Raw genomic sequence first — 288,358 nt, 5'->3', positions numbered from 1 at the left:
AAGTATTTGGGGCCAGATGTATGAAAATATTTTGCACTCGCAAACTGTGAAATCGGCCGTTTGCGAGTGCAAAATAGTGGTCTGGAATGCATGAAAGGCATTCGCAGACCACAAAGAAGAAATCGCAAAAATTGCGATTTTTTTGCGCTGCGACCTGGATTTTGCGAATCGCAATTTGCGATTCGCAAACTACAGGTCGCAAGGCAATGCTGCAAAAAATCGCAAATTGCGATTTTTCGCAGAATGGTATTTTGCACATGCAAAATACCATGATCTGCAACCAGGTGGTAACCTGGTGAAAAATTAAAAAATGCAGTAAAACTTCATTTTTAAATTTAACATGTAAAGCACACATGCCCTTTTGGCATGTGTGTACCTTACATGTTAAAAAAAAAAAATTGGGGTGCAGGAGAGGGGGCCTTAGGCCCCCAGCACCCTGGCCTTTTGCATTTCCAAAATTGCGGTTTCTGGTTCAGAAATCTCAATTTTGGAAATGCAAAAAATTTGCAGCTGTGGGCCAACAGGCCCATAGCTGCGAATGGGGCTAGTATCGCAATTTGCGATTCGGTAAAAGCATTTGCGATTTTTAAGAAATTGTTATTATCGATTCGCAAATGTGATACATGGCCCTTTGCGAGTCGGTAATAGCGATTTCTTAAAAATCGCTATTACCGAATCGCAATGGGCTGTGATCATACATCTGGCCCTTGGTGCATTACCTCCTCAACCCTTCCTCTCCTCACTCCTTGCTAACTTAGGCCCAAATTAATGGGATTTTGGTGCAGGACAGCGCAGCAAGTCACCTTGCTGTGCTGCACATCGTCAAAGTGTAAGGGCAGAAATGCGCTGTATCTATAGCATACAGCACTCCTGTTCTTTTCCCTGTGCTGGTGCACAATGGGCTGCCTAGTGCCAATGCAGGCACCCTTGCATGGTGCAAGGGTGATTGGACTGCCAAGGGTGCCTGCGTTGCATGCAGGGTTGTTTTTGTGCAGGGACACCTTACTGCACAAAAACAATCCAGAGAGGCTTTTTGTTCTCTATGTGTGCTGCAGAATGCAGCACACATGGAAAGAGGAAAGAACGAGGAGAAATAAAGATATTTCTCCTTGTTGCATCTCACCCGGGGAGATGTAAGATTTTGGCACATCCCCAGGTTTTGAAGTTCTTGTAAATCGGGCGATGCACCAAAATCCATGGGTGTTGCATAGGAACACCCACCGCAATGCCCATGGAACCCCCCCTTTGATGCAGAGTAAGGCATTGTTTCTGACTTGCGCTGCCTTACCTTACTCCATATCTATGAGGCCATTCAAAGCCACGTAAGGTGGCAATGCGTGGCCTCATTGATACAATGTAGTGGTTTGTGCCGCAGTGGCATCACAAAAAGTGGCGCAACGGCAGCGCAAAGGGCGCGTAAATATGCCTCCTCTGCAATATCAGAGAAATATGGCGGATGATCCAAAACCCAACAAACCACAAAAATACCAGGAAACAAGGCAAGAGACTTCCAGAAGAAGCAGCAAAGCATCACAGGAGGCAATGGGGCCGGGAGAAGAGCTACAAGCCCTGTGGTGAAAAAACAATAAGGAAGTACCCGAGCCAGACAGGACTGAGGGCGCCAGCTATGGGATGCAGACAAGTAGGGCATGAGGCTCTTCTCTTTTTTTAGGCCCTGGTGAAAGGGCTACATTTGTGGGCTAGGACAGGAATACAGTAGACATGCCTTTCTTTTGCTTTAGCTAAGTCACATTGAGCACTCGGGTGAAGACAGACAGCCCTCAGTAAGGACTGGCATGAGGAAGAGTTGTGGACATAACTGAGTCCAGGGAAGCCTTGAGTAGTGAAAGATGGAGCTCACCATTATTTTAATGTATTCTTCGCTTGGGTTATTTGTGAAGCACACACCTAGCTTTCAGAAATAACAAAGGGATATATAGAAAGCTCCCCTGAATGTTATTTTATGATCCTTTGTATAGTCCACGAACTGCGACTGGCACAGTGTCAGAGTGCATAAAGAATTCCGGAAGTGAGTTTCTAAATGGCTCTGAGGCTTCCATCACAAACAGTGTCTTCTGCTTGTGAAGATGTGCTATCAGTAGTGTGGATTGCTGTCTTCCTATGTTTAGTGCATGTGTCAACTTCAGTAAGTTGTGCCTGGATGTTCTGGGAGTTTGATGGGTGAGACTGGAATGCAGTACTGCCTACACATCTTCTTGGATGGTATGCAAGCTCATTCCATGGTCGACATATATGTGTATGTGTAGCGTAAGGAGGTTGCAAGGCTGAAGGTGCTATATTGGTCCGTGTTGGAAGTATGTTAAGAGTTCTGTGTCAATGTATTGTATTGAATGGCTGTAAACTTAATTGCACAAAAAAGTCACTCATAGATTAATAACTAAAGAAAGTCAAGGTCAGTCTGGCCGGACCAGCATCAAACATTTCCTGCGAGGGTTAAAGGGTGGGGGCGCTGTTCTGTAGCAGTGCAACAGTTTTAAAAGCACTGTAGTGTTCCTTGTATATCCAAGAGTTTTCAGGGAACAATAGAAGTGGCAAGATAAATCTAGTGATTAATGTACCTGCTGGAGAGAGATCAGAGTTTTGTCTGGTGGCACTTTTGACTCATCTAAGGTAGCACAGAGGGTTAATATGGCTGCTGCAAAGAACGTGTACTATACAGGTTACAGAACGGTATTTTATGTGCAATGCTCAGTGGAATACTGCCACAGATCCTTTTGTTACTGTGGTGTTCAGAAGTTACAATCATATTCCACCACAGTGAGCTACGAGCTGCCATCAAAAAGCTGCATTCAAACTGCAGGGCACAGGTTAGCAAGGTATGTATTATTTAGTCTTTGATTAATCTAAGTTTGCTAACAAGGGTTTGTTTGGGTAGAAATAAATATTTATTAGTAACGCCAACCCTAACCACTGTGTTACATTCTGAATCCTGAGTTTATGCATCCCTAGACCAAGCACTCTTAAAACCTGCCTACCAGTATGGGTGACGTGAGTCCTACACCATGTTGTCGCCATTGTCTTAAATAACATTTTCTATACAATGACTTACACATATATGATTCATTGTCTCTGTATGTGTGTGTGATGTGAAGTGCTCCCACACCCTACGCTTGTAAGCGAGGTGCTTTAAAACAAATGAAATATATGTGAGAGAGGGGCTCTGGAGAGATGAGAGGCACTGTTAGAGAGTGATGGTGAGGGAATAACTGAAGAGCCCCAATAAAGATTTCTGTATCTAAAACAAGTGTTTTAGCCTGTGCTCTGTGCTGTCTACATGAGCATTTCCTGTCCTGAGTGAGCTACCCTCTAAGTTCAGCCTCTTCAATGAGGTAGCCAGCATTTTCACAAACCCGCCTAACTTTTCCTTTCCTGTACCACCGCGCCACTGCCTGTAACAGTATGCTTCCTCCAAGAAGTTAGCTAGTGTAATTTTAGACTTTTTTTTGCAGTTTGTTTAACTTTCTGTATCGTGCCATTTCTGAAGCTGGCTTGCTGTGCTGCAGCTCCTTCCTGCCCATTCATCGCTCCCGCCATGTAGCACTCCACCCTCACCCCTTCCGAGGACATCTTTACTGGAGGCCACAGTGCGGCCGTGCGCAACAGCTGTGAACAGCGGATACACAATCAGCATGCCAAAGGTGCACTAAAGGTAAACCCGTCTGCACCCGTCTATCCCTGGATCACGCACAGCACCAGGAACCCTGGTACTCCTGTCACTCATACTCCATGGACGAGCTCCGAGTCCTCAACCCCGGATGCAGTAACAACAACTGCTGCCTCGCATCTCCACAATCAATGGTAGGACCTTCCAGCTGCCGCTATTGTCTCCTCACCTGCAACTCACCACAGGCAGCCTCCATGGAGGCCCTCACTAAACACTGCTCCACCTGTGATAGAACCACTCACCTGCCTCCTGTTCAACTCCAGATCCCTCTGCAAACACGCCACTGAAATCTGGGACACTGTCACCATCCTCACCCCTGACATTGTCTTCATCACAGGGACCTGGCTATACCCAGCTGCTGCCCCTGACATCACCACCACAACACACAGTGGATACAAGATGGGACTGCACAAACGAACATGCCATCATCCACAGAGAAGCCATCCGGTGCACTACCACCAATGATGACACCACACCAGTCATGGATACTTCAACTTCCAACTCCAAATTAACAGCAAAATAACCATCAGAGACACTCTCGCATAGACACTCAACTCCCCGCCCCAGTTTCTGAAAAGCCATCCCAGATTTCATTGCCCCTCTCGCCATCGACTTCAAACACTACATCTTCCTCGGCGACCTCAACTTCCATATTGATGACCTCGAAGACACCAACGCCACCAACCTCCTGGGTAGCCTGAGTAACATCAGCCTCAACCAACTCGTCACCAACCCCACACAAAGAGCAGGACACATGCTAGACAATCTCCACAGCCAGCGACAGAGTCAAATACAACCATGCCACCGAACTCACCTGGACTGACCATGCCATCATTCACTTTTCCATCCCAGGAGCACAGCACTCCACCACCAAGATGCCAAGCTCCTCCCAACCACCACAGCTAGAACAAAGTGACAGAGACCCAGTGGACAGATGCCCTCAATACCACCCGGCCTGACCCTACATTCTTCATCAAGCAGTCAATCAAGGACTTCTCTGCATGATCACCAATTGTGCCACCAGGGTCCCCTCCATCCAACCGTCCAAGACCACTGGAGCCACCGAACAAGCCAACTGTACGTGCAAGAGCGCAGGAACATGAAACAAAACTGCAAACATCTGGAGAGAAGGTGGCGCACCAGCAAAGACCCCACTGACTGAGGCACCTTCAAATCATACCTCAACAACTACCATCAACACGTGAAACACATGAAAAAGCACCCCCTGGCAGATCGCATCACAGCCTTCTTCAGCTACAGCAAGGAACTCTTGAACATCATCAGAGGGTTCTCCTGTCTGTCAGCCACTGAGAACACAATCTCCCCCATCCCAGGAACTCTGCAACACCCTGGCAGACTACTTCCATAACACGATATCCACCACCCACAGTAACTTCGAACTCCAACCCACTGACCTCCTCAGCCTCCTCACACCAACCGACTCCACACACAATCACCGCTTACCGTTTGAGACCACACAGACCAACACCGCCATCATGAACTCATCCCCTATAAAACCCACAAACCACTGCCCCCAACACTTCTTCAACCTCAGAAGCAAGAAAATCATCAGCAGACTCACCTCCATCATCAACACCCATCACGACCGCCACGTTCCCCCAACAATGGACACATGCAGAGGTCAGACTCCTTCTCAAGAAACCCTCTGCTGACCCCAGTCAACTGAAAAGCTACAGCCCCATCTCTCCACTCCCTTTTCCTACCAAAGTCCCCATAAAGCCATCAACTGACAGCTCACCGAACACTTGGAGAGCCATAACATGCTGGATATCTCCAAGCTGCGCTACATCCCCTTCCTATGGTGTAACGCAGCGGTCAGAGCAACCATCCCAGGAGCTGGAGGTCCGGGTTCAAGCCCTGGCATCGGCACAATGTCCTGTAATTCTGGGCAAATCACATGGGCCCTCATTCTGACCTTGGCGGTCGGCGGAGAGGCGGCGGTCGGACGGCGAAAAGACCGGCGGTCAAAAAAATGGCATTCTGACCGCGGCGGTCACCGCCGCGATCGACCGCCACTTCCCCACTCCGACAGCCACGGCGGTCATGACCGACGGGCTGGAGTCTGCGCACTCCGGTCCGGCGGTCGACCCAAGACCGCCAACGGTATCATGACCCTGCTTACCGCCGCGGTTTCTGGCGGTCGGGAACTGCCATGCGAACCATGGCGGTAGGCACTATCGGGGCCAGGGAATTCCTTCCCTGGCACTGATAGGGGTCTCCCCCACCCCCCACTGCCCCCACGAGTCCTCCCCCCACACCCTCCACCCCCCTGCCACCCCCCAGAGGTGGTACGAACCCCCTCCCCACCCCCACCCCGACATGCACATACACGCACCCCGACATGCACACACCCCCAACATGCACATATACACACCCCCTACACACACACATACACAACGGGGACACATACCCGCACACATACATGCCGACATGCGCACCTGCCGAACTACACACATTGCCCATAGGCACAGCAGCACTCCCCGCCCGCATGCACGCACTCACACACCCCCTCTACACACTCACACGCACACCCCCATGCACGCACACATCACACAACACCCCCCCACCCCCTCCCCTCACGGACGATCAACTTACCTTGTGCGTTGGTCCTCCGGGAGGCGACAGGAGCCATGGGGAGGTGACCGCCAACAGAAGACCGCCAACAGAAGACCGCCACACAGAAATGTGGGTCGTAATTCTGTGGGCGGTGTTCTGCTGGCGTGGCGGTGGAGGTTGACCAGTCTCCACTTTCCCGCCGACTGCCAGTGTGGCTGCTGGCGGTTTTCCGGCGGAACGCTCCCAGCGGTCGGAATGCACACAGCGGCATACCGCCGTGGTCGGCGGTCTTCACCGCGGCGGTAACTCGGCGGTCTTGCGAAAAGACCGCCAAGGTCAGAATGACCCCCATAATCTCCTCGTGCCCATGGATGGTTCCTTGAGACCATCACGGGTGATAAGCTGCGCTAAATAAATCTACATTTAATTTCAGACTGGCTTCTGCACAAACCACAGCACCGAGACCACCTGGAATCGATGCCTCCAATGACATCAGTACCCTCCTTGGCTAAGGAGGGACATCGGCCCTCATCCTCCGAAGTGTCTCAGCAGCATTAAACACTGTAACCCACCACATCCCCATCAAGAGACTCCACCACATCCAGATCGAGGGAGACGCCCTCAATTGACTTAACTGGATCACCTTCATTCTGACACAGGAACTTAGAGAATCTGCCTACCCCCTTCACGTCTAAATTCAGAAGCATCATCTGCAGCTTCCAGCAAGAGTCATTCTCAGCCCCACCCTGTTCAACATCTATATGATGCCCCTGGCCGAGATCGTCTGAACCCACGGCTTCATCAACATCACTCAACATCACTTCCTGTGCGGATGACACCTAGCTCTCTGGATGAAGACCAACTGCCTGAAGCTCAAAACAGACAAGACAGAGACACTGATCTTTGGAAACATCTCTCCGTGGAGCAACACCTGGTGGCAAGCCAAACTTGGACTCACAATAGACCACACTCACAACCTTGGCATCATTCTGGCCAGCAAACCCACCAAACAGCACCAGGTCAATGCAGTCTCCTCCGCCTGCTTCCACACCCTGCACGTGCTCCAAAATATCTTCAGACAGATTCCCGTCTACACCAGGAAAACTGTCACCCAAGCCCTAGTCACCAACCGGCTCCAAATCGGCAACGCACTATACGCAGGAATCACCACCAGCTTCTAAAAGGATGATACAGAACTCAGCCGCCAGACTCAACCTCAACCTCCCCAAACAGACCCGCATCACTACCTACCTCTGGAACCTCCACTGGCTCCGTGTCAAGAAGAGATGCCAATTCAAGATGCTAACACATAGCTACAAAGCCCTCCATGAACAAGTTCCACTACACATCAACCACCGCCTGAACTACCATCAACCCTCTAGCTACCTATGGTCTGCGTCCCTCAGCCTTGCTCAAACCCCCGCATCCATTGAAGATACAGCAGAGGACTCTCACTGCCAGGTCCTGGAACAGCCTGCCCCTCCACCTCCGAACACCATCTTCCCTCACAGAATTAAGAAAGGGACTCAGACCTGGCTTCTGGACTTATTGCAGCAGAATCATTGCACAGGGATACCCTCACATGTGATTAGCCACGTCTACAAATCCTGATTGATTGAGTGATCGAATGATTGACTGTCTAGTCTGGCAAAATTTGCAAGGGCTGCTGTGGGTTCCCAGCCCGCCCTGAGAATAATTTAGGAAGAAAATTAGGGTCTATTTACAGGATTATGGTAGCATCATTTAAGATTTGGTGGAACTGAAGCCTCAGCTTAAATCTGGCAAACCTTCTGTTCACTGCTTAGTTTAGAGGTGGAGACCGTCCATGTTTCCAATGACAGAGCCTACACTGAGCTGTCGTTGGAAACCGTTGTTACACATGGAGAGAGGAGGAGGGAGAAGGAGGGACAAATGTGGAGGAACACACCGTACTTAGCTCCCTATAACTCAAAATACACAAGAAAGTACGGGGTTCTCTTAACGAGGGCGTAGCGGATATCAGCGTAGCCCTGGGTTGTATGTGTTCCTATTTGGAAGGGTAATGTCAGTGACATGTCAGTAGGTAACTGCAGAGTGCATGCGTGGGGAGAAACAGCGGGGGGAGAAAATTCCTTTTACGGACTAGGTGGTCTCACACACTATATAGTGTCATGCTTCATCATTTGACCACCTAGACCCACCCAGGTAGGACAGTGGCACCTGGGCGGACTCAACCTCACTGTTAAAGGAACAGGAGGGAGTGCGTAAATAAACTTGTTTCTGGAAAGATCGGGATCCAGCTAATCTACTGAAAACATTAAAAACACCTAAGCAGACACCTGTGAGGAGTAACAAATTTAATAGTGGTGTCTGACTGGTGTAGTTAAAACGGGGGTTGGGACACCTCTGTGAGGACAAGGACTCACAGGGTCACCTAACTAATAGCCAACATGTTTCTGCCCTCAGAAGTGAGCCAATGAAGGTCTCGGGGCATTCGTCAGGGCCTAGGATCCCTACGTCTCACGTTGGAGGTATCCAGGAGGGGGAGTGTCGCAAGCGGTCCAAGGAGAGGACGATATAGGCGCACGGCGAGCGCCCCCTTTGATGTATGTTTGACTATAAGGGGACACTCCCCCTCCTGGATACCAGAGGCTAGCAGCCTCTATGAAAGGGCCGCCTCAAGGTATTTCCTTGGGTAAGGTAGACCTTTTATTTCACACTCTTTGACTTTCACATAGAGTAATTTCCTCCAACGCTGCGCCGCCATGGGGGATTCCTCAGGGCACCGCCGGTTTTCCGTTTCTGACCGCGGCCATACCGCCGCGGTCAGAATGCCCTTAGGAGCACCGCCAGCCTGTTGGCGGTGCTCCCGCCGACCCCGAATCACCCCCTATATCAGAATGCATTAACGTTCAACAAATCAGCTACCTCTCCTGTCACTCATTGACTTTATGCATGTCATTGACCATATGCTGCACTCCATTGCCTTTAGGCGAGGTTCGCACTACAGAAATACCACATACATACATTCACAGAAACACGTCTCCAGATTGGGTGGGCATATCTTTGCTAGTTAACAGAGAAGGGTTGTTTGCTGACCTGATGGACCTGGTGGGTGTAGGGGGGCACCTGCCAGTCCCTCTATCAGCCCCTTAGAGCTGGTGTCATAGTACAAGGTACAAAGCGAGCAGCACATCCTTCTGGGAGGTGGTCACATCAGCTTTGGTCCTTGTTGTGCAGAATTCAGTACTCCATATTGAGTTGGTTCCCTCATCAGGCATTATATTGATATTGATAATTTTATAGATCCATTGAATGCCTGAAGGCATCTTGGTGCTAAGAACTAGCACTGACCCATAATTCCAGTGGATACAACCTGATTGGCCAACCATGAAATTAAATCTCGCTAGCTAGAATGGGAGAATAGCCAAGTTTTAAGCAGCTTTCTGAAGCCCAGAAAATGAGATTGATTATATAGCGTGTCTTTGGAACATTCATCACAAACAAGATCTAACCAAACACTTCACCCTGTCACTATAAGCCTATTTCAGAACTGAACATGATGTATAATGCATCTAAGGGTTTGTGAAGTTGTGAAGCCCACCTACTGAACTATAACTTCACAAAATATTTTCTAAAACGTCACAGAGTGCAAGGCTCACTACTTCTTTTTTTTGTAAAGTGGGGGCAGTTACAGCAGACCTTCTAGCTGCTATAAAAGACAGAACATGCAGCGAATGGAATGCTGCGTCTATGGGTTTAGCCCACATGGCACTCACCCTTCCCTACAGTCAAGTTCCAATTCACCACAGAACCTCACCCTCACCTTGGACCATGCATGCTGCATTTTGCAGCACACATAGGAATAGAAAAATTCTCCATGAATTGTTTTTGTGCAAGAAGGTGACTCTTCCTGCACAGAAACAATCCTGTCTGTGATGCAGGCATCCTTGCACCATGGTGCATGGGTGCCTGCATCAGTGCTAGGTGGCCCACTGTGCGCCAGCACAGGGGGAGAGGACAGGAATGCAGCGTATCTTGTATATTCAATGCATTTTTGCCCTTTCTCTGTGGCACAGAGCAGCACAGCAAGGTCACGTGCTGCGCTGCCCTGAGCCACAGGGCTTGTAAATAAGCCCCAGAGTCTGCAGAAGACAGTCCAAACCAGGAACCAGTAGGCTTGGAAGAAGCATGAACTGCAAATAAGTTCTAGAGTAAAACTTACATAAGATTTATGTGATCAAAAAACAATGAAAGACAAATGTAGAGGGAAAACAATCTCCTGTAATGCAAAAGTATAACTCAAAACAAACCCACAAAATACTGGCACACAATTCTCTACAAGGACGGCCCAAAAGTAATGGAACATATGTACAGGAAAATGCCCCTGAAGAGAATCATGAAGTTGTAAAGACACATGTTGTACAGCATTCAGTTAATCTATCAAATCAATCCTTTGGCCATTGCATTCTTTCGGTTCTTTTCCTACACAGAGAGACCTTCTTGGAAATTGCCTCCTGCACATTGGCAATGCTTCATTCTTAACAGTTCTTGGCCAAAGAAGGCCCAAGAACAATCTTTAAATGGGAAGTTATGCATACAGCTGGTGCAAAGACCTAAACCTGAAGTATACTTGGAAGCAACAAATAATCCAGAGCCCTCCTCGTTAGAGTCACGCTGGTCAGCTCAGTCCACCTGCCACTCGTACAAACAAGTCTTAAAGACCTCCTGTCTACAGACACAGGAACCAAGGAATTAATCTCAAAAGCTGAAAAGATAATACATTTCCTGAAGGAGAGCATAGGTAGCACTCCCTCATCACAAAGAGGGACTACATCAACCTTCCACCACTTAATACTTTCAGGAAAATATTCCATGACATAATCATTGCAAGCAGGTCATCAGGCAGGATCACCTTCAAACCCAGCACCTTCGAAAAGCTTTAAATATATTTGTTGCACAACTTGTGCAGGTGAGGTAGCTAAGACCTTAGTTAACAAGTCCCCGGAGCAAGAGAAACCACCTTAACGTATCCAACCCAGGAAACTACACACCAATATCTTTTTTTAACTTTATTTTAATTGATTTTTTGAAAAGAACATACAGCAAATAGTCATTGGTAGACACAAGTCCCATTTCCGCTGTTTACAAAATTCCCAGAGCCACTATGTCACATCATCACATTGGGAAAATAAAAGGCAAGGATGAACAGTATACAAGCATGTCCACGGATGGAATAAATATGTAATCAACAATATAGAAGATTATGTAGGGGGGAGTACGGGACTCACTCTATTCTGAAGGGACCTGATCATGAATAGTAAGATAATCCCGAAAGAGTTGCCATATATCAATGGGTCGGGAAGTGGAGAGCTGCCGGAGGGCATAGTCTTCACTGCCTTTATCACAGTACGTCATGCTTTTAAGCCAGTCAGCAGGTGTAGGTGCTCTGCAACCCCACCAATGAAGCACAACTTCCCTCTTAGCCAGCAGGAAGGCCATAGATGCTAGTTGGTGCGCCGGCCGAGGGAGGTCCTCGGTGTACCCCAAAATGCCCTGGACGGGACTAGGCTGCAGAGTGATAGGTAATATAGCAGACGTGTGTGCATAAACGGCCTTCCAATAGTTGGATAGAACCAGGCATGTCCAAGAAGAGTGTGAAAAGTCAGCACCAGGTAGATTGCATTTAGGACAATGATCCGTTTTGTCGGAGTTAAACCTCACAATAGCCACAGGGGATAGATGTCAATGATGGAGAAATGTAAAATGCAGCAATTTATGTTGGTGGTTGGTTGATTTGCCACATAACTACACACCAATATCTAATGGATCGTTTGTAGGCAAAAGACATGAAGGAGCAGTTTGGACACAATGTTCCAAAAATACTGGGAAATGTAACTTGATATCAGATCAACAACCTGAATCTAGACCAGGTAAAGGCACAGAGTCAACCTCTGTATCCAGATGGGCGACCTAAAATTTACAGTGGACAAGAATTAAGTGCCCCCTTATTGGTTCTGGGGTGTGTGATAAAAATGTTGCAAAAAAATATCATGGTTGACAAATATCGTGACTAGAATATTGTATAGCAAGAACACCATAGGGCTTAAAATTGAATGTAAGAGTATTGTTTTTTCAAGTATTTAACATAATTTTTAAATACGTTGTATGAAATATAGGCCCTCATTATAAGATTGGCAGCAAATGCCGCCGGCCACCAATATACCATCGCCGTGGCTCCCGACCGTCCATGGAATTATGACCGTAGCTAGAATTCCGCCAGAAGGCTGGAGGAATTCCATCTATGGTCATGGCGGCGGAGGGCGATAAAGTGGCGCTGCTGCCAGCAGAAGTGCACACAAGCAAAACCCCGCCTACCGTATCGTATTCCATGATACAGCCTGGTGGTGTTTTGCTGGCGGACGCTGCTGCTGGCAGCAGCGCCGCGTCCCATCTCCTGACAGATTACCCCCTGCAAGCAGGTAAGTCGGGTTCTCTGACAGGAGAGGGAGTGAGGGGTGTTGTGTGTGTGTGTGGGGGTGTGTGTGACTGTGTTTGAATGCGTGCATGCGTGAGTAATGTGTGTGTGCATGAGTAGGTGTGAGTGTACGTGCGTGTTGTGTTGTGTGATTGCGTGTGTGCCTGGATGTATGTTCGTGAGTGTTGCTGTGAGTGTGTTTGAATGTATGCATGCATGGCTGAATCTGTGTATGCGTATGTTTATGGGTGAGTATGTATGTGCGTATATGTGTGTATATGTGGGGGTGGGGTGGGGGAGGGGAAAGGTGGGAGAGGACTGTGGGGAGGGGGTGGGGGAGACCCCTATCAGTGCGAGGGAGGGAATTCCCTGGCACTGATAGTGCCTACTGCCATGGTTTCCGTGGTGGTACAGAAACCACGGACACCATGGCAGTGGGCGGGGTCAAAATGCCATGGGTGGCCTAGTGACATCCGCCAGGCTGGAGACTGTAGTCTCCAGCCCGCCGGTTGTTACCGCCGTGGCGGTCGGTGTGTTAACTTGGCAGTTTGGCTTTGGCCAAACTACCAACGTCACAATAGTGGAGGTATGTACCGCCAGCCTGTTGGCGGTAATACCTCCACTATTACACCAACCGCCGGGGTCATAATGATCCCCATAGTCTTTGAAAATACAATTATACATGATATTGTTTTTAATTAGTTTGATGAATTGTAGTTGTTTTAATATTATGTTAGTAGTATTAAACATTATTTGTGTTTAATTTGTTTTGTACATTTTATTATTTTATGAAATGTAATTTTTAAAATGTAATTAGAATGGTTACTTTAGCTTTAGGTTGTTGGGGCTGCAGCAGATTAGAGTGGTAAGTCTTTTATTAACTAAGTTAGTATTTTTCATTTATAATTGCTTTTTAAATTAAATGTATTTATTTGATAGTTGATAATGTAAATTGACCAGTTTACTAATTATTATTTAATAATTTGTTGATTTCTTATTTTTGTTATTGGGTTGGTCGATTTTCCTATTTTTCTATTGGAATGGCAGTTGTACATCGGGCCACACCAAAATCCAGCACTTTCTCTACTTTTGCCTACATTGAGAGGGAATACAAAATTTGGCCTCAAGAAAGTCTGTCATTTTCCCTACTTTTTCTTATGTATGAATTGAAATAGTAAAGTGCAACACTTTCCTCCTCATTGGTTAGTCAGGAACAGTAAAATGTATATATTTTTTTAATTGATAAAAGGAAATAGTTTGTGATTGTTTTTTAACATTTGATTTATTCTTTTTTATTTTTTCCATTTTATATACTTCATTAATGGTTTCCTTATTAACAAGTTTATTTGTTTCTCAATTGTTAACGTTATTATTAATTGCAATGTAATGCATTTTTATTGATTGGCTAAATAATGTTTTAAAATATTATATATGCTTTTCATTGTGTTTTTATTTTAAACTTGTAGCTCTACAATAAATAAAAAATAACGCTAAACATAGTAAAATCAATATACTTAGGTGTTTTTTGGGTACATTCTGGTCCATGATATTTTCTCAACTTTCTTACAAAGTATGTAAACATAATATTTTAGTTCCCGATTTATTGTCTGTGAAATTTTGTTCTTGATATTGTGTCATACAACCATTAATTTATCTATCTGCACCATTTGACACTGTCGACCACCACACACTACTCCAAAGACTCCATCATTTTGGAACATGTGAAAATGCCCTGAAATGCCTTGCCTTGTATCTCAAAGACAGACAAAGCTTGGTAACTATACCACCGTTCACATCAGCTTTTCAAGCCCAGCACTGTGGTGCCTATCATTTCTCTTCACTTATTCAGCATCTGCATAACCCCCTGACCAGACCTCATTAGATCATTCAACCTCACCTTTTACAACTATGCTAATTATATTCAAATCATCCTAAAAATGGATGTTTTAGAGGAACTCTGCAAATGCCATAAACGCATGGATGATAATTAACCAACAACATTTCAACACCGCAAAGACAGATTATGTCATGTGACCAATGGCATAAATACAAGCCTCCTTACATATATTCTTAGGAAATCAATGCCCCTCCAGCCACATCAAGAGAGGTAAGAAACCTAGGGGTAATCATGGATTCAAACTTATTCTTGATACTGCTGTCAAGTAGGTCACAAAAACATCTTCTACACAATCAAAGGCCTACAAAACACCTTCCAAAATCTCATATACCAACACTCATATTTTCCACACACAACTATGCCAAAAGCCTATACCTCAGCATCCACTATTTCATCATATTCAAAACACAACTAATCCAAAATACTGACGCAAGACTCATTTTCTACCTCCACCCCTGAAAATGTATGACAGCAATCCTACAAGCACTCAAGTGGGTGCCTGCAGCTAGACAAGCAGTGTTGAAGGCCCTGTGCATTGTCCACAGAGCTTCTCAAGGAAGATGATCACTATGCTTACAAATTAAATTCAAGCATAAATTGAATGCAAACAAAATAGGGCACTGTACTTAAGGCTTACACCTTCCTGAGTACAGGCACCACAACCCTGGAACTCACTACCAGCCAAGAATGGAAGCATTGAGAAGAATTTACTGTTCAGATAGTAAAGAGAATCTGGAACCATAATTGCTCCTTCAAGTACAGTATAATGTCCCCAGATCTGCAACACTCCAACCAATCAGCAAGAAGCATGGAATAAGTGAGATTGGGTTGAAGGGAGGTGGTGAGAATTGAGCTTGGCATGTTCTACTAGGGACTCCACTAAATTGTGGTCCCTTGTAAAGTGGGGTGGCAAGGGCTGTTTAAATATTCCCTCAAATCATATAGCTTGATCTGTCTGGGTTGAACATTTTTAGCCACCTTATTACCTCAGTCAAAGATGTAGGGGAAATTCCCTGTACTGATAACCCTCTTCCCACTCTTGAGTCCTCCCTTCACTCTCTAGATGATAATACTTCAATCACACCACAGCTTTTGTTTGCTCTTTCAGATGTCATGCTTGCCATGGACGATATAACCAGAGGTAGGCCCCAAGTACCCGATGGCATCCCAGCCCATGTGTTTCTGTATGCACGGGCAATTGGTCCAGGTATATTCTCCTTCTGGCAAATGCAATCACCAGAGGAGCTCCAATTCCAGATTCTTGGAAGGGAGCCAAAGTTGTTCCAATATATAAGAAAGGTGACAAATCACTGCCAGGTAATTACAGACCAATGAGCTTAATAGATTGTGTTCAGAAACTTTTGCCTGCCTCCTTCTTGGTCGGATCCATCATTGGGTTGATGATAATGATGTTTTGTCCCCCTACCAAGCCGGGCTCCACAACAAAACTAGTATTACAGACCAGGTTTTTTTGTTATTTGTTAATATATTGGAGGATATGGGAGATTGGCTGAGACAGTTTGAATGTTGTCTTTGTTGATCTCAAATCAACCTTTGAGCTGGTTCCCTGGAAGGAACTGTGACAAGTTTTGGGTGCTATGGGTATATCTCTGAATTTGCTGAGAGTGATAATTCTATTTGCGCAGGGTAATTACGCCCAGATCTGATGGGGTAATCAGGGAGAAATGACTGAACCCTTCTCTATTCTCAAGGGGGAAAGCCAAGGCTGTGTTTTCGCTCCAACTCTATTTTCTCTTAATCATGTTGTTTCCTTTTTGTCAAGTCTTCCCACTGACGCTCCCACCTTGGCCAGTGTTAAAACACCCATCTTGTTGTTAGTGGATGACACCTTATTGATCTCTAAGACACCTAGTGGGATTCAGCGAGCTCTTATTCACTTCAAAGAATTTTGCAAAGCCTGCAGACTAGAGAACAAATTTGCAAAGACCAAGTTTATGGTTTTTAAGAGGCATAAGTCGACCAAGTGTAGATTAGAGTTGGGGGTACATCATTAGAAAGGGTAGATGCTTTCGCTGATGTGGGTGTCACCTTATCCTCAATCCTCGCATTGAAACCGCAGGTCAATCTAATGACCACAAAACATAGGCAGATCTTGGGTGCCATAGTTAAATAACACTGCTCTTCATTCTAAAAACCCATTGCCCCCTCTATACAAATTTATGAGGCTAAGGTAGTAAACTCTGTGCTGTACGGCTTTGAATTGTGGGGTTTTGCAAATGTATCTTCTCTCACTTAATCTGAAAATACATTTTTAAGAAGTTTAGCTCACCTTCCTAGCAGCAAATTGCTAGTGCCACTTCTGAATGACCTAGGCATGAATTCACTAGCAGATAAAACCAGACTTCACCCTTTGCTTTTTTAGAGAAGTTGTGGTGCCAACCTGAACTGAGACAGTATGGACTGGTGCTTAAAGATGTGATGGAGGCCGATACATCTAATCAAATTATTTGGCTTTGTCAAATTATAAAGTATTTAACATATATCGGCCTGCGATCACTTTGGGAAGATCCATCATTGGTAGCAAGCCTGACAGCACAGATTCTAAGATAGCATTACTAGACCTGAGTTAGGCACTTGGAATCACAACAGGCTGTCACTTCATCCCTAGCTGTGAAGTTTTTGAACTTTAGGTGCAATAGTATTTTGGAGTCTTATTGGGACGCCATTGCAGTCCCTCTGGATCACAAACTATACTTTCATTTCAGAGCTGCTGCTCATCGCTTGAAATCATTTACTACTAAATGGGTCACAAATAATGATCCCTTGTGCGTAGTTTGTAAAGCTCATATAGAGTCGATTTGTCATATCTTTTTTGTATGTTCAGGTCATGTTGCTGCTCATAAGAGACGTATTAAACCCATATGTAGGTTGATAGACTCACAGCAGCCGTTTTGTGCTCAGAATTCTTCATACAGATCCCAAGCTTACTTATGTGAGTAATGTTGCCAAGTTCTTGGGATGGGTCTGGATTAGTAGAGGGAAAGGAGTAAACTTATTGGGAAATACATTGTGAAATAATGCTGCTATTTCTCCAGTGGTGCAATTGTTTTATGTTTTTAGTTAGTGATGAAAGTTACTTCTCTCGTCCATATGCCGCGTTGTTGCTATGTTTGTATGTTTATATGTATTTATCAAGTAGACTATTGTCCTTTTTTCTATGCACTTTCTTGATGTACTGAGGCTCCTGTATGCTGCGATGCTTTGGCTCTCATACTGGTATGCTTGTGTTTTACAGTGTTTTATAGCTGTACATGTTCTGTTTTGATGTGCTTTTATGACTTAATTGTCGAATAAAGCTTATCTATGATGATGATGATGGAATAGCTAAATAGATCTTCTACATACTGATTGCAACCAAGGACTATAATTTAGTCCACCACTGCTGTCCTAACTACATAATATGACCACTTCTCAACCTCTCACAATGTCAATCATAAAAGAGATGTATGTAACAAAGTCCGCCCCAGCAGATCGCCTAACCATCTTTCCCTCCAAACAATGCCTGCTCAGGCCCATAAACACAGCAACCCTGTTTACCTCTCATCTTCATCCATCATACTGCTAAGTGCTGCATCCAATAACATGATAACCACATTTCAGAGGTCATCATGCATGGCTCAGAAACACTTCCACATAGGAAAAAATAACAAAAAGACTGCTCCATCCACATGCCCTAAATGGTGCACCCATCTAGCCAAGTACTTCAGGATCCCACATAGGTTGTTGGGAATATACAAATGTTACAGCTTGCATTATGACCACCCTCTGAACCTCAGCACCTAATGCCCACTAGAAAACTGCCAGTCTCACAAAGGAAACTGAAAGAGGTTGAAGTGTTGCCCCGGGCCTTGTGCGGCATCCAACTACTCTGCCTGCTGGTGAGCCTGAAAAGCGGTGATAAAAACAGCAGTGTACTGCAGCAGAAAATATATTTGCTTCTTGTCAAACCCTTACCATGAATACCAGTAAAATAGCACTTTCTACCACAGAATGTGCAATTTCCTGAATTCCTAAACAGAAGATAATATTTATCGCCCTACTCATTAGTAATAATAAATGTGAGATATTGGGCTGTTGGTTGAATGGGGTGTTAACCCTATTCAAGCAACAGCCACAATCCTTGTCAGGGTGAACCACAAAAGTCACTAAATTAACCTGTACTTAACTCTCTGGAAGCCTGGCACAAAAGCAGTTTGGTTTAACTTAGAGGCAATGTATGATGTTATGCAGCACATAAACAGTAATAAAGTGAAAACACAACATAAGAAAAATCCAACACTAATTTAGAAAAATAGAGTAAATTACAATAAATTATTTGGCAACAAAGCAACAAAAATCCAATCTTTATCAAAGGAGTTATGAATTTTTAAAGTTTAATGTAAAACCCAGTACCCAAAAGAGGAAAGCGCCAACTGTAGACATCTAGTGACCGCAAGATCGGGTCAAACGCGAAAAATATTACTTTAATATTTGATATAATAAGTGGATTGGGCCCAGTTGGCTCTTACCTTCAGACATAGAACAATTTGAAGTACAATTTTCTGAGAAGGTAAATTTCAGCTGGGCAAGGCTGCACGCGGTGTCCGAGGAGGGAGCATTGATGTCGGGAAGCCACAGGACAAAGTTGCGGTGAAGATTTCTTCGTTCAAACTAAGCCTCTTTTTTGGAAGTTGGAAATCTCCAGTGGGACAAGGCTGGAAGCTGCAGCTGACGAGAGTTCTAAGAGGCCGGATACCTCTTTGGACATGGACCGCTGGACAGGATTTGTTGCAGTGGAGAAGAATTTAGTGGGAACTGCTGTGAAATCAGGCTGATTGGCGATGCACCTTGGGAGGACAGACAAGCAGGTTGGTCCTGGTTTTCCTTCAGTTCTCAGAGCAGTTTTAGCCAAAAATCTCCTGACCCCCAACTTTTTGATTTTTTTCTATCTGGGCATGTTTTACACCTCTACCAAGTGCTTCAGCAGTTAGGACTGAGGCTGGGTCCAGATTCGGGTTCAAAATGGTTGGGGCCTTTTTTTACGTACCTGAGTTTCTGATCAGGAGGCCAGCCAACTGGCCCTTGAAGTCACTCTGGTTGTCCTGGGGTCAAGCAATGGAAAAGGGCTCAAGTAGCAGAAGTGAGGTTTCAATGAAGGCAGCATTCAGGCATTCCTAATCCTTCTATTGTGTAGCTGTCTGGAATTAATAAACAAATTCCATCTGCCAACGGCACCCAGTCATGTGACCGAGGGTCAGGCTAAAGGCACTAAGTAGATAGGGCAGAAACATTCAAAATTTCTAAAAGTGGATTTTTTAAATTTGTAACTTAAAATCCAACTTTACCATTAGAGACGATTTTTGCAATTTCTCAGATACTAAACAATAAGGGCCTCATTACGAGTCTGGCGGTCCTGGAACTGCCAGACTGGCAATGCCGGTAGGACCGCAGCAAATGCAGCGGTCCGGCCTCCATATTATGACCGTGGTGGGGCCGCCACGGTCCGACTGCCAGCATCGTCAGTTTGCTGCCAGTCGACAGCCTGGCGGTCTCGGCAGTTGTAATCTGCCAGGGCAGTGCTGCAAGCAGTGCTGTCCTTCAGATTACAAGTCCCCTTTCCGCCAGCCTTTGTATGGCGGTCGGACCGCCATGCAAAGGCTGGTGGAAAGGGGGCATCGTGGGTCCCCTGGGGGCTGCTGTACTGCCCATGCATTTGGCATGGGCAGTGCAATGGCCCCCATGGGCAGCTCCGTAGCGCTTTTCACTGCACAAATTACAGGCAGTGAAAGCGCGACGGGTGCTGTCACACCCGCCGCACTGCAACATTGCCACTGGCTTGATTACCAGCCGGCGTCAATGTTGTGACCTGGTTCCCACTGGGCCAGCGGGAAACTCGTAATAGGGCCAGCAGGTGGAAAACCGTAGTGGCGGTTTTCCATCCAAAAGAGTTTGGCAGGCAGCTTCCAACGCCTGCCAAACTCAAAATGAGATCCTAAATGTTTTCTTGTTCTCAATCAAATGTTAGTACATATTAAATGTAATAAGGCAACCGATTGTTATCCTATGAAAGAAGTAGGTACTACAGTAGTGAAAAACGAATGTAGGAGTTTTTCACTTAATCAATCATCGGATTTGTAAAGCACAGCACTGTTACTCCCAAGGGTATTTGGGCGCTGAGGGAGCTGATCGTCCATCGAAAAGCCGTGTTTTGAGTCTCCTTCTGAAGTCCACCAGGGATAGAGCTGTTCAGAGGTGGAGGGGCAGGTTGCTCCAGGACTTGGCTGCTATGTAGAAGGAGAGGCCTCCGCTGCAGCTACGATAGATGCAGGGGATGCATGCGAGTTTGAGCGAGGTGGAGCATAGTTGTCTAGTGGGGACATAGAAGTTCAGACGATGGTTGATATAGGATGGGCCTTGGTTGAGTAGAGTTTTGTATGTGAGTGTGGGGTTCTTAAATTGGCATCTCTTCTGGATGGAGAGACAGTGGAGGTTTTGTGGTGTGGTGTGATGCTTGCACGCTTGGGAATGTTCGGGATGAGTCTGGCTGAGGTACTCTGTAGAGTTTGGAGTCTTTTGAGTAGCTGGAAGGATATTCCGGGGTGGAGAGTGTTGCCACAGTCTAGATAGCTGTTGACCAGGGCATGCGTGATGGTTTTTCTCTGGTGTTAATTGGGATCCATCTGAAAATGCGGCGAACTTTGCGGAGGATGTAGCAGGAGGGGGCAACTGAGTTTACTTGTAAATTCATGGACAGTTGGCAGTCGAGGATGATGCTGAGGTTCCATGCATGGTTTGATGGAGAGGGTGTAGGTCTGAGTACTGTTGGCCGCCAGCTGTGGTCTCATATGGAGGTGGTATTCCTGAAGATCAGGACTTCCGTTTTGTCTGTATTTAGTTTGAGGCAGCTGTCTCTCATCCATGATGCTACATTGGTCATGACGTTGCAGAAGTTGGCTTTGGTGTTGAAGGGGCGCTCGGTGAATGTGAGGATGAGTTGAGTGTTGTCAGCGTATGAGACTATGTTGACTATGATGTGTGGGAGGGGGCTCACGTAGATGTTGAATAGGGTGGGGCTGAGGGAAGATCCTTGGGGCGTGCCGCAGGTGATGTTCTTGGGTGCAGAGGTGAAGGGGGGAAGTTGAATGGTCTGGGTGAGTTCTAAGAGAAACCAGGTGATCTACTTGAAGGCTTTTAGCTGGATGCCTATGTTGTGAAGTCTGTTAAGGAGAGCGTGGTGGGAGACTGTGTCGAATGCTGTGGAGCGGTCCAGGAGGATCAGGACTGCAGGTTTCAGACGGTCAAAGAGTGTCCTGATGCCATCCGTAGCTGCAATCAGTGTGGTTTCCTTGCTTTGGTTGGTCCGGAACCCTGATAGGGAGGAGTCAAGAAAGTGCTTTCGTTCAAGATGGCCGGTGAGCTGTTGGTTCATGGTTCTCACCACCAAGAGATGTAAAACCTAAAAGTACACGTCCAACCTTTTAATTACAATGCACCCTGCCGTATGGGCTGCCTTTGTCCTACCTTAGGGTGACTTGTATGCAATAAGAGGGGAGTTTAAGTCTTGACAAAGAGGTCATATTGCCAAGTCAAACTGGCAGTTTAAAACTGGATTCAGGCTGCAATGGCAGACCTGGACATGTTTTGAGGGGCTTTTAAACTGGGTGGCACAATAAGTGCTGGAGGCCCACTGCTAGCATTTAATTTACAGGCCCTGTGTATATAATATACCTCTCTACAAGGTAGTTTTAAGTAAATTAAATACATCAATCGGGTGTAAGCCAAATTAACTATATTTGAAGGAGAGAGTATAAGCACTTTACCACTGTTTAACAGTGGTAAAGTGCACAGAGGCTTAGAGCCAACAAAAACGAATTTCATCAAAACGTGGAGAGTAAAGCCAAATAAATTGGGGGAGACCCTCAGTCTGACAGGTCTAACAGGACCTTTGGCAGAAAAAAACTCTACTGCCCTCTCTTTGGCTATTTGCCTCTTAACTCTAATAGTGTGCTAAGGGATAAAATTATATCACTCATCATTGAAGCCCTAACAACAAACTCCGCACCAGTGAGCAACAGTAGCACATTTAGCCCTTGCTGCTGGACCCATTAATTATTTCTGAGAATAAGACATTTAACATGGAGGGCAATCAGTGGGTTATTCACATCTGGTTAGAGTTTATCCTCTTTGTTCCACATATTATTTGCCTCACATCCAAGAAACATCAATGTGAGGATTTGCACATCATCCCATTGGAGCCATGCAGGCAGAGCGGCACAGGCTAGGTTCCAGACCCATGCCTTCACACCAAGTCAGGCCTAGCGGCTCCGTTAATCTCTTGTTGAAAATTCAACTGGAGGGCGCCAGGAGACAAGTCTCCTTGCCTGCACTAATCAGAACTGCTTTCGTTTCAAAGCACGCACAAGGGCTTAGGCCTTCTGCACGAAGCCGGCCCGCTGCGTGCTGAAATTGAGAATTCAGAGAGACTCACCATGCTCTGACTCACCCCAGAGATGAATCAGACCGCTGTAAAACAAATAATTTACATTTAAATAACTCATCTTCTCTACAATCCTTGCTCACTGACTTAATCTTGACTCCCACCCTCCACTAATCCCCACCAGCACCTCCCAAAGTTAAACATGGTTGGGTACGCAAATTCTTCTCTTTGTTTTCCAATTATTGAGCGATCATATTGCTGCAACGAAAAATTTAAATTTCCAGATACGGTGCTGGAAATCGATTCCGGCTCATCCCCCTTAGATCCCACCAACACCCTCAGCTCTGCGTTGATGTTTCCAATCTCATTACAGGTTGCAATTTTGCACGCGCTCTACACGATGACCCATCAGCGCCTCGTATGTTTCCGCGTTACCCATTCCGCACTGGCTGCCAGATAAGAACAAGGCCCATGAATCAGGATGACAGCTTGCAAACAGAAAATGGGCTGGCAGGATTGGATTCAAATCCCAGGTGTAAAGGGATAATTACCACATCACTCATGCAGTAACTGGAGAAAAAAAGACCTGCATTTCAACAAGAAGAATTATGTTTCTTTGATAGCAGAAGGAGAAATCATTATTGGGGGCTTCACGCTGATGCTGTGTATAATTTGCTCATTAAACGTGGCGTCGGGTGCGGGCGTCAAAAGTTATTGTTTTGGCGCGCGGGGCAGGTGGGATGGCGCGGGTGACGTGGCACGCCGGTGCGTCAGACTGCGCGCGTGAAGCCCCTGCCCTGGATTCTCACGGTCGTGCCTTTCCAGGCGGTGGCACGTGGGAGGAGGCGGCCGCGAGCTGTTTAAAGGTCCTCAGATCATGCTGGCAGCAAAGAAAGACGGTAAATGAAACGAACAGCAAGAGCAGCGAGGGCAACAGGAGTGCTGAAAAGGGCCTGCAGATGCAGCGAAGTATGGGTGGTGCATAGGGTGACCAGAATTTCAAAGCCAAAAACCGGGACATTTGACAAAAATAGAAGAAGGACAACGCTTCAACCTAGCGCACAGGATGACAGCTTTCATCAGCATAGAATTAAAGAAGAGCCCACTAAGAAAACAAATCAAATGCAATTTTTAAAGGCAGGGTAATGCATGTTAATTAAATTGCTTTCTAATAGTACCTTCTTAGAAACTCTGATTTGGGAAGCAAAAAAAAAAATCACTTCTTACCGTTTTCAGGGGACTGTCTTTAAAAACTGGGACATGAGCCAAATTTTCTGAAATCTGTCGGGACAGCTGGTGAAAACCCGGGACTTTCCTGGCCAATCCGGGACTCGTGGTCCCCCTAGTGATGTAAGGAAATAAAGATCTAGTAATCGGGAGGGGAGCAAAGTGTTAGAAGTGCCCATATATTGATAAGAAGGAAATTTGGGGGGGCTTTGGCTGTAATTTGGCAGCAGTATTAATTGGTGCACTAATGCTCCTGCCATAGCTCACGTTAGGAAAGCACCGATCCTTCATGGAGCTGTATTAATGTGCTCTGCAGATAGCATAAACTGGGTTTAGCTTCAGTCAAATTTTCTTTGTAAGCAGACAATAGACATGCTGCAGTTACTTTACAGTCTGGACATAAAGTCTAATAAAAAAACTTGAAACATGCAGCACGATATATAAAGGAACTTAACCACTGTATGTCACCTTCACTGGAAACTAGCTCCACTGAATTATACCTTTCTCATGCAGGCTGTGGCCTAGCAGTACTGTATATAACCTGTTACTGGAAGCCAATTGAATGGCACTCAATTCTTCAGCATCAGGAGGACGAAAGAAGTGAATGTGTCATATTTTGACCCTGCAGCTTCCAGGATACACATAGAGTTTGCAGAGATTGCTTTATTTATTTCTCCATTAATACTACTGGTGTACCACTGACCTAGGCACATGGCCAGTCGAATGATTCACATATATTGGATATGCAATAAAGAGTATGTCTAAGTTTTTGCTAAGGTCACAGAACTTCAGCATGATTTGAAATATCCTTTTAAACTTCAGTGGGGGTATTGTATCCCTTTTAATACATTGTCAAACAACCCATCCCCTTCCTGCTATCATGAAACGTGGCCTGTCTGCAGGTAAAGTACAGTGGAATGCACGGAGGATCAGTGTTGTGAAAATAAATATGCCACTGTATAGTTTGTATTCTGCCACAAACACATACATTAAGCAGTTTCATGTAAGTCACTTTCAGGTTTGGCTGTGGGTTCCAATGCATGGTAACTTGCAGATGGATTACTGGTCTCTTTTAATGAACTCCAGCAGTGCCGCGCTAAAACACACTACCATACATAACTCATTATCAGCATATGGCAGTGAAATTCCCGGTGATGAACATTAACAAGAAAGGACTTAAAACTAATCCTGACTTTTGCTTTCCTAGGCAGTGTGAGAAATTGGTTTATTAGTTGGGGTGGATATTGGTCCACCACAGGTAACTAGTTAGTATCTTCTTAAGTCCAGTTAAACGTTTCAGTAATTTAATTCTGAGCTCAACCTGTCCTCAACTCCTGGAACAGAAGAGACTAGCTAAACCTGAAAATATTGGGGCATATTTATAGTCCCCTAGCGTCACCTTGCACCACATTAACGTCATTTATTTTGATGTTAATGTGGCCCAACGAGGCCAAAATCCCAGTGCTGTATTTAAAGGGAGGCGCAATGCATGCATTGCGCCACCCTGTAACCCTTTGCGCTACCTTATGCCTGCGCCAGGCATAATGTATGCAAAGGGGGTGTTCCTCCATTAAGGGAGCTGGTAAAATGGTGCAAGGAAATCTATGGGATTTCCTTGCGCCATTTATAATGGCGCTTTTAACGCCTGCTCGAGAGCAGGTGTTAAAAGGGGGCTTCCATTCTTTAGAATGGGGCCCTATGTACTCTGCAGGAGTAGCACCAATATTTTGGCACTACTCCTGCAGAGTACATCAATAGCGTCATTAAAAATGACACTATTGCCCCCTACCCTGCACCATGGTGCGCTGAATTTTAAATACGGCGCACACATGGAGGTAGGGGGGTGCTAAAGGGCGCAGGGAAAGTGGCGCTGCACTCGGTGTGGCGCCACTTTCCATAAATCTGCCCCATTGTGTAAATCATTTAGAAATACCAAACAGTTAAAAAGTCAAAAATAAAACACAATAAAAATCCCACAACACATTTAGAAAAATAGAGTATCATTTAATAAACACATTTCACCAAACAGTCCAACAAAAATCCAATAAGAGCAACCAGAGATATGAATTTTAAAGATGAAGTAAAAATAGCACCAAAAAGTGCCATGCAGCAATAATAATCTATGGTCGCAGTAGACTGGGACCTATGCACAGTTTTCAGAGAGACAACACTGGAGCGTGATTCAGATACACCAACCAGGTTCCACCTAGTCAGAGGCTTTACCTTGGAGCTTAGACTTTTTTCTTACTTCTGCGGTGTGGTGTTCACATCCAAGTCTGTCTCTTCTTCTTGGATATCTTTTTCACCTGTTGGTACTTGTCTGTTCAAGATTTCTTTGAGTTCCTCACCCTTCCTCCTCTTTCTCTGTTGTGAGTAGTAAGAAGGAAGATATCATCCCTGCCATCCTACTTCTCAAGAACAGGAAAGCTCCTGGTCAAGAGATCTTAATGCAGAAATGTTCAAGAGGCAGACCAGGAAACATCAGGCAAGATCCTCCAACCACTGTTTACGTTAATTTGGGAGGGAAAGAAGGTATGACTGGAATTAAAGCACCATTGCCTAGTTTCCTCAACCTTCTGTTAGTCCCGAGTATAATCCTGGCAAAAAGATTACGCAGTGCATTTCTGATGCCATGGACAAGTTGGGTTAAAAAAAGGACAGGCTGGGTTTCTCAATGGCAGAGGGTGAGTTGATCAGATCCTTGCTCAACATCATAGAGCAGGGCGTAGAGTGGTAAAGACAACTATACTTCAGCGTCACTGATTTTGAGAAAGCCTTTGACAGTTTTCACTGTGACAACCTCTGGTGTATACTGAGAGCCAATAGCATACCACAGCTGATAGTTCCCCTCATCCGCACTTTCTATGATGGATACTTTTCCCTGCAAGTAGGGAGATTGTGAGTATAATTTTGAAGTTGACAAGCCTGATGTCAGAGTTGCTCTTCAACCTAGTGAAGAACCAGAACCTTATGGGCCTGGCGGCGCAGGGTACGCCTGAAATCTCCTTGGATTCACCTGCCTCAACTAGCAGAGACACAGGACACTCTGTCAGGCGTAAAAGATCAGATTTTATTAGCTGCAGCTAGTACAGTTGTCAAAGAAGTACACAAGGTATGTTCTCAGGAGACTGCCACTTTACTTTGTGGCGCACAATCTTATATACCGTATAAAAACCATTTATTAACTACATACACTCCCAGAACACATAGAAAGGAGCCAGTAAGAATAATGTAAAGATAGAACAGAGCCAATAGAAATGTCGGAAAACAAGACAGCACCAATAGAAGGAATTGGAAAACAAAGTATCAAGTGACTTAAGGTTGCCTCCCCTCCAGCTGTGTTTGTCACCCCTCCCTTGAACTAATTCATTAACCGATCCACAACGAAGTTGCATGTGGTGCGATAAGTTTGTGTGCGTTTGGAGGACAGTTGTGAAATGAGAGAATACTAGCAAAGGACAGCGAAGGCCAGACGATAAGATAAGATCGGCGGAGAATAGTGTGAGCCTACAGATAGTTGAAACAAGGATTAGAAAACCAGACAGGGATTAGTGTACTCGGTCAGACCTTAATACCAGCCTTGTAAAGATAGAGGCAGAAGGCTGTTTTGAACACCATGTTGCAGAATAAGCAGAAAAGGCAGAATGGACTTCGTTCGCTGTGCTGCCTGAGTGAAGGCAACATAAAATGGCGGCGGGCCACAAAATGGCGGGTCGATACGATCGTATTAAAAATCGAATTTCCTCAGACCCTCCTTTTGCCAGAACTCAGGCAAGATACACAAACTCATGTTAATCTGAGTCGATGTCTATGGCCATGAGGTCATCAAGCTGTTGCTGTACCATCATTTTGATATTCTCTGCTCTTTGTGACTTGGGTTTGGGAATACATGCAGTAGCACATAGGTTGCAGATGGCAGGACCGCAGTGCATACAAAGACAACAAGAGAATATAAAAGCTAAAATTACTCCAAAGAATGTCAATACCTTCCAACCCCATTTGGACAGTAATCCCCAAAACCACTCTGAAAAGGACCAATCTCCTTCGTCCTGATGAATCGACTCGGAGATTATGTGTAACTTAGAGATAGCTTGGTATACTGTCGGAGCGTCATTAGATATGAAAATACAGCAACTTGATCTGATCAATTTGCATACTCCACCACGGTCCGCAAGAACAAAGTCTAAGGCAACACGGTTCTGCAAGGTCATAAGACGATCAGCCTGTAGTTCAGCTGTAATGTTACTTAAAGCTCCTACAGTGATGTCTATGGTGGTTTCTACGACACGAACCAATTGCCTTATATTTCTGCTGTTGGCCATTGGACCCCAGAAGGGAAGAAATCCTTTGAGGAAATCTCCTCCCTCTTGTCCTGCTGTGTCTTTCGAATCCACAATCCCTCTGCCATATCTATTTTTATGATGGTTCGCAGGAGCGGTGTATGTAGGGGGAAGAAGAAAGGCTATATAACAAGTACCAGAGAAATCAGCTGGCAACCATGTATAAGCCCTATCGTGGCAAACAAAGTATGTACCTTGAGATGGTACTAACGGCAGTGAATTCAGGGCTGAATAAACATATGTATGGGAACATAAACTTTCTCTTTGTCCGGTGTTTGGAGTTCTACCATTTATTTGCAGACAGAAATTTCCTTGTTGGGGTATGACCCGTATCGGAGGAGATTTTCCTTGCTTAACCTTATCATTGAGGCTGGAAATGTAATTAGTTATGTTCCAATTGGTATATGCTTTTCTTTCATCTATGGAAGCTTCACTTTTTTCCATGATTTTAGCCATAGCTACCATTCCCTTTATCAATAAACTATGACTGAAATCTGAACCAACACTATGTGAACTGACAGGTTGTTTAATTTTACTTTGATATGCATTATTGAAAATGACAAAATAAGCCCAAGCGGAACCTTCATAGGAGAATGGAAGAACTAAATATGGCATTCCTTTTTCTACCGTATGTGGTATGAGTCCACACACCCAACAGTCAGTTGTATTGATCACTAACTGATGTTGATGTAACAACTGGACGAAGGAATTGTTAAAGTATTCAGTTCTTCTGATGAGTTCATGCTGGGGAAGAGTGTGAAATAGGTGCGGAGAGATAGTAGAAGAAGATGTAGAGGTAGGAGAAGAGACAACTTTTTGCTGCAGAGTAATAATGATCCAGTTTACAGATGCCAAAAGAATACACGACAATATAATGACGCATAGAGCAATACTACAACGACTATATATTTCTTTACAATTATTCTTTACATTTTTACTTTCTCTTTTATCTAATGTAGCCTCCATCTTTCTAAGTGGATGCTCACGGCAATCTTCCTCAATCACTGTAGTCACGATTATCTACCGTCCTATGACACTGTGAGGTCCTGCAGGCCTATTGCCACTTACTCAGGTCGTAACTAAGACTCCTACCGTGACCCTGCAACCGGGATAGAGTACTACATAGGAGAGAAATTTACATGTTCTTTGGTCTTGGTCTCAAATTATAGCGTTCCTGTCCAGAGGCAGTCTGGTTTTGAAACAATGTTCCTGGATTTGTCGTGTTCAAGCGACGATGCGATGGTATTGCTTCTTGAAGGATGTCGTCGTCCTCTTTCTCAGAAAGTGTTCCAATTAGACGCGCATCACTGAATGGTACAAATTGCGGAACTTTCTCACTTTCAGAGTCACTGATGCCTCTACGGACCCACTGATCGAAAGGCAAGGGCAAAGGCACTTTCTTGCAGTGCACGGCATGCACCCAGTTTTTCTTTCCTTCGACTTTAACTGCTGTTCTTGTGGTCAAAAGAACCAGGCGTGGCTCTCTCCATCTGGGCTCCAAATTTCTCTGTCGTTGGAAATTTTTCGTGCAGACCCAGTCACCTGGTCGGATGGAATGACCTGGGTCTGTGGAAGCCTCTGGTAGAGCACTCTGAACCTGTTGATGAAGAACACGCAATTTAGTTGTAAGGTCATGCAAGTAGTCAATCAACATCGGGTATGGCAAGTCTGAGTATTTCTTAGGGCGAGGAACTCCCCATACATTAGCTGGGCGACCAAATATCACTTCGTAAGGGCTAAGCCCCAAACGAGAGTGTACTGCTGTTCTGGTGGACAGAAGAGCCAATGGTAAAGCATCAGGCCAATTAAGTCCTGTGCTAGCTTGCACCTTAGCAATTTTAAGCTTCAAGGTTCCATTGTAGCATTCTACTAAACCAGCCGACTGTGGGTGATTCGCCGCGTGGAACTTCTGTTTTATGCCAAGACCTGCACAAACTTTTTGCATGACTTGACCCACAAATTCGCTCCCATTGTCACTCCAGACAATGCGCGGCAAACCAAACCTAGGGAAGAATTCTTTCAAAAGTATTTTGGCAGTTGATAAAGCAGTATTGTCCTTCAGAGGGTAGGCTTCTACCCATCTAGAAAAAGCACATACTACCACCAGAACATATTTGAGGTTGTTGCATCGTTCCATGTGAATATAATCGATCTGCAACACCTCAAATGGATATGTTGGAGGAGCAAAATGACCTGCTGGAGTTGGGGTTCCCTTTCCCGGATTGTACATCAAGCAAACAATACAATGTTTTACTACATTATTTGCACACTTTGGGATCCCCTCATTTTGCCACACTGGAGCCAGAAGTTTACATATTCCTTTTGCACTTAGGTGAGCTGGACCATGTGCCATAGTAACTACAGGTAGTACATAAGCATCTGGTAACAGCCAACGTTGATGTTCTGATAATTCAACCCAACATCCCATCTCATCTAACATTCCTGTACTTTCCTTCCACTTTCTCAACTCATTCTCCGTAGCCTCTCCTTGAATTGATTTCACACTCTCTACTGTATCTTCACACATTCCCTTTTCTCTTACGCAGTTTGCGGGACCTGCAACATACATTCGACTTGTGTTGTCTCTGGCTGTCTTTTTCGCTACCTCATCTGCAAATGCATTTCCTCGACCAACATCGTCCACAATCTTTTTGTGTGCACTACACTTCACGATCGCTATCTGAGTAGGCATTGTAAGTGACTCAAGAAGTTCAGTCACTAATTGACCATGTTGTATCTTAGTACCATGGGAAGTAAAGAATCCTCTTTCCTTCCATAAGCGCCCAAAGTTAAACGCTACACCAAAAGCGTATTGGCTATCAGTGTACACGTTTACTCTTTTTCCTTTGGATAACACACACGCTCTAGTTAAGGCTATCAATTCAGCTGCCTGAGCTGAATTATGTCTAATGCGTGCTGTCTCCACAATCGTATGCAAAGTAGTAATAGCGTAGGCTGAAACTGTATCTCCATTCGGGAGCTTGAAACAAGAACCATCTACCCATAGTGTTCCATCTGGATTCACTAATGGCGTGTCTTTTAGGTCAATTCTACCCTTAGTCTCTTCTTCAGTACGGAGAAAACAATCATGCTGTTCAGAGACATCTCTCTCTTCTGGAAGAGGCAACAAAGTAGCTGGATTCAGGGTATTACATCGTTTGATGTGTATGTGACTAGCCAAAAGCGTCAGCTCATATCCGGACAACCGAGCACTCGTAAGATGCTGCGTTTTTGTCCTATTTAGTAAAGTATCCACTGCATGTGGCACCATAACAATGAGAGTATTATCTAGCACTACTCCAGCAGACTGTCGAATAGAAATTGCTGCTGCCGCTGTCGCCTTAAGACAACTAGGCAATGCTTTAGCTACTGGATCTAACGTAGCTGAGAAATATGCGCATGGTCGCTGTTGATCTCCAAAACGCTGCGTTAAGACTGACAATGCACAACCCTCTCTTTCGTGGACATAGAGCGTAAAGGGCTTACTGTAATCAGGAGTACCCAATACAGGAGCAGAACACAAAGCAATACGCAAATCAGTAAAACTCTTCTGACATTCGTCAGTCCACGGAAGAGGCTGAGGCGTATCTTTTAAAGTTAGCGCCAACAGCGGTTTAGCCAATAAAGAGAAACTCGGAATCCACTGTCTACAATAAGAAGTAATGCCCAAAAAGGCACGTACCTCTCTTTGTGTGGATGGCACTGACATTTGTGCAATTGCCTGAATTCGTTCGGGGGTCAATCGTCGTCCCTCCTTTGACAAGAGATGACCCAAATAAGTCACCTCGCGACAGACATATTGTAATTTAGAAGGAGAAACCTTGTGATTCAGATCAAACAAATGACGCAACAGTGCAACGGTCACGTTTTTGCAAATCTCCTCTGAATCAGCGGCAACTAATAAGTCATCCATGTACTGAATGAGAGCGGCACCGGACGGTAAGGAAAAGGCATCAAGATGACATTTTAGAGCTTGACTGTAAATAGAGGGACTTTCACAATAACCTTGAGGTGCGCGTTTAAACCGGAAGCTTCGGCCTCCGAGGGAAAAACCAAAAATATCTCTACTCTCTTCGGCGATGGGAATACTAAAGAAAGCATTCTTTAGATCAATAACTGAAAACCAAGTCGCTGTAGAAGGTATCATCGTCAACAGAGCAGTGATATCTGGGACTACAGGAAACTGCGGTACGACAATCTTGTTTACCTCCCGAAGATCAATTACAAAACGATAAACAGGAGGCTGAGAAGGATCAGTGCGTTTAAGAACCGGAAGAACAGGACTGTTACATGTATTTCCTCTCGTTTCCTCAACCACACCCTTCTGAATCAAATCATGGACAATTTCCAGAAGTGCTTTCTCACCTTCAGTAGAGATTCTGTATTGCGGAATACGTGGCATTTCAGCATTGGGCTTAAGAGTAACAACATAAGGTGGGATCTCAAGACAACCAACGTCATTCGGACCCGTAGCCCAAAGCGTTTCGGGAAGAGAAAGCAATTCAGGTGGGAATTGATCTTTTGATAAGTACATTGGACTAGTCATTTTCTGTCCTAGAGTGAGGTATACACCAGAAGGTGAACAATATATCGTAGCATGCATTCTTTTTAATAGATCTAAACCCAACAGATTTTCACCACAACCATTCGTCAGAAGAAGCGGAGCTTCTAAATCATAAGGGCCTATTGAAACAGGCAAAGGGCAAGAAACTGGATTGCGAACAGGGGCGCCAGAAAATCCTACAGATACATTTGTTAAGCCAGACAAAGGTGCGCCAGGGAGTTTAGAATGAATGATAGAGCTTCTCATGGCACCAGTATCTAAAAGAAATGGCTCTGAAACACCCATTGTAGTGACATTAACATAAGGTCCATTCTGATCCACTGGAATTGACGTAACCCCCTTACTTTGTCCATGGCTGTCCTATTCAAAATGAAGACTTTCATTCCCTCCTTCAATATACTGATCCTCACTGTAATACTGTGTAGACCTAACATTTTGCTGGTCAAAGTAATTTCCGGAATTTGGAGGAACAAAAGAACGCTGCTCTTGGGTTAACACACCTCGACCTCTACCTCTATTTGCTGACTGAGGACCACCACGACCTCGTGAAGCAGATGTTGCTCCATTACGCTGCAACAATGCCGGACAACTGTTCTTAAAATGACCTTCCTCCCTACAATAAGCACATTGATTGGGACCTAGCAAAGGTCTTGGAATGAATGGTTCAGGCTTTTGATACAACCTCTGAAACTGCGGAGGCTGTTGAAACTGAGGCTGAACATAACGAGGAGGATAAGCCTGTTGCAAGAGAACTTTAGTTTTTAATTCTTTCGTCTTTTTCTCTTGTTTTTCCCTTTCTTCTTTGTCTCTATTTTCATAATATTGTGCAGTAGCCAATATCTGGGCGGAAGAAGAAACTGCCCATGAACTCTCTGAGTCTTTTAGCTTGTGTGATAGTTCAGGAAGCAAGTTATATACGAACTTATCCACAAATAATCGCTGTCCCCCTTCTGTAGCCATATCTTGACCACTGTGATCAATGAATGTCTCCTCGAATCGGGTAAAGAAATCGGAAACACTTTCATCTTTCTTTTGTTTACATGCTGCTAGCTTATCCCAATTAACTCTCAAAGCAGGCATCATTGTTTTCATTAATGTAATAATCCTACCAGGGAGTTCTGAGATCAAAGCGTCGGGCTTTGCACCACCTACTTGACCTCTATCTGCGGCAATAATAGCGTTCCAATCGCCGCCTAATTCTTGAGCGTGATCCTCTCTACGAATTTTAGCCCATATTGTCTGTGGAACTACATTTCCCATCAACATGTCAATATCTGCTAGATTCATAGTACATGCATCAACTGTTTGCGACAACTCTTTATAGTAACCAGCAGGATTTTTGCGTGGATCTGGTAGTGACTGTTTAAGTGCTAAAACTTCAGACCTTTTCCAGGGGACATGTACCCATATGCGCTGAAAATGCGCAGGAATAGCTGGATTAGCACCTGCTGCTGCAACTTCTTCCTTCCATATTGGAGAAACCTCTCTCATGGGATAGTTTTTCAGTGCTGTCCTAACTGAAGGATCAGAATCAGGAAAAGTCTGTGAGAACAATAGGGATCTGAAAGAAATAAGTGTTCTGACAGCGTTTTCAACCTTAGGACCCACAATAAGTCCTTTGTCAAAGTCAGCCTGAACATCTAACAGATCCTGTGGGACCGAACCCAAATTCATATCCTCCCATTCTTTAGCGAGAGTATCACACATAACTTTAAAAACATATCTCTGCGTAGGTGCATTCCATTGCAGAAAGGTGGACATAATATCAGACGTACTATATTGGGGACCCTTCTTGATCCATCTACAAGCAAGTGAGTCCAATTTTTCTCGCTCTTCGGAGTCTGGGAATTGACTACGAGACTGTCTTCGAGAAAAAGCTGGAGACACATTTAAAGCTTCAAAGAAAGGTGATAAGAGACCAGAGACAGTATCTGCAAATCGCTTACGCATAGATGGAGAATTTGACATAAGGATAGGGGACAAGGTATTAGGTGAATTAACTAAAGGAGCATTAGGAATTGCCAAAGGAGCAGAAGGCAAAGGAGTTAAAGGCAAAGCTGGCATAGGCAATACTTGAGGAGGCAAATGTGGAAAAGCTGGAGCAGGCGGAAGCACAACTGGCGGCTGAACAGGCTGTAACATCGGGGGTGCATTAGCACCTTGTACATAGGGCGGAGGCAATTTCAATAAGTGGGACATTAAGGGATCTTCCTCAAAATCTTTTCTCTTATCAAGGGAAGAGATAGGCAACGTCGGATAGCATTTATCTATTGCCATTCGATGCTGTCTGTCTGAAATTTCCATTGCATTATCTATTTCATCATCTTTGAATTGCTGAGCAGCCTGTATAATCGTCATTCCCTGTGTTTTCCTATCTCGTTTCGCTTGTTTAATTTCTCTCTGTTTGGCTTCCTTACGCCAAAGGCGAAAAGAGTCAAACATTGCCGGCCGGGCTTTTCTTTTAAATAACGTTGCTTCTAAATTATCTAGCACATCAGTTTCGAAACTACCATTTTCTGGCCATTTTAAAACACCATCTTTCTTTGTATATCGGGTCCATGTCTTATTAAAGGCAATAGGACCAACACCATGTTTAGAATAGAGCTCATACGTGGGAGTTCCAACCGAAGGAATCGGACAGGAGTCCTCAAGCTGGGAGTCCCTATTACAACCAAAGCAACAAAGTTTTCCAAACTTAGTCAGACCAGACATCTCACGATTTTTACTGGCTGTTCACAAACATCAAGGGGGTAAAACTTTCAGTTTACACAGCACAAATGCACTTACCCCTCGGCTTTGGCCACTGCAATGGCCAAATCTAAGGACCTAAGGACAAAACAAAGACCAAAATTTGTGGGCGCGACCTACCAAATACTTAACTAAGGATGTCTTCTTACACCAACAGAGGCCCGTCTATCGTCTCGCTTTACCATACATCATCAAAGAAAGGGCCAAGGCAGGGCGGCAGTCAGGGCAGCAGTCGTCAGTAGCCGTCAGGAAGGAGTAACCGCGCTGAAAAAGACCTTCGGACCACTTCGACATACAGGGGTCGCTTGACGTGGCTCGCGATTCCTCCAGAATTTTCTTGCGGGGTTCCTCACGACCTTCAGGCAGAACCGGTACCGCTGAAGCCGCCCCACGTTGGGCGCCAGTTGAAGAACCAGAACCTTATGGGCCTGGCGGCGCAGGGTACGCCTGAAATCTCCTTGGATTCACCTGCCTCAACTAGCAGAGACACGGGGCACTCTGTCAGGCGTAAAAGATCAGATTTTATTAGCTGCAGCTAGTACAGTTGTCCAAGAAGTACACAAGGTATGTTCTCAGGAGACTGCCACTTTACTTTGTGGCGCACAATCTTATATACCGTATAAAAACCATTTATTAACTACATACACTCCCAGAACACATAGAAAGGAGCCAGTAAGAATAATGTAAAGATAGAACAGAGCCAATAGAAATGTCGGAAAACAAGACAGCACCAATAGAAGGAATTGGAAAACAAAGTATCAAGTGACTTAAGGTTGCCTCCCCTCCAGCTGTGTTTGTCACCCCTCCCTTGAACTAATTCATTAACCGATCCACAACGAAGTTGCATGTGGTGCGATAAGTTTGTGTGCGTTTGGAGGACAGTTGTGAAATGAGAGAATACTAGCAAAGGACAGCGAAGGCCAGACGATAAGATAAGATCGGCGGAGAATAGTGTGAGCCTACAGATAGTTGAAACAAGGATTAGAAAACCAGACAGGGATTAGTGTACTCGGTCAGACCTTAATACCAGCCTTGTAAAGATAGAGGCAGAAGGCTGTTTTGAACACCATGTTGCAGAATAAGCAGAAAAGGCAGAATGGACTTCGTTCGCTGTGCTGCCTGAGTGAAGGCAACATAAAATGGCGGCGGGCCACAAAATGGCGGGTCGATACGATCGTATTAAAAATCGAATTTCCTCACTAGTCATTGACAAGCATGATGTCAGAGTTGCTCTTCAACCTAGTCATTGACTGGGTGATATAAGGCATAACGCAAGACCAAGCCAGAGGCATCATGAGGACCTTATTCTCTACATTGGAAGACCCTGACGATGTGTATGAGCTAAGCTTCCAATCTCACACACCAGCATATGCAGGAAAAGACATCTCGCCTCAACATCTAAGCACAGCAAGTTGGCCTGTACAAAGAAATCAGAAGTCATGCCACTCAACATCCCAAATCCCTTGCCAATCAAGGTGGATGTAGAGGACCTAGCTGTGACTGAAGAGGTCACCTACTGAGGCAGTACTCTTATGGGCAGATTTATGAAAAGTGGTCCTGTACTTAGTGCAGCACCACTTTTCTTGCACCCCTTAGTGCCCCCCTAATGCCACCATGTGTGCACTGTATTTAAAATATGGTGCACCATGGCAGTAGTCAGGGGAACTAGCGTCATAATTTTTAATGCTAATCCGTTGCTTTGCAGCATTAGCGTAAAAAATTATGACGCTAATCCTGCAAAGCACCCAGAGGCCCATTGAACACAATGGGATCCTCTTTTTAAAGCCTGCTCTTAACAGGCATCAAAAAATTCCAATAAAAATGACAAAAAAGAATCTGTTGGATTTCTTTGATTCATTTTTTCGCCCCCCTCCCTAGCGCCGGAACTCTCCCCTTGCATACATTATGCCTGTGACAGGCATAATGTGTCGCAAAGGGTTACAAAGTGGAGCAATGCAAGCAGTGCACCACTTTGTTAATATTGTGCAGCGTTTTTGCCTTTCCAACGCCACATTAGCGTAAAAAAAAAATGACGCTAATGTGGCACTGGAATGGCTCTAGGCCCACATAATTCAGGGCCTCAGACTTGATGAAGGGGCAGGCAGTGACATCAAGAACATGCTGAACCAGGCTAGGAATACCTTCTGGATGTTGAACAATGTGTGAAGGTCATCTCAGTACAGCAACAACACCAAGCTGAGGTTTTATCAGAGCTGTGTTCTGTCCAAAACTCTTGTATGGATCAGAATGCTGGCAGGTAATGAAAAGCAACATAACCCAGCTGTGTTCCTTTCACATCAGTAACCTGAAAATAATTGTGTGCATTTTCTAGCTGTGAAGCATCTCTAACCAGGAACTGCTCTCCAGATGCAAGCAAGAGGGCATGAACAACATCATTATGAGAAAAGAATGGAGATGGATAGGACACACCATCAGAAGAGGACAAGACTCCATCACAAGAATAGCCCTCCACTGGACCCCAGGAGGCCAACAGAAGAGATACAGTCCAAACAACAGCTGTAGGCAAACAGTGGAGGCAGAAATGAAGACCCTGAACCACAGCTGGGGCACCGTACAGAAACTTGCTGAAGACAGACAGAAGTGGAGTTCCTTTGTCGCTGCCCTACATGCCAGTCGGCATAACATCACTAAGTAAATTATTGTTTGTTCTGGATGTCAACATCCTTCATTAGGGTAAGGCAGCAGACTGCATCTGAGGAAGTACTTGTGAAATCGGATAAGCAATGCACAAGGTCAAGCTGAAGCTGTTGTTTTTGGCAGGAAAAGCTCAGAGTGGGAAAAATTCAGGTTTTGCGCCAGGCAAGTCCTCTCGCCTGCCGGATACTTTTGGCACCTCGACCGGTCAAGATTTGTCCCTTCATACTTACATAGTCACTTTTTTTAAGCTTGGACTCCTTCACTATGTCAAAGCTGTGACTGTATCCAATGGTGAGTTCCATGAAGCCAATTACTTTCTTGCAGAGAGTCAGCTGAATAAGATTTGATGCTGCAGAAAAGCTCAGAGCAGGAGAAACCTGCTTCCTTAGACCAGCAAGGTCAAGCCTTGGTCAGATAGTTTGGGGTGGTTTGTGCCAGTCATATGGAGGTCTGGAAGGCTTGGAAGGCCAAACATTTGGCCAAACATTTTCTAATTCTTAGCTTTTCAGGGGTGGTATGGGAAATACAGTTCGACACATCCAACGGTTCCAGGGCCTTAGGAACAGCACTTGGGGGTTAATACTCACTCCAGAAGATGCCACCAGCAGGGTCCAGGTAAGGTTCAGTTGGTACTGGCAATCTGAGCACTTCAGGGAAAAGGCCTCTTCCAGCTTGTTAGGGCCCTGTATCTAAACACTGACACATTGGAAGCCACTCCTTTGTCCTGCATACAGGAGGGAGCAGGTCCTGACCTCTTCCCTCTTTCAGCCGGTCCAGAAAGTGTTCTGAAGAGGGTTCCTTGAGATACCACCTTTATGCCTCACACTAGCTAGTGGGTGGGATGACTCATGCCTCCTCTATAACCAAACAGCTAGTTTTGCAACAGTTCCTGCTGTTTCTGTATTGGCTACCAGCCTTGTGTCAAGTGTGTTCCCAATAATAACACATAGCGTTGGTGGGGTTCATTTCAGGCTTTATTCCAGTACACGACCTGGCGTTGATCCACACCAGGGAGTCAGCAGCAACTCACCTCCCTTGAATTTCACTCTGCCTTCATTCTAAATAGAATCCTCTTGTGCCAAGCTTACATAAAAGCTTATTCTCCAAGCTTAAATCATAACACCTTGCTCTGATGAAAATAGCTTTTGGGTGCTAGTTACTGTAGCATGTCAACATTACATTTCTAGTTGTCCTACTTTTACGTACCTTGCACCTCTGCTTGTGGGTTGCACCACCCATGTAGAGGTGGCTTAGTCATATTTATAAGACTATTTCCTGTCAAAAAGGGTTATTTTGACATGTCGGGCTGCATATTTAAAAGTACCGCAGCCAGGCTACAATGGTAGTCCTGGAGTCATGTTTGCCTCGTCATGCTAGCATATAGTACATTAGTACTGGATTACATCGGTGACATTTAACTTTCCCTGCCATAGGTGTATTTTAGGCAACATAATCCATGGCTTTATGGGAAAGTTAAATATGCCAATTACATGTGACTCAATTTTGACATGTTTTAAAGGTGAGAGCATATGCACTTGTGCCTGGTTAGTAGGGGTTGAGTGCATAGAGTCAGGCAACCAGCAGGATCATTACACATAGATGGGGGTGACCACACAAATGAAGCACTTTTGGGCATGACTCATCCAGATGGATGGTGAGGAGCAACTCAGCCATTCCGTAGGCAGTTCTCATCATCTAAGCAGAACATGGATAGACCATCTGTATTTGTGTGGCCAGTTCCAAATCTGTGCTCCACTGGAAAGTCCATGCCCTGTAAGGAAATGGACCACCTCAACAGTTTTAGGTCCTCCCCTGTCATCTTTATGAGCCCCCTGAGAGGTATACGATTGGTGTAAACTCAGGAGTGAGTCTTAAACATGTAGTATTTCAGCATCTTTAGGGACCAAACCACAGCAGAGGCCTCCCTCTATATGGCATTTAAACCCTGCTCTCTAGGGAGTAGTCACGTACTGAGAAAGGCTATGGTCGTGTTCTCAGCTGGGCCCTAATTATTCAGCTGTAACAATACTGCCCCATTGCTTTGCTCTGAAGGAGCTGTTTGCACAATAACCAAACTGCTGAAATCAGGCACTTTGAGGATGGGTGTAGTGCACAGTGGCTGCTTCAGGTTCTCATATGTCTTCTGGCTTTTCTTGGTCCATATGACCTTTGGCTGGTTCTTAGAAGTTAGCTCTTTTATGGGGCACAAAGATACCAAACCTCTTCACAAACCTGTAAAATACTGTCAGACCCAGAAAAGCTTTGATTTGAGTCTGAGATTTGTGAGGCTCCCAAGCCATGATACCCTGTATTTTGGGCTAGAGAGGCTGCACTTGTCCCCCCGCCAACTAGGTGGTCCAGGTACACTTAAGATCCCTCCACCATCTGGTACAAGCTGGTCTTAGTAGTTAGTTCAACCAGATGCAGGGCCTGAAGCACTTTCCTGAGATGGGCGAGATTCCTGCCAGGTGGAACTAAAGACAGCGATGTCATCCAGATAATAGGTACTAAAGGTCTTCATCCCAGACGGTATCCTAATGGGCAATCTCTAAAAAGGTGTCAGGGGCCTGCTTAAATCTGAAGGTGAAGGGGTGGCTTTGAATTTGAAATGTTCCATAGGAATTGAGAATGGTGATCTTTCCTTGGCTTCCTCAGGGCAAGCTGCCAGTACCCAAAGGTTAAGTCGAAGGTGCTGAGACGTTTAGCAGCCCCTAACTAATCAATGAGCTCATCAGCTCTGTGGCTGGGGTGTGTATCACTCTTGGCGATGACACTGAGTCCTCTGTAGCCCAAAGAACCGGTGTTCTGGGAGAACCTACTTGGGTGTTGGTCTTGTGCACAAGCATAACTGGGTTGGACCAGGAACTACTGGAGGGCTGAATCACCCCTAGGAACTACATTTTGGCCCCGTCTGCCTAGATGCTGGCCCTTACCTTCTCTGACACCCTGTACATGTTATTTTTGACAAGCAAGACATCACCAGTGTTACTGTCATCAGGCCTTGAAAATCATAAAAATTATACCAGACCTACAGGTATCATTTTGAACTAATTGTAATGCACTTGCTGCATACATTTTTCTCAAATTATGTGAACCTAGCCAAATATTTTATTTCACCAAGCCACCCGTTTCTTCATTATCACATAGAAAACACCTTCAAATATGAGTTCAACCCATCTGCTGTACAAACAAAATATTTTGTTTGATTTAATAGGCTAAACCTGTGCTCCATGTATAGTAATAATCTATCCCTATTATATAGGGTGAAAATGACATCTAACTTGCCTCCTACTTCACTAATAGCATTGTCATCAGGGTGTGGTGGGGATGTTCCTCAGTTTATGTTTAAAAACTCTCACTTTTAATAAATGTACCCAGCATACAGGCCCAACAATTGATATCAATCTGTCTGCTGCTCTTCTGTATGTGTAGGAGAGAGTACTACTAAATCCACATTCTTAGTATTGTGGCTCTGGAGATCTGGGTTAGGTTCACTGTCCTCCCCCTTTCCTCCATCAGTGACTATCAACAAAGTCATGTTCCTACTGTCAGTGTGTGATTTCAGGTGGTTCAAATGGGTCACCCTCTGAGGGTGTCTGGGGGTACCAATGTCCATCAAGTAGGTGACCACACGCATCTTTTTCAGCACCGTATAGAGCCCAGTCCACAACTCCGGTTGTGGTTTCTTGATAGGTGTCTCCCACCATTCTTGGACTTGATTTAAGGGACCTCTGACAGGGGGCCCATAAAAAAGTTTAATGGGGATAAAGCCCACACCCTTTTGTGGTACAGCCCTGTAGGCACATAAAAGCCATGGTAGCAAGACATACCACTTCTGTCTGAGTTTTTCAGATATCCTCAGAACCACGTCACAGAGGTATGACCGCAGGGAACTTACTGGCGTGGTCTGTAACCACCAAGATGAACCTGTTCCATGAGCTATGCTAGAGCCTAGGGACCTGACACTATAGATCGCTACCCTTCAAAAGGCATCCCCTTGACTGGAAATTGGATGAGGAGAGCCTTGGATTGCCCTCTTGTCTAACTACTGGCTGGAGGGATAAAGCAGGAATGACAGAACTCCTCCACATTTTTAAACATTCATGGCCAGTAAAAATGGGCGAGCTATCTTACCTTGATTTTGATCTGCCTGAAATGCCCAGCCAAGGTGATATCATGGGTTACATTTCAGAGATATGTCCTGTAACATCTGGGCACTACCAGTTTTCTGGTTGCGCAGGTTTGTAGCCTTGTTGTATAGTACACCCTCTTCCCAGTAGATTCTGTGAGTTCCACTGGTATCCCCCTCTTAATGGACCTCAGCCTGGCACCAAAGGCCTTCAAGAGCTGGGAACTGATTCTGCACTTGTCAGAGTTCGTCCCTGGAGGGCCTTCTGTCCCATTTAACTCAGAGAGTTGTGGCAGATCTTTCAGGACAGAATTCTCTTCCCAGATCTGCAATTTGGGAGTCAGACTCCTGCTGGGTCGTGGGAAGTTTAGAGATTCTCAGAACTTATACTTTGGTCCTGTTGATGGGACATTGCCTGCACTTCACCATGATGTGAGGCAAGGAGGCCATGGTCTCAACATCCACCCTACCCATAGAGACCAAAGTGGCTTCAGTCCAACACTTTGTTTCCCCTGGGCCAACCTCTACCCCAATATCTATCCTCTAAATCATTTGGGACTGCCTACCAGTTAGGGGTTTCTTGGAAGAGACAGAGTCTTCCTTCTTATGCCGGGGCTAGTGGTAGTCGGGGCAAGCCGTAGAGGTGTCAAATTGTCTCTTTCCCTTTTACACTCCTTTAAATTTAGGTTTAAGAAAGGTACAGGACAACCCCTCTTGGTTAGACTTTTAGAACCCTTGTGAGAACTTTCTCTATTTATACTTGTTTCTCTCCTCCATTTAGTGACGGGGCTAGAAATGCTTGTCAGATTATCCAATGATGTCATGGAATGTCAGATTTATGAGGGTGCTCTGCAGAGTGGGTGTCATGGTTATCAGGTTTATGAGGGTGCCCTGGAGAGTGGGTGTCATGGTTGTCAGGTTTTTGAGGGTGCCCTGTAGGGTGGTTGAGGCAGAAGGACTAGGGCTGAAAATGTAACTACACATGCTCCTGTGGGAATCATTTATGTGTCCACTTAGCTTACAATAAACAATCTCCTAATCTACTGGCAATGACTATATTTCTACAGGTCAACCTGCAACACGACAATCGTGACAAAATTACTGAACTCACAAGTATAGAAGCTCTAGTGAAATATGAGGAAATTATAATGCTGCCAAGAAGAAAGCACACGAGGGACTTCAGATTTTAAAAAGGGCTGCTATGATGAGGCTGATGCACCAAGAAGAGGTGCTAAAAAAGTGCTGAAGAGATATTTGCCCCAGATAGAACATAAGAAGCAAGGAGCTGGGAGAAGAGAAATTCAGCAGATTTCAAATGTGCCCAAGATCACATATGTGGTTCTTGATGTTTGCTGGTTTGGAGCTGCTCACATGTTTGCAGGGCGCAGGGAAGACGTGTAAGCAATAACAAGGTTTCTTCAGGGAACATCTTTTAGTTTGACTTTCTCTCATACTGGTATTAGGGAACAAAGAGCAACTGATGCTGTAGATGTTGATGATGCTCGGGCCGATATTTCTGCTCCTCTTAGTCTCAAACCGTTTTAGGAGTCCCAAGGGGCAAAGGGGAGTTAAAATCAACACTTTAACTCAATTAACAATGAAGCCTATTTGGTCACACATTAAATCCCGGGGACAGAAAATAAAGTTCAAAGATTTTATTACAAATTAAGGGTCAGATTTATGCAAATGAATCTCAAAAACATGCTATATAATTACGGAATCACCAAAGGTGAAGTAAAACTTAGGTTAAAGCACATAAGCATAAGTCATACAATTTCAGTTGTAGCCATGCAAAATATAAGAAACAAGATCTGATGATCAGTGTATAAATTGCGGTCCTCTTGGCTAATTACTGGGGGACATAGATTAATCTAACTACTCAAATTAAGCTAAAAGAAATATTAATTATCTCTCAGAAAATACGGGAAAGTGCAGCATAGCAGAAACCTCAGTGGAAGTTCTGCTGTAAAGAGGTGTCATGTAGCATAAACCCACACAAAGGGATACAGAGTAGGGAAGCCAATACCCCTCCAAGTCTCAAGAGGTATCTGCTATCCTTAGGGGCTAAAAATAATCTGCCCTCGTCTAACTAATTGAATACCAATTAAACCTACAGAACATTTGAGAAGGCTGCATCATCAACACCAGCACATTTCCATCTTCCTTGCACAGCTGAAGTTGGCAACTCCCATCAAGTTCTCATCCCATGAATCGAACATCAGGACGACCTTGAGCGTCTCTCAGTGTCTGGTACACTTTGCTTCTCAGTTCATTAGTGCTCCTTTGTCCTTGCCAAAATATCCTCCGGTATCTCACTATCTCAAATACAAAAAATACGTATCATTAACGTATACACTCATACGGATGCACCTGCAAATAAAGAATTTTACAACAAGAGCAAAACTCCATGTTGAATATTAGATACATGAAATCAACATTTTAGGCCTTTAGTTAAGCTAACTCAATATGGTATTTCAATGCACATTCGAAATACATGATTATAAGTGGATCTTACAATTATGAATGAAAACCAGAATTATATATGAAATATGAGTAGATGCAACATAATATCATAATTAGAATGGACAACTATAACTGTGCATATGTGTTACAATTCAGCATGTTAAATTCAAACATCAGAACACACATGTACTACTTTTCCACTATGAACGCACCTGCAGTAGTACAATTTAGATGCTCCACTTTACATTAGTAATGTTAAGGCACACAATATAGGTATTGTCGATCACATGGTGATGTCATTCCCTTGACACATGATGGTGCAACCAAAATGATGCGATCCCAATGTGCTATAGTGAGAAGTCAGTAATGTGGGAGTGCACATTGTGATGGAAGATACCAAATCCTCTTGCTGACAGTTTGGTGTAAATAATCAGTTGGTACTTCTCAACTAGTTGGTGACAATCTGTGTGCCTGTTTGGATTTGTCTTCATCCTGAAAGTGTGTGCATTGCCATAGAACTTCAAAAGATGTGTGTGCCATTCAATTTTGAATGTGTGCTCGGTTTTAATTAACTGTTGCAGTGCGAGCAAACTAGCTTGCTACTTTTGTGTGTTTATGCCTCCATTTTCCTAAGGAACCGCCCATGTTCCTGCAATTGCAAAGGTGAGGCAGTGAACCACCCAGAAACTGCGTTTGTCTGCACCATGAAGTAATAATTTCTCAGAAGTGTACTAATGCATTCTACCCAAAACGTGAGCAGCCTGTTGATGGAAGATTCATTACATGTCATGATAGGTGTAATGTGGCTGAACCACTCGCACAGCAACTAGCAATCACAAAAGCATATATGCATGGACAGTGCAGTGAATTGCTTATCTGCCATGCCCACCAACCCCACAGCCTATTTATTAACCCTTTCACACAGGGCCAGACTAGGAACCCAAAGCAGCCCTGGCAACTTTGTCTGACCAGCCCCCGGGTGGGGGGAGGGGTGCAAGGGCAAAGCACTGCTGCTTTTGTTACTGGGGGCTGATATTGCCGCACTGCTGCAAAACTGACCCAGAATAATAAAACCACCCCTGTTAAAAACAGCCCCCACCCTTCCAGCCTTCTGATGCCCGCTATGGCCAGTCTGGCCCTGCTTTCATGTCACTTCCCACATAATCCGCTGATACAGCAATTAAGAGTTTGTGTGCACAAGGGTATGTCAAACTATCCTCCCTCTCCCAGTGGCATACTCCCTTCACTCTGGGAGACTACCATGACAAGACATTACATTCATTCCCAAGCATATAAACATCAAACAGCCAAATAAAAAGGGAAAGACTCCTGTTCACTCATTTGGCATCATGGCACTTACACCATAATACCACATAATCTTGACCATGTCGATTGATGAGGATTCTGTCGAAGTTGGTAATTGGATTGGGTACACTGGAGAACAATCTGAGGTGACTCAGTCGGTACAGTCAGTTTAATTGCCTGGGATGAAACAACTGAATTATCCCTCAAGCTACTGGGTGCGCTACTCAAGTCTGGAAAAATTACTCTGGAGGCTCACCCAAACAACCATGCAACCACCCCCTTTGCATCATCATCACAGACATCTCCACCTTTGATGATTCGCCTCTCCTCAGCAAGGGCGGCACCATAGTTCTTCTTGTAAAACATTGTAATCTACACTACTGGATCTCAGAATGCGCCAACAGTGTAGTTCCCCTCTGGAAACCCGCATGACACCAATTAAGCAAGACACCTAGATCGTTCACATCAGACCTACAAGACTCCAAATGCTCCTGAAGACGACTGGAATGAAAATGGAGGAGCAGCAAATCAACCAAAGACCGCAAAGCCTACAAAAATGGAATCACTGTGCACCACCAGAACATCAGATCCGCTAAGAAAGCCGCCATTCAAGAATGCCTCAGCACCAGAGCTCACAACAGCAAGGAGCTCTTAAGCATCGTCAAAGAGTTCACGAAACACGGGACAGATACCTCAGTCTTCCTCCCTCTCAGGACCTCTGCGACGACCTCGCCACCTTCTTCCACTGGAAAATCCAGGACATTTACGAAGGCTTCAAGAACCAAAATGTGCCCACTCTGCCCACTAACACCACCACGGACCCAGCGCTGCACCAGATCTTGAACTCTTGGTCCCCCATCACCACAGAGGAAACCTGGAAACTCATGAACACCATCCACTCAGGAGCACCCTCAGGTCCGTGCCCACATCACATTTTCATCCTGGTCAGCGCCACCATAGCACCAGAGCTCTGCCAGACTATCAACAGATCCTTTGAGACTGCCACCTTCCCATCCAGCTGGAAGCACACTGAGATCAACCCACTACTCAAGAAACCTACCACCGACCCAAGGGAGCTGAAGAACTACGGACCCATCTCTCTGCTCCCTTTCCCAGCCAAAGTAATGGAAAAGGCTGTCAACTAGCAACTCACCGAACTCCTCGAGACACACCAGATCCTAGACCCATCCCAATCTGGATTCAGGAGCAACCACAGTACCGAAACAGCACTCCTAGCAGCCATGGATAACATACGCACCATACTGGACAACGGAGACACAGCCGCACTCATCCTCCTCGACCTCTCTGCCGCATTTGACACCGTCTTCCACTCCATCCTCTGCGCTAGACTCCATGATGCTGGCATCCACGATGAAGCACTGAAATGGATCAGATCCTTCCTCACCGGAACAATATAGAGTGTCAGACTACCACCGTTCACATGGAGAACAAGGAAACGTGCTCAGGAGTACCCCAAAGATACTCACTCAGCCCAACATTATGGCCCCACTCACCAAAATAATCAGACAACACGCCCTAAACATTGTTTCCTATGCCGATGATACCCAACAGATCCTCTCCCTGACCGACGACCCAGCAAAGGCCAAGAGAAATTTCCACAATGGAATGAGAGCAGTCGCCACCTGGATTGAAGCCAGCTGCCTCAAACTTAACTCGGACATGACAGAGATCCTCGTAATCGGCTCCTCCCCCTCCACCTGGAATGACTCCTGGTGGCCTACCTCCCTAGGAAACGCCCCCGCTCCCACTGACCACGCACCCAATCTGGGCATCATCCTAAACTCCTCTCTGTCCATGACCCACTAAGTCAATGCCATCTCATCGTCATGTTCCACACCCTTCACCTTCTTCGAAAGATGTTCAAGTGGATCCTGACCAAGATGAGGAGGACAGTCACCCACACACCCATCAGTAGCAAACTGGACTACGGCAACACACTCTATGCTGGCATCACAAAGAAACTGAAATCAAGACTACAAAGAATCAAACTGGGACAAGTTTCTGGCCTTTTCGCTAACAGAAGGTGAACAAATTTTACCGACACGCTGTGAGATTCCCTTGACCACAGACAGGATTATATATATGAGAATATATATCACAAGGAGCCCAGAAGCTTTCATTGAAGAAAACCTCGGTCCACAGGTAGATCGTCTTCGGGACGATGTATCACACTGGCAGAAAATTCCGATATCTCTAATGGGTTGCGCTGCCCTATTTAGAGTGATGACCCTCCGTCGACTATTGTATGTCCCCCAAAATACTCCATATCAAGTGCCCATAGATTTATTTAACAAAATCAACAGTGAACTGAGTATCATCCTATGGGGTGAGGGTAGCTCATGCATAGCCCTTAACAAGCTTCAGAGAGGAGTCTTCGAAGGGGGATTGGCAATACCAGATATCCGGGCATACTATTGGGCATCCCAGTTGGCCCCGTGGCCGAATGGGTGTTTGCTGACAGTGAAGAACCAGCGTACAGAATAGATAGAACCAAAATAGGAGAATGTGGATATCCTGCAATCCTATATACTAGGAAAAGAGCGGCTGGTCTTCCCCCCCATACATTAGCCACGGTCTGAGCATGGAGAGAGGCAACCAAATGATTAGGATGGAAGGACACACTGACAAAGGCAACCCCACTCCGGACTAGCGACCAACTGAACGAGTCAAGTAAACTAGTAGGTTTTGATAGATGGGGACTCATTGGTTTTGAGCGGCTGGGAGATGTATGGAGGAACGTGAGGTTTATGAAGAGCTGTATACTGAGTTCTTCATGGCAGACTCGGAGAGATATAGATATATACAGTTAAGACATACACGCAGATGACACATAAAGGAGGGGAAATCACTCCCAGATGCGTCCCTTTAGAAGACAAATTGCTGTTTCGAGCCACTCCCAGGCAAGGCAAAGTGAGTGATCTATAAAAAGATATTGAATAATACCCCAGATCCCTGGCACACACTTCAGGAGGCCTGGGAAAAAGACATAGGCCCTATAAAAGATGATGACTGGCAGGAAGCCCTGCAGAGCCCTCAGGAGGTGGCAATCCGAGCCCGGTTCCACCTTATACAACTTAGACTTTTGCATAGCTCATACTATTCCAGATCCCTCTTACACCGCATGGGCTGTAGTGACTCTAATTTGTGCAGCAGGGGCTGTGGCTTAGTGGGGCACTTTCTTTCACACTTTGTGGAGTTGCTCAATCATTCAATGTTTCTGGCCCCAAGTAGTAATGGTGATGACCCGAGTAATGGGCCTAGCGGTGCCGCTAGAAGCCAGTTGGCTTATCCTAAATATCACAGGAGAGGAAAATTGGCCCAGACACCAATAGATAAGGTTGAGATTGCCGGCGGGGGTGGCCAAAAGAGATGTAGCCAAAGTATGGTTTGCTCCAGCTGAAGTTCACTCTCATGCTGCAGCTTGAGCCTCTATATTTCCATTTGATGCCTTTGGGTATCCCGCCTGCCCTCTGGGGTCAGACCTCTAAAGGAAATAATACTACATGCCCTGGACTGCGCCTTCCTAGTAGCTGATCCTGGTTATCCACCAGCTCATCCTGCAGGTTGTCCTCCTCTCCCTCCACAACAACATGCTCTCCCTCTGCTGGCCCACCAGCCTCCTTTACTGCCAACCAGGCCCCCAGCACCTTTTGCATCTCCTCCTTTATGCTGAGACCTTTAATAGGACACTTGAGTTCATTACAGAACTTTTTGAACTGAGGCACCAAATAGGTTTCCAACCTCTCCTGCTCAAATACCACATTTGCAGCAATTGCTGATGGCCCCACAGATTAAGGCATGCTTGTAGAAATGGCTCAAAAGTTGTAAAGTTCAAGCCGGCAAGAGAAATCCAAAAAGGAAAAAAAAACAGTATGTGGTTGCGTAATGGTCTGCAATAAGACAACAGTGTACACCAATTACTGTATGTCAAGTTCAAATACGAAGTCCTATCCTTCTCGCTAATCACCAGCGCTAGAAATGGGGACTCCAGTTGGCAGTTAGTTTACACCCTGTCCAAGTAGGGACCCTCACTCGAGTTAGGGTAAGGGAGCCACAAATCTAAGATAACCCCTGCTCACCCCTTTGGTAGCTTGGCACGAGCAGTCAGGCTTATCTCAGAGGCAATGTGTAAAGTATTTTTATACACACACAATAACACTGTGAAAACACTACAAAAATACTCCACACCAGTTTAGAAAAATAGGCAATATTTATCCAAATAAAATAAGACCAATATGACACAAAATCCAACATACACAATCAAATATATCACTTTTTGAAGGTTTAAATGAGTGGTAATCCTTGGGAATCAATGGTGATATCCTTTTAACACACAGTACCTGAGATGCATCAAAAACAAAGACAATGCAGGCCGCAAGAAAGGTGATGTGTTGGAAAGGCAGAGTGATACATCCGTTCCTTACTGTGCAGGGAAGGTGATGTGTCAGTTCCTTACTGGCAGGGGTGGTGATGTGCGAATTCTCTCCTCGCTGGAGAGACGAAGCGTCAGTTATGTACTGGCAGGGGAGGCAATACATCCGTTCCGTACTGGCAGGGGAGGTGATGCATCAGTTCTCTCCCCACAGGTGAGATGATGCGTTGGTTTCCAGTCACCCAGCATTGGTTCCCCACTGCGGTGCGGGGTCTATGCGAAATCACTCCCAGGGATGATGTGTAAAAAATCCAGATGCACGGTGATGATAGAGCTGTGGTGAAACAGGTGCTGTGTCGATCCTACAAGCGCTGCATTAATTCTTCCACCGCAAGGCAGACGCTGCATCCATTCTTTAGCCACTAGGCAGGCTCTAATTCGATTCTTCTGCCGAAAGCCAGGCGATGCATCAATTTTCAGCTGCAGTGTTACAATGCGTCAATTATCTTCCTCAGGATACAATTTTCCACTTCGAAGGGCCCACGGACTGTATTTGGCACCACTTGGCAAGTCAGGACTCTCAGCAGAAGAGTCCAGGCACTGTCAGATGAAGTATTTGATGTCCCTGAGACTTCTTAACAGGAGGCAAGCTCAGTTCAAGCCCTTGAAAAATCTTGGAAAGCAGGATGTAGAAAGCAAAGACCAGTCCTTTCACTCCCAGAACAAAAGCAGCAGGCCAGCACAACACAGCAACAGGCAGAGTGGCAGTTACTCCTACAACATCCAGCTCTTCTTCCTGACAGGATGTCCTCAGACTAGAAGTGTTCTAAAGTTGTGGTCTCAGAGGCCCAACACAATCATTTCTGCCTTTGAAGTAGGCAAACTTCAATGGCAAGTCTTTGTAGGGTACAAGACCCTGCCTTTCCTGCCTTTCCTGCCCTGGCCCGACGCATTCCAGGGGGATGGTGACTGCTTTGTGTAAGAACAGGCACAGCCCTATTCAGGTGCAAGTGTCACCTCCTCCCACCACTCTAGCACAGAAAGGCTGATCAGGATATGCAGAACACACCTCAGTTCCCTTTGTTTAACTGTCTAGCGTAAATTCACAAACAGCACAATTGTCATCTTGACTCTGACGTGTATTCCACAGACAGGCAGAGGCACAGACTTGTTAAGCAAGAAAATGGTCACTTTCTAAAAGTGGCATTTTCAAACTTACAATTTAAAAACCAACTTCACCAAAAGATGTATTTTAAATTGTGCGTTCAGAGACCATAAACTCCTTATCTTTATCTGCTTCCAATGGGAAATTACACTTAAAAGATATGTCATGGCAATCCCTATATTAATCTGTGTCATCCATTAGCAAAAACCAAATTTAGCAGTAGTTCACTATCAGGACAAATAAAACACACCAGTACATGTCCTACTGTTTAAATACTCTGCACCCTGCCCATGGGGCTGCCTTGGGCCTACCTTAGGATTGACTTGCATGTATTAAAAAGGAAGGTGTGTGGCTGAGGTGCTTGGCTGGGTTCTTCCTACCCTGGCCATATGTGCAGGACGGGGGCATAGGGAAGAGGTCAATGGTGGATAGGAACAGTTTTTTAGGGACATTGGGGTGGGAAGAGGGAGAAGGAATGGGAGTGGAGAATGAGGGAGTGGTTGTTGGAGGTGTCTGTCTGCTGCTTTTAGGTGCAGGTGCATGGGCTGTATGCTGTTGTGAGGTGGATGGCTGTTGGGTGTCTGAGTGCTTGCGTTTGTGTATTCTAGGAGGGGGGCAGACACAGTGGTAGAAGACACAGGGGACATGTGCATGGCTGTTGTGGAGGTGTATGCCAGTGAGGTGTGTGTCCTGCTTGGTGTGGTGATGCTGGTAGTGGATGATGATGAGGTGCATGCAGGTGTGAATGTGGACGTAACTGGGTGGGAGGTGGAGGAGGAGGAGGAGGGGGAGACAGTGGAAATAGTGGATGTTGGTGTGTTTGTGTGAGTGCCTGTGGGATGAAGTGTGGTGCTTGTGTTTGCCTGTGACACTCTTGGGTGTTGTCTTGTGTGCATGCGTGTCTGTATGTGTGCTTGGGAGAGGTTGGGGTTGAGGGGAATTGGACTGGGCAGTGGATTTTGGAGGGGGGACGGTAGGAACAGGGACAATGGCTGCCATCAGAGAGGAGGCCAGAGCCTGAATCGATCTCTGTTGGGCCACCAATCTATTGTGAATGCCCTACAGGAATGCATTAGATTGTAGCATCTAGGCTGCCAGCCCCTGGATGGCATTCACAATGGTTGACTGCCCTACAGAGATGGATCTCAGGAATTCAATAGCCTCCTCACTCAGGCAGTAGGGCTGACTGGGGCAGGGCATGAGCTGCCTGGGGCGAAAGAGATGCCCACCCTCTTGGGTGAGCGAGAACAGGCAATTCGCTGAGGGGCCGCTGGGAGGGCGGTGCTGGTACAGGGGGTGGCGGCTGTACCTGTAGCTGGGGTGGTCACAGAAGTGTCCACCACCATGAGGGAGCTTCCATCGGAGGAGGTATCTGTGTCAGAACTGTCCCCTCCAGTCTCTGTCGTGGTGCTCCCCTCACCCTCCATCCCACTGGTGCCCTCACCCTCGGTGGACGCTGCCTCCTGGGTCCTGTGGGATGCAGCTTCCTCCATTGCTGGTGCCTCTACTTCTCCGCCAGATGATGCTTGTGCACATAAGGACAAGATGACAAAACAAAAAAGGGGAGAAAGAGACAATGGATATACTTGGTCAATGGCTGCACCAACACCTCCGTTGGCGTACACAGTACCCTCACACACAGGGAACAGCCCTACGTAATATGCATTGCACTACCAGAGAAATAGTTAGTGGCCAAGGCATGGGGAGAGGTACACACCGTCAAATGCAGCACACCTGGGACACAATCACAGAGCTGTGAGCCCAATTTGAGCCTGACCTGATATCTGCAATCCGTCACCCCACTGGGATCCCCCCTCTTGTGCAAGTACTATCTGCACTCCATTTCCTGGCAACTGGCTCTTTCCAAGTGACAGTGGGCTTGACAGTAGGAATTTCACAGCCAATGTTCTCAATAGTGCAGACAAGAGTATTGTCTGCCCTGATAAAACACATGGGCAGCTACATTGTTTTCCCCCAGGTTGAAGATTTGGCCACAGTGAATGCCGAGTTCTATACAATGGGACATATCCCCAACATAATTGGGGCGAATGATGAAACACATATTGCATTTGCCCCTCCCCCCACCAGAATAAACAGGTGTTCAGGAATCGGAAGAGTTTCCACTCTATGAATGTACAGATGGTGTGACGTGCAGACCAGTACGTCTCCCACGTGAATGCTAAGTATCCTGGGTCAGTGCATGATGCCTTTGTTCTGAGGAATAGCAGCATCCCAAATGTGATGGGACAACTACAGAGGCACAGGGTGTGGCTAATAGGTGAGCCCTGGTTCCCACCCAGTATATGTTGGTGTATGGGTATGGTGTGGGCCATATGGGATAGTGTGTGGCTGAATGTTGTCCCTCAAAATTTGCAGGTGACTCTGGTTACCCCAACCTATCATGGCCGCTGACCCCTGTGAGGAATGCCAGGAGAAGGGCGGAAGAACATTATAATGAGGCACATGGGCGAACCAGAAGGGTAATTGAAAGGACCTTTGGCCTCCTGAAGGCCAGGTTCTGGTGCCTCCATCTAACAGGTGGATCACTGCCCTACTCACCAAAGAAGGTCTGCCAGATAGTGGTGGCATGCTGCATGTTGCATAACCTGGCCCTCCGACGCCATGTCCCATTCCTGCAAGAGGAGGAGGCTGGAGATGCCCATGTGCCAGAGGATGAATAGGTGGCCTCCTGGCAGCAGAAGTGGAAGGCTGTGGACAGTGAGGATGAGGAGGAAGAGGATGAGGATGAGGACAACAGAACATCTGTGATCTGACAATACTTCCAATGACACACAGGTAGGACAGTGTTACTTCACATTTCAATGATTTTTTTTTTAATTTGAGTGGCAATAGCATGCTGATTTTTCCATTTCTATGCCCACTTACTGTTCCCTCTGGCAATTCATTTTGCAGATGTTGGTGACCTCACCTATACTCCTGGTGTGATCACTGCAGCCAGCTACAGGTCATTAATCTATGCTCATTTTCTGTACAGTTGATTTGCAATGTTTGTACCTGTTTCAATTAATATATATTTGATATACATGACATACTCCAAACTTGTTTTTTTTCCAAGGGTGTTTATTGAAGCACTAAAATATGGAGGGGCAAGTGCAATGGGATGAGGTGATGAGGAAGAAAGTCCAAGATATTGTTCTAGCCTGTTTGTAGCACAGGTGCATTGTCCAAGGGTACATAGGAAGGTGAGCAATGGCAGTTCAAGGTGGACAGGGTGACTGGGTGGGAAACAAGGGTGACAATCAGGAGAGTCTAATTTCCTGGTGGGGGTCATGGCAAGTGTCTCTGGCTTCTGTCTGGATCGCAGGGAACGTTTGTGGGGTGGTTCACCTTCTGCAGGTGGAGGGGTGCTGGTGGCCTGTGAGTCCTGTGGCAGGGCCTCCTGGCCACTAGCTGCAGCAGAAGTGGAAGGCTGTTTAGATGCCTGGCTAGTGGCAGGGGCCCGCTTGTGTGAGATTGCCTCCCTCATAATATTGGCCATGTCTGCCACCACCCATGCTATGGAGATTTGGGTCTTGTTGATGGCCTGCAAGTCCTCCCTGATCCCCTGGTACTGTCCCTCCTGCAGCCACCTGTTCTCCTGCACGTTGTCCAAGATATGGCCCAGCATGTCCTGGGAATGTTGGTAGGCTCCCAGGATCTCTGCAAATGCGTCCTGTAGAGTCAGTTCCCTGGGCCTGTCCTCCCCCGGGAACAGCACACCTCCTGGTTTCCCTGTTGGCCTGTGCCTCTGTCCCCTGAACCATGTGCGCACTGCCACTGACCCAGGTCCCTGATTGTCTTGGGTATGAGGTGTGGCCTGGGGTCCCTGTAGAGGTGGACCCACTGCTGATTGACGTGTCCTGGGGACAGAGGTGTGGGTACGCTGAGTGGGTGCTGTGGTGGTGTTTACTGATGCGGGAGGCTCTGTGGTGGTGTGTGATTGGGCCTGGGTAACCGGCTGTCCAGTGGCCCCTGATGGGCCAGGTAGGTCATCTAGATCCTGAAGACCAGAGTTGCTGTCATCACTGTGGGCCTCTTCAATTGGGGGACTGGATATTGCTGGCACCTCCTCTCCGGTGACATTCGCTCGGGTACCTGTGGGGATGTAAATAATGTATTATGCTTTCTGTGTCTGACATATTGTGGCTTGCCCTCTTTGGTTGGATTTGCCCTGGCAACTTTCACTGGTGTACATTGGTGTATGGTGGGATAGTTAATTCCCTATAGTGTGCATGCTTTAGTGATGAGTGTTCATGCAGGGCTGTGAGTGGTGTCCATGCATTGGTAGAGCATGCAGGGCTTGGCATTGGGATGAGTGAGATGTGATGGTGGGGTGTGTGGGAGGTGGTGAGTGAGGGTGAGGGTGGGGGTGTGTGATGGCATGCAGGTAGAGAGGTAGTAGTAGTAGAGAGTTGACTTACCCGAGTCCAGTCCTCCTCCGACTCCGGCCAGGCCCTAGGGATGCAGTATTGCAAGACTTGCTCCTCCCATGCTGTAAATTGTGAGGGAGGAGGTGGGGGTCCACCGCCAGTCCTCTAGATAGCGAGCTGGTGTCTTTCTGCAATGGAATGTACCTTCCCCCGTAGGTCGTTCCACCTCTTCCTGATGTCATCCCTAGTTCTTGGGTGCTGTCCCACGGCGTTGACCCTGTCCACGATTCTCTGCCGTAGCTCCATCTTCCTAGCTATCGATATCTGCTGCATCTGTGCTCCAAATAACTGTGGCTCTACCCTGATAATTTCCTCCACAATGACCCTTAGCTCCTCCTCTGTGAAAACGGGGGTGTCTTTGTAGTGCCATGGGTGTTGTGCAAGGTGTGTTGGTGGGGGTGTGTTGGGTAATGTGTTAGGGTGTGTGATGTGGGGTGCATGAGTGGTGTATAGGTGTGTGGCTCTAGTTGTGTCAGTGATCTTGATGTCTCTCTGCTGTCAATGGTTTGAAATGGTAGAGGGTTGTGGGTAATGTGGGTATGTGTTTTATAGTGGTGTGGGTGTGGTATGTGTATTGGTATCAGGTGTGTGTTGTTTGAATTGTCCAATGTGGTGTTCTTTTGTTTGTGTGTGCCGATTTTGAGCGCGATGGTATGTACTGCCAATGGTTCAGTGCCGTTGAATGTCCGCTGTGGTGATTCGTGGGTCATAATGTGATGGGCATTGTTCTGCTGGCATAATGGTGTGGGTTTTGATACCGCCAGTTTATCACTGACCTTTGGTCTGGCGGATTTGTGTATGTGGCTGAATACTGATGGAGTGGTGTATGTGTGTTAATATGGTGAACGGATATCCGTGGCGGCGGCGGTAAGTTGGTGGCAGTCAGCGTGGTGGTAAGTGGGATTTACCGCCAATGTCATAATGAAAGCCTAGATGCCTTGATATGGGATGAGTGTGTGGTTTGAAATATATCTGTTGCGAATGAACATTGAGTGAATATTGAAAAATACCTGTCCCTATGTTTTAGTCCATTCCTTGGTTGTGTGAGTGGTTGTGCCAGTACTTGTTGGTGTGTTGTGTTATTTTCCCAGTAGGTAGTAATATTTAAACCTAGATTCCATAGGAAAAATGATTTTTGTTTTTCCAATAACTTTGGCGCCATTTGACAAATCTTCACAAATTTTTTTAAATGAGTACAGCACTCATGGGGGCGGACCTAGCCATCGAAGATGGTGACAGCGTGACTGCAGAGCTCCAAATTGGACCCCCAGAGATCCTGAAGCAACTACTACACAGGCCGGCTCTGTGACCTGAGTATAGGTGCCTGAAGACCGACGGGGCACAGCACAACATTTGGGGCTGCCGGTGGTCTCCTCCAGGTGAGGAAAGCAAAGGAGACGGCTGAGGAGGGATCGCAGTCAGAGCAGCCAACATGGCAGCCCAGCTATGAAGCTCCGGTGCCCCGGTGGAGTCGCAGTGACAGACAGCACAGTGCCTGTGACCAGGCCTGCTCACCAGGAGGTCCGCGAGCAGGGAGGGAGTGGATGCAAGAACCCTGCCGGGCCACCCTCGGAACAGCTGCAGGTGAGGAGGGGCCACATGGCATGGAGGGCCCGAACAGACATAGGGGCTGAGGGATTGTCCTCACAATAAGATTTAGGGGATCAAATGAGTAGGACTCCCACCCCAAAGGATATGGCTGCTGGGCCTAGGGGAGGGGCCCCATGAAGGAGCTGTTGCGGCGCTGCCCACCTTTCCCTGGCCTGGAACTGGCCAGATGTAAAATTTGCGGTGCACTGCTGCGCTCCGTTGGTGGGTGAGGAGGGAACAGAGCATCCGCATGGTGCTAGGATCTGCAGTGCAGTGCCTTGGTACCTAAACACGGGGACAACTGAGCAAATCCCACCCCCCATGAATGAGTTAACACTGGCAGGTGGCCAACGTGCCGGGGTGACCCGTGAACAATGAGGCCTGCTAACTGTGTGAGAGCAGTACAACACAAAAGGCACACAGGAACCCGGTACTCAGATGTGCTTATCTTGGGCAGACCATTGCTGTGCTGCCTGGGGGAGTGCCCCCTGACACGGACCTCTTCCTTCTCCCAACTTGTGTGGCCAGTGGCCACATCATTCTGGCTACTCGTAACAGCTAGCAACATACGAGGACTGGGGCACTTGGGTGCCCCTGAGCCCTTGGGCTGCATCTTACCAGGCTGCCACGCCAGACACCATGAATCCCAGTCACCCACGTGGCAGAGGGTAACCAACTTTGGTATTTGGTGAAATAAAGCCCTTGGTTAGAGGGCCTACGTGGGGGCCCGCGCTCACAGCGAGGATGAGTGTGCGATTTTGGAGCGGCAGGGGGGCAAGGATCACAGCCTGGTAAGGAGGGGAAGGGATACAAGTGACTTGTTTCCCAAGCAAGGGGGTGAGCAGCATGTTTTGGACAGTCAGACAGGTGGTGCAGGAGGGGACATTAGGGGGGATGATGCGGCAAAGGACCCTTTGGTGCCCATTTCCAAGAAGTGGCCCACCATGTTAGAGTGGAGTGCTAGCGACAGTGAGGGTGAGAGTGAGGTGGACAGGTGGAGGGTCCGGGAGGGCATTGACTCCTCCCCTCCCCCCAAATGTAAGTTCCCTGTGCACGTTTACGGTGAGCCGGCGGTGGGGAGGGAAGGCAAGGGACTCAGGGGTTTTTTGGGAAGCCAAGTATGTCGTGGGTATCCTCAGGGTTGGGGAGGATTTCAGGCCGTCTGGCGGGCGTTTTGCAAGGGGCGGTGCTCAACCCGGCACATCAGACCTTTGTTGGCAGGAAGAGGGGGATATTGGACGTGGTGAGCCAGACGAGCAGTGTGTGGCTCTGACACCCTGGCGGGAAGAGAAGGCGGAGCCCAGGGCGGCTGGCTGGAGATCATCATTGGAATCACCAGCAAGGAGGAAATGGGCTGCGGATGCTCCCAAGGGGCGGTGTGGAGGTATGGGTTTTGCGCCCGCCGGTGTCGCTGTCCCTAGGGAGCAGCGTCCAGGCCCGTCAGGTATACGGAGGGGTCTATGTGCGCAGTATTCGGAAGCTGCCTTGAGTGGTGAGTGGCAGCAGCTCAGGAGCTCTGCAGCGGGGTTGCAGGGGCCAGTCACATTTGGTGACGAGGAGTGAGAGTTGGATTTTGAGGAGCGCATTATAGAGGAGGGGGAGCTGTTAGAGGAAGGGGAGGAAGAGGAGTGGTGGGCGGACAGCAAGGGTGGGGGGTGACTGCTAATTTTGTTGCCAAGTCGTTACAAGGGGCACTGCAGGTGCAGCCATGGCGTTTGAAGGAGCCCAGCTGGGGAGGCAGAAGGCACAGGTAAGGAATCAGGTCAGCATGGACATAGGGTGTCAGTAGCCGTGGAGGCAAAAGAGGAAGTGGGGATGGGGGAAGCGTGATTGGTGAAAGGTGTTTATGTGTTGGATGCGGGGTGGCGACAGACAGCGGGGTGACATCTATTGAATCCGTAAAAGGGGACAAAGGGGCTCAGGTGACGGTAGTGGGGGTAGGGTCAGGTGACAGCGGTTCACAGACAGACGGTGACACTAAACAAGGGGATAAGTTGGAGCAGCCATCTTAAAAACAGGCGAGGTTTCCGTACATGGGCACTGCTAAGCCTTTGGGTGCGCATCTGATGCAGTCAACTAAAGAGAAAATTTGGAAAGGGGAATATGTGGAGGTTTTGAAACTGCTGCACAAGGAGGTGCGGGTGAAAGAGGGCTCCAAGGAAGAGGAGTTTGAGCTCGCTAAGCGGCCAAAAGTGCCCATTAATATTGAAAATTGGACAATGGCATTTTTGATCTTCGAAAGCATCTATTCCAAGCGTTTTCTCGTGTGGTCCGTAGCACTTTTTAAGTATATGGATATAATTCAGAAGGCACAAATCAACTACGGTGGTATGTGTGGCAGCAGTACGAAGAGGAGCTTAGGGCGAGAATGACAGCAGATCCAGAGGTTAAGTGGGGGGAAATAGATGTGGATCTGTGGCAACACATCATGGGCCCGGCAAAATTTGGTAAGACAATATTTACGGCCAGTGGGCTGCCCATTACTTACCGGCCCTTTTGGGAGCGCCCCACCCAAGGGGTGGGGGTCGGGAGAGCTAGTCAGTCAAGTTCAGGCACAGCAGGGAACGGGCGATCGGGAGCATGTTGGGACTACAACAAAAGGATCTGCACTTGGGAATATTGTAAGTTTCGGCATGAGTGCTCGAAGTGTTCGGGCGGCACCCTCTTATACACTGTTCCGGGCAACAAGACCCCACAGGAGCAGGGGCAGGGGCAAGGATCTTGGGCTGGGCAGCAATCAGAAACGAGTGGTCGAGACGGACAGAGGTTTAGACAGGGCCCTTTTGGAAAGGGCGCATGCTTCGGTTAAGGTGGACAGATTGGCTTTTTGGTTGCAGGCTTATCACAGACCTTCGGACACGGGCTTGCTGATATGGGGATTTTCGCAGGGGTTCCGGCTGGGCTACACGGGTCCCCGGGTGTGGCAGTGGGCTGAGAATCTTCGTTCGGTGAGGGGAAAAGAGATGCTAGTGAGCAACAAATTGGAGAAGGAAGTGTTGGAAGGTCGCATGGCTGGCCCTTTCTTACATTGGCCGGTGCAGAACCTTATCTTGTCCCCTATTGGTGTGGTTCCCAAGCGGAAAAAAGGGCAATATAGTTTGATTCACCATTTGTCATGGCCAGAGGGCGCCTCTGTTAACAATTTTATCCCGGAGGAGAACACAAGGGTGTCCTATGCGTCGGTTGCCGTGGCCATTGACATGGTGGAAGCTTTGGGGCCCGGAGCGCTGATGGCAAAGACAGACATCAAGTCGGCCTTTCGTTTGCTCCCTGTGCACCCAGGTGATTTGGAGTTGCTGGGAATTCAATTTTGTGGGTGCTGGTATGTGGACAAGGCGCTTCCCATGGGTTGCTCTAGTTCTTGTGCCCTGTTCGAATGTTTCAGTACGTGCCTGCAATGGATTTTCACAGCAGCGTCTGGCCATGTCCACGTAACGCATTATCTTGATGACTTCTTTTTTGCAGCGCCAGCGGATTCTCCACGGTGTGCGGAAGTGTTACAGAAACTTCAAGAAGTCATGGGGGACCTTGGTGTGCCCTTGGCCCCCAAAAAGACAGTTGGGCCCTGTAGGGCACTGTCATTTCTGGGAATTGAGTTGGACACGGTGACAGCGACGGCGCGACTGCTGGATGATAAGAGGGTGGACATGATCCAGAAGATTCTTCAGATGTTGAGCAAAAGTAAAGTAACAGTGAGGGAGGTGCAGGTATTGCTGGGTCACCTGAACTTTGCATGCCGAGTGGTGTGGGCAGGGAGGTTGTTTTGTCGACGGCTGGCTTTGGCTTTAGCAGGGAAGTCCTTGCCCCATCATCATGTATGCCTCAAGGCTGGGGTACGGGAGGACCTTCATATGTGGAACACGTTCCTGGAGTCTTTTAATGGAATTCCGCTGAAGGCCTGGCAGGGAGGTGAATGGGATGTTCAGATATTTTCTGACGCGGGTGGGTTGACTTGCTTTGGCATCTATTGGCAGGGCAGGTGGTGTGCGGAGGAGTGGCCATTTAAGTGGAAGAATGGAGGGCCTAGCATAGCCTTTTTGGAGCTTTTCCCCTTGGTAGTAGCGGTGTGCCTGTGGGGGAGCACATTGCGACACAAGAAGGTATTGTTTAGAGTGGACAATATGGCAGTGGTCCACTTGGTAAACAGGCAGTCAGCAAGGGAGGACCAGGTTCTTCAGTGGCTTTGGGCTTTTGTGCTGCAGTATTTGAAAAATTATATTTTGTTTTGGGTACGTCATGTGCCAGGAGTGAACAATGAAATTGCGGATGCTTTGTCTCCTTCACAGTGGGACAGATTCCATGGGTTAGTCAGGGGCACAGAGTTGTGCAGGACGGCGATGCCAGAAGCTCTATGGAATATAGGCACTCGAGGATGCTTCGATTGGTAATGAATTCGCTGGCGCCAGCTACGCAACGGGCATATGCGAAGGCGTGGGAGGAGTTTAGACAATCTGGAGCACGTAAGAGAGTAAGACCCAACGATACAGTAGAGGATGTGGTGCAGTTTATTATAGCATTGATAGACAAAGGGCAGTCCAGGGTCACTGTATCAGGTAAGCTAGCGGTGTTGGGTTTCATGGGCAAGCTCTTCTGGGGATACCAGCCATTGGTGTGTGAACTAGGGCAGCGGATTTTGGAAGGTTGGTGAGGGAAGGGGGCAGTAAGGGTCGTCTTCAGTGCCTGGTGTCGTTGCGCTGTTGAAGGGCTTGTCCGGTAGCATGAAAGATGTTTTCTTTAATGAGGGAGAGGCTCGCCTTTTTCAGACCCTCATGTCCTGGTTGTTTGACAGCGCTTTTAGGGTGTCTGAATTGCTGGGTTTGGTGCAGAAGCCAGGTATTTGTTGGAAGGAAATACAGTGGGGAGGTCGGGGTAGCCTTGCGAGTCAACAGCTCAAAAATAGATCAGAGGGGTTCAGGGACGGTTGTATTTCTCAGGCGGTATCCAGTTGCTTCGATCTGCCCTTTAAATTTGGGGCTTAAGTGGATGAAACTAACTAGTGATCTGTCGGGTGCGGTATTTCTGCATAGTGAATGGAGCAGGGCCACCTCAGCCCAGTTATTGGCAGTGATGCGTAAGAAGCTGGCGGCGTTCGGGCATCACCCGCGTCAATTTGGAACCCACTCCTTTAGGATTGGGGTGGCTATAAAAGCAGGCAGAAGGGTTGGAGCAGGGAGGAGCTCATGTCCCTGGGGAGGTGGAAGTCGGATTGTTTCAGGAGATATGTGTTGTGGCAGGTCCAGAGGCGGCTTACATTGGGATCTGGGTCCTCCGCCATTCATTCTAAAATGGGCTCAGCGCCAAGCACGACGGACGGCCATAGGGGAAAACTTAGGGTTGGATATAGAGCAGTATCATGTGCAGTGGATTAGCAAGGGCGGTATGAGGTGGGAGGAGCTCTTGCCATGTTTGCAGGGATCTCGTAGCGGGGGTTACTGTCCTGATGTTGTGTGTTTGCATTTGGGAGAGCACAATTTGGTGGTCAAAACTGGATTGGATCTTATGAAGGTTATGAAGAGGGATTTGTAGGTCATTTTGTCGCAGTGGAGCAGTTGCCATGTTCTTTTTACAGGGTTTGTCTCGCGGCAGGTGTGGAGAGGGGCGAAGAAACTGGGGGCCATTGAGAGGGCCAGGCGTAAGCTTAATAAAGAAATTAAAAGTTTCTGTTTAGATAAGGGCATGACATATATGGAACATAAAGATTTGCGATTTGAGGATGTCGAATTTTTTTTGAGATGATGGGCTCCATTTATCCTTTATGGGTATGGAACTTTACCTTTTGCAGTTGAAGGACACATTGAGGATGATGTTACGGGAGACCTAGATGGGGGGGGAGGGGGCAGAAAAAGGCCAGGGTTGGCTTTTTCTGGTGGCGGAGGCGAGGAGAGTTTGCAGGTACCGAAATACGTGCGGATGTTGAAGATGGCAGGACAATTTTAGGTAGTGGGGGGGAAACAGCAGCAGGTCGTGACGGGCAGGAAGGAAGCTTGACAATAGCATTCAGGAGGAGAACAAGCGGGGCTAATAAGGAAATAGGTAAAACAGGGTTGTAGAGAGGGAAGGCAGGATAAGCAACGGTGTCGTAGTGTTGTTCCCCTCCTCCCCAATGGAGTCCCGGGGGGGATTCGTCGAAGAATGAAGTTTTCCCCCCCGGGGTCTTTGGGGAGGGTGGTATGGCCCACAACGGGCGTTGGGCTATTTTGGGCTGTTTTTTGGGCGGTGGGTGGGTGGTATATATGGGGCCATGTTGTGTGGACGGCCACCATTTTGTCAACTGATGACACGGTGGCCAGTCCGTTTTTTGGGTGATGTTTTATCTCCCTCCCACCCTCCCTATGGGCTAGCCAGGATTTCCCCCATTTTTATGTTTGGATTTATGAACGGGGCGCTCGAGTCGGAACAGGTGACACAAAAAGGTTTGTGTATATAGTTGGTGTCACTTGGAACAAGTGCTGGCGGAGGCGAGGAGAGTTTGCAGGTACCAAAACATGTAAGGATGTTGAAGATGGCAGGACAATATTAGGTAGTGGGGGGGAAACAGCAGCAGGTCGTGATGGGCAGGAAGGAAGCTTGACATTAGCGTTCAGGAGGAGAACAAGCGGGCTAATAGGGAAATAGGTAAAACAGGAGTGGAGAGACGGAAGGCTGGATAAGGCTACAGGGAGGGGAGAGGACGGGGTAGGAGAGGGGGGAGGATAATTTGGTTAGGTGTTTTCGATGTCTAGTGAGGTTTTAGTTTTGTAAGGCAAAGGCCAAAGAATTATGTTTGTAGGTGCACCTGTTCCAATAAAGTAGTCTTTTCCACACAGCAAGGGTGTCGTGGTGTCATTCCCTCCTCCCCAATATCCAGGAATATTATTTACCTGTAGCTGAAAATCATGTTTGTACCTTATGACAATTGTGCAGGTAATTTAAGCCTTACTGATTCATTGCACTTTGGTATCCTCATGGTTCCTTCAGTTGTCAGTGGCACAGCGGTCAGTAGCTCAGCAGGTGCAGTGGCATCTTGGTCCAGGGGTCCCCTGAACCCTTATTATGGCAGTATTTTCCTACCAAACTGTGGCAGTTGGTGGTCCTTGTCCCTTTCTTGCATGAGGACCCATGACATCCTTGCTGCATCACTGCTTGTACTTCCCCCCCTTGTGTCTGACTGTAGTCAAGAGCCCTGAACTGCTTGCTCAATACATATTCAGTCCAGGAGTCTGCGTCAGTAGTTGGGCGTTCTCCGACTATCACTCTTTCATATGAGGTGTATAAACACACAATGGTCCCTGAAGGAATTATTCTACAAAAAAAAATCTGATTATTTGCAATCAGTGGCATTGTCAGGATCCAACCACTTAAATGTATGTAGTTATTTGCAAAGATATTTAGGGCCTCATTACAAGTCTGGCGGTCCTAAGACTGCCAGACTCACGGTGGCAGTCCGACAGCCACATTATGACTGCGGCAAAAAGCTCCAGGGTCCGACTGCCGGCACCGCCACTTTTTTGCTAGTTGATGGCCTGGCGTGGCCGGTGGTCTTAATCCGCAAGGGCAGTGCTGCAAGCAGCGCTGCCCTGGGGATTATGACTCCGAAGTCCGCCAGCTTTTGTATGGCGGTTCCACCACCATGCAAAAGCTGGCTGAAACAGGGCGGGGGCTCCATGGGAATTACAGGCAGTGAAACGCTCAACGGGTGCTTTCACACCCGATGCACCGCAACATTGCCGCCGCCTCGATTATGAGCCAGCGTCAATGTTGTGGGTAGTTTTGCGCTGGGCCAGTGGGCGGAAACTCTGTTTCTGACCTCTGGCCCAGTGGGAAACTCATAATAGGGCCGGCAGGCATAAGACCGAACGGGCGGACTTCAGACCTAACAAGTGTATTAGTTATTTATACTTTATCAATCATCTGAACTGCACAATGAGTTGTATTCAAAGCATAAACAAATAATATTTAGCTCTTCATGGCATTTTTTCTGACAAAACAGTTTTTGTACAGCAGACAATGTACCATGGGTAACCTAGAGGACACAACACAACTGACCCAGTAAACACCAAAGTCACTAAACAACGTAGTGGTGACAGTGGTCAGCATTAGAAATTCACTCAACCAGTCCAGGAAAAAGTCCTTTGTAATTAATACTCAATAGACTCCTAGTTAGTTTCCATTTAGTCGATTTACGTCAACGTTTCGGTCTCTGCCACAGCCTTTAGTACATGAGACCATCTTCAGGGCAAAGGTCCACATGTATGGGCTTTCATCGCAGAGCAGTGCAGCACGCCACCTCGCTATGCTGCCCTACGTCAAAGGGCAGGAATGCGTCATATCTATGCAACACGGCGCGTCCCTGCCCTTTCCCACTGCGCCGGCGCCGTTTTGGCAGCATAACACCAATGCAGGCACCCGTGCACCACAAAAGCGACCCAACGGCGGCGCAAGGGGCTCATAAATATGTCTGAAAGTGTTCATAAACCGGAATTCAAAGATCCAATAATACAGGACACGTTTAGCGGTGCCAGTCTGTTTCTAATTGTAGCTAATACAACTCGTAGTTGCAGCCAAACGTAAGTATACTCAATCGAGGCAGCAGCGAATACTTGAACCCTCAGCTTAGGCATGAACCATCACGGCTGAGACTACCCCCTCCCACCCCCAGGGTTGGGCACTCCAGGCGTTTCTTCAGAAGGCCGCTGTCTTCCGGTTCAGCCACGTGTGCGCCCTTGTGCATTCTCTACGTGGTGATTATACCTGTATAATTATGCGGCAGCGGGGCGCACCGCAGTCTATTGCAAGACATGCAGTAAGATGCATAAACATACGCAGCCGCCGCCGATTGGCATCAAATGATGCCTAATAGCGCCAAGACTCGGACAGCCTTCTGTCCTGAAATACCTTATATAGCACAGCTGCCGTAAATATGATGAAGCCTGATTTGTTGGGCAGCGTGATGGGAATATTACTTTGGACAGAAAGTAATTGTGCAGCCCTGGCCACCGGCGGAGCTTCGATCAATAGGCTATTTTTCGAACACGTCTTCCCGCCCCGCATTCGGTCACCCCCGCCGGCACCTCAGCATCATCCGGCCACCGGAACCAGACCGCACCTGAACTTTGTCCTCGGAGAAAATTGGTTTTTCCTTTTCAATTTCTGGAGCTTTTTTCAGGGGATCTGACAAGTGCGCCCGTGAAGAAACTTTAACAGCACAATATCCTTTGTGCGCGCTTTCCCCAGCCAGCTTTCCCATTATGGCGGGGGGCGCGAACAAAGTTGGGGTCGCCCTTTGCGCCCAGAGCCTCCTCCGCTGAATGAGCACGGGCTGAGCGCTGCGAAATTGAGGGCAGAAGCGCTTGGCGAATGCGAACAATGCAGTCTCTGAACAAATATAATTTCTCCACAATGCGCCGAGGACAGGGACCCATTCGTGCCGCCGCCGCGTTCTGCCTGGTTCCATTTAGAGAGGAACTGCGCCGGGAAAATTAATTTTTCTAGCAGCCGCAAGGCACTCGGGGACAGCTGCTGAGGGGGCCTCTTTGGGAGAGGTGGGTGGGGGGATTAAAAACTCGCGCAGAAGGAAACTTCAAGTAAAGTGTCTCTTTTTTTGTCTCCATGGAAGTGCTCCTGTCTGAAAACTGCCACTTTCCAAACAGGTTCCACAAAGTTACTCATTGGGGAACCTTTGTGTCACATCCGGTCCTTCTTGGAATGATATGGCCGGTGCTGTAAATGGGCGGGTGCTGTCCGGTACTGAGTTCCCGCTCTTCTTTAATTTGAAAGGAGAGTTCCCGCACTTCTCACCATGGCTGCAATACTTTTAATGGGAGAGCACCAGTACTTCTCAGAAGCAAATAGGTGCTCTATCTAAATAGTGAATACCTTCACTTCTTTATTTCCAGTTAAAGCACTACACAATCGTACACATCGGGGGACCTTCGCATCACATCCTTTCAAAGGTAGGGCTCTTGAAGCGCAAAGAAGCGGGTGCTAAAAAGCGCTGCTTCTGGATTTGCCCTTTGTAGCCGTGCAGGATGCTCGCGCACAGCTAAGCAACGCAGTGCTCAGGTGGTGATGGAGTTGTAGTGGAAGGGTTCTCAGTCACGTCAATACAAGCGCTATGAACTATTGAAAAGGGCGCCTGATGAGTTCATTAAACTTAGGAGACATCTGCCCCCCTGCGTTGATCTTACCTTCTTCCAACTGTGCCTGTAACTTCTGACAGGCGCGTCCATCCATGATGCTTGACAGAATCTGGCGTTGCACCTGGAGTGCCGCATGGATGCTGGTACCCATCACGCTGGGCTGAATCCATGAAGCCTGCATAACTCCAGATATCTGTAGAAAGGCAAGAGCTGTTGGGGTGAACATTGTCTCTAGGAATCCGACGAGGCTGTCGGAATCCATGATCCTTGCCAGAAACTAACATAGCGGCAAGAATCCGAAGCTGCTGTGAAGCACACTACAGCAGTACTTTGGCCCAGGCAGTACTTCGGGAAGATTTAAGAGCCCCTAGCGCCTCCTTGCGCCACATTAGCGTATTTTTTTTTACTCTAATGTGGCCCAACGAGGCCAAAATCACTGCGCCAAATTTACAAAGTGGCGCAATGCACGCTTTGCACCACTTTGTAACCCTTTGGCCTACATTATGCCTGCGCAAAGGGGACGTTCCTCCGTTAGGGGGAGCCCAAAAAATGGCACAAAGAAATCTAAGAGATTTCTTCGCGTCATTTTTCTGGCACTAGAGCAGGCGTTAAAAGGAGGCACACCATTGTTTACAATGGGCCCCAATGGGCTTTGCTGGATTAGCGTCAACATTTTTTTACGCAAATCCTACAAAGCTCGCAACTAGCGGTGAAAATTGTGACGCTAGTTCTATTACTACTGCCACGGTGCGCCGTATCTTTGATACGGCGCACACACAACGGTGTTAGAGGGGTGCTAAGGAGCACAATGAAAGTGGCGCTGCACCCAGTGCACCACTGCTTTCCTTAAATCAGGCCCTAAGTTCCTAAAATAATTAGTGCCAGGGTCCTTGTCAGGCCACTGCAGCTTGCACCATTCATTGCCCCTGCCAGCGCCATCAGTGCCAGTCTCAACACAACCACTAACCATCAGACTCCTACTAGTGTGGCAATTCAGAATGTTGCAGGCCCCCAAAGCTTTAAGAATGGCTTGGGTGGCAGGCATTAGCCACTTTTAATGCCCATTGAATTAATAAGTAACTGTTGCTGTGCTCATATCTAAACCAGACAAAGAGAGCATCATAATCACGTGAAATGGAAATCTGTCATTTAGCATTACATTTTAGTCCTAAACAACAGATTTCAATTTCACATAATTATGCTTAATTGTTTTAAAAAATGCATAATTATGCAAAAGCAAATTCTGCAAGATCCTCAAACACCTAAAAATAATCATATATGTTTTTCGACATATGCTTAGTTTGTCGTTACCTAACATGCATAGGTATGTATAGAGTCTCCACTTGTACGTGTGCACAACAGTTGTTACCAAATATTGCTTTCAACACCAGAAGTCTCTTTAAAAAAATGTAAATACGCAGCTGCAAGTTTACTACTCAGCACTGATGCAGATTTTTGACTGGACTGCATAACAGTTTTCAGGGTCATGTCTAGAAACCTGTGCTAATTTAGCTTTCCGGGTGCACTCCTGGAAAGGTTTTGTGAATTCCATTGTTGCATGAGAAATTATGTATATTTTGGCTTACAAATAAAAAACTGTATAGATGCAAATGCACTTTCCAGTTTTTTTTAGCGCCATAAGAAAAATTATTTTTCCCATGCAAAGACAACACCTTTTAGGCCTTCTCTCCTTTGGGTGTACTCTTTCCGTTGACAGGAGTAAATCTCTGGCAAGTTCCTTAGTGCGCATGTCTTCGGAAATGGTTGGTGAGTATCCAGGGCTGGCTTTACCACTAGTGGTGCCTGCTGCAACAATAATTTTTGGTGCCACCTCTATCCCCCCATGGCCTCCTCCATGGATTCCCTCACTATTACCTGGGAAAGGTGCCCCTCAGTTCTCCAAAGCCCCTCTCTCACATACATTCCATCTGTTTTAGAGTGCCTGTAAAGAATGGCTTTACTAATCCACTCAGCTCTCTCTATAAAATACAGATCTGTTCTTTGCAACAGGCATATTAACCCTTTGTGCTACTTTATGGCGAGTCAAAACTGCCACTAGACAAACTAGCAGGAAAATTAATCACAAGAGTTATCTTGACATTTTTACTGCTGCTTGAAAGCAGGACACACAAGGAACTCCGCAACAGGTGCTTTTAAATCATAAGTTATTGCTAAACACACCGCCCCCTTTGAGGTCAGCACCCCTCCTCCAGGTCACACTGCCCTAATGCCGGCCCTGTGAGTACCAACAATTGTTGAAGTTTTTGCATGGAGGAAAACATCCAGGACATGTTCATTCTCCACCTACTGGAGTAGATGTACTCACGCAACATTCAAATGTACAAAGAGTAGACCAAGTGGCTGCCCTGCAATTTCACCATTGAAACACTGTAGATCACACCCAAAGATGTAGACATCCCCCTTGTGGATCTGCCATGAACCTCAAAGGGCGCCTAATAACCCATTGCTCTCTAAGCCAAAGGTGCTAGTAATCCATCTAAGTGAGGCTACTGATGGTTTTTCATCCCTCATAGCTTGTCCAAAGTCAACAAATAATGAGTCAGTTCCTCTAATGTAGGACACTCTCTCAAGAACTATGACAAAATCCCTTCTCACATCCAACTTGTGAAGCACGATCTCGTCCTCTAATCAGTATGGGGAAAGAACCACAGCAAAATCACTTCTTGAACTTTATGAAAAGGGGAGTTCACTTTTGGCACACAAAGTGGATCTTGGTGAAGAACAATTCTATCCTCAAAAACTTTACAGAAAGGATGTTTACATGATAGCAAGCCCAGCTCCCCAAACCTTCTTGCTGAGGTGGTTGCCAGAAAGAAACAAGCGTTTGCAATGCAATGGGTCTCGTGTTTGCTCGTTTTAGAGCTATTAGCATTGTACATTCCTAACTGGACTTTTCTTGTTACATAAATTGAAAATGAAAAGTGAAACAGTTGACATAAGCGAGCCGATTCAAAGTGCCACGGCCGGCATGAGCCTGGAGGAGAGACACAAAAGGAAAAAGAAGTTTGCTCAGTCAAACATATCGGCAAACGTGCAATTATCCATGTAAAAGGGTCGTTGGCTAAGGCGGTAACAAACCACCCCAAGGAGGGACAAATGTAAAGCATTCACCAATGATAAAGGATTTTTGAAAGGCAAGCTCATGAACGAGAGATAGTGATGGATGTGCAGTAGTTTAAAAGCCGCAGATAGATTACAACACATCAGAGCGCTTGCGTGCTCGACCTGAAAAGGAGATTTTAAATGTCAATGTCAAGGTCTTGATATCGACTGACTTTAGAGGTGAGTCTTTCAAGGATTCTAAAACCAAAGACAAATCCCTAAACAGATGTTGAACTTAGCCCTCTCTGTCTGAGATGTTTCCCCAACTTCCCTTAGAAGCTCCAATGGCTGCCCAATGAATTTCTAGAGAGGAAACCTTCAGACCCATGTGGAAACCATCCTGGAAAAAGGAAAGGATGTGTGACAAGTCCTCAGTCTGGGGTTCTACTTACTTGGATATGTAGAATCTACTGAGCAGTCCCTGATGTTTTGAGTTGGACCTTGAAGTAGGTGGTCTCCTGGACCCTCAATGCTTCTGTCCACAACATCTGAAAAACCTCTTTTCTCTTAAACCTATCCTTTCAAACTTCAGGCTGCTATCTTGAACCTGGCAGTGTTTGCTGATGCAATATTGGAAATACTAGGGGAGATGAACGGATGGGAAGTCGAAGCTCCCAGCCCTTCCTCATGTCTATGACTAGGAAGAGGAAACCAGCCAGAGCGAGCCACATCGAAGCAATCAAGATCACTTTTGCCCTCTCTCCTCACACAAATTAAGAATGAGAGAAGTAGCAGGATTAGAAGTAACGTATAAAGCAGAACTCACAGTCAGTGGCAAGAGAGGGCATCTACTCCCCAGGCTCCCAGTTCCATGCCTCTTAAGTAAAACATCTCTAGTTGAGCATTGAGAGGAGACACACAGGGATATAATACTGGTCTCCCCTAGTGTTTGCCTATCAGAGCAGATGTTTCAGGATACAAATGGATGATCTGAGATGTTGGAATGGGCCTGCTCAAATTGTCTGAAAATGAGGTGTAAATGTCCTGGATATAAACTACTGAGATTCAAACTACATCCCACTCTGTTCATGCAAATGTTTTGCCTGGTCCCTTGGAAAGGGATGGTGCACTTTCCACCCTCCCCCAACCACCAGTTTTTTATGTAAAACCTTGCTATCATGTTCTTCATCCTGATCAGAACTAACACCCCTCAGAAACATGGAGAAAGCCAAGAGGGCTAGGCAAATAGCCTCTCTCGGCCCTCCGTTTGAAGACCCGAGGCTCTGAAACAGAGACCGAAGTCCCTTTGTCCGGTGAGAATCCATCCAAGTGCCACAGTCCCACAGACTGGCATCTGTTGTAATTACTACAGGGTCTGGAGGAGGAAGGCGGATCCTTCCCAGCAGATTCTGATTGGCCAGCCACATTTGTAGTTCCTTCCGTACCCGCTCCTTCAGAGGATAATGACTGGCTAGGTTCTGCAATGCTAGATTCCAGTAACACAGAATGTGCACCATTACTATGTAAAGATGAAATCTGGCCAAGGAATCACGAAAATTGTTGTAGTGAGATTCCCCCTGAACCTGCGAACATGATGCCACTGTTTGAAGATGAGTGAGAGAGGAGACCCAAAATATGAGATTGTAGCTTTATCGGTCTCTCGTCTGGCAGCATCACCAAACCCTTGTCTGTGCAGAATCTTGCCCCAATGAAACAGCTGCCCTGTGCAGGGACTAGCTTTGATTTCCCTAGGCTTATCAGGAATACTGACAGAACACTCTGTGATTTTGCAATTGTACCCAAGCTGAAGAATACACCAGCCAGTCGCCTGAATATGGGGGCAAAAATATTCCCTTCTTGTGAAGAAGAGCTACTAATGGGGCCAACATTTTGGTGAAGAGCTGAAGATTCATGGCATCCCCTGAGCCCTTAAGGTAGAACCCCGAACTGAAAGTGAATGTGACCTATTGCAATCTGCAAAAATATGCAATGCTTTGCATCAGAGAGAACATAGATAAGCACCTTGAAGGTCTAAGGTATTCATGAAATCCTGGCTGCAGACCAATTGGATAATGCTTTGCAATGTCATCATTTTGAGATGAATACTCTCTACCCAAACTCTCGGTTTCTTCACTTCTATGACTGTCCAGTAAGACCCGAAAGATTTAAGGACCAAGAGCAGGATGAAATACACTCCTTTTTCAATCATCTTTTGAAGAACGGAAATGATTGCTCTTCTACTTATTAAAGCACATACCCCGTCCATAGAGTTTTGCATTTCGTAGTGTCTTTGGGAACAGAAATAAGGATGGGCCCTGAGTCTGCAAAAGGTCTGAGAAACCTATTCAATAGCCTCTCCTGATGATTTTCAAAACCCAGAGTACTATGGCACTCATTCCAGCACTGGAGGTAAAAAACCGCCTACCGCTGCGGCGACGGCCGCCAAAAGACCATTGCCGCGGCTACCAGCCGTCTGCCATATTATGACCACAGCCGGATTTCCGCCAGAAGGATGGCAGAAATCCGTCTGTGGCCATGCAGCGCCACGCCAGTAGACCACCACCAGCCGTATAATGACCAATAATACAGCCTGGCGGTGTTCTGCTGGCGGACATTGTTGGTGGCAGTAGCGACCTGTCCCATCTCCTGCCAGAGGACCCCCTGAACACAGGTAAGTGGGTGCTCCGACAGTGGGGTGGGGGGTGTTGTGTGTGTGAATGTTTGAGCGTGCGTGTATGCGGTTGTGTGTTTCGTTTTGAATGTATGCGCATGTATGGAGGCATGAGTGCGTGTATATTGTGTTGTGTGAATGCGTGTCTGCGTCTATGTATGTAAGTGTGTGCGGATGTGTATGTGAATGGATGTATGTATGTGTGGATGCATGTGTTTATGGGTGTGTGTAGGCGTGTATGTATGGGTGAGGGGGGGCGTGAATGTGGGGGGGTTGAGAGGAAGGGGGGTTGGAAGTGACTCTGGAGAGGGGGGGAGACCCCTATCAGTGACATGGAAGGAATTCCCTGTCACTGATAGTGCCTACCACCATGTTTTTTGTGGCGGTAAGGAAGCCACGAAAACCATGGCGGTAGGCGGGGTCATAATCCCGCGGGCGGAACAGTGACGGCCGCCGGGCTGGAGATAGATATCTCCAGCCCGGCGGCTGTCACCACCATGGGGGTCGGAGTGGTACATTGGCGGGTTGGCTTCAGCCAACCCGCCAATGTCATAATATGGCGGTAGGTATCACCAGCCTGTATGGCGGTTATGACCCCGCCATTATGGCCGGCGGGGTCATAATGACTGCCAAAGTGTTTTCATTGTAGAGTAGAGCGTGCTTTGTGTCTTTAAATACTTTGGTGATCATGGCATCTAGTTGATCACTAAACCATTTTTTTTCCATCAAACAGGACCTTCAGAAGGGAAGATTTTTGCTGTAGCATCTGCCTTCCACTCATGCAGTCACAGGTTTCTTCTGGTTAGAACTGTGGTGGCTGTAGTTATGGAAGCTGATATTGGGAATCTGAAGTGATGCCAGCTATAAATATAGCTGCCTGCTCCATCTGAACCATCAAGCCTGAGGAGTCTGTGCATTCATGAATTGCAACTGATTAAAGCTTAACATGTATAGGCTAAATAAGTATCAGCTTTCAGGCTTAGGTTCTCGGTTGCGGGGGAACTTTTTACAGGTTCATCAACTTTCTTATTAACTGCATCAGTACTACAACAGGCATCTCGATTTATTGCTCTCCGTTCAACCAATGTTGCCAGAATAGAGTCCACGTTTATATTATGAGGAAGCAATTTCTCCGACTCCTCCCGTTGATCAACGTTCAGCAGAAACCTAGTCATGTTTGTTCTTTTCAACCCCCTTGCATTCTCCAAAAATTAAATCCTTCATCTTTGATGCAGAGGCACAGCCAATGAAGAAGGTATCCCATACTGATGGAACAATCCCTTCTCATTCTAAGTGGAAGCAAATGGAGGGGAGCTTAAACTGTCACCCATATCTTTCAAGTAGTACCAGCTTCTCTTGATACTTCCCTGACACTGAAGAACTAGGAGTTTCAGACTTGGAAAGGAAAGAATCATCCTGGGAATTAGACCACTGGAGATCCCATCCGTAAAATATAAATTCCATAGGCTATAATGTAATTTATATTTTGGCGGACGGGAAATCTGTCACCGTTGTGATGGAGTAACTCATCAGCCGAGATCTAAATCAAGTCCTTAGTGTCCTTTTTCTTAGCACCACCCTTCTTTCTATTCTACAGAGCTTTTGGCCAAAGCTGCTTCTATCATGTTCTGCACAAACAGCACTGCAGGCACATATGGGGAGGCATAGCAACACAACAAGATAATGAACGGAGTGCTGAAACCTCTCACTCACCCCTGTCACAGATCTAGGTTAAATCCATTGCTCTTTTGCTCAACCTGCCACCCCAGTTTGGACCCAGCCATATGCAAATCAGTCTTGACCCTGCTCCCCATGGGGACAGTCTAGCATGAACAGCCAGGCCAGGTCCTCCCTGGACCGGGAACAAACATCCAGGGACCGTTCCTGGGTTTTCACCCTTCATCAGCCAGGCTAGATTGAATCCAGAGCACAGCGAGCAAGGGGCCCACGTCTCGGCATACCCTGGCCACTTAGAGCAACCATAGCAACACAACAAGAAGATGGACAGAGTGCTGAAACTTTTCAAGCACCCACCCCAGTCACAGATATCCTTGTGTATTGCAACATTACGGGGAGACTCTGGAGATCACTTAGTCCTTTTTTTCTTTGCTGGAATGAGCTCCTCTTTGCAAGATGCAAAATGCCTTCTATTGTCACTGTTCCTCTACCTTCTATCCCTTCAGAGATACTAGATAGAGGGGGGAAACACCCTAAAATAAGACATTTACAGCTGGGTATATGCAGCACTACGTCAGTGCACCCATTAACTATCTCCAACATAGCAACCAATAACCGTAACGTGTTGCCAGCTACAAAATTCAAATAAATAATGCCCCTTACTTGTCTCCTTGTTGGCTGGAAATCCAGTGGGAGAACCCCACTACTGCCTCTGTGGAAGTGGCATCACCCCGAAATGCCGCTCTTCCTTTCCTGACTCAGAAGGCCAAACCACAACACCTTGGGGCCGGCCACACGCCGTCCTTGCCCACCTCAGTGTGCGTTGTGTGGCTTACCACTACTGTGGCAAAAGCCTCACTCCACTGTGCCTCAGTGGGGGAGCTGCTTACCCTAAAGTGCTTCACCTTCCGTAGCTCAACGTCCTTCTTTCTATCGTCAAAGAGGCGGCAGCCGCTGCCCCGCGCCTCCCATGGTGGGTCTCATGGATTTGTTTGTGAATTGGTTTTTATTGGCATTTCAAACAACATAAAGATGCAATAGTGACAAATCAAATTGACAGTAATCATGGTATTGTGGAGCATAACCTGCGTCTCATGGATGTACAAACTCAAAACAGAGTGCGGTAGGGGGAGGGGCTTTTTATTGTGCAAGCTAAGTGTGGGCGGATGCAATGGGCTACAGTGCAGTACACTACAAACCATCTATACTACGGAGCAAGCCGACCTCATTGTGTAATGGAGGGAAGTGAGGAGGGATGAGTGGTCATGTAAGCTTCCTTTACATCCACAACCAGGTCCAACACAGGCAGCAGTGCTGTGAGCTCCCATCACAGACGGGGCAGAGCAAGCTTCTTCCAGATACAGAAAACAGATCCTGTATAGATGACAGTCCTTTAGTATACGTTTTGTTCACAACCAATTTCATGACAGCACGGGCAGTAGAAGTGCAAGCAGAAGTGCAAGCTGTCATTGCATGCAAGAGTTCAGCGGAGGAAGCAGCAGAACAAGCTTCTCTTGGATACAGAGACAGGTAACAGTCTTCATTGTAATCTTACTTCACATCCACAACCAGGTACAACACAGGTGACAGATGTGCAGGCTTCCATCGCACACAGAACAGTGCAGTGGAGAAGCAGAAGTGCAAGCTTCTCTCAGATACAGAGAACAGGTTCTGTAAAGCTGACAGTCATTTACTGTAGCCTTATTTCACATCTACAACCTGGTACAACCGAGGTGGGCGAAGTGTAATTTCCCACCACACACACACAGAGGAGTGCAGCAGAAAAAGCAGTAGTGCAAGCTTCTCTCTGATACAGAGAACAGGGTCTGTTTAGGCAACCGACCTTCACTGTAAGCCTATTTCGTACGGGCGACAGTCCTTCACTGTAAGCCTATTTCGTACGGGCGACAGTCCTTCACTGTAAGCCTATTTCACATCAGCAATCAGGTACAAAACAGGTGACAGAAATGCAAGCTCTCTAACAACACACAGAAGAGTACAGCGGAGGAAGCAGCAGAGCAAGCTTCTCTCAGATACAGAGAACTGCTCCTATGTAGGCAACAGTCCTTCACTGTAAGCTTATTTCACATACACAACAAGGTAGCAGAAGTTTGGGCTCCCAGCACACAAACAACAGTGCAGTGGAGGAAGCAGCAATACAAGCTTCTCTCAGATACAACGAACAGCTTCTGTGTACGTGACATATATAGTAAACTTACTCCACGTACATAACCAGCTACAACACTGGCAGCAGCAGTGCAATCTTCTCTCAGATACAGAGAACTGGTATGTGTAGGTGACAGTCTTCATTGTAAGCTTATTTCACATCCACTATCAGGTATAACACAGGTGACAGAAGTGCAAGCTCCCATCACACACAGAAAAGTACAGAGGAGGAAGCGGCAGTGCAAGCTTCTCTCGGATACAGAGAACAGCCGCTATGTAGGTGGCAGTCCTTCACTGCAAGCTTATTTCACATCTTCATGCAGGTACAACACAGGCAGCAGATGTGCAAGCTCTCACTGTACAGAAGAGTACAGCAGAGGAAGCAGCAGTGCAAGCTTCACCCAGAGACAGAGAACAGCTTCTTTGTAGGTGACAGCCATATACTGTAAACTCACTTCACATCCACAACCAGGTACAAGACAGGTGACAGACGTGCAAGCTCCCATCACACACAGAAGGGTACAGCGGGGGTAGCAGCAGTGCAAGCTTCTCTCAGATACAGAGAGAACAGCTTCTGTGTAGGTGACAGCCATATACTGTAAACTCACTTCACATCCACAACCAGGTACAAGACAGGAGGCAGATGTGCAAGCTCTCACTGTACAGAAGAGTACAGCGGGGGTAGCAGCAGTGCAAGCTTCTCTCAGATACAGAGAGAACAGCTTCTGTGTAGGTGACAGCCATATACTGTAAACTCACTTCACATCCACAACAAGGTAGCGGGAGTGCAAGCTTCGGTCACACACAGGACAGTGCAGCGGAGAAAGTAGCAGTGCAGGCTTCACCTACATGCATAGCATGGCCTCTTTACTCCATGTCTTCCCAGATACAACTTTTAATTCTAGTGTGTCATGTTACAAATGCCTTCTGGGTGTTGTAGTCTTGGTTTACTTCCATTGTCGTGATCAGGATAGCATGTGAAAGCACTGATGTATTTTGTAGGCGACAAGTGCATTGTTTTTTGTGAAACCCGGTGAAGGGGCCACGCAGGCCAGACTGCACGTCACAGGCAGCAGCCGCGCCAAGTGTTGGGTGTGACTGTCTTGCCAGCACGTTAGCAGATCAGCCCACCAGCATCCCCAGACCCCAGCCAGCCGGATTGGCTGTCGCTCAGCCCTCGGCCTCACGCTGCTGTTTCAATCACTTCCCCATCTCCGGCGCAGCCGCCGAGCGCACTCATGTCAAGCAGTCATGTAGCGACAACTTGAAACAAGGCAGGACCAGGCGAGGTGAAGCGGCCGTCAAAGCCGCGTCCAATTACAGGACTTTGATTAACGGCGGGCTCGGGCCGCCTTGATCCGAGATGTGAGCCCCGACGGTTCAAATGCCTCTAATCAAGGCCCGTCGCCCCCTCCTCTGAGTGGCAGCGACGTGATCGGAGCCCCTGAAATATGTATCACAGGCCACGCCGAATTAGCGCAAACGCTGCAAGCCCGGCGAGGCCCTGATTAAAGCAGAGGCATGCCTGGATGCTGCGAGATCCCGGAGGCACGATCATTAATTTACGAGCGCGTTTAAATTATGTATTTAATTGATGCAGCTGTGACTGATAAGGGTGGAGAGGGCATCGTCCCGCGTCCGCGCTTCAGCAATCACACTGTTGGCACCGGTGGGTCCTCGGTCATCGAGAGGTCGGAAAGTGCTGTAGAAACACAATGATCAGGGCCACCGGAATTATGCGCAGGACCGGACCAAATTATGCGGCAGGGTTGAGTAAATTATGCAGTAAGAAAAGCCAATTTATGCGGCAGAATGTGGCACATTTTGTAAAAATATGACTCCATTAGTAGTCGTTTCTAAACTGGACCACACGGTCTGGGCGTTGGTTGCACCCCATTAGTACCAGTTGAACACCCAAATATACCAATAAGCAACAGAAAAGTGACCAGTCAAGCTTTACAAAGAGCCGTTCACTTAGCAGCATCCCACTTTTGAACCGCTAGAAACAGATATATATATATTTTTTAAATCTGCAGATTGTGTGGCAGATAATGAATGCAATATGCAGCAAATGCAGCAATTCGATAATTATCCGACATTTGCTGCAGCCGCACAATCGCATAACTCCATTGGCCCTGACTATAATGCAGTTCAGTCAGGCCTTGGTTTGTAAAAGGATGAGCGCCTGTGCTCAAAATGATGCTCAGGAGCCCGTGCTATCGAAGGGCGGGGCACGGAATAACAAAGCCCATTGTCCTGACTGCACATCAGGTCTCTTTACTCCTCCACCAGGCACTCCCTGCCCCTTTATCGCGCTTGCAGGTCCTCGTTCAACACTGTTTTCTTCCTTTGTCACTGCTCTTCCGTCGTTGTCTTCTTCCCTCATTCAACATTTTGTATTTTTGTCTCTCCTGCTCTGGATCAAATTCTTTTGAGGAAAATAAGTTCCAGCCCCAAAAATGAGTGCCGGTGGGCCCCACCTGCAAATTAAACACGGAGTACAGTAGAAATCTCCATACTGCTTAACACCACCTTCACTCTGCATGCGCACAACCAGCGGCTGTTCATTCTTGGTCCTCGGTGTTAAAAACACATGTCTGGGTGATGCTCTTGAAAGTGTCATTAAAGTTATTCCTTCTTGGGTTTCCCACCTGCCCCCATGTCATCAGAACACAACACACGGCTTCCGGATACTCTCATGTCACGTGTGAGACCTTCAGAATATCCTAGCAATTTTTCTTAAAACCTGTTAGCACGCTGATTTTTTTAAATCTAACTTGCAATTTTAGAAGTGAAATTACAAATCCAAAAAGCAAGGTCCTCTTAGCTAAAGAAAACAGAAACAGGAGAACAGCTGAAGGTGGGAGGAGTTCCATGGGTCCACTTGGTAAACATGAATGTGTCCCCACTTTGGCTTTGCTTTTTCCAATCATTGCCTCCAGCACAGCAAATCACACACTATCCCAAATAACACCCATTAAAACAGAGTTAGTAACGCACAACCCTTACAGCCCAAATAAGCCATTACCTTATAGTTACTAGAACTTAAAGCACCTAGTACCCCCAATTGCAGTAAAACCTTCCAAAGTCGATAAAATAAGTAACGTCCGGTAAAAAGGAAAATCTGTTATCTTTCAATATTGGCAAGAGAGTCCTCTGGGGTGAATGTGCGCTCTGCAAACATACCTGCTATGTAACCTGCACCTTGGTATGCATTTCTTTTGGCTACTTGGTAGTTTCTTTTGGTTTGGTTTGTTAAAGGCTTCCTTTTGTAGGAAGTTGTGACGGATCCTTTGTGCGAGGAGCTGCATTATAAGGAACGAAAGCTTCTGACCTCCCAGTAAGGGAGACGCCTGGTGCAACAGGCCCATAGGAACTCATTGCGAGTTCCAAAAAGGGCCTATGGCAAGGAAAGGGAAATGACCACTAAAAACGGCATGAGGGGCACGGAACTGAGGGGTCCTGCTTTTCGAATGGCCAGTCAGGATGGGGTGGAGGGCCATATACAGTGCCCTCAGCAACGCAGATGGGTTACTCCATCACAACGGTGATGGATATCCCATTCGCCAACATCTAAATCCCATAGGAAATAATTTTAGATTTCAGTGGATGGGATATCCATCACCGGTGGGACGGAGTAACCCATCCACTAATATCTAAATCAGCCCCTTAGTGCCATTTGCTGGGACTCCGAGTGGACCGCACTCCCACAGCTGGAAACAACGTATGGCCGATGGGGTGGACAGAAAACTGGTCAACGTTTGTTAGTCATCAGATGATCAGAAATGGTTTGGAATGACCCAGGTACGAGACTGGCTCAAAAAAGGAGACCACTGAGGAGTCATGTGTCAACATCTCACCACCGATGGAGGCCCCGTCCTTAGCAAAATATTTTGTGCTGTAACCGGGGCGCGGGACCCCAAAAAAGGCGAGGAGCTTTGGGCAAAAAGCTGCAGCTACCTTGCCCATCCTTCAGTTCACTAGACCTTGAGACTGGAAATGTCGGGGGAGCTACAGAAGACCGAGAGGAGGTAGACCCTACCCCAGCCCAGCCCAGCCGCAGCATGATGCCCGCTACTTTGGTCCAACGCTAGCGACTTATACCTAGAACTGCAACAAGGGAATTTCAAAGAAAGGACAATATGCTCTTGATTGGATCATTTGGTAATGATTAATGTATTGTAGGTCTTAATCACGTTACAATATTACAGTGATGATATGCACAAGGTAAGAACTGAGCTCCCTGAAAGTAGAATATGTTAACAATTAATAAACCAAGGCCTTGAAAGTCTGACAGCGATTGTGATCCTAATGTTAGTTTGATGAAGGCGATCAAGTGAGAGAGTGACCAGGATGCTCAGATTATGGCACCAAGAAAAGTTTTTTCCATGCTCTGCGTGGCGCTGACAATGTACATCCTTTAACATCTGCAAGACATGCTGTGGGAATGAAGCATTGCACTTACAATGAATATCAGGTTTCTCAGCTCTTAGAAACCCAATATTCTGTCACCTCTCAGTTTCTGCATAAGACAGCTGAAGTTTCTGATGGCCAGCTGTGGGTGGTGTTTTTTTCTGAGTGGTATTATACTAACATCTAAGTCCCTTTTCATTCCCACTGGAGTCACAATGAGATGCCCGCATGTAGTACCAGGGCCAAATACCACCCAAGGTCAGGAATTAAGCTTGATACACTCCTGACTGAACACAGTTAGGGGTGGGCGAAGGATTCTGCTCTGCCAGCAGAGTTTGTGTAGTTTTCCCCACTCCGACAAACTCTGTGAAGTGATGCGGAGCAGACTTTTTTCTCTTGCTCTCCAACGTTAGTTGTAGAGTGCAAGCGAGAGAAATCACTTAGTTAGCAAGCGCAAGCGAGATTTCTAAAGCCGTGACCACTCGCGTTGAGAAAGCTGCCACTCGCGTTGAGGAAGCTGCCACTCGAGTAGAATATCTACTCAAGCGGCAGAAAGAAGTTAGCGCCCTCTGGCGCTTCGTGTGATGCCATTCCCACTGATTTTACAGCGCAGGAGAAAAAGTTAGTGCTGAAAATCAGTGCAAATAGTGCAACTTACCCAAACTCCGCTGCTCGTGGAACTCCGTGTAGAGTGGCAGAGTTTTTTCAGCACTTCACGGATTTCCACGTAGCAGAACTCGGCGAACTCTGCCCAGTCGCAAACACAGTGACGTTTAACACCACAGATTATAACACCAGTGCTTGTAACATGACTGCTTGCAACACCACCACTTATAACACCACAGCTTTTTACAAAATAATTTGTAACCCCACAGCTTGCAACACTACTGCTTGAAACACAGTAGTTTGTAGCACAACAGTTTGTAACAACCTACTTTATAACACAGCAGCTTTTTGCACCTTAACCAATAATACCGCAACTTGGAAGAAGGCACTTTATAACACTGCAGCGTGTTACACCACATCTTATGACACTGGGGCTTGTACCACTGTGGCTTGTAACGCCGCATGTTGCATTACCAAGGTTTGTAACACTGCATCGTGTAAACAAACAGCTTGTAACACTGTGGTTAACTTGTATCAGTGCAGCCTGCAAGACCATGTATTGTAACATGTATTGTGTAACACAATGGCATGTCACATCACAGTTTGTAACGCTGCAGCCAGTAAGATAATGGCTTTGTAGTACCCCAGCTTCTAACGCAGTAGCTCAATACATTACAGCGTGTAACACTATTCAATGTAGCACTGCATCTTGTAACACCACAGCTTGTAACTCCTCAGCTTGCGACACAAAAGCTTTCAACAATATAAGCTTGCAGTGCCAAGACTTGTAACACTATGACTTGTTACACCGCAACCAGTAAAAAACAGGGTTTCCACAAGAACCGGAAGAACATGTGTTAAACCAGACCCTCCCAGACAAGGGAGGTGAGGGCAAACTCATCCCTCGAATGTACTCATTGTCAATACCACGCACAACTACCTGTATAACTACACTGAAGACACAGTGGGAAAGTGATGTGGGCATGCAGTTGAGGGAAGGGGCCAGGACATCTATATTTGGTAACTGCAGGAGAGTTACACGCAATACAAGATTGAAATGTATACATTATTAATGCGTACATAGGGGTTACTTCACACCACAGTGTCTGCACAGACTATATTCCTCAAGGTCAGATCAGTGCCCGAAATGCAGAATAACAGAGGGAACCTAAATTCATCTATGGTGGACATGCCCGGGAGTGAGTGCTATTTGGGGTGAAGTCATTCACACTTTAGGAATACTAACCGAATCACAAATACAGTCAATGATACAGATGTGCTTTCTGGGACTAATCACCTGTACTAAACACACTAAATATGTGGCAAAGTTATTGGAACTAGTCATCGCTGTGGCATAGAAGTGTATAGCACTAAGATGGATGTCCAAACGACTGCCCACGTGAAAGCAATGTTTATGGGAATTTGTGAGGTGGGTACGAGCTGGATGTGGAGTACGCCACAGGCTGGTTTACAATGGAGTGGAACAGGGAGGAAGGATGGAATGGGACTTAGTAGAAGTCTGGATACAACAGGAAATGGGAGATCCCGAACCGGGACAAGATGTGGAGGGAATAGTTTATTAATATGCTGTAGACATATCTGTGATGCTGGTCTGCTGTAATTTGAGGCAATAGTACCTATTATGCTGTTAAAGTGACTTAATGTTATGTATGGATTTATATTTTATTTGCACTTGCTGTGACTCACATCTCTCTCCTTGTTTAGGGGGTCGGGGGAAAAGGGATGGGACAAGTTAATGAACTATACCCTTATTTTGGTTTTCAAATCAATATTTTGTTAAAACAAAATCAAAAAAACAAAGGTGCTACAGACTGCTGTGTTACAAGTCACAGAATTGCACATTGGCTAATCGAACAACAGCTTGTAACACTATGATTTGTAACAAGGCAGCTAGTTACGTGGCAGCGTGTAACACCACAGCGTGAAAGATAACGGCTTGTGCCACCAGAGCTTGTAGCAGCACGTCTTGTAACACCATGGTTTGTAACACCATCCTCACTGGGATATAGGTCTGCATAGAATTGAAGACCTGCCAACTCACAGGGTGTCACCGAGTGTCAGATGATATGAGCCCCCTTTACAGTGTACCGGTGAGGAGCCAATATCACACAGCGGCAAGGAAGGCGAGCTGGAAATCCCTGCACTAAGTGGGCTTGCAGCTCGTCTTTGTAGGCCCTAAACACTCATGTCCATTAAGTGTTTTGTCAGCATCTCACACATTGGGTGAGAAAAAGGGTCAAAAGTGCCTCTTAGGCTGTTCTCGGTACAAGTCATACCTCCCTCGAGAGCCTCGCCCCCTCTCACATGGTGAAATTTGTTTTAAAGTTGTCAGGTATGAAATTGTTTCCCTGCTGTCACTCAGGACTGTCTGTGCCCCAACTCGTAAGCCACATCCAGCTTGCGAATGGGAGGTGTGCGGAGGACTTTTCAATCTGTGGAGGGCTTCATTGACTTGGATCTGAGACTCTGGTAACCATAAACTCATAAACAGGATCTCTTATAGTTGAGTGGAAGGTGGATGGATGGATGGATGGGTGGAGAGGAGGATGTGTGATTAACGGATTGAAAGAATGAATGAATGGATGGGATAAAAGTGATGGATGGAAGGAAAGAAGGATTGTTGGAAGCATGGCGAAATGAAGGATGAATTATGGATAAAAGGTAGGAATTAAAAAACATGAAGAAGGATGGAGAGAGAATAATGGGGGACTTCAACAAAAATGAATGAATTGATGGATACAAGTGCAGAAAGGATGGGAAGAGGGGAAGAAAACAACATAGGAAAATACAGAATGAAGAATGGGGAGAGGAAAACATGTGAAATAAGGATTGTGAGGATTAAGGACCTTTATGAATTTCAGAATTCCCTCAAGGGGGAGCAATCTTCCGAACAAATGCTGGATTTGCTTGCTTCACCCGTTCACTCTGACCTTTGACCTGGTTCAAAGTAGGCTGTGAGGTAGTGGGGACATTCGTCCTGGAAAATGGTACAAGTGCTTTGCCCTTATTCTTTTTTTTCAAACATCTCCAGCTTCCCGGTTGGCGAAACTGATGGACACAAATGTTTACAGCTCAAAAGAAACTCCGAATGGTAATTTCTAATTTCGCTTTCGAATCATACTTTTCATTTTATCAAGTCCAAACGTGGACAGCACCAATGAAAGGGACTTTTAATGCCTCTATCATCCCCGCCACCTCCATTGCAACCACGCTTCATAGCCGCCATTTTGAGAGTTGGGCCTGAGGGCGGCCAATGTGCTAATTCTACGATTTGGCGCCAAGAACCGACTTTTTCAGCAGCACAGTAGCAGCAGGAGCCCAACCCCTCCCTCCGCAGAGACCGACGCGCCGGGATGTACCCATCAGGAGCAGATATAAGCCTCCCCTCATGTTTTATGTATCAGCTCGAGGCTACCGAGGCGTGCATCATTTATGGCGCATCGGTATCGATTTGCATCGCTCTTCCATTCCATTTTATTTCAGCAGCGTCGCTCCTTCTTTGTATTCTGTTTGTGTTCGAGACAAGTCCACAGCCTCTCTCTTCCCCCACTTTGCTCGTGAAAAAAGGCCTCTCCGAGCACTCGGCTGCCATGGAAACCGCAGAGAGGAGAAGGGATGCTCTTCAGGAGCTGTCAGCCTCCGCGCCTGCCTTTTGATAAGAGGCCTGCGCTACTCTTGAGAAATGTCACTGCGCTGACACATCGGAGGTTTGATTTGATTGGTTGGGTGTTGTCGTGAGGTCTAAAGTGACTCTTCTTCAAGACTTTTTTGTTTGCTTTCCTCCTTATCGGTTTTGTGCCGTGGACGCGCAGTGCGCGTCTGGAGACGGGGCTCATCCCGATGCGCACTGTAGGCAGTGCTTTAAATGTGCGGGTCCTGTCCGGTACGGAGTACCTGCATAGGGTGGCCAGATCTTGAGAAGGGTAAGCCGGGACCTTTTGCAAAAATGGAAGGACAACAATTTGACATCAACGGAGCGGAGCAGAAAGATACCTCTCCTCAACGTAGAAACTCAACAAAGGCACTAAGAAAATAAATAAAATGTAATTTTTAAAACTAGCATCATACCTGTTAATTAAATTGCTTACTTATAGCAGCTGCTCACCAGCGCAGCTTTAGAACACCTGGTCTAAACACACAGGAAACACGCTGTTTTCTAGTCGACCCCCTTTGAATGCTATCACATGAACCCAATCTCCGAAATCTGCCAGGACAGCTGGTGAAAAACTGGGACTATCCCAGCAAATCCGCGACGCCTGGTCACCCTATAGCTGCACTTCTTTAGGTTGAAGGGGATGCCCATCTCAGTAGGTGCACTTCTCTGGAGCAAACAGGCACTTTAAATAGTGAGTACCTCCACTTCTGTATTTCCATTTAAAGCACGGACCATAGGATCACCTTAACCAATGAAAATGTTGACAGTAGCTGATCGTTTAAAGTCACAAAAAATGTGGGTGTAGGTCTGCTGTGCCCTCACTATATCACAGGTTATATCGCATGACAATAATATCGGCTCACTACCTCGACCAAACCACTCCATGGCAAGGAAATTCTGAGTAGATGTAAACTTAAGAATAATAACTCCATACCTCTTGATGAGGTAGTGGTGGGCGATGAGGTGCATGCCACATTTTGTTGGTCTATTTATCATTTTTGAGGTAGCGTCGGTAGGAAGCTGGCCTGGTGACTGGTGGGTACCTAAGGTACTTACATCTTATGCCAGGTGTCCCCTATTAGTGAAGTGTAGGCAGTGTCTAGAAGCCAGGCTCTCTGGAGGCAGCCATGGATGAGCAGCCAAGGCTTATCTAGGAGTCATGCCGAGCTCATGCAATACCACTACAGTCACACAGCACTTACACACATGAAAGAATACACTCAGTGTTAACAAATAAAGGTACTTTATTATGGTAACATAACACCAAAATTAAATAGAGGCAATACTCCCTTAGGAGGTAAGTAATGCACAAATTATATACATAAACTGTCAGAAATAGGCATAAGAATAGTTAGAAAACAGTGCAAATATTGTAAAACACAATAAAAACAGTGGACCTAGGTGGAGCACAAACCATATACTAAAAAAACAGATTGTGAGAATATCACCCCCACCCAGGTAAGTGGAGTGTGTAGAGGATTGCTGGGTGAACCAGGGAAGCACAAAGGTAAGTACCACAACACCCCCAGCAACAAAGAAAGCAGGAGTAAATTGCTAGGTTTTCCCCAGAACACCCAGGGAGGGCTGGGGGAGACTGTCTCAGGGTTTCCGGGGGACATGGCTGCCGAGTAGCGCCGCAGCCGTGAGCTTCCGTTCTCCGGCTGACGCACTGATGTGCCTACCCCGTGGTCCTAGCCCCGGGCGCATTGCAGGGCAGCGTGGGGAGGCGAAGAACGCCAGGGAGAGGATCGGTACTTGGGGCATTAAGCCCTGGACAGACGCCGCAAGGGTTTTTCAGCAGGGGAGACGCGGACTGGCTCTCTGCCACTGCCTGGGGGCCCCTGTTTCTACGGCTTTTTTCTGGAAGAGTGAGGCAGTGAGCAGAAGCCAGTTTTGGGCCAAAACTTCGGCTTGCACGGTAGGAGAGGCTCTGCACATGAGGCCAGTGAAGTTAAGGGCCAAGGGAGTTAGCAGTGGCCCATCACTGGCGTCAAAGCAGCATCCGCATTTTTTTAGGGGGGGTAGTGGGCCCCCTTGTGAGGGTCCTGTTGGAGCTGCAAAAGTACTTGGTCAGCAGGGGGTTTGTAAGAGAAAAAAGAATGGGGCCACCCGCTGTTAGAGGCAAAACCGGTGGGCTGGCACTGTAGTAACCCGGGTGACCCTCATAAGGTTTCTAGTGTTCAAGGCCACCTATCAGGAGCAGTTAGTTTGGTCTCCTCCCTTATGCCCTTTTTTAAAAGGACTATACTCAGCTCTGAAATGCAGTCCTTACAGAGCTCTGAATTATCTTCCCCCTCCCCGGTCTCTCTTGTTTCCCCTTCCTGGGGAGATGGCAGGTGACGAAGAGGTAACACATCCTTCCCCAGTAGAGTATGGTGGCGTTCAGGGCTCCACATTGATTAAACTGGTGGAAATGGGTCCACCTCCCCAGGATTCCGCTGTACAGAACCTGTTGATATCATTATCAGAGGAGATCAGGGGAAAATTTGAGATATCTGAAAATAACCAGGCAAAAATTAGAGAATCTTGTGCTGCATTGGAATGCAAACTTAATGCGCTGGCGGAGAGGATGAGTAAGCTGGAGACGGCTGTTTCAGAGCAGGAGGCCCGAGTGTTCTCTAACTCCCAAGATATTTCCCAGTTGACACGTAAGGGCGAGATGCTCTAGGAAAAGCTGGAATCTTTGGAGAATGGTTTACGAAGGAATAACCTTAGGTTATTGAACGTTCCCAAAGGGCTAGAAGGGGATAATATTAAAGATTATGTAATGATGCTGCTTAAGACATTTTTTCCTTCTATGGATCATTTAAAGATGGAAGAAGATATCCAGAGAATTCATCGTGACCCCTTTAGAAGAAAGCCCGATGGGAAGTTTCAGAGGAAAATTCTTGTTAACTTTGGTACTTATACCATTAAGGAGAAAATACTATCAGAGGCCCTAAAGGCGGGCAGTTTCTCAATGGGTGATTGGTCATTCAATATACGTTCAGGCCTTTCTAGGGCAACGCTTGACAGGCAATGTGAGTTGGGGAAGTATATGCAGGAGCTTAGGTCTTTTGGAGCTACGGTTCAAATGAGATTTCCAGCATTTTTGAAGATTATGTGGAACAATACTATGTTTAATATCAGAGACCCTGCGCATGTTCGGGCTTTACTTGCTTAGATGAAGTCTTCAGGTTGATGGCTTCCTCTTTTTGTTTTCTTTTTTGTCACAGTCGGCTGGAAGCCAAGCTCAAATGAGTGGTTGTATTCACCTAATTAAAAGGTATGGGAGGGTTCCCCGTTGGGGGTGGGTGGTTGAGGTTCATGGGGTTTGTTGGTTGGTGGGTTGTTAGCACTAGGAATGTGGGGTGTGGGGTGGGGGACTTGGGGATTATGCATTTTTTAGAAAAAGTCCTCAAGAATGTGGCAAGTGGCTGTGTGAGGGATCTTGTGTTATTTTTGGTGTTTATGGTTTCTCTTTTTTTTTCTTCTGGTCTCCTTTTTGACTGATGGCTAGTCGAAACAAGGTGTTGATGAAATTTTTAGCTTGGAATGTTAATGGCCTGCGGATTCCAGGGAGGAGGAGGAGAATATTTGAGTTTTTGAAAAGGATAGAAGAAGAGTTGATTGTTTTACAGGAAACCCACCTATTAGAAGCAGAATGGGAAGAGTATCTCAAATACTTGAATTGGGTGGGATTCTGCGCATGTACTAATCAATCTTGTGTTGTGAAGGGGATGGCAATTCCCATTAAGAAGTCGGTTACTATGAAAGTAGCAGAAGTTATAAAGGATTCTAAAGGTAGGTGGGTGATTGTGGAGGTTGCCCTATATGGGATTTGGTTTACTATTGCGGGTTATTATGGGCCCAATATTGATGACCCCGTACCATTTCAAGACCTTTATAGCCATCTTCTGGCTGCTAAGCACCCGATTTTAGTAGGGGGGGACTTTAATATTTTATTAAACCCCACTTTAGATAAATCCACAATAAGATTCACTGTGAATTCACCCAAAACCCGGCAGTGTATAAAACAAGGAATGTTGGATATTTGGCATCAGAAAGGTGGGGTAGGATCGCGGTTTACATTTAAAAACAAAAAGTCTGGCCATTACTCCAGGATCGATTTCTTTTTATTACAGCAACAGTTGAGGGATATGGTTAGATCAGTAACTCACGCACCAGCACATCTTTCGGACCATTCAGCTGTCAGAATGCAGGTTTGTATTGAAATTTTTCAATCCATTCCTAGGTGGACAGTCAATCGTGCTCTTTTCTTGGACACAGTGATAGTAGAGGGTCTGAAGAGGGACACAGAGAATTTTTTGAATTTAATTATCGATCTACTACACTGCAGCTACAGTGGGATGCTTATAAAGCATTCATTAAAGGTAGGTTAGTTGCTTTGGCTAATTGGTATTATCGGGAAAACAAGAATCAGCTTAAACAACTAGAGTCTCGGGTCGCCGCCTTGCAGGAGACTATTCAAAAAGCTGAAGAGAGCCAGTTGGACTCTCTGAATGCTCAGCTGGAGTGGGCTAGAAAGGATTTCGGGTTATATCTTGAGAAGAAAATTAGAAGGTCGTGGGAATGTAGCAGGTTTGCTCACTATGAGTATGCAGAAGGTTGTGGGAAGCTTTTAGCTTGGAAGACCAAAACAGATCACTCTAGGAATTTTTTCTCCTCCATTAGATCAGAGGTTACTGGAGCCGTAGCTACAACTGAAGCTGAGCTAGAGGAGGCATTTATAGGCTTTTTTCAGAACCTTTACACTGAAGACCTGCATGTTTCCGAATCGTCGGTAAGAACTTATTTGGATGCCCTTCATCTTCCTCAGTTGTCAGAAGAGGATCAGATACAAATGGTCAGGGAGATAGATGGTGAGGAAGTGTGCGCTGCAATTCAGAGCTTAAAGAAGGTGAAGGCTCCTGGCCCGGATGGTTTGCCTAATAAATTATATTATAATTTATGTGAGGAGTTAATTCCATTCCTGACAGAATTGTTTAACTTCTCTTACAGGAAGGGGCTGTCATGCCTAAATCCTGGGATGAGGCGGTTATTACTCTCCTTCTAAAGCCAGGGAAGGATCCAGCTTCTTGTAGCTCATATAGGCCTATCTCCCTGTTGAATTCAGATTACAAGATCGATACACATATTTTGTCCAAAAGGCTTCAGGATGTGATTTGTAAATTGATACATGTGGATCAGAAGGGATTCGTTAGAGGTAGACAATTGCATGAGTTAACCCATGATCTGCTGGGTGCGGTGGATTTGGCGGTCTCTGAAAAAGTACCCTTATCGGTCCTTACTTTTGATGCCGCCAAAGCTTTTGATTGCGTTAATTGGCGTTTTTTGCAATGCGTTATGGAGGGTTTAGGCTGGGCTCTAAATTTATTGGGACTATTCAGGCTATATACAAGGCCCCGTTTGCCAGTATTTTGATAAATGATAGGATTTCCCCCAGATTTAGGATTGAGAGAGGGACGCGTCAGGGTTGTCCCCTATCTCCCCTTCTCTTTGATCTATATATTGAGCCTTTGGCTGCTACAATTAGAGCAGATATTGACATACCTTCCTTTAAGTGTCTGGGTTGGGAAAAAAAGGTGGCTTTGTATGCGGGCGATCTTATGATTTATACTGGCCATTTGCCACTTGTTATTCCTAGAATCCTGCAGTGTTTAAAAGACTTTGGTGAATTGTCAGGTTATTCTGTTAATTCTGAGAAAAGCAAAATTATATGCTGGAACACCACCTGTAATAGCCCTTTAGTCAAGCAGCAGATCAGATATTTGGGGGTTCAAGTTATTTCTGACTTGAATGGTCTAGCATATTTCAATTTTGAAAAGATTTGTAAGGAGACCCGTGCTTTGCTTAAGACCTGGGCTGGGCTTTCTTTATCTTTTATAGGGAGACTTAATGTTCTTAAAATGATTATTCTTCCCAAATTTACTTTTCTGTTTAATGCTACTCCTCTGGAATTCAAGAAAAGTTGGTTTAAAAAGATACAAGCAGATTTAACTTATTTTCTATGGTCCTCCAGTGGGGTTAGGATTGCTTGGCATAAGTTATGTAGGCCTAAGGGTAAAGGGGGGATTGCAGCTCCAGACTTTTATAAATATTATTTGGCTTTTCATTTAAAGAATGTTCGGTTTTTACTTCGTGACAGTTCAGAATACACTTTTTTGTGAGCTGTATTGACTTAAGAGTTTTCAGCTGCTGGTAGTTTCTTCTTGTATAAGTTTGGTCATACCAAATTCTTTAAACAAATTCGTTTGAAACTTCTCAAAGATGCTGCTAGAGTCTGGTGGCTAGCTCGGCAAGCACTAGGTATTCATTATTATAGTTTTTGGGCTCCAATTTGGGAATCGCCTGGTACTCCTGAATTTCTTTTAGATAAATTGTCTCTTCCATTGAAGGGTTAAATGAGATGGGGACAAATTATGGAGGAGTCCAGGCTGCTATCCTGGTTTAGGCTCGGGGAGCTAACAGATTATAGGCTTTCCAAGTCTAAATATTTGCAGCTATTGAGTTGGGAGGCTTCCCTTCAAGGGGGGTGGGCACTAAGAACTACTAGGAGGAGAGGCTGTTAACAGGTTTGATTCATAAAGAGATTTCAGTCTGGTATCGGGCGTTGCTTGAAGCTTCGGACTCAGAGGCCTCCCTCCCAGAGAAGAACTGGGGTAGTGTCTTGCCAGCCCCAGATATAGCGCAGATTTGGGAGTTTTCATTTTCCATGCTTTGGTCGCTTACTAGATCAGTTGCCCTGCAGAAGAACCATCTGTATACAACACACAGAGTTTACTGGACACCCCAGAGATTAACCGCTTTGGGGAAGGTAGAAAAGAAGTGCCCACGTTGTGAGGTGTCTAATGCAGATGATGTACACATGTTCTGGAGTTGCCCTAACCTCTTTTCTTTTTGTTCCTCGATTAATGGCTTTCTTAAACAGGCTATTTGCACGGAGGTGGAAGTGACTCCAGTATTAGTGTTTTTCGGGGTTTCTCTGGGTACCTCATGGGACTCTAAGTTGTCTAGATCACATAAGTTTATGATGTTTTTACTGATGATGCTGGCTAGAAGACAAATATGTTTAAACTGGGTTAAATCTACATCTCCGAATATACGTGACTGGTTTGTATCTGTTAATTATTTTTGTGATTTGGAACGCATGGGCCCGTTGGGTATCAGAGATGAAAGTTGGGCCATTTGGGAGAACTTTGTGCAAACTGCCACCTCAGACATAGTCCAATGATTATTACCACCTCCTTCTGTCCACTTTCTTGCCCCGCCCCTCTCTCGTGGCTGGCTGACGGCTGGTGGTTTTGCAGGTCACTAGTCTTGGTACCGGCAAGGAGAGGTGAATGTCTGCGTTTGCTCAGGTTGGATCTGACTATATTGGATTGTTTTACGTGACGCAGGTTGATGACCCTTACGTAGCAAGGTGGGATTTTTCTTTCTTCATTATTATGAGGACGAAAGAAAAAAAAAAAAAATCTATACACTAACTGTCAGAAATAGGCATAAGAATAGTTAGAAAACAGTGCAAATAGTGTAAAACACAATAGAAAATAGTGGACCTAGGGGGAGCACAAACCATGTACTAAAAAAATGGAATGCAAGAATATCACCCCCACCCAAGTAAGTGGAGTGTGTAGAGGGTCACTGTGGGTACCAGGAAAGCACAAAGGTAAGTACCACAACACCCACGCAACCAGGAAAACAGGAGTAAATTACTAGGATTTCTCCAGAACACCCACTTAGAGAAAAAGAAGAGAATTGCAAAACCCAGAGATGACTGCAAGAAACTAATAGTGGATTCCTGAAGAGAAAGACCTGTGGAAAGAGGGGAACCAAGTCCAGAAGACACAGCAGTGTCTAGTAGGGGCAGGAGCCCCTACCCGCTAAGTTGGAGATAGCAGGAGTTGGTCGATAGTGAGGAAAGAAAGTCAGCACTGCAGCCCTGGAGTCGGAGTCAAGTTCCTGAAGGATGCAGGTGATGTCCCATGCCGGAAGGAAGATTGCAGTCAGGTTTGCATGTCTGGATTCCAAAATAAGCCTTGCACAGGCTAAATTTGTGGTTGGGTGAAAGTGGTGCTGCTGGGGACCAGCAAGCCCCAGGAGGACTCAACACAGGAGGAGGAGCCAGAGGAGGTCCTCAGCATCACAGAGAGCCCACAGAATCACAGGCAGCACTCACAGGAGTCCCACAGGACGGGGACACAGAAGTTGCAAATGGAGCCCATGAAGCACTATGAAATAGAGTCCCATGCTGCAGGAGAGCCACTCAGGGAGCTGTGTGTCGCAGGAAGGAGTGCTGGGGGCTGAAGCTACACGATGCCAGAAGACCTCTTGGAAGAAGTGCCAACCAGCCTTGACACCTGCAAAAGATGCTGTGCATGGAGGTACTGTCCTGTGTGGGAAGGCAAGGGCTTACCTCCTCCCAAGTTGGACAGCTGGTAGAGTGGACCGATGGGACCACTTCCAACTACCACCCGTGATGCAGGATCTATGCAGCTCAGCAGGAGAGATGATTCACGCAGCCGGTTGTCATTGCAGTTGGTGCCTGCAGATGGAGGGGAGTGACTCCTTCACCAAAGGGAGATTCTTTCTTCTTTCCTGTGCAGACTGAAGACGGGCCGTCCTCAGAGGATTCACGGCCGGGGAAATGTTGCAGAAGCTGGAAGGAGCAGTGGAAACAATATTGCAGGCAAAATCTTCGTCTTTGTTGGAGATTGTCGGGTCCTGGAGAGCCCAGATGCAGTTTCTTTGGTCAGAAGTCAAAGTAAGGGATGCAGAGGAATCCTGCTGGAATCTTGCAAGCCGAATCTGAGGAACCACCCAAAAAAAGAGACCCTATATAGCCCTGATAGGGGGATTGGTAACCTAGCTGGTTCACCACCTATCAGGAAGGGGCTCTGATGTCACCTGCCTGACCTGGCCACTCAGATGCTCCCAGATTTTCCTGCCAACCTTGGATTAAAGATGGCAAAGCCCAGGGAACCTCTGGAGGAGCTCTGGGCACCACCTCTGGGTTGGTGATGGACAGGAGAGTAATCACTCTCCTTTCCAATGTCCAGTTTGATGCCAAAGCATGGACTGGAGGTCCCTGAACTGGTGTAGACTGGTTTATGCTCAGAGGGCTCCAAATGTACGCTTCAAAGCATACCAGTAGCTTGGGGAGGCTACCCTACCAAGCCAGTAACACCCTTTGTTCTGCCTTCCTGGGCTTGAGCTGCTCAAGCAACAGGAGGGCAGAAACCTGTTTGTGGGGTGGCAGCAGCTGGGGCTATGCTGTGGAAGCAATGCTGCGGGTCCTCTAAGGAGCCCCCAGAGTGCATAGAATAATACAACTAATACTTGCAAAAGTATTGAGGTATGATTCCAACATGTTTGATACCAAACATGTCTAGGTTCGGAGTTACCATTATGTACCTGGACATAGGTAGTGACTTATGTCCAGTACATGTGTAAAATGGCATCCACGCATTCACAAAGTCTAGGAAAATGGGTCTGGAGTTTGTGAGGGTACCTCTGCTAGTGCAGGGGTGCCCTCACACACAGGTACATACACCCTGCCCTCTGGGCTGAGAGGGTCTACCATAGGGGTGACTTATAGTGACCTGGTGTAGTGAACTGTAGTGAAAATGGGTGCATGCACCCGGTTTACGCAGACTGCAATGACAGGCCTGCAGAACCCTTTGCATGGGCTACCTATGGGTGGCAGAATAACTGCTGCAGCTCATAGGGATCCCCTGGGACCCCAATGCCCTGGGTACCTGGGTACCATATACGAGGGGCTTACATGGGGGCACCAGTATGCCAATTGTGGGAGGAAATACTGAGTTTTGGGAGAGAGCATAATCACTGGGGTCCTGGTTAGCAGGATCCCGGTGAACACAGTCAAACACATTGATATCAGGCAGAAAAGGGGGTAACCATACCAAGAAAGAGGGTACTTTCCTACTGCGTTGTACAACCATAGTTTTCTGATCCAGTTTCTGGTAAAGTACCATTTTTGACATGTGACGGATGCCTTCGGGGCGAACGGAACTTCGACGCACGGCCTCGCAAGGACAACGCTGCCCGACTTCCATAGGGGAAATCGACACGATGCCTGCCATGAGACCGAAACTTCCACGCACAGCCTCGCGGAACGACGTGCAGCTGGAAAACAAGCAGAAGAATCCACGCACAGACCCCGGGACATCTGGTAATCCCGCGACCCACAGAAAGAGACTGTCCGCGCGCCGGAAAATGACGCACGACTTCCCCGCGTGAAAAATAACGACACAAGTCCGCGTGTGTGCTGGGGAGAAATCGACGCACACACCATTTTTCCACGTATCTCTTCTTCTGCGGGCCTTTGCGAAGATTTTCCACTCCAAACCAGGTCCTTTGTGCTTGAAAGAGACTTTGAGGGTCATTCTGACCCTGGCGGCCGGTGGCCGCCAGGGCCACCGACCACGGGAGCACCGCCAACAGGCTGGCGGTGCTCCAACGAGCATTCTGACCGCGGCGGTTCAGCCGCGGTCAGAAGCGGAAAGTCAGCGGTCTCCCGCTGACTTTCCGCTGCTCGTGTGAATCCTCCATGGCTGCGGAGCGCGCTCCGCAGCCATGAGGATTCTGACCCCCCCTACCGCCATCCTGTTCATGGCGGGAAAGCCGCCATGAACAGGATGGCGGTAGGGGGGGTCGCGGGGCCCCTGGGGGCCCCTGCCATGCCCATGCCAATGGCATGGGCACGGCAGGGGCCCCCGTAAGAGGGCCCCGCAAAGTATTTCAGTGTCTGCCTTGCAGACACTGAAATACGCGACAGGTGCCACTGCACCCGTCGCACCTTCCCACTCCGCCGACTCGATTACGAGCCGGCATTCTCGTGGGAAGGTCGTTTTCCCCTGGGCTGGCGGGCGGTTTTTCTGCAACCGCCCGCCAGCCCAGGGGAAAACTTGTAATACCCGCCGCGGTCTTTTGACCGCGGCGCGGTATTTTGGAGGGCGGCATCCTGGCGGGCGGCCTCCGCCGCCCGCCAGGGTCATAATGAGGCCCTTTGTTTGCTTTTTAAAGACTTAAGACACTTTATATCACTTTTTAGTGATATCTTTACAAATTCATATTGCATCTTTGATCGTTTTGACCTGCTAATACCCAGATAAATATTATATATTTTTCTAAACACTGTGTGGTGTATTTTTGTGGTGGTATATTATGTTATTGTATGATTTATTGCACAAATACTTTACACATTGCTAAGTTAAGCCTGACTGCTCGTGTCAAGCTACCAGAGGGTGGGCACAGACTAATTTTGGATTGTGTGTGATTTACCCTGACTAGAGTGAGGGTTCATGCTTGGACAGAGGGTAACTTGACTGCCAACCAAAAACCCAATTTTTAACAGTCTTGGTGCCAATTCTCTCCCTCACGCTGCCCCAGAGCTCTGAGTTGCTTCTTTCACGTACTCCTCTGTCCACCCTACATTTTCCCGCCACTAACCCCCTTTCCTCGTCACTATGTCATCTTAGAGACATCTTTGGGCCCTCATTATCAATTCATTTAAATAAATTTGCAACTGCCATTCTTTTATATTTCTAATATTGAAAAAATGATAATGGCAGCTTTTTCCGTCAATCAGACTGCTGTTACTCTTATTTTTACAGGTTTGGTCCAATGCACGGAAAAAGCTGTCATGTGACATGTCTGCGCTCAATTAAACATATATAAATGAATAGCTGCTGTTCTCTTATTCAGCCCCATAGCCATGCTTTTCTCTCCTGATAATCTCTACTCGTCTCTGGTACCCGCATTAACCATGGTGCACAGCCGACCTATTTCCTGGCTCCTTCCCTCAGGCAAGCACTAGGTATTCTTCTCACTACCTCTGTTCTGTAATCAATCTCTTCCTCGCAACCATCATATCCGGTTGGTCTCCCAGGTTCCATCCGTTCATCTTTCACATCATTGTGCTCCCAAAGACTTTGGTTCCTTCCTTCAATCAAACCAAAATGCTGCAACTGATTTCTCAGACTGATCGAATAAGAGACTCGGGGTAGAAAACCCTTGAAGCGTAACCCAGAGGGTATGGAAATGACATCACAGGGATTTTAGTATAGCCAAGATTATGTAGGGGTGTGACTCAGTTGTAGTAAGTACGGCCTGCTGCTGGTCGGGAGATCACTGCAGAGTCTAATGCTGCTAATAAACAACACTGCACACTAAGACTGCCCTTGTAGGCAATGGCCTCGAGCAACCATCTGTCCATTTATTTATCTCTTCGAGCCATGCCCGGTCCTCAGAGTGCCTACTGGATACAAAGTATGGTAGAGGCCGGGTAGGGCTCTACATCCCTTCCAACTTTTAACGATTTGAAGATAAATATTCAAACATTCAGCAATTGACACACAAAATCTCCTAGTCTTTGGCTTGAAGTTGGGCTCTGTTGGAGACCATACTTTTGGCTCCTCTGGGGGTGCTTTGTTATTCACTTCTTGAAGGGCATCCATCAGGGATTTTCCCAGCTGGGAACGGCGGCTGCTTACCGCTGGCAAGAGCTGATGATGGACTTGTGGGAGGGTTGCCTTTTGCTATCAATGACTATTGGAGGGCTGTTGCTTCTAGCGGGCATGGGCGAGACAAATTCTTCTCCTTCTGCTCTAACGTCCCCCTCAACTTCTTCATCTGGCATGCCACTCGCTCCAACAACCTCCTTGAACCAAGATATGTTTCACACTGCCGTGTGGTATCCTCTATGAACGGGGACCATGGTATTATCGACCATCACATGCTCTCTGAGACGATCAGGATATCATCACAGGCGATGAAACAATTACCAATATCTATGGACTATCAGAGATGTAAAGACATCAAGTAGAGGATGATACAATGGAAGCTTCAACAATGCTGAAGAAGTGGTATAATGATGGTATGTTGGTTCCTGAGAAATGTAGATATATGGACATCAATGATCCTGTGATACCCATTATATGTTTTGTACAAAATTACATAAGGGTGGGAGTGATCTACCTCATAGACCTATAATATCTGGGATTGGCTTTACCAGCAAACAAAGATGGCACCTGAGTGAGACCCGCAATCAACAGTGAGCAGGAGGCATCTGACATGAGCTAGACCTGCTGTGTCTGCTGGGGAATGGTGAGTGGGCCAGCGACCACCCAGGGAGGACCATCACCACCAATGTGGCCACGGAAGAGACTGTCGTAGAATGAAGAGGGTGGTGGCAGTGAGCCTAGGAGGCGCAACACTGATCATGGTGGGGCCTGGCCCCTGTGGAGGCATTGCAGCACCCACGTTCTGGGGGAGCAACTATGGCTACGGCTGTGAGAGTCACACCAGTTTGAGCTGTTGGAGAGAGCCGAAGAGCCCCATACTCTTTGGAGCGGTCTGTGCACCACAGGTCTCCCAGCTGTATGAAAGTGAGGGCTCGATTTTGAGTTGGGCGGATGGAAAACTCCATCTGCCAAACACCCAACAGGGTGGCTGCCGCCCCCAAGTGGCGACCTCCATGCTAGAGTTACTAAGCATTTTCCACTAGGTCAGCAGGCAAAAACCTAAGTTTCCACCCACTGGCCTAGCAGAAAACAGGCTACAGCATTGCCTCCAGCTCGTAATCGAAACAGTGGCAATGCTGTAGCCTTCAGAATGCACCAGCACCCTCCCTCGCAATGTTCACTGTCTGCAAAGCAGGCAGTGAACATTGCAAGGGTGCTGGCCAGGGGTACCCCTGCACTGCCCATCCCAAGTGTATGGGCAGTGCAGGGGCACCCCTTGGCCCCCTGCACCTGTTCTCTAACAGCATTTTCATGGCAGTGGTACCGCCATGAAACAGCTGGCGGAGAAGGGGGTCATAATCCCCAGGGCAGCACTGCTTGCAGTTCTGCCATGGAGGATTAGGACTGCCACCACCTCCAGACCTCCTGGCGGAGCTGGCAGTTCCCTGGCAGCCCGACCACCAGCTTTGTATTGTGGCACTCGGACCACCGCATTGGCGGTGGTCTGACCGCCATCCGCGAGTCTGGCAGTCTAGTGACCACCAGACTTGTAATAACCCCCTGAGTGTGGAGTGGCAGCATTGGCAGGGAACTTTGTACACCATACATATATAACCCCAGCCATGCTCCATAGGCTTGACAATACAAAACCACTTCAGTGTCCAAAATGGGACCAAGATAGAGTAAAGTATCGTCACCTGATGTGGACATGTATTAAAATCCAGGGTTACTGGGAGCAGGGACAGGCATATACAGATACAGGTTGCGTCTGGATCTAAAAGACAGCTCCCAAGTCTTTTTGGTAGGAATGGGCGTCTCCTGTGAATTGCCTGACAATGTTCAAGTCATTATCCTGCTCATCTTCATCCAGCTGACCTTTTTAGGGTGCTTAATGTAAATAGGAGTTGAACACTATCAATTAATTCAATTAACAGTACAACCTATGTGGTCACAATTTAAGTTGAGGCAGAGAATGCATTTCAAAAGTTTATTACAAATTGAGAGCCAAACGAATGTATATGAATCTCAAAAACATGCTGTATAAGTACAGAATCACCAAAGATGAAGTGAATCGCCTTACAAAATTAAAACACACAAGCATAAGGCATACAAGGGTTTTGGTTGAGGAGATACAATAAGAAAAAGGATCTGATGGTCTGTATACAGATCACCGTCCTCTTGCCTAATCATTGACACGACTGTTAGCCTAAGTATCCTAAACTAAACTAAACTAAGGTTGGGAAACCCTAGTTGGTTCTAGGAAATAGGAAAATGTCACCAAAGCAGAAACGTTAGTAGAGGTTCTACAAGAGAGGTGCTGTATAGCAGACAGTCACACAAAGGCGTAAGGTTGGAGAGGTCTGTACTCCTCCAAGTATCAAGGGAATCTGCTGTTGTTTAACTAGGTGAATACCAATTAAACCTCACAGAACCTTCTAGAAATCCAGGTCATCATAAGCAGTAGTATTCCATCTTCTTTGTATTGTTGAAATTGTCATCTCCCTTCAAGTCCCTTATCCCATGAGTGAACATCAGAATGACCTTGAACATCATAGGAGGCCTGGAAACAGGAGTCTCTTCTTCTTAGCTCGTTAGCGCTCACTGTCCTTGGCAAAGTATCCTTCCATACCCCACACTACACAATATGCCTTTCATTAGAATTAGGCTCGCAAAAATGCACCTGCAAGGAAAAACATTGCAATGCAAGCAAAATTCGACATTGAAGGTTCAACATAGGAAAGTCAAATAACTCAGGCCTTCTATTAGACTAAGTATGCATAATATTAAATGCATGTTCGAAATAAATGATTATATGTGCATCTTGTTATTATAAATGAACATAAAGGTTACACTTAACACTTGATTATATGCAGTTACCTCATAATGCCATAATCAAATGCATGAAAATAAATGTGCTCCAGTAACACAATTCACCAGGATAAAAACACATTAAATGACACTAATTATTGAGCTAATACATTTCTACTGTGAATGCACCTTCAATACTATGATTTAGATGCTCCACTTTCAATCAATCAATCAATCAATCAATCAGTGAATTTATAAAGTGCGCTATGTACCCGACAGGGTTACATTAGAAATGATAGAACACACAACATATGTATTGTCAATTTTATTACTATGGCACTCCCATGACGCACGATGGTTTAGTGAAAATTCTGCATCAAGATGCCCAACAAAAAAAGTTCATAGATCTAACCCTACCATAAGCCAAAAGAGGGCTGGCAATCCACTGGCTCAGTAATAGGGCCTTAACGGTGGAAGGGTGGCTGAAAGATGTGGCTGAATGGTGTGCAGCCGAAAGAGCTAGAATGAAACTAATCTGAACTAACCTAAAACTCAGGGACAATTTGGAACTCTGGCATGGGCTACTCAAAACATTGCAGTTCTCCAAGATGAACACCAGCCATGAAGGGGGCAATGATGAGCCATATGTGGTCATGACTTGCGTAATGGACAAACGAATGTATGGGGCGAGCACGACGGAGGAGACGCACCCCGAAGGCACAATGTTATTGTACTTCTTTGTACCTAAACACCAGACATCCAAAGATTAACTGCTTGCCCATGTGCATAACGTGTGATTTCATGTTGAAAGATGGGTCATTTTGTTTAAGACTTACAGTTTTACATTTTTACAGAATTTTCCAGATAAATACAGACAGAAAACAATGTCTTTTCTGTCTGCATTTATTTTTAAAAGCGCATAGATACAGAAAATTGGGCTTCTTTCATGTGACTCTGCATGCTGCCTTACATGAATTATAGGCCAACAACTGAGCAGATGGACATCAGGGGAAATTAAAAAAACGGGATGAAATTTCTTTAAATAATGGCACATGTCAACATAGATTTCTGGTATAATGCTACTACTTACCAGTGGTGTATTGTTAGATAATATTTGGCAGCATAAATTGCTAAAAGACAAAAGAGGTCAAAGTATAAGTGTGGGCCTATCAGTTAAATAAATATTGACATGTACAATTTTACAACTTCATTTATTCCCAAAGCACAAAATAAATAGGGATAATTCCAAATGAAATGGCCAAAATATGAATAAATACAGATGGAAATGTTAAAAAATAAATACCATAAAACCAGGAGCCATAGTTTTGTCATTGTTTTACTAGTGACACATCTGCAAATCACTGAAAAATAGAAACATAGGTCCTGATTAGAGTCTGGCGGATGGGGTTACTCATTACAAATGTGACAGATATCCCTTCCGCCATATTAGGACCCCATTATATTCTATGGGACTTGTAATACAGCGCACAGTATGTCTGTCACATTTGTGAAGGAGTAACTCATTCGCCAAACTCTAAATAAGGCCCTAAGATTGCTGACTGATTGAATAATATGAAACTGTGCGCCTTGATGTAACACAAAAATGCAAGCATTTAAAAAAAAAAAAAAAAAAAAAACATGCAGTGTGAAGATAACCAGGCCCATATTTATACTTTTTTAGCGCCGCATTTGCGCCACTTTTTGACACAAAATCAGCGCAAACTTCCAAAATACAATTGTATTTTGTAAGTTTGCGCCGATTTTGCATCAAAAAGCGGCGCAAATACAGCGCTAAAAAAGTATAAATATGGGCCCCAGTGCCTCTGTTTCCCTATCTCACTCTTGTCCCAGTTCCCTTTCAGGTCTCCTACTGACTGACATAGATATCCTTTGCATGGCGGTCAGTGGATTAAGGGAGGAGTCGATATTAGCACTGCTGTGTTTTGGAACTGGATTGCAAGTTTAGTACAGCTCTCAGGGCATGCGCTGTGACAACCTTGGAATGATTTTTTATATTTGCTTTTCGATAAATCATTCATACCCTGTCACACTTGAGATGTAAATGTTGCCCAGTCTCCCTGGTCTGTAAACTTTCAAAGTTTGTAATTCTACCTGTGGCTGGGGACAGTGAATTTGTTGTTGTTTTACATTCTTTGAGCCAGAAAGCACTAGCTAATAGTGAGAAATCTAACATAGGTGATACACTCCTCCAGCTATCACTGCATCCACCTCAACCCCACACAGTAGAAAAATGTGGGACAATAGTGAAGATGAGGATAGGGAATGGGATAAGGTGGAAAACAGAGGCAGTTAACAATCATCAATATTCTGTGTTTCCTAGTACCAATAATGCACATCTACAATTCAATAAACACCGATTGCTCTGAGCAGGTGTTGAAAGGAGGCTCCCATTGGTTGCAATGGGCCTCTGGGTGCTTTGCAGGATTAGCGTCAAAATTTGTAAATGGGTTAAAGAGGCCCAAGATGGCTCCAGGATTATGGTGCCTCAGTATTCTGTGCTTGAACGTTTAAATGCAGCAGCTGTGTGTTTCAGAGGAGATTTGCTTTTCTTCCCTGGAATGATTTCAGTGCAAAATGGTTTTGAAGAATTACATGCTCAGGCCTCGAGCCCTGACCAGTTAGCTGTGCATCCAGACACTATCGGATGAGTACTATTTGAAAGCCTTCACTACTGCAAAACAAAATGATAAATGAAACAAAAGGGTTATTCAAACAAAAGCTGTGAACTACTCCAGAATGTATGAGTCTGAATTTAAATTGAGATAAAAGGAACCTGAAAAGTATTGAGGGCGCATATTTATGTATAGATGACTCGGCACATGACAGGGAAAGGGCAGGAATGTGCCATGTTTAAAATAATGCATTTCTGCCTTTTACCAGTGCTGGTGCATAAGGCGCTGTCTAGCGCCAATGCAGGCACCCTTGCACCATGGTGCAAGGGTGCCTGCATTGTAAGCAGGATTGTTTTTGTGCAGGAAATGGCACCCTCCTGCTCAAAAAACAATCACCTGAGGGATTTTCCTCTTCGTATGTGTGCTGCAAAATGCAGCACACATAGAAAGAGGAAAAAACAAGGAGAAATCAAGATATTTCTCTTTGCTACGCCTCAACTAGGAAGGCGCATCAGTTTTAGTGCATTCCCAGGTCTACCACTTATGGTAATTCTGTGAATGCATCAAATTCCATGAGTGTTGTCTGTCAATACCCACACACACCCTTTGAATGCCCCTCTGAAGAAGAGTTACGCAACAGAGCAATTTGCGTTGTGTTACTATGTATCTATCAAGGTGGTCATGCATGGCTTGATAAATCACATTTAGTAGTCCCTTTGGGTGGTACAAATGCAATGCAGCTACTTCATAAATAAGGTCCTGAGTGTCTCCCAATGAATACAGGAGACATTAGAAAGGAAGAGGATGGAAGCCATGCACACATTTGTCCACATTCCTAATATCATAGTGCGAATAAAGTGATGTTTGTCCACCATTCAGGTGCAGTCTATGTGGCTATGTGCTTTTTCTTGGGCTCATGTTGCTTTAAGAGAAAGAAAAAGTTTTTGTCTGAATATGAATAGCCACCCTAGTGAATGTTGAACAGACTGTGAGGTGGAACATGTTTGAGCATTTTCTACTGGTCTGCAGTATGCAGTGTGGGCTGGAATAAGGATGCCCCATAATTAACCTGGACACAGTGGGGGTCATGGCCGGGGCCGGGGATGCGGGAGCACCGCCAACAGGCTGGCGGTGCCCCGCAGGGCATTCTGACCGCGGCGGTTTGGCCGCGGTCAGACCAGGAAAACCGGCGGTCTCCCTCCGGTTTTCCGCTGCCCTGGGAATCCCCCCTGCGCCGCCATGGGGGATTCCGACCCCCTCACCGCCATCCTGTTCCTGGCGGTTCCGACCTCCAGGAACAGGATGGCGGTGAGGGGTGTCGTGGGGCCCCTGGGGGCCCCTGCAGTGCCCATGCCAGTGCCCATGCCAGTGGTAAGAGGGCCCCACTTTGAATTCCAGTGTCTGCTTTCAGACACTGGAATTCGCGACGGGTGCCACTGCACCCGTCACACATCCTCCACTCCGCCGGCTCCATTCGGAGCCGGCATCCTCATGGAGGGCTGTTTCCCACTGGGCTGGCGGGCGGCCTTTTGGCGGTCGCCCGCCAGCCCAGTGGGAAACCCAGAATACCCGCGGCGGTCTTGTGACCGCGCAGCGGGATTCTGGCGGTTCCCTCCAGGCGGGCGGCTCCCGCCGCCCGCCGGGTCAGAATGACCCCCAGAATGTGTCCTTCATTTATCTGAGTCCTTCTACCCTCTTATGCAAATTACTGTCTCACAGCCATATGGTGAATTAACGGATGTGCCAAGACATACATTCTTCTGGCCATTCCAGCCTTGGAGACCTCTTTTACTTGTGACCACAAGGACAGAAGATTGAGTCGTCCTTGTACAAGGACTCTTATACCCACCTGCTGGCTTGCTGGACATGACCTCAATGAAACTGTCCTGTTCACTCTTATTATTGGTTCTGAGTGAGCCCAGAGACATACTACCTGCCTGTACCACTGACAGCAGCTGCTCCATCATCCTCCAAAGGCCTCTTATCACAGAAGAGCACTGAGCACCATCTCAGCATGCGACATTGTATTTTGAACCAAGGGAATATAAATGCTAGATGAACCATTACTCCTGCTCTGCCTTGTTCTTGTAGTTCAGCCAACTCCAAGAGTGCTTTGAAGCTTGCCAGAGGCCCCTAGGGCTCAAGGGCTTATGTTTCAGCACTGTCGTCATGTGCCTTGAAGCATCCATATCTATATGGCCCAGTCGCAGCTCGCGCTGATTCCGGGGGCAGGGCTGGGTGGTGCGGGGAGGTGGGGGCTGTAGAATAAATAAAATAGAAAAAAAAAAAGTACCTTTTCTCCCGCGCTGCGCCACTTCTCTGTCCCTCGACGCTCTTGCTGGAGGCACAGGCTCCCAGCAAGCCCTGCGTCAATCCTGACGCTGCCCAAACCAGCATCAGGATTGGCTGGGAGCACCCAGCCAGGACGCTCCCAGGCAGACTGGGAGCCTGTGCACGCTCTCTCCAGCCCAGCAACCATGTTGCTGGGCTGGAGAGAGCCTACAGTGCATGTGTGTTTGGCCGGCCCCAGCCGGCCGGCCAAAAACACATGCACTTTGAGGGGAGTGCACAGTGCACTCCCATCTGCTCGTCACCCCCAATGCCCTGCCCCCCCTTTCACAAGGAAGGGAAAATAAATACAGTTTATTATCCCTTACTTGTGAAGGGGTTTGCAGCGGTTGCTGCTGGTGGGGGGCGACGCTCCTCCGCCTCCATGGTGGAGACGCCCCTGATATGGCCCTTATGCGCCCAATAGATTGTGATTGGTGCCTACGATATCCTTGGCCGGACAGCTCCACTAAGAGGTGAGGGAACTGAGAGCTGCTATGCAAAACATAAATTGTTTGTACCATTGGAATTCTCTGGGTGCCCGACACTTAGAGACCGCAATCTTATTCAGGGCAAGTCAATAACACAACATAAATTAGCATGTGCTCACCCTCTGGGATCTTTAGGAAGGGCAGGCAGGCATAACTTAGAAGGCAATGTGTAAAGTCCTTGTGCAACACACACACAATAATCTCAGGAGACACTCCACAGAAAAAGACTTCACATGGATGTAGAAAGTTAAAGCTAGTTTGCCTGGTTAATTTTAAGTTCAGCACAATACAGATCAAATTCACAAATTGCTAAATATTTGCTTTGCAGACTCAAAAATAAAGCAAGGTTGATGAGCAAATGCAGAGATCAATGGTTATGTCATGTATATGTTGGGGCCTCAGCACAGGTGTGTGCTTTGTCCTGATGGACTCCTGTTTGTCCTGATTGCACTCCTCTCGGGGAGTGGTGTGCAGATAAGTTGGGCAGAGCTGTTTGGGCTGACTGAAAGTGGCGAGCAGGAAGGGAAAGCAACCGAGCCGCGATCAGCAGGCAGCCGGGTGACACAGCAAAGCAGTTCCTGAGAGCAGACAGTTCTGGCAGAGTGGCAATCCTGGCACACAGCAGTCTTTACTCCAGTTGTGTCTTTTTGAGTCCAGAAGAGTACTAACTTTAGTGGGTCAGAGACCCATTACTTATACTAGAAAGCACCTGTAATGTGGGGGGGTGACTACAAAGAGTTCTTGTGAAGTGCACAGGTCCCCCTTTCAGGTCAGACTCAGCTCCAGACTATCAGTGGGAGATATTCAGCCTCTTTGTAAGGACTCTAGTCACTCCCCTTTGAGGTGTAAGTGTGAGCCCGTCCCAACCTTCTTCCCAGGAAGACCATCAGGGTGCAGATGCATGCAGATGTAGCTGAGTATCTTGTGTTGTAGGTATCTAAAGGGAATACAGACGTGTAGCTGTCACCAAGCCCAAGTCAGACGTGTATTGGAGATAGGCTGTGGGCACTCAGGGCAATGAGCGCAGAGGAAGCGCCACTTTCCAAAAAGTGCCACTTCTAAAATAGTAATATTAAATCTGACCTAACCAGTGCAGAGGATTTATTATTACCATTCCAATGGTGCTAAAATTGACGCAGCTACTTCTCCCAGATCAGGAATTACAGCTTAAAGGTATTATAAGGAATTCCCAATGCTGGCCTATGAGAGGGGCAGGCCTCACAGTAATCAAAATCGACTTTGGGGAGTTTTTCATTACCAGTAAATGAAAACGTAAAAGTATTTGTCCTGCCTTTTGCTTACATGGCACCTTGCCCTATGGGATACCTAGGGTCCACTTTAGGGGTGACTTGGCAAGAGGTTTTAAATGTCAGATCATGGTGGCAGTTAGATTGCACACACAGGCCCTGCAGTGGCAGGTCTGAGACATGTTTACTGGGCTACGTATGTCGGTGGTACAATTGATGCTGCAGGCCCACTAATAGCATTCAATGTACTGGCCCTGGGTATATATGGTATACCGATTTACAAGGAACTTATAGGTAAATTAAATATGCAAACTGTAGATATACCTAATGTTACCATGTTTTAGGAGAGAAGCACATGCACTTTAGCACCGTTCAGCGGTGGTAAAGTGCTCAGAGTCCTAATGCCAACAAAAAGATACAGCAACAAAACAGGAGGTAAAGGCAAAAAGTCTGGAGTAAGACCACCCTAAGAATACCAGGTCTAACAGTGTGTTTTTTCCACTTTTGCTCTCGAGCAATGTCTGATGAGTGCCGGTGGACCCCACTGGAAACCACTGGCTCAAATTAAGCACTGAATCCGACCAGGAGCTGTTTAAAAGCTATAGCTCTCCAAATATTGAGCTCATTAAATGTGAATACTGCTTTCTTCTCTACCAGATCTCCAATTCTCCTCACAGGGTGTAGGTTGTTTAATCAGTTTGAAAAAGAAATGTGTCTTGGGGCCAGATGCACTAAGCTATTTTGAACTTGCAAATCATATGATTAGCAAAATTAGAGGATTTGTGACTGCAAAAATGGCTTTTCTGGTTTTCACTAAATCTATTTTAAGATTCAGAAAAGGCTTACCAAATAAGAAAATGTTGGAAGGGTTGTGTTTATGGTCTTGCTTCAAAATATTGATTCAATATCACATATGTCAATGGTTTATGATCGCAATTCTGGTCTCAAACCATTGAAAAGTTATCAACATCTCAGTGGAGGTGGTAACTCACTTGCAAAAATTAAGATGTCCCATGTGGACTCCTTCCCTTTAGTAAATGTTAAAAAAATTTAGTAGGCGAATATGGAAGGAGATCACTACCAGTTGCAAAAAATGTTTAAAAATAAGGTAAACTTTTCTTTTTAGATGCATCCCTGTTTGTTTTATGGAAAATGGGCTGAATTAAAAAAGGCTTTCTTCATTGTAAGGCAATTTAAAGGCAATCACAGACATGGAGACTTGCTGAATGTAGTAGGTCACCATCTGGGTAGCGATGCATCAAAAATACTTGAGCTGTGACAAGAAAACTTATGATGCAGTGGATGTGTCGTATTTACAATACTGCCACCAAGGCCTAGGGTCCCAGGATGCGTAAGAAATACTGACGCATCTACGGGAAGGATGCTGCAATGCATCCACTCAAAAAGTGACGAATTGCTGATGTTGGTGTCAGAACTGACACAACTTCGGCAATACATCACAAATCTGAGGCAATGCATCAGTTCAGATTAAAGCAAGTAGCCTAACGTGTGAGGACCAATATAAAAGATGGTAACATTTTAGAATATACCTTATACAATCTTAGATTGGTCCTGGATGTAAGTGGTAATGTATACAGTATGGCTATGACCCACATTACAGTGGGAATAGTCTACCTATTTGTATATACAGACCTGAGTATGTGTGACGTAGTGAGTGACAGTGTAATGTAAGTGAATACAAGTATATGTTTGAATGTGAAGTGGGGATGCATGTTTAACCTACTTTATGTGTGTACTTACTCTATTGAGAAGTGACAATCATGGCCTGTCCCCTTACAAAAAATACACAGTGTCACATAACCTTGCTGTAGTGGGTGATGGAATCACAGGTGCCATGGTCCCAGGTTGGTCAAGGGGTCCTACAACATGATTTGCACAATTGTAAATCTACTACAACTAGTGGTGATGTGAAAAACAGACATCTTCCAGGGTGTGAGGTGACTTCAAATTGTCAGATTCCAGTTCGAAAGCCACTGAGTCAGACCCTACGCCTGGGTTTTGGAGGCATAGGAATTCTGACGTAGTGCAGGCTATGCGTGACACATCTTGAAGAAGTGTCAAACAATGAAAAACGTATCACTGCGTCAGTTGTAAGTGATTTTTTCTGATGGAACACCCACTCTGCATACATTAAATTCTCAGTGATGCAGCCTGATGCCGCATATTGTAAATATGGAGCTAACAGAGCACCATCGCTGCATTAAAAAAATGACACTATTCTAATGTTGCTTAAAAGGGTTCCTTTGGATAGATATAAATTCTGATTAGTAAAGCCAGCCTTTAACAATGCTATGAAACAAATTAAATGTATGTGAGAGATGGGCTGTGGAGAGATGAAGGGAACCTTTGCCCGGTCGTAGTGAGGGAATACGAGGAGGTGTTCGTGGGGCAGGGGCACCAAAAATGATTGTTGCACTGGGCTCCACCAACTGTAAAGCCGGCCCTGCCCATGGATGTGTAATTTGCAACTGCTTTTTTCCATCGATTCGTAGTACATCTAGCCCTTTGTCCCTAGATCAGCAATGATGAAAAACAGTATCTACAACAGATACTGCTTATTAACAACGTACAGTGCCAGGACCCAGATAAAAGGCATCACAATTTTCTTCTTCCTTTTTCTCTTCTATGTAAACTCAGGGAAAGCTTAGAAACAGGCCCAATTCTGGTTCCAAATGCCATAAAAAAAAACCTTGATTTAACAACTTATGCAATTAACTGGGCTGGTCAAACATCACAACTAGATGTGGTCCAGGGGACATGATTTGATCAATGAACTCGGAGACATGGCATCTAATGCAGGCTTTACCACTAAAGCAAATGAGGCTTTTAACAAACAGTATTAATGGTTTTGGGGGAACACCCAGCATACTAGTGGTGTAGTGGATACTTAGAGCCTGTGGAATCAGAAAACTTGGTTTTAAATCCTGGTCTCCCATGTGATCAGCTTATTTTATATTGGGGCATTGTTTTTTAGGTTGTGTAAGTGTTCGACCTCGTGTATACATTTTAGTATACTACTTATGGCTTAAAGAGATTTAGGGGGTCATTCTGACCCTGGCGGTAAAATCCACCAGGGCCAACGACCGCGGGAGCACCGCCAACAGGCTGGCGGTGCTCCCATGGGCATTCTGACCGCGGCGGTACAGCCGCGGTCAGAAACGGAAAACCGGCGGTGTACCGCCGGTTTCCCGCTACCCTGGGGAATCCTCCATGGCGGCGCAGCTTGCTGCGCCGCCATGGGGATTCCGACCCCCATACCGCCATCCTGTTCCTGGCGGTTTTGGCCGCCAGGAACAGGATGGCGGTATGGGGTGTAGTGGGGCCCCTGGGGGCCCCTGCAGTGCCCATGCCAATGGCATGGGCACTGCAGGGGCCCCCGTAACAGGGCCCCACAAAGATTTTCAGTGTCTGCCATGCAGACACTGAAAATCGCGACGGGTGCAACTGCACCCGTCGCACCCCTTCCACTCCGCCGGCTCCATTCGGAGCCGGCATCCTCATGGACGGGTGTTTCCCGCTGGGCTGGCGGACGGCCTTCTGGCGGTCGCCCGCCAGCCCAGCAGGAAACCCAGAATACCCGCGGCGGTCTTTTGACCGCGCAGCGGTATTCTGGCGGTCCCAGCCAGGCCGCCGGCTTCCGCCGCCGGCTTCCGCCGCCGGCCGGGGTCAGAATGACCCCCTTAATTTGTTAGTTGCAGTGTTTATACATTCTTGCTCATTAGTGGTCAGTTCTGCATTTTTCTCCCTCCTTTTTCTCTTTCAGAGCAGTGACCATCTACTGTATTGTGCCACTTTGGTTTCTTTATCTGTTGCTGAGATGGACTATTTGTGTTATTTCTTTGGTGCTCCCCTTTCAATGTGGGTGTTTTAGGCTGGTAGCTGCCTGAGTTTTATTACAGCATTCCGTTCCTCCCATCTTCCCCCATGTACTGACATTTGTTTTAGCTTTACTCCAGTGCTGCCCTCATTTAACTTTGGCTCCTAAAATAATCGTATTTTACGAAAGAAACACCCGGTCATTTAGCTCACTGCTCATAAAAGCCACAATATGTCAGTTTTGGTAGAATGTAGCTAAACTTAGAAGCAATGATGTGAAACTTGCTTAGCCTCGCATCGCATATCGAGTCTCTCTCTCCAGGGCCCCTCCCTGTCAGCACTCATCACATGCACTCAAGGCTTTGCTTATCTCCTTGATTGGGGACATAAATCTTCTCAGGCTGCTCTGCTCCTTGAAATGTGAGGCCCCCGTAACAGGGCCCCACAAAGATTTTCAGTGTCTGCCATGCAGACACTGAAAATCGCGACGGGTGCAACTGCACCCGTCGCACCCCTTCCACTCCGCCGGCTCCATTCGGAGCCGGCATCCTCATGGACGGGTGTTTCCCGCTGGGCTGGCGGACGGCCTTCTGGCGGTCGCCCGCCAGCCCAGCGGGAAACCCAGAATACCCGCGGCGGTCTTTTGACCGCGCAGCGGTATTCTGGCGGTCCCAGCCAGGCCGCCGGCTTCCGCCGCCGGCCGGGGTCAGAATGACCCCCTTAATTTGTTAGTTGCAGTGTTTATACATTCTTGCTCATTAGTGGTCAGTTCTGCATTTTTCTCCCTCCTTTTTCTCTTTCAGAGCAGTGACCATCTACTGTATTGTGCCACTTTGGTTTCTTTATCTGTTGCTGAGATGGACTATTTGTGTTATTTCTTTGGTGCTCCCCTTTCAATGTGGGTGTTTTAGGCTGGTAGCTGCCTGAGTTTTATTACAGCATTCCGTTCCTCCCATCTTCCCCCATGTACTGACATTTGTTTTAGCTTTACTCCAGTGCTGCCCTCATTTAACTTTGGCTCCTAAAATAATCGTATTTTACGAAAGAAACACCCGGTCATTTAGCTCACTGCTCATAAAAGCCACAATATGTCAGTTTTGGTAGAATGTAGCTAAACTTAGAAGCAATGATGTGAAACTTGCTTAGCCTCGCATCGCATATCGAGTCTCTCTCTCCAGGGCCCCTCCCTGTCAGCACTCATCACATGCACTCAAGGCTTTGCTTATCTCCTTGATTGGGGACATAAATCTTCTCAGGCTGCTCTGCTCCTTGAAATGTGAGGCAAGAATGCTTGCAAGACTTTTCATTCGGTTAAAATAAAAAGAAAATACTTTTCCAGCCTTATTTTCCAATTTCTGTTCAGACATTTACACAACGCGAGGTAGTGCAGTCATCTTCTCCTCTCTCCTCAAGGGCTTGTGATTTCTGATGTCAGTAGCCACCAGTGATCACCAAAACATGGCAAGAAAGACAAAATTATTATGAAACAGGGTTGACCAATTCATGTGGCAAGAAAAGTCCAGTTCGGAATTGGCGATGCCAATAGTTCTAACTCAAGAAAATGTGACACCTATTGCATTGCAAATGCTTGTTTAAAATGTGTTCCTCTGATCTATTTCTTGACAATATTGGAAGTACTTCAAAATAGGTAAAAATTGACTAGGTGATAACTCAGTCTTGCTAATGCAGGCGGCTATGTTAATGGCTTCGTAGCCAGTGCCTTTCTTGTTTAGGTCTGGTTGAAGGCCTCTTTGCTTCCAATGTTAAGCTTCCCCCTTATTAAGGTCTGAGGGTGAGGTGTTGTTAATGCAAGACAGTGAAGGACAACTTCTGTATTGAAGCATCTCTGTCCCAGGCACATTGTAATCAAATGTTGCCCATTCATATGCCCTTCTGTACCTGTCTTGCTTGTGGTGTGTAGGGTGGTGCACGAGGGTGCAGCCTACCAGGTACGTGATGCTGGACGCATCCCTCTTCTCACATACCCCTGAGTAGTCAAGATTAATCTAAGTTCATGCTTTGCAGTCCAACTCCTTTGTCTCTTTGTGGTCTCTGTGAGGAGCAGAAACCAGGACATTGGGCATTCCGACCCAGGTGGGTGTGGAGTAAGGGGCAGGCACCCCCAAAATGTGGTAGATTCTTAGAAAAAGTGGCAATTTACCACCCTACTAGTTAGAGTATGTAAGCTGCTTAGCCAGAGAAAGCAGGTGGGCATCTGGTCGGTGGGTTGCCACCCCTTCTCCACCCAGTCCTGGACTGACCACCTGGGCAATTTGGCCTTTCTTGGGGGGCTGCAAGTTATGGCTGGCTTCAAAGTGCTGCTATGATCTAGCCATGGCAACCCCTGCAGCCCAGTTCTAGCCGCAGTATCTTGCCTGTGACCACATTCGCTTGAGCATCTTGTAGTTTCTCCACCGACTCAAAGTTGCATCATTTTACAGGTAACTTGTTCTTCTTGGCTGGAAAAAAAAGAACATTGCTTCAGCAGATGTGGGTGGAGATGCCCATGCAGGTTATCATCAACAGGTGAGGAGATCAGGAGGCTGGAGAAGAAGACCCACAGTTCCATCGTGTAGGATTAAATGCAAGAAGCAAGTGTGGGTTTCCATCTCGGTCTACAGCACTGTGCTAAGCAGCTCCTACTTGCACCTGTGGTGGATGGACAGCCCCTGCAGTTCCAGATGTGCGCAACTCCAGGCAAGAAGCCTCGGGCACTCCAGTAGAGAGTGTGAAGAGAGTTGGGGAGATGAAGATGGTGGTATGTTATATCTTGTTTTTATATAGCACTTCCAAGTGCTTTAATCACCAAGTGCAACTATGACTCTTTTGTAATGGTACTCAATTTATCAATGTTGGAATGATGGAAGGCTGATTCGAACTAGCGTCCTCTAAAATGAAGATGTACATAATGGGGCAATCACTTTGGTGACATGCATACCTACTCAATATGAACTCAAGCATGATAAAGATGCTGTAGATACCTGGTCACTGTGGGTTCTGGCTTGAATCTCCACGGTGTTGTACACATCAGTGCATTGCTGGTGCCATGACTGCAGTGGTATCTCACACACCTGGTCAATGGGGGTTCTGGCTTGACTCTCTGTGGTGTTGTACACTCAAGGCATTTCTGGTGCCATCACTGCAGTGGTGTCTCACACACTTGGTCACAGGGGGTTCTGGCTAGACTCTCTGTGGTGCTGTACACATGAGGGCATTGCTGGTGGCATCACCACAGTGGTGTCTGACACACCTGGTCAGTATTAGAGCTTGGCATCCAGTGTTGTACCGGGCATTCAGTGTATGTGTGGGCCATCAAGTGTTTGTGCCGGGCATCCATTGTTTGTTCCTAGAATCCTGTGTTTGTGCCTGGCATCCAGTGTTTGTGCCAGACATTCAGTGTTTGTGCCTAGCATCAAGAGTTTGTGCCAGGCATCCATTGTTTGTGCCTGGAATCCAGTGTATGTGCCTTGCATCTAGTGTTTGTGCCTAGCATCCAGTGTTTGTGCCAGGCATTCAGTGCTTGTGCCTGACATCCAGTGTTTGCCGGCACCCATTGTTTGTGCCTAGCATCCAGTGTTTGTGCTAGGCATCCAGTGTTTGTGAGGGATATCCAATGTTTGTGCGGGGCATCCAGTGTTTGCGCCGGTTATCCATTGTTTGTGCCTGGAATCCTGTGTTTGTGCCTGGGATCCAGTGTTTGTGCCTGGGATCCATTGTTTGCACCTGGAATCCTGTGTTTATGCCTGGCATCCAGTGTTTGTGACTCGCATCCAGTGTTTGTGCCGGACACCCATTGTTTGTGCCTAGAATCCAGTGGTTGTGCCTTGCATCCAGTGTTTAATCCTAGAATCCATTGTTTGTGCCAGGCATTCAGTGTTTGTGCGTGACATCCAGTGTTTGCACTGGCATCCACTATTTGCACCGGGCATCTAGTGTCTGTGCTGGGCATCCAGTATTTTTGCCTGCCTTCCAGTGTTTTGGGTGGGAATCCCGTGTTTGTGCCTGGAAACAAGTGTTTGTGCCTGGTATCCACTGTTTGTGCCAGGCATCCAGTGTTTGGGCCCGGCTGCCACTGTTTGTACTGGCATCCAGTATGTGTGCCGGGCATCCCGTTTTTCTGTCAGGCATCCAGAGTTTGTGCTTAGCATCCAGTGTTTATGCCTGGCATCCAGTATTTTTGCCTGGCTTTCTGTGTCTGTGTTGGGAATCCAGTGTTTGTGCCTGGAAACCAGTGTTTGTGGAGGGCATCCAGTGTTTGTGCCTGGTATCCAGTGTTTGTGCTTGGCATCCAGTGTTTGTGCCAGGCTTCCAGTGTTTGTGCCAGGCATCCAGTGTTTGTGCCAGGCATTCAGTGTTTGTGGCTGGCATCCAGTTTTTGTGCCTGCCTTCCAATATTTTGCAGGGCATCCAGTGTTTGTACCGGGCAGCCGGTGTTTGTGCCTGGCATCCAGTGTCTGTGCCTAGCATCCAGTTTTTGTGCCTGGCATCCAATGTTTTTGTGGGGCATCCAGTGTTTGTGCCGGGCATCCAGTGTTTGTGCCAGACATCCAGTGTTTGTCCCGAGCATCCAGTGTATGTGCTTAGCATCCACTGTCTGTATCTAGCATCCAGTTTTGTGTCTAGCATCCAATTTTTGTGCCTGGCATCCAATGTTTTTGTGGGGCATCCAGTGTTTGTGCCGGGCATCCAGTGTTTGTGCCAGGCATCCAGTGTTTGTCCCGAGCATCCAGTGTATGTGCTTAGCATCCACTGTCTCTATCTAGCATCCAGTTTTGTGTCTAGCATCCAATTTGTGTGCCTGGCATCCAATGTTTATGCTTGACATCCAGTGTTTGTGCCTAGCATCCAGTTTTTGTGCTTGACATCCAGTGCTTGTGCCTGGTATCCAGTGTTTGTTTCGGGCATCCAGTGTTTGTGCCGTTCACAACATTTCTTCATAGGTGATGCATAAGATTTGGTGTTGTGGAAGTGCTGCTCCCATCATACACTGCAAGAATTGAACATTTAAATAATCACACCACCACCCCCCTCTGAACTGCATGCAAATCCCACGGCTCCCAAACCTCCCTGGAAAGGGCCAGGCGCATCCTGTGGTGTAGGGTGGGACTGGTGTGACCTGTGTACCAGGGCTGGGCATTGTTCCCAGTGCAGACCTGGCCACCTCTGCCTGTCTCGCTCACAATGCAGGGCCTCCACCCACTGGCAGCAGTGGCCTAGCCCTGGCAGTGGCCAGTCAAAGAGGAGGTGCATACCAGGGGCAGAAGAAACCAGGGGAGCAAAAAGAAATGCTGGCTTCAAATTAAGGGCCAGAAGTAGCAAAATAACATTTTGCGACTTGCAAATTGCGAGTACCAGCGACTCGCAATTTGCAACTCGCAAAATGTTATGCAGAAAGGTGTCTCAGACACCTTCTGCGAGTCGCTATGGTGTCACAAAGACCCACCTCATTAATATTAATGAGGTGGGTCGCAAATTGCGGCCCCATACCGAGTCTAGGCACTCGCAAACATGGAGGCCTGCTGTCGTCAGCAGACCTCCTTGTTCGTGACTGCTTTCAATAAAGCAGTTTTTTTTTTTTTAAGTGTAGCCCGTTTTCCTTAAAGGAAAACGAGCTGCACTTAAAAAAAAAAACGAAACCTTTAGTTTCGGTTTTTTTTCAGGGCAGGGAGTGGTCTCTTGGACCACTCCCTGCCCTGAAAAATTATTGTGGGTCCATTCACAAAGTGGAAGGGGTCCCATGGGGACCCCTTCCAATTTGCGAGTGGGTTACCATCCACTTGAAGTGGATGGTAACTGCAACACCATTTGCGACCGCATATGGTATTGCATACCACTCAGAATCGCAAATAGGAAGGGAACACCCCTTCCTATTTGCGATTCTGAAATGCATATTGCGAGTCGGTCCCGACTCGCAATATGCATTTCTGCATAGCAAAGAGGCATTTGCGCCTCGCAAACGGAGATTATCGCAGTTTGCGAGGCGCAAATCCTTTGCTACATCTGGCCCTAAATCTTTTATGGAGATTTGTTTTCAAAGTTCTATGTATATCACTGCATTAGCGCACAGAAGACAGTGTTACTAACAATTATCCACTATGTGCTGAGGGGGAGGGGGTGAGCGGAGGCACACTCTGATGTGTTTTTTCCTTGTGTACTCAATTAATGTTCAGCATTACCACAGTTTTACTTTTGTAATCATAGACAGGCTTGCACACTTTGGGGCATATTTATAATGCCCTAGTGCCACCTTGCTCCACATTTTTACATTAATGTGGCCCAACGAGGCCCAAATCCCTGCGCCGTATTTACAGGGTGACGCAATGCATGCATAGCGCCACTCTGTAACCCTTTGCGCTACATTATGCCTGCTCCATGCATAATGTATGCAAAGGGGGCTTTACCTCGTTAGGGGAGCCACAAAAATGACGTAAGGAAATCTATGAGATTTCCTTGCTCCATTTTTAATGTCACTTTTAACGCCTGCTCAAGAGCATTAAAAGGGGGCTTCCACTCTTTAGAATGGGGCCCTATGTACTCTGCAGGAGCAGTGCCCGTCTGGGTGCTGAGGGATGCAGGAAAAGTGGCACTGCACTCAGTGCAGTGCCACTTTCCATAAATCTGCCCCTATATTTGGCAAAATGTGGGAAGAGAGTGACAGAGAAGTAAGAGGATGTACAGGTGCCACCATGCTCAGGGCAGCAACCCTCCCTGCGCCATCCCGGGGAGATGCACCTACGGGCCTGGTTAGTATCTTATTTCACAAGTCATGGTCCATTCATAACTGCACCTCTGGTAGGTCCCCGCCTGCACCATGACAGTGCTCCCTGAGTCTGACCCACCAGTGCAAATATCTGTTGATAGAAGAGACATAGGGGGTCATTACAACCCCAGCGGTCGGTGCTATTATGGCGGTAGTACTGCCAACAGGCTGGTGGTACTTACCGCCATACTATGACATTGGCGGTATGGCTGAAGCCATACTGCCAGTGTTCAACACCAACCGCCACAGGGGTATTAGCCGCCGGGCTGGAGTTATTTATCTCCAGCCCGGCGGCTGTCACTGTACCGCCGGCGGTATCACGATCCCGCATACCACCATGGTTTTTGTGGGTTTTTTACCGCAACAAAAACCATGGTGGTAGGCACAGTCAGTGCCAGGGAACTCCTTCCCTGGCACTGATAAGGGTTTCCCCTGTCCCCTCCCCCTCCCCAGAGTCCTCTCCCACACTCCCCCTCCCGACCCCCCTCCCGACATACACACACATACATGCACATACATACACGCATACCCACATTCACCCACGCATGCATACATTCATACACACACAGAGCAACACTCACTGACGTACATCCAGGCACACACGCAATCACACAACATACACGCACACTCACACCCATTCATGCACACATGCATTACACACGCCTAACACCTGCACGCATGCGTACAAATGCAGTCTCACACACACACACACCCACACACACACACACACAAAACCCCCTAACCCTCTCCCCTGTCGGAGCACCCACTTAACTGCTTGCAGGGGTCCTCCGGCAGGAGACGGGATACTGCGCACCAGCAGCACACCGCCAGGCCACATTATGGATCATAATGCGGTCGTCGGCGCTCTTCTGGCGTGGGGCTGCTGCTGGCAGCAGCGCCACCTTACCTCCGACCGCCGCCATGACCGTCGCCGGAAAAAGTCATGCAGTGCATGCAGCAAGCCACCTTGCTTCGCTGCACTGCGTCACAGGGAAAGGGCAGGAATGCGCGGTATTGAAGTCAAAACTGCACATTCCTGCCTTTCCCCCTGCTCTGGCGCCCTTTTGGCAGCCTTGCACAATGCCTGTGTTGCATACAAGATTGTTTTTGTGCAGAAAGGGGCACCTTCCTGCTCAAAAACAATGCTGGAAGGCTTTTTTCTCTTTTGCAGCACACATAGAAAGAGAAAAAAACTAGGAGAAATAAAGATATTTCTCCTCGTTACATCTCACCTGGGAAGGAGTAGGTTTTTTGGTGCATTCCTACGCCTACCACTTCTGGTAAATCTGGAAATGCATCAAAGTCCGTGGATGTTGCACAGGAAAATCCACGCAACACCCATGAAACACCTTCCCGGGGCACAGTAAGGCAACACAACGATTTGCTCTACATTGCCTTACTCCAGATTTATAGAGCCACTCAGGGCCACACAAGTGCCCTTGAATAACTTCATATATCTGACTTAAGGTTTGCTTCACTCTTGCAACACCTTACTTAGTGCAAAAGCAACGAAAACCAGCTGGTAAAGAGCTGTAACCCATTGCTTGTACCTTTAGGAATCCTTTACTTGGCAGCAAACACTGGTGTTAAATTACTGTGAGATGACTTCGTCACTAACAGCAGTGGGTAGTACATACAGACTAGTGGGAAAAATGTCTAGTAACCTGATTAACAGACATTTTTCTGGATTTTCTAAATTTTCGCCAACACTTATATGAGGACCCAGTAGCGACAAGCTAGTGGTCCCTTAATGAGCTGTCTCTAGCCATGGCTTCCATAAAAGAAGAGTTAAGGCAGCTGCCTTAGACTCCGCATTGTAGTTACATGAAATTATTACAAAAGGCCTGAAGACTGCTTTTTTTCAGTTGATGGGGAGCACTCCATATGCCAACATTTTTTTTCTTGTGCATGCTGTAAATCTCCACGGCGTTCCAAACTGCGGCAGAGCGTTTACTTCAAGGTTGAATATTCTGGCACCATCCCATCACCAGCAGCCCTGGCAGTGCTCAACTGCCGGTGGGGTGCACCATCACTTATTTTGGGTTCTGGTACTTGGGGGCATGTTTATGATCCCTGTGCTCCATCATAGCATTAGTTTTTGAGATATTCCTATGATTAAGACTATACAAATCATATCCATGAGGCCACGCAAAGGCACTTTGCATGGTTTTGAAAGGCCCCATAGATATGGAGTAAGACAAAGCAGTGTAAGTCTCTGCTTTGCCTTACTCTCCACTCTGGAGGCATTCCATGGGCATTGCAGAGGGTGTTCCCTCGCAACACTCATGGATTTTGATGCTTCCCCAGATTTATAAAACCATGTAAACCTGGAGATGTGCCAAAATCAGTGCTTGAAATGGAAGAAATAAAGTGCAGGTACTCTGTGCCAGAGTACTTGCTTGTTTCTAAAAAGTGTCGGTACTCTCCAATTCAAAGTATTATGTTTTTCTTGAGATGTGCCGGTACTCTCCCTCCCAAAATCAAAAAGGGCCGGTACTCAGTACCGGACAGTACCGGCCCATTTAAAGCAGTGGCCAAAACCTTGCTCCTCCTGAGGTGAGGTGTAAAGATAAGAAATATTGCTATTTCTCCTTGTTTTTCCTCTTTCCATGTGGGCTGCATTCAGCAGCCCACATGGAAAGAGGAAACTGCCTTTCAGGACTGTTTTTGTGCAGGAAGGTGCCCCTTGCTGCACAAAAACAATCTTGCATGCAAATCAGACATCCTTGTACCATGTGCACGGGTGCTTGCGTTGGTGCTAGGTTGCCGAAACAGCACCAGCACAGGGGCAAAGGACAAGAATGTACCATATTGCTTAAATACAGCTCATTTCTACCCTTTCATTGTGGCATAGAGCAGAGCAGCAAAGTGACTTGTGGCACTGCCCTACACCAAATCACCGTAAAAGGGGGCCTTCGTTTTCTGCATCCGACATTTGAAGTCAGAAGACCAAAAAAGTGTCATGAAGGAATAAGGCAGGAGCGTCCAGGAGTGGGATAAAGGGGCTGGGCTTGTCTAGTAGTGCATTAAAGAGGCCTGAGGTGGATTCAGAACTACATAGCCTTGGTATTCCCTGTGTGCACATCTAATTGCACCGGCAGTGAGCTTCAGAGAAGAGCTTCAGTTCTGGCTCCCTTACAAATTAAGCACTGCTGACGTGTGCCATACTTAGAAGGTATCTACTAAAGGGGTGAAATAACAGTCGTATTATATAGACCTGTAATTTCCTTATCTATCTTCAAAAGGTGCCCAGAAATATTTATGAAAATTATGGGCGCTATATGGCATTACCATCGGGCAGCTCAGAATTGAATATCCCCAACCTCTGTTTTCTGCTATGCTGCACTTTTGAGTGTTGCTTGTTTTAAAAAAAAAAAAATTCAACTTTTTTTCCAGAGGAGAGGCTTGAAAGTGATGGAGGTAGGAAGACTCTAGCAGAGGCGGCCAGGAGCCAGACCGTCTTCCGCCAGTTTCCCTCCTTCAAAGGCAGAGGAGCTGCTGAAGGTACCAGGCAGCCTTTCAAGCTCTGCTTTCATCTCTCCTGCCCAATGACACAAGGGCGGGGGTGGCCGGAGCATCTTTAAGTGCAGAACTCCTTGGGAAGAAAGCAAGAGGTCACTGGTTGAAATGTATCAAAGTACCAGTTGTATGAAGCTTTTTAGCGGTTGCAAACGGTCTGATTTGCAAAATAGGGACGTTTGCGATTGCTAAAAAGCTTTTTGGTATGTTACAATGCAAAATTGCGATTCAGTAGCCTGTTACCAAATCACAATTTGGCTTAGCAATTCGGTATTAGGAAGGAGCGTGTTAAGGGCGTCCCTTCCTAATACTGATTAGCAGTGGTATGCTATAATTTTTGCGACTGAAATGCAGTGGCAAAACATTTGCAGGTTACCACCAATTTCAAATTGGTGGTAACTGATCCGCAAATGTGAAAGGGACTCCAAGGGACCCCTTCCCCGTTATGAATATCTGTAAAAGCATTTTTTAAGAGCAGGCACTGGTCCTTTAATGAAAATGGGCTGCATTTAAAAAAGCAAGCATTGGCAAAGCCAATAGGTTTCGCCTATGCAACATCTATTGGTTTTGTCAGTTTTTTAAACACACGTTGCAAAGCAGTGCTGGCTGCTGTACAACATGGCTTATAGAAAAAAAAACACAGTGACATCTGGAAGTGTCCTAGCAATGTTTTTACTTTATGCTATGTTGCACAGTAACCTGACTAAAAAGATTGACAAAGCCAACACATGTTGCATAGACAAAACGTATTGGCTTTGACATTTGTCCATTCCCTCACAGCAGGAGGGTGGGGAGGTGGTAATCAAGCTAAACTGTACATTGAGTTTGCATGTTTTGAAAGCTTTGGTGCATGATGTCAAATTTAATGCATTGTTATAGCGATTCAATTGATTATCCCAAATAACGTAACTAACCAGCCCCACACACAAATCCTCACTGCAATGAAAGGAAAAGTTAAGCACAAAGGACTTTGAATAAAGCTGTACATCAAAGGTTTCTCCATGAGAGCTGTAATGATGCAAAAGCTGCGCATGCATTCCAGTGCTACCATTAAGCATTCTTCTTTTAGGAAAATCACAGCATGTATTATTACACGATGCAAGCATGAATGGGAGTGAAGGCTCTTGCTTTTTGTCATTATAGACTTGTTGTTGGCTGGAGAAAGTGAGTGCCTCTGTATTGTTTGACTGGGTGCAAGCAAACGTTTTTTCTGCAGTTAACCTAAACAACATGCTGTTGTGGATCCAAATTAAGATGCAGGATTTCCCACCATACGTCACTTGGGTTTTGGGATCTGAAGTTTGGTTTTGGCTCTGGTATTTGGACAGACCTCACTTAAAATGACCAGTGCGTTTTAGCGGTGTATGAAAGGCTTGGATTCTGAGACATTGCAGGAGAAACGATGGAGCAGAAAGGCGACACTGAGGCCCTCATAATGACCTTGGCGGGCGGCAGAAGCCAACCGCCAAAGTCCCACGTTGGAATGACCGCATATGCGGCCGTCACTCCGCGGTACCTATTACGAGTTTCCTGCTGTGCCGCAGGCAGAAACAGGGTTTCCGCCCTCCAGGCCCAGCGGGAACAACACCACAACATTGACGCTGGTTGTAATAGAGCCGGTGGCAATGTTGCTGTGCGTCAGGTGCGACAGCACCTGTCGCGCTTTTCATTGTCCGTAGTTCGTAAAGTGCAAAGCGCAATGGGACTTTCAATGGGGGTCCCTGCTCTGCCCATGCCAAGTGTATGGGCAGCGCAGGAGCCGCATGGGGCCCCGGGCGCCCCACTTTCCACCAGCCTTTCCATGGCAGTGGGACTGCCATGCAAAGGATGGTGGAAACGGGAGTCGTAATCCAGAGGCATATTGAGACAGGCTGTCGGCTGGCGGCAACCTCCCTGTGCCGGCGGTTGGACTGTGGCAGTTCCACAACGACATAATATGGCAGTCGGACCGTCCCTGTCTGCGGCGGTCCGAGCGCCACTGAGAGTCTGGCGGTCCATGGACCGTAATGTGGCCGTGAGCCTGTGAATAATGGTGCGACTCCGGAACAATCCCTGACAGAAGCCCTTTTGTAGGAAAGGAGGGCATTTATGGTGAGGCTGAATATGCTGTGCGCTGGAAAGCACACAAACAGCAGTGGAGAAAGCAAGGATTACGCAGGAACAGTTGGCGGAGGACATGGGATTTAGAAAAGGGACCGCAGATAGCGAGTGCATGAAAAAAGTGAATAAAAGAAATAGATTGAGCTCCTGAATGCAGACATGGATCAACAGGGACTATAGTGAAGACACTTACATTTCAATTTAACATTTGTTTAACAAAAACAGCCACCTAGATATTCATGTTAAGGTGCAGCTGTGGCTCATCCGTGTCCCAGATAAGCCTCACCTCTCCCTGCAAACCAATGAAATTTGCAAACTAAAAACAAAAACAAAAAACAAAAAGAAACGTGTTTGCACCTCCAGCAATCTCTGTGCCTGCTGGCTTGCAGTAATATGCAGTGACAAAAAATGTAATGCACAAGTGTTCATGTAAGCATGTTAAAACTGGCTGTGGTTCAGGTCACAGATGTCTCATATGAACCTAGTTTGGGGTAGGATGGCCCCCTACCACCCCACATCCCAACCTCACAGGGACCTACGGAAGGTGCGCATGTGAGTAGCTCTGTGGTACAATTTAGTCTTTGATTTTGGGAAACTTTATTTCATTTAGAGATACGTACAAAGCAGCTCTGATGACAATATGAAGGGCAAACCGTGCAAGCACTAGAATGAAACTAGGAACGAGTGGGCAATCTGCCGCAGTGAGGAGGAGCCCAAGATCTGTGAATATGATGCGCAGTCTCTACAATCATCTCTGAGGAGAATATGGAGGGCATACCGTGCAGGCACTAGAATGAAAACAGGAGCAGCATGCAGCAAGGAGTTCGTATGACATGCAGATGCACTCGTATGCTGTGCTTGATGGGAAATGCACAAAATAAAATACCCTCACAGTAGTAGCCAGAGGAAGGACACTGTCAGGCAACCAATGGACACTGACTGGATGCTGTACTTCGTTCATGCTCCACACTATGGCATGGATGGCCAAGCAGAGCAGAAAGTGAAAGCAGACACATGCTGGTCAATCAGATGCACGTAAAAAAGAGTGACGTTGGAATCTATAAATGGTAAGTTTGGGTAAGTGTCAGGGTCTAAGCCCCTTTTGACATTTTATTGTTGAATAGAAGAGACTGCAAGCATAGTGCAAGAGCTGAGCAGGCAAAACCTAAAAGGCCACCATACTTGTGATTTTTGCAATTCCCAGTGGGTCACAGAGGGAAACCTACCACATGAATAATAATGAGTTAGGTCTATTTGCAACCCACTGGGGATCACAAATGAGATACAGTAGAGTTTCAAACATTTGAAATTGCGATTTCCTAAGTACGATTTACGTGGAATCGCAATTAGAAACTTTGCAATTTCAAACGTACATACATGTGGCCCAAAGGTACGAACAAATAGAACTCAAGGCTTGGCTAGGGAAAACTTATGAGGCGCATTTAGGTGGTCATTACAACCCTGGTGGACGGTGTTAAAGGTGCGGTAATATCGCAAACAGGCCGGTGGACAAAAAAAGGGAATTATGACCCTGGCGGAAACCGCCAACAAAGACAGCCACTTAAACACACCGCCCGCCACGGCGGTACAGACAAGCAGCGTGGCGGTTACCGCCAACAGACAGGCGGGAGACAATGTACCGCCCACACTATTACAACCCGCCAATCCGCCACCTTTTCCGGGGTGGATTCACCGTGGATAAAAACACGGCGGAAACAGTTTCTGCAATGGAAAACGCTCACCTTAGCACATCCCACGAGGAAGGAGGACACCATGGAGCCGGATTTACAAATCCTACCTGCCCTTGTTTTTCTTCTCCTTTACGACCAACAGCTACGTAGGCGCAGAAGATACCGGTGAGTACTGCACCTATGACACGGGGGAGGCAAAAGTTAGGGGGACACCCACCAAACACCCCCACCCCCACCCCCACCCTCGCATTATACAACATACACACCAATGCAGTCACAAAAATCACAGTAACAACCCACAATCCCCCCGGAAGAATGCAAAGACAATGCGAAATTCGGGCAAACATTGTAATGTGCCAATATACATGTCATACAAAAATATACAGATATATATCTCAAAATCACTCTTATTTACACATACAATCCGAGAAGTAGTGCAGATATGTACACAACAATGTCCGTGCACCAACAGTCCAAAAATGCATGGGCGAGGCCCACAATAGATACCTGACCAAAATCGGAGAGGACACTGCTGGGGCATCAGATAGAAACACTACAGGCACCTCAGGGGGAAGGGAAGGGGGGGCACCTCAGCCAGATGAATGCGAAGCCAGATCCACGACGGGGCTCCATGCCCATTGATGTATCCTGGGGAGTGCAAAGCCAAAGTCTCTCAAGTCGCTACAGTGGGTGGTTTGCCCACTGTGCCATCCTGGGGAGTGCAAAGCCACAGTCTCTCAAGTCTCTACAGTGGGTGGTTTGCCCACTGTGCCATCCTGGGGAGTGCAAAGCCACAGTCTCTCAAGTCTCTACAGTGGGTGGGTTGCCCACTGTTCCATCCTGGGGAGTGCAAAGCCACAGTCTCTCAAGTCTCTACAGTGGGTGGGTTGCCCACTGTTCAATCCTGGGGAGTGCAAAGCCACAGTCTCTCAAGTGGATAACAGTCTCCACTGGTTCTGGAGGGGGACTGGTGCCCAGAGTGCATCAGGCTCCGCGTGACGGTCCCTGTTCCGCCACTGTCCCAGCTGCACATGGACTAACGATGCTTGATTTGGCGGTCTTTTCCGTGTTCAGCGGTGCTTTGCCATGTCGGTCTTTGCCCTGTTCAGCGGTGCTTTGTCCTGTTCAGCGGTCTTCACCATGGCAGTCTCTGACCTGTTCAGCTGTGCTTTGCCATGTCGGTCTTTGCCCTGTTCAGCAGTGCTTTGCCCTGTTCAGCGGTCTTCACCATGCCGGCCTTTTCCCTGTTCAGCGGTGCTTTGGCATGGCGATCTTTGCCCTGTTCAGCGGTGCTTTTACCTGTTCAGCGGTCTTCACCATGGCGGTCTCTGACCTGTTCAGCGGTGCTTTGCCATGGCGGTCTTTTCCCTGTTCAGCGGTGCTTGCCTTTGCTGTCTCTGACCTGTGCATTGGTGTGTGGCATGACGGTCCCTCATTGCCCAGCGGGGCTGTGGCTGCCGGGGCCCTCCAGGGCACTGACTCTGATGGTGGTCTCCGGACCAGTGACGATACTGCTGCCCTCCAGGGCACTGACTCTGGCGGTGGTCTCTGGACCAGTGACGACAGTGGTGGCGGTGGCGTCCCGGCCGCCGGGGAGGATGACGCCCTTCTCCGCCATGCTGCTCTTACCAGACTTTGGAGACTTCTTCTGGCCCTTCACCACCTTTGGAGGAGTCACAGCTGACTCGGCACTCCGCCCGGGACCCTTCTGAGCAGTTTTGCCGCCAGGAGTCTTCACCCTGTCCCGTCAGCCGCTTTCCAACTTAAGGTGCTTTACAGGGGGTGGACTGGCAGTGCTTTGGCTCCGTGTCACACTGGCTGCCCTGGTGGCCGGTGCACTCCACACACCTTTAACACGCACCACTGGTACTGCACTTTTTTTGGCTGAGGTGCTACTACGGGACCTATGAATTGGAGGGGTGGGGGTGGTGGCAAAGAGGTCAACGTTGGTGAGGAAGAGTTTCTGACGAAGACTGGGATGGGTAGCTGGAGGGGGTCTGGGAGTGGAGGAAGAGGAGGTGGTTGTAGGAGGTGTAACTTTAGGTGATTTGGGTGCAGGTGCAGGCTGTCGTGAGGTGGATGGAAGTTGGGTGTGTGGGTGCCCGCGTTTGTGTACTTTGGGAGGGGGCGTCACAGACACACTAGGAGTGGACACAGGGGACGTGTAAATGGTAGTGGAGGTGGTGAGTGCAGGTGAGCGGGGTGTGGTGCTGGGTGTTCTGGTGCGAGTCCTAGTGCCTGTAGATGTAGTGCATGCAGGTGAGAGTGTAGACGACACTGGGAGGGAGGAGGGAGACGATGAGGAGGGGGACACAGTGGAGGCAGTGGATGTTGTTGTGTCTGTATGTGGGTGATGCGTGTTTGAGTGCCTGTGGGTTGTGTGGTGCTTATGTTTGTCAGAGCTACTTTTGTGTGTTGAGGTGTATGCATGCTTGTCTGATGGTGTGCTTGGGATAGGCTGGGGTACAGCGGACTGGGTCTGGGTGGAGGAAGTTGGAGGGGGAGGCTAGACACAGGGACAATGGCTGCCATCAGTGCTGAGGCAAGGGATTGCAGGGCTCGATGAAGGGCAGCCTGACCAGAATAAATGCCCTCCAGGAATGCATTACCGTATTGCAACTCCCTTTCTACACCCTGGATGGCATTCACAATGGTAGACTGCCCAACAGTGAGTGACCTGAGGAGGTCAATGGCCTCCTCACTGAGGCCAGCAGGGGTGACTGGGACAGGGGCTGAGGTGCATGGGGCGAAGGTGATGCCCACCCTCCTGGGTGAGCAGGCACGGGGCGAAGGCTGAGGGGCTGCTGGGAGGGCGGTGCTGGTAGGGGAGGTGGCAGCTGTCCCTGTAGAAGTGGGGGGCACAGATGGTGCCGCCACCACAAGGGAGCTCCCATCGGCGGACGAGTCCGTGTCGCTGTTTGATGATCCGGTGACCGACGTGAAGCTCCCCTCGCCCTCTGTCCCACTGGTGTACTCAGAGTCCGTGGTGTGGCCCTCCATGGCCATGTGGGATGCAGCCCCCTCGTGCTCCGGTGCCACTGTACCTCCGCATGATGATGCTGATGCACACAAGAACAGGGAGAGCACAAAAAGGCGGGGGCGACAGAAGAAAGACAGGTTGAGTGCATGGCTTACCACTACCGTTGGCGGACAATACAGACACAGCAGCCCCCTGCACTACGCCGTGCTCTTGGCCTCTACAGATGCAATTCCTGGGATCTGGCCTACATGGCTATGGTGGTCATCTGCACACATAGATGACCCAGGGGCATGTATACCTGTACTTGCCACTCTACAGAGGTGGGGTGGAGTGCCACATGGCTTGCATTCCGGAGGGGCCTAGCCTACGAAACTCGCCCTGGCCTAGGGAAACCCACATCCCTCCTCCCCCACCCAGACCCCTCCACTGCACGCAAAGTCTGCAGAATGAGAGTGTACTCACCCCCTTGTGTCTTCTGTGATGCCCTCAAGCGCCCATCTAACTCAGGGTAGGGCACCGCCAGGATCCGGAACATCAGGGGGGTCATGGTGCGACGGGCACCCCTCCCACGTTGGGAGGCCATCCCCATCTGAGCCTCCGCCGTCTTCTTGCTCCAGCGGGGAATGTCCTCCCATCTTTTCCGGCAGTGGGTGCCCCGTCTCTGGTGGATCCCCAGGGTCCGGACGTCCTTGGTAATGGCACGCCAAATGTCCTTCTTCTGGTGGGCGCTGACCTACATGACATGTACAGGGGAAGAAGAGAAGTCAATAACAACAGCACCGTCGAAGTGAGTGGCCCCCATCCCTACCCTTGCCATGTGGCACATGCATTCACAGTCCTTCATGTTCCCTGAACTCTGCCCCCTTCCTACTGACATCCAGCCCTCTCCACCCAGCATAGCCCATACAACGTGTTCCCTGTGTACTTACCTGTTGGTCCGGAGGACCGTAGAGTAGCGTGTACTGGGGGAGGACCCCATCGACTAGCTTCTAGAACTCCTGAGCAGTGAAGGCAGGGGCCCTTTCCCCAGACGCAGCAGCCATTGTCTCTTCCAGACCGAGGTCACAGCAGCACTTGCAGTGTAGGTCCTCTCCTGTCGAAGATCAGGTATCGAGCGATTGAACAGAGAGAAAATGGCCGTCACGTCTGCGGCGGTGACGTCCACGGCGGTGCGTATCATCACTGCCGGCGCACTTCATTATTGGCTCCTAGGACCCATAGGGTCCAATGTTAACCAATGCAGCATTGCGCCGCGGTCTACGACCGCCTACCGCAACGGTGTACAACGCCAGCGCAGATACCTCACATCCCTTTGTCGCAGTTTAGAGGTCAGGCAGCCGCCATTTCAGGGGCCCACATGGCTTCATTTACTACTGCGTCCCACATACCTAGACCTACACTCAACACACATACAGGAAGAGTTTTGTATTTGATGTTGTGTTCTGTGTAGCTGTGGGTACATACCTGGGAATTTGTTGACTCTGTGGTTGCTGTTGTCATTCTTAGGCACCGTCAGCTGGGACATTTGAGGAGATGGCGGAATCCTCTGGTGTACCGACCGCTGGTGGACCTGTTAACAATGGAGGAGCGACATTTGATCATCACCTTCAGGTTTGACCGTGCCACAATCCAGGAACTGTGTACCCAGTTGGAGCCAGACCTGATCTCACCAATCCGCCATCCCACAGGAATACCCCCTGAAGTGCAGGTGCTATCAGTGCTCCATTTCCTTGCAAGTGGACCATTTCAAACAACAGTGGCCATGGCATCAGGGATGTCCCAGCCTATGTTTTCCAACGTGTTTCCAGAGTGTTGTCTGCCCTGCTGAAACACGTAAGGAGCTACATTGTTTTCCCTCAGGTGGAGGATTTGGCTACAGTAAAAGGTGACTTCTATGCCCTTGGACATATCCCCAACATCATAGGTGCTATTGATGGCACCCATGTAGCTCTGGTCCCCCCCCCACAGGAGTGAACAGGTGTACAGGAACCGGAAGAGTTATAATTCGATGAATGTACAGATGGTATGTTTGGCAGACCAGTACATCTCTCAGGTAAATGCTATGTTCCCTGGCTCAGTGCATGACGCCTACATCCTGCGGAATTGCAGCATCCCTTATATGATGGGTCAACTCCAGAGGCACCGTGTGTGGCTATTAGGGGACTCTGGTTACCCCAACCTGTCATGGCTATTGACCCCAGTGAGGAATCCCAGGACCAGGGCAGAGGAACGCTACAATGAGGCCCATGGGTGGACTAGGAGGGTGATCAAACGCACCTTCGGCCTCCTGAAGGCCAGGTTCAAGTGTCTCCATATGACAGGTGGTTCCCTATTCTACTCACCAAGGAAGGTGTGCCAGATCATCATCGCCTGCTCGATGCTTCACAATCTTGCTTTGCGACGCCAGGTGCCTTTTCTGCAGGAGGATGGTCCAGATGATGGTGTTGTGGCAGCTGTGTAGCCTGTGGACAGTGATGAGGAGGAAGCTGAGGAAGAAGACATAGACAACAGGGAGTCAGTCATACAGCAATATTTCCAGGGACACACAGGTGAGAATTTTTTTTTTTACTATTACATTCACTTTCACACTTCTACCTCTATCCTGTCTGTCAATTAGTAGCAGTATTTGGTAACTGAGTTGTACCTTTCCATTACGGTTTCACAGGTGTGGTTACCAACGTGTGTCATCTGCTTGCATCCTTCATGGACTTGTGATGTGTGACATAGGTATGTTGGCATTACAATTGAAAACGCATTTTGACACTGTCATTGCTAATACAAATTTTCTAAATCACAGACTGACTCCAGATTGTTTTGTGGTTCAAGGGTGTTTATTGAAGTGCTAATTATTGGAGGGGGTGGCAAAACGGTGATGGGTGATGGTGGAGGAATGTCCATGGCAGAGTCCAGTCTATTAGTCACACAGGTGCACTGCCCATATGGGCATAGGAAGTGGAGCTGGGGCAGTTCCAATCTGGACAGGGTAACAAAGTGGGACAGTGGGAGGACAATCAGGGTGGTCTCATTTCCTGGCAGGGGTCTTGCCATCTTGCTCTGTCCTGTTCCTGGATCTCAGGGACCGCTTGCAGGGTGGTTGTCCGTCTGCAGGGAGTGGGGTGCTGGTGTGGTGGTCCTGTGGCGGGGCGTCCTGTCCACTAGCGCCGGCGGAGGTGGTGGGCAGTTCATCGTCCATGCTAGTGTCAGGGGCCCCTTGGAGCGCCACGGTGTCCCTCATGGTCTTTTGTATGTCCTTCAGCACCCCTACGATGGTGCCCAGGGTGGTGCTGATGGTTCTGAGCTCCTCCCTGAACCCCAAATACTGTTCCTCCTGCAGGCGCTGAGTCTCCTGAAACTTGGCCAGGACCGTCGCCATCGTCTCCTGGGAGTGGTGGTATGCCCCGATGATGGAGGAGAGGGCCTCGTGGAGAGTGGGTTCCCTTGGCCTGTCCGCCCCCTGTCGCACAGCAGCCCTCCCAGTTCCCCTGTGCTCCTGTGCCTCCGTCCCCTGGACCGTGTGCCCACTACCACTGCCCCCAGGTCCCTGTTGTTGTTGGGGTGGTGGGTTATCCTGGGTTCCCTGTAGTGGTGGACACACCGCTGATTGACGTGTCCTGGGGACAGAGGTATGGGCCCGCTGGGTGGGTGCTGTGCTGGTGTTACCAGAGGGTGGAAGGTCAGTGTTGGGCTGTGCCTGTGCGAGGGGAACCGACTGCCTGAGGCCCACGATGGTCCGGGCTGGTCATCAGGATCCAGTTGGCCAGAGCTGCTGTCGTCACTGTGGGCCTCTTCTGTGGGTGGAGTGGAGATGTCTGGACCCTCCTGTGTGGTGACGTTCCGTAGTGGTCCTGCAGGGGTATAAGAGCATGATTATTGCATGTGTGTGTGTCATGGTGTGCAATGGGTGGGTGTGCGTGTACCTCAGTGCAAGCATTCCTGTGTGGGTGCTTGTGTGATGATGGTTAGGGGGTTGTTATGGGTATGTGCAGTGAGCATGCTTTAGTGTGGGGTGACCATGCTTAGTTGTTGCATGCAGGGCTTGGTGTTGGGATGGGTGGTTTGTGTTATTAGTACATTAGTGAGGAGTTGGAGTGATAGGGGAGGGGGTGAGGGTGGGGGTATGTGATAGCATGCAGGTAGGGTGGGGGATATGATAGTTAAGATTTGATGATTTCCTCCACCATAACCCTGAGCTCCTCCTCAGAAAACATGGGGTGTTTTGGCGTGACATGGGGTGGTGTGGGTGATGTGTGAGGTGGTGTATGTGTTGATGAGTGTGGTGATGTGTAGTGGTGTGTGGTGTTTTGTGCGTGGAATGTTGTATGGGTGATGGTGTTGTGTGCCTCTGTGTGGTGGGGTTCTCAATTGCTGTGCTCTCTGTCTCTCGGCTTCCTCAAAATTTCTGGTCGTAGGGGTTTGTGGGTGATATGAGTGTGTGTTTTATATTGTATTGATTGTGTGGGAGTGGTGTTTGTATGTGTTTCAGGTGTGTATATTTCGAATTGTCCAATGTGGCGGTGTTTCAGAGATGTGTGTGTATTTTGAGTGCGGCGGTGTGTATCGCCAATGGAATACCGTGGTTGAAAGACCGCCGCATGGATTCGTGGGTCATGATAGCATGGGCGTGTTTCTGTTGGCGTGATGGTGGAGGTTTTGTTTTCACCAGTTTAACACTGACCTTTGGTGTGGCGGACTTGTGTGGGTGTCTGAATTTTGGCGGTTTACAGTATGTGTGTCATAATAGCTGTGGTGGAATTCCGCGGCCACGGCGGTGTATTGGCGGTCTTCTGCACGGCGGTAAGCGGCCTTTACCGCCAATGTTGTAATGACCCCCAAAGTCTTTTGCCATTTGCACAGCAAAATCTTTAAGCATTGGATTGACACAGTGTCATCCTTGCCCAGCTGTAAAATGACAAAAGTCTATCTAGCGCAGCACTTAAAATAAAACAAGGGAAGGTCCATCCCTAACGCTGGCACCAGCTCGAAAGTGCACTAAAATGGGACAGCTTTGCAGAAGTATATATATATATATATATATACACATATGTATATATATATATATACACACACACACACACATATATATATATATATATCCATATATATATATATATATATGGTTTTTATAGTACGAAACTGTAAAAAAAAATGCTAAACATTCAATATAATGTCAAATATATAGTTTTTAAGAATAGTGGTATATCATATACATGTATATATAAACATACACACACATGCATTGCATTTATGTGTGTATGTTTATATAAGTATTTATTTATATTTAATATTAAATACTACTTACATTTATTTATTTAATATACTTTATATTAATGTTATGTATTAAAATATTTAAGATTTACAATTTTATCCTACATATGTATTCGAAAGTTATATTTTTGTTTTATTTCTAATGATATTAGTAAGAAACTATATTTTTTCCAACATTTTTGTACTTACCATTATAGATGTGGGGAAAAGATATTTGTGCCATCGATATTTTTGGCACAATCGTTGTGTGTCACAATATCTTTGTATACAATGTTATGTCAGTGATCACCATGTGGATGTGCCAATATTGACAACAAAAACAACACTGATTCCCACTGAATTTTGTCAGTGTGAATGATCCACCTGATCAAATGCAGAAATCAAGTCCTTGAAAGACAAACAAAGAGGGCTCATATTACAAACAACAAACGTAGAGGTTATCAAGAACAAATTCATGCATTACTCTGTTGTTCGGATGCCCTTCCAAAAACCCAAATGAGCTCATATTACAAACAACAAACGTAGAGGTTATCAAGAACAAATTCATGCATTACTCTGTTGTTCGGATGCCCTTCCAAAAACCTAAATGGACATAAGACTAAGGGCTTCATTACGACTTTGGTGGTCTGAACGTCGGACCACCAAAGCTGTGGGAATGAGGCCGCTGTCAACTGGCAGCCTCACCCCCCACCATCGTATTACGATGTTTCCACCGGCTGACCGGCGGAAATATCATATTACAATGTTTACGATGGTCAGCCCAGGGGAAATAGTGTGGTGGCATTGGCCTCAGCTCCCATAGGGAGCTGAGGCCAATGCAGTCACACACCAGCACTGGCTTTCCACTAGTTTTCCCTTGGCGGTGAAACTCCCATAGAAAGACTGGTGGAAAGTGGAGTCATGATCATCATGGCGGTGCCAAACTCAGCACTACCATGGCTGACGACTACTCCGACGGCTGTCAACCCATCGGGATCCCTGATTCCAGCAGAGGAGGCTGTCTCCTGGCAGTCTGACTGCCAGGATCATAATCTGGAAGTCGGACCAACAGGAGTGCGGTGGCCCTATCGCCACCGCGAGTTTGGCGGTCCTTGGACAGCCAAACTCGTATTTGGGCCATAAATCACCCTGTTAAAAGCGCCTCCTCATAATTTATTCAAGAAGGTCCTCACTAAGAAATTGAAGGTAGAATCAATAAGGGAAATAGAAAGATAACAGGCAGGTTCATGCCTGTTACCCTTTTAAAATAGTGATATAATCACACTTGAGTTCCAAGTCTGAGGGAGTGTGAATGACACTAAAATAACTTTTGAGATGCTAGCAAGAATCTTCATTAATTTGGTAGTGGTCCATAGGTAAGCTGCCTAGGGCTAGAGTCTTATTTTTTGGGCTTGCAACAATAGCAGTTCTGACCTCTTTAGGAGGGAAGGTAACGTTGCATGGCCCTTTATGGCTCACGACAGACAAGGGGCAGCCAGGTAGGCCTTACCATATAGGGTGCTAAAATGTTCGAGCCAGTGGCTGCAGGGAATAACCACCTCCAAGGCATCACCAATATTGTTACGATTACAGTGGCTAGATACCAATTTCCAAGAAACCCATTCCATCTCGTTCATTGGTTGCTTTTCGTAAACTCATTGCGGGCAGAGCTAACCTGTGTCAAGTTAGCCAACCTGACTGCATTTTCATAGCAAGCTTTCTTCTCTGAGACCAAAGCTTACCCGCAGGAAGACCCTTTCCCACAGAGTTCTGTTTTGGGTTTGAGGTACAATTTCCCCAATTTATAATTGTAAAACATTCCAGCATTTCTTTCTTGCTAGCCTATCTAATTCGTCTGTCTAGGTTTTTCTTTTGCTTCTTGGGACTTGTATTACTGATTTTATAATGGGATAAACATGAATAGAAAACACAAAATACAAAATAATAAACTGGTTTGAGGAGTTTCCTGGGCTTGGAGATGGCTGCATTTTCCTAAAGTGCCGGCACCGAACCCTTTCCTGTGCTGCTTGAGGTGGCTACTGTGACTGCCCGGGGTCACACTTGTTCGTGTAGAGGCTGCACAAGTGGAGACAGACCACCACCGTTGGACTATCATCTTGCTGGCAAGACCCGGGATAAATAAATCCAGTCTTAGACCTGACAGCCTTAGGGTGGTCACCCCCAAATTTTTGCCTGCCTCCCTCCACTTTTTGACACTGTTTTTGCTGGTTTTAGGACTCTGCGCACTTTACCACTGCTAACCAGTGCTAACATGAATGTGCTCTCTCTTTTAAACATGGTGACATTGGTTCATATCCAATTAGCATATTTAATTTATTTGTAAGTCCCTAGTAAAGTGCACTGCATATGCCCAGGGCCTGTAACTTAAATGCTACTAGTGGACCTGCAGCACTGATTGTGCCACCCACATAAGTAGCCCTTAACCATGTCTCAGGCCTCCCATTGCAAGGCCTGTATGTGCTGTTTCACTGCCACTTCGACTTGGCCTTAACCTCCCCTTTTTCTACATATAAGTCACCCCTCAGGTAGGCCCTAGGTAACCCATAGGGCAGGGTGCTCTGTAGGTAAAAGGTAGGACATATACCTGTATGTTCCATGTGCCCTAGTAGTGGAAAACTCCTAAATTCGTTTTCCACTGCTGTGAGGCCTGCTTCTTTCATAGGCTAACATTAGGGCTACCCTCATATATTGTTTGAGTGGTAGTTTCTGATCAGAAAGGGGTAGACAGGTCATATTTAGTATGGCCAGAATGGTAATACAAAATCCTGCTGACTGTTGAGGGTGGATTCTATATTACTATTTTAGGAATGCCACTTTTAGAAAGTGAGCATTTCTCTGCACTTAAAATCCTTCTGTGCCTTACAGCCAGTCTCCAATCCATGTCTGGGCTGGGCTGGTTGACAGCTCCCTTGTGCATTTCACCCAGACAACCACAAACACAGGATGCTCAGTCACACCTCCACACATCTGCATACTGAATGTGTCTTCCTGGGCTGGAAGGGTGGAGGGCCTGACACTTACATTTCAAAGGACAGTGGCCTGCCCTCACACAATGGACTGCCAAACCCCTTACTGGGACTCTGGCAGACAGGATTGTACTGAAAGGGGACTATATGCACTTCAAAACCACTCTTTGAAGTCTCCCCCACTTCAAAGGCTCTTTTTGTTATATTAACTGGGTCCCTGACCCTACCAACTCAGACACTTCTTGGGACAGACACTCTGCACCAGAACCTGCAACCTGCCAAGAGAAACTGCCTGGCTGCCTAAAGGACTCACCTGGACTGCTTTGCTGAAAAGGACTGCTGCCTTCTATTGCCCGGCTGCCTTGCTGGACTCTGGCTCCGCTGAGAAGTGCTCTCCAATGACTTAGATTGAACTTGACTCCTGTTTCCTGAAGTCTCAGGGCCAAACTTCTGGAAAGAAATTCCTGGTGCGGCAAAAATCGATGCACAGCCTGCCGGAATCGACGCACAGCCTGTCCAGCGTTGAGAAAATCACAGCATTGCCAAACCGGATTGACGCAGCCTGGCTCCCTGAGTGGAGATCGACGCAACGCCAGCGTTGTGACAGGAACTTCGACGCACAGCCCACCGGATCGACACATCGCCGAGCCGGAATGACGCAGCCTGACTTCCTGCGAGGGGAATCTACGCAGCTCCAGCTATGCAACAGAAACTTTGCCGCATCGCCCACTGGATCGACGCAATAGCTGTGACTTTGCCCCGGACGCCCAGGATTTCCACCCATCGTCCCTGGGCATCAAAATACCCTGCATCGCAAAGAGGATTCAAGTCTGTGTGCCGGAATTCAACGTAAAGCCCTTGCCACGTGGAAAAGAATTGACGTATCATATGTGTGCACCCGGAAATCTGACGCACATCTACCTTTTTCCACACATCTCCTGCTGTACGGTCTTCGTGCATGTAATTTTTACGCAAACCAGGTACTTTGTGCTTGCAAGAGACAATTGTTGCTTTTAAGAACTAAAGACTCTCTTATAATTACAAAAAGTGATATTTCAACTTGTGACTATCAAATCATGATTGTTTTTACCTTAATTTAATCAGATAAATATCTTATATTTTTCTAAACCTGTGTGGTGTCTTTTTGTGGTGTTCTCACTATGTGATTTATTGCACAAATACTTTACACATTGCCTTCTAAATTGAGCCTAACTGTTCAGTGCCAGGCTACCATAGGGTGGGCACAGGATAATCTGGATTTTCTGTGATTTACCCTTGCTAGGATTGTGGGCCCTTCTTGGACAAGGGTGTATACCTCTGCCAACTAGAGACCCCAATCCTAACATCCAGGATTTGTAAAATATGGCAAATCACCCATGAGGATCTCAAGGCACTGAATTGTATGCACATGGAGATGGGCCGCGGGCAACGGAAGCACCGCCAACAGGCTGGCGGTGCTTCAGTGCCCATTCTGACCACGGCGGTAAAGTCAGAAAAGGGGATCCGGCGGTTTCCCGCCGGATTTCCCCTGGCTGGGCTGAACCTCCATGGCGGCGCTGCAAGCAGCGCCGCCATGGGGATTCCGACCCCCTTCCCGCCAGCCTGTTTCTGGCGGTTTTGACCGCCAGGAACAGGATGGCGGGAACGGGTGTCGTGGGGCCCCCTAACAGGGCCCCAGCATGATTTTCACTGTCTGCATAGCAGACAGTGAAAATCGTGACGGGTGCAACTGCACCAGTCGCACCCCTGCAACACCGCCGGCTCCATTCGGAGCCGGCCTCTGTGTTGCAGGGCCTTTCCCGCTGGGCCGGCGGGCACTCCCTTGGCGGGCGCCCGCCGGCCCAGCGGAAAAGTAAGAATGGCCTCGCGGTCTTCTGACCGCGGTGCGGCCATTTGGCGGTTCCCGCCAGGCGGGCGGCGTCCGCCGCCCGCCCGGGTCAGAATGACCCCCTAAGTGATTTGCCAAGAATCACAAAAGACCAAAACCTGGTTTCCCCAGCTCGGAAGTTGGCAGCTCAGTCCCTTATGCCACATCCTAGGATGAGTAAGTCCTTTTGCACTCCTACAGGGCCTGAAAGGCACCACAAAGGAGATGGCAAGTAAAATCAGTCATGAATGTCACAATGATGAAAGTTCTAGCTAAATTGGAAAAAACTGAATATGTAGTAAAGAAAATAAAGAGGAAGGTGTTGTCTGTGGCCTGAGATCTAACAGCAAAACACATTTAGAGGCAATCAATAATCTGGAGTCTAAAATTGAGGAATTGGAGCCTGCAGCTAGATCAATCAAAAACAGTGTTAGGGACGTCACCGACCTCGGCAGACAAAGATTTTAAATCAGTAATATGTTCGTTCTTCGATACACAGGTTTTTGGGTGCTCCCCTCCCATGCAGATGGAAGACCTGAGAACCATCAGACTTCCCACCGGAGGAACAGGGACTCTGTGAATGGGAGAGGAAACATTCCATTGGATTTCTGCTGCACCAGACACAGAGATGTACTCATCAAGGTAACTGAAAAAAAACAAAGGGCTAATGTGGGGAAATGAAAGAATCCACATGTTCCTCAATTTGTCACATGCGACCCAGCAGGTTTTTGAGAAGGAAGTGATCATCTTGAACTGATCACATCACTCTCCACCCACTAAAGTTGAAGATAATAATGGGTGGGTCAGTGCGGGTGTTTATTCAGCTGTAAGTGCCAAGAGCTCTCTCCTATGCTGAAAGGGTAGAGCTGCAGGTGACCAGAGTTCTCCTGGGCCATAAATGCATTAAATGTTTGGTTTGAGGATCTCTCCATTTCTCTGTTGAGGGTGATGTTCAACACTGTGCAATTATGACGTTTTGCTAATGGAGGAGTATGTGTTTTTCTGTTGATGAGCCACCAATAAAAAGACCTAAACATTATAAAATGAAGTAGACTACCTACACATGCCTGGACCTGCATATCTTAAAAGTGGAATCGTGTTTTAAGTCTAGTGATGAGAATAGGGTGTGGGGGGAGACCATGAGCATCACCTGCATGATGTAAGCCCCCTTGCTCTTTTTTTTGTTTCTAGGCACAACTCACCTAACTACCACCTTGGAACTATTTTAAAAGGAGCTGAGTCACAGGTTTACTGTATCATGATATTGCTCCTTGTCAGGTTCGCTTATTAGATGCAGTCTTTGACATTCCTTTGACAAATCATTGTGATCAGGCAGGTTACTCAAGTTGGTCCAATCTCGGGAAAAAAGTACTATCTGTCCCAGAATGAACAGATTTCTCTAATTACCTGAATGCATGGCAGCCACCTGATATGGAGAGCAATGTCAAGCTTAAGGCACTCTTGTGGCCTCATACGAGGCTGGCGGTCGAAGGACTGCCAGCCTCGCAGTGACGGCGGGACCGCCGCAACTGCGCGGTCCGACCCCCACATTACAACCTTGGCGGGCTGACCCACCAGGGAACCGTCAACTCTGCTGGGAGCATTTGCAGAGAGTGTGCATTCCGAGGGTGCTGTTTTGCAACGGTATTGGCCTCAAGACCAATATCATAGTACTGTTCACGCTGGGTAGTCCGGCAAGAACACCTAATACAATGTTCATGCCAGTCAGCCTGGCAGGAATATTATAATATGGTCAGGGAGGACGCCAGCGCCATGGTGGTGGTGTCCTCCCTGCAAATTTGGCAGTCGGCTTGTCTGACTGCCAAAGTCATAATGAGGCCCTTGGTCTTTGAAGTCTGACCTATGATGATGTAATGGCTGTAATGGGCCTGTGCCCAAAGCGCTATAAAATGTCCACGTGCTGCACAGCAGGGGTACGTAGCCCTGAATCCATTTCAGACCACTTTAATTCACTGCTAGACACTCCCTGCCCCATTACCTCAATCTTACATGTTTCTGCTTTCTTCCTTGGTGACAGATTTTGTGTCTTTCTCTTCCTCCATCTTTCAGGTTTTTTTTTTCCCTCTCTTGCTCTCTGGAAATGTCTGATGATGAACAGTAAGTGCTGGTCCCCACAAATAAGTGCTAGCAGTCCCCACCGGTAACCATTGGCTCAAATTAAGCACTGACTGGAAGAATAATGAACAGGGGTCCCAAAGCATTTGGCCTGTGGTGGGGGGACAACCTCCCTTAGGTCTCTGGTGTGTACCGGTGGGGACTGTAGGGTATGTAAACTTTAATTGAAGGGGAAAAGCACATGGTTACATCTTAGGCTTGATTTCTGTACATGGCCCACTTTGGTAGCTGAGATGAGAGACTCCTCATGATACAAGTTACCACCAGCTTTGCTCATTATAGCAGGAAGTAACTTTTGGATCTTGTGACCACTGGCAACACGGCTGACTTCTCATCCTGGGCAGTCTCTCCTCATTTCCTGCCTGGTACACTCCTTCCATTTCTGAGGAAGCAGGACAAGGAGCAGTGTGAGACTTCAAAGATACTGTAGTAAGAATGATTGCTGGCCTCAACTAATGCATAGACAAAAGGACAGCATGTGTTGAGAACAATAAATAAAAAGTGATATTCTAAACTATATCATATTGATTCGACATTTGGAAGAAAAAAAGCTCATTTAAAAAAGGCTCTTGTGGTAGGGGAATGTGCAGTTTACAATACAATGGAAATTCCTTCCCCAACAGAGGCCCTCAGCTAGGTTTAACAGCAGATTTAAATGGAGCATTTACCTTGTAGTTACTCATTTCAGGTTTCAGAAAGCTTTTTAAAGTGATTGAAGAAGGAACTGATAGTTCTGCATTGCTTGAAGAGATGGCATGGCAGATTGAGTTTCTCTCTGATTTACCTTTCGGTGTGGTGAGATCCTCAGCTTTGGGGATTGGAGCAGCATAGCAGAGCATAAATTATCATTGAAAGACTGGAAAACTGATGTAACTCAAAGATCGATGGCCTTGTCCATACCTTTTTTCATGTTTTTGGTTCTAATTTAGAGGAGAAAAAGCACTGTTTGCTTGAGAAGAGAAAACACTCTTCATCCCTTAGCCACCCGATAAAGCCTACTTCAGACAACCATCTTGAAGGCCTTTGGAGCAGTGTAATAAAGCTCAAAGGAAAGTTTTTTTCAGTTTATTATTCTCAGAAGCAGAACCAAAATCCACCAGTTAATAATTCTAGTTCCTGACTATGCTGAGCCACAGGTAGAAGTGACCTCAAGTTTCCAATAGGAGGACTTTCTCAACATTTGCTGCATCAGTGAGAACAATCAACTTCAGTTTTCTGGGTGCTGAATACAGACTGTAGAGGCTACTAGATCAAATTTCTGGCTCCTCGTCTAAACTGAGGAATCATTCTTACTCCTTGGCTGAAGTTTCCCACCAAGAAGGAAACAATGGATCAAATGTCTATCTGCTCTGATCAAGAAACATTCAGGCTCCAAAGCTGATATGTTGTTTCCACACAGTGATAGATCTGAAACAAGCTAACCATTGGACCAAGAATATTCAATTTAAGAAAGGAATGTTACAGAGCATAATTCCATTAGTGTCCAAAGATCATCTAACAGTGGAATTGACTGATGTGTTTCAGGACGTTCCAACTACAGAAGCACATTAGATTTACCCTAGGGTTTGTGTTCAAAATCAACATTTTCAATTCAGTACTCTTAAATTTTCTCACAGAGCTTTGACCAAAATGTTTGCACCTGTGTACACTGCTTCACCTTCAAGAGATTCCAGTTTTCCAGAGCTCAACAACTGGCTAATGCGTGCTCCATTAGTATCCAGGCCATTGCAGGACCTGGAGATAGTAAGGAATTGTCTATATCTACACAGCATCATCCTCAATCTTACAAAATGTCAATTAATTCCAACCAAAGATCTGTTCCTTAAAGATACCAGATTCAGGACAGATGTGGACAAGGTTTTCCTTCTAGAGACAAGCGTGCCCATCTGCAGTTTCTACTAAAAACCTTACTGAATCTTCAGAGGGCCTTAACAAAGTGGCATCATGAATGCTTACAGTCTCAACTTCACCTTCACTACTCATATCAAATTATACATTGGTATCCAACGGTTCAATCTTTAGAAACAAGGGTTCCAGTAAAACCAGAGATAAAAGTAGCCATGCTTGATTTGCTCCATTAGTTTTTTGAAGGGTATGACAATGCATCCAAATGTTCCATTAATGTTATATCCAGATGCCAGCTCTCTGGGATGCAGAGTTAAATTGGGGATTCTATTGTGCCAAGGTTTATGGTTCTTGTTGGAGAATCAGTGATCGTGAAGCTGGAGGACGTTGGTAGCAGTTCTGTGGTGCCTTAAACACTTTCAGTCACAAGTTCTACAGCAGGATGCCCTACTAAGATATAAAAATACACTGACTGTGGCCTACATAAAACACCAAGGAAAGACACGTTGCAAGACTCTGGGCCTGATTTAGATCGTAGCGGAGGGGACTACTCCGTTACAAACATGATGGATATCTTGTTTGTTATATTAAGATCCCATTAGGTCCTATGGCGATTGCAACATGGCAGACAGGATATCTGTCACGTTTGTGATGGAGTATTCCATCCACCAAGATCTTAATCAGGCCCTCTGTTTGGGTAGACAAAACTTACCTTCTATCCCTGTTAGCATCTCAGATCAGGGAACAGGTCAATGTGTGGGCAGCCAGGCTGAGCACATTGTTTCCACCTTCCGACTTCTCACCCACGCACACAAAGCCCTCCACGACAAGGGACCGGAATACCTCAACAGACACCTCAGCTTCTACGTCCCCACCCGCCACCTGCGCTCCTCTGGCCTCGCACTTGCTGCTGTCCCTCGCATCCGCAGCTCCACGGCAGGTGGGAGATCTTTCTCCTTCCTGGCGGCCAAGACCTGGAACTCCCTCCCCACCATCCTCAGGACCACCCAGGACCACTCCGCTTTCCGGAGACTCCTAAAGACCTGGCTGTTCGAGCAGCGTTAACCCCCCCTTTTTCCCCTAGCGCCTTGAGACCCGCACGGGTGAGTAGCGCGCTTTATAAATGTTAATGATTTGATTAGATTTGATTTCCATCATTGCAGAATTTATCTCTGTCTCTACTGACTTTCCAGAAGGTGTGCAGTTCGGAGTTCTGTTTGTGGATCTTTTGCATCCAAGAACGATTCTCAACATCCCAGGGTTGGCTTCTGCAATCCAGAGAGTGTGGCCTTCGGGTGTGGATGATTTGCCAGTCAAAATGGCCCAAGAGATTGTTATTTTCCTTCACTACATTTCCCCAGATCCCATGACTTATGGCAAGAATCAGTGAAAAGGGAGCTGACGTGGTTCCTGACAGCCACAGTTTCCACTTCTGATATCTTTGGTTCGTGCAACCCTTGACCTCTTCCTCTGCCAGATTCACTTCGATAACCTTCGATTCTTCATTTCCTAAGCCAACTCTTTATACTGGTCCGGATGCCCAGAGGAAAGATGTACAGGGCAAAAGTCATCCCAAACTATGCGGAATTTTCAAAAATTCTCTATGCTGAAATCATTTTCCAGGAGCTGGACCTCAGAAATTACTTTCAACTCACTCTGTTTCTTCATTGGCTTCCTCTTCCTTCTGTAAACTGAAAGCAACACTCAGGGGAGCCCAGAAGCCTAAGATGCATTTAATGCAAAAATAGCCAATAAGCAACCAAAGCAGAGTATGACAATTGACATTTCAATGGACCAGCGCTTCTGCCCAAAATCTGATTGGAGAATATGACACTAAGGGCCAGATGTAGGTAGGTTTCCTTTTGCGAGGTGCAAATTGCGAGTCCCAGTGACTCGCAATTTGCACCTCGCAAAAGGAAATGCAGAAAGGTGTCTCAGACACCTTCTGCGACTCGCTATGGGGTCGCAAAGACCCACCTCATAAATATTTATGCGACCCCATAGCGAGTCTAGGCACTCACGGGGATGGTGGCCTGTTGGAGACAGCAGACCACCATGTCCGTGACTGCTTTTCAATAAAGCAGTTTTTTTTTTCTCTTTGCAGCCCGTTTTCCTTAAAGGAAAACGAGCTGCAAATAGAAAAAATAACGAAACCTTTTTGTTTCATTTTTTTTCAGAGTAGGCAGTGGTCCATAGGACCACTGCCTGCTCTGAAAAAATAATATTGTGAGCATTCACAAAGGGGAAGGGGTCCCATGCCTACTACACAATATGTGCAATTGTACAACACCAAAGGAAAGGGCTTGTGGGCCTTAAAGATACAGAAAACATAGCAGAAATATTAAGGTGAATGTGCGCTTCAAGCGCCTATAAAAATGATATAGCAATTCAAGCATGAGACATACGAGTGCGTGTTTAGGCCCACATGAGCATCGAAAAGTTCTTAGTAAAGCACTGGCATTAATGCAGGGAGACAAATTATTTTGCTCTCTCATTCTTCAATTCTTCTTGGATAGCTTTCTTCTTAAAAATTATCTTTCCACCTTAAAAGTTCAATGAGGGGGCCATTAAAAATGTAGGGAACCTTGGGGGAGCCTATGGGAAGGTGAATAATTGGTTGGAAGATGATTTTAGAGTATTTTACTTTCTACAGCTACAGAGCAGTCTGTGCCTCCCTCTAGGGATGTACTTATGACATTAAAGAAAGACTCTGCAGTACCATCTGTTTGAACCCTTAATGTCAGTAGTCCATAAAAAGTCCTGACATTTGAAGTAGCCTTTTGGCTTCCATTACCTTGGCCCATGGAATTGGAGAGTTGTCTACCTTGGTATGCCGTCCTCCATTGTTGAGATTGTGTGATAATGCTGTTGTTTTAAGATTGGCTCAGCCTTTTTACCTAACTTGAGTCCTTCATTCCATACATAACATGAGGCTTTATTCCCAGGCTTCTATCTGTCTTCCCTGCAGGAGGCCTTTGTCATTGTTCACAGATTTTGATTTACCAATCTGCAGGAGTGCCACAAAGCTAGTCCTAGTTACCTCCACAGGGAGACCATGACTTCTAGTTGTAACAGAAATCACAGCAGCCCATACAGAGGGGCAAAGGGGAGAGAGAACCCACTGATGTGTGGCTCATCACACTTCTTTCTGGACTGCTATTGAAGTCTGCAAGAAGCAATATCGCATTAGTAAAAAACCTTGTATCATCAGTGTAATATACACTCCTTCCACCTAATTACTTTAAGTTGCAAGTCTTCTAACTCAGCCCTTTCTTCTCTAACCTTAGATGCAATTCTCTCACTGAAATATAGAAAAGCATTGGTTACTATAGTCCTTTCAAATTCATGCAGTGCAGTTTTTACATATGACTCTGCAAACTTACTAGAGAGTTCAATGAACAGTAGTCTTAACTAGTTCATTCTTGAAAATCCAGGAAAATGACAATATGTACAATCAGGGGTGATGAAAACAGAAGAGACACCAAGTACAAAAAAAGAATGTGACTGGAAAAGAACAAAAAACAATAGTGCACACAAATATAAATACTAATAATATACAAGGCCTTGAAATTGTAAACTATCATAAGTATGATCTGATTGGGCATGATAGTGCAAAAAGCAGGAAGTTAGAGTTTCCACTCCTAGCATGGGATTCTGGCTCCTCAATGATCCTCCGACAGCTGCTAACTACAGATTGCTTCAGGAAGCACCAACACCCTGATTACATACTCCTTTTGGAGGACAATATCCAAGATGCATGCCGATTCCGAAATCCCTCTTCCCGCAAGATTCAACTTAGTCTCATTTTGTTGCAGCGTTCACTGCTACGCAAGCCACCTTTCCTCCAGTCCTGAAAATCATCATATCATGCACTCCAATTGCATTAAACTTTCAACAAACACCATCAAAATCTTTATTTCCTGTAACTCTAAAGTTCCTGACACTGCTATGTCCTGCAATCATGAGAGATTTATTTTATTTACTTTACATTAAAAGAGAATTTTTAGTTTATCCTGAAAGGTAAAGTATTTTCATGAAACCAGACCACTGTTTGTAAATTAAGAATTGTAGGGTTAAGGTAAGAGGTCCTCACCATTATCCATAAGTAGATGGAATATAAGGACCATTGCTGAAGCGTACTCTGTAGAGGATGTTCCTCTCCCTGGTACAATCCAGAGATCCTCAGGAAGAGGTGTACCCACCTCATTGACAGAGTCTGAAGATATTACATTGAAAGAGATATGCACAGCTGCAATCTCAGCATCTCACCATACATTTGTTAAGTATTTTTGTTTGGAAGAACTTCTGAGTGAGGGAGAGACAGTTGGTTCAGGAGTCCTTAAATCTCTTAAATCATTAGTTTTCCTAAAATGTGTAATATTTAGTTTTTTGTTGCAGTGTGTTTTTGAGTCACCTGGTTTATTCAAGAGTTTCTGCTTTGCATTGGTGACTTATCTTTTTCTCGAAGGCCTAAGGTTGGGTATACCTCATCAGTAACAGCCAGGGTGAGGGATGTAAAGGTAATGTTCATATTAATTACCGGTAATCTTTATTATTATTATTATCCTCATCCCAGCCATTACCCCCACCTCCCTCTCTCTTTACCATGGCACTCAACAGTGCTTAGTAGCAACAAGCGGATGCTGGGGATGCCAACCCCCTTTGTGGTGCCCAGCGAAGGTGGGCGGTACATGCATTTTGTGCTTTCCTGGAGTTTTCTAGTCTGTGAAGGTGTAGTTTACCACATAAGTAATGACTGAGAGGAGTATGAGTAAGATTAGGAGTAAATCATTCGGACAATTTCCTTGATCGGTTTAGGGCCCATGGTACCCCTATTGTGCCAATGGCTTCTCTCACTGTCCATTCCTTCTTCAGAGGCAGTAAAGTTGCAGTACCACATGAGGCAGCCCTTCAGAGAAATGCACCATACCTGAGTGGCCTGTGAATGAGCAGGAGGACGAAAGCTTCTTGTGAGTCTATAAATAATGACCTCTCATATGAGAGTCTAATGTGATGTCAGAAAATCACATGCTGTGCATTGTACAGTGTGGAGATGACCTATAGGTTAGAGGTGATTGGCACAGCACTTATTTCTGGGGGCAAGAATTTTTATTTTTATCAGACTTTGACAGATAACAATAGAATGGGTGGGTGGAACTTGCGGAGTTTCATTCCGCGGAATTCCGTATAGTTACATTAAAACTCAGCGACATTCCATGGAGTTCCACGAGTGGGCAGAACTCACCACATCACGCTGTTTCTGCTGATTTTTAGCGCCAGGAGCTTATTCCACTCTGTGAAATCAGTTTGAACAGCGCAACATGGCTCGTCAGAGGGCGCTGCTTCTTCTGCTGCTCGAGTAGATTTTCTACTAGAGCGGCAGCTTTCTCAGCATTAACAGTTGCAACCTGCTGCGACCACCCGTGTTAAGAATTCTCGCAAGCAATCGTTCTGTCACCCGAAAATCAAGTTTGGGGATGCAGATTCCTGCCTGCGCTCACCAGCTTAACATTGGCGAGCAGCATGTGAGAAAAAACTCTGCCATGTGGCGGTTGGCAGAGTTTTGCCAGAACTGCATGCTCCAAGCGGAATGCGGAGTGCGCAAAACTCTGTGAACTCCGCCAGTGGAGCAGAATTTTTCACCCACCCCTAACAACAGAGAGGCAGAAAAAAAGCTAGATGGAAGAAGAAAAGACAGGAATACAGTGACAAAGTGAGAAAGAAAGATAAAGATAGGAAAATAGTGACAAGGGGAGATAATAGTATGAAAAATAACCTTCAAAAGTGAATTACATAGACAGGAGGTATCAGGTGGTAGGAGAGAGAGAGAGACTACAGGGGAAATCAAGATGAGGCACCCTTGATATTTCAGAACCCATGCCCACCATCCTGCATTTTGCAGGTTTATTCTGCAATCCTGGCTTCTGCCCCACTGCCCATACAGAGGCTCTGTGGGGCATCAATTGTCCTGCATTTAGGGTCCCTACACTCCTGACCCCTTCACAAGACAAACAAGAGAAGAGTATTGTAGCTACTGGGCGCGACACCTTTGGTGGCCTTGCAGGGTGTCCATCTCTCACTCCATCTCTTTATGAGCCCTGCTAGAGGTTCCTGCCGGGGTTGGAAGAAAGGAGCTACACAGCATGATGGCTCCTGCACAATGCAGCTTAAGGAGCATGTTCAGATGTCAAGAGGCAGAAGCAACAATCGGCTATTAAACACCACTGACTTAGTAAATGAAAACCATCCTGGGGTCTTCTACTGGGGACATGTCTTTGCAATTTATTTTGCCCATTGAAGTGTTCACATACTGTCCAATTAGTGGACAGAGGACAGGAAGAGTATGATGTGTGTAGGGCCAAACAATTCATTAAAATAAGAGACCAGAGACTGCATCACATCACTACTTTCTCCCAAGTTAATACATTCAGCACAAAATTGTACTTGGTGAATATCCATGAGACTGGTGCATCCTCCTACCTCAATTAATATCCATTCATGATATTTTTACCAAACACTGACCAGGAGATTTTACATTGATTCTTAAAACTCCCACTCTTTCCAATCTTCCCTTGTTGGGTCTTCCATCATGTTTTTTAAACCACTCACTTCCTCTTTTGAGCGTGTTTCTAAGCTCCTTCAATGTTTTTGTAAAATGGCAAAAGATGTGGGCAGATTGTGATAGCTTTCTTAGGGTCCTATGGCAGCAGGTGATTACTAGGAAGTATACTGGATACCAATATTTGTCATTGGTGTTTCTAGACTTAAGAATATGTAATTCTATTTGACTTGATTTGAATTGTTCATTTTGTAAATGTGTCTCTCAGAGTGGCAATAGCAAGCAGTTCTGGTTTCCTCCAAGAGGTGGGAAACAAAGTGATTGGACCTCAAATGCAAAATTGATAGTAATCACAGTTGATGAGCTCAATTACCAGCCAAGGTATATCTTTCAAGATGGCCTGATACAGAGGTGAGGATATAGAACAAAATCTCAAAATTGTGGTATATGACGATTACTTCCCCTGCTTCCCATCAAATATCTTCTGAAGTGTTAGTGTGTGCAAAACTTCTCCACATACGCAAAGTGTCCTTTGAAGTGAAATTGTAAATAGGGCCAACCTGCTGGCATTCAGTAGAGCTAGCCGGGCGACTCCCAAGAAAAACTTTGGGCCCCACCCATTAAATAAATTAAAAACAGGTACTTTCTTTGTTCACCAATGGCGTCTCCTTTCTGGATGGCCGCACACAGAAGATCTCTGGCTGCCTGCCTTTGGGGCTCCACTAGTGCTCTTTTGGTGGTCCTTGCCTTGAGGAGCGTGGGGCTCCTTGGATTGCCATTGTAGGTTCTCATGATGGATGCGAAGATAGGGTGCAGCTGACTTTCTATGAAGGTCAGCAGTCAGTTTGCACCCTGCTCACATATGAGGACTGGTGCACTGAAACTGCACCATATTGCTACTACATGTAATAATTCCACTTTTCCCTGGATATAGGCCAACCTGATCACATTTTCTAATGTTTCAGCCTGTGTTTGAAGAGGTATTATTATTTAAACTTGTGTTCTTAGGAAGATATGGCCCCACCAAATGGTCACAGGTGTTCTATGAGACGTGTACATCTTCTCTCTGTTGGTAACTATCACCTCTGTGGCAGTGGAAAGGATGCATTTTAAGGCAGGATATTTCAAGTACTCATCGATGGCTTCCATTGGGTAGGGAAAACACATTCATGTATACTGACTACCAACACTGAAATCTCTGCCGCTGATATAGTAACGTGGAGTTCAAGCAATCTCATTGTCTCTTGCACAACCCCTCTCCCAGCACATATTCTTCAGATATCAATCAATCAATCAATCAAAAATGTATTAAGCGTGCTACTCACCCGAAAGGGTCTCAAGGCGCTGTGGGGGGGGGGAGCCGTATTACTGCTCAAAAAGCCATGTTTTTAGGTGCTTTCTGAAAGTCAGGAGGTCCTGTGTCTTGCTTAGGTTGGTGGGGAGGGAGTTCCAGGTCTTGGAGGCGAGGTAGGAGAAGGATCTGCCTCCGGAGGTGGTACGTTGGATGCGTGGGACTGTGGCGAGGGTGAGGTCAGCAGAGCGGAGGAGACGAGTGGGTGCATGGAAGTTCACTAGTTCGTTGAGGTAGGCTGGTCCAGTGTTGTGGAGAGATTTGTAAGCATGGATGAGGGCTTTGAAGGTGATCCTTTTTCTGATGGGCAGCCAGTGAAGGGATCTGAGGTGAGCAGAGATGTGTTTGTGGCGTTGGAGGGTGAGGATGAAACGTGTTGGTGCGTTCTGAATACGCTGGAGTTTCTGCTGAAGCTTGGCTGTGGTACCAGCGTAGAGGGCGTTTCCGTAGTCTATTCTGCTGGAGTGCCTGGGTGACGGTCTTTCTGGTTTCTATGGGAATCCATTTGAAGGACTTCCGTAGCATGCGAAGGGTGTTGAAACAGGCGGTTGATAAGGAGTTGATTTGCTGGGCCGTGGAAAGAGATGAGTCTAGGATGATGCCGAGGTTGCGTGCGTGGGTGGAGGGTGTTGGGGGTGATCCGAGGGCGGTGGGCCACCAGGAGTCGTCCCACACTGTCTTGTTGGGGCCGAAGATGATGATTTCTGTTTTGTTGGAGTTGAGTTTGAGGTGGCTCGCTGTCATCCATTTGGCGGTGTCAAGGAGTCCGGTGTGGAGGTTTGTCTTGGCGGTGGAAGGGTTCCTGGTGAGGGAGATGACGAGCTGGGATGTCGTCTGCGTACAAGATGATGGTGATTCCGTGGGGGGCAGAGGATGTTGGCGAGCGGGCCATGTAAATGTTGAAGAGGGTAGGGCTGATGGAGGACCCTTGGGGGACCCCGCAGATGATCTTGGTTGCTGGGGACTGAAAGGGTGGGAGGTGGACTTTCTGGGTTCTTTTGGCGAGGAAGGAGGTGAGCCAGTAAAGGGCCTTTTGCCGGATTCCTGCGTCGGAAAGGCACGCGCGGAGGATTTGGTGGCAGACAGTGTCGAAGGCTGCAGAGAGGTCCAGGAGGATGAGTGCGATGGTCTCGCCCTTGTCGACTCTGGTTCTTATGTCGGTGCAGGCAATGAGGGTGGTCTCAATGCTCTGGTTCTTGCGAAATCCAGACTGGGAGGTGTCAAGTGCGTTGTTTTCCTTTAGGAAGTGACACAGTTGGGCGTTCACTATCTTCTCAGCGACCTTGGCGGGGAAGGGGAGAAGAGAGATGGGGCAGTAGTTGGTGAGGTCTTCCGGGTCTGCTTTGGGTTTTTTGAGGAGTGCAGTGACTTCTGCGTGTTTCCAGGTGTCTGGGAAAGTTGTGGCACCGAAGGAGCTGTTGATTACGGCGCGGAGCTGGGGAGTGATGATTGGGCGGGCCTTGTTGAAGAGATGTGGTGGGGGCAGGGGTCTGTGGGGGAGGCTGAGTGGATGGAGTTTATGTTTTTTTCAGTTTCTTCGTCGTTGGTTGGGGTCCAGGTGAGGAGTTGGGTGGGGTGGGGGGGGTGTTGTGTTGTCGGTCATTTCGGTGGTGGTGATGGTGAGGGCGGATGGTGTGAAGCTGTTGTGTATGTCTAAGATTTTGTGGTGGAAGTAGTTGGAGAGGGAGTTGCAAAGGTTTTGTGTGGGAGGGGGGTCGATGGTGCAGGATTTGGGTTTGGTGAGCTCTTTGATGATGGAAAAGAGTACCTTGCTGTTATGTGAGTTACTATCTATGCGTTCTTTGTAGTAAACCCTTTTGGTGGTCCGGATGAGTTGATGGTGGTTGCGTATGGTGGTTTTGTGGGTGGAGAAGTTGTTTGTGGAGGGGTCTTGGTGCCATGCTTTCTCAGTTTTGCGGCATTCACGCTTGGAGTTCAGTGGTGAACCAGGGGGCGGTCTTGGTGTTGTGTGTGTTGTTGTTATTTTTCAGTGGGGCGAGGGAGTCTGCGCATGTTGTTAGCTAGTGCGTGAGATTGTGAGCAGCGATGTTGGGGTCGTTGGGAAGGGGCGTGGGTTTTGTGTGAGCTTGATGTTCAGGTGTTCTATGAGGATCTTGTCCCACATTCGGTAGGGGCTTCAATGCCTATAAATAAAAGCAAAGACCTTCCAGCATCAAGGCCACCGTCTTGCTCATCAATTTTGGCGAAATCCCCAGGCCTTCTTCAGGTACCCATCAGTCTGCTGGCAACCTGGACACGTGAAAGCAGCACCAGGAATGAAGCAACTTCTGCAGTGCGACCGTTGCTCTGAACCATAACACTGCTCCGTGATTGGCCAACTGAAGACATTCACCACTGAAGGTGAATACGTTAGCCTCCTGGATTGACAGAGGTGACGGACTGGCCTTTTAGATCATGATCCTGACTTAAAGTTCATTCTTTCATTTTTGTACATTGCTAAGGCAGCAGTCACACATGGCTGATTAAAAAGATCTGAAGGGTTGTCTGTTTATGATCAGCCTGTAGACCAGAAACCAAACTCTCAAGTCCCAGCTGGAAGGATCATATGGATAATTTCATCTGCAGTGGTCTAGGTCAGCAGCAAGGAGGTCCACTGAGCCGGCATCCAACCAGACCACTGCTACTTAGGGCTGATTTAGAGTTTGGTGGATGGGGTTACTCCGTCACAAAAGTGAGAGACATCCCGTCTGCCGTATTATGATCCCATTATAGCCTATGGAGATTGTAATACCGCGGACAGGATATCCTTCATGTTTGTGATGGATTAAGTTGTCCACCAAACTCTAAATCAGGCCCAAAGTCCTCAATCAGGCCATTTTTCATATTCTCAAAACTGGATTGGTGCCTTTCGAGCCTGCTCAAGGGTCACCCAAAATGGATGAGCTGCCTCAGGGATTGGGTTGGAAAATAGTATTAATTGACAGCTCGGGTCTCAGATGAATATGTGTTATTCTCAATCTTCCTCAGTCCTGTCCTTCCTGCCTCTCTCAACATCATTCAATACTCCACATTCCTGTTCTCCTTAAAGCCCTACTCTAAAAATTAATGTAGTTACTTCTGTTCCTCCTCTCCCTCTGGCACCCTCCCCTTCCTGATGACCTATTTGCTAGACATCTTGTTACCTTCCCCCGCTGCTTGGTCCTTAGGAGTGTATTGTCGTTTCAGTATATACCAGGAGTTGTTCATTGCCTGCAGCATAACAGCTACCAGAATCCAGCTGCTTCAATTCAGAAGCATTTGTCAGCATCCCTCATTTTAGATACCTAAGCCCATCCAACGCACTGTTCGTGCGTAAAATGGACTGCTGTAAAAGTGAATTGTAATCCCTCAACACAAGCATCAGTCTTGCCACATGTGAGACAACAGTTTCAAAATACAGAGTTCAACTCAAACTACAAAAGTAAATGAACCAACCAATGAAGAGAGAATTACTAACCCAAAGCATTTTAAAGAAACCCTGTGCACAAACACATTGTTACTGTTTATATACATGAACAGATTACTACACTGTGCACTATGTAACTATCACAGTGAAGGTAAATCACCCACCTTGCTTCACCAAAAGCAAACTGGATTGTTAGCTTCCAAACAGCTGAATGCAAGTTACCAGTACTAAGCCTTGTGCGTGAAAGCTGTTACCTCCTGCAGCACTGCACTTCACTCACACCTCACCTTGTCCCACCCTATCCTCACATCAACCTACACATCCTAACTGGAACCAAACCCATGTGCACCCGACTTCGAGTTCAGAACTTTGAAGCTACAGGGACCTCTTCTGTGGAACACCCCCACAAACCAACTCTGATCCAAATCCTGCTCTGGGGAGCCCAAACAAGACCAACAGATAGCTTATTGCACTCAAAAGATCTGACACGTGGCTTTGTGTCCCTCTGTCCCTTCCACCTCCTACACCTTCGTCCCATCGCTACTACCAAACTGCCATTGCAATGGATTATGTTAGTCTCTAAAGTATATGTGAGAAATGTATGAACCAGCCTTTTGTGTCAATGTCTCACCACCGCCAACTAGCACCACACTCTAAACTATTCGTAAGCATTATTTATTGATGGTATGTACAACACTGCAGATAAACAAAACAGACAGCGTTGACCATTTCCAGGAAACCACCTGGCTCAGACATATTAGTCAGTGTGTGGCCAGTATTGAGGGCCTTGACTTTATACAGGTCCTGGGGTGAGTCCTGGGCAGAACATATGAACGCAAACCTCAAGCATTGGCTCAAGGTAAGTATTGGCTAAAAGTAGGCACCTTTTGATTGTTCAGTGTAAAAACTTAGTCCTGCAGGATTGGGAATGCCACTTTCAGCTGGGTGTTGTGCTCCCTTGTGCTTTTCTCATGGATGAAGACAACACTTGTAATGATAATGCTGGGAGCTTTCACAATGACCTCATGAACAACACCTTAAAACACCTGGGCAGAAGACAAAATTCAAAAACTTAGTATATGGTATCTTCATAGACCTCCAAGTGTAGAGAGCACAGTGATGTATCTTAATACTGGGTGGAAGTCAAGCTAGTGGTACTCTACCTTCACAACTAGTCTCAAGAACCTGCAAGCAACAGTTGTACCAGCAGTCTGATTATTCTGTTTGGGAGACTCATGTCAACGCATGTTTGGACCTTTCCTTGTTCCTTTGTTTTCCATGCTAGGACAACGGGAGAGACCCTTGCTCTTGGGCTGTGAATATTTTCAGTGCTCTCTGATCATCAGATTTTGTTGCTCATTTTCAACTTTTGCCTCAGTGAAACAGGTTCCTTTAGGGATGCTGGTGAACTGGCCTTATATTGTCATCAATGTGCACTTCGAGTTGCTGGTAACATAGGAGGTTTGTCCTACGGGACAAGCACTTCAACTCCTTCAGAATATTTGGGAGTGCTTCACCATTACAAAGATGTCCAAAGTGAACAACTTTCAGGGTCTGACCAGGCAGCACCCAAGGCTCTTCAACAGTTGTCATGCAGGTTGTCGACAAGAAGAAAACTTGCTCTTTATCACGCTGATCCCCATAGGGAGAGTCTTACTTTATTTTACATCTGGCAGGAGTCTTTGGATAACTATGAACCTGCCGACAGCATACTCACACAGAGCACACCCGTTAAAGGGGACCATCACACAACAAGTAGCACCAGCAGGCCACAACGAGCTCCAAAACGATCAAAAGCCTGGGCAAAATGGGCTCTTGCCAAGGGCACCAGCCTTCCAGAGACCCCCTGATAATGCCAGCTCTGTTCTGCAGAGAGTCTTGTCCTGATGACCTAGAATAATACTTAAATGCCGTTATCCTTTGATTTATTTCTAATATGGGTGATGTAGGTGAGTCTATTATGGACATTTTTTAGAGAAATGTTTGATTTTCTACACCATTCAACATCTATAAAAAAGTATCTTTTAGATCAGAACAGGACTCACAAATGAGAAATGGAACGGTGTGACAGAGATTATTTGCAGTAGTCTTAGCAAGCTGCTGCTGTGTTACAATATTGAAAACACCTATCACTGTCCCTGAATATTAGATGTAAACACAGTTAGGGGCAGATTTAAGGAAAGGGGCACTGCACCCAGTGCAGCGCCACTTTCCTTGCACCCCTTAGCACCCCACTAATGCTACCATGTGTGCGCTGTATGTAAGATACGGCACACCAAGGGTCAAAGTAGGGAGAAATAGCGTCACATTTTTTAATGCTATTTATGTACTGTTCAGGGTTAGAGCCAAAATGTTGGTGCTAACCCTGAACAGTACATAGGGTCCCATAGTAAACATTGCTCTGAGCGGGTGTTATAAGTGCCGAAATAAATGATGCAAGAAATCTCTTAGATTTCTTTGCTCCATTTTTTTGGCCCCTCTAAAGGGGAACGCCCCCTTGCATACACTATGCCTGGCGCATGCAAAATGTAGCGCAAAGGGTTACAAAGTGATGCAATGCATGCATCATGCCACTTTGTAAATATGGCGCTGCGATTTTGGCCATGTAACGCCACATTAGCACTAAAATAATGCTGCTAATGTGTTTGTAGATAGCGTTAAGCCCTCTGAAATCTGTGCCTTAGAATTTGGACCAGTGTGCCCGTGCACTGTCTGACCTGGCCAAAGAGGGCAAGCAAGAGTTGAAACTGGATCATAAATTCAAACCTGCTCCAAACGGGGGGGCACAAAATACGTTTGCCCAGGGCTCCCAAAATTCTATTTTAGTAACCCATGGATTATAATATGGCCGTGCATTATGAGCACCTGGTGAGCCCTTTTTCTATTCAAGTGCCAAGTAATGAGATGATCATTCTCGTAAAATGTTTATTTCCCAGCAGCAGAAGTCTTAGACCTGCAAGATGAATAGCCCTCCTGGGCCCTTTTAATGCTGTTAGGTATTCATTGTTCGCACTCCAGTATATGGGGCACTAAAATATTCCTGGGACAACCAGGAAAGAAATGAAACAACAGGGACCACCGAACAGAAGGAAGAAAAGCTTATTCATACTTCACTCATTTATATTGTTGAGTTTATTTTAGCACCAGGAGCTTTCTTCAGCAAGAACCTGCACACAACACAAGGTAACAGCAGCTGGGCCAGTGTCAGGCTGGGTGGACTCAGGTGGACTCAGGTGTGGGGGCGCAGGTGGTTTGGGGTTTGCTTGGGGATGACAGTAATAAGGCATACATAGTATGTTTTGCAGGCATTTAAACATATGTTGCAAATTTACATGAATTCACAGGGGACACCTGCTGTGGCCTGTAGATCTTGGATTCTACTTCTGGCAAAGCCAACAGCTTCCATCCTAAGACGTTGGGCATACTGAGTGCAAACTGGGTAATTGTAACACTTGTTCTGCACAGGACATAAAGAGGTCTCAGCTGTAGTATGAAGAGCTCCATACTAAACAAAATTATCATTCTTTTACCTTCTTTCTTCAGGTTTTCATTTTCTTTCTGTATCTTTCTTTACTCTCTCTCTTATCCCCATCTCTCTCTCTCCCTCTGTTTGTCTTTATACCTCTTTCGCTGTACCTCTTCCTATTCTATCTCTTCTTTTTCCTACATGTAAGTCACGCTTCTCTTGCTCTATCTGTCTCTGTCACTCTTTCCTTAGGACACTTTCTCTTAACTCTCTCTCTCTGTGCCCATTGACCCTTATTCTAAGTCACTGTCTGCTCTCTTTCTTTCTCTCGTTACCTTTTCCTTCTTTTTCTATCTCTCTTCTCTCTTCTCTTTCCTTTATCCCTAAGCCTTCCCCTTTATCTATTTCTTTACTCTATCTTTGTACTTATGACTCTCTTCCCTTTTTAGACGCTGTCCCGTACCTTAAATCGCTCCCTTCTCTTTCTTTCTCTTTTCTTCTTTTTCCTGTTTTTTCCTATCTTTTGACATCTTTCTCTCTCCTGTTAGTCTCCGCCTCGCTTCTCCAAGACTCTCCTTTTACGCGTGTTTATCTTTCTCTGTCTCACTTCCTCTTCTTCTATTTCTACCCTCTATCCTGTATCTTTAAGTTGGTCTCTGTCCCTCTCGCTCTCTTCTCCTCTTTCTACCTTCATCTTCTCGTTCTACTCTTTGGCCCTTATCACTAGCTCTTTCTTTATCTTTTATACTCTGTCTCCTTTAGCATACTGTCACGTGTAGGCCTTATCTATAAGTCACCACTTTTCACTTTCTCTTTCTCTCTCTGTTATTACTATTTGTCCCTCATATCTGCCTCTTCCATTTGTCTCTATATTTGCTCGTTGTCCCTTTTCTACGTTTTCCTCTTTTACTTCTCGCTATCTTCCCATCTTCCTCTCTCTTCTTTTACTCTCTCTCCTCTGTCCCTTATTTCTAAGTCTCCCCCTTCTCTTTCTCTCTCTCACTCTGTATTTTTACCTCTTCCTCTATCCCTCTTTCTCTTCTCGCTTTACCCTCTGTACCTTACCTCTAAGTCTAGCCCCTTTTGTTTCTCTTTTTCCTATAATTATGTCTCCCTTCCGCTTCTCACTTATCCTTTGTCCCCTATGACTAAGTTAATCCTTCTCTGAAAAGTTATATCTCTACTTCTTTTCCTTTTTCTTCTCTGTTCCCCTCTACTTTGAATTTTTAAGTCGCCCTGTTTATGTTACTTTATCTGTCTTGTTCTATCTCTTAAGCCTGTCTCTCACACTGTTCCTTGTCCTTGTCGAACCTCCGCACTCCAGGCTGTCCGACCACTTCATTACGACCCTGGTGGTCAGACCGCCAGGGGACTGCCATCCTTACCAGGAACATGGTTTCTGATGGGCTGACGGTGGTCAGACTTGTGGTTAGCCACAGCAGCGCTGAGTTCAGTGCCGCCATGCTGATCACAAGTCTCCTTCCCGCCAGCCTATTCATGGCGGCTTAATCACCATGAAAAGCTGGAGGAAAGGAAGTGCTGGAGGTCACCTCATCTCCAAACGTTTTGTGGTTGGCACGTCCGTCTGCCAAACTTGTAAAGAGGCCCCAAGTTTCCCCCTTCTGTTTCTCTTTCTCTGTCTTCCTTCCTCTTTTGCTTGTTCTTTTTTCTTTGAAACCTCCACCCCTCATCTTTAGGTCTCCCACTTATCTTTCTCTCTCCTTCTTTATGTGCATCTCTCTTCCTCTACCTCATATTCTCTTCTCTCTAACCCTGTGCCCATTTTCTCTGGGTCAACCCCTTCTCTTTTGTTTTTTTCTGTATTTTTATCCCCCTCTATCTCCTTTCCTGGTTTCTCTTGACCTCATCTCTAAGACAACTAGTCCTCTTTTATCTTTTGCTGTGTTTCTGTTTTTCAGTATTTTTATCTCTTTTAGTTGTTTTTCTGTTCTCTCTACACTGTCCCTTATATTCAACACTGTCTTCTCTCTTCATCTTTCTCTTCCATTCTTGTCCACTTTCTGTTCCTCTTATCTCTCCCATTGCCCTTCTTCTCTTATTTCTAAAGTTCTCCTTTTTTTCTCACTCTTTATCTTTTTTTGTCTTTCTTCCTCTTCACGGTCTCTACCATCCCTATCTCTAAGACATCTCTTCTCTGTTCCATTTTCAATCTCTCTTTACTATCTCTGATTACCTAGATCCTTGTCTAGATCTTCCTACTTCATCTCTCCCTCTGCCTTTTCTTTCCATCTGTCTGTTTTTGCCCTTCTGAACCCCTTCTCTTTTCCTGATTGTCACTTTGTACGATGAAAGGCTATGTCTGTACATGGCAGTTGGGGACGACAGTAAAACTCTCCACTGTCCCTTTAGGGGCTGAAGTCTCAGGTACTCTTGGGTTGTTATGCCAGGCTACCATCAGCATGCTAGAGGTCTCTCCATCACATCGGACCTCCACTCCATACACAGTGTATCCACAGTGAGTGAACGTGTCAAAGCAGGTTCCAAAAAGCTGAAGGAAAGTTCACAAACAGCATCACCTTTCACCCTGTCTTTTCTGTGCCAATTCCATACATTTAGGCCCTCATTCCAGACCGCCAGGGCGGAGGGCAGCGGAAGCACCGCCAACAGGCTGGCGGTGCTTCCAGGGCTATTCTGACGCGGCGGTAAAGCCGCGGTCAGAAAAGGGGAACCGGCGGTTTCCCGCCGGTTTTCCCCTGGCCCAGGGAATCCTCCATGGCGGCGCTGCTTGCAGCGCTGCCATGGGGATTCCGACCCCCTTCCCGCCAGCCTGTTTCTGGCTGTTTTCACCGCCAGAACCAGGATGGCGGGAACGGGTGTCGTGGGGCCCCTGGCATGGGCAGTGCAGGGGCCCCCTAACAGGGCCCCATACAGATTTTCACTGTCTGCTTTGCAGACAGTGAAAATCGCGAGGGGTGCCACTGCACCTGTCGCACCCCTGCAACTCCGCCGGCTCCATTCGGAGCCGACTTCCTCGTTGCAGAGGCTTTCCCGCTGGGCCGGCGGGCGGCCTTTTGGCGGTCGCCCGCCGGCCCAGCGGGAAAGCCAGAATGGCCGCCGCGGTCTCCTGACCGCGGAGCGGCCATTCGGCGGTAACCGCATGGCGGGCGGCGACCGCCGCCCGCCGCGGTCAGAATGACCGCCTTAATGCACTCATGCTCATCATTTCCTCAACTGGTCCAGCCCTGCAACCACATCTTAAATGTGGCTCAGTATCTGGATACCCTCTGGGTGATTAGTGTGCTATACAATCCGGATGATTGATTCATTAATTGTTTGATTAAAGAGCTACACTGGCTCTTCACGATACAGCTTTAGACAGTCAGAACCAGAGCTGTGTTGTCCCTGCTCACTGTTTCTGACTTGTGCTGTCTGCATTTCATGCATTAACATGGAGAATTTCTGAGTCATACGTATTAACTTTAAACCCGAGCTTTAAATGGGCAGGTACTCTCCGGTACTGAGTACTTGAATTTATTTAATATAAAAGGGAGAGTACCATCACTTCTCAGCACTGCTGTTATACATTTACTGGGAGAGTACTGGCACTTCTCAGCACAGCTGCTGTATATTTAATGGGAGAGTACCTGCAGTCCTCAGCACTGCTGCAATACATTTGATGGGAGAGTACTAGCACTTCTCAGCACTGCTGCAATACAGTTAATGGGAGATACCAACAATTCTCGGCACTGCTGCAACACATTTAATGGGAGAGTACCTGCATTTCTCAGCACTGCTGCAATACATTTAATGGGAGATTATTGGCACTTCTCAGCACTGCTGCAATACATTTAATGGGAGAGTACCTGCCCTTTCTCAGAACTGCTGCTGTACATTTAATGGGAGAGTACCTGCACTCCTCAGCACTGATGCAATACATTTGATGGGAGAGTACTAGGACTTCTCAGCACTGCTGCAATACATTTAGTGGAAGAGTACCAACACTTCTCAGCACTGCTGCAATATATTTAATGAGAGAGTACCAACACTTCTCAGCACTGCTGCAGTACATTTAATGGGAGAGTACCAGCACATCTCAGCACTGCTGCAATACATTTAATGGAAGAGTATAGGCCCTTCTCAGCACTTTTGCTATACATTTAACGGAATAGTACCTGCACTGCTCAGCACTGCTGCTGTACAGTTAATGGGAGAATACCTGCACTCCTCAGCACTGCTGCAATACATTTGATGGGAGAGTACCAGCACTTCTCAGCACTTCTGCAACACATTTAAAGGGAGAGTACCACACTTGCCAGGAGAAAACAGGAACTTTGGACAGTGAGTTTAAAGCACTGCTTTAAACACCTCATATTCAACTTAAGCGGAGTTTGGGTTCGCATTGAGAAAGTGCAGCTCTTGGTGATATGGTCCTTGATGGAATCCTCTCCTGTTCAATGTGTTTTCACATTTGCTCTGTTCCTGATGCATAGTGCCCTTCATTGCAGCCACTGAGACCAATTTTGTAAGTTGCTGTCTCTTCTGATGACATAGTCAAGTAACATCTCCTGGCGGGGGGATGTAATTGCTTTATTATTTGAACTGATGTTAAAACAGGTGTTTTTCATTTCTTTATGATTATAGGATGATCAATGTAATGCTGATTTTGGTTTGATATACGTGATATACTAATTGGGTACAGTGTTGGCATACATGTCATTAAAGCTCTCTGTGTTCTGACTCTTACATGGTACTAGTCTTGGTTTGCAAATGCTGAGGGGGCTGTAAATGAGTGTGGACTATTGACCTCCCAAGGGGAGATTTTATGTCACTGTTTAAAATGGTGCCCTGTCCCCTTGGCTGTGGGGCCCCTCTCTGTATATATTCTATGATTACATGACTGCACCCCTACGTTCAATCTGGTCAGAGGTGTTTTTGTCTCATTCTTTCAGTGGTGCCTTCCCATAACTGTATGTGGGGGCTCATTTTAAGAGACTGGGAGTTCTTCCAATCATCAGAATTGGCCCCAGAGGAAGACAGAAAAAGGCAGAAAATAGAGAAAGATTAAGATAGAAGAACAATGACAAAGGGAGAAAGCAATAATAAAGAAGAGCCTGTAAGCAGGGTCAGACTGGGACCAGAAGCAGGCCTGGCAAACTGTTTTACTCCAGACTACACAGCAAGCGAGACTGAACACTGCTACAACGATCCCCCCCACACAAGATGTTTTTAGATTTCAACTGAACAGCGCTATGAAGCGGTCAACTCTGTCTTTTTAATAGCTTTTTCCTTGACTATAAGCCTTGCTTCCTGCCTGCCCTCCTCCCCTTGTCTGTTGTTTGTCCCAACACCCTCCTCCCGTTGTCCATTGTTTCTTCCCCATCCTCCTCTCACGGTCCATTGTTTCTTGCTCTACCCTCCTCCCACTGTCTCTTGTTCATACTCCTTCCCTCTAACCTCCCTTGGGTTGCTTAGCCCACAGCCATTGTGCTGTTTTTACTCATAATGTACAGCAACAGGGGATGCTGTGAAACATGCCTTAGTGAACAAAAAAGTGCTGTGAGGCAGTCAACTCTGGCAGCATGCACCACTGTATAAAATGTGTAAAAAACATTGACAAAGCAAACTTTTTTACATGTGCTTTAGGGTATAGTTCTGCAGGCACCAAACATGAGTATTGTTGGAGTGATGCTGCTGTTCCGCCTGGAGATATGCTGGATGCAAGGTAGTCAGGTGAGAAGAGGCATAAGGATAGGCCATGCAAACCTCATAGTCACAGACACAGGTTGATCATGTGTGTTACTTGGTTAGACACAAGACATGAACCCGGCATTGGTTGTCCTTCTTTTGATTGTGCTGCATTAAAAGCAAGGAAACCCGACATGCAGGACAAAGAAGAAGGGCAGAGGTGCCCAGACCCTGCCTTCCAGAGGCGCAGCTGTTCTAAATCACCCAGCTCCATCTCTGGTACCACCTCAGTCCTCACCTGAGAAGGCTGGTGTTGCCATTTTCTGCATCCAGCCAGTGTGTCTTTGCCATAGGCTGCATGTGTTCTTTGTTTTTCTTGCTCCTTGTTGTTGTTATTTGACCATGTGTCTGGCAGCCATTTTGTGCATGCAGCCAGTGTTCCTTTGCCATAGGCTTGCATGTGTTCATTCTTTGTTCCCCATCCCTCTTTGCTCCTTGTTGTTTGACCATGTGGCTGGTGGCCATTTTGTGCATGCAGATAGTGTTCCTTTGCCATAGGCTTACCTGTGTTCTCTCTTTGCTCCCCATGCTTCCTGCTCCTTGTTGTTGTTGTTTGACCATGTGGGTGGTGGCCATTTTGTCCATCCAGCCAGTGTCCCTTTGCCATAGGCTTGTATGTGTTCTTTGTTCCCCATGCCTCCTTGCTTCTTGCTGTTGTTGTTTGACCATGTGGCTGGTGACCATTTTGTCCACCCAGCCAGTGTCCCTTTGCCAATGGCTTGCATGTGTACTTTCTTTGTTTCCCATGCCTCCTTGCTCCTTATTGTTGTTATTTGACCTTGTGGCTGGTGACATTTTTGGCCATCCAGCCAGTGTCCCTTTGCCATAGACTTGCACATGTTCTTTGTTTTCCATGCCACCTTGCTCCTTGTTGTTGTTTGACCATGTGGCTGGCAGTCATTTTGTGCATGCAGCCAGTGCCCTTTGCCATAGGCTTGCATTTGTTCTTTCTTTGTTCCACATGCCTCCTTATTCCTTGTTGTTGTGATTTGACCATGTGGGTGGTGGCCATTTTGTCCATCCAGCCAGTGCTCCTATGCCATAGGCTTGCATGTGTTCTTTTTTCCCTATGCCCACTTGATCCCTGTTGTTGTTGTTTGACCACGTAGCTGGTGGCCATCTTGTCCATGCAGCCAGTGCCCCTTTGCCATAGGCTTGCATGTGTTCTTTGTTTCCCTTGCCCCCTTGCTCCTTGTTGTTGTTGTTTGACCACTTAGCTGGTGGCCATTTTGTTCATCCAGCCAGTGGTCCTTTGCCATAGGCTGCATGTGTACTTTCTTTGTTCCTCATGCCTCCTTATTGTTGTTGTTGTTTGACCACGTAGCTAGTGGCCATTTTGTCCATCCAGCCAGTGTTCCTTTGCCATAGGCTTGCATGTGTTGTTTCTTCATTCCCTGTGCCACTTTGTTCCTTGTTATTGCTATTTGACCTTGTCGCTTGTGGCCAATTTGCCCATCCAGCCAGTGTCCCTCCCTATGCCATACATTTGCATGTGTTCTTTGTTTGTCATGCTATCTTGCACCTTGTTGTTGTTTTACCATGTGGCTGTTAGCCATTTTGTGCATCTAGCCAGTGTGTCTTTGCCATAGGCTTGCATACAAACATCATTAATTATTAATCATGTGTTTATTTTAATTTTCTATTTTAATTTTTTACTTTTTACTGTCTTTTATATATTTTTTTATTTTTTATTTTATTTTTAACGTAAGTTTTACTTAATTTTTATATTTATTTTTTTTGTTTTTTATTTATATGTTTTTAGATTTTTTTCATTTTTTATTTTTTTTCATTTTATTTAATTCAGCATTTTGCCTTGATCCATCAAACCATCCACATCCATAACCATTCCTAATTCCATCCATCCACCAAAGGTGCACAGCTGCACTACAGCATTCGTATTCTTTTGGTGTATAATAGTTCTATTAACTCCTGGACACACTGGCTGCATCGCACTTCAGACAAATCACTGTAGCATTATTCATTTTTTTTAATGAGTATTCCATTTCTCCTGGACCACTTTGACGCCATGAGTTCTTTTTTTAAGAATATTCTATTTACCCATGAACCTCTCTCTGACTAACAGAGATGTCTCCTTTAAAACATATGGAGGTAAAGCAAAGATCTATATCTGCATGTTGTGCTGCCTGATTTGAAATTAAATTTTAGGGTGTGGTTTGACTTTAAAATGTTTGATTAAATTGGTATTTATTACCAACCATACGAAGATTGCATTTGTCTGTACTGTTTCAACCTGCAACAATGCCATGTTACACTAACTACATGTTTTTCTTGCTTGGTTGCGTTTAGGTGCCCAAGAATAGAAGAAACATCATTTCATCTGCAGTACTGCCAAAGAGAAGGCCTGTATAGTTAAGTCTTCAAATATCTTCCATGTGTGCAGCTTAGTGCCACTGCTAACTGCGGGCTTCAAATGGCCCCAAAGAAAGTTGCCCCCAAGAAAGTAAGCAGTGAGATGAAGCAGCTTTCCACCAGTGGTGTGCCGAAAGCAACCTTTTTTGGGCAGACATCTGCCTGCCACACCGGCCTCCATGGAGGAACCTGGGAGCAGCACTCCTGCATGAATAGCACCACCCCAACCTAACCCCCAGGCCATGTCTGTCAGTGAGGCAGCCACTGCAATCATGGTGATGCCAAGAAGCATCGACATTGAAATGGATTTGTTCCTTTTGTAAAGTAGTACCCAACCATTTAAGTAAACAGAGCAAAGTGGAGAGCAGCCGATAGTATACCTTCCTTAAATTGGAGCTGAACAGGAGGTCGAGCTTCCTGCAAGAGCAAGAATTTCCTCTTTTAGAATCAATGGCTTCCAGACCTCCAGCAAGAAAAAAGAAGGGTACTACTCCACCATCTTCTGATGATGATGATGACAGGGACATGAAGCGGACCCCGGCAGAGTCCAGGAGATGCCAGGAGATGCAAGGGAAAAGAAAAGTTCCAGAAAGCCTTAAAGTCATGGAAGAGGATGATGATGAGGTGCATGAAGATGACGAGCCAGTCATTGTGGAAGTTGGCACACAGGAGTCTGACATTACTATCTAACCTGCTCGGAGGAATATGGCACAGGCAGCACTGCCAGCTCCCATATTTGTAAGGCCACAGCACAGACCTGCACCGACCCGTACCTCAGTAGAAGTATGCACTGCAGAGAGGCACTCAACACACCCACCTACCTCCAGTTCTTCTTCAGGTATTTGCAGTGGCCCAGTAATAACATTTTTCTCCCCAGTTTGGGACTTTTTTACGATTAGCAAACAGGAGGAGAACGTTGCAATATGCTCCATTTGCCACAATAGTGTTTGTTGGGGTAAGCCTGGTTCACATTATGGTACTGGAGGCTAGACGACCCATATGAAAAAACATCAAGCAATCCAGTGGGAGGAGTACCTAAAATAATTGTTGAACATGGTTGCAGTGGTGAAGGTGAGGAGAGCCGGGAAACATCAGCTACAACTGGTTAAATCATGGTGGAAGGTGAGGAAGAAGAGGATGACAACCTTACGCAAAGAAGCCCGGTCCCTAGCACTGTGCCAAAATCACCCATCTCAGCAACCTCCCAAGGGCACAGGAAGACTCAGAATCAGATGGAGACAACACGGCATACGGTGACTGCACCTTGACACACATTATGTTTACCACTCTCAAACGTTGTCTGTGTCATTGGCCCCAAAAACAATTAAAACCCAGGTTACATTTACAAGCATCTTTAGGAGGGAGGGGCCCTATGACTGCAACCACTAAATAGTATGTTTGTGTAATGGGAAGCTAGCAAAAATGTTAGCGCTGGTCCTCCTACCTTTTGGGGTTTGTGGAAGGACAGGCATACTTAGAGTCTGTGGAAGCCATCTTTACAAAATGGGAGATTACAAGTCGGACCTATTTTGCCAAAGTTGCTGTTCTAGCACTGCATCACGATGTGCTGCAATTGGTTGGACAAGCTTTGCAGCAAAGTGTTGTCCATACTATCCACCTGACGACAGAGATATGGACCAGTTGTCAGGCTGCTGATTACATGTGCATCACTGCACACTGGATCTCTTTTGAGTGGGTAAAGCAAAAGCTATTTACAGGTCTATGTCCCTGAAGAATTGTAAGAGCGTTCGTCCGCATGGAACAGTAGCCATGTTCGCATAGAGAAATCACATACAGCTGCAAACATATTGGACAAATTTAACATCAAGGTGTTTGAATGGCTGCGACCCAGAGGTCTCCGAATTGGATTTGTTGCCAAGGACAATGGCAGTAATATAGTCAAGGCAATGACAGGAGGTGGCTATTTCAGGGTCCTGTGTTTGGGGGACTGCATCAACCTGGTTGTGCAAGACTTTCTCAATAAACAAGACATAGTCAGCAACATACTGACCACCTGCAGAAGAATCTTCCCTCTTTCCAGCCATTTTTTTAAAGCCCAGAATAAGTTGCAGATTTTTCAGCATGGTAACAGAATACCTGATACAGGAGGTGCCAACACATTTGAACTCAACCTATTATATGATGCAAAGTCTGTTTGAACAGTACAAACAGATCAATGACTATGGCTCTCATTACAACCTTGGTGGGTGGCGGAGGCCGCCCACCAAGGTTGGACTGCTGAGCGGCCGCCTATGCAGCCGCAATCCCGCCGGCCGCATTACGACATCCCCGCTGGGCCGGCGGGCGGAAAGCGGGGATGTCGGCCGTAACATTGGAGCCGGCTCCTAATGAAGCCGGCGGTGTTGCGGCCGTGTGACGGGTGCAGCTGCACCCATCGCGCTTTTCACTGTCCGCTGTGCAGACAGTGAAAAGCAGGGTGGGGCTGTGCCTGGGGGCCCCTGCACTGCCCATGCCAAGTGCATGGGCAGGGCAGTGGGCCCCAGGGGCCCCCCCACTCCCCTTCCCGCCATGGACAGGCTGGCGGGAAGGGGAGTCGTAATCCCCTGGGCAGCGCTGCAAGCAGCGCTGCCCTGGCGGATTAAAACCGCTGGGACAACCATGGCGGGAAAAAACCGCAGGTCCCGGTGGTGCAACCGCAGCGCTACTGCCACGGTCATAATAAGCCAGATTGTACCGCCAGCCTGTTGGCGATACAATCGCCAAAACAACCCTGGCGGTCTTTGACCGCCAGGGTTGTGATGAGGCCCTATGTCTTGTTATGAGGGGATGCAATTGGGAAAGCTATGACCATGGATGCCAACAAAGGGGGCCATAGTCAAATGCCTGACACAGATGCTCCTCCCTTTTGAGGTTTTCACGTGGGAATTTAGCAAGGAGGACAGTACAATGGCCCAAGCTTTCCCGCTGTTGCAGCTGCTACAGGAGCAGCTAAAGAAGGTGTCTGTAAGGTTTGTGCTTGGAGGTGTGAACAAAAACCCAAAAGTGCATGCCTTAGTTGAGAGCTTAATCCTTCGCTTGGCTTGTAATGCAAGGCTGCAAAATGACACTATCTCATCCAAGCAGTACATCTGTGCCACCGTACTTGATCCACGCGACAAATTTTTTTTTAACACTTTTATTCTTTTTCTGATGGGGATGTTTCAAAATACAAGAGGTGGATTCTTGAGCAAGCCACAGAACTGGAAGAAGAATGGCTGGAGCTTAGAGTCCCACTCTGCAGTTCTGGGGTGCTGCCTTCAACTTCCAGAGAGGACAGTCTTGTTTTACAACAGCCAAAACTGGCAACAAGAACACCGGCAACAACAGCATCAGAAGACTTGGACCCAACTTTTGCATTGGCTTGGTTTCAAGTGGCAGGTCTTAAGTCCAATGCAAAGGCAAAGGCAAAAGAGATTAAGCAAGTGGCAGTGCCAATGACACTTCTAAAGATGTTCCAGGATGACCCAAAAGAGGTGTATGTGGATCAAAATCCATTGGTGAATTGGTATGGGAAGATGGGCCAATGGCCAGTGCTTAGCAGGCTGACAATAACATATATGGCTTGCCCTGTAGCCAATATGTCTGCTGCATGTGTGTTCAGTGCAGCTGATGCAGCTGTAACCGTGAGAAGGTCAAACCTCTTGCCTCAAAATGTGGAGAGATTAACCATCATCAAACTGTACCTGCATTCTATACTACCTGATTACACCATTCCCGAAACACCAGAGGAGGAGGAAGAGGATGATTGGTCAGAACCAAGGGTGTTTGCTGACCAACTACCACCTGAGTTTGAGGATGAACTCTACTTTCCGGACTGAGTATTCCAGTGCCACCATAGACCTTTTTAATTATTTTTCATTTACCTTATTTTTTTCTTTGCAAATAAAAATTCTAGTTGAACAATATGGGGGTCATTATGACTTCGACAGACGGTTTACACCATCTACCGAAGTCCTGACAGGCAGGATGCCGCCAGTGTGGCTGCCTCCTCGTGGACCGCATTAAAGTTTGCCGCTGGGTCAGCAGACAGAAACAGAGTTTCCACCCGCTGGCCCAGAGTGAAACGGCCTACAGCATTGTCTCTGGCTCGTAATCGAGCTGGCAGCAATGCTGTAGTGCGTAGGGTGCACCAGAACCCATCTCGATTTTCACTGTCTGCAGAGCAGACAGTGAACATCGCAATGGGGTTGGCTGCGGGGGGCCCTGCACTGCCCATGCCAAGTGCAGGGGTCCCCCTGGGCCCCCCTGCACCCCATCTCTGCCAGCCGTTTCATGGTGGTGCTACCTCCATGAAACCGCTGGTGGAGAGAGAAGTCATAAACCCCAAGGCAGTTCTGCTTGCACCGCTGCCCGGGCAGGTTAGGACCGCCAGCACCGCCAGTCTGTCCTGTGGTGGTAGAGTGGCGGTGCTGGAGGTCCACCTGCCAACGCGCCCCTGGCGGTCTTATAATGAGACCTTATGTTTGTGTCAGATTTATGCTGCCCCACCACTTTTTAGTCACATGTATAACTGGATTGGAGTTGGACCCGTGTGCAGTGAAGAAGCCCCCACATTCCCTTCAGGAAATTGGAGACGATGCCTGCCTCCCTCACAAGCTATTGCCTAACATTTTATCTTACATCACCTATCAGGGATGCCCCAGAAGATCATTGATTAAAAGACTGCCAGTGCCAATGCCAAATTCCAATGTGCTGCTACTTGCTACCATCAAAGAGGAGATAATATTTTGTTCAACCACTGCGCTTGGATTGGAAGAGGTAACTACCAACTATTGACCAATGATTGGTGATATGTGAGTGACTATGAGTGATGATTGATAATGAACATGGTGACTGAGAGTGAGGGAGGGAGTTCAATAAATTTGTAAACTTGATTCTGATGATTTGCAATGTTTGACGGATGAAGGGTGATCATTTTTTCCTGAAAGTGATTGTTCTTTCAAACTTAGTGAAATTTACATGCAGGGTCCACTCATTGCTTCTCTTTCCTAAGACCAGACCAGTAACTTTAGTTACCAAACACAAATCTACACAAAATACTCCTGTTCTGTTTCTTTATTTGTTCTTCAACAGCAGTGCACTACACAGGTCTACCTCCCTCAGTTTGGGACTGAGACTGAGTTACTCAGAATCAGGAGGAGGAGAATGGAAGGCCTCAGGGTGGGACTAGCTCAACAGCTGGAAGAAGAAAGTTATTGGCTTAAAAGAGAAAACATGATGATGACGAAGACTCTGAGGCCCAGTACTTACTCAGCTCTGTGAACTGGAAAGAGGTGCATTGAGTTGGGAAATGCTGCTGAGTGTGTGTTTGATGCAGTGTTGGCTCAAACGTGAAATCCTCTTTATGTTCTTGCTCTGCCTCAGAGTCTTCTTGGTACACTCCTGACTCCTCATGAAGCTTACCTTGCTTGCTTTTGTCCTTCTGCTTCCCTAAGTAATAAAGTTAATGTTTTTCCATATGCAGGCCTTCTCCTAGCCCTCTCCTGCACAAACAAAATTAGTGAAAGCTCAAGACTTCTGCTTACCTACTGGACAGGTTCAGCCAGGTACCCAAGAGTGATGGATATTCCAAGAAGAATGGAGGTGCACCGCCAAATTTGGCAATACAGTATCATTTTCCTTTTTACAATCATACTTTTAAGAACTGGGTGGTTTAACTTCAGTCCTTCATAATCTGTATTTTTCAAACCTAGAAGAAATAACATTTAGAGGTATACTATCCTGGGGCAGAAGTACTGTTTGCAATGCACTTAACTGAACTGTGTCATACTAATCCCTTCAACGTTTCCTTCCACAACAGATTGTTGATGGTGTGCTGCTCAGCACCCCGATTAATATTGCTGCGGTTTCTTTTGTGTAGTATTTCTCTTTGTAACACCTTTCCCTAAATTCCCTTTCCCATCCATTCATCAAGCCCCTAACCCTCTTCCCCGGGCAGTGTGATTTATTGAGTTGTGACTTAATTTTACACCATAAATGGATCACACACTTGCTGGGGCGGATGTGGTGAAAGCGACACCATCTCACTGCATTACATCTATTACCTGAGTAATATTCCACACCGGCCCCATAAACATCATCATTAAGGCCATGTGTTGTGTGTTGCGTAGGCACTTAACCTTGTCCCACCACTCTTGACTCTGAGCCCACCTCTCCTGACTCCATGATTTAATTTCCTAAGTTTAGTTTTTAAATACTAGCTCCCCACCATTCCTCAGAAGAAGCTGATATTGCTATTTTTTTTTTAATTATATCAGGTCTTGTTTGTTGTGTGTCAAATACTGTAATTGTGATAGTCTGGTCTCAGTCTTCCTAAAGTTATGATAACTAACTCTCTGTTTTCTTTTAGTCTAGTTGACAGTGATGGATAACCCTTTGATCAGTCCTGCAGTTGGAGTTCACATAGGTGGGAGTGGCACCTTGTGTCTTCCCTGTTAGTGCACTAGCCTGCTACTACTACTACCTACCACCACCTTAAGATCTTAAGATGCCACCTTGGGAAAAGCCCTGCAGTAAGAAGACTATCTTGCTTCATCTATTCAGGTAAGAGAAGAACTATGGATTGAAGTGAACTTGCTTAGTTAGGAATTAACTCTTACATAAGAAGATGTTGTCTGTGTGTATCTAGGTTTTTGTAGGTGAAATAGGCAATAGCCGTCATCCCCTCGTGGTCAATATAGTTGCGAGGGCAATAGAGCTAGGGAATAAATAATTGGCATACACTTTTTTAACATAACTTTTGTAAATGCTGCATTAACTTAAGCAGACACACATTGCACAACCAACACTGCAGGCACAAATTGAACCATACAGCACTTCTTCAGTCATGGGTTGCGAAATGCCATGGGCAGGCAGGGGGTCGATGAATGATGATGATGGGTGGGATACATATCTGCCTCATTTAACAAATACAGTGAGTCAAGGGATTAGAACACAAATTAAAATACCCCGCACTTTGAACCATAGTTTTGAGAACCATAAAATACAAAGTAAGCAAAGTAGGTGAGCATCATGCCCCTCTACAGAAGAGCTCCCTTGTTTTTTTCATCCAAGCAATTATTCAATCATCCTTTCCTTCTTCCTATTATATTCACACATAGCCACCATGATCTAAGCTTTACTTTCTCTCATCCAGTCTTTCACCAAAATTCACAATCCATCATCCATCTGTTCAGTATACACTATTCACCATTTCTTTCAATCACCTTTCACCTATCCATCCATTTACCCAATACTCACCCACGCATCCTTTCATCCACCCAACCATTCTTTCCTTTCACTCATTTCACCAAAACTTTCTTCCCATTTCCATCAAGCCATCATTTGTAGCGTATATTATGAGTACTTTTGCTGAGTTGCAAATAGAAGAGGCCACGAGTAACCTGACCACTGAGGTAGCTGTAATGCAGAGGGTTCACAATCACAGTGACGCCCCTGTAGCTAGTGAGTAACAGTAATTGCTAATAAGCAAGCAATGTGAATTGCCACGGCCTTCCATGCTGCCACTTCTCCATCTGCTCCTGTAGTGGAACTTATACCACTGGTGGTCGGTGTGGCTAGAAAAAAAATTATACAGTTTTTAGATGCCAGGTACACCTCCCCTAATGTTTTTAAACAAAAAATTTAAATGCAATACATTGATACATGCAGGCCAGGTCCGTAGGCAGTGAAAGGAAGCTGCTGTTTCAGGCCTCTTGTTCACCGGCCTGCCCCGTATGCACACTGCACACAGGACAGGCCGGTGCACAAGTGGCCTGAAGTGGCAGCTTTCACTGCCTAGGGCCGTTTCCTGAATGCGCCCGATCTCGGAAGCCCTAAGCAGGGTCGGGCCTAGTTAACCAGACCCAACCCTGCTTAGTGCTTCTGAGTTCAGGCGCATTCAGGATTCCGACGCTCACCAAACTCCACCTCTGTGGAATTCCACAGAGTTTTTATTCCAGAGTTGGACTCCGTGAACTCCGCCCAGGCCTAGAAATAACCAAGGAAGAAAAGGGAAAAATAAACAAAAATATAAAAAGTTGCAAAAACCACAAAAAAAGTGAAAAAAATGTAAAAATACACAGATACAAAAAGACACACTAATACAATAAATAAAAATAAAGGGTAGATTAATTAAGATGGTGGAGGATTGAAAAGATTATTACAGGATGAAAAAACAGGACCAGCACAATAAACAGAGTGATGTCATTCACTTGCGATTTTGAATCCAAGAACGTACTTTACATTGCATATGACATAAAACGCAATGTGACATAAACGCAAAGCGAACAGGCACAACGGGGTACTCTGCCTGTCCACAGAACTCTGTGTAGCGTGGCAGAGTTCTTTTGACACTTCGCAGAATCCTGCGTAGCGTGAGTGCGCGCACTCCACCTAGGCCTCCTTTCAGTAATTTTCTTCTTGCTTCTTTACTTCTTGCCACATCAGGCCAAGGGCCACAAACATCATAGAACATGAGCATCACAACAAAGATCAAATCTTACTGTTCAGGATTACAACCTCCTATCTCTGCTAAGAATTTACATCCATCTCACAGATTTCGTTGTAGGAATACTGCTTTCACTTTCATTTATTTATTGTTGATTTTGAATCATTCAATAAGCAACTTATATTTTACTTTGTTGATGTTCCCCTATCTCAGATTTAAAATTCTTCAATCATGTACTGCACGCCAGATGCACATGTCCTAAACATCTGGATAACCCCAATTCACGGTAAATTCATCACAAAGATTTTTTGTAAACCCATGGACAGGAAGACAAATCTACATTCCAAAAGCCTTTTGGCAAGAAACGTGCTTAAGGAATCACCTTACCCTAAATTATAGAGATATAAAGGGATATTCTAGGAGCAGGGCATCAACAAATCATAAAATCAGTCCTAATGTAACAATCCAGAGAGGAAGAGAAACCATATTATAAGCAATGGCCAGGTTTCTCGGAGACAGGATGGCAAAGGGGTTAAATCATGTGGAAGGCTTTGTGTATTTTCTGTAATGGAAGGTTTGATGGGGAATGTGTCATAAGTCATAATGAGTTTTAGCAAGAGCGATTCATGAACTGTGGTGAATCAATATGGAAGTTGCAAAACGGCCATGTGAGAGGATGTGATCAGTCTAGAGATGTTATAACCTAAAATGAAAAATCATTAAAGCACAAGCAAGAGAAAAACAGCTTCCTTGGCAGGAGCAAAAGTAAGGAGCGTGTTGAGATATTTGTATGTTGAACGGCAGAGTAAGAAGTAAAATGCACTGAAAACAAAATTATTTAGCAATATGTGGAATTTTGGAATTGTAAGTAAATCCAGAAATAATGAAATGGCTTATCTTTTGTTTCATAGATTGCCTGCAAAAATTGCCCACCGTGTTCTAAAATCCAGCAAAAAAGAGGCATAGGTAATAATGTTCCATCGTCCTCAGCATATATAAAATCACATAGGAAACACGATTCTTTGTGAGCATTTGTTCAACTTTCTTTGTTTCTCACAGAAGACAACAATTGTGAATGATTGAGAGAAGAGTTTTGTTGAGGGTGGCTGAAAACTCTGAAATTCCTTGCCAATTTCACTCAATCATGAGAATGAATGATTGTTCAACATATGAAAAACAATTTAAAATTAGATGAACATTAACAAAACTAATCGCATGATGATCACAGAGTGGTTCATAAGGAACAATCAATAAATTAAAGTGAACACAGTATTTCTTAAAATTAATTGTGTGAATGTTTTTAAGACCACGTAGTTGTGTAGTCTATTGTAGACTTCAGCAGCTAAAATTGCTATTTGTTATGAAGTTCACTAACTCTTCCTCACCAGAACGTGCCTTACTGGTTATCAAGTTTGCAAAACGGCGCTATACTATATTTCTGTCATTCATTCATACAGTCATTCATGAAAGTATTGATCTGTTCATTAATTTTCCTCCTGTCTTAATAGACAGCCTGATTTAGACTTTGGAGGACAGGTTACTCTGTCACAAATCTGATGGATATCCCGTCTGTCGCATTACGATCTCCATAGGCTATATTGGGATTGCAGTAAGGCGGACGGGATATCCGTTACATTTGTGGCAGAGTAACTCACTCTGCCAAACTCTTAATCAGGCCCTTAGAGTTTGATGGATTGAATCATCTGTCACAAACGGTGTAGATATCCCCCTCCACTGTATTACAAGTAGATTATATCCAATGGCACTTGGGATTTGGCAGACAGGATATCCATCACATTTGTGACGGAGTGTTCTATCAGTCAAACTCTGGATCAGGTCCATAGATGCTTAAGTGTCTCCCTTCTTGTGTGGGCATGAGACACTAAAGGTCTCATTAACAAGAGTTGAGCTATTTAACCCAGAGCAATCCTGGTGAAGTAACCCAAGTCTCTATTACAAGCATGACTACAGACCCAATAATTCTCGACTCAGAACCTCAGACCTGTGAGACTTGCTGAAGAGCATTGCTCAGCCCGTGAGACTCCACCCCTGAAGCAGTCTGGGTGGATCAGACAGTTCTCCCTCTGAACAGCCACAAGGGTGCACTTCACCACTGCACCACCCCAGTACCCGCCTCCCACCAGCAGTCCTGGAGGCACTTTCCACCTGCTCAGAGCAAGCAGAAAAAATCTGTCGTTTTTGCTAAAACAGTGAACAACTGCCTGGTAAAGCACCTGATACATCTGGGTCCGAGCAGTCATTACTCATTTCAGGGAAAAAAATTGCAATGTCTGGGCTTTGCTGCAGAGATAACGACGGACAATTTTAAATCCAACTTCCAGTATCTCTACGGCAAAGTAGAGGCAACTTTCAAGGTGGCCCTCAGTGTCTATCATTAAAACTGCAAGTGATACCAAAACAAGCATGGGCAATGCTAATGGGTCTGGATTTAAAGGAATGTTGTTTGGTAATGTGAAGCATTACAAGTAAATAGCATAGGAATGTATATGTATTTGTGAGGAAGCAAAGAACTGTAACATAATATTGGTGTAGTTTTGTAGGTTAAAAGGTCAGATGACAGTCGCACTGTCAAACCAGACCTAAAACCCATATAGGGTCATGACTGCCCTGCTCCCATCTTTGACATTGCCAGAGAAAAAACAATGTAGATTATTTAGTTATCCAAGACACTTTAAAGCATTTCAATCCCATGTGTGTGCCCCTGAAAGTTGAAGCTCAGGTGTTGGATGTTTAAGCAACATGGTCACACCTGTGTGGAGGGCACTTTTCCGACCAATCATACATGAACTCATGCACACTAAGCCCGGATTATAAATTAGGTTGAATTCAGTGTTGGGATTCCCAGCAAGTATCCCCACTACTAGCAGGTATACCAGCATGAAATTCCACCTTTTAAGAGCGAAGCCCTTTGAAAAGGGAAAAAACTGTGTGGACACGGAAGTCATGTGCACAACTTTACCCACTATTCCATATCCTGAGGGGCTCAAGCTCTCATTTACCAACAGCTCTGGAGAGGTGGTATAAGCGTGTGGGGGCTTATGTGGGTGGTGGATTGGAGGGAGGGTTTTGAGGGTGGTTCGGGAGGGTAGGGAAGTGGAAGGATAGTTCTGATAGGGGGAGCATTGCATGGTTCATCCGGGCCAGAGAAAACGATTGGCAGGGACTAGAGTCGAAGCTAGGCTGCTGTTGCAGCCAAAGCTTCATGTGCTTTACCAGCTGGAATTACCAATGGGTAAAATAGGGCCTGGTGTTCATTTACCTGGGGGACCATGCAGTAATGACCCGTAATCAGAGTCTAAGAGGCATGTTTATGAGCCCCTAGCACCACCTATCGCCACCTTGCGCCATAATAGGGCCATCTTTTTTACGCTAATGTGGACCAACGAGGCCAAAATTCTCATGCCACATTTACAAAGTGGCGCAAAGCATGCGTTGCACCACTTTGTAACCCTTTGCGCTACATTATGCCTGCACCAGGCATAATGTATGCAAAGAGGGCATTCCTCCACTAGGGGGGCTGAAAAAATGGCGCAAGGAAATCTAACAGATTTCCTTGCGTCATTTTTTACAGCTCTTTTAACGCCTGCTCAGAGCAGGCGTTAAAAGGGGGCTTCCATCATTTATTTGTATATATATATGTATATATATATATACACATATATATTTATATATGGCCTGCCACCCTGCACAGTGTTCTGTGCTGAGGGGGCCACCTGAAGTTCGGACCCATCTCCTCGCACCGCAGGGGCTTGCGGGACCTTTGTTACGCCACTGCTATGTGTTTAACTGCGAGGGTAAGTACAGGTTTGTGAATGTGTGAAGATGCATTTGTCCTTCTAGATGAGTGATAGTGTATGCATATAGATGGCTATGTGACTGTTCACGAGTGCCTCTGTATACTGAGTAAGTGTAAGTCTTTGTACCTGATATAGTTTGTGCGGGGTGTGTAAGCTTGCACATCTGGTTCTATCACAATTAAATGTATGTTTATATAGGTGCTTGTACATGCATTTTTCTCTCCGCACTTATGATAGTGTATTTTTGGGTAGGTGATCAATTGTGTATCTTAGGGCCAATTGTACAAAATTCCTATGTTGCATTTCAAAATAGCGAATCCTAAGAAATTTTGGAATTTACAAAAATTGAGATTTCCTAATAGCGATTCCTACAGGGTAGGAATCCCTTTTAGGAAATCGCTATTTAAGAAATGGGACACCATTTGTTCCTATGGGAGGTAAGAATGGCTTTGCTTTTCCAAATTAGCAATTTCCTAATAGGAAAATGCATATTAGGAAATGCAAAACCAAGGGTGCCTAGGGGGCCTACACCCCCCTTGATGCACCTCGAAAAAAGTGGTGCACATGTAAAGTGCACAAATGTCCAAGGGGCATTTACATGCTATGTGGCACTTTAAAAAATGCACAGAGAATGCATTTTTTAAACTTGCACATGGTTACCATTGACTTGGAGTTGATGGTAATAGCATTTCCTAAATGTGCATTTTACATTTAGGAAGTGCTTTGCACATGTGCTTAGGAAATCACACATAGAAAATCCCTATTAGCGATTCCTATTGGCCTTTGTGCATCAGAAAAGGCAATTTAGCATTTCTTGTGGGCCACAATTGTGATTTGGTCTGTTAAGAAATGCTAAATCCTTTTGTACATCTGGCCCAAAGTATATTAAGAACAGGCTGCATGCACTATAGTGCTTACAAGTCTCTCTGGTTGTATCTGATGATGCCACGTGTCCAATGAGGAACGTGTGAAATGTGTATATCATGCATGCTAGTATGTGTCTGTGACGTGATATTGTGGGGCATATTTACAAGAAAGTGGTGCATCATAGACGATGCACCACTTTTCTTACGCCTCATTGCACCCCACTAACTACACCATGGGTGCTCTGTATTTGCAGTACCGTGCACCATGGCACACGTTAGGCCAATCACATCAGTAATTTTGAAGCTATTGTGGTGCTTTGGGGGATTAGCCCCAAAAATTATGGCGCTAAAGCACCAAAGTCAAGGGAGGCCCATTAAATACAATTGGTACTTTAATGCCTGCCTAAGGCAGTCATTATAAATTATGCTAGGAATGGCTCACTGAAAGCTCGGTAATTTCACTGCGCCATTTTTCTGGGCCTCCTAATGGGGGAATGTCCCCCTTGCATATATTATGTCTGGCGTAGGTATAATGGGGCGCAAGGGGTTGCAAGTTGGCTCAATGCTTGCATTGCATCACTTTGTAAATATGGCGCGACAAAAATACCTCCTTAACGCCACATTAGCATAAAAATAATGACGCTAATGTGGTGCAAAGAGGCTCAAGGGGCTTGTTAATATGCCCCCAAGTGTTACAAGGTTAAGCACAAGTTTCATGTTGTTGCTTTTTTGTGCACATCTTGAGCACTGTGTGACCAGGGTTTTAAGTGAGCAGGGTCCCTATGGGTCTCATATCCTCAGTAATTAAAGGCTAACTTTGGAAAGGGTCACTATCAGTCCCTGTGTTCAGGGCAACTGGAATTATGCAACAGGGGCCGGCCTAATTATGCAGCAGGGTTCAGGAAATAATGTGTCAAGAAAAGGCAAATTATGCTGCACATTTTCTGGTAGTATTCCTTCATTTATTTTAATCTTTTGTACACTGTCTGGGTATTGGTTGCACCACATGAGTACCAGTTTAACACCCAAATACAGCAACAAGTAACAGAAAGGTGATCAGTCATCCCTTGCAAAGGGCCTTTTCCTGCTCAGCAACACGTGTCTTTCATTTTTGGTAACTTTTGAACCGCTTGAGCTAGAAACAATTTTTTTTTAATTTGAAGATTATGCAGCAGAGTCTGTATTATGTGGAAAATGCAGCAAATCTATAATTATGCAAAAAAAACAGTGTGGCTGCAAAATCGCATCATTCCAGTGGCCTGCCTATATTTATGCCCTTGATGCTATAGACATAAGCTTTGATCAGTTTCCTAACAATGACTGTAACCATGCCGAGGGTAACACGTCAGTGATGCAGCCCCCTGTTCACTTTTGACACATTTCACTTCATCTTGCGTTATCTCCTCATGTGTGCATTTTACAGAAGTTGTGTCCCTATAGGTTTTTTCAAGCAACATATGATTGTTATGTCAGCAAAAATACAAATTAAGTTGGTATAATTTGCTTAATTCTGGGAATTTAAAATTCCTAATTTTCTCATCCCCGTTGTTTCATGTAATCTTGCTAAATTCCACATAATTACACAGAAACAAATTATGCAAATTTAGTAGACTTGAGGGGTTTGAATCCAGGTAGTGGGGGGTGTTTATAATGTCACAGTGGAGAGCTTTGAAGCTGAGGCTGAAGGCAGTGTGAGTTTCTCAGGTGCCTGTCAGTGGGTTGTAAGGGTGGCCAGAATACATGCTCATCCAATGCTTGGCTTCTCTGCAGAGCACACAGAGAGATCACAGATGAGCCAATTGTAAGCGCGAGAAAACATGTGAAGGAAGTCCACATCTGCCCAAATGTGGACAGTACCAAAGGAAGAGAAAACGCAATGCTTCCAGGTGAGTGGGTGAGTTGTGAGTGTGGGAGGTGATAAAGTGATGGAGATGACAGAAAGTGCGTACAGAAGAAGAGAGAGAAAAAACGTGCTGAAGAGGAAAGAAATTTATAGAGTAAAGGCTGTTTATTTCGCCACCTTATTGAACGTGAAGCCAATTATGTCATAAGCGGGGATTTGAGTCCAGGGTTTCATATGGTGCAGTTCAGAGATTGTACGGTTACATCCACTTTTTCTATTTAACACCTCAAGTCAGTGCCTTGACTGTCGTCATTCAAGTATTGTTACTATATGAAGTTCAATAAATGTAGTTATCACATCTTAAATCAAATTGACACTATACATGTCTGCAGGCATAAGATTTAGATTGATAGTTTCTGTTTGGATTGTTTCCACAGTCACTGATGATCAAACACAGTGACAAAACACACCTGTCTGAAATCATGCTGTACCTTGGATGTCTCCTTCAAGAGCTATCATTTAGGGAGCAATCTTTGCAGGGGGCCTCCGCGACCTTTTCGTTTTTGCTTATTATTTAATTGCAATGATTGAGATGTTGAGGCCTTGCTAAAATCGTTCTTTTTCTCAAGTCAGCAGAGAAGAATTAACATTAACATAAAATACCATCTCCTGCGTTCCCTCACTCTTCTGACTCTCCTGCCCTGAGAAACAGAGAGATTTTAGGAGAAGGTCATCTCTCGCCAAAAAGAATTAGAAAAAACAAAGGGAGCCCCTCATCCTCACAGAATGTGTTCCTCAAGTTAGAGCATTTCAAGGGAACTTAGTGATGTGCAGCTTTTCTTCGGGGAGACCTGCTCTATCTGCCACTGTTCATCCATCAGTTGCACTCACGCTCTGGAGGGATATTGACTCCTGTGTTCCCCACCTCCGAAATCTTGGGGGATAAATTCCCCATGTGGCCAGGGGTACTAATAACCCCTACTTGGGAGGGGGCAGTCAGAGGCATAGGGGATCCTGGACTGACAAAACAGTAGGCCTGGGGAGAATTTCAATTATGCTGAAGTAATCTGAATTATTTCGGTAATTCTACGTTACTCTGTGATGCAGAATTACTGAGAATTATGCAAAGACTTCTTCTTGTGTAATTTGGGGGCACAAATCCTATTGAGAGAGCACATTTAGTGAGTGTGAGCTGCAGTTTATGGCTATTTCTTAGTGCAAAAGGCCTCCGTGCATCCATTTTGGACACAAGGGTGCGTTTTGCGCTAAAATAATAGAGTGAACTTCGGGGAGTAGCTTGGGGACAAATCCTATGGCAAATGCACATTTAGTGAGTGTAAGCGGCTGCTCGTGTGAGCTACTTGTGTTCTCTTGCATTTAGCACTATTTTTTTGTGCAAAAATACCCCTTGCTTCCAAAATGGAGGGAGGAGGCATTTTTGTGCTAAGAAATAGCATTAAACACAGAATTACTAATCACGTGTAATTCCAAGCAATCTTGCAGAATTCTCAGGTACTTCAGTGTGATTACGCTACATGATATTTTGCGAGTTATGCCCAACACTAGAACGTAGGACTGTTTGTGAAGATAGAAACGTGGCCACAGGGATGCAGTCTTAGGGTAGACTGCACCATTACAGTGGGAACGTGAGCACACAGACAGGGGCTGAGGCTGAGAGTTCCAAGGCCTCACCCCCAGAGGTGCACCCTGCAGTTTGGAAAATGCATCACAGGAGGCAGGTGAAGGGAAATCCTTTTCCCACTAAGGTGCATATTTACGAGCCCCTTGCACCGCTGTTGCGTCACTTTTTGTGACGCAACTGTGGTGCAGACCTTGAAATCATAACTATGAGGCCACGCAAAGCCACTTTGCGTGGCTTTGAATGGCCTCATAGTTATGGAGTAAGGCAAGGCAGCACAAATTGCTGCATTACCTTACTCTGCGCAGGCGAGGCATTCTATGAGCATTGTGGTGGGTGTTCCCAAGCAACACCCATGGATTTTGATGCATCCCCAGATTTATAAGACCTTCTAAACCTGAGAATGTGCCTCCCCAGGGAAGTCATAACTAAGAGAAATATCTTTATTTCTCCATGTTCTTTATTTCTTTCAATTTGTGCTGCCTCCCGGAAAAAGCCTCCTAGGATTGCTTTTGTGCAGGAAGGTGCCCCCTTTCCTGCTCAAAAACAATCTTGCCTACAATACACACACCATGGTACCATGGTGCAAGGGTGCCTGCGTGGGTGCTAGGCTGTCAAAATTATGCCAGCTCAGGGGGAAAGGACAGGAATGCGTCATATACCATACCTACTGCCCATTCCTCCCTTTTCCCTTTGACGCAGGGCAGAGCACGAATGTGAGTTGCGATGCTGTCCTGCGTCAAAGACCCATAAATATGGGCCTACGTTTTTTTGCAATACAAGGTGAAGATGGCTGACTACATTCATCTTCGTCCAGACAAATGTTCCCCGTCAGAGGCTACTGTACTGGTTTCCAATCCCACAATCAGAAAGTGCTGCAGAGGTATATATAACAGCACCAGAGGGGTGCGTGTTGGGACTGGGTGAATACTGGAGCCTGGGAGGGTGGATGCTTGGAAGAGACAGCTCCCACCCACTGACCCTGCCATGGAGGTAGAAGCAACTCCAATACAGTAGGAAAGTGGTGCATCGGGCAGCAGGTGTGCCAGGGATGGGAGGCATTGTACCACTGATTATCTAACAGAGAGGAATATTGTTGACAAAATATTGAGAAACAAAATATCGAAATGTAAGTGCATACAGAGGTCCCAGGACATGGGACCTGCATTATACAGGTCCCAGCTCTCCCGGTGCTGCTGCATCTCTCTTGCTCCCATCTTCTCCTTGCTTTTTTCCCCCATTTTTGAGTGCCTTCTCCTTGATTTTCCCTCGTTCTCACTGCTTTCTCTTCGCTTTTTCCCCTGTCTTTGTGCCTCCACTTTGCTTTCCCCTCATTTCCACTGCTTCCTCTTTGATTTTTCTCACTACTTTTGTGCAGCCTCCCCATGAAACTCCAGACCATTCCCTCACTTCTGGAATTCCGAAGGGCCTTAAAGACCTGGCTGTTCGAATGGCCTGCGGGACCTGCAAGCGCCTGGATACCCTGTTGGGTTATTAGCTGCACTTTACGAATTCTGATTGATTTGATGGAGGGCGTATAGATTTTATATATATATATATATATATATATATATATATATATATATATATATATATATATATATATATATATATATATATATATATATTCCTATGAGGGTTAGGTTTAGAAAATGCATGCTGTCAGCGATTCGGTTTGTATATCATGTCCTTGATGTTTCCATACAACCATTTTTTCTTCTTCAGTTCTGGGGGCACACCAATGGGAACGACTGCCAAGTGGTGTCAGGAAACCTGCTGCCCCTCGGATACCCGGTTGGGGGTGGCAGCAATTCCTTCACCGCTGCTGCGAAAAGCCGCCGATGCCTCACTTTTTAAAACTTTGTGAAGTTTATGAAATGTGAAAAGTTAAGTAAAACACACCGCAAAGCTGAGTCACATGAAATTCCATCTCACATCTTCGAATTGACAAGCCTGTGCAAGGCTTTGAGAGAAAGTACCACAAAGTAACATGTGAAAGTGAGTGAGTGAGAGTGAGTGTAACCTTGAGTATGGTGCACACCACCTGTTTCACAGCCTCAAGTCTCCAGCATGATGCAAGGCTCAGCAAGACCCATGCACCACAGCCGTGGGCCCTAAGTAATGACAAGCCTAGCTCTCGCCCGAGATTGTCTGCCAATGTTAGGATGGGCCAGAAGAAATTGTGATGCCCCCTTCTTCCCCCAGCCCCTCCCCCACCCCCCAGGCGCACCTCTGATTTACAGCCCTGTTGCTTCAGCCCTCACCCCCAGATTAGCTCCCAAAGCCATTTGCATTTTGCACCGTCCGCCGCCTCCAGCGCTGATTTACACTCGTGTCGTGCGATTAAAATATTTGTTGTTGGTTTTATAGGATACTTTTAGTGGTCTATATCTTTGCATTTATGTCGCTCCCCCTTCCCAGATTCATTTTTATGTCCAAGAGCCGTGGCTCTTGGAAACAATTACCACCGAACTGCGCGCTTCGCAGCGAGAAGTACACCCTGTGATGGATCAGCGCCGCCTTCCCTCTGCAGGAATATTCAGAGCCCTTGCGCCATCACCACCTGGGTGTTCTTGGTTCTCAACTTAAATTGTATATATTCTGTGATGTAGTGTTCTTAAAAGACTTGTGAACTAAGCACCTTCAACCCGTGACTGTTGTGGATGGTGAGTTCTGAGAGCGGACTGGCGTTGTGATGTAGTGACCCTGGAGCATCTTACCGTAAACACGTGATTGTAGGGAAAGACGGGTTCTGAGAGTGAAGGTGGCTGTCGCTGTGATGTGAGGTTCTCTAAAGATGCTTAGAAGAAGGACCTTACCGTAAACACGTGATTGTAGGGAAAGACGGGTTCTGAGAGTGAAGGTGGCTGTCGCTGTGAGGTGAGGTTCTCTAAAGATGCTTAGAAGAAGGACCTTACCGTAAACACGTGAGTGCAGGGGAAGACGGTTCTGAGAGTGAAGGTGGGTGTTGTGTTGGGATGTACTGTATCGTGGGTTGGAATGCACGAGAGGGTGGAATGTACGGGAGTCATGGGAACACCACGTGAGGGAGGTGGAATGTACGGGAGTCATGGGAACACCACGTGAGGGAGGTGGAATGCGGGAGTAACGGGAGGCGAGAGAGATGGTTGAGGAGGGCAGAGAAGGAATGACTTGTTCTTGCTACGGCTTGTTAATAAAAGGAAAATACCACTTACGAAGTTGCTGTCTCTGTCTTGGATCGAAGGAACACAACAGTGGGCTGTCGCTGTGATGTGAGGTTCTCTAAAGATGCTTAGAAGAAGGACCTTACTGTAAACACGTGATGGTAGGGAAGACGGGTTCTGAGAGTGAAGGTGGCTGTCGAGGTGATGTGAGGTTCTTTAAAGATGCTTAGAAGAAGGACCTTACCGTAAACACGTGAGTGCAGGGAAAGACGGTTCTGAGAGTGAAGGTGGGCTGTTGCTGTGATGTAAGGTTCTCTAAAGATGCTTAGAAGAAGTACCTTACAGTAAACACGTGATTGTAGGTGAAGACGGGTTCTGAGAGTGAAGGTGGGCTGTCGCTGTGATGTAAGATTCTCTAAAGATGCTTAGAAGAAGGACCTTACAGTAAACACGTGATTGTAGGTGAAGACGGGTTCTTAGTGTGAAGGTGGGAATTCGCTGTGATGTGAGGTTCTTTAAAGATGCTTAGAAGAAGGACCTTACCGTAAACACGTGAGTGCAGGGAAAGACGGTTCTGAGAGTGAAGGTGGGCTGTCGCTGTGATGTAAGGTTCTCTAAAGATGCTTAGAAGAAGTACCTTACAGTAAACACGTGATTGTAGGTGAAGACGGGTTCTGAGAGTGAAGGTGGGCTGTCTCTGTGATGTAAGATTCTCTAAAGATGCTTAGAAGAAGGACCTTACAGTAAACACGTGATTGTAGGTGAAGACGGGTTCTTAGTGTGAAGGTGGGAATTCGCTGTGATGTGAGGTTCTTTAAAGATGCTTAGAAGAAGGACCTTACCGTAAACACGTGAGTGCAGGGAAAGACGGTTCTGACAGTGAAGGTGGGCAGTCGCTGTGATGTAAGGTTCTCTAAAGATGCTTAGAAGGACCTTACCGTAAACACTTGATTGTAGGGAAAGACGGTTCTGACAGTGAAGGTGGGCTGTTGCTGTGATGTAAGGTTCTCTAAAGATGCTTAGAAGGACCTTACCGTAAACACTTGATTGTAGGGAAAGACGGTTCTGACAGTGAAGGTGGGCTGTCGCTGTGATGTAAGGTTCTTTAAACATGCTTATAAGAAGGACCTTACTGTAAACACGAGAGTGAAGGGGAAGACGGGTTCTGATAATGGAGCTGGACTTTCGTTGTGATGTAGTGCTCCTTAAAGATCCCTGGAGGACGCACCTGAGAGACAACACTTTATTTAAGAGGAAGCTGGGTCCCGAGAGTGGAAATGAACTGTTGTGAGATAGGGAACTTTAAAGAGTCGATCAGCAAGTGCCCTACAGCTTTTTTCTTCAACTAATGCCACTGTTTATTGCGTTATCAAGCAACAGCCCATGATTGAGGAGACATGTGTCTTCCTCCTGTGTCTCCCAATGTGACCATCACTGTCTGTGCCAGAAGTCAGTGATGCAGCTGTGAAAGATGGAAGCTCGTCTCACTGATGCACTGTATAGCAGTTAAGAGATGCAGGAATCATACTCTTCGCGCTACCACTTGAAATACCACCGCTCACTATGGAGGATGGATATCCCACTTCTGACACCAATGAACAGACGAACAGTCAGTGCTGCAGCAGCAAGATTGAAGGCTCTTGATGACACCTGTGCCACTTCTGCTACTTAGAGTTGTTAGTCAATTGTATAGCAGTGCAAGACAGATGTCCAACTTCTAACACACCCAGGTGATCTGTCAGTGATGAAGGGGCATAGGGTGACGACTTCCTGCTACTGGCTCTACCACTGTCGGAGTTGTTGGTCAATGCCACAGGAGTGTAGGATGGATATCCCACTTGTGCCATCACCACACAGGTGATTACTCAATAGGGCAGAGGATGGAAGTTCCCTTCTGTCCACTGGACCACTGCTACCACCATTGTCTGGACTGTTGTCAGTCAATGCCTCATTGGTGGCTATACCAAAATGGCCAAGGATGCAACGGCCATGCATGCAGAGTGAGATGTGATGTAAAATACTGGTACCCACTGCAAAGAAGGCAAGAGGTGGACTTTGAAGCTGCCATCACTCGGTAGAAATTACTTTTCCAACGAAATACAACAAATTGAATTGGCATTAACACTCCTCTACTTTCTACACCTCAAATACAATTTCCTTTGCAAAAGAGCTAAATATTGAGTGAACACACAGACTTAACATAAGGCACCAATTAAGCATCCATTTGTCTGTCCATTTGTCTTTTCATCCCTCTGTCTATGTGTGCCTGCCTGCTTGCTGTCTGACTACATGTGTGTTGTGTGGGTCTTTATGTGGTCCATATATATGTGTGTGTATAGCCTCTTTGGTTAATCTGTCTACACTGGTAACTGGCACTTTGTCGCTGTACCACCCCCCCACCACTTTTTGCCTGGCTTCTGGATGCAACTTGGACTGGAGTGCACTGAGATCCTGCAAACCGGGTTCCCAGTGCCAGTGTTCTATCCCTAAAACATTGTAACGATAATTGGAAACACCTTTAGCTACCACTATAAGTCCCTAGTAAAAGGTACATAGGTACCCAGGGCACGGGATACTAAGTGTAGGCCCCTGAGGGCAGCAGCTCTGATTGTACCACTCTCTAGGGCCATGCATCCAGCACTGCCATTGCAGGTTGGGTGTCCTGGTGTAAACCCAAAACACAAACGTGACATGGCACACTGCCTGTTTGCCCTGTCCACCATACACTGCATACACTATGGATAAGACACCCCTTCGGCAGGCCTTCCAACCGTAAGGCAGGGTGTACCATATTATATGTGAGGGCAGGGCTGCATGAGCAAAATGCCCCCACTAGTCAACATGAGTTTCCCAGCTACATGATGGCTACTATAAACCCTGGGTTGTTTGGTATGAAACAACTCAGAATTATAAATCCAAACTGGTACCAGTAATGGATTTATTATAAAATGTACCCAGTGGTCACCTTAGATGTGCCTCCTGCAAAAGCTAACTACCATGGCATGGTTGCTGACTGGCTCTATCCAGCCTGCCCCCTCCAGACATCCAATCTCCAAACCTTGGGGGAGAGCCCTGTCTCTCTGTTTTGTAAAATAATGCCCTTCCAGGGGGAGGTGCTAACACCCCCTCCCCCAGGAATGTGCACTGTCCTGCTGGTGAGCTTCAAAGGGCTTACTGCCCTTGAAACTCGACCTCCAGGCCTAGTGCTAGCAGCAGATGTCCTCCGCCTTTGCAAACACCCACTTTTGGCGGGAGCAAAGGTGGGAAACCACACAAAGGATAGGAGGTGTCTCCCCACCGGGCATGCACATCTCCTAAGGTTTTGCCTGCGAATTGGACGCTCCATTTAATTTTCCTCCATCTAAGATGGAAGGAAAATAGGCAATCAGGTTTAGGGAAGTGACCCTTCCCACAGGAAGTGGTCACTAAAGTGAGTGTAGACTCCCAAAGGTAAGTGTCCCTTTGGACACTACCAGGTACCCCCATAAATGCCCACTAAATTCAGTATTTAGTGGGCATCCCTAGACCAAGAAATCAGATTTGAAGGACACAAAGAAGACCAGCACAACGAAGATCCAAAGCAAGCACACTGTGGACCTGCTGCACAAAGAAAAGGCGCCAAACCCTGCCTGCTGCACCCAGGACCCGCCACTGCGGAGAAGGTGGACACTGGAATGACCTCAAGAAACCCAGTGGATCTCCAGGCTTCACCAAGCGCCCAAGAACTTCCTTCAGAGTGGAAGTACCACTCTGCAACAACAAAGAAACCAGCAATCGAGTGAGGGTCACTTCACTGACCGACAGCTAACTCCCTAACCAGAACTTGGAGCCAGACCTGATGAGACACCTACGTCCATGAGGCCAAAACCTGCATGTGTGCCAAGTTTGGTGGCACTGTGCCTTCCATTGGTGGAACCATACCAATACCCTGGGTACTGATTAGCTGACAATCAACAACAGAAAAAAACAGCCCGGCCTGGGCTAAAAAAGGTCCAGGAGGAAGCCCCAGTCAAGGGAGTTCAGAAACTCCCTGGACCTGCCACCAGAGTGCCCCCGTTGTCCTGTAAGCGACCTTCAAACAGACATACCTTCAGATCGAAAGGGCATCTTTCCGCACAGCCTCTGGCTCACTGATTCTCTCTGCACCCTGCCGACCTGTGCCCTGCAATGAAGAACCAGCTGTGCCCCAATGGTCTCTCACTCCTTCTGACCTCAACACTCCAAGGGGTCCCCAAGGAACCACCTTTAACTTGACCAGAACAGACCTTTTCCAAGTGGTTCCCCTCAGTGGTCCTGCACCAGCTGCAAGTGACCTCCCACCGCTGCTCCTGCCGGAACCGGGAGCCACCCAAATTTCTCCAGCTGACACTGTGTGCCCTCCAACAATCTGGACCAACCTGCAAAAGCAGAACTTGGCAAAGCAACTGTGTGATTTTATATGAATTTTTAAAGGTGTATTTCTATTGATTCCCATGGTGCATAATTATGCACAGAAAGACTGCATTTATTAAAACTTCAAAAATCCATATCTTCAAAAGTACTTAGCCAATTTTGATAATCTTAGTCTTAAAATTCATATAAAAGTCTGAAGTATTTTTATAAATTGGTCTCGAGTTATTCCTTTGAGTGTGTGAGACCCATGATTGATACTGTGAGTACAACAAATGCTTTGCACTTCTTCAAGATTGGCCTAACTGCTTGACCAAGCTACCTCAAAAATTAGAGCATTAGGTGATCTAGTTTTTATCCCTGGAAACCAACGTGTGGTTGCCTGGACCTCCTGCACAGTGTACCTAGTTTTGCACACTAAATAGCGGGCCAGCCTCCTACAATCTGTTAATCTGTTGATCTGTGTATGTTGTGTTGAGCATATGTGTGATGTCATCTACATTGGTGCAGGTAGGCTCTGTGGCATATGTGCATGCGTGTCCCATAGGTATATGTGCATTATTAATTGTATATCTGTTGGTCTTTGTGCTATGGAAGCTGTATGTCTGCTGGTCTGTGCGTTTGGATGGTTCAAGGTTTGGTTACCACCGGCGCTCGATAGGGTGAGGTGCATGTATGTTTGAGCAATCCCTCTGCGTACATGTGAAATGTACCTTTATGTGCATGCACCATACAGAAGCCAAACATCCTGGCTTTACGAATGTTTGGTTGAAGAATAAATATACAGTGCTTAATTTGTTCCGGTGGTTTCCGGTGTGGGGAACCCCCACTTATTTTTGAGGGCCAGCGCTTGTTCTTCTGCCTATAGCATGTACTGCAAGCAAAAAACACATATAGGAAAAACGGAGGAAGAGACGAAAAGGTATCACAAAGGCAGAAAGCTGCAAGAGTGAGCTGAAAGCGCAGGAAATGGCTGTAAATGGATAAAGAGGCCCGAGGTGGCTTCAGAATTACGCTGCCTCGGTATTCAGTACTGACAGGTCTAATTGCAGCAGCTGCTAGCTTCAGAGGAGGGCTTTGGGCACCAGCACATTTTTATTTACAAATTTACAAATTAAGCACTGGAAATGTATAGTAATTTTGCACTTTGGAAAAGTATATAAATCTGTTTTAGCAGTGAGAATATGGAAGCACAACTGATCAGAACAGGTAGGAATCAGCAGTGCTGGAAAGATAGGTTGGGCTGGAATAGACAGTGGGAGATGTGGTGAGCAACAAGTCAGGGTTCACAACTGTAACTGCTGCTCAGTAAGATTGCTTTACTAAGACTTTCAAATGACTGCCGTAAAGCAAGGGTGCAGTGAAGCACACCCTAGCGACGCTGCAGGGCAGATGACATTGGTTTTTATTGCTCTTCTTAACTTGGATCACTGACTCTCAGGTCACAATACAGAGATACACATTAATAAATGATACTGCAAGAAAAAAACTAGAATGGCGGATCTGTGGGGTGGGCCAAGGAGTGCCACAGGAGCCCAGAACAGTGACAAAGGAAAATACAAATGATGAAAGGTTTAAGGTAAACAAGCATTTGCAATGCAATGGGTCTCACGTTTGCTCGAGTTAGAGCTATTGGAGTTGTAAACTCCTAACTGAACTTTTCTTGCCACATAAATTGAAAATGAAAAGTAAAACAGTTGACATAAGCAAGCCGATTCAAAGGGCTACAGCCGCCATGAGCATGAGCACAAAGGAGAGACACAAGAGGAAAAAGGCGTTCGCTCACAGTCAAACGAATCAGCAAACGTGCAATTAGCCATGTAACAGGGTCAGTCTTCAAGGCAACAACAAAACCTTCCGAAGGAGGGACAAACATAAAGCATTTACCAATGATAACAAATGATTTTTGAAAGGCAAGCCCAGGAATGAGTGAAAGTGCTGGGAGTAAGGTGGGCGTGGTTAAAAGCCTACAATTTTTACAACAGGTCAAAGCGCTTGCACACTTGACCTAAAAATAGGTGAAAATCAAATGGAGTGAATGAGCATAAAAAAAGGAAAAAAGAATGCCACAAAAGAAGACTATAAAGAAAGAAAACAGGATGAAGAAAGGGATCGAAGGGATGATAGAAGAAGGAAAAGAAAGAAAGATGGGAAGGGGAAATAATGCAATAAAGAAAGAGGAGGGAGGAAAGATGAAATCAAAAGATGGAAGGAAGAAAGAAATATGGAAAGAAAAATAGAAGGATAAATATTAGGGTAATATAATAAAATCATGTAAAGAGGGAAAGGAATATGGAAATAAGGAATGTGGCAAGGAAGAAATGAAGGACAGAATGAAGGACAGCAGAAAAAGAAGGAAGTTAAGGCTGATGGTAGGAAGCAGAAAGGAGAAAGATAAAGGAAAAAGGGAGGGAAGACATTTGATGAACCACGGATAATGAAAGAAATGGGTGATGAGAAGGGCGGGATAAAGATTAAAGATGAATGGAAAGAAGGAAGCAAAGCTGGAAAGCAGGAAAGAAAAGTAAATAAGACAATAAACGGACAAACCGGAAAGAAGGACAGAAGAAATAACATAATGGACAGTTTCACAGAATGACAGATAGAAGGGACGAAAGAAGAATGGAAATCAGAAAAGGAAGGATAAAATAAAACAGGAATGAAAGAAAGATGAAAAGAAGCAAAATGCACTGGCAGGTACAAGGAAAAGGTAAACTAAGAAAAGGAGAAGGGAGATGAAAACCTTAGAACGAACACAGGACTGGGGAAGAAATAAAGATGGAAGAAAAAAGGGATGGTGAGAAGAAAGATAAAAGAAAAGATAGCAAAAAAGATGTACTGAAAGGCAGGAATATGGAAGGAAATATGAAAGGAACGAAGGGAGAAAAAGTGGGGGTAAATTAAACCATTACATTTAGAAATGTCTAAATAGAAGAAAGGAGAAAAGGAAATGAAGCAGGTGAAAGGAAGAAAGCTATTAGAGATATGGTATCTATAAAGAGAAAGTAAAATAAGGTCCAGGTAAAGGTAAAGAGAAAAAAAGGTAAAGAAGACAATGAAGTAAAAGACCAGAAAGGAAATATTAAGGGGCATATTTATCCTTTTTGGTGCAAAACTGCACTAATGTAGTTTTGCATCAAAAAGTTTTGCATCAGCTTTCTTGAGTGCCAGCCGGTCACCATATTTATGGAATGGTGCAATCCGGCCCAAAGGGTAGACTAGCGTAAAAAAAAAATAAGTTAGCTGGGTGGGGGTGGTGGTATGGGAGAAGGGGGTTTTGCACCAAAAAATTACAATAGGCAGGTTAGATTGAAAACAAAAATGCCTCTAACCAGTGTAGCGTCATTTTCTGATCCAATACCATCCATTCCACCTGACTCCTGTCTTATAAAAGACAATAGCCATGCCCACCACCTCAACCGCCAGCACAGGGGACCAGGGTCCCTGGGCATGGCCTTTGCATTCAGTGCCATGTAGGGGGGGGCATTTTAGGGCCCCCAATGGCACTTTAAAAAACAAAATACTTCCCTGTACTTACCTAAATTACCTGGGATGAGGTCCCCTATCCTCTGCTGTCCCTCTGGTGTGGGTGGGGGTGTCCCTGGGGCCTGGGGAGGGCACCTGTGGGCTTATTCCATGGTGTTCCACCATGGAAATAGACCCACAGGTCAATTAACGACTGCCCTGATCCAGGTATTAAATAATGGTGCAAAACAGGCTTTGCACCATTATTTGACCCCTCCTCCCCCTGTGCGTGATTTTAGCACAGGGGGATAAATATGACACTAAGGACATAGAGTCATTTTTTGCACGGGAACGCCTACCTTGCATCTCATTGACGTCCAAAAAATGACTTTAATATGGAGTTAGTTTTGCACTGAATTTGCGTAAAAAAAATGATGCAAATTCAGCGCAAAACAAGTATAAATATGCCCCTAAGTGCCTAAAGAGAAATAATAAATGCTAGTGTATGGTAAAAGAAAACAAAAAAACCTAGAAGAAAGAATGAAACAGAGAAAGAAAATAAAGACATAGACAGTTAAAGAATTAGATGAAAACAATAAAAGTATGGAAAGCAAGACAGAGCTGGCAAGAAGAGTGAAACAAAAAAGAGGTCATTCAGAGCAGGAACAAAGAACGGGGAAGAATTAGCAGGGTGGATGAGAACAGGAACAAATATGCAAAAATAAAGTAAAATGAGTTGAAAATAAAGAGGGAACAGAGACCGAGAAAGAAGAGGAGAGTGAAATAAAAAAGACACGTGGAATATAAAGAGTTCATGGTGTACAAAAACAGAGAGACGGTGAAATAGGAGATTAAGGCATGTTAGGCGAGTGGAGAGATAGGCTAAAAGGGATGAGACCAGTGGAAGAGAACTAGGGAGAAAATTGATAGGATAAAGATGAATATAGGAGAAAACCTATAAGTATACGAGGAGGGAGGAGATGTGAGGTTGAAGTATGGAGTTGGGAGTTGGGAGGAATATAAAAAAAGGAGTGATAGAGGTACAGAAGATAGGTGGCAATTCAGTCAAGTGTCAAGGTTTACACTGGGCTTACCGTCGAAGTTGATGAGAGTTGGGGAACAACCCCGGTTCCGGCAGGTTCTGCTCTGGCCGAGGTAGGGGCGACCCCTTCCGGTAGCCACGGTGCTGTTTGACAATAGCAAGCCACTACAGTCCATGCCCTCCAGAAGGAGTCCCAGAGGAAAAACCCCAAAAGGGTAAAAAACCTCCAACAGGAACTCCCTGAAACAGAAGGAGGACACAAGGACGTTAGAACTGAAGATCCGAGAGTACAGGAATACTGGAGACGAAAGACAGGTCAAGAATAACTGGCTCCACAAGAGGAAACCAGCCGGAGCGTGACTACCACCAAAGGAGTGTTGCAACGCAATGAGAAAGAAGCTAAAGTCCCCTTATACACCCATAGACAGGAAGTGAAAAACAGGAAGTAGAATTACCACCATCTTGGATTGGGGAAAAGGTCATGTTTAATGATAGGGAACATGTGCATAGAAAAGGAAAGCAATGCATGCAGGGAAGAGAGGATGTGAACAGCATGCTGGGAAAGGAGGAAGCATGCATAAAAAGAAATCATGTGTATGCAATCGGCTTTTGCCTTTGTGACCAGTAAGTAAGGGACAAGAGGGTTTCTACATTATGTAATTGCACCTAGAATGTTAAGCGCACTAAATGCGCTATACGCGGCAGGTTCGAGACCCGACTCGGAGTCTCTTCCCTGCCGCATCTGCCCTTGAGGTGATAAACAAAAGAAGGGAGCGCGGCGAGTGCCGCGACCCCTGACCTGAGTCGCGGCTTCCCCCGCGGCTTGCCTGCGGGCCGCGGCGCGACATCAAGAGTGTAGCTGGGAAAATGGAGGCAAGAGAACTAGAGGTGATGGAATGAGAGGTAGAGATGGGAGGGAAACTGATAGTGGTGACAGTGACATTGGTAGCAGCTGGGATGGGCAATGTAGGCATTATTTTGGTGCTGGCACAAAGTGACTACCTTGGCATAGTATGTGGATTCTAGGCATCACGGAGACAGTCATTGGCATATTCCAGGCATTCTAGCAATTATTGTGGCACTGACACATAATGGCTCTCCATCCCTTATTGGGAGCATTCTAGGCAGTATGTATGTCTGATATAAGTTATCAATTTTTTACTTATTTTGGGCATTCTAAGTATTATGACATCTCCTGTTGGCTCCCACAGATCTATTGGGATAATCCCAGGCATTATATTGGCCATCCTTGGCATAATGACAGCTAATGCACCAAGTGGCTATCCTTTACATAATTCTACCATCTTGTCATTATTGCAGGCTACCATAGGTAGTTGGCATTTGCCATTGGTTTCTGTGTGCACCCTGTCATCGTTGCCATTTGATGGCTGTGCCTAGCAGGTGGACCTTTAACTGACAGACTTGTGATATGTTGGCATGTAAGTCAGATTGTGTCCAGGTGGGTCCATAGTAAATGCTGGTGCTTGATGAAAATGCTATCCTAGTGCTTGGGGATAAACATTACACAATTAAGGAACAATATAAAGTTGGTATTTTGTATACACAATCAGGAAATATCAGGATTGAATTTGGTGAGGGGGGCAAAGTAATTGCATTTCCATATTATATTTAAAGAGGTGATTTTTCATATTTAGCTGGGGACATTTATTGCTGATACTGTTTCATTGGTGCCAGAGGGCACTTGATGCTACTGCTGTAATTTCATGATTCACTTGCAGACACTGCATCATCTGAATTGGTGAAGCTTGTTATGACTTTATAGTGAGTCCCACTATCTGAGGTCAGCGCTTTAATTATCTTATTATTCATATAACCTTACGGATATGTCTTCTTTATGAACCTGTGTGGTTACTTTAGAGTCCGACATCTGCCAATCTAAGAGATAGCCCTGCTGTGTACTGACTAAAAGTGTGAGAACTGTTTAACTTTTCATTTCTATTCCTTGCCCCCTCTCCAAGTAAGTTCTCTGTTATAATTTATGAGCACAAAGTACTTGGAAGGGGTTGGATTGAACTACGAAAGAAGACAGAAAGTAACAGTGAACAACAATGCTATAGATGCTACATTCAGAAATAACAGGAGGATAAGTCCAATATCAAACCTAGGTTATTTGAATTGCAGATGAACCCAATGGTTTTAGACATGCTTAGAAAAAAATAGACTTGAAACTGCTTCATATTACAACCATGCTTGCTATGTTGTCATTATTGTCTTGTGAGGACAGATTCCCGCACCCCCACTACACCTGTGAGGCTCAGACCTGTCTTGGCATGCTATCAAAGTTGTAGTTTTGAAAGTACGTAGAGTATTTACCCACGAAATCTGTAGAGAATGTGCCCCTGGCACTTTGGGCCATGCACCACCTCCATCGCAGTGAAGGTCTGTCCCTTGGGGTGCTCCATGTAGGGCGGTGCCCCGGATCACAGTCTCCAGAAGGATCTTGAGCAGACCACATATCTCCTCTGCTCATGGATGAGGCAAACGATGGACCTGACTCCCCCCTGGCGTGCTAGATGGCAAACAGCAGGCCTGGTGATGACCCGCCTTTCTGTGTCTCTTGGTGCCCACTTTGCCAAGGAGACACTTTCTCACTTTGCCGGGTCCAGATATGGTCTTCTCTTGCTCAGAACAGAACGAAGAAGTCTGCGTTTGTATATTTCGAATATTTCATGAATGCCTCTTCAGATCTGGCTGGAAACCTAGAGACCTTAGAGTTAAATGTATCAATATGATTGAAAAGCACTAGATAATAAATCATTCAAGAGGGAAATAATGTTTTAAAGTTTGAATTGATGTGTAAAATAAATGTACAAAAAATATTCGTGAGCCTAAATGTGAAGTCACTGCTGTTTCAAAGTGACAGAATGCCAAAAATATTCCATAGGTGCCTTGGTAGCACATACAGTATGCCCCGTGCATTATTGTTGGGTAAATGCAGAAGAAAAAGGTCTTTGGGACAGGATGTGGGGCACAGGCATTGAGAGCTGTTTGAGGGTATAGGGTGGGGAGACACCTCTTTTGCATGAAATGGGTTCGTAGTGTGAGGGGAAAGGCTCGTAGTGTGAGGGGAAAGGCTGAGGAACACAAACAGAAGAGTAAACATGTCTTGCACGCACTGGGGAAAAACTCCAACCAAGTATCTACAGCCATTTGTTTCTTGATATTTTGTTAAAAGGAGACTTATTTGGATATTTGTTTGAAAACACTGAAAAACATTAAAAGAAATGTCAGCTGGGCATCAGTGGCGTGTCAGGCCGGCTAGCACAGCTTTCCTGAAGGTGCTGTGGGTGTGCCAGTGAAGACCACTAATGACTCCATCCTTTATTTATGTTTAATAATGTATTAAACTGTAACCAGCATAACCATGGCCTATATGATTTCTACACGATTTATTCACCATTTAAGCTTTGTTTCACATATCATTTTCCATGATGTTTTGTATTTAGGTTTAGTAGACTGAATAAGTCATATATTTTGATTGACTTTAGTTAGCATATGCACCATTTAACAGTGATTGTTTGAATTATGTGTATTTCTGCTTGCTGTGCATAACACCTTTCTGTTTCAGGCACCAGAGTCACCGTGGGCTCATTTGGACGTGTTTTTCTTTGTTAGTTCATATTTTGAAGGTCACAGTGTAGTAAGGAGCTGGTTTGGACAGTGAATTCATTACCAGCATGGGATGAGAAACTGAGGAGGTGCATACCTAGGAAAGTCAGGAATCTGGGATTTCTTTTTGACAACAAATTGTCCTTCGAAGGCCAAATGAATGCTGTGACCTCATCGCCTTTCTACACCTTGAAGATCACTAGGAAGGTGGTTATTTTCATCCCCCTGATCTTCAAAAAACAGGGGTCACTGCTCTTGATCTAGCCAACTGGAACTACTGTAATGGTCTTTACTTGAACATGCAGGAAAGACTCACCAACAAACTTCAGATTTTGCAGAATGCAGCAGCTCGCCTGGTGCAGGGGATTCCTAGGCACCAGTCAGCCTTACTTAAACTGTACTGGCTGCCAGTAGAAAGAGTGTTGAGTTTAAAGCCCTCTGCATTGCTTTGAAGGCACTGCATGGGGCTGGCCCAGGATACCTAAAGAACACACTTACCTGGTACACTCCCTCCAGGACGTTGGGCTCTTCTAAGCCAAGAATGATGTTGTTACAAAGCACAGACGGTCTTCATGGGGCGACAGAACCTTCATAACCTGCACACACTATGAGATACTCTGCCTTTAGATCTGAAAGAAACTACAACTCTTCTTCCTTTCAGAAAAGCCTTAAAAACGTGGCTTTTCTGCTAACATCTCTGACTCTTTCTGTTTACCCTTCATGCATTAGCAGCACCAAGACGCCCCGGGCAATCGACACCTTATAAAAATAACTATCATAACATAACATAACATACTCCTTTCAGAGATATTGTGTCGGTCGCTGTGAGAGAAGAAGCTGGCATTGTATTAACTGTGAGAAGGAGGCTGACACCAAGAACCTAGGGAAGACTGGATTTTGATTGGTTCCTGTTGGGTGCGAACCAGAAGAACGTTTCATTTGGATGGAATTTATGTTTTAAAGATGTGAAGTTTGTTAGTTAGTGAGATCACCTGCCCTTCTTTGTTGGTGGACGTCCTTTCCCTTCTCTAGAGGCCAATGCTCCTTAGTTCACTATTCATGAGCAAGTACATTCCTTCTCATTCTAATTGGAACCTTTATTCAGGGCCATTGGAATTATGCAGTAGGGGAGGGACAAATTATGTGGCAGAGTTGAGTAACTTATGCAGCTAGAAAAAGCTAATTATGCGGCACAATGCAGCACATTTTGTATTGATAGTATTACTTCATTATTTTGTTATTTTTACACTTGTGAGCACTGTCTGGGCATTAGTGCACCCCATTAGAGTAGTAGTTTAATGCCCAGACAAAGCAATAAGCAACAGAAAGGGGAAAGTTAACCATTACAAAGGGCCTTCCACTGTGCGACAACGTGTCACTGCATTTTAGTAACTTTTAAACTGTATAAACTGGAAACATGTTTTTGTTAATATCTGCAGATTATGCAGCAGATGATGGATTATGTGACAAATATCTCAAATCTATAAGTATGCAAAAAATGTGACGGCTGGCCGCAAAATGGTGTCATTCCAGTGTGCCAGCCTTTATTTGGTTCTTCTTTTGATGTTATATTTGCTGACACCTGCTGGTTTTGAATTTTCCTGACCAGCTCACAACCTTATTTTAACATTAGGAAACTTTTTTGTGAAAACAAGACTTTGGGGGTTATTACAACTTTGGAGGAGGTGTTAATCCGTCCCAAAAGTGACGGTAAAGTGACGGATATACCACCAGCCGTATTACGAGTTCCATAGGATATAATGGACTCGTAATACGGCTGGTGGTATATCCGTCACTTTACCGTCACTTTTGGGACGGATTAACACCTCCTCCAAAGTTGTAATAACCCCCTTTGTCTTGATTTGCATAGGTTGCCTTTAATATTGCAATAACTGCATTACTAATTAAATTATTTGGATAATAACCATGTATGCTGTGAATTTTGGTTTCTGCCCAATGGATTTATTTGGAGATTGCAATTGTACAGATTTTTCATGAAACCTTTATGGTGTCCCTTCCTACATAAAAATAATCCTCCATGAAGCACAGGCGCCCTTGCACCATAGTGCACAGGTGCCAGCATTGGCACTAGGTTGCTAAAAGGATGCCAGCGCAGGAGAAAAGGCAAGAATGCATCGTATTGATGTCAATATGGCACATTCCTGCCCGGTCACCATCACGCAGTGCAGCACAGCAAGGTGACTTGCTGGCCTGCACTGTGTGAAAGACTCATGAATATGTCCCCAGATGTTTAGGGTTATGTGTACTTCTTGAGGCTGGGTTCGAGCTACATCTGGGGAGCAGAGTAGCGGAAAAAGATCAACTCTCTCTCTATTTTAAAAACCTAAGCTCTAAAGCATAAGCGCTAGCTAGCGCCTGTTTAAAAGCAGGCATCACAAACTGGATTGTCTTTTGAGACTTAGATCATTTCTGTTATTTTCCAGGGCAATGTTGCCCATTTTGTTCACCTCAAAACAGAGGAAAGGCTGTGTTTGAGCCTGTGGCCTGAATGGCAAACTCAGTGTCTGCAGTAGGTAGAACCCCCTGTGCAAACATTCAACCTACTGCTGCGTCATCGCTGGCAAAATGGACGGGGGTATGTTTACTAATATTTTACACAACATAATGCAGCAAGACAACTTGCTGTGCTGCATGAAAATGAGACAGCAGAGATGCGCCACATCCCCTAGGATGTAACTTGTGGCAGCCTTGTGCCAACGCAGGCTCCCTTGCGCCATGCTGCAAGGGTGGCTGAAGAATTGTTTTTATGCCAGAAGGGACAATCCTTTGAGGCATTTTCCTACAGCATGCAGAGAAAGAGGTGTTCTCAAAGAAGCTCCAAGAGCTCCTAGGTTGATTACAACCTTTGCTTACTTCAGTCAGTATTTTGGTGGCGGCGCCAAGCAGAAGGCCAAGTGCCAAGATGCTGTGCACTAGTTTCTACATGGTTATGACTTTCACACTCAGCCCTCTGCCAGTTGTCTGTCAGTAGATTTGGGTTTAAGAATGGACAACTCAGGAGGTTTGAACAAAAGCACTGCCAAATATTGAGTAAAACAAATCAACAACCTCCAAAAAACAGGAGATTCCACCAAAGTCCAAGGGGATGTCTAGGGTGCCAATGGGCCAATACACAAGCCTTGACATCAAGGTAATGGGGCTTCTGGGAATCTGACAGCCAATAGCCTTGATGATGCTCAGGCCCATATTTGTACTTCTGTTCTTCTGATGGACCTTTTTTGGGGGGTATTTGAGGGGTAAAAGAGAGTTAAAACCTTTCTGAATAAATTAAAAATTTAACCTGTTTATTCACACATTATATCCAGGAGTCGGAGGATAAAGTTCAATGATTTATTAAAAGTTTAAAGTCAGACTGATATAAATGAATAACAGGAACATGCTATATAAGTACACAATCACCAAAAGTGAGGTGAAAAGTCGCATGAGATTGTCGTACAAGCATAAGGCATATGAAAATTTCTGTTGAAGCAGTTCAGTTGAAGAAACAAAATCTGGTGATCAGTATATAAGTTGTGATCCTCTTGCCTAATCATTGGAGAAACTAAGTTAATCTAAATACCCTAAACTAAGCTCAGGGAAATCCTAATTAAGTCTCAGGAAACATAGGAAATATAGGAAAGTGTCAGCATTACAGAAACCTCGGTAGAAGTTCTGATAGGAAGGTGGTGTATGGCATAAAGCTACTCAAAGGTATAAAGAGTGGAGGGGTCTGTACCCCTCCAAGTCTCAAGGGAATCTGCTCTCATCAGAGGATAAAGATAATCTTCTCTCGTCTAACAAGGTGAAAACTGATTAAACCTACAGAACCATCGAGAAGTCTACATCATCAATACGAGTAGTTTTCCATCTTCCTTGCACAGTTGATGTTGGCAACTCCCATCGAAACTCACATCCCACAAATTGGACATCAGGGTGACCTTGGGTGTCTCTTGGTGATGGGTACACAAACAGGTGTTTTTTCTTCTCAGTTCAATAGTGCTGTTTTATCCTTGCCAAAGTATCCTCCCACACATTGCAGGCGTTAAATTGTTGGGCCCATATTAATCTATGGGCCTCCCAAGTGCTTTGCTGGACTAGCGCCATAATTAATGGCGCTAATCCAGCAAAGCACCACAATAGCATCATAAATTCTAACACGCTAACATGCACCATGATGTGTTGTATTGTAAAACAGAGCTACCATGGTGATGTTAGGGGGACTTAGGGCAGCGCAAGATAAGTGTCGCATCAGGACTGACCACTCTCCTGTAGATCTGGCCCTGGGAGACAAGTGGGTGGAAGAGCTTCCTTACCCTTGCAATAACTGAAAGTTGAATGTTCAGGAGTGTACACTAATAGACTGGCTTCAGTTAAGCAGTGCTATGTTACTAGTTCTTGCAAGTAATACTTGAAAACAGAAGTGGCTCCTACTTGTTTTTAATTTCCAGGACAGAACTTGGCCACCCACTGTCTAACTAGAGCAATCTGTCTCTTTGTGGGTTTATGGTAACTAGTGATGTTTGTTTCACTTTGGCCTCTTAGAGGACAGCTATATATGTATTGTGAAGTCACATGTTTGTATTCTCTCACTTTTCTCTCTGGTTTATTGAAGAATTAGGTAGGCCCTTGTTCATGTGGATTATAGTGCTTGGCTCTGCACACTGTACGACAGGAGCTTTATATATTAATATAGGTCTCCTTTCACCTCACACAATAACTTGTTTTATATAGTGCTAAATACTGCATTTCTGCCTCTTCCAAGTTCTTCGAAGTTCTGCAAGCAGGAGGTAGCAGGTATTACTGTTAACCAGCCATACTCAGTTTATCCACTTAGGAAGACTAGAAGGCTGAGCCTGCCTTGTAACTAAACATATTCATAATCTCTAGAATAATGCACCTGTCAGCAGTAAATGTTCATCACACTGAGCCAGTGCTTAATTTGTAAATAAAAACATGCCGGTGCCCAAAGCCCTCCTCTGAAACATGCAGCTGCTGCAATTAAATGTGCGAGGACTGAACACTGAGGCAGCGTAATCCTGAAGCCATCTCGAGCCGCTTCAATCCATTTACAGCCACTCCCTGTCCCTTCAGCTCACTCTTGCAGCTTTCTCCCATTGTGACACTTTTTTGTTGTTCTCTTCCTCTGTCTTTCCCATATGTGTCTTTTGCTCGCAGTATATGCTTGAGGCAAAAAAATAAGTGCCGGCCCTCAAAAATAGTGCTGGTGCCTCGCACCGGAAACAGCAAGCACAAATTAAACACTGCACTGAGTCACCCCTTCTGAGTTTTGGTTTGGAATATGGAGTAGGGAATAAAGTGATAGCTTAATATCTTAGCAAAAATATCACACGGTAACTGCATATAGCAAAGTTTTGATTTACTATTCTTGATTCCACATCTATGTACCTTAAACATATGTAAAGGGGCAAGGTGGAGTTAAAAATAGTAAATCGATACACATCATCAAGGAAATCTGTATATGTTATCAAGTTACATAGTTAGGTATTGAAAAAGTATAATGCTTATCTGTAGATTTTTTGTTCTTGATAGTTTAGCTTTGATATTAAGGTATAACAATAGTCCCTACTTGATATTCCAGACCAACACCTCCTCTCCGTCTGTGGTGGTTCATTTGCATATCATCGTAAGAATATCATCTGACATAAACTATTCTAAAAGGCATCTACTATAAAACATGGAGATTAATAATTGAACATGGTGTAGAGGTGCTGTGTAAATTATATTTAGAGCACAATATTTTTGTCAGGTGATATTTTTAACTATGATATTTTGACCTACTAATCCTCGGTGAGGCAGATGATCTGAAAGAACAAACAGGATAATAATTTGCAGGTGGTGGATTATGAAACTGGTGGGGCCCCAAGAAACTCCAAAGCACTATCCAACACATGGCTTCAGCCCTTGCTAACCCCACACCTGCAAGCGCACTCTCAGGCACACAAGCAGACATACACACACACCTGCACGCGCACTCTCAGGCATGCAAGCAGACATACACACACAGTTGCACGCACATAGACCAATACTGTGAGCAAAAGACACGTGGGAAAGACAGAGCAAGAGAAAAACGAAAAAGCGTCAGAAAGAGGAAAAGCAGGAAGCTGCAAGAGTGAGCTGAAGGGGCAGGGAGTGGTTATAAATAGACTGAAGAGGCCCGAGGTGGCTTCAGGATTATGCTGCCTCAGGATTATGTGCTTGCACTTTTAATTGCATCAGTCACGTGTTTAAGAGGAGAGCTTTGAGCACCGGCACCTTTCTATTTACAAATTGAGCACTGCCCACAACTTCTGATCCCCCGTCTGTTTGCAGCATGCTAAAGGCACTCCCACAACCTTCCACCCTATCAGAAGCTGCAATAGTGTTGCAGGTTCTGAAGTAAACTCAATTGGAAGGGCTGCGGTTCCCACTCTCTTGATTACAGGACATGACTTTAATGAGAGTTGCAGAGTCCACTCCCATTTTTGCTCAGCATTTTATAGCGACAGTTTGTGGTGTGAGAGAAGTATTTGAAGGCAGAAATGGAACGTCAGAGGAAGGTGTCAACAAAGATGGACTGGGACAGAAAGCAGGTCCGTCACCAAGATAAAAGTGGCCTCCATTAGCAAACTAGTTAGCTAGAATAGTGGCCCATATTTGCAAATGGGGCAGTTTTGAACTTGTAAAGACTGTTGGAAATGTGCCCGTTCTCTGGGGGTCACCCCAGATTTTACCTACTGCTGCTGCACCCACTTTTTGTTGGTGATAGGACTGTGCGTACTTTATCCCCGCAAAACAGTGGTAAAGTAAGTATGCTCTTTAAAAATTGTAAAATTGACATATACAAGATTGCCACATTTCATGTACTTTATGTTCCTATTATATGGTTCTATCTCTACCACAGGCCTGCAAATTAAATGCTCCTAGTGGTTTGTAGCACTCATTGTACCACCCGCTAAAGAAGCTCCTTAAAACATGCCTCAGGCCTGTCATTAAAGCCTGCAGTGCAGTGTTAAACTGCTTCAACCTGGCAAAATAAACCTTTTTCTAGGCCTAAACCTCCCTTTTTAATACTTGTAAGCCACCCTGAGCTAGGCCCTAACTATTCATAGAACATGGTAAATGGTATTTAAAAAGTAGGACATGTATATTACATATTTTATATGTCCTGGCAGTGAAAAACCCTCAAAGTCGCTGTTCACTGTGCCAAGGCTGGCCTACCACAGACTAGCACTGGTTTACCTTCTATGTTTAACTAGTGATAAATTCAGTTTGGGAGAAGATAGGGAAATCCTTTCACACATTTTAATTGTAATTTAAAATGCTTGTTAATGGAAAAGTCAGGTTTTAAATTGTTAATTTAGAAATTACTGTTTTAGAAAGTTGTCTTTTCCCTGCCTAAAGTTTCTGAGGCCTGATCGCTGACTTGGAGATCTGTATTGGAGTCACACAGTGGACAAACAAAGAGTCTGGGAGTAGAAGAGAGAGGGACTTTCTGCCGGGATGGTTGGGGAGGGGCTGTGCCCTGCCATGATTACATTTCAAAGGGATCTGCCCAAACACACACAAAGGAACCTAACAACCAGCCTTCCCCTGCCTTTTGTTTCCAGGCAGGAGGAAACCCAGGGATGAGGGGAGAACTGACCAAATCACTAAAGGGGGTAGACAAATGGTTTGGCCCCCACCACAGGCTGGCACTGAGTATAAAAGTGGCACCCTCTGAACCTGAAATGAGAACACTCCTGGACCTACTCTTTGACTCCTAACTAGGCCTGGGCGAAGGTCAAAGAGTTCTGTTACGCGGACTCCACAAAGTGCCTAAAAAACTCTGCCGTGCTACACAGAGTTCCGTGAGCGGCACAGTTTGGATAAGCTGTTTGTGCTTATTTTCAGCGCAAGGAGTTTCTCCAGTGCTGTAAAATCAGCGCGAACTGCATCACGCAGAGCGCCATAGTGCGATAACTTAATTCTGCTGTTCGAGTAGATTTTCTACTCGAGCGACAGCTTCCTCTATGTGAGCGGCAGCTTTCTCAACACAGGCAGGCATGATCTGCCACGACCGCCCATATTCAGAAATCTCACTCCCCAACATAGTGATTTCTCTCTCTCGCTAACTTAACATTGGCGTGCCTCGTGAGAGTAAAAACTCCGCTCCGTGTCACTTTGCAGAGGTTTTCAGAAATCCACGCTGTGGGCAAAACTCAGCAAACTCTGCCAGCGAAATGCTTTGCCCATCCCTACTCCTGACTGCCCTGCTGTCTGAAGAACGAAGACTGCACCTGCATGACTTGAACCCAGACCCCAGAGGTGACTCCCGGATCAGTTGCCTGACTTACTGTTAAAGTTACAGTCACACAACAGGCTGCAAGAGGCATTTTCCTGCAACTGCCTAGCTAGTAAGGGCTGGTCTGTGCTGTGGCCTGTAACTGCCACCCTAAATCTTTGACCAGAACAAACCTGGTTGGTAAATCAGATCTGCACTCTATTGCGGTCACCTTTAAATTGCACTTAGGTCCTTTTCTGCCACAAGCATTGACTATTATTGGCACCTTGTTTTTCTTGGCACTATTGTTACTTACACCATTAAAAAATCATAACTCTGGTTCCTCTTATTGGATTTTGTCATTTTGGTGTCATTTTGTTTACTAAATTGACCTCTATTTTGCAAATTCGTTTTGGTAATATTATTGTTTTGCATTTCATATTTATTACCATATTAGTATTCCATAAGTACTTTACACATATTCTTTAAGTTAAGCCTGGCTGCTTTATGCCACATTACAAAAGGGTTAAGCACAGTTTTATTTAAAGACTTTAGTGGTTCTCCCTACAAGGATTGTAATTATCATTTGAGGTGGGTTCTCAACCAACACAACAAATGCCCCAATTTCTTACAAAAACACTCTGTATATGTGTTTTGCAAGGTATGGGGGAAGGCTTGCATTTGCTTTCACTGAAGGCAATGTTTGTGGCAATACCAGAGAAATCAACAATAAAAAAACAGCCCAGTATACCATAAAACAGGATCAAAAACAGACAAAAAAAACTCACCCACACACTGACCTGTCAGACCAGCACTTCCGGCACTGCCAGATTGCCCTAGAAGCCAGTCCGTCCCTGGGTGTCAATGGGGTAAATGGGGACCTTGGCCTGGGCCCCATAAATGCCAGTGTCAGCCCTGGGAGGGAGTTCAGATTCAGCAAGCGCAACCTCAGGTGGGATGCTGTTCTGTTGTGCTCTGCGGCTCATCAGTCAAACAACAGAGGTGTGGAGAGCAGGGGGAAATCTGATCAAACAAGATTTATTCTCTTTCTGTTTGTACGGCGGGTAAATTCAGATGGGTATAGGAGAAACGGAGGTGGAAGAGCTGAGCTGTGTGCGGATGTGCTTCCAATGCAGAGCAGGCTCCAGCTGAATGGTACAGGGAGTGCATGGCGCAGGAAGGAGAGGACGGGAGGGAGAGAGGAGAGAAGGAAAGGATGAACGAACAAAGGAAGCAATGGAGTTAGGAAGGAAGGAGCGAAAGAATAAGGCAGAGGAGGAACAGTCAGAAGGAGGTAGCCAAAAAGAGAGGGTGTGCCAGCCTTCATCTCCCCTCTAGTGTACTACATACTGCCCTCGGGTAGAACTCTTACGGCCAAATTTACAAAACTGTCACAACGCAGCTCAGCATGCAGAATTTCTGTGCTGAATTGTGGGAGCAGGAAAGTGCCATATCACCTAAGATATGCACTTTCCTGCTCTCTCCCTAGCACTGGTGCACTCAGGCTGCTAAGTGCCTCACACACACCTTTGTACCTTAATACAAAGGTGTCTGCGTCATGTCTAGCATGGGTTTTGTACTGGAAGGGTCAACTTTCAGTACAAAATACTATACCTAGATAAATTTGCAGAGCTTTCCCACTTCTGTACAGTGGAGCACACATGCAAAGTGTAAAATGACAGGAGAAATAAAATAATTTCGCTTTTTAAATTCCTGTCTTAAAGTGGTGTTATTTTTTTGGTGCAAAACCCTGTCTATCATTATTAGTAGATAGGATTTTGTGCCACAAGTTATGGGTGGTTGCTTGAGCATGCCCATATGCCAGCCATGGAAGAACCCCCTAACACAAAGTCACCCAAAGCAGCAGTTTGCACTGCTTTGAGTTACTCTCATGCAATATTTCAACGCAAAACAAGTTTTGCACTGGAAAGTAAATTAAAAAAAAGAATCCTGAGGTTTGCATAGCTTTTATGATGCAAACTCAGAGCAAAATGTTTGTTAATCTGAGCCTTACTGCGTAGGTTCAAGGTGCTAACCCGCACATGTCTTTGTCAGCATGAGACGTACACTACAAGCACAAAACACTTCTTATGTGAAACAGTCATTTGGCCCTATTCACAATTGTAAACTTAAACCAAAAGAGGAGGGAATGAGAGGAGGAAGGAAGGAAGCAAAGATGGACAGAGGGATGAAAGAAGGAAAAAGGGAATAAAGGGAAGATGGAAGAAAGGGAGGGGGAAAAGCAAGGAAGGATGAAAAGTTGTGAGGGAAGGAGGAATGGCAGGGGAAGAGGAGAGGAAGAAAGAAAGGAAGGGATGAGGGAATAAAGAGAGGAAGAAGGAAGAAAGCAAAGATGAAAAAGGAGGTAGGAAGGAAAGCAGAGAGGAACCAATGAATTATTGATAGAGGGAAGGTAGATATAGGCAAGAAAGGAGGGACAGGAAAATGCCTGAAGATATAAAGTAGTTCACAAAAGCCTAACATACGGTTGAAGAAAAAGACAATCAAAAGAAAGTATGGTCCGTGACTTAAATACAGAAAAAGAGAAGTGAAAATCAAGTGTCCAAGGTAGGAATCCAGTCCAAATTGCCGGCTTACGGCCTCACTGAACCTGAACATAAGCAGCCTAGGGCAGGTTTCCACCTTATTAGGGCTCATCAGCCAAGTATAGCTTGGTTCCAGTGACACAGTGAGCACATGACCAACATTTTTAGGTTTAGGGAGGACCTCAATGAATCAATCAATCAATCAACCTTTATAGAGCACAGCTTATCACCCATGGGGTCTCAAGGTGCTAGCTGGGGATGTGGGATCAGTCGAAGAGCCAGGTCTTGAGATCCTTCCTGAACTGAGCTAGTGATAGAGACTGGCTGAGGTGGGGCGGAATTATGTTCTGCCCCACCTGTCTGTGTGGCGAGATAGAAGGATCTTTCTCCAGCGGTGCTCTTCCAGATCCTGGGGATGGTGGCGAGGGCTAGTTGCACTGAGCAGAGTTGCCTGTAGGGGGCGTAGAAGGAGAGGAGGTGGTTGAGGTAGGCTGGTCAGATGCTGTGGAGGGCATTGTAGGAGTGTGTAAGGAGTTTGAAAGTGATGTGTCTGTTGATCAGGAGCCAGTGTTGGTCTCTCAGGTGGGCAGAAATGTGTCTGCGCAGAGGATGTCCAGGATCAGTCTGGCCGCGGTGTTCTGTATTCTCTGGAGTCTTGCTTGGATATTTTTGTTGATTCCCGGTGACGAGTGCCTAGGTGACTTCTCCTTGCAGTTCGGGTTAGACTGTTTCCAATGGAGCAGGGTCAGGACTGATTTGCATTTGGCTGGTCCAAACAGAGGTGCATGGTTTGCAAAATAACGATGGACTGGGAGGTCACATCGAGGACATGTGTACTAAATTCATTAAGTTTTTGGTCAAAGTGCCCTTGCAATAGCCCATGCTTCTCACTCTTGTATTGGGACATCCCTAACTGATCCACTTAAAATTATCGGAAGTGAATTGTCAAGTGAGGTACATCAGATTTATATGTGCTTACAATTATCATGTGCTTAGAGTTGTGTGTTAATGAAGTCCCTACATGCCTTAGGGCAATGATGAAACTCCACATGCCCCGACAGACTGTTACAACTAACTAGCTAACAGCTGATGAATGATCCTTACAATAATCAATGTCTGCGGGTGGGCAGAGCATTTTCCCCTTTGCAGACATACAAAGGAAGGCATTTTTTTGGGAAACGGGAAAGTGCCAGAATTGTGGAAATTCTCTATAAAAAGTACTGAAACTACATACCTGGGAAAAAATAAATCAATACATTTCCTCTTCAATTCAACCTCTAATTCATCCTCTAATCCTTCCTCTGCTTCTCCAATTCCAGTTTGCTACTGAAGAGTCAAAACTGTACTTCTGCATACTGGGGCAGGTGCAGATTCATGTAAAGAAAATCCAGGGCAAAAAAGGTGGTGTCATGCACTGATTTACTTGCAGTCGTCTTGAAACCTTTATTGGTACCTGCATGTGAGCACCCAGAGAGTCACCACGCTGGCGTTAGTCACTCGACTGAGCGATTGATCGCTTGGTAGTGACAATGTTCTCAGTCTGACTTTGCCCAACGGCCCACTGTAAGTTGGGGGTGGGGTTAAGCACCCACTCAAGTAATAATCACAATCTTTATCAGGGTGACCCACTAAATGCACTAATTCAAACCCTTGGTAGCTGTGGCACAGATCAGACAGGCTTAACTTAGAGGCAATGTGTGAAGTATTTATGCAGTACTAAAGCAGGAATAGAATTGAAATACACAATAATAAAAATGCCAAAGTGAATAAAAAAAAACAAAGTAAAATGTAAAAACATTAATATCAATATCACAAAAATACAATAAGGGGAAGCAGAAATTTGATTTTTTCATGTTTAGGTGAAAATAACACTAAGAAGCACAAAGCGCCAATGAATGCCAGTGGTCTCAGTAGACCAGGACCTAGGTGCAATTTGACAATTACCACAATGGAGCATGGGTCACATTCACCAACAAGGTTCTTCTTGGTCAAAGACCTTACCGTCTAATTGTAGTCCTTTGGGTCTCAATCCACCACAGGGCTACACTTCTAAATCTCCCAGGGCCTCGGGGGAGGCAGATACAGACTCACAGGGTGGTAGGCAGATGCCAACAGGAGGGTCCAGTCCAGGCCCACTTGCCATTGGTCAGCTGGGCAGTTTCAGGGAAAGGTGTCTTGTAGCTTGTTGTGTCCCTGTAACTTTAACAGGAGGCCAGCCTTATGACCCCTGGACTCCATTTCTTTTTCCAGGGTACAAGAGGGAAAGCAGGTCCAGGCTTCTAGGCTCTTCTTAGGTCCCGGATAGCAGGTTCAACTCTCTTTCGATCTTCCACAGGCCCAGGAGTGTTCTGAAGTGGAAGCCTGACAATGCCACATTTATGCCTGGTACAAGCTAGTGACTGGGCTGATCCCTAGGGACACTCTGAAAACGGGGTAACGGTTCCCAGTTTGGGTATTTTCAAGGTGGCTGGGGACTTGAGGCTCACTAAGATTGTGCTGTGTGGTATGGACGTGTGCACAGGAGGGTACTATGTTAATGCTAATGTCCCCCCAGATTTAACACCAAAACACATTTTTATCCATTCCCTGTAGCCACAAAACTTTGGAGGCAGAAGTCGGGTAGAACGAAGCTGAGTTGTCAGCAACCAGGCACAGGACACACAAGAATAGGTTTGCCTCCTTCCTTCCCCCTTTAAAGTGCTCCCCAAATGTTATGTGTAAACCCAGCAGCCCCATCAAACTGGCTGTGACACTGTAATATCAAAAAGAGTCTCTCTGTGGTTAGGCCCTGACCAAGTGTCAGCTAATATTTTCCTGTGACATGGGAGACTTCTTTGGTGTGCATCCCAAGTGTTGCATGGAAAACCCCAGAAGTTCTGACAAGCCGGATGTGACAGTCAAGTAGGACTTGGCACTTTAATGCCAAAAAAGATCCTTTTAGCTCCCCTGCAAATTTTTTTCAGATTCAGATGGGTCGCTCCTGCCCATCTAGGTCAGCCTATTACTTGCACCTGGCAGCAAGTTCATGCCTCATACACATATATTTAAATATTAATTACTATCTAGCAGGCGCTGGAGAGCAAAATGCAGATATAGCTTCCAGTGACTTGAGGAAGGAAAAAGGTAACTTTCTAAAAAGTTACTTTTCTGTAACATTAAAAAAAATCAAGCTTCACATTTGAATTGGATTTTTTAATAACTATTAAAAATAGTTGTTTCATTGTTTTTTAGCTAGTCCCAATCCCGAGATACAGTGCTAGTATTTGTATTGTATCTGAGTGCTTTCCTAAGGAACAACCAACCCTGTTATAGTGAAAATAGCTTTAAGGGGTTAAACACTGTAAGGACATGTTTTACATTAACCTTTTGCATGTCCTACTTTTAAATACCATACACCCTGCCTTATGTGCAATAAGGTCTACTTAGAAGTGACTTGTAAATATTATAAAGGGAGGTTTAGGCCTGTCAAAATGGGTTATTTTGACAGGTTGAATTTGCAGTAAAAACCTGTACAGAGGGTCTTCTGGTAAAGTCCTGCAGTCAAGTTTATATTATCACTTTAGTGTATGACACATTGGGTGCTGCAGTCCACGTTTAACTTACAGGCCCTTGTTAGCATATTCTAAGGATTATAGGTAATAGGATATGCCAATCAGGTGTATACTAATTGTACATTATTGACAGGAAGAGCACAAGCACTTTACCCTTGCTTGGCAGTGGTAAAGTGCAGAGAGTTCTATAGCCAGCAAACACAGGGTTCAGCAAAAGACAAAAAATCCAGGGTGACCGTGGAGAAAATGGCAACATTTCCAACCCCCACTCTTCCATTATCCTCAGCCTGCTTTGTCTCCGAATCTGCTTGGTTGAGTCCTGCGTTCCTATTCCTGACACGTCTTTTCCTTCATGTCAGCCGAAGTTCTGCAGCCGCAGGCCCATAAAGAAGCCTCGTTAGGATGGCCCAGAGCAGCCATCTTATTTACTGTTCATTCCACACTACCGCACTGCACCATGCCGGCCGTAACACGCCAGCTGCTACCTGCACCGCTGGCTCCCAGGACGGATCAAGGCAGGAGCCGCAGCAGTAAATCCACAGCTAATGGCGGAAAAGGAAGCTCGGTCTTCCCTTTATGGCCGCGCGGCTGTTACAGGAGCGGGAAAGCAATCTCAAGGTGGGAAAGCGAGCAGGCTGAATCAGCTGCCACTGGTGTGGAGCGTGAAGGGCAGGCCGCCATGCTGGAGGTGTGCCAAAGGTGACATGAGGAGACAATGTTGCAAAGTCAACAATATCCACATGACTGTGTGTCAAGGCCTATGCTATGCATTCTGTTAGTTGTCTCCCTGGGATCATAAATGAGCAAATTTGTCCAAAGCACAGCTTTATGAGAGTGGTTTATAAAGCAATTGCTGGAGATCTACTTTTAAGTCTGACTTACACAGGAAATAGGACATGTGAAGCAGGAAGTTCTAAAAAGAGGAGATGGGGGGAACAAAGATAAAAGGCTGAGAGAGTAGGAGAGACTATAATGGGAAATAGGGAGGCAGCAGGGATCTTTAGGGATTATCAGAAAGAAGAGAGCAAGAAAGACTTATTGAGAGTAAAAACAGATATCTCACTGGAGTGAGAATAACCTAGAGCGAGGGGGGAGGATAAAAATGTTGTGAGTTGGAATGAGCCATGAAAGAAGAATAGGTAGTTTAATGAGAGACAAAAAGAGGGGTAAACAAGAGGGAGAGGAAGATAAGAACAAAGTCAAAGTGGGTCTGTGAGATGGAGAGTGGAAGATGGATGGAGAGATAGAGAGATTGGGAGAAAGAAAAGGGAGGAGGGAGAGGAACACGGGTAGAAAGAGAGAGTCCGGTGGTTAATCAGCAGTGGCGGCTGCCACCAATCTAAAGTGGTGGAGGGGGTGTAAAAATAAAAAATAAAAACTTACCTGCCTCTCCCAGCCCCACTGCCGTCTGCCTCTGTGGCTCTATCCTCCTGGTAGTCTCTGGGGCACAAAAGCACAGGCTCCCAATCCAGGCACTGCTCTTGTGCTATACCAAGCATGAGAGCAGAGCCAGGATCTGACGCTCACTCAGGCAGAGGGAGCCTGGGCCATTACTCCATAAGGCTGTGCAACACAGCTGGGTTGGAGAAATGTAAGTGCGCATGTCGGTCTGCCCGTCCTAAGACAGCTGGCCAAACCGGCATGCAGATGTTACAGTGCCCACCACTCTTCCTCCCTGCCAAGGCCCGGCCCCACCGTAGATTCCATGGCTGCCAGAGAGGCAGTGATAAATAAAATGATGATAAAATTGTTTTATTATCATTTATTTTTCACTGCCTGACTCTTAGCAGGGAGGCGGTGCTCCTCCGTGATTACGGAGGAGCCACCGCTGTTAATCAGTGAGCGAGAGGAAAGAAAATGCGAGAAGTGGCGTTTAGTTAAAGATGTGAGAGACAGATGTGGGAGGGAAAGTGTCACGGAGAGTGAGATTTAGTGGATTGGAATGCACACTGAAGGGATGAGAGGTAGAAACGTTTAGTGGGAGACAGGTGTGAGAGAGAGACAGAAAGAGGGGTGCAGGAGAGGGAAAGCGATGTGGGGACCAAGAATAGGAGAGGTGGGGTCAAAGATGGGGAAGAGCGAGACAGTGCGGACAGAGAGAGTAAGACAGAGGCAGATGGTTCTACACCGAGCAATAGGAAGGATAGCAAGAATAAGAGAAAAGAGTATGATTGGGAAAAAAACATAGAAAGCGCCAAGAAAAGGAGGGAATAACGAGAGAACGAGGGAGGGAAGAAAGAGAGAAGGAAAGAGGGGTGAAACAGAAATCGAGAGAAAGAGCGAGAGGAAGAGAGAAGGAAAAACGACATAAATGAGAAGCAGGTGAGTGGATTCAGTTAGGGACAGGACAGAAAACACAAAACATACTATTCATAGTACGTTTAGGTTACTCAAGGCAACGGCCTTACAGTGCCAGCACGAAAGCCTACGAGAGGGAACCAAATTGCAAGGAGTGATCTCAAAAATCTCCCTGTTGCTAGGGCACATGGAGCACCCAAATGGCAAACTGTGATTTTGCCTAGAACTCAGAAAATCACCATACAGAGTTTGAAACAGGAAAGAGGCAGGGAGAGAGAAGGAAGACATTTGGCGCCATACATACTAATGTTCCACACGACGCGTGAAAAGGAGAGATCCGTAATGCTCAATATGCAGAAATGCTCAATCTTTACAAAGATATTGAGCATTTCTGTGCCCTACTTGCTCTGGTACACTGTGTGCAGCCAAGCACCAACGCTGGCACCCTTGCCCAATATTGATTGTTTTTGTGCAGGAAGACACACCTCCCTGCTCAAAAACAAACTTTAGAAGCACTTTTGTCCTTCTATGTGTGATGTGAAATGCATAATGCATAAAAGAGGAACTAACAGGGAGAATTAAAGATATTTCTTCTTATTACACCTCACTGGGGAAGGCATAGAATTTTTACACATTCCCAGGTTTACAAGTCTTTGTAAATAAGGGAATGGGCCCAAATCCATGGGTGGATACATGGGAATGCCTATACTCCACCCATGGAATGTCTCTCTAGACTTAGGCCATCATTATGAGTTTGGTGGGCAGAAAAGGCCCCCAGCCAAACTCCTGCAGTCAGGTCACCGCCAGTGCGGTGACCTTCCCGCGGCCCTATTACGAGTTTCCCACTGGGTGAGTGGGCAAAAACAGAGTTTCTGCCCACTGGTCCAACGGGAAACAGCCTGCAACATTGACGCTGGCTCGTAATCGAGCTAGTGGCAATGTTGTGGTGCGTAGGGTGCAACAGCACCCGTAACGCTTTCCACTGTCTACTAAGCAGACAGTGAAAAGCGCGATGGGGCTGTACCTGGGGCCCCTGCACTGCCCATGCGAAGTGCATGGGCAATGCAGGGGCCCCCGTGGGGCCTCCTGCACCCCGTCTCCACCAGCTTTTACATGTCGCAACTACCATGTAAAAACTGGCGGAGAGAGAGGTCGTAATTCGCAGAGCAGCACTGCATGCAGAGCTACCCTGGCGGATTAGGATCGCAGGCACCGCCAGCCCCTCCTGTGGAGGGAAACTGGTGGTGCCGGCGGTCCGACCATGGCGCTTTCGCCATGGTCATAATGTGGCGTTCTGACCACCACCAAAACGGTCGGACCATCGCTTTGGCAGCGGTCACGCCACCACCGCAACTCTGGCAGTCCTAGGACAGCCAGACTCATAATGAGGGCCTCAGTGTAACGCACCGTAGCTCAAGGGACTGTCTTGCATTACTTTTTCTTTACAAAGCCACAGATGGTGGTGCAAATCACCACTCGAGTGGCTTAGTAAATCCCATTAAAGAACTTTTATTTGCATCAAACAGAAACAATGCAAGTCATTAGTAAATATGGGCCTTCCTGAGAGTTCCACATTTTTGTGACTCAGGTTATGCGTGTGGTGAGCCTGAAGTGCCCCTAAAGGGGTGCGAGCCAACAAATTAACAGGAAGAGCCGAGCCAGGGTCTCTAATGAGTTTGTCAACCAAAGCAGCGCAGCAGTTCACCTTGCTGGGCTGCACCACGTGGCAGGGCAAGGGCAGGAATGTGCCGTATTTAAGTCAATACAGCGCATTCCTACCTTTTCCCTTGCATTGGCCCACTTTGTGCCATCTAGCACCAATGCAGGCACCCTGGCACAGTGCCTCTGTCGCATGTAGGATTGGTTTTGTGCAGGAAGGGGCACCTTCTGGCTCACAAACAGTCCCGTGAGGCATATTCTTCTATCTGCGTGCGCTGTAAAATGCAGCACACATGGCGAGAGGAACTAATGAGGAAAAATAAAGCTATTTCTTCTTGTTACACCTCCCCTGGGAAGGCGTAGCATTTTGGCAAATTCCCAGGTTTATCAAGTCTGGCAAATCTGAGAACGCATCAAAATCCATTGAAGTTGCGTGAGAACAACCACACGATGCTCATGGAACGCCTTCCCAGGGCAGAGTAAGGCAGTGCAGTGCTTTGCTATGCGTTACTTTATTCCAGATTTATGGAGCCACTCAGGGCCTCACATAATGTGCTTGCCTGGCTTGCTTTTAAGGTTTGAGTCGCTCATGTACCATGTGGCATGGTGCAATCGTGATGCAAACCGGCTCATGAATATCCCCATAAGAGCCTGTGCATGAGATGAACAGAACATTGAAAATATTTGTCATAAAATCAAGCAACAGATATTATGCAAAATTATGTTGAAGTCTCCTATTAAACATGAGGATGCGTTTCACCTTAGGCGACCAGATTATATAATTCCATTGAGAGGCAATCATTAAAAGTGTTATTTTTCCAATATGGACTCATAAACTTTCGTGCCCCTCCCTCCTGTATGACAGCTATTCCACAAGTGAACGAAGAGGCCAATCAGACGTCATGTGTACCGAAATGTGGCCCAAGTTCTTTTTATACATCAAGAAAGTAATACATTTAAATTCAGAAGATGTTTTCACAGCAAACATCCCGAACCACGTAGTTAAAGAGACTCTCTTATGTGATAATGGAAAAAAGAGGCTCGTTGAAATTAAACATTTACCTAAGATCACACCATTTGGTCAAGTCAGGAAGCTGGGACTCATCCCAGGTATTTTGGCTTTGCGTTGTGTAATTCAACCGCTAGATGGCTATCTGTTTTGCTCGCCTTTAAGCTTTGTTTCTAATTATTTGTGCATGAAATTAGAGCCCGGATGGCGTGCAGAAGACACATGACTGCTCAGCTCGTTTTGTGCTCGAGGGTCGAAGAGGACTCTTTTCCATCCCTGATGCTGTGGTTCTTCCTATCTGATCTTTCTCTGACCCACTGGAATCCAGATGTTTTCCATTTGCATCCTCTGCCTTTGAGTTGCGTTCATTGGCACTGCCAGTCACCGCAGTTGCATGCCTGTTCGAATATTTCCTCAAACTCTTATGGTTCCAGAGATATTGGCCCTCATTACATCTTTGGCAGGCGGCAACCCGCCTAGAAAATAAGAAATCCTTTTTGTGATCATGTTCTGTTGTATGCAGTGTATACAACAAGTGCCTTTGTGTGTATGCAGTCCTGACTTTAGTCTTTTTTTTTTGTCTATGTGGAAGGCTTCACAGTGGATAAGCCTCTTCCCTTACACCTCCATCAAGGTGTTCCATCACCATTACCACTTTTTCTAGGGATTTACTCCACAGTAGGGGTGTCTGGGGAGCTCCGTTCTGCTGGTTTTTTGGATCTCTGTGCTCTGCTTGGACCGCGGAATTATCCAAAAAACTCCGCTAGCCCCGCCAGCAAGCGCAGACAGTCTGCACTAGCACTGTGCAACCCATAAATGGGCTGCATAGTGCATTGCTGCACAGAGGGAGGCAGCCTCTGCGGAAAGAGTCTCATCGACATCGGACGACGAGGAGAGGTGGACCCCCAGGAAGACCCAGGTAAGTCCTCGTCTCTTACTACCGTTTATCATTGTTTGTGCACACTGGTGCACAAACAAGGACTGAAATGGCAGCTTTCACTCCCTACAGCCCTGGCCTGACTTCAGGCCAGGGCCTTAGGCAGTGAAAGCTGCCACTTCAGGCCTCTTGTGAACCGGCCAGTCCCGTGTGCACTGCACACGGGGAGGCCGGTGCACAACAGGCCAGGCAGCTTTTGCTCCCTACGGCCCTGGCCTGAATTCAGGCCAGGGACCTAGGCAGTGAAAGAACGCTGTTGTTTCAGGCCTCTTGTGCACCAGCCTGCCCTGTGTGCACTACACATGGGGCAGGCCAGTGCACAAGAGGCCTGAAACAGTGGTTTTCACTGCCAAAGTCCTGATCTCAGAAGCACCCGATCTCAGAAGCGCTCAGCACGGTCGGGCCTGGCTGACCACGCCGGACCCTGCTTAGTGCTTCCGAGATCGGCGCATTGAGGACTCCGCGGGTCATGGAACTCTGCCTCCACGACATTCCACAGAGTTTATTTTCAACTCCGCAGAATTCCGCTGAGTCCAACTCACTCAACTCCGCACAGACCTACTTCTCAGATCAATTCCAGGGCAGGAATGCATCTGATGAACTCTCAAGTCTGTGGGTGGTCATAAACTTCCCTGGCTATCTGATCCTCTATTTGGATTCACCAATCGTTAAGTTTACTCCATTTTAGATTAACATTATACATCCATAAATTGTGCAGATTCACCAGTTGTGAATTCTTTGCACTAGTATATGAAGTTTTATGTGCAATCTCAAGTTACACACACAAATGGATCTCGGAAGTGGTCCCTTTGTTCGTTGAGGTTGTGGGTGGACACTAACCCTAAACCTCCATTCTCCAGTCTCAGCTGTTGAGCCTTTTGGTCCAGCTGGTGCCCCCAGATTCCACAAGCCTCTAAATATTAGGCCAATCTAGGCCTCCACTAATTCCCCTGATGTAATTTGACATTTCAACCAGCTTGGCCCCTAACAAGTCACCACCTGAACCATGTCTGAATATTGGACAACGATGTCCAGGCGCTCGATTGCCTCATTGAGTCGATACCAGGACTTTGTGACTTCGTGAACTATGCAAACTTTAAGGTACCTGAGCTTTAACTCACTGAGTTGTGCAACAGTTTACCCAAGGCCACTAAAAAACTAGGACAGAGTCCATGTGTCATAAAAAGCTTGAGGCAATGTAATATCTTTTACAGCACTTCTGCTTTAATGCCTGACTTACTGCTTATATTTATGACACTCTCGCTACCTTAACCAAGTTCTCTTGGCGTTGATTTAACAACATCTACATAAGTTTTAATAAAGTACTCAGTGCCTTCTTTTGGTTGCTACTGATAGCAAAACACAAGCCTTCAGAACATGGCAGTTCTGATTGCTGGACTGAGGCCAGTCAATGCTGGTTCCAGGCTAATGGATGGGGATTTCTTGGCGCAATTGATCACTGTCATTGGTTAATTTCTCCTGTGAATGAAGTCTTATCTAACCCGTCGAAGGTGTGGAATGACTTTTAGGGATATATCTTGATATATACCCATGACCAAGCAAGTCAACGCCGTGTCCTCCGCCTGCTTCCTCACTCTCCGCATGCTCCGCAAGATCTTCCGCTGGATCCCCGCCGACACCAGAAAAACCGTGACCCACGCCCTTGTCACGAGTCGCCTGGACTACGGCAACACCCTCTACGCCGGGACCACCGCCAAACTCCAAAACCGCCTGCAACGCATCCAAAACGCCTCGGCCCGCCTCATCCTCGACGTACCCCGCAACAGCCACATCTCCGCACACCTGAGACACCTGCATTGGCTCCCAGTCAGCAAAAGGATCACCTTCCGTCTTCTCACCCACGCACACAAAGCCCTCCACAACAAGGGACCGGAATACCTCAACAGACGCCTCAGCTTCTACGTCCCCACCCGCCCCCTCCGCTCCGCTGGCCTCGCACTTGCTGCCGTCCCTCGCACCCGCCGCTCCACGGCGGGTGGGAGATCTTTCTCCTTCCTGGCGGCCAAGACCTGGAACTCCCTCCCCACCAGCCTCAGGACCACCCAGGACCACTCCGCTTTCCGGAGACTCCTAAAGACTTGGCTGTTCGAGCAGCGATAACCCCCCCTTTCCCCCCTAGCGCCTTGAGACCCGCACGGGTGAGTAGCGCGCTTTATAAATGTTAATGATTTGATTTGATTTGATCTTGTGTGTAAATAAACCTTGTAATGTTTGTAGTCAGTGTACATCTCAGCCACGGAGGGAGATATTTTACTTCCTTGTATCTCTTGAATTTGGACATATGTCAACATGATTAAATATGAGAAGTGCTATATCTTAAGGGGAAAAAGTAGGGGTGGGCAGAATTTGCAGAATTTGATTCTGTGGAATTCCATGAAATTACATTAAAATTCTGTGGTATTCCGCAGAGGTGCAGAGTAGGGATTTGGCACTATTTTCTTAGCACAAAATGCACCATTGAGTCCGAAAATAGATATGAGTATGCATTTTGTGCTATGAATTAATGATCCCAAGTATCAAATGCAATTACCGTACATACCCCTTGGTACCATTACATGCTCTGTATTGATAACGCACCACCCCTTAGTGCCCTTACATACTTGCCAGTAATCGCTACAGTGTATGTAAGGGCACCATTGGGTGTGCACTGATTACTGCAGCATGTGTAAGGATGCCAGAAATGCACTGCTGTGCATACCTCTCGGTGCCCCTACATACTCAGAGTATATAAGACTTATATAATCTGAGTATGTAAGGGTGCCAAGGGCTATGCACAGCAGTGCAGTCAGTGGTTTTTAAACTGAGACAGAAGAGGGAGCTGTCCCTTTGTGTTTAAAACTCACTATTTCCCTCTTTCACCCCTGTTTAAAAATCAAACAGTTCTGATTAATTCAGCCAGGAAAGAGGCAGAATTTATTTGTAATTCTGCGTTACAAGAGTAGTGTGGAGTTACTAAGGGCCGTATTTATACTTTTTGACGCAAAACTGCGCTAACGCAGTTTTGCGTCAAAAAAATTAGCGCCGGCTTACGCCATTCTGAAGCGCCATGCGGGCGCCGTATTTATTGAATGGCGTTAGCCGGCGCTAGCAGACCGGCGCTGCCTGGTGTGCGTGGAAAAAAACCACGTACACCAGACAGCGCCGGCGTAGGGGGAAAATGGCGTATGGGCGTCTTAAAATGGGGCAAGTCAGGTTGCGTCGAAAAAATCGTCGTAACCCGACTTGCGCCATTTTTTTTCGACGCCCATCCCCCATCAACATGACTCCTATCATTGTAAAGATAGGAGTCATGCCCCCTTGCCCAATGGCCATGCCCAGGGGACTTATGTCCCCTGGGCATGGTCATTGGGCATAGTGGCATGTAGGGGGGCACAAATCAGGCCCCCCTATGCCACAAAAATTTAAAAAAAAAATACTTACCTGAACTTACCTTAATGTCCATGGGATGGGTCCCTCCGTCCTTGGGTGTCCTCCTGGGGTGGGCAAGGGTGGCAGGGGGGGTCCCTGGGGGCAGGGGAGGGCACTCTGGGCTCATTTTGAGCCCACTTGTCCCTTAACGCCATCCCTGACCCAGGCGTTAAAAAGCGGCGCAAATGCGCCGTTTTTGGCCACGCCCACTCCCGGGCGTCTCTTTTGCCCGGGAGTATAAATACCACGTAAAGGCCTGGGAGTCATTTTTTAAGACGGGAACGCCTCCCTTGCATATCATTAACGCAAGGAAGGGGTTCACGCTAAAAAATGACGCACACTCCGGGCACTTTGGCGCCCGAAGCGTCTAACGCCAGAGTATAAATATGGCGTTAGTTGGCGTTAGTTCTGCGTCGAATTTGCATCGAAAAAAACGACGCAAATTCGGCGCAACCAGAGTATAAATATGGCCCTAAATTCCTCCAGTTCCGCCAGCGGAATTAAAAATTCTGCCCACCCCTAGAAAAAAGTTTACATGCCAACACTTTTTGGCAGCAAGGTTATGAAGAAGTGGGAGCAGATGGGACATTATTCACATAGAAATGTAAGAAAAGAACAACTGCAAGCACTATACCGGATGCCAAAGACCCCACTCTCCGGGTTACTTGTAGAAACATGCAAAATCTGGGGAAAATGTTTTAAAGTTCCACCAGTAGTTGCACAGAGAGGATTATCTCTCTTCTCTGAAATGTCCAAATAGCATCAATTAAAGCAGAAACATACACTTAACAGAATATTTTTACTTTGGAAATCCCTTAGCAGAAGGCATATGCTACTAGAATAGAAATGGACCCCTGAAAGACACTTGTGGACAGAGTTTTTCAGTACTTTTAACCAAATTTTGAATCTTATATAAATGACTATGAAACACTCAATTGTCCAAGATTTTCTTGCCATGGAGTGTGAGTGCTATTTTAAAAACCTAACAAATGACATTTGAGAGTGTGACACACGTAGGCCTATATCTCTTCTATACACATGATATAAATGCTTTAGAATCTCCCGGCTTGATTATTTATTTATTCAACACTCCTGTGTGCACCCCTGCAGCAGAATGTATTAGGAGGCTCTATGCTGAGCCCAACAATTCACATTTTTACAGTAGAGAATTGAGACTGGTTAATTGATCACATTAGGTGGACTGATAATTCAGCCCACCTGAATCAAACTGAGTCACCCCAGCTCAGCAGGTGACACATAGCACGATTTCCCAGAAATAACAGATTTCTCTGACATGAGTCAGATCCCTTTGGAGCTTTCATTACTTGATGCAGAGAAGGCATTTGACCTGGATTTTTCAGAGCTATTGGCGACCATCTAAGTACGTTCAAGGCAGATTTGATTTTCATCAAAAAACAAAGGAGAAACTCCCAAAAATGTCCAGAATAACTGAACTATAGTTTTTTTCTTCCAAGTTTCTTGGAATATAAAAATTCAACGAAAGCATAAGATCTGCATAACTGTGAACTATGTGACCTTGTGTAGAAAATGTAAAACCAGTTGAAAGCCTAGTGGCGTCTTTCTTTAGCATTGGTGCATTCCATATTCAATCTAAAGATTGTAACTTGTCCTCAAGGTCTTTTGAATTTTCAAACTACGCCTTGTTGCTGGTATTAGTGTGTTTGTTTGTATAAATTAGAACAATACGTGTTCTATTGTGGGTGGTTAAAGTCACTGAATGAGTTACAAAATCCTTGTACTGCTTTACCAGACTTTCAGATTTTCTGGTGGGCCTTAAAGTCTCCCATTATCAATTTGATCTTTACTTGGGAACTCTTACACATGCAAGCTAAACCCCATGGTTGCAAATGGTTGTATGTAAAAGTAATCATCCAAAATTGTTTTCTGTGGATAAATCCCAATAATCTGTAACATGTAAACGTCAGGGTTATGGGATCTGAGAACAAGTTGAGTTTATAGTAGTGGGGTGGAGTGACATCACACAGAGCTGATGGGCTACGGGGGCACTAACCTGGATGAAGTGAGCTTGTTTCATTCACGCTGTGCCACTACAGACAGGAACCAACCATAAGCAAATCAGAATAAACCTGGTCCTGAGAGGGGGAGTCCAGCCTGTTCCCAGAGGCCTGATCATCTCCACTTAGAGATACAAGCAGCTACAAGCATGGATTGGCCTTCTTGTGTCTCGTTAGCATTATTTGAACTTAAGTCCTGTAGCTCTAAGATAGTCACCCTAAGTGAGCGGGTGGGACGAAATGTCAAGGCCCAAAAAAGCTAAATCCAGTCCAGCATTGCAAAGGTTAGCAGACCAAGCTGAACTGCTTCACTGGGAGGAGGACCTACACTGATTTGCACGTGGTTGGACCTGATATGTAAATGCATAGAAAAGCTAAAAACAATTGAATGGAATATGGCAGGAGTAATTACCAGTGGTTCTGATTAATCCAACCATATCCATCCATCCCTTCTTGTCGTCTACACGGTCTTTAAGACACCCCTTCCAAAGATGCCCTGTACATGAGGCCAATGTAAGAAGAGAAAATGAGAACCAGAGAACCAGAGATGGAGGTGAAGACAGGGCGGACCTCTGAACTATGGTACATACTGTGATATGTGTTGGAAATTTGAGATGTATACAGTACTTTTCTAGGGGCAGGCTGCTTCTCATGCCTGGCATGATGTGGGGAACAAGTGACTTAAGCGACATTCAAGGTGGTATCAAGTTATCTGGAAACTCTCCTTGTCTACCAGAGGGCTGGACTTTCATCCTTCAAGCAGCCAAAGCACAACAGCTGCACATTCCCCCCGGCATCCAGCCTGGTACTTTGCACGATTTTCAACAGGAACTAGCATGTAATTGCCATCATTAGTGCTTTAACAGCTGCTCTTTAATAACCTCTGATTGGCAGCCTGAGGAGGCTCTGGGCTTGTGACTTCTGTAGATCATGTGCCATTTCATGGGCATCGACAAAGTTTAGTGAAAGCAAATAGGTGAATGAGAAACACCTGGTAAGGTCTGGGCCCAGGTGGCATGTTTATGAATACTCGGGAATACCACAATTCGGAGGGTAAATAGGCTTTAATATTAAGGTGGCAGGATGTGCTCTCCTCTGAAAAGGTTTTTTTTTTGGGGGGGGGGCAGATGCCGCCAAATTTGATTAAATTCTTTGATTGCTCAGGATAAATATGTTTGTGCAGGCCTGTTTCTCTCATCACTGTTTTGACACACACACACACAAAGAGAGTCAGAAATAAACTTAGACATACACATGCTCACATATACACTTATAGGTACACTGAAGGCATACACACAGGCAAAAATATTAGGTCTGGGTGGAGTCCGGGGAGTTCCATTGCGCAGAACTCCGCAAAGTTACCAAAAAACTCCACCGCGCTACGCCAAGTTCCGCAAGCAGCGGAGTGCATTAGGTCATGCCATTCATACTGATTTTTAGCTCTGGGTGTTTGCCCCACGCTGAGAAATCAGCACCATGTGCAGCACAAAAGAGCGCTGCTTCTTTTCTGTTACTCGAGCAGATTTTCTACTCGAGCGGCACCTTCCTCACAACATGAACAGAAGGTTTCTCAACATGAGCGACAGCGAACATCAGAGACCGCCCGCATTGAGTAATCTCACTGGGAGGTAGTCTGAGTGGGATTTTCCTCACTTGTGCTCACCAACTTAATGTTGGCGAGTGCGAGTGAGGAACAAAATGCCGCTACACAGAGTTTTTTGGAACTCCACGCTCTTAGTGGAGTGGGAAAAATTCTGCAAACTCCGCGAGCAGAGCGGAGTTCACCGCCCACCCCTAAAAAATATATTCAGACATACACAGACTCATACATACACTTATAGGTACACTCAAGCATACACAGGCTCATACATACACACACAAAGACACTCAAACACACCCACACACACACACACAGAGTCAGAAATACATTCAGACATACACAGGCTCATACACATACATAAACACACACAAAACAGTTAAAAATATATTCAGACATACACAGACTCATACATACACTTATAGGTACACTCAAACATACACAGGCTCATACATACACACACACAAAGACACTCAATCACACCCACACACTCACACACAGAGTCAGAAATACATTCAGACATACACAGAGTCATACACATACATAAACACGCACACACACAGTTAAAAATATACTCAGACATACACAGGATCATACGTTCACTTAAAGGTACACTCAAACATACACAGGCTCATACAAACACATACACACATGCGCAGAGTCAGAAATACACTCAGACATAAACAGGCTCATTTATACAATTGTAGGCAGGACCACCGGAATTATGCGATTGTGTGGCCACGGCGATTTTCGTAAAAATATAGATTTACCTCATTTACCACATAATCCATCACCTGCTGCATAATCTGCAGATTTTAACAAAAAAAAATCTAGTACAAACATTGCAAAAGTTACTAACACATGTCGCTGTGCAGTAGAAGGCCCTTTGCAAAGCTGGCTGGTCACCTTTCTGTTGCCTATTGCTATATTTGGGTGTTAAACGGTTTCTAATGAGGTGCAACCAATGCCCCTCCAGTGTTACTAAGTTAAAAAAGGACAAAATAATAAAGTAATATTATTACAAAATGTGTTGCATTATGCTGCATAATTTGCCTTAATTTGCAGCTTAATTTAATCAATCCTGCTGCATAAGTGGCCCCACTGCCGCATAATTCTATTGTCCCAGCTTGTACACTCAGGCATACAAAGACTCATACATACAATTATAGGTACAGTCAAACATATACAGGCTCATACAAACACATATATGTACTTTTAGGAATACATAGGCTCACATGTACTCAAACATACACTCAAACATACACATGCGCATATATGCACTTATACATGCACTTAAGCATACACAGACTCATAAAAACAAATACATATGTTCTCAAACATACATAGACTCAGACATACACGTATATACCCACTCAAATATGCATACAATTAAACAAACACAGGCTCATACATAAACCTATACACATACTTAAACATATATATTCTCGTATATGGAGTTAAACATAAATACACTCAAATATACACAGACTCATACGTGTACTAAAATATACATACACAAGCCCATACATACAGAGTCTCATACATACCTGGAAACATACTTAAACTCAAAATTCCACAGGTTCCTATGCAGAGTTAAACATAGATAGACTCAAACATACACAAGCTCATACATACAGTTAAACATGCCTACACAGGTTCATACATACAGTTAAACAAACACACACCCAAACTCACGCAGCCTCATACATACAGTTAAATATACATACAGAGGTTCATACATACAGTTAAACATACATACACAGGTTCATACATAGAGTACAGATACTCAAATGGACACTGACTCACATACAAAGCTATACATTCATACACTCACACATACATAGTCTCGCACACACAGTGACAACACACCAGTGTGCATCTGCATACATGAGCCTGGTGAGTAGTTTATTCAGACAGTGGCAGTGATGTGGGTGGTCGTGTGAGTGCAGTAGGTTTTACGTGAATGGTGAGATGAGTGTGTCGGAGTGACAAGTGATTAGGAGGTGTACTCAGTGAGTTATGCCGGTGAGTCGGTGGTTGTATGCTGTCACGGACTCATCAGTACTGATGGTCCATGAGGCAGCCGTGGCAGAGGACTGGAGGTGTTGCTACTACCGCTGTGAGAAGTTACAAAACCTGATTGCTAACACCTGACCTGAGCTAGTAGGAACTTTCCACTGCTGCAAAGGGCTAGGTAGATCACTCTTACCTCTTGTCTTGTGAAACTGCACACCTGCTCCTTTCTCCATGAAGGAAGTCCCAGGCTGGACTGGAAAGGAGATGAAGCAGCCTATCGGCTGTCGGTAGCAATGTAAATAGTATTTCTATAGCGCAAGCCTAGCCAAAAGGCAGCCGAGCACTGTACATGGTAAAAGGCAAGCTTAAAGTCAGAGAGTAATAGGAGAGGAAGCTGAGTTGTGGACTGTTCATGCGTTGAGATGTAGTATTCTTCAAAGAGGTACATGTTCAACGCTTTCCTAAACTGGAGCAGCATTGAGGTTGCTCTCCTGGATATGGGAACTTTGTTGCTGATTCTGCGTGTATAGATAGAAAGAGTTTTTTAGGTCGAAGCCTACCAGACAGAGCTGCTGTCTGTTTAGCAAAGACATCTTGGGTTCATTCTGAAAGTTTCCCTGGGAATTAATTCTGCCCATTGCTTACCATTGGCTTTGTGGTTTGCAACTCATGTTTGTTTGCTTGCTTTTTATTTGCTGGCTTTGTTTGTTTTATACTGCCCAGCTTGACTTAGTCCCTCGTGTGGAGCATCACTCGTTTACTGTATTCTTCTGAGTGCTCACTTTTTTGGAAACAGGCCATTAAATTTTGTTCTTATCTTGTCACATTTGATGTGCATTCAAAGACAGAGGTCACATGTCAGGCTCTGTCTTTGGCGTGAGCTTGATGTTTACTTTTCTTTCTCTAACTTTAAAGTGAGAGGATTTATGTGACAATCTTAGTGTGTATCCATGCCAGAGGAAATTTGTAGGATGTTATTTCTTCTAGCACACAACAGAATGGAAATGTCTGTAATTTAATTGTGCAACTTTTTCACAATATATCAGAATTAGGAAACCTCAAAGGAAGCAGATTTTTTTGTAATTCTGAAGTGTGGTGGAAACAAATATTTTAATACGGTCAAAACAATTCAATGCACTTGTGATACCATTTCCACACGTTACAATCTGTACACCGTATAGGTTTATTCATAAAACACTATGGCCCTCATTACAACCCTGGCGGTCGGTGTTAAAGCGGCGTTAATACCGCCAACAGGCCGGCTGTAAAAAAAAATGGGATTATGTCCCTGGCAGTAACCGCCATCCAAGACCGCCACTTTAACACACCGACGGCCAGGGTGATAACGGCCGCTGGGCTGGAGACTTCAGTCTCCAGCCCAGCAGCTGTCACAATCCCACCCTCGGGATTACGACCTGGCCTACCGCCATGGTTTTCGTGCCAAACTTACTGCCACGAAAACCATGACAGTAGGCACTATCAGTGCCAGTGAATCCCTTTCCTGGCACTTTTAGGGGTCTCTCTCGCCCCCCCCTTTCCAGAGTCCTCCCCCAACCTCCCCCTCCTCTCCTGCCCCCGCATATATATACACCCGCAAGTACAGCCATATACACGCATGCACACACGCATACCCACCACCACCCACGCATGCACACAACAAATATTTTAATACGATCAAAACAATTCAATGCACTTGTGATACCATTTCCACACGTTACAATCTGTACACCGTATAGGTTTATTCATAAAACACTATGACCCTCATTACAACCCTGGCGGTCGGTGTTAAAGCGGCGATAATACCGCCAACAGGCCAGCTGTAAAAAAAAATGGGATTATGTCCCTGGCAGTAACCGCCATCCAAGCCCGCCACTTTAACACACCGACGGCCAGGGTGGTAACGGCCGCTGGGCTGGAGACTTCGGTCTCCAGCCCAGCAGCTGTCACAATCCCAACCTCGGGATTACGACCTGGCCTACCGCCATGGTTTTCGTGCCAAATTTACCGCCACGAAAACCATGACAGTAGGCACTATCAGTGCTAGTGAATCCCTTTCCTGGCACTTTTAGGGGTCTCCCTCGCCCCCCCTTTCCAGAGTCCTCCCCCAACCTCCCCCTCCCTCTCCTGGCCCCGCATATATATACACCCACAAGTACAGCCATATACACACATGCACACACGCATACCCACCACCATCCACGCATGCACACATACATACCCACACACCTCAACACACACCAACATACATTGTCACACACATGCATTCACAACACACAACACTCACAATCACTCATTCACGCATGCATCCAATGCGACTCACACCTGCATGCACGCATTCCAATACATACACACCCCCATACACACAACACCACCCACCCCCTCTCTGGTTGGAGAACCCGACTTACCTGCTTGCAGGTGGTCCTCCGGCTGGAGACGGTCCACGGCGCTGCTGCCAGCAGCAGCGTCCGCCAGCAAAACACCGCCAGGACGTATCATTGTACATGATACGGTCGGCGGTGTTTTGCTGGCGTGGCGGTGCTGCTGTCAGCAGCGCCGCCTTACCGCCGTTCACTGCCATGACCGTCGGCGGTGTTCCGCCAACATTCTGGCGGTATACTGTCGGCGGTCTTGGTATGCATAGACAGCTGGTAGCCACGGCAGCGGTATGTTGGTGGCCGTTGCCGTGGCGGTAGGCGGTAGTTACCGCCAATGTTGTAATGAGGGCCTATGTTTGTGCAGATGTAATGGACATTTCAATTGAAAATGTGTTCTCTGTAATGACAGTGCACTACCACACCATGCATACTCACTCTAAGCCACTCCACTCTACAACACTCTACTCCACAACACACTATGACACCCTACTCCCGTCTGCACTATGGCATGCTACTCTACATCACTCTACTCCACTCTACTCTCTCTCACTCCACTTTAAACCATTCCACTCTATGCCACTCCACTATAAAATACTCCACTCTAAGGCATTCTAGTGCACTCTACTCTATGCCACTCTATGCCACTCCAATCTATGCCACTCCACTCTAGCTCTATGCTACTCTATGCCACCCCACTCTCGGCCACTCTACTTCACTCTATGACTCTCCATTCTATGACATTCCACTCCACTCCACTCTACTCTGTTCCACTCTGCTCTACTCTACAATATTCCATTCTATGACACTCCAATCCATGACATTGTGACACTATTCTCCACTCTACTACATGACACTCTATGACACTCTACTCCACTCTACACCACTCCACTCTGTTATATGGTTCCCTCGAATCAAGTAGGACTGTGTATCTAGTCAACATAAACATCAGTGTATAGGGACTCAGTCCGCATATACCATTGGGAAATGTTGACATGGTTTCTAGCTAGCTCAGAGTGCATCACCAAAACCCCTAAACATCCCAGGTTACCAGATGGTATCCACAACCTTGACCATTAATACTTGCATTCCCAAGGAAATCATGGAAATAGACCTACCCCTTCATACTGCATACCGAAGATGAGACGCAAGAAAGATGAGGAAATATTGTTTCAAACATTTATTGCAACAATCGTAATATTGCATAATGAGCTGCAATTATTAAGCAAGCAAAACAAAGCATGGTAACAATCATTGTGAAACTGGTGAAAAAGATCAGCAGTTCAACCATTATAATGTTGTTATGTTGGTACACGCCTAGATGTTACTACCTACACTATCATGAGCATAGTAGGAGTGCCCTCTGCCAGATCAGTTAGGCTAGCTCCATTCCTGGGTAAGATATACCGGGAAGTCAGGAAGCCATTCTGATGTACTGCAGCCTATTGTTACTTGCAGGGTAGAGGTCAGAGTCAGCATCTCAGCACAGCGCTCCACGATCCAGGATAATCCTAGCAGAAGTGTTACTCTGCTGAATTTAGAGCAGTTGCAGTTTTTATAATATTTATGTTGCACCCTCTCAGAGGTGCGAAGTTGATGTGATAAAATGTCTGCAAGTGAGGAGATGTCTCCAGGGACAATCACAATATTAGGGCATCACATTCTGTGTGCCTACTTTAGACGGAGTGTACAGAAAGAATGGCAGTGGCGCTTACAAGAACCAAGCTGCATGTACAGGGATTTCTTATTACATTATTGCATGAGTGAAAAGTCATTTAAGTAGTCACTATCGAGAAGAATTGCTAACTTAAAATGTGCATTCTAAAATAAGGTATAAAGTGGGCCCTCTCATGCTTTGTCACAACTCTACACCACTAAACTCTTTGTCAATCCACTCTATGCCACTCCACTTTACACCACTCTACGACACTCTCCTCCACTCCAATTTCCTTCACTCTATGTCACTCCACTCTATAACACTCTACGAAACTCTACTTCACTCTACTCCAATCCACTCCACTCCATGCTACTCCACTCTACACCACTCAACTCTACAACACTCCACTCTACAACATTCTACTCAATTACACTCTTTGACACTCTACTCCATACTACAACACTCCATGACACTCTATGCCACTTCACCCTAGGGGACTCTACTTAACTCCTCTCCACTCTATGACCCTTCACTCTACAACACTTCATGACAATCTACTCCAGCCCATGACAGTCTACTCTGCGACACTCCATGTCACTTCATAACACTCTACACCACTCCACTCTACACCATTCCACTCTATAACACTCCCCTCTTCAACAGTCTATGTCACTCTATGCCACTTTACTCCACTCTATACCACTCAATGATATGCCACTCTACTCTACTTCACTTTACTTCACTCTGCACTACAGCACTCCGCTCTATGGCACTCCACTCCAATCTATGGCAACCCACTTGTCTACACTCTATAACACTTTACTCCACTCTACAACATTGTACTCCATTTTACACCACACTATGCTCCTCCACTCTATGTCACTCTTGTCTATGCCACTCAACTCCACTCTGTGCCACTCAGTGTCACTCTACTCCACTCTATGTCACTCTATGCCACTCCATCCCACTCTGTGCCCTTCACCTCACCCTATGACACTCCACTCTACTCCACCCCATGCCCTTCCATTCTATGCCCCTTAACTCTACACTGCTCTTCTCCACTCTATGCCACTGTACTCCACTCTCTGCCAATCTACTTCACTCTACTCCCTGCTATGCCACTCTATTCCACTCTATGCAACACTCATCTCCACTCCACTCTACACCACTCCATGACACTCTATGACCCTCTGCTGTATGAACCACCATTCTATGACCCATCATGACATCTACTACACTCTACCCTGTGCCATCCACACACTCTACGGCATTCTACTCCACTCTACTCTATGACACTCCACTCTACACCACTTCACAGCACTCTACAACACTCTACTACACTCTATGCCATCCTTCTCCTTTCTACTCCACTCTGCCCTATGTCACTCCCCTTTATGCCATGTATGCGACTCTACTCTACCCTAAACACTCTACTCCATTATTTTCCACTCTATTCCACTCTATGACACTACTCCACTCTACAACACTTAACTCCACTCTTCAATGCTTTACTCCACTCTATGCTACACCACTTAGAGGGTCATTCTGACCTTGGCGGGCGGCAGGAGCCGCCCGCCTGGCGGGAACCGCCAAATGGCCGCTCCGCGGTCAGAAGACCGCGGATGCCATTCTGGCTTTCCCGCTGGGTCGGCGGGCGACCGCCAAAAGAGCGCCCGCCGGCCCAGCGGGAAAGGCCCTGCAACAAGGAAGCCGGCTCCGAATGGAGCCGGCGGAGTTGCAGGGGTGAGACAGGTGCAGTTGCACAGATCGCGATTTTCAAAAATCTTTATGGGGCCCTGTTAGGGGGCCCCTGCACTGCCCATGCCATTGGCATGGGCAGTGCAGGGGCCCCCAGTGGCCCCACGACACCCGTTCCCACCATCCTGTTCCTGGTGGTAAAAACCGCCAGAAACAGGATGGCGGGAAGGGGGTCGGAATCTCCATGGCGGTGCTGCTTGCAGCGCCGCCATGGAGATTCAGCCCATGCAGGGGAAATTCGGCGGGAAACCGCCGGAACCCCTTTTCTGACCGCGGCTTTACCGCTGCGGTCAGAATGGGCTGGTAAGCACCGCCAGCCTGTTGGCGGTGCTTCCGTGGTCCCCGGCGGTCGGAATGACCCCCTCAATGTCCCTCCACTCTACAACACTCCATTCCACTGTATGCCATGATGTTCTATGCCCTCTACTCCCCTCTACACCTGTCTAATCTATGCCCCTCCACTCTAAGCCCCTCCACCCCACTCTACACCACTCCACTCTACAACCCTCTATGCTACTCTATGACACTCTATGCCACTCCATGAAACTCCATGCCACTCCACTCTACACTACACCACTCTACTCCACTCTATGCAACTCCAGGCCACTCCATACTACTCTCCTCTATGACACAGAACTTTTAGCCATGACGAAGAGGGGCCGCGCTGGTGAATAATATGGTTAAAATACATTGGCAAAGCCAATAGCTCCTGCATAGGTAAGATCTATTGACTTTGCCAATGCTTGTTCTTGTTTACACTCCTTAGTCTGCAGTCTGATGATGTCCTGCGTGCGGGTGTTCTGAGAACCACCAGAGATGGTGAACATGTGTGTAAGATAAATGGGGGTGCTGAATGTGATGGCTTAGATGCAGCTAATTTTGAAAATGGTGCACGTTGGCAAGGGGAGCCAATGAAGTTCCATCAGGATACGGGTGATGTGATCATATTTGTTCAGGCCCTGGATGAGACTTGTTGCCATCATGTTTCCACTTTGCTACTCAGGTGACAGCAGGGAAAAACAAATCCCTCCAGCCTGATGTGCCATTGATGGAGGAGGGGGGGGGTCCCAGTCATAGGGATTACATGAATTTGACTCTGCTGGCCATGACAAATTTGGGTAATGTCATACTTTTTAATGACATTCATAACATTTATTACCTACACTAGAAGAATTATATGTACGCCCACCTTTTAGATGCAACTCCACTCAAAGTTCATACTGTGATAGACACAATGGGTACGATGGTGTCCCCTATCATTATAAACAGGTGCTCGGCAATAACAAGAGTCCAAATTAGCTGCTTAGCTTCCTACTGCTGCTTCCTCGTTTGTCATCAGTGGTCTCTCGATTACCCATGCGCAAACTCCACACTGGAGCAGATCTCTGCCCATGCAGCACCCAGGGCACTCGCATTCCATTACACCCTCCATAGGCTGACAACAGGCGTGAGTGCTACATTTTACAACACACATACAAAGAGTTGCATGCCTTAAAGCATAGTTTTTGTACAGGACAAACTCCTTCCTGCACAAAAACTATGCTGACCACAACGTAGACACCCTCAAACTATGGTGCAAGGGTGTCTGTGTTGCCGCACGGCCAAAAGTAAGCCAGCACCGGAACAGAGCAAACAGCACTACATCTTAAGAGATTTGGAGCTAAAAGTACATAGCATTTTTCCATTCGCAAATGGGTCGATTTACAGAATTGGCCAATTTGCAACTAGGAAAATGTTTTTGGGGATGCACAAAGCCCAAATTGCAATTTGTGTTTTGCGTTTCGGTATTAAGAAGGGGTGTGTTGAAGGCGTACCTTCGTAATACCGAATCACAGTGGTATGTGTGAATGTTTTGCTCCTGAAACATAAAAATTCACATTTTACCACCAATTTCAATTTGATGGTAGCCATTTGCAATGTTCCTAAAAGAATTTTTTAAGAGCAGGCAGTGGTCCCACAGACCACTATCTACTCTTAAAAAATTAAATGAAAACTTTTCATCTTCATTTTTAAACACAACCTGTTTTCCTTTGAGGAAAACAGGCTGCATTTCCCAAAAAAAAAATGTATTTATAGAAAAGCAGTCACAGACATGGTGGTCTGCTGACACCAGCAAGCCACCATCCCTGTGATTTTTACAATTCCCAATGGTTCGCAAAGTGATACCTGGCTCGTTAATATTCATGACATAGGTCTATTTGCGACCCATTGTGAATCGCAAATGAAACTCAAAAGAGTTTCATATGTTGTGATTTCCTAATTGAGATTCGCAGGAACTCGCAATTAGGAAATCACTAATTCAAACCTTCGTACATGCGACACATGGTGCTGTCCTGCTTTCTCCCTTCTGCAGCTCAGCAACTTTTATTGCTGTGCAGCGTTGCGTAACGTCTTTGTGTTTTTTTTTTTTTTTTAAATGTATTTATTTAACAAGTCACCACTCACTACTGGGCAGAAGTAAACATTATCTTTCACCTTTTGTATGGGATGTTACATTACTCACCCACTGATAACTACCCATACACTACCATCCTGTAGTAGAAAGAAATGTTTTTACAGTAATAACTAACTCTTAATGAGTACTTTAGGGGTACAGGCGTGCATAGGCGGGCCACTGTGTGCTCTGCAGAAGAGCACCCGACTTTACTGCAGCCACACAAAAAAAAAAAATAATGTGGCTGCCAAGTCATGGCATTACATTCTCCAGATCCACAATAATAATAACAGAATTTCTAAAATGCGATAGTTACTTCAAAGAAGTGCCCTCCAGCATCACCAGGGTGTAGTTTGGTCAGTGAGATTTGGGGGGTATGAGCTTCAGATTCCCGACAATCAGGTTGGGATATAACGTTAAAGTAAATTATATGACAAACATGGCGCATGAGCGGGGCTAAAGGGGCAGTGGGAGAAGAATGCAGATTGGGGAGAGGGGTAAAAGAGAGAAAACACAGTATTTTTAAAAGAACTAACATTTTTAAGACTTTCAAAACAGAGAGGGAGAGAGTGTGTCTGCGTTTCTTTCTGTGTGTATGTAAGAACTACTGTTGTAATCCAACAGGCACCCAGTCACGGCTTGCAGGAAGCAGAAAGGGCAGGGCCGCGCTGTTGGGGGATAAATAAAAATTAAATTACAAATAATTTTTTTAAAAACACTTACCTCCTCTGTTGCCGCCGCGCTGCTCCTCTGTCCCTCGTACCTCCAGTAGTTTCAGGCTGCAGCCACAGGCTCCCAGCGTGCCCTGCGGCCAATCGTGACGCTGCTCAGAGCAGCGTCAGGATTGTCTGGCAACGCCCAGCCAGGGTGCTCCCAGGCAGACTGGGAGCCTGTGCCTGCTCTCTCCAGCCCCGCAATACAGTTGCCGGGCTGCAGAGAGCCTACAGCGCATGCATGTTTGGCCAGCACGAGACGGCCGGCCAAGCACACATGCGCTCTGAGGGGGAGTGCTGTTCACTCCCCCGCACTGCTCGTCACCCCTGTGGCCCCACCCCTGTTACCAAAAAACGATAATAAACAGAGATTATTATCGTTTTTTGGTAAAAGGTTTACAGCTGCTGCTGCTGGCGGGGGCGCGACGCTCCTCCGCCCTAATGGAGGAGCCTCCCCTGCGACACCTCACCATACCGGACTGAAAGCACCTGCACCCAGCTATTTAGCAGACATTACACTTATTGGGGGGCTGTAACACAACAAATACCCCCTCCTTCCCACGAGGCTACACCCTAAGCATCAGAGTGACCCACCCTGCCCGGCGCTGTTGGTGGTATCTCTAAGGACTCGTCTGGCGCATGTAAAGCCAGCCAAGGTCATGCGCTTTTTTCAGATTTCCTGACATTGATCTCATTACCGACAGCTCCGTTAAGCCTGTCCCTGTCCTTTCAGGACTATTTTTCACTGCCCCAGATGTGCAGCGCGCAGATGGCCGTCGGTCCCTAGAAGAGGCTTTATTTTTCCCGCGGCGAGATCGACTTCTGCGCACAGAACGCGCGGGGTAATTATCCTGAAAAATGAGACTTTGTACCCGGCTAGGAACAGAGATTCTGAGAAGCGGCACCTCGTTAAATTCCCATTATTTACAGATGAAGACATTTTGATTTTTCTGGTACATTTTGTTCCCCTCGTATTTCGCTGTTAGGGCCCGTTTCTCTGTTTTTTCCACTCGGCATTTGTCTAAGTGTTGGAGTTTTTACTCGGCGCGTAATAACTCTCCCTGTTTACTGTGAAATCCTTTCTGCTGCCAGGGTGCTTGGGCAGAATCTAGGAGTAAAGAGCTTTTAGGGGCAGCGACGTAAATCAGGCTCCCGCCGGAGATGCGCTGCCGATGGCGCGCAGTTCATTGGGAGCTATGGCCGGCGTCGGAGCGCGCTTCCAATCCTGACCCAAAACCTTTTACCGAGAGCATGGGGCGAGCGAGATGGCGGGGAATAAATGCTGCCTGGCCCCGTCGCCCGGCGCTGAGTGCTGCGCACATTCTCGAGTCCGCTCCTGGTCGCTTCGTTGGATTTATTTTAATGCACTTTTGTCAGATTTACCGAGGTGTCCTCTTTGGAGAAGAGGAAGTTTAGGTGTAGAAGAGTGGGGGGCGCGAAGTGGGGATGAGGGGGAAGCCGGGGGGTTATATTGCTAGTAACTTGGAAGTGGGCCGCAGGATAATAAGTTACAGCGAAGGTTCACATTGGCTGATTTCTTGCCAAGAGTGCCTCGACGGTGGCCGCGCACAGGGCCACTTGGCGCTTTACATAGTGCTGCAAAGGGTGACCACATTTTGAAAGCCAAAAACTGTGACATTTCGCAAAAAATAGAAGAAATCATTATTTCGACATGATCCGAGGGGCGCAGAAAGGCAGCGCCAATCGATATAAAAACACAGGCACTCTAGGAAATACATAAAAAGTCAGTTTTAATTCCCAGTATCATGCATGTTATTTAAATAGCTCATTGAAATAGCTTTCTAATAATAGCTGCTAGCTAGTAATGCTTTGTAACACATACAAACCTGCATTCACTCTAGTAAGTCGACCTTCGCTAAAAAACAGGGCCTGACCCAAAATTGACAAAATCTACCGGGACAGCTGGTGAAAAACAGGGAATGTCCCGGCAAAACCGGGACACCTGGTCCCCCTGCCTCTACAAGAGGAGGGGATGTGCCTGGTGGCTAGAGCTGCCGACCTTGGAACACTCATTTATTAATTATATGATTCATTCTTACGGATTTATATAGCGCAGACCTTAGTCAAACCTTTAGAGCGCTTTGGGAAAAAGCAGGTTAGATGAGAATAGTAAATACCACACGTATTACCTATTTAGTGAAAAGCAAAAAAAGTATATAAAGCAGCACACAACAGAGAGGGAGAAGGGTGAGCAGTAGAACAAGACACAGAGTAGAATTTAAGTCTGCATTGACCAGATACCATGTTATGTTGCAAGAATGATCCCAGAAGTAGCAGATTACACAATAAAAATACAAATAATAAATCCCACCAGGATTATATATTGAGTGACAAGATGTAAGCAGCTACAGATCTATACAAAGTATGAAACAACATACAGGAAGATACCATGGGGAACCAGATTCAAGTGGCCTCGGCAGTGCTTAATTTGTAAAATAATGATTGTCAGTGCCCAAGAGATGCCTGCGGCCGGCGCTATGAATGTCCGCAAACCGAATACCAAGGCTGTCTGGTCTTGCATCCAACCAGATCCCTCTAATCCACTTCCATTCCCTCCCTGCCCCTTTATCTCACCATTACTAGGTCCTGCTTTCTCCCTTTGTGACCGTTTTCCATCTTTCTCTTCCTCTTTCTTGTCTGTGTGTTGTCCCTCCATTGCAATTGGGAATTATATGATGGGGAAAATTAGGTGGCAGTCCCCAAAAACGAGTGCCGGTGGGCTCCACCGCAACCAGTGGTCCCATGGTCTATGTGTTTGAGAGTATGGCGTAAAACATGTAAACTACAGTGCTGTGTTCCGCCTGACCAGCAATTGGATGCTTCTCTGTGAGTTTTCTTATATTGCATTCAGACTTGTCACACATTAATGGATATACTCCTATAAAAAGCAAGTCCTATTGGCTTTGTCCTGGCTTTTTTTCTAATTATTCACAACAAAATTGTTCTTACTGATTTATTAAACTATCAGAAACAACAATGATTTCCAGTGGCAGCTGCCACTACATGGAGCAGCGGGGTTGGGGTGGGGATAAAAAAAAAAGAATAAAAAAAAATAAAAAACACTTATCTGCTCTGAGGGGCGACTGGTTCATCTCTTCCTCCCTCAGCCAATCATGACGCTGCTGTCACCAGCATGACAGTGGCACTGTGATTGGTGTGAGCAGACTGCTTTGACGCTCATACAGGGAGTAGGACCCTGTGCACTTTCTCCTTCCGACTCTGCAAAAAAGTGCACATGCCTTTTAAGCCGGCCCAACACGGCGTGCCAAACAGACATGCGCACTTATGGTGAACTCACCCTCCTCCTCCTCCAGCCCACCCGCCCTAACCTGGCTCAGCTAAAAATAAAATGATAATAATTCTCCTTTATTATCATTTTATTTTTCCTTCTGCTGCAAGCAGTTGGGCGATGCTCCTCCGCCTTAGCGGAGAAACTGCCTCTGGTGATTTTGTTGTAAATAGAAACCAACATTTTTCAGTTCTGAATATACTAGACTATCAGTTAGACATTACATTACTGTATGGAAGTGACGGTGCACATTGTCACTAGTCACCATCTCTCAATTCTTTGTTCTTTCACGCACACACATTCTTTCTCACTCCCTCTACTTCCCTCTTTCTCTCGCTCATTCTCCGACTCTCTCCCCCCCATGCTTTGCAGGTGTAAATACTGGGGAACATCCTTTTTTACGACTTTTTTTTCCCGAAAGTCGTGGTTAACGAAAGCGCAACAACGCTTTTTTTAACCACGACTCCGTTTTTTTGTGCCTTAACTACGTATGTTCTGAACATCGAACATGCGTGGTTAAGGTACAAAGAAGTGAGTTGGCGAATGTAAGTGGTGGGTTTAGGTTTTGGGGAGGGGGTGGGGGTCAGGGGGTTTTAGGTTTTGGGGTGGGGTTGGGGGGGTGGGGCGTTTTTCGTTTTGGGGAGTGGGTGGGGGGTCAGGGGGTTTTAGGTTTTAGGGTGGGGTTGGGGGGTGGGGCGTTTTTGGTTTTGGGGAGTGGGTGGGGGGTCAGGGGGTTTTAGGTTTTAGGGTGGGGTTGGGGGGTGGGGCGTTTTTGGTTTTGGGGAGTGGGTGGGGGGTCAGGGGGTTTTAGGTTTTGGGGTGGGGTGGGGGGTGGGGCGTTTTTGGTTTTGGGGAGTGGGTGGGGGTCAGGGGGTTTTAGGTTTTGGGGTGGGGTTGGGGGGTGGGACGTTTTTGGTTTTGGGGAGTGGGCGGGGGGTCAGAGGGTTTTAGGTTTTGGGGTGGGGTTGGGGGGGGTGGGGTGAGGGATGTAGGGTGAATGGTGCCTATTGCTAATGATTTTATCAGGAATGCCTTTACAATGAAATATCGTTGTTAAGGCATTCGTGGTAAAATCAATAGTAGTAGCAACGAGGTCGGTGTTCCGACCTCGTTGTTAAGGCAGTAGTTGTTTTTGAAGTCGTTGTTTCGTCGTACAGTCGTAAATACTGCATCTTTTTTACTTATGTGCTGTCAATACTTCAACACCTGTGCACACCTGCATATAAATGGTAATTATAATTGGCACACATCTGAGTATTGCGTTTTAAGGTCTTCCGAGAGGCCAAAGACTGAATGTGCGTGTAGTCCGGGCACCTTTATGGTGACCCACTAACAGGCACTACAAAAAACTCATGTTACCTTCACCATGAAGTCCAGGGTTATCAGTCATGAACACCAACCCACAACCTGAACTCACCCAGACACTGAGAGGTGACAGTTCACAGTGTGTGCTGTACAAGAGTCATATGTTGCATAAACAAAATATACAGAAACACCACACATAGAAAAGACAAACCTTCTTAGGGAGTGCAAGTAGAATGAAATAATGCAAAATATAAAAATAGACTTCATTGTCTTCATGGATTATCTCAAGAGCTTTTATAGTCACTGTTATAAAATTGATCAATGTTTTTGCCTGTAAAGTTAGGGATATGAATATAGGGCCCAGTAGAGATCCGCTTCACAATCACTTTCTTATTACTTCCATGACTGAGACCTGGCAGGACCCACCACACTTAAAGCCTTGACTCTACACTTCCATGTAAGCATACCTTATGGACTCTTCCTGTCTAAAACTATAATTTTAAAATGGTGCTTTACCACTTGTCTTAACTGCAGAATTCTGACTTTATTTGTCCTGTGACTCTAAAGTATTGAGAAATATAGGAATACTGTTATCACAATGAAGGAGAATTGAAGGTGAGGCTGAGGGATGGCCAACAACACTGACACACGAAAACAGTGATGTGTTTGGTACCACCCACCAAGGGCCAGGAATCTAGAAAATTTGGCCCAGATTTAAGAGAGCCTAACACCACCCTAATGACACATTAGCATCGTTTTTTACGCTAATGTGGCGTTAGATGGCCAAAGACGCTGCACCATATTTTTAAAGTAGCACAGTGCACGCATTGTGCAACTTTGTAACCTGTTGCGCTACATTTTGCCTGCACCACGCATAATGCATGCAAAGGGGGCTTTCCCCCATTAGGGCGGCCAAAACAATGGCGCAAAGAAATCTAAGAGATTTCTTTGCATCATTTTTTTCGGCACTTTTAATGCCTGGTCAGAGCAGGCGTTAAAAGGAGGCTTCCATTGGTTTCAGTGGGCCTCTAGGTGCTTTGCAGGATTAGCATCAGAATTTTTTAAGCTAATCCTGCAAAGCGCTGAGCTAGGGTAAAAAATTCTGATGCTAGTTCCCTAACTACTTCATTGGTGCACTGTATATTAAATACGGCACACATATAGTGGCGTGAGGGGGGCATTAAGGGGCACATGAAAAGTGGCGCTGCAGTAGGTGCAGCGCCACTTTTCATAGATCTGCCCCTTGGACTTCACTTGTTACTGAGAGTGAGCCTTTGGTGAACAGCAGGTTCCTGTTTCCTTTCTCAGCTTCTGTGACTTTTGTTGGTGGGGGAAGCAGATCATGAATACATTAGTCTTTCTTCTCCAGTCCCACAAGTCTGTTGAAGGATGGTCTAGTCAATGAGTGGAACCCATTGGTCAATCCCAGTAGTTTTCCCTTGTTCCCCAGTCACTGTACGCGTCACCAACTGTCCATCCGGAGCATAGAACAGGGCCAGGTGTGCCATGAACCTCACCCCAAATTTATTGGAAAGGATACAAGGAACAGACCAATACCTTTGCCAGAGACAAAATGTAATATTTATCTGGATTCTCCTCACCATTAACCTAGAGGCAGCACACACAGGACAATTGGACTGGGGGTGTGCAAAACCTGCGTAATTTGCTTTTGCGTAATTACACAAAATGTTGGTAAAATTACCTGTAATTAGTAAAATGTCAATTTGTCATTTAGCTTGAAATATCACCTAGGGAGAATGCATTTTGGATCCAGTAGTGCAAAAAACAAAAGCACAGCAAACAACAAACATTCACATTCTGATTTTCTGGTGCGTTTGAGGCAAATTTTTACTGCAAATGGCGTATTCCTGGTAAAGTTTTACTGTGACTTGCACATAATTACTCAAAGTGCATAATTGCATAATTTCAGGAATTGACAGTTAAGAACCATAACGCAAAATGTATGAAATTACACAAATTATGAAAATTGCACCAACCAATTTTAAAGTTCAACCAGGCCTAATATGGATTAACATTCCTAGAGGTTTTTCTTAGAAGGCAAGCTTGTAGAGTGCACATGTAAATTATCTAACCCAATTTAGCATTTACAGTGGCCATAGAAAATACGCAGAACGTAAATATTATGAAAAAAGAAAATATGATAGTATTGATAATTTCCCGTCCTAGCTATTCTCTTCTAATACAAATAAGTCTTTAAAACTCTGCCATCATGAGAGGTGTGATGAACCGATTACCCCCTTGTTTGGTAATGGTTGGCTGTCCTCAGCATGCAAGGACAGAGCCTGTGTGTGACAGCCCAGCCCAGTTATCAGCAGCATCCTTGGAGAAACAAACTCCTTGGAGACAGGCATGCTCTCCTCTCAGAGAGCTCAAGGCATCTTATTTGTACTGTTTTATAGAAGGACTACAAGAAAGTGTCCCTGTGAGATGTGACACAGTGCCTGAAGAACCTTATGGGAATTCTTACTGTTGTACATGTGGATGTACATTTAGAGGAGCCCTAGACCTAAGCTAAATCCTATAGCAGGGATACTCCAAGTACGGCCCGGGGGCCGCATGCAGCCCTGTTGACCTCTAATTGTGGCCCCCTGGTTAATGGCAGCACTGGGCTGCTGTACACGTGACAGAAGGAACATTCAGAAAACTGTGAAATGCACATAATGTATTTACACGTTAACTAAAGTAATAGGAAAGAAGCAAAGATGGTGTCCTAGCCAACTTATCTTTGGGAACACCTTTAGTTTTAAAGACATGATAAAATTCTCTGCATACTTAAAAAAAGTGTGCTTTATTAACATGAATGAGCGTTTTTCCTTAGTACATCAGGATATGTCACTGCATTGAGAGACATTTATTAGCAGTGCTATTTTTCGAACATGATCTTGTAAACAATCATGCTGCCCACATTCGGAAATCAATAGCATTATTAAAAGAAGAGTCATTTGTCAGGTGCACCTTGTGCATAGCCCTGGTTGTTATACAACTGGAACAACATTATAGTTTATTCAATAAACCACAAGAAAGGGTACTGTACTGTACGGAACTCATGTATTTCCAGGACTCTCATGTGATAATGAAGAAAAATGAGGCAAAGTGAAATTAATCAATTGCCTAGGATCACACAATTTGGTCAAGTGGGAAGCCAGGACAGATACCAGGTTTTCTGGTTTCACATTTTGCAATTCAGCCATCAGATGAGTCTCTCTTTTCCTCTTGTGTTTTACATGAGATGTTTATGCTTTGACTTTAATTCTTGGTGCATGAGTATAGAGCATTGGTGGCAGACAGAAGTCATGCAAAGGCTTGGTTTGTCGTCCACATCTGCTTGGCATCCCCCCACCTTTCATCACCCGAACCCTTCCCTGCTGGTTTAGGTGCAGCCCTCGGGCAAGCCACAGAGAGTTCTTTGTGGCCCCTGAGGAAATGTTTGTGAGTTCCCATGCCCTATAGCATAAATATATTAGGTCTTAGAGGAGTTTATGGAGTCCACTCTGTGGAATTCCATGGAGTTGATTAAAAACTTAGTGGAATTCCATGGAGGCAGCGATCTGTGACCCGTGGAGTCCTGAATGTGCCCAATTTCAGAAGCGCTAAGCAGGGTCAGCCCGACCCTGCTTAGCTCTTCAGAGATTGGGCACATTCAGGAAAGGGCCATAGTCAGAGAAAAGCTGCAGTTTCAGGCCTGTTGTGCACTGGCCTGCCCCGGGTGCAAGCTGGTGCACAACAGGCATGAAACAGCAGCTTTCACTTCCTACCCCCCTGGCCTGAATTCAGGCCAGGGCCATAGGCAGCGAAAGCTGCCATTTCAGTCCTTGTTTGTGCACCAGTGTTCACAAACAAGGAAAAAAAAGAGAGACAATGAGGACTTACCAGGGTCCTCCAGGGGATGCTCCTCTCCTCTTTTCCTCTGCAGTAGCCTGGCACTCTGCTGCCCTCTGCCCCCTGATCCTGGGCCTGGTCTCGGCGGTGGAGGGAGGCCTAGTAGATTGGAGCTGATGCCAGCAGCAGCACCATGCTGCCGCGCCAACGTCGGTCGGGCCAAAATTGCGCACTGCAGCCCAATTATGGACTGCAGTGCGCACCAGGTGAGCTCTGCTCCACTGGCGGGGCTGGCAGAGTTTTTGGATGAACTGCACGCTCCAAGCAGAGAGCGGAGTGCCAAAAACTCTGGTAGCTCCACCATCAAAGACGGAGCTTCCCACTCCTAAAATAAATATAGGATCAAGAATCGCACTATCATATAATATAAAACGTAAGCAATGCATTGTTATGTAGTCATTGGCATAATGCAGTCAATGCAATCAGCATTAGCAATGAATCTTCAGGGGCCTCATGCACAGGCGAACACAGGTTGTTTAGATTCAGAAGGAGCGAGTGAATAATATCAATACTAAGAAGGCATTACAGGATTTCAATTTAAGGCAAAACTTTCAGAAACCAGTTTTGCCTTCAGCATGAGTGGCCTGCACCTGCCTAATTGCAATGAAGAACGCCTAATGCCTTAGAACAGCAATGGAGAAACAACAATACTAACCATTAGCACTCGTGGGTGTCCATTCAGCAAAATGTCAGGGGTACCGGAAGTGACATCACACAGCATTTAACCTTTACTTTGACATACACGCTTACACATGCACACACATTCACACCCTCTCTCTCACATAAACACACTCTCACCTGCAAGCATGCATGCAACATGCATTTAAAAGCACTTCTAATGACCTTAGCTGCCAGAAAGGGTCATATTTCAGATAATTGTACTCCATTTTTATTAAATGTTATTAAATATTTGTGTAATAAAAACATTGACAGAAACCAGGAAAGTGCAGCCTCAACCGACGTCCAACAGGACGAGCTGCCACCGTGTTCCAGGCACTGATTTTGCCACCTTTGAGGCCTGGGGTCACAAAGGCAATGCCAGGGGTCGCAATGGGCAAGCCAGGGGTCGCAGCTGCGACCCCTAAATGACATCCACGTTAGCATTGCCAAGTACTTCCAACTTCTTGGAGCAATAGCCTGACAGTTACCAAAGACAGTTCCTCCTACTGCCTGCCTTTGCCAAAACCTCACACTGTGTGCCAGGGACGGCTCCTTGCACAACTCGCCAGTACCAGCGCCTTATCCTTCCACTGGTGCCGGCCATGACCACCAAAAAGAGACGTGTAATGAAGTGAAGTCTCCTTCACTGGTCTTGGAGCCAAAGGCATGCCATCAACACTGTGGACTATCTTACGCACCGTTTTAGCTCTCTTCGCAATATTATCCTTAAGTGCCCAATCATGATCAAGAAACTTCTCACAGGCTCTGCTGTTTAATGGTGCAGTAAATAAAATAGTCTTTCTATCTTCAGTTCAGTACTTTTCACCAGAAACATATGACTATCCGAGCTATCTGTGGAACAGATAACAAATGCAAGCCAACGCACTGCCTCTCTTGCCTCCTTCGCAGAGGTTGGGGTATTGCCTACATTCTTGTGGGGGATGTATAAGGCAGGCATGGATTACATTTCTGGGATCACCACAATAAAGGTACAGGCTTGCCTTTCGTAATCCTTATTTATCATTTTCTGCCAAAGCTCACTCGTTGCAGCGCCACTTTCCATAAATCTGCCCCCAAGTATTTATTTGGGGAAAACGAGACGCATCCGTCAGTACATCCACACTGCCTTGTTGGATATCACAAAGAGCCTCCTCAGTGGAATGCCCAGTACCAGGACCTTCAAGCATCTTCTTGGAGACAAGTAGAAAGGTATTATAACTCTCCAGGCATAGATCAGAAGCAGTTACTAAAGATGTAACCTTAGACAATGCAGGTCCAGAAGGTCTGGGTAAGTGGAACTTTGCTCAATCACGAGAAAACTGTACAGGATGAAAAACAAAATAAGAGTGGGGAACCAAAACATTGCCTCGATGTTATGGGCCCCACTGAAAAATCCTTAGATGCCAGATGGAGCTACTGGGATGCACGATGAATATGGAGTTTTTGTAACTCATGCAAAAATCAGGGACAAAAAGTATCTATGGGATGAAAAATAGGGTAATTGAAAACATTGCAACACATACATCTCATCTGAAAGCTCCTTCATATATAATTAGAAGCAGGAAATTACTTCATAGAAAAATGGTTGAATTCCATCTTGGACAGGGAGGCCGTGGTAGCACAAACTGGGAAGGTGACCATCTTGGGTAGGAATGAATATAAACCGAGCCACACCCATCATCACTGAAGCGTGGCCAAAACCTCCATGGTTCGTCTGTGACATGATATCTGTTTAATTTGCTAACAAGTTCATTAACCTTTATAGAATACACAATTATTTCATCATCAGGTATTCATTTTATTGTTATATAGTCATCAGTCGTTGTCGTACGGTATGTAATATTGTTTAATTAATAAAATGTTAGTTATATTGTATCATCAACCTTTCCTAAATAGTCCACAGTCAGGTTTTAGTATTATTCATAGTTAATTTTCATTTTATGAAAAATGTATGCAACAACCACTTCTTCCCTCACATCATAAAACAGACAAGCATCATAAATATACATTTAAACAAATAAAAAATCACTTGGAAACTGGAATTAATCTTTATCCTTCGGTGGTAAGATATTCTGACATGGTTCACAACGTTTACAAATATCACTCGTAGAGAGAACACACATCTCAGTTTAAGTACAGATTGGTTGGTCCTGATGTAAGAATCAATCTTTTCTTTGACACAGTAAAAAGATGCAAATGAGGAATGTGCTCCTCCAACAAATTCTTGTTTGTCTCATGGTTATCAAAAGCACATTAAGGCTTCTTCCCGAAAAAACAATAAATCTTATCCACGCGTCCATTAAATATGAATGCCCTGTATAATGATTAATGTTACGCAACAAGAAAATTCACGCAGAAGCCACACAAATAGCTACTTTTACTTATCAGTAGACCCTTGAAAATGTAAATTACACGTCGCATTATGTATAATTTTGGAAATATCATGTTACGCTTTTTACACAAAATTCCAGAAAGTATGCCATTACGCTACATTGCGTAATTACGCCACAATTCATGTCAAAATTATGTCTCGGGAACGCTGCAAACAAACGGAACACCCGTGGATGTTGTTCATGGCAATTTTGTTGTTCACGCTATATATTAGGGCAAAATGCATCCCTGCATCAAATATTGGCACAAGGACGTTTTATCTGCTAAAATATAGCGCTGAATGAGAGATTACCATGTCACCTTATTATGTGTGTTGTTGTATCCTGAAACTTTTCATTTATAACCAAGTTTGCACACCTCTACTTCTTCGTGATTGCGGGCACGTGCCTCCGGTTAAGCCCACTGGAGCACCACTGCACACCAACGAGACATATTGTATTGTACTGTAATAGTATTTATATAGCGCTTACTACCCCTGACGAGGCTTCAAAGCACTTTTTGACGAGTAGCACGCTACTCCGGAACCCAAAACACTGGCGAAGGAGATTTCCAATTCATGGTGATGGAGTTCCTGGCTATTAAGAAGGTCTATAAGCATCCTAGATACATCCCCCCTTTGGGTGTTGATATATGGCCGATAGGCAGCTCTGTAGGGGAAAAAGGCTCTGTCCATCACTGCGGCTAGGACGGTGCATGTCTTACTCCAATAGGAGGATATCACGTGGCAGGACCTGGTCAAATGTACCATGTCCACCATAGGGGCACCACAGTGGGAGCAGTTTGCATTACCCGTGTTGTAAGTTTTCACCGAGTTGTGCTCGAGTATTCTCTGTGGAGTACGTTGAGCCGAATGTATTGGAACCTACTGTTCCGGGAAGCTTGGTGTGGGGTTGTGTCCCATTCTTTCTGTGCAAGGGGGCCCCCAACATCCTCGTCCCATTAGGAACGAAGGTGAGGGAAAGGGGTCATCGTGCATTGCGGATTCACTCTGACCAGCCAGGTGATTAGCTTACTACCAGTTCCGATGGTGTTTGGGGAAGAGAATGGGAGGTGCTTCGATGCAGTCGCGGCTCGCCAGGGTTACACGGGGAGGGGTGGCATACAGGTGGGGATTCAGGGGACGGGGGGATATTAATAAATTAAAATAAATGCATTTTTTTTAAACTTACCGCCGCTCCGCGCCGCCGCTCCTCTGCTGAAGGCAGGCACAGGCTCATAGCGTATTCTGCGGCCAATCCTGATGCTGCTCAGAGCAGCGTTGGGATTGGCTGAGGCACTCCCAGGCAGACTGGGAGCCTGTGCCTGCTCTTTCCAGCCTAGCAGCACAGTGCCAGGCTGGAGAGAGCGCAGTGCGCATGTGTATTTGGCCGGCCCGAGTCGTCCAACCAAACATACCTGCACACTGAGGAGGGTGCTCTGTGCGCTGTCCTCACTGCTCGTCACCCTCACGGCCCGCCCCTTTCACAATGAAAGGATAATAAACAGAGGTTTTTATCCTTTTATTGTAAAAGGTTTGCAGACTTTGCTGCTGGCGGGAGCCGGGGGGGCGATGCTCCTCTGCCATAGCGGAGGAGCCGCCACTGCATTGATGTCAGTAATCAAGTGATCCATGATTCAACCATAACAAATGTTGGCTCATTGAATCCTGGCTACTGACCTACCCGGCTACAATGTTGCGAGGAGCTCGGATAGACACTGCTTAAACTATCTATCTTTGAATTACAGTTACTAAGAAACCTGTTTCTTGCCCTGACCAGAGACACTTTCTCTTGTCACTGGTGAACTCTGATTTACGGACTTTTTTGAAAGTGTCACAGGAGCAGACTTCCATTCTCCTGGACACATCTGAGAGGTCAAGAGGTCATTGCTTAGAGATCAGCATTAATGTGAACCTCAGCAGTGCCTCGGGGATTAGCCATCAACAATAAAGGTCCCAGCAGTGAAGACATACACCACAGATTACCCCTGAGCAGAGCTGTGATGAAAGACTTTGAAAAAAAAGATTACAAATGCACTGATGCATTATGAGAACAAAGGTCACCATGGTACAAGAGATGGTAATCCCCATGCCTCTCTAAGGATGGGAAAGTTGGACAATGAACAAAAAGGACAGGAAGAGAATAGATGTTTTGAAATGTGGTTTCAGAGAAAACTTCTAAGAGCACAAGGGACAGCCAGGAAAACAGATGCATTATTGATCAAGTGGAGCCAGAGCTTTCACTCAAGGCACAGACGGCCAGGCTGAATCGGTCAGACTTCGGACACATAATGCGAAGACCAATTCCCTGGAAAAGGCTTTGATACTTGGAAAGTGAAAGGAAAAAGAGGAAGAGGATGAGAAAGGTGGAAGGATTTAGGCCCTCATTAAGACATTGGCAGTAACTACCGCCACGGCGACGGCCGCCAACATACCACAGCCGTGGCTACCAGCCGTCTATGCGTATCATGACCGCCGACGGTATACCGCCAGAATGCTGGCGGAACACCGCCGACGGTCATGGTGGTGGACGGCGGTAAGGTGGCGCTGCTGACAGCAGCACCTCCACTCCAGCAAAACACCGCCGACTGTATCATGTCCAATGATACGGCCTGGCGGTGTTTTGCTGGCGGACGCTGCTGCTGACAGCAGCGCCGCGGACCGTCTCCAGCTGGAGGACCCCCTGCAAGCAGGTTAGTCGGGTTCTCCGACAGGAGAGGGGGGTGTTGTGTGTATGTGGGGGGGTGTATGTTTTGGAATGCGTGCATGCAGGTGTGAGTCGCGTTGAATGCATGTGTGAATGAGTGATTGTGAGTGTTGGGTGTTGTGAATGCATGTGTGTGACAATGTATGTTGGTGTGTGTTGCGGTGTGTGGGTATGTATGTGTGCATGTGTGGGTGTGGGTGGTGGTGGGTATGCATGTGTGTATATGGGTGTGCATGCGTGTGTGTATATGTGCGGGGAGCAGGAGAGGGAGGGGGAGGGTGGGGTGGACTCTGGGGAGAGGGAGGTGGGTGGGGGAGACCGCTATCAGTGCCAGGGAAGGGATTCCCTGGCACTGATAGTGCCTACCACCATGGTTTTCGTGGTGATAAGTTTGGCAAGAAAACCATGGCGGTAGGCCGGGTCGTAATCCCGAGGGTGGGATTGTGACGGCCGCCGGGCTGGAGACCAAAGTCTCCAGCCCAGCAGCCGTCACCTCCCTGGCCGTCAGTGTGTTAAAGTGGCGGTCTTTGATGGCTGTTACCGTCAGGGACATAATCCCATTTTTTTTTACCGCCGGCCTCTTGCCGGTATTAACGCCGCTGAGAGAGCGTAATCTAAATATTACATATGTTAAACATGAAATGCTTATATAAATACCTAACAATGCTGCATATAAAAAACGACAATAAATATTAGTTGCTTAATGTGTATTTTGAATTATGATTATAAAACGTGAAGTTACTATTGTGCACATAAACTAATGTCGATTATAAGAAATAAATTGCACCATGATTAATTGAATATATTAACGCTTACGAATATTGCATTTGTATTAAAACCCATAGGCCTTAAGTTAGCGTGAGTTGAGGATTTTAGCTGTGTAACTTTCATATTAAACCATATTTTCTGTTGTTCAGTGTGCTGACTCGTAAAGGGCCATGACCCTGCATTTGTTCTTTTCCTTCGTCTCATGTAGCAAAATTCATCCTGTTCTCATCCGCATGCTAGTTGCCTTAGTATAAGTTTTATACAGATTTTGAAACAAAAGTATGCAAAGGAATGTACAAGGACATTTAACCATGGACAAAGAAGCTCATGACCCGAGAAATGTGCCAAGATGATGACGAAACCCCCCGGATGTGCCACCTACGAAGACGTCAATTATGAAGACAAATCAAAGTGTTATAAATTATCGTGGGGTGACAATTTGGATTACCTAATGTATAATTTGATAGGTTAAAGATAGTGGGGTATAGCGATTATCCAATAGAATTTTGGGGGAAGGTATTGCGAAAAAGGGATAAAAACCCATGTCACAGAAGAGTCTGGAGAATTAGGTAGGGAATGCTATCGATTTTATCCAGAAACTCTGTCACTCTGTTTGGTGATTAGAGACTTAATAAACTGTCCTCACCCATAGATTGCCTTTATGCTTCTCCTCCATATGAGGGAAGTGTCCCCTCTCCACTAGACTAAGTTAGACTGATGATTATGCGACTTATGTCCTGAAGACGAAGACTGATCCTGTGTGCTGACTCAATCCTTGGATGGTAATTATGACAATGCTACTGTAATTTGCTTTTCCTTTCTAGGTACCAACTGCTGTATTTTTTAATAGAGACCATAGTTTAGATGTTTTCTAAATTGGTGTTCTAAATTATTTTGCATGAAGTTTAACATGCTGATGCTAATTAGTGGCTAGGTTAGGTGATCACCCTGACTGACACAAATAGACGAGACTGACATTGTACTATGCTGAACTGAGACTTGCATGATATTCTATGTATTCTGATCCATGTTTACTCCATGTTATGCCCTTACGTTTGTGATCTTTGCGTTAATGAAATCTTATCACAGTTGGCATATTGTGACTATGCTCTTATGCTTCTTGGTTTTGAGATTGACACTTCTGCTAGTAGATTGTAATCAATAGGGAATAAAATTCATAAAATTCTATCACAAGGTGTGGTTATTCATGGCTGAAAGGTCATGGCTGCGTCGACAATTTGATTAATGTCTTTATCCAAAGTAAAGTGTATTGTGGTGATAAATATTGATGACCTTATTGATATATTGCTTGACATATTGATTAGTTATCTCGTCCTACGGTGTCTCACCACTGGGTCAAAAGATTCATTGGCCTAAAACGAGTCCTAATGTGTATAAAATTGACATAGAAGGACGCGTTATCAGTTCTGGTAGCAGAGCGACGGTTTGGCCCTTGGGGGCCCTAGGACGGAGATTCATTGTTTAAATTTGTTTTTCTGTAATAATGCAAATTGGAGGTATGATGGGTTTCTAAGTTCACCATGACTTTCCCGGGATCTTGGAGCCTGCCTAAATGAGTTGGGAATGTTCTCGGTGCCACAATGTATGTGGTTAGGGTTTTTTGCGCTTGCTTAGCTTATGCATTTTGCAGGTGATTGTGAAGATTCGTGTGTAAATGAGGCCAAAATATGTGTTGTTTATTAGGAGTGGGCGTACTCCGCAGTATGAGAGTAGGGAAGTTGGCGTACTTCATGTAAGTGTGGCGCTTAATGCTCAAAATTATCCACGTGGTTGGTTGTTTATGTACGGACCTGTTGAGGTCTAAAACTCCGGAGTATGAAGACAAGTGTGGTTTATGTTGTAATCTGTGCGGTTTAATAGGTCAATCGGGCGTGGTTGACAAGTCAAGTTTGAGTCATAATGTGTGTATGAAACCTTCAATGGAGATTTGACAAATTCTAAAGCGCACTAGAAGGAGTCATTGACAAGTCGAGAGTAGAATTTGCGGGTCGAATTCTGCTTGCGTATGCGGGAACTGATAAGGAGAGAGTAGCAGCTGAGGCTTCAAGTGAAATCTCTGTAAAGTTCTGAAGCGAATGTGTTACCCTTCCTGCAGTAAACCGGCAGATTTGTGTTGTCATTTAAGGTGCTCGCAATAATTGCATTAGTTGTATGGGTTTGTATGGGTTCAGTGAGGAGCAGACAAGCCGCAAGACTTTGTCAGCCGCAGTGTGTATGTGAGTGTGACGTCAATGGTGCCGCGCTCAGATAGGTCAGTGGTCGAGAGGGGTCGCGCACGGATTGGCTGCCGTCCGTGAGAGGCAATAGGTTGAGAAAGGCGGGTGAAGAGTGTCCTGGGAACTAAGTCACTTCTGATTAAATACAAAACTAACAGAGAATCGCAAAAATGAATTTTGTTAAAGCATTCAAAAGTGCTCTAAAGAGAGATGTGTATATTGTTGCAACCGATGGGGAGCCTACACCACCTGAGGGGACTCCAGCTTATATAGTCATGGAAGAGAAAGGTGTCGCACCTTGTTTATGGATGAAACAGTGGCGCAAATTAACAGAGAAAGAAGGATGTCTAGTGTTCCCAGAACATGGGACATTCAATCCAAAGGTACTAGAGAATTTGAGGTGGATGTTAAGTACACAGAAACCACCTCCAAGACCAGCTCAGTATGAGGCGTTAGCAATCTGGGACTTGATGGCACTTAAACATAGACAAGAAAGGTTTCAGAGAAGATTGCGAAGGGCAGAAAAATCCTATGCAGAGGCTAGGTGGGATAATGAGAACAAAATGTGGAGACAGGGAATTGTAGACGGATTAAAATTGTTCCCAGCAATAGCACAGGGAGAAGAGACGCAAGGAAAGAAAGCTTCTTGCAAAACAGATAAAGACTCAAACAAATCTAAAGAGAATAAAAGATCTTGGGAAGAGGAAGATGATTCAGATGATGAGGAATTTATGGACAGATTATTACATGATCGTCCACCACCTTATGCAGTGAGCCGTACTGGAACAGACCCTGGGAACCAGACGCAGGAAAAGGGAGTTACTGATACGGTACAGACTAGTGATACTGTTTTGATACAGAATAGTTTCAGTGTACCCACTGCACCAGACATGCCGATACAGTTGCAGCCTCCACCGCAGATACAGAGAATCTACCCAGATGTCCCAGTACTTGAGACGACTACAAATCTAATAGTGCCACCAGACCTGATATACACAAAGCCAAAATTAATACAGATTGAATCAACTCCGAAAATTGCTATCTCAACCACAGCACAGCTGATACCAGGGTATAACCCAGTAGCTGGACCGCCATTAGTACCTGTCTCGGGTACCATGGAACAGACCTATGGAGTTACTGCTCCACGGAGTCTGGGTCCGGGTCAAACACCTGCTGCCATATCATTACCAATTACTGTTGGTCCACCAGTACCATTGTATGCACAGGGCAAAACAGGCTCGTGCGATCAGGGAGTGATGACTCAAGATGCGATAAGAGGAGGGTCTATGGGAACTCCACAGATTATGGCCCCAGGAGAGCAAACAGTTGAACAGCCAAGGCCCTTAATGGACCTTAGCCCGGTGGGAGCACCCCTCGAAGCAATACGTCAAACAGGGTTAGGAGTTTTAACTCCACAAACAATGAGTACGAACACCTCACATTCCCCAATGATACATGCAGGGAACATTTCGTTGCAGGGTTTTACAGTCCAACAGTTAAACGAATGGTTAGAAAAGACTTATACCTCACAAAAGACTGCAATAGTTACAGTCGAGCCAGAGAAAGAAAAACAAGATGAATATCTGAACTTTGTGAGATTAGGGGCAGAAGCTGCTGAGTTAGTGGAAGGTACAATGGGAGTAAATAGATTGGAGTCATACACAGAGGCAGAATTGAGGTACCTATGCCCTAAGATTACCAAAGAAGTGGGCAAAGTGCATCAGAGATTAGCGAACCTGGCGGATAAATACAACATTGATATCGGAAACACCAAACATTTGAAAAGAAGTTATAGATTAGATTTTGATTCAAAAGATTTTGAACACATGAGGTCTGCGGGAATGAAGGCACATTTGAGAGAGTTGTTGCAAAGCGCACAAATTTGGGGGGCACTGGAAAAATGGGAAGGCAGATGGGCAAAGAAAAGAGACAAGGGAAAGGGAGACAGTCCAGGATCTAATCAAGCTAAGGCTTCACCTGATCTGGAATCAGTAAAAATATTACCTATGAGAGAAACAGCTGGTGGTGTCCTAGTTCACGTGCCATGGACCAGAGGAGACATTTTATCCTTTACTAACGATTATCCCAGATTGAGAGAGAAACCGATCGAGTGGTATCAGCAGACAGATAGCTTTGTGAAACTTGCGAAATGCCTCTGGGAAGACTTGAATACCTTGTTTGAGATCATTGTTCCGCCTGATTTGTGGCTTGAGTGTGAGAGAGGAGTCGATTGGCCGACAAAGGAACCAGTAAGGGATAAGGTGACCGGGGCACCTTCTGAAGAGGTGATGAAGTATTATCATAAGGTGATTGAGTTTCTGAAACAAAAGGTGTCGCCGAAAGTGACTGATTGGCAGAAAATCGACCGGACCTCTCAAGAGGTTAAGGAATCAATACATGCATATTACGAAAGATTGTTAAAGGCATTCAAACATTACAGTGGTACTGAGTCTATTGAACCAAAGGATATGAAACATCTCGTGTTTAGATTTGTTGAAGGGTTGCGACCGGAAGTCAGCCAGATGATTAAGAATCATTTGATTTGTTGGCAAGCTAAGCCGATTGATGAGGTGTTGCGGTATGCAAAATACTGCAGTGATGAGATTGAGTTGAAACAGAAAAAGTTGAAAGAAAAGGTGATGGTGATGCAGATAAGGGCTGCACAGGCAGGAATACAGGGAAATGGAATTCAACAGATGATACAACAGTAACCGCAAATGAACGGGATGTTTCAGACCCAATTGAGGGGTCGAGGTCGAGGGTTTGTGAACCGTGGTTCAGATATGAATAATGTTGTAATTCAAAATGACGTGCAAGGGGTGAAAAAGATGTCACCATGTCACTCGTGCAGGGGCGTGGGGCACTGGAAACGGGAGTGCCCGAATATGGTACAGGATGGTGCTGTTCAGCAAGGTACTAATGTTGGTGCATTACAAAATTCACGAGGTCCGAAAATAAGACATCAGAACCCGAATTTTCAGAACAATCTGGTGCAAATGCAAGGGGTACAGCCCATGCAGCAGATGCAAAATCCGCGTTTTCAGTCAATACAATTGCAACCAGTACAGCAGCAGATTCCTATGGTGCCTAGACAGCAAATGCAATTACCAATGGCTCCGATGGGACAGCAACAGGTGATGCTTCCTCAGCAGGTCACAGGCCAGGTAACAAATCAAAATAATACTGTACAACAGTTCCCATTACGAGGTGAAAATGGCATGAATGAAGATTGGTCAGATGATAGCTCAGACAGTAAAGAGTGCAGGCTTGCAGCATCCTTAGAGGTGGATCAGAGAGGCCCATATGTAGAAGGAAAGGTGATGGGTTATAAGATTTCAATCCTAGTCGACACAGGAGCCACACGTTCCACAGTTAGAAGTGCAGAAGTTCCAAGATTGCCTCTCTCAGGACGTACTATAAGAGTGGGTGGAGTAGCAAATCAGTATTTGACTAACCCGATTACAGATCCAGTGCAAGTTGAGATCGGCAACTTCCAGGGGCTACATAGGTTTGTAGTCTGTGACTCGAGTCCAGTATCCCTACTGGGAAGAGACTTAGGCCCTCATTCTGACCCTGGCGGTCGGCGGAGAGGCGGCGGTCGGACCGCGAACAGACCGGCGGTATTAAAAATGGCATTCTGACCCTGGCGGGAACCGCCAACACAGCCCGCCAACTTAACACTCCGACCGCCACAGCGGTACAAACAAACAGCGCGGCGGTTCCCGCCAACAGCCCGGCGGCAGACAAAGTACCGCCCACCCTATTACGACCCACCAATCTGCCACCTTTTCCGGGGCGGGAGCACCGCCGATAAGAACACGGCGGAAACAGACTACGAACGGGAAAACGCTCACCTCTACGCACTCCACGGGAGATTCCGGCAGTATGGAGCCAGAGTTGCAGGTCATCCCCGCACTCCTATTCCTCCTCATATACCAGGAGCACGCCCGGCGGCGCGGAAGACATCGGTGAGTACTGCACCTACGACACAGGGGAGGGAAAAGATTACCGGCACACACCCACCCACCCACACCCACTACAACACACACATCAATGCATTCCCACAGATCACTGTCACAACCCACAAACCACCCCCCTCCGAAATAATGCAAAGACCAAAAGAAGAGATCAGAAACGGGCAGATATATTGAAATAAACTATGTACAAAATATATACAGCTACTAAATGTAGTCCAACCACTGTCCGTGGATCACAGGGGTCCTGTGCAAAGGGGCAAGGCCCAGTCCCACGACAAGAACTCCACGGAGAGAACACTGCAGGGGCATCAGAAAGAAAATAGGACAGGCACCTCAGGGGGAAGGGAAGGGGGGGCTCCTCAGCCACTTGAGTACACGACGCCAGATCCACGAGGGGACTCCATGACCACTGGGCCATCCTGGGGAGAGCAAAGCCACAGTCCATACAGTCCATACAGTGGGTGGCCTGCCCACTGGGCCATCCTGGGGAGAGCAAAGCCACAGTCCAAACAGTCCATACAGTGGGTGGCCTGCCCACTGGGCCATCCTGGGGAGAGCAAAGCCACAGTCCATACAGTCCATACAGTGGGTGGCCTGCCCACTGGGCCATCCTGGGGAGAGCAAAGCCACAGTCCATACAGTCCATACAGTGGGTGGCCTGCCCACTGGGCCATCCTGGGGAGAGCAAAGCCACAGTCCAAACAGTCCATACAGTGGGTGGCCTGCCCACTGGGCCATCCTGGGGAGAGCAAAGCCACAGTCCATACAGTCCATACAGTGGGTGGCCTGCCCACTGGGCCATCCTGGGGAGAGCAAAGCCACAGTCCAAACAGTCCATACAGTGGGTGGCCTGCCCACTGGGCCATCCTGGGGAGAGCAAAGCCACAGTCCATACAGTCCATACAGTGGGTGGCCTGCCCACTGGGCCATCCTGGGGAGAGCAAAGCCACAGTCCATACAGTCCATACAGTGGGTGGCCTGCCCACTGGGCCATCCTGGGGAGAGCAAAGCCACAGTCCAAACAGTCCATAACAGACCCCACTGCCACTGGAGGAGGCAAGTTGGCCAGAGGACATCCTGCAGCCCTGCGCAAGATAGATCCTGCCCTGCCACGTCTGCCAAAGGGCCAGCGGTTCTTGCCTTGAAGGGCCCAGTCCAGCGGTTCTTGAGACGGCGGGGCCCAGTTCAGCGGTTCTTGCCTTGAAGGGCCCAGTTCAGCGGTTCTTGAGACGGCGGGGCCCAGTTCAGCGGTTCTTGCCTTGAAGGGCCCAGTTCAGCGGTTCTTGCCTTGAAGGGCCCAGGTCAGCGGTTCTTGAGACGGCGGGGCCCAGTTCAGCGGTTCTTGCCTTGAAGGGCCCAGTTCAGCGGTTCTTGAGACGGCGGGGCCCAGTTCAGCGGTTCTTGCCTTGAAGGGCCCAGTTCAGCGGTTCTTGCCTTGAAGGGCCCAGGTCAGCGGTTCTTGAGACGGCGGGGCCCAGTTCAGCGGTTCTTGCCTTGAAGGGCCCAGTTCAGCGGTTCTTGAGACGGCGGGGCCCAGTTCAGCGGTTCTTGTCTTGAAGGGCCCAGTTCAGCGGTTCTTGAGACGGCGGGGCCCAGTTCAGCGGTTCTTGCCTTGAAGGGCCCAGTTCAGCGGTTCTTGCCTTGAAGGGCCCAGGTCAGCGGTTCTTGCCTTGAAGGGCCCAGGTCAGCGGTTCTTGAGACGGCGGGGCCCAGTTCAGCGGTTCTTGCCTTGAAGGGCCCAGGTCAGCGGTTCTTGAGACGGCGGGGCCCAGTTCAGCGGTTCTTGCCTTGAAGGGCCCAGTTCAGCGGTTCCTGAGACGGCGGGGCCCAGTTCAGCGGTTCTTGCCTTGAAGGGCCCAGGTCAGCGGTTCTTGAGACGGCGGGGCCCAGTTCAGCGGTTCTTGCCTTGAAGGGCCCAGTTCAGCGGTTCTTGAGACGGCGGGGCCCAGTTCAGCGGTTCTTGCCTTGAAGGGCCCAGTTCAGCGGTTCTTGAGACGGCGGGGCCCAGTTCAGCGGTTCTTGCCTTGAAGGGCCCAGTTCAGCGGTTCTTGCCTTGAAGGGCCCAGGTCAGCGGTTCTTGAGACGGCGGGGCCCAGTTCAGCGGTTCTTGAGACGGCGGGGCCCAGTTCAGCGGTTCTTGAGACGGCGGACGGTCTATGGCCAACTGCTAATTGCATGGTGGTGCCCTCCTGGGCAGCGGGGATGGTGCTCCTTCACTGCCCACCTGGGCTGTGGGTGGTGGGGCCCTCCTGGCCAGCTGGGCTGGGTCCTCCCTGGGCAGCGGCTATGGGGCTGGTGGGCTCTCCCGGGGCAGCGGCTATGGGGGTTGTGGGCTCCTCCTGGGCAGCAGGCCTGCTGCCTGACCTCTCCAACTTGCTGCCCTTGCCCTCCTTAGTCGTCGGCCTGTGGCCCTTGCCTCCCTTTGGAGCTGTGGCTGGTGACTGTCTCTGGGTGGTGTCCGGGGGGGATGTAGAAGGCGGGCTCCTGCGGCGCCCCTTCCGCCTTCTGCTCCTCTTCCCAGGGGGTGGGCTGGCTGTCCCCTTGCTGCTGGGTGAAGATCCAGACATGCGGGCTGGCGGGCTCCAATACCCCTGCACCCTTGTCAAGGGGGCTGCAGGGCTGGTGGTGGCTGAGGTGCTCTTCTTACCCCGACGAGAAGGAGGGGGGGGCTCAGGGTCAGGAAAGAAGTTAGTAGTGGCGAGGAAGAGCTTCTTGGGACAATGGAGAGTGGTAGGTACAGTGGGAATGGGAGTGGAGGGAGAGGATGTGGTTGTAGGTGAGTCACGTTTGCTGTCTTTGGGTGCAGGTGCAGGAGGGATAGGCTGTCGTGAGGTGGATGGCTGTTGGGTGGGTGGGTGGCTGCGTTTGTGTGGTGTGGAAGAGGGGGTGACAGACACAGTGGGAGAGGACACAGGGGACGTGTAAATGGCAGTGGGGGTGGTGACTGCACGTGTGCGGACTGGAGTGGAGGGTGTGCTGGTGATGGAAACACTGGCTGATGGTGAGGTGAATGGAGGTGTGAGTGTAGACGTCATAGGGAGGGAGGAGGGAGACGAGGAGGTGGGGGTCACAGAGGTGGTAGTGACTGTTGGCATGTCTGCATCGGAATGTTGCGTGTGTGAATGTCTGGGTGATCTGTGGTGCTTATGTTTGGATGAGCTTCTCTTGGGTGTTGAGGTGTGTGCAGGCTGGTCTGATGGTGTGGGTGGGACAGGCAGAGGAACAGGAGACTGGGAGGAGGGAGTTAGTAGAGGCAGGCAGGAGACAGGGACAATGGCTGCCGTCAGTGCTGAGGCCAGAGCCTGGAACGATCGCTGATGGGCAGCCTGACCCGAATGAATGCCCTCCAGGTACGCATTGCTGCGATGAACCTCCCTCTCCACCCCCTGGATGGCATTCAAAAGGGTAGTCTGCCCAACAATGAGCGTTCGGAGGAGGTCAATGACCTCCTCACTGAGGGCAGCGGGGGTAACAGGGGCAGGGCCTGAGGTGCCTGGGGCGAAGGAGATGCCCGGCTTCCTGGCAGAGCGGGCACGGGGCGAACGCGGAGGGGCTGCTGGGAGGGCGGAGATGGTGCGCTGGGTGGCGGCTGTACCTGTAATGGCGGGGGGCACGGATGGTGCCACCCCCGCAAGGGAGCCCCCTTCCGAGGACGTGTCCGTGTCGCTGCAGGCTCCAGTCGTCCCCGTCGTGGAGCTCCCCTCGCCCTCCGTCTCACTGGTCCAGTCTGACTCTGTGGCATGGCCCTCCTGGGCCATGTGAGATGCAGCTCCCTCCTGCCCCGATGCCACTTCTCCTCCGCCTGATGATGCTGATGCACACAAGCACAGAAAGACAAACAAAAAGGGGGGGGGAGAGAGAAATAAAGGGATATTGAGTACATGGATCTCCGGTACAGTTAGCGGACATGACAGACACAGATGCCCCCTGCACTAAGTTGCGCACTTGTGGTCCGCTACGCATTCCGTGGAACATGCCCTACACGCCTAGAGTTGTCAACTGCACCCATGGATGACACGGCCCAGGGATGGCTGTACTGACACACTACTGAGGGTGGTGGCTGGGGACACAGGGGCTTACGGGGGTGCCCAGCCTACAGATATCGCCCTGGCCTAGGGGGACCCACAGCCCTCCTCCCCCACCCAGACACCTCCACTGCACGACAACAGAGTAGATGATGCTTCTACTCACCCCCTTGTGTCTGCTGTGCTGCCCTCACGCGCCCATCCAAATCAGGGTAGGCCACCGCCAGGATCCGGAACATCAGGGGGCTCAGTTGACGGCAGGCACCCCGCCTACGTTGGGAGGCCATCCCCAGCAGAGACTCGGCGGTCTTCTTTGTCCCGCGGCGGATGTCCTCCCACCTCTTGCGGCAGTGGGTGCCCCGTCGATGGTGGACCCCCAGGCCCCGGACTTCCTTGGCGATGGCACGCCAAATCCCAATCTTCTCATGGGCGCGGACCTATGTGACACGTACAGGGAGGGAGAAATACCACGTTCAAGTTACTCAGCATTTTCCTTTCCAGTGGCCCAACGCCCCCCATCCCCGCCAGGCCCCCCGCCAGGCCCCCCGCCATGCCCAACGCCCCCCATCCCCGCCAGGCCCCCCGCCAGGCCCCCCGCCATGCCCAACATGCCCCCCATCCCCGCCAGGCCCCCAAGCCAGCCAGTGGCCCCAAATCCAGATAGAATTACACTCACTTGTTGGTCTGGAGGACCGTAGAGTAGCGCATACTGGGGGAGGACCCCATCCACAAGTTTCTCCAACTCCTCGCCAGTGAAGGCAGGGGCCCTTTCCCCAGTCGCAGCAGCCATTGTCCCTTCCAGACCGAGGTCACAGCAACACTTGCAGTATAGGTCCTCTCCTGTGAAAGTTCAAGTCGCAAGTGGATAAGTAGATAGAAAATGGCGGTCACGTCCGCGGCGGTGCGTACCGCGGCGGTGCGTCCCGCCACCGCCGGCGCCCTTCGCCATTGGCTCCTGAAACCCATAGGCTTCAATGTTAACCAATGCGGCTTCGCGCCGCGGTCTTGGCCCGCCGCCCGCCGCGGTGTGCCACGCCAGCGCATTGACCTCACATCCCATTGTCACACTTCACAGGTCAGGCAGCCGCCATTTCCAGGGCCCACATGGCTCAATTTCAACTGCGTCACACAGGCCTAGGCCTTGCATAGCCACTCATACACGCCATTCACTGCATAGAGAATCGTATACTGTGCTAGCTGTGAGTACGTACCTGTGGGTTGCCTGACTGTGTGCTCCATGTTGTCCTTCCTAGGCACCGTCCGCTGGGTTGGGCGAGGAGACGGATGAATCCTCCCGTGTACCGACCGCTGGTGGACCTGTCGACAATGGAAGAACGCCACATTATCCTGACCTACCGTCTTAACCGTGCCACTATCCATGAACTGTGTGCCCGGCTGGAGCCCGACCTGATGTCCCCCATCCGCCAACCCACAGGGATTCCCCCTCTGGTGCAGGTCATGTCAGTACTCCATTTCTTGGCAAGTGGGTCATTTCAGACAACAGTGGGAATTGCTTCTGGGATGTCTCAGCCCATGTTTTCAAAGGTGTTATCCAGAGTGTTGTCTGCCCTGATGAAATCCGTGAGGAACTACATCATTTTCCCTGAGGTGGGCGAACTGGCTACAGTGAAGGGTGATTTCTACGCCCTTGGACATATTCCCAACGTAATTGGTGCCATTGATGGGACCCATGTGGCTTTGGTTCCCCCAAGAGACAGGGAGCAGGTGTACAGGAACAGAAAAAGTTACCATTCAATGAACATCCAGGTGGTGTGTTTGGCTGACCAGTACATCTCGCATGTAAATGCCAAATTCCCAGGGTCAGTGCATGACGCCTACATCATGCGGAATAGCAGCATCCCTTACGTGATGGAACAGCTACAGAGACACCGTGTATGGCTAGTGGGGGACTCTGGGTACCCCAACCTGTCGTGGCTACTGACCCCAGTAAGGAATCCCCGGACCAGGGCAGAGGAACGGTACAATGAGGCCCATGGGCGTACTAGGAGGGTGATCGAACGCACCTTTGGCCTCCTAAAGGCCAGGTTTCGCTGCCTGCATATGACCGGGGGATCCCTAATGTACTCACCTAAGAAGGTGTGTCACATCATCGTGGCCTGCTGCATGCTTCACAACCTGGCTTTGCGCCGCCAGGTGCCTTTCCTGCAGGAGGATGGTCGAGACGGTGGTGTTGTGGCAGCGGTGGAACCTGAGGAGAGTGACGAGGAGGAAGACGACGGGGCTGAAACAGACAACAGGGACAGAATCATTGAACAGTACTTCCAATAGGACACAGGTAACATTTCAAAGATAATTTAGTAAAAGTTAACTACTCTGCAGCATCTCTGCTGCCTGTCTATTTGCCCCAGTGTATGATGACTGAGTTTTGGCTTTTCCCTCCCTATTTCAGATCTGGGGTCCCCACTACGAGTCCTGTGCTTCGTTTCCCCATGGACTACAGCTTTGTGGCAGCTGTTTGTTGACTTCACCATGTACAAGGACATATTTGCACTGTCATGTCAATTACAATCTATTGAAATCACAGCCAGACTCCTGATATTTTGGTGCAAAATAGGTGTTTATTGAAGTGCTCAAAATGGGATGGGTGGTTTCAAGTGGGTGGGGGCTATGGTGAAGGAATGTCCATGGCAGAGTCCAGAGTAACAGTCACACAGGTGCATTGTCCAGAGGCCTGTGGAGAGATGGAGCATGGGCAGTTCGAGGATGGACAGGGTGACAATGTGGGACAGTGGGATGACATCAGGTGGTATCCATTGCTGGCGGGGGTCTTGACATCCTACTCTGTCTTGCGAGATCTCAGGGCCCTCTTGCGGGGTGGTTCTTCTCCTGCAGGAGGTGGGGGTCTGGTGGGCTGCTGCTGTGCGGGGGCCTCCTGTCCACTAGCGCCGGCGGAGGTGGATGGCTGTTCTTGGTCCCGGCTAGTGGCAGGGGCCCTTGGGTGTTGTTCAGTGTCCGCCCTGCTGTTTACGAGGTCCTGCAGCAGCCCTACCATGGTAACCAGGGTGGTGTTGATGGCTCGGATGTCCTCCCTGTACCCCCGATAGTGTTCCTCCTGCAGCACCTGGATCTCCTGGAACCGGGCCAGTACCGTCGCCATCGTCTCCTGGGAGCGGTTGTATGCTCCCATGATGGTGGTGAGGACCTCGTGGAGAGTGGGTTCCCTGGGCCTCTCCTCCCCCCCCTGTCGCACAGCTGCCCGCCGAGTTGGCCTGTTTCCCTGGGCCTCTGCCCCCTGGCCGGTGTGCCCACTACCACTGCCCCCAGGTCCCTGTTGTTGTTGGGGTGGTGGGTTATCCTGGGTGCCCTGTAGTGGTAGACACACCGCAGATTGACGCGCCCTGGAGACAGAGGCATGGGCCCGCTGGGTGGGAGCTGTGCTGGTGTTCCCAGAGGGGTTAGGGTCTATAGTGGCCTGTGCCTGTGTGAGGGGAACCGACTGTCCAGAGGTCCCCGATGGTCCGGGCTGGTCATCGGTGTCCAGATCGACAGAGCTGCTGTCATCGCTGACGGCCTCTTGGGTGGGGGGTGTGGATAATTCTGGCCCCTCCGCCGCGGTGTGTTGACGGTCGGGTCCTGCAGGGGTATAGAGGTATGGTTATAGTTTCAATGTGTGGCATATGGGTGTATCTGTGGGTTCCCGTGTCCCCAAGTGCTGGCATTCGTGTGTGGGGGCTTTGGTGAGGGTGGCTTGTGGGGGGGATGTGTATATGCATTGGGCATGCTTTGGTGATGGGTGTCCATGCTTAGTGGACGCATGCAGGCCTAGGTTTTGGGATGTGTGGGTTGTGATGGTGAGACATTGGCGGGGAATAGGTGTGCTGGGGGTGGGGGTGAGGATGGTGGTGGGGGTGAGGATGGTGGTGGGGGTGAGGGTGGGGGTGAGGATGGGGGTGGGGGTGAGGGTGGGGTTCGAGGATGGGGGTGAGGGTTGGGGTCTGATTTGGCATGCAGGTGGGGGGGAAGCAGTATTGAAGCTTCAACTTACCAGTATCCATTCCTCCGCCGACTCCTGCGAGGCCGTCAGGATGCAGGATGTTCAAGACTTCCTCCTCCCATGATGTGAATTGTGGGGGTTGAGGTGTGGGTCCTCCGCCAGTCTTCTGCACGGCGATGTTGTGCCTGGATACCATGGAACGCACCTTCCCCCGTAGGTCGTTCCATCGCTTCCTGATGTCTTCCCGATTTCTGGGGTGCTGTCCCACTGCGTTGACCCTGTCGACAATCCTCTGCCATAGCTCCGTCCTCCGGGCAATGCTGGTGTATTGGACCTGTGTGCCGAACAGCTGGGGCTCTACACGAACGATTTCCTCCACCATAACCCTGAGTTCTTCGTCTGTGAAGCGGGGTTGTCTTTGGGGTGCCATGGGGTGGTGTGTATGATGTGTGGGGTGGAGTATGTGTATTTAAGTGAGTTGAGTGTGGTGGTGTGTGTTGTTTTGTGTGTGGATAGTGTGTGGGTGATGGTGTTGAGTGGCTGTGGCTGTTATGTTTTGGATCCTGGTGTCTCTCTCTTGCCTTCTTTATGATTTTGTAAGCGTAGGGGTTTGTGGGTGATGTGGGTGGGTGTTTTATATTGTATTGTGTGTGTGGGAGTGGTGTGTGTATGTGTATCAGGTGTGTGGGATTCAAATCGTCCAATGTGGGTGAGTTTTGTTCGTTGGTGGGTATTCTGACCGCGGCGGTGTGTCCCGCCAATGGAATACCGCGTTTGAATGACCGCCGCGTGGATTCGTGGGTCGTAATGGGATGGGCGTATTTCTGTTGGCGTGGCGGTGGAGGTTTGGTCACCTCCACCTTTCCGCCGACCGCTGGTCTGGCGGTCTGTTGTGGCGGTCGGATTTTCGGAGGTTTGCCTTCTGCGGGTCAGAATGACCGTGGCGGGTTTCCGCGACCGCGGCGGGATTATGGAGGATTTCTGACCGGCGGTAGGCGCCTTTTACCGCCGAGGTCAGAATGACCACCTTACTGTGTAAAACAAAATGTTCAATTACCTGTTCCAATGACGGAATTGAAGTACAGACAAATAGCGATGATGAGGGAGATGAAAGTCAGTTTTTAGAGGAAGAAACAGGAACAAATGAGGACTACCCTCTGATTACTCTATTCCCGATGCATACTTTGATTGATCTGCCTGTTGAACTACAGGGAACGGTAACGGAGAAGGTGTGGGACCTAACCGGGAAAGAAGTAGGACTAATAAAAGGGGTAGAACCAGTTAAAGTCCAGAAAAAACCAAATGCAGTGTTCCCTCAAGTGCCACAATATCACATGACCCAAGACGTTCTCATTGAAGTGTCACAAATAATTGCAGACTTTATCAAGCAGGGAGTTCTGAAAGAAGTCCTGAGCAGTCCATGTAACTCTCCCATAATGGGTTTAAAGAAACCATGTGGAAAGGTTCGAATTGTGCAGGATTTGAGAAAAATAAACAAAATTGTGATAAAATGTTGCCCTGTGGTACCCAACCCAGCAGTAATAATGTTCCAGGTCCCCTGTGAAGCTGAATGGTTTACCGTAGTAGACCTATCATAAACATTCTTTTCGGTACCTCTTCATGAGGACAGCCAATTTTTGTTCAGTTTCAAATTCCTGGATAAGGTGTACAGTTGGTGCAGAATTCCTCAAGGGTTTTCTGAGTCACCGTCCATTTTCAATCAAATATTGAAGAAGGACTTGGAGCCACTGGTGCTGCCTTTTAATTCAACTCTTGTGCAGTACATCGATGATTTGCTCATTGCATCTAAGACTAGAGACAGTTGTAAATACGATACCATCGCATTACTGAATCATCTGGGAAAGAATGGACATAAGGTGTCACCCAGAAAGCTACAATACTGTCAAAAGGAGGTGAAATACTTAGGACATTTGATTGAAAAGGGTTCCAGGAGAATATCAAAAGAAAGAATAACAGCTGCTTTGAAAATGAACCCCCCCACAACCAAGAGAGATGTCAGGATGTTTTTGGGAATGGTGGGCTACTGTCGCCAGTGGATACCCAACTTCTCGATCATTTCAAAACCATTGATAAAGCTAACAGGCAAAGAAATCAAGGATGAGCCATATACTATAACTTTGTCTAAGGAATAAATTGAGTCCTTTATGGAGCTAAGAGAATGTATGTGCAGGGCACCAGCGTTGGGAATGCCAGACCATGAGAAACCTTTTCTGTTGTTTTGTCATGAACGTGATGCTTGTTCTTTGTCTGTCTTATCACAGGTCCATGGAGATGCGAATCGCCCTGTAGCATATTTTTCAGCTACCTTGGACCTTGTCGCAGCAGCCTTACCGGGTTGTCTGCGTGCAGTGGCAGCAGTTGGTCAGAGCCTTACACAATGTGAAGGCATAGTCATGGGATATCCCCTAACAGTAATGGTTCCACATTCAGTTGAAATTCTGCTGACTCAAACTAAAACACAACACATGACAAACACACGTCTCACTAGGTATGAGACGATCATACTGGGGTCACCAAATGTCACGTTAAAGCGCTGCAATGTATTGAACCCGGAAACTTTACTTCCTAATGAAAATACTGAAATTAAAAATGAGGAAGAATTTGAACATGATTGTCTTGAGGTAACCGAGCTGTGTACCAAACCTCGCCCAGATATTCAAGACACGCAATTAAAAGAAAATGACTGCATCATGTTTGTCGATGGGTCCTGTTTAAGAGATCCAGCTGGAACACTGAGAACTGGCTATGCGGTATGTACCATAGCTGGTATTATCGAGGCTTCATGGCTCGAGAAAGTGTTTTCCGCACAAGTGGGAGAACTGATCGCCCTTACTAAGGCATGTCACGCAGCTGTAAATTTGAAAGTCACTATCTATACTGACAGCAGATACGGATTCGGAATTGTACACGATTTTGGCCAACTTTGGTCACAGAGAGGTTTTATGACCTCATCTGGTTCTCCTGTGAAAAATGGTGAACAAATAAAGGATTTGTTACATGCGATTCAGTTACCTCTTGAAATTGCCGTGGTGAAATGCAGTGCTCACACTAAATCACAAGACTTTGGGGGTAATTCCAATATTGGCGGGCGGCGGGCACCGCCCGCCAAGCGGAAACCGCCAATTGGCCGCTCCGCGGTCAAAAGACCGCGGAGGCCATTCAGACTTTCCCGCTGGGCCGGCGGGCGCCCGCCAAGGGAGCACCCGCCGGACCAGTGGGAAAGGCCCTGCAACACAGAAGCCGGCTCCGAATGGAGCCGGCGGTGTTGCAGGGGTGCGACGGGTGCTGTTGCACCCGTCGCGATTTTCACTGTCTGCTATGCAGACAGTGAAAATCATGCTGGGGCCCTGTTAGGGGGCCCCTGCACTGCCCATGCCAGTGGCATGGGCAGTGCAGGGGCCCCCAGGGGCCCCACGACACCCGTTCCTGCCATTCTGTTTCTGGCGGTGAAAACCGCCAGAAACAGGCTGGCGGGAAGGGGGTCGGAATCCCCATGGCGGCGCTGCTTGCAGCGCCGCCATGGAGGATTCTCCCAGCCGGGGCTAATCCGGCGGGAAACCGCCGGACCCGGCTGGGCGACCGTTCCACATGAAGCACCGCCAGCCTGTTGGGGGTGCTTCCGTGGACAGCCACCCTGGCGGTCTATGACCGCCAGGGTTGGAATGAGGCCCTTTGTATCCATGGGAAATCGCTATGCAGATCAAGTTGCAAGATGTTGTGCCTTGAACTGTATATCATTCAAGGAGCAATGGGAATTGTTACCACAAACTGAAAATGACACATGTTTGAACCTAGCATTGCGGGTAGTTGACACATTAGATGAGCTAAAAACATTACAGAGCTGTGCAAGCAAAGAAGAAAAACGCTCTTGGCAAAAAATGCAATGTGTACAGAGGGCAGATGATTTATGGGTCTCAGAGGAAGGGAAACTAGTTCTGCCAAACAGCCTTCTATCTCAATTTGCCAGGCTCTATCATGGACAGGCTCACCTAGGAAGAGATGCCATGATCAGGTCATTCAAAATTGATTGGTTTAACCCAAAATTCAGACATGCCGCAGAAATTACCTGCCACAGGTGCATCATCTGTCAACAGATGAATGCCGGGAAAGGAACTGTGGTAACTTTGAGCCACATCAGGAGAGCTGGAGGTCCGTTCAACAAAATGCAAATGGACTTCATTGAAATGCCTGTTTGTGGGGGACTGAAGTACGTGTTGGTGATTGTGTGTGTTTTCAGGTACTGGATTGAGGCATATCCCACACGTAGAAATGACAGTCTTACGGCTGCAAAACTACTACTGAGGGAACTGATACCAAGGTTCGGGTTTCCGGTCTCTATAGAATCAGATAGGGGTAGACACTTCGACAACGAGGTGATTAAACTCCTGTGTGCCGCACTTAACATCGAGCAAAAGCTGCATTGTAGCTATCGCCCTGAAGCATCGGGACTAGTAGAACAAATGAATGGTACTTTAAAATCGAGAATGGCAAAAATGTGCGCAGCAACTAACATGAAATGGCCAGATGCCTTGCCTCTAGTGCTGATGTCAATGAGAAACACCCCAGACAAGAAAACTGGACTATCCCCCCATGAAATCCTCATGGGTAGAGCTATGAGATTACCAGCAGTACCTGCAAATGCGCTAGTGAATATTACAGATGATATGGTGTTGGATTACTGCAAAGGTTTGGCTGATGTGATTCGCTCTTTCTCTCACCAGGTGGAAGCTAACACATTGCCACCGATTGGTGATCCAGGCCACTCTCTACAAGCTGGTGACTGTGTGGTTGTCAAGAAGCACGTAAGAAAATCGTGTCTAGAGCCACGTTGGAAAGGGCCATATCAAGTAATCTTGACGACTACTACTGCAGTAAAGTGTGCCGGAGTTCCCAACTGGATACATGCCAGTCATACAAAAAGGGTAACATGTCCTGTTGAAGAGGAACTTGAAGTTTCCGACACAACAACTTCAGGAAGAGAAGTCTCAGGGCCAGAGAACAATCAAGAAGGAACTGAGACGATCGGAGAGCCCTCTGAGAACAGCCTCGTCCCTCAAGCAGTCAATGAGTTCGAGAGAGGTGACAGAGTGCCTATCTCAGTAGAGGCGGCAGGAGAATTAAATCAAGAAGAAGTTCTCCCAGAAGTAGACAAGTACAGGTTAGAACTCGAACCCGGCACAGAACCAGAAGAAGAAGAAGAAGGAGAAATTATAGAAAGAAATCAGAACGTACCAGAATCCCCTGAACCAGCTGCAAGTCCATCAAGAGAAAACACCATATCACAAGAGGAGGGTGCTGTCCAGCGTCCTGAAAGAACACATCAAGAGAAGACGCATAGAGGTGATAATTGGCCAGATAAACCACTCTTCAAGATAAGAGATGTATCAAATGGCACAATAATAGAAGAGAACAATACATCTCGAGTGGAAGATTTAAGCGAAGGAGAACAACAGGGTGAACAAAGGCTAAAGAGAAAAAGAGTTGCAAACAGAAGATATACAGGTCCTGAATGGTCGTACGCTACAACATCGGAATGGCAACAAGAATTCCTAGCATTCTGTTTTGATCGAGAAGTACCAGGCCAATACTACGGTACTTGAGCGAATCTGAGGAAATCTTGGATAAAATCTGAAACTGAAAATTGAAAGAAAAGAGTGACTTTATGAATTACCTAAAGTGACACTAGAACCGGATTTGACTATTGAGAAACTCGATTACGACAAGCTGCTAACCTGATTTGACAAAAAGGGGTCCTGGAGTAAGTGAAGACGCTGTAAATACACGCAGAAAGCCAGAGAATTAGAACCATCCTCTAGTTGATTGTTGCTCTACTATCTGATTCTATACAGACATGGCTTACAATGGAGGTAGTAGCAAGGGAAGTAAAGTGTGTGGTCGGCTAGGACTTATAATAGGTGTTGTGTGCGCAGTGATAATTGTGGGAGTGATTGTAGGAATGCCATGGATAGAGAAAGAAACCATTAATGCTACTTTAAAACCTGAAACTACCACACTAACACTGTGGGAAAGATTTGAGGAGGATGCAAGACACATGCATGAGGGAACTAATGCAAAAGGTGAACTTTCTACTAATGTCTTCTATCGCTTACTAAATGAGTATGTGGAAACTATGGATGCGAAAGATTGTTATGTGTGTACTAAAATTCATTCGTCTGTACAGGAGGGAGTTACTTACCATAGTCTCCCTCTTACTTACGGAATTAGCTGTAGCTTGCTACTAACAAGGTTCTACAATCAAGAGCATGTGCAATACTTTTATTCAAACTTAGACGTTGTGTTTTCTTTTGTGCCTGTGATTGAATTTTTAAATAAATTAGCTAAAGAACATGATATAAAAATAGTTAGAGGATTTTTTGAGCCAACGCTCACATTTGGGACAGCCTACGCACATCGCAATAACTTGACTTGCTTATTATCACCTGTTGAGAAAAGCTTTTTAGATCACACTGATGATAGACGCAAAGCACTGAAAGAAAGATTAGAAAAAGGATTAGAGAAACGCACATATGCAAATGATTATGCTTACACTGCAATCAAGACACAAGGAAAATTAGCTATAGATGCATTAAACGTAGGTAGGCTTTGTATATATAGGCCAAAGTCCGAGCAAGACAACCTGTTTGTGGGAACGAGTGAATGCAGACATGTGTTTTTGTTTCAGAGTAAATGGACCTTTATGCTGAATGGACAAGATCCAGTGATCCCTGGGATCTATTACATCTGTGGGCTAAATGCTTATTACCGTCTCCCTAAGGGATTGTATGGGACATGTTATTTGGGAATAGTATTCCCAAAGATTTACCAGATTGATGACTTAAAACAGACACCTAAGACGTCTGAATTACAACATCCGAGACAAAAACGAGAATCAGTGGCGGCTGTCATTGGTGACATATTTGGAGCTATAATCCCTTCAGTAGGTGTTATCTTAAATTCTATGAAGATACAAAAGTTGTCTACTATTGTGGATAACATGCTGGCAAATTCTACAGGAGCTATACTCCTGATGGATACTGAACTTGCTGCAGAAAGAGCTATGACTCTTCAAAATCGGCTTGCTTTAGACATTCTTTTAGCTAAGAGTGGAGGAGTCGGCAAGATGTTCAATGAGCGTCATTGTTGTTCATCCATTCCAGATAACAGTAAAAAGATTAGAAGTATGCTTACTATCCTTACTAGAGATAGTACAGATTTGAAGGATTTGAAAGAACTTGGTGTTTGGGAGAAATTTGGAAAGGGAATTGCCAGGGTTGGGAGATGGTTTACCAACATTTGGAATGGGGTACTTGCAAAAATACTGATGGGTCTATTAATTGTTCTGGTCTGTCTATTAGGATTATGGGGGGCATGCAAAATTAATGACAAAATAAAGAGGAATTGGACTAAAAGAACCAGGAGAAACGAAGAAAGTGAAAGAGAGAAAATGTTCAATGAAATTTGGGAAAGTTCACATAAAGGGCAAGATGTTGAAATGCGTATTATACGCAAGGTGAAAAATTGAAAGTGAAAGGTCAAAGGGAAAGGTTTGTGTGATGACGAGCGTCATCAGAGGAGGGACTGAGAGAGCGTAATCTAAATATTACATATGTTAAACATGAAATGCTTATATAAATACCTAACAATGCTGCATATAAAAAACGACAATAAATATTAGTTGCTTAATGTGTATTTTGAATTATGATTATAAAACGTGAAGTTACTATTGTGCACATAAACTAATGTCGATTATAAGAAATAAATTGCACCATGATTAATTGAATATATTTACGCTTACGAATATTGCATTTGTATTAAAACCCATAGGCCTTAAGTTAGCGTGAGTTGAGGATTTTAGCTGTGTAACTTTCATATTAAAGGATATTTTCTGTTTTTCAGTGTGCTGACTCGTAAAGGGCCATGACCCTGCATTTGTTCTTTTCCTTCGTCTCATGTAGCAAAATTCATCCTTTTCTCATCCGCATGCTAGTTGCCTTAGTATAAGTTTTATACAGATTTTGAAACAAAAGTATACAAAGGAATGTACAAGGACATTTAACCATGGACAAAGAAGCTCATGACCCGAGAAATGTGCCAAGATGATGACGAAACCCCCTGGATGTGCCACCTACGAAGACGTCAATTATGAAGACCAATCAAAGTGTTATAAATTATCGTGGGGTGACAATTTGGATTACCTAATGTATAATTTGATAGGTTAAAGATAGTGGGGTATAGCGATTATCCAATAGAATTTTGGGGGAAGGTATTGCGAAAAAGGGATAAAAACCCATGTCACAGAAGAGTCCAGAGAATTAGGTAGGGAATGCTATCGATTTTATCCAAAAACTCTGTCACTCTGTTTGGTGATTAGAGACTTAATAAACTGTCCTCACCCATAGATTGCCTTTATGCTTCTCCTCCATATGAGGGAAGTGTCCCCTCTCCACTAGACTAAGTTAGACTGATGGCGATGCGACTGATGTCCTGAAGACGAAGACTGATCCTGTGTGCTGACTCAATCCTTGGAGGGTAATTATGACAATGCTAATGCAATTTGTCTATTTGCTTTTCCTTTCTAGGTACCAACTGCTGTATTTTTTTATAGAGACCATAGTTTAGATGTTTTCTAAATTGGTGTTCTAAATTATTTTGCATGAAGTCCAACATGCTGATGCTAATTAGTGGCTAGGTTAGGTGATCACCCTGACTGACACAAATAGACGAGACTGACATTGTACTATGCTGAACTGAGACTTGCATGATATTCTATGTATTCTGATCCATGTTTACTCCATGTTATGCCCTTACGCTTGTGATCTTTGCGTTAATGAAATCTTATCACAGTTGGCATATTGTGACTATGCTCTTATGCTTCTTGGTTTTGAGATTGACACTTCTGCTAGTAGATTGTAATCAATAGGGAATAAAATTCATGGCTGAAAGGTCATGGTTACGTCGACAGTTTGATTAATGTCTTTATCCAAAGTAAAGTGTATTGTGGTGATAAATATTGATGACCTTATTGATATATTGCTTGACATATTGATTAGTTATCTCGTCCTACGGTGTCTTACCACTGGGTCAAAAGATTCATTGGCCTAAAACGAGTCCTAATGTGTATAAAATTGACATAGAAGGACGCATTATCACCGCTTTAACACCGACCGCCAGGGTTGTAATGAGGGCCTTAACCACAAAAGCAATGAGCATGCTATTCAGGAGTCTGAAGACCCAAATAGGATACATCCTGGAGACAGTCTATATGGTCACCAGGAGTCATCATCGGCAAAATGGCGCCTATCAAACAAACAGTGAGTACATGCTGTGATGATACAATGACATTTGGGGTCTAATTTACACAGCTAAACATACACTTTTCCGTAAGTTTAAATTTTTTTTGCAACTCACAAAGTCATTTTATGAGTAGTATCTTCACGAAAGGCTATCTTTTTATGTACGGAGTCTCCTCCACGAGTGCGTAGACTCCGCAGCTGAAAGATACTACTCATAAAATACATTTGTGAATTGCAAAAAATCATAATTTACACAAAAGTGTAATTTAACCTTTGTGAATCAGGCCACTAGGTAGCAATTTGATTCCAGAAGGTGGTGGGACCTTCTGGTTTTATTGCGGTTCATCACTGTTACTGTGTTGTCAGCCTAAAGTGCAAATAAAGACCTGCATAGTATATATCTTAGGCTGGAGAGTGATCTTCATTGAGTGTTATTTAATGTACCTTTTTGTACCCTAACCCTAATAATCTTCTACATTAGTCTGATTGCTCGACCTTACTATTAAATTCCTTTTACGATGGTTGAAGCTGTGGCACCCTTCCCTGTTTAACATTGTCTTTTCCTGTCCTGAATTTCAACCCTGATGTGGGCCAGAAATCTTGGCCTTCTCAGTAGATTATTCTTATAATCTACTGATCTTATTGGATCTACACAGCAGAGACAACTAACATAGGTGTCACTTGCCCATCTGCAGCTGCCCAGACGTGCCAGAGACCCTAGCAGTGTTATTTCCATACTTGGCTCTTTACTTTGGGTTTAATAGGTCAATGGAATATGACCATATGTACCTTAACATGTTTTCCCTTACACTAAGCTAGAGGAGAAAAATGTCAAGCAACTATAGTCATGATTATGAGTGCATTAGAGCATTATCAAAGGCAAATAACACAATTGAGAGCACTAGGAATAGACCTAACATCTTATAAAGTAGTTAACAGAAACCTGTATTCCCTTTGCCTTGTGTGAGAAATGCACACAGCCCCACACCCCTCTCCTGCACGGCCTGTTTTGAGTGAAGCCCTCACAGGTCTTTCAAGTCAATGGGTTGAGAAGAAAACACTTCTTTCAGAATTTTCCACAGAACTGCAGGCGTCCTCTTCAGCCACAAACTGAAAAGATTACTTTTTATATGCTGTTACAGAGGATCCAAAAAGTGCGAATAAAGTGATCATTTTTACCACTTGTTTGTGAGAATAAAGCATGAGATGCATATACACATTACATATTACATACATAGACTGCACAATACTGCAATGATAAATCTGTTTCCCACGTGACCTATTCATGCTAATAGTAATGATATGGAAAAGCTACCCATGCATATTAAAAAAAAAAAAATCACAAACCTATTAGGTTCCATAATATAGGAAAATGGCAAAATAAACCTCACATAATGTTACCCTTCTAAAGTTCAAGACCAAAGGTAATAGGTCAGAAACCCAAGGTTTGTATGGAAACCTGAAACATCATCGGTGGACTCACCGTTCTGAGTCCACCTGAGGAGCTCCATGTTATTGTCACGCCCAATAGTCAGCTAGGCTATACTGGTTAGGGGGTCACACCCATGACGTAACCCACCTGTATGTGAGGCTGGTTCCTCTCCTCTCGTACAAGGATACAAGGAGACTGGGAGTTGGGGGTAGTAGATTATAGCCTCAGAGGCAATGGGGTTTCCATCTGCACTCCTGGAGGGGAGAGGGATTACCTGTCTCTAACATCGGTGCTGCCCTCCTCTGCTGGAGTCATGATCTCCCTGACTGATGTGTGGTGTGCCAGGTACAGTATGCAGCATGTACCCTGCATGTTTCACATGTGTGCTGATCAGGAACAATTGCAGGTGAATCAAGTCCTCCTGAAAATGAAGTGTGTGTCTCCACAAAATGATTGTCCCCCCCAGGATGGTTTTATCCTGCTGTGGAATTGATAACCTCCATGACCACTGCTCCATGGGTCAATGCCTTGAAACTGTAAGGCACTGGTGGGATACCCATCTACTCCTTGCCCAACAAATGTGTGCCTATGTCTGTACCCGAGCTGCTCATCCTTGTCTGTGTTATTCTGGGCTTCGCCTAGAAACCAGAGGGTCTTAGTTAAAGTCTTCACGCCATCTGCACTTCCTTGATTAAATGAGATCAGCTCTCGCCCAGGAACAAATATGCATCATAAGTCTGGATTGTATGCAGGTTATGTGTTGCTTAAGTATAGGATGTGAGTGTAGGGATGTGTTTTGGAGTTTGTTGTTATGCCTCATGTTTGTGATTTTGTTTCATTATATGAGTGCATGTGTGTATGATTACTCCTCCAAACACGACTGTCTTGCTAACTTGTGTGTTCCTCACAATCCAACAAAAAGTCTAGGCTGTGCCATTTAAAATCTAGCAACAATACAGTTGATAAAACACAACAGAGTCTAAGAAAGATCACTTTGGGTCTCATTACGAGTGTGGCGGTCTGGACCACCGCCTACGCACATTACACATTACAACACATTACAACCCTGGTGGTCCAACCACCAGGGAACCACCAGCTCTCCCAGGATCTTGGATCCCGGCGGTCCTGAAGTGGTGGAGATCTTAATCCGCCAGGGCAGCACTTCAAGCAGCGCTGCCCGGGGGACTACGACCTCGTTCTCCACCACCCTTTTCGTGGTGGTGCTGGCAAAGAGGTGCAGGGGGCCACCACCACCCTCGCAATGTTCACTGTCTGATTTGCAGACAGTGAACATTGCGAGGGTGCTGGTGCACTCTGCAGGCTACAGCATTGCCGCTGGCTCGATTACGAACCGGAGACAATGCTGTAGCCTGTTTCCCGCTAGACCTGGGGGGAAACTTAGGTTTCTGCCCACCGACCTAGTAGGAAACCCTTATTAACTCCGGCGGTGAGGTTACCGCGTAGGTGGCTGCCACCCTTTCGGAGTTTGGCGGATGGAGTTTTCCATCCGCCAAACTCAAAATGATCCCCTTTGTGTGCAGAGCTCCTCCTTGTGAAACAGACTGCCACTGCAGCTTATGCGCAAAGACACATTTTATGCACAAAGAAAAGTGGAGGGAGTGATTGCAAATAGTCTAAGCCACTGGCAGTTGCACTGAATAGCATTTCCGATAATTGTTTTTCAGCCTCTTTCTCACTCGAGAAACCGAATTCCCTTGTGTGTATCAAGCGCTCCGAGTCTGCTGCAAGTTGGTATGCAGCGCTTTACAAAAACACTGCAAAGAAGAACTACCCAAACCAATAGATTAAAAAAAAATGCCAAACCACACACTCCTCCACCCTCAATCAAAAATTATTTGTAAGCTGAAAATGAATAAAGTTATTTAAAGAAACGTTATGCGAACCATAATGCATTTTTTTTTTTTTAATAATTATCCACCCATATTTATATTAAAAAGGGAGGCCTATTGGTTTGTCCAGGCTTGTTGAAAACAGACTCTTCCAGCGCCCGTCTCTGTTTTAGACTTTCTTGGAATCATTTTTAACACTGACAGGAGATCATTAAATCATGCTGCAGAGTTGGTGAGGCAAGCTTAGTTTTGTTTTTTTACTGACCAATCTCACTTTCGATTAAATTGGCTTTCAAGTTCTCCTTTTAAATTATGTATTAAGAATTATCTGGGCCTGAAAATACCATGAGGGAATGGAGCAGGGAAATGCAGCTCCAGCCAGTAGTGGAGAGACCATGTCATGCACTGTTTGGGGGGAAAACAACAAAAGGTGATTGTGGAATGAATACTTGAATGAATCTCAGCCATATTCCGGCCACTGTACCCATGAAGCAGGAACCAGCCCTATGAAAACCAGCTTTGGTTCTGATCTGGCTGTGTGACAAAATATCCTCTCCGAAAATATTATGACACAGTATTGCTGTGTAAAAAAATATTATCACCAAAAGTGTTCAGTTTATATACTTTGCGCTGGGTTTGCGACACAAATGTGCAGTGGTGGTTGGTGGTATTAAAAACCAGAGGACCAGTACATACATTTACATTACACACATTATATACATTACACAATTACATCAGTACATATTACAATAAACAATCAAAAAAGAGAAAAATAAAGTTTCACTTACCTTACCCTGCGGCACATCCTCGATGCTCTCCATTCCCAGGCTACATACTCTTCCGAGCGCGAGGTGACATCACAAAGCCAACTACCTTTTCCAATCCAGACGCTGATCTCATGCTAATAGGCAGTATGAGTGAAGCATCTGGATTGGCTGAAGTAAGCTGGCCCAGTGCTCCTATAGGCCTTGAAGCCCTGTGCCTGCTTCTCCAACCCAGCTGTCTTAAATAGCTGGGATGAGAGGTTTGAATTGCGCATGTCGGTTTGGCTGTAGCACGGTAGCCAACCAAACCTACATGTGCATTTCAAACAAAGGGGCCACTCCTCGACACACTGACGCTGTCCCCACACTCTGTTCGGCAGAAAGTAGAAAATAAAATGGTAATAAAATCCCCTTATTACCATTTTATTTTCACTCTTTCTGCAGCAGTGTGTGTGTGTTTGTGGGGGGATGACGCTCCTCAACTCATATTGTAGAACCGCCACTGCAAAAGTGATGCAAACCTGTGCAAAATGTTTTGTATGGATTCACTTTCCAGTATAAAACCTGCTTTGCCCTGGAAAGTTGCCTCAAAGTAACACAAAGCCTTTGCTCTGCCTTGGATTACCCTGCATCAAGGGGAGGTTCCATGGGTTTTACATGGGAGTTACAATGCAACCACTAAGTATTTTTTTATACAAAACCCTATTTACTGAGAAAAAAATAACACCTCTTTGAGTCAGGTGTTAAAAGTAGTTTTTGAGAAATGAAGGTAAAAAAATATATTTGTATATCTGGACCATTGGGTTCGAGGGACTCTTGTTAGAGCTCATTAAACCCAATTTGAAAAACATAAAAAACTTGTGTTTAGCCCGGAGATAATTTTTTCCCATGGGCCAGCTCGCTCCCACTGGAGTCAGACTCCACAGGAATGAGCACTCTGGTTGGCTTCCAGCAACATGAGAAAAATGCTGCTGGCAGTCATTACAGGACTTAGGGACTTAGGGCCTGATTTATATCCTCGCGGATGTCCCGTTTGTCCGCCAGGGCAACAGAGTAAATTACTCTATTGCCATGGCGGAAGGACCTCCCGCCAGATTTATAAATGGCCACCAGGCAGGGGATCATTTATAAAAGCATTTTCAGGAACTGCCGTGAGGATGGTCCCCGTCATCACATTTTACTCTTGCAGTGGGGCAGCATTAGCAGGATGCAGCCCTGTAGCAGTATTTCACTTTTCTTATTAAAAAGAAAAAATATAATGTTGTCCATGGCATGGGGGTCTTCCCCTATGGCTGGGGTGCAATAAATAATTGTACTGTTCGTTACCACCAGGTCTTACCTGGGGGTAAAAGCAAAGCAAAATACAAACGCTGTGGGATAGCGTAACAGGATGGACGGAATGCGGAACCAATCAAACATTCACCCCCAGTCACAGATCTGGGTTTAATCCATCCATTATTTTGCTCACCATGCCACCCCAGTTTGAACCCAGCCATATGCTAATCAGTCTTGACCCTGTTCCACATGGGAACAGTCCAGCCCGAACTGCCAGGCCAGGTTCTCCCTGGACCGGAAACAAGCATCCTGGGACCGGTTTCGGGGTTTCACCCCTCCTCAGCCAGGCTAGCTTGAATCCAGTGGCACAGTGAGCCCGGGACCCACGTCTGGGCATACCCGGCGCACTTAGGGCAGCAAAAGCAAAGCAAAATACAAACGCTGTGGGATAGCGTAACTGGATGGACGGAATGCAGAACCAATCAAACATTCACCCCCAGTCACAGATCTGGGTTTAATCCATCCATTATTTTGCTCACCATGCCACCCCAGTTTGAACCCAGCAATATGCAAATCAGTCTTGACCCTGTTCCACATGGGAACAGTCCAGCCCGAAATGCCAAGCCAGGTTCTCCCTGGACCGGAAACAAGCATCCTGGGACCGGTTTCGGGGTTTCACCCCTCCTCAGCTAGGCTAGCTTGAATCCAGTGGCACAGTGAGCCCGGGACCCACGTCTGGGCATACCCGGCGCACTTAGGGCGGCAAAAGCAAAGCAAAATACAAACGCTGTGGGATAGCGTAACTGGATGGACGGAATGCGGAACCAATCAAACATTCACCCCCCGTCACAGATCTGGGTTTAATCCATCCATTATTTTGCTCACCATGCCACCCCAGTTTGAACCCAGCCATATGCAAATCAGTCTTGACCCTGTTCCACATGGGAACAGTCCAGCCCGAACTGCCAGGCCAGGTTCTCCCTGGACCGGAAACAAGCATCCTGGGACCGGTTTCGGGGTTTCACCCCTCCTCAGCCAGGCTAGCTTGAATCCAGTGGCACAGTGAGCCCGGGACCCACGTCTGGGCATACCCGGCACACTTAGGGCGGCAAAAGCAAAGCAAAATACAAACGCTGTGGGATAGCGTAACTGGATGGATGGAATGCGGAACCAATCAAACATTCACCCCCAGTCACAGATCTGGGTTTAATCCATCCATTATTTTGTTCACCATGCCACCCCAGTTTGAACCCAGCCATATGCAAATCAGTCTTGACCCTGTTCCACATGGGAACAGTCCAGCCCGAACTGCCAGGCCAAGTTCTCCCTGGACCGGAAACAAGCATCTTGGGACCGGTTTCGGGGTTTCACCCCTCCTCAGCCAGGCTAGCTTGAATCCAGTGGCAGTGTGAGCCCGGGACCCACGTCTGGGCATACCCGGCGCACTTAGGGCGGCAAAAGCAAAGCAAAATACAAACGCTGTGGGATAGCGTAACTGGATGGACGGAATGCGGAACCAATCAAACATTCACCCCAAGTCACAGATCTGGGTTTAATCCATCCATTATTTTGCTCACCATGCCACCCCAGTTTGAACCCAGCCATATGCAAATCAGTCTTGACCCTGTTCCACATGGGAACAGTCCAGCCCGAACTGCCAGGCCAGGTTCTCCCTGGACCGGAAACAAGCATCCTGGGACCGGTTTCGGGGTTTCACCCCTCCTCAGCCAGGCTAGCTTGAATCCAGTGGCACAGTGAGCCCGGGACCCACGTCTGGGCATACCCGGCGCACTTAGGGCGGCAAAAGCAAAGCAAAATACAAACGCTGTGGGATAGCGTAACTGGATGGACGGAATGCGGAACCAATCAAACATTCACGCCCAGTCACAGATCTGGGTTTAATCCATCCATTATTTTGCTCACCATGCCACCCCAGTTTGAACCCAGCCATATGCAAATCAGTCTTGACCCTGTTCCACATGGGAACAGTCCAGCCCGAACTGCCAGGCCAGGTTCTCCCTGGACCGGAAACAAGCATCCTGGGACCGGTTTCGGGGTTTCACCCCTCCTCAGCCAGGCTAGCTTGAATCCAGTGGCACAGTGAGCCCGGGACCCACGTCTGGGCATACCCGGCGCACTTTGGGCGGCAAAAGCAAAGCAAAATACAAACGCTGTGGGATAGCGTAACTGGATGGACGGAATGCGGAACCAATCAAACATTCACCCCCAGTCACAGATCTGGGTTTAATCCATCCATTATTTTGCTCACCATGCCACCCCAGTTTGAACCCAGCCATATGCAAATCAGTCTTAACCCTGTTCCACATGGGAACAGTCCAGCCCGAACTGCCAGGCCAGGTTCTCCCTGGACCGGAAACAAGCATCCTGGGACCGGTTTCGGGGTTTCACCCCTCCTCAGCCAGGCTAGCTTGAATCCAGTGGCACAGTGAGCCCGGGACCCACGTCTGGGCATACCCGGCGCACTTAGGGCGGCAAAAGCAAAGCAAAATACAAACGCTGTGGGATAGCGTAACTGGATGGACGGAATGCGGAACCAATCAAACATTCACCCCCAGTCACAGATCTGGGTTTAATCCATCCATTATTTTGCTCACCATGCCACCCCAGTTTGAACCCAGCCATATGCAAATCAGTCTTGACCCTGTTCCACATGGGAACAGTCCAGCCCGAACTGCCAGGCCAGGTTCTCCCTGGACCGGAAACAAGCATCCTGGGACTGGTTTCGGGGTTTCACCCCTCCTCAGCCAGGCTAGCTTGAATCCAGTGGCACAGTGAGCCCGGGACCCATGTCTGGGCATACCCGGCGCACTTAGGGCGGCAAAAGCAAAGCAAAATACAAACGCTGTGGGATAGCGTAACTGGATGGATGGAATGCGGAACCAATCAAACATTCACCCCCAGTCACAGATCTGGGTTTAATCCATCCATTATTTTGCTCACCATGCCACCCCAGTTTGAACCCAGCCATATGCAAATCAGTCTTGACCCTGTTCCACATGGGAACAGTCCAGCCCGAACTGCCAGGCCAGGTTCTCCCTGGACCAAAAACAAGCATCCTGGGACCGGTTTCGGAGTTTCACCCCTCCTCAGCCAGGCTAGCTTGAATCCAGTGGCACAGTGAGCCCGGGACCCACGTCTGGGCATACCCGGCACACTTAGGGCGGCAAAAGCAAAGCAAAATACAAACGCTGTGGGATAGCGTAACTGGATGGACGGAATGCGGAACCAATCAAACATTCACCCCCAGTCACAGATCTGGGTTTAATCCATCCATTATTTTGCTCACCATGCCACCCCAGTTTGAACCCAGCCATATGCAAATCAGTCTTGACCCTGTTCCACATGGGAACAGTCCAGCCCGAACTGCCAGGCCAGGTTCTCCCTGGACCGGAAACAAGCATCCTGGGACCGGTTTCGAGGTTTCGATACCCCGAAACCGGTCCCAGGATGCTTGTTTCCAGTCCAGGGAAGACCTGGCCTGGCAGTTCGGGCTGGACTGTTCCCATAGGGAACAGGGTCAAGACTGATTTGCATATGGCTGGGTCCAAACTGGAATGGCATGGGCAGCAAAAAAACGATGGATTAAACCCAGATCTGTGACTGGGGGTGAGTGTTTGCATTGTCAGCACTCCGTCCATCATCATTTTGTTTTGCTAATGTTGCCCTAAGTGGGAAGGGTATGCCCAGACGTGGGTCCCGTGCTTCCCATGCCACTGGATTCAAGTTAGCCTGGCTGATGAGGGGTGAAACCCCGAAACCGGTCCCAGGATGCTTGTTTCCAGTCCAGGGAAGACCTGGCCTGGCAGTTCGGGCTGGACTGTTCCCATAGGGAACAGGGTCAAGACTGATTTGCATATGGCTTGGTCCAAACTGGAATGGCATGGGCAGCAAAAAAACGATGGATTAAACCCAGATATGTGACTGGGGGTGAGTGTTTGCATTGTCAGCACTCCGTCCATCAACATTTTGTCCATCAACATTTTGTTAGTTTGGCCATGGAGGAGTAGCCTCCGCCGTGGTCAAATTGAACATCTGCCTTCATTTAAATTGGGTGGGCGGACCATCACATTGGCAGTATGTATAGTCTGTTGCCCTTGCGAAGAAGTATGCATACTGCCAATATATAAATTGGGCCCTCATTCCCTTGTCCTGATATCTCAAAATTAAAAGAATAAAAGGGGGCAGGGTATGGGTACCGCCCCCGGGCCCTGTGGGGGGGGACCCAGAAATGCGGAGCTGGCAGTTCCCTGGCGGCCCTCCCGGCAGGGTTGTAATGTGTTGCACGAACCACCGCATTGGCGTGCGATCTGACCACCATCCGTAAGTCTTTTGGTCTAGTGACCGCCAGACTCATAATGACTCCCTATGCATGCTCTCGAGGCAGTCCGTTTTTTCATGGATGAGAGGAGTTATTAACAAGGAGGATTCAGGCATTTTCAAATTGTTTTCAGCTGTGTTTTGGAGTATGCACTCCTTATCAAGGGAGATTCAAGTATTTTCTTGGGGTGGTCAGTTATTTTCCATTGGTTCCTATTTATTTTAATGTAACACTGCGTCAGCGTCAGAGGATACTCGTCTGTTTTTTTTTGGATTAGCCACTCCTTTGTAATAGGGTACTGAGCCATTTTTAAGACCTAGGCTTTCATTCCCCTGTCTATTTGATCACATTGGTGGCATACACAATCACATAAGGGACCCTCAGCCTTATTCAAGTAATACACAGTGGGTTTCATGGTGTTCCGGCACGCCTGTCCATGTGTTGTCAGTCATATTCTTGAGGCACTCTAGTTATTGTCCATCTTTATAGTTTTCAATTATTCTATGGGGGTTCACACTAACTTTCATCGAGCTCTCAGGAGGTTATTCAATTATTCTTGCATAGAATTAAGTTATTTTCCTGGAGTGCTCAATCATTTCCATGCAATACTTGGCCACAATCCATCATACTGAAACACTCAGCCATTTTCCTAGAACATTAACCTGATTTCATTGGAATTCTCTTTAGTTTTCTGAGATGGCAAATTGACAGCTTTGGTCAATGTCATACTGCACAATGGCCATTATCAAACTATGGCGTGCACTCCAACCTAATAGTCCAGATAACATGCAGTTAGGACCCTTACATTTGCAAGTTGGTTTGTGTCCTGGGTCCTTGAATCAAGCTTAACAAATGTTGACTCAGTGATTCATTTTGTGACTGGATTTGTTGAGATTTGAGTTTTTCAAAAACATCAACCTCTGAATCATAGTTCCTGCCGCTGACCTACCGGCTTCTTGCACTAACTAGAGATATTATCTCTTGTCCACAGGTGAACTCTAATTTAGCGACATTTTTAAAAGAGTCACAGTAGCACATTACCATGCTCGTGGACACGTCTGAGATGTCAAGACGTTATTGCTTAGGATTGTCATTTCCCCATCATTAATGTGAGCTATGGAGCTCAAATTTACAGCATCGCTTGTGCATCTGGGATCAACCAGCAAAAACGAAGATCCCTGCAGTCAAGATAAACCTCATAGATTAGCACTGGGAAGATCTGCGATGAAAGACTTAGAAAATATTATAAATGGACTGATGCACTGTAATATCAAAGGCAACAATGGCACAAGTGATTGGATGTGAAGGTTGGACAATGAAGAAACAGGACAAGAAGAGAATAGATGTCCTTGAATGGCGGTGTCTGAGAAAACTTCTAAAAGTACCAGGAACAGCCAGGAAAACAGATGCACTATTGATCAAATGAAGCCTAGAGCTTCCACTCAAAGCACAGACCACAGCCAGGTTGAATCTGTCATACTTTGGACACATGATGCGAAGACCAGATCACAGCAAAACACTGTAATACTTAGAAAGTCAGAGGAAAAAGAGGACGAGGATGATCAGCAGCAAGGTGGAAAGATTCAATCACAACAGCAGTGAACACACTATTCAGGAGTTCAAAGACCCAAATACACAACAAGACATTCTGGAGACAGTTTATATGGTCACCAGGAGTGGTCACTGAGCAACTTGATTCCAGAAGGTGTGAGAACCTTCTGCTTTTATTGTTGTCCATCACTATTACTGTACTATTAATCTAAAGTACAAATATAGACCTGCATGCTGTATAGCACATAATTCAGGCGGGAGAATGATCTTCATTGAGTGTTACTGAATGATCCATTTCAGGCTTACCCCACATCCATCTCCCGCATCACCTTTTGTCTACACAACGTTGCTACTGTGTGGGAACAAAAGCCACTGAATTACTGTTTAAGCTGCACCACTCTGCCTGCTTAACATTGTTCTGCCCTGTATTTTAACCCTGATGGGGGCTAGAAATCATGGCCGCCTCTGCAGATTTTTCTTGGCCCCCAGAACTATGGGTGAACTATTCACAGTGGAGAAAACTGACATGACTGCATTATGTTTTTGTGAAAAATTTAACACAAAAAAAGACAAAGAGGGGAATGCTTGGAAATAGTCTACGCCACTGGAATTCCACTAGGTGGCATTTCAACCCATTGTTTTTCACTCCATAGCACTCTAGAAAGAGGCCAGTATTTTCTTTATCAATATTGACTCTGTTACTGATGGGAAAGGTCCATCCCAAACTGCAAGGCCCCCCTTGCAGAAGGGGACAGAAGCAACCCTGGACGGGTTTCGGTCAGCGGTGATTTCCATAGGGTGGAACAGTGGGTGAAAAATGATGGATTGGAATGCTACCCAGAGTGATTGACAGGGATTTCCAATTACTTACAAGCATTCACCCTATCTCCTTTTGTGTGGTTGAAAATAAAATTGTCAGATCCAGGAGACCCATAGAAACTCACTTCTTCAACCTCTTCAATTTGACATGTCGGTAGAGTTTGTCCCACTTTCTAATCCAGAGAACTGCCTCAGATGCTTAAGACTGACTATTGCCACCATCAGTCCAGGCAGCGCCAGAACCTTGTTGGTTCCTCTTCAAGGACTTTACACTGTACCTTTACATACACTGATGAGCGTTCTCACCAGTAGATCCCACCCTACAGCTGGCTAACTGACTGGTTTCTTCAACCCCCAGGATTATTACCCAATTTTCCTCTTATTTGTCCCCTATAACCAAACACCCTGAGGCTGCTGAAATGTGGTATGTGGTGCTTTGCAAAAACACAATAAGAAATATGGGGTATATCTAAGACCCTTACGCCAACTTAGCGCCACCTTATTGTCATTTTTTTAATGCTAAGGCGGTGGTAAGGTCACCTTTTCCCCACGCTATATTACAAAGTGCCGCAATGCAAGCATTGCACCACTTTGTAAACCCTTGCTCCACATTATGCCTTGCCCAGTCATTATGTATTCAAGGGGGGGCGTTCCGGCGCTAGGAGGCCTGCAAAAATGACGCAGTGAAATTAACAGATTTCACTGCAGCATTTTTGGCATAATTTTTAGCACCTGCTCAGAGCAAACGTTAAAATGATGCTGCCATAGAAACCTATGGGCCTCCTTCCACTTTGCTACACTAGCGCCAAAATGTTTGAAGCTAGTGTAGCAAAGCGCCACAATAGCGTCAAAACTGTTGACGCTATTGTGGTGGCGACCGCCATGCTGCACTGTATTATAAATATGGCACAACTAAGGTGTTGTTAGGTGCCGGTAGGGGGCACAAGAAAAAGTGACGCATCAGCTCTGATGCGCCACGTTTTCATAAATAAG

General features: G+C 46.4%; 1 long non-coding RNA gene across 1 annotated transcript; it reads right to left on the bottom strand.

Moving 5' to 3' along the window:
• Nucleotides 1–45,004: 45,004 nt before the first annotated feature.
• Nucleotides 45,005–279,442, bottom strand: LOC138258797 (uncharacterized). Its single transcript, XR_011198579.1, has 3 exons — nt 279,406–279,442; nt 102,839–102,878; nt 45,005–45,038 (listed from the first exon to the last, which is right to left on the bottom strand). It is a non-coding gene; the product is annotated as an uncharacterized lncRNA (long non-coding RNA).
• Between the last annotated feature and the right edge of the window lie 8,916 nt (nt 279,443–288,358).

The sequence above is a fragment of the Pleurodeles waltl genome, chromosome 9, assembly GCF_031143425.1.
Source record: "Pleurodeles waltl isolate 20211129_DDA chromosome 9, aPleWal1.hap1.20221129, whole genome shotgun sequence".
NCBI lineage: Eukaryota > Metazoa > Chordata > Amphibia > Caudata > Salamandridae > Pleurodeles > Pleurodeles waltl.
Note: the sequence above shows the minus strand (reverse complement) of the source record. Positions and strands in the feature narration are given on the sequence as shown.